General features: G+C 55.5%; 7 protein-coding genes and 1 long non-coding RNA gene across 15 annotated transcripts in view; 6 read left to right on the forward strand and 2 right to left on the reverse strand.

Moving 5' to 3' along the window:
* The first annotated feature begins 15259 nt into the window (after positions 1-15259).
* On the forward strand, positions 15260-42638 carry ELN (elastin). The gene is made up of 42 exons (XM_066202029.1): positions 15260-15536; positions 21489-21542; positions 21992-22018; positions 22192-22224; positions 23645-23689; positions 24243-24335; positions 24710-24769; positions 24873-24938; positions 25021-25068; positions 25983-26054; positions 26238-26264; positions 26472-26543; positions 29132-29158; positions 29560-29625; positions 29898-29942; positions 30080-30160; positions 30250-30309; positions 30986-31090; positions 31174-31215; positions 31804-31929; positions 32013-32054; positions 33651-33758; positions 33860-33901; positions 35214-35339; positions 35423-35464; positions 36754-36879; positions 36963-37004; positions 37258-37374; positions 37456-37512; positions 37673-37810; positions 37896-37943; positions 39106-39228; positions 39422-39475; positions 39628-39762; positions 39934-39981; positions 40356-40397; positions 40608-40646; positions 41083-41109; positions 41505-41546; positions 41738-41764; positions 41858-41908; positions 42019-42638. The coding sequence occupies exons 1-42, from the start codon at positions 15458-15460 to the stop codon at positions 42066-42068; spliced, it is 2754 nt and encodes a 917-aa protein (XP_066058126.1). The 5' UTR covers positions 15260-15457; the 3' UTR covers positions 42069-42638.
* A 1085-nt stretch (positions 42639-43723) lies between these two features.
* On the forward strand, positions 43724-52496 carry LIMK1 (LIM domain kinase 1). Of its 3 annotated transcripts, XM_066201714.1 has the most exons (17): positions 43724-43902; positions 45677-45772; positions 46284-46371; positions 48373-48511; positions 48874-48983; positions 49060-49251; positions 49676-49781; positions 49863-50047; positions 50119-50302; positions 50383-50469; positions 50682-50813; positions 50917-50976; positions 51075-51140; positions 51227-51383; positions 51483-51538; positions 52004-52161; positions 52254-52496. In XM_066201714.1, exons 1-17 carry the CDS (start codon positions 43845-43847, stop codon positions 52402-52404), a joined length of 2025 nt encoding a protein of 674 aa, XP_066057811.1. In that variant the 5' UTR covers positions 43724-43844; the 3' UTR covers positions 52405-52496. The 3 variants fall into 3 exon arrangements, with proteins under 3 accessions (XP_066057811.1, XP_066057809.1, XP_066057810.1); XM_066201712.1 differs by lacking the exon at positions 46284-46371 and having other exon boundaries at positions 45677-45773; XM_066201713.1 differs by lacking the exons at positions 43724-43902; positions 45677-45772 and having other exon boundaries at positions 46088-46371.
* Positions 52497-52602: 106 nt separating this feature from the next.
* LOC136299786 (uncharacterized) lies at positions 52603-57533 on the forward strand. Its single transcript, XR_010723571.1, has 3 exons — positions 52603-53312; positions 56276-56361; positions 56479-57533. It is a non-coding gene; the product is annotated as an uncharacterized lncRNA (long non-coding RNA).
* Positions 57534-59612: 2079 nt separating this feature from the next.
* Positions 59613-72297, forward strand: SEPTIN4 (septin 4). Of its 2 annotated transcripts, XM_066201715.1 has the most exons (12): positions 59613-59798; positions 64533-64832; positions 65061-65154; positions 65269-65355; positions 66164-66287; positions 66501-66635; positions 66716-66833; positions 67152-67253; positions 67597-67693; positions 67821-67983; positions 70118-70217; positions 70487-72297. In XM_066201715.1, the coding sequence occupies exons 1-12, from the start codon at positions 59613-59615 to the stop codon at positions 70544-70546; spliced, it is 1566 nt and encodes a 521-aa protein (XP_066057812.1). In that variant the 3' UTR covers positions 70547-72297. The 2 variants fall into 2 exon arrangements, with proteins under 2 accessions (XP_066057812.1, XP_066057813.1); XM_066201716.1 differs by lacking the exons at positions 67597-67693; positions 70118-70217; positions 70487-72297 and having other exon boundaries at positions 59747-59798; positions 67821-67928.
* A 3914-nt stretch (positions 72298-76211) lies between these two features.
* Positions 76212-81777, reverse strand: LOC136300086 (coiled-coil domain-containing protein 183-like). The gene is given in 14 exon segments (XM_066202220.1): positions 76212-76324; positions 76958-77054; positions 77272-77391; positions 77512-77671; positions 78007-78167; positions 78428-78580; positions 78583-78666; positions 79100-79228; positions 79846-79953; positions 80108-80212; positions 80339-80506; positions 81196-81267; positions 81413-81534; positions 81618-81777. Coding segments are annotated over 14 exon segments (1752 nt in total).
* Positions 81778-82174: 397 nt separating this feature from the next.
* SBDS (SBDS ribosome maturation factor) lies at positions 82175-88336 on the reverse strand. The gene is made up of 5 exons (XM_066202211.1): positions 88177-88336; positions 87333-87462; positions 85899-86099; positions 85183-85347; positions 82175-84561 (listed from the first exon to the last, which is right to left on the reverse strand). The coding sequence occupies exons 1-5, from the start codon at positions 88302-88304 to the stop codon at positions 84433-84435; spliced, it is 753 nt and encodes a 250-aa protein (XP_066058308.1). The 5' UTR covers positions 88305-88336; the 3' UTR covers positions 82175-84432.
* A 57-nt stretch (positions 88337-88393) lies between these two features.
* Positions 88394-183024, forward strand: LOC136299965 (S-adenosyl-L-methionine-dependent tRNA 4-demethylwyosine synthase TYW1-like). Of its 5 annotated transcripts, none has more exons than XM_066202012.1 (16): positions 88394-88418; positions 90045-90211; positions 90849-90989; positions 91529-91630; positions 92495-92689; positions 94021-94302; positions 95174-95281; positions 105822-105930; positions 117840-117892; positions 120892-121010; positions 128849-128958; positions 134548-134725; positions 138874-139009; positions 158593-158703; positions 168431-168598; positions 181982-183024. In XM_066202012.1, the coding sequence occupies exons 2-16, from the start codon at positions 90077-90079 to the stop codon at positions 182201-182203; spliced, it is 2169 nt and encodes a 722-aa protein (XP_066058109.1). In that variant the 5' UTR covers positions 88394-88418; positions 90045-90076; the 3' UTR covers positions 182204-183024. The 5 variants fall into 5 exon arrangements, with proteins under 5 accessions (XP_066058109.1, XP_066058108.1, XP_066058105.1 ...); XM_066202011.1 differs by lacking the exon at positions 88394-88418 and adding an exon at positions 88441-88523; XM_066202008.1 differs by lacking the exon at positions 88394-88418 and adding an exon at positions 88443-88528.
* A 55416-nt stretch (positions 183025-238440) lies between these two features.
* CALN1 (calneuron 1) overlaps positions 238441-276368 on the forward strand; it is a 120024-nt gene continuing 82096 nt past the window's right edge. The window contains 2 exon segments of the mRNA XM_066201902.1: positions 238441-238481; positions 252329-252453. Of these exon segments, the coding sequence (XP_066057999.1) occupies positions 252336-252453 (118 nt within the window). The 5' untranslated portion in view covers positions 238441-238481; positions 252329-252335.

Here is a 276368-nt window from a genome sequence, read left to right on the forward strand (position 1 = left end):
GGGATTCAGGTCAACTGAGCTGAAGAGCCCAGAGGCTGAAGGTGCTGGAGGATGACAGGATTTTCAAGGCAAAGGTACAAAACTTGTACTTCTCACAACCGTGGTCTGCCCGATAAAATCACAGTGAGAATGATCAGAGCTTAGAGAGATCAGGTAAATCTTCAGGAAAAAGTTGGTCTGAGGAGCTGGAAGTGCCCAGTGGAAATGAGAACTGCCAAAAGTCAAGCTGAGCTGGACCTTGTGAAGCTGCAAATAGTGACAGGCTCTGTGTCTGGGTCAGTAAAGGGAAGGGGTCAATGTGAGTGGAGAAGAGTGGAGATGAAAGGTGATCTTGGGATGGGCTCACCTTGAATACATCACATTTCTTGTGACATCAACCCAGTCATCACAGGGTGGCTCATGACAATGTCCCCAGGAAAACAAAGCCAGTGGTGGTCCAAGCCCACCCACCCCAATCCTAGAGGAACTGGCTCCAGTTCAGCATGGCTCCCATGGGAATAAGTCAGTGTGGACTGGGGAGGGCCAGCAGGGGTGGGACTCTTCAGCCACCACTAGAATTGGGACAGGTCTCTTTGGAGCCCTGGGAGTCTCCTGTGCCTGACTCAGGGGACTGGAGGAGCTCCCTGCAGAGCTGGGGAGTCTCATCTGTGGGGTTCTGCTGGAGCATGCTGCTGGAAGAGGCACAGAAGGATTCAGGATGGTCAAGAATACCTCTGGTGCCTCAGGACCAGGAGAAGGTAAGGGCTGGAACAAACTTTCCAGGAATGAAATGTGGGAGTAGGCAGGACCATAACATGGAGTGTGCTTGGTCTGTGGTACTGATGCTGCTGGAGGCAGCAAGGACTGGCCCATGACATTGTGTGGATACTGAATCCATAGATCTTATTAGTGCGGATTTTCTCTCTGGGGCTCATGAAGCACGTGGAAACACTGACCTTGGAAAGGCCATCCTGAGGCCTGCTGAGTAACGAATTTTAGCTGTTAAGGCAATAAATGGGAACACTTGGTCATCCTTGGGAAATCCAGGCCTCACCAGAGTGAGCATTTTGTAGATGTTGGGAGGAGAAGATCTGTTCTCAGTGGGCAGAAGAGAGATTAATTCTTGCTCTGGTTGTAAATAAGGTGCAACCTCCTCCTCCCTCCTTGGACCAGTTGAGCTTTGTCCCTTGCCCTCAGCTCTGGCCCTTCCAGCACCCCAGAAGGGATTTCCAGCTCACCAAGACTTTCACTGTTGTTCCACCACAGACTCAGCCCAGCTTGCCCCAGGGCCCAGGCCTGGTCCCGTGTGGCCCCCGTGCACACGCACATCGCCTCCAAGGAATGTGCTTTCTTGGGTGGAAACTGTGTCATTGGAGAAATATTTCATATTTTCATTCGTTCGCATTCCCCAAATGAAAAATGAATCGCAAAGTCTCATAAATAAGGGGCCGGGTTTCTCATTTACATATTTCTGTGGTTCTTGGAGCAGGGGTGGCCGTGGCCCTGCCAACCATGTCCTAAGCCTTCCCCTTGTGCACCTTGGCTCCCACTGGCAGTTGCCTTCGCTCCCTGGAATGGGAGAGCTCGGACCAGCTCTGCATCGCTGAGGTCACTCTGCCTCCTGCCAACATCCCGTGCAGCTGCTGGCATGAGTGGGGACGGGAAAGCTTGGAGCCTTGGAGAAGTCCCATTCCCAGGCAGGTTTTTGGGATGCAAAGAGGGGCTTGCATAGAGCAGGAGGGGGAAAACCCCATGGCATGGTCCCAGCTTGGCTCTGGTGATAGGACCAGGGTGGTGGTGCCTGGTGAAGGGAGAAGGGGTGGCTGGGGAAACATGAGGGATGGAGCAACTTGGAGCAGAGGGCAGGGACTGCAGGGGAGGAGGAGATCACAGAAGGGGAACAGGCAGCAGATAGAGGAGCACGGGCTGGTGTGGCCTTGCCTTAGCACTGCAAACTCGTGGTTATCCCAGGTGGGGTCCTGCCTTAACCCTGCAAACATGATGTTGTCCCGTGCTCCCTCCTCAGGCACAGGCCAATGCTCTGCCCTCACTTGCCACAGTCCAGCTGCACCACATCTCCGTCTCCTCTCCTCTCCTCTCCTCTCCTCTCTCCTCTCCTCTCCTCTCCTCTCCTCTCCTCTCCTCTCCTCTCCTCTCCTCTCCTCTCCTCTCCTCTCCTCTCCTCTCCTCTCTCCCCTCTCCCTGCTCCATGGCCCCTTGGCAGTTTGCTTTGTCCATCCTGTCTCTGTGGGAACTCTGCACCACCGTGGTCAAATGTGGTCCCATGTCCAAGTGCCTCCTCTGAGCTTCAGCACCTGGCACAGGCAGGTTGGAGAGAAGAGCAGAAACTCTGGGCATCCTCTGCAGATTCCCCCAAAATGTTTGTAGCAAACTGTGTTGGGACTTCTGTCTGGGGCAGGTGTTTTCTTCACAGTTCCTCCAAAGAGGCATCCAAGGGGCTCCAGTGGGTGCAGAGCAGCAGGGTGTCCTGGATGCACCAGGAAGCCATCCCAGGGTGTTCTCCTGGACTGGGAGGGGCATCTCCCCTTTAGGATGATGCTGACCTCCAGCTGTGCACACCAGCAGCCTGACCTTCTCCTGGTGCATCCTGGTTTGGATGTGGGGCTTTTTTCAGGTGGGCCATTTCCTCCTGGCACTGCAGGGGAAGTCCAGTTGGTGTCACCCAAGGGTTAATGGCAATAAACCATGCTGCTAAAGGGATTTTCTGGTTTCAATTTAACTTAGCATTTGCGTGTGGATTACACTCAAGGATGTTCATATTCACTTAAAAACCTCCCCACTCAGGCACCGCAGAGATGAGTGGTGCCAGAGCCTGGGGAGGAAGGGCAATGTTTAACACTTGTCCCCCTGAAAGATGACCCCACTTTCCCAGGCCTCAGGAGCATAGAGAGCTGGATATCTGGCTGTGAAGCCATAGTGATGTCCAAGGAGGAGACAAGAGCTCAGCAGAACCCCCATGCTCAGGAGAGACGTGTCCATGAGCTCTCCATTGAGCTCTTCCAAGAGTGGATCAAGAGCAAGGGACACGGGGTCGCCAGAGTCTCCCTGTACTCCTGCAGAACTCCATCCATGATCGGATGCCCCAAGCTCTGGCAATGCCGTGTGTGCAACATGGATTATGCACCCCAATCCACTGGGAGAGGAGCAAGGGGACTCTGCTTAACCCAGGGGAGCCCAACACCAACATTGCCTGTGCCATGCACCTGGCTCAGGCACACACAGAGCCTCTGGCCTTGCCTTGGCTTTCACCTGCTCCTCTCTCTTGTGGGCATTCAGTCATGCAGAGAAATGGGTTTGGAGTAGGAGCGTGTCCTGCAAAGTTGTCTAAACATAGCCCAAGGAAAGAGGAATGCAGGGCAAGGCCTGGGCCCAGTAAAAATAGCCCAGGGCCTGCTGCTCACAGCTCAGCATCCTTTGGGACAGCCAGGTCCCTGGCATCTGGGCAGGCACAAGCAGCCAGGGCTGTCCAGGAGCCAGAGACCGTGCTGGGTTGGCAGGGACAGAGTGTGCAGTTCTCCCCAAGCCTCTTCAGCTGTGCTGGGGCTTGGGACACCAGTGGCCCTGGAGATCCTGAAACCCATGTCAGAAGGGGCTGTAAGAACACCAGGAACGTGCTGGGGCTCTGCTTGTTCCTCCTTCCCTGCCCATTGCTTGTCCCTGACCCTGTCCCTGGAGGAGAGCAGTGCTGAGGGCTCCCTGCCCAGAGCCTCCCCAGCAGACTGGGGAACGTGCAGGAAACATTCTTCCAGACACTGGTGGTGATCCCGGTGCTACATGAAAGGGGAGTCACAGTGCCATGGATGTGCAGGAGGGAGAACTTTTGGGAGTCCCACACAGGACAAGGAGGATTGCCTCCACCAGAGGAGAGTGTCCTGGCCTTCCTGAAGTGTCCCAGGGTACAGCTCCTGCCCTCTATCAATCTTACAATGGGCCTTGGACCTGTTGTCAGCCATGGACACAGTCCAACAGACACGATCCTTGGATGACTGGCTCCAGGTGTCCCTGCTTGAGCAAGGGCTGGAGATGACCTGGGGTGTCCTGGGCAACCTCAGCGAGTCTGTGATTCAGTGACTTGCCCTCTCTTCAGCCACTGAACATCCTCTTCTCAGAGCCATCTCTCTTCTCCAATCCCAGGTTCTTGAAGCACTGACCAGCGGGATGTTCCTATCTCCCCATCCTTCTGTGCTTGGTCAGAGGACACAGAGGTCACATGGCCAGTGGTGGATCCTCTCCAAGGTCTGTTCAGCTAGGCTGGCACACGCATTTCCTTGAGGAGTATCTGGAGTATAAACCCCCTCAGTTTAGACACCTGTGCAGATGGTCAGCAGGTCCCCAGTGACCTCCTCAGGCCACACGGTCCCATCACACTGGTGACTCTCCATACCCCTGAACTCCTGGATACAGCCCCGTGAGTTTGCAGGATGCTGCAGGCTCTGCTTCTGCAGCTCCACAGCACTCTGCTCACCCGATTTGCTCTGTGGCTCCGTGCCCAGGGCTGCACTCCATCTCAATATTCAGATGCGGGGTTGATGGCAGCCTGGATGTGCTTCGTGCCAGGAGGGACCTGATCAGATTAGGTGGTCCTCAGCAGAGCAGACAGGGTCCTCACCTCCCCGTCTGAGACTCTTTAAAGAAAGCAGAAAGGAGGAAAAGGGAGTTTTTAACATGAAACATCTGGCGAGTTGTTCTGCCCTGCACACCAGGGTGGGAGGGAAACATATCCTCCAGGCAGAAATGAGGAAAGAGGAGCTCTCTGGATATTTACAGTGACGGGCACGAGTGCAGCTGGACCAGCTGTCCCTGCGTACTCACTGTCCTGTGTAACCGTGTTCCCCAGGATGTGCCCAAAGCCATTCTTGGGACTTGTCCTGTGAGCTCAGGGAGGGGACAGGGGCTGTGCTGTCCACAGCCACCTGGAAAAGCCTGAAGCCATCTGAAGACCAAGCCAGGGACAGACCTGCTGGCCACTACCACGAGCTGGCACCAGGCAAAGTCCCAAGTTTCCTTTGGAAGACAGAAACTCAGCACCCGGGGCAAGAAGGAGCCAGCAGAGTTAAGCAGGGACAGGCTGTAGGAGACTGTTAGAGAACAAAGCGTGCCTGAGAGAGAGCACTGTGAAATACTTGGGAGTCTCTCAAGGAAGCTGGCAGCAGAGCAAGTTCAGATGGACTCAAACATCGTTCCCACCTGGTCTGAGAGTGGGCCAGGGAGCGCGGCAGGCGGGGCCGCGCTGGGCTGGGAGCCTGCAGTGACCCAGACTAACGCTCTCTTTTATCGCCCGGCTTTAAACACGCTTTTATGATGTGCGAGAAGGGGGCAGATGGTTCTCTAATTAACTCGAGAGTGCTGAGTTGTGAAGTGTTGCGAGGAAAAGCGGCTCCAGCAGGGATGGCAAGGCGACTCAGGAGAGCAGCCCGTGCCTCGGCCAGGCAGCGCCAGTGCTGCCCAGGGGCTGATGCCTCCTCCCAGGGGCACTGTCTGCTCCCAGCACGCCAGCTCCGGAGGGCTTTGGCCGGCCATTCCTTGGGAGAATATTTACCCTCACAAATGCCATCTGAAAACCCGTGTCTTGTGAAAGTGATGCTGATCCAGAGGATGTTCTCTTGCAGAACCCCCAGGGGAGCTCATACTGTCACTGCTTCTTCTTCAGTCTCATCTTTCGCTTTGTTTGTGTGCTTGACTGCTTTTCACATCCCCCTGGATTAAGACATGACAGCAGTGGCCTTGCAGCCCCTGCTGTGGTTGTCTCATCCATCTGCACCTGTGGAGACCTTCCTGAAGCCACCACACTACTCCCCACCCTCTCACCTGATCAGGCTGGAGCTCCCCAGATCCAATACTGGAGCACCTCTGTGACTGGAAAACACCTTCCCTAGGCAATTCCAATGGACCTAAAAGCCTGATGCTTTTCTAATTTACCTAAACTCAGTATATGTGTGATTTCTATCCCTGAAACCAAAACTAAATTCCTAATAATTTGGATTGAAAGTGAAAAAGTGAAACAGGCCCTTTTCAGCCCGAAATGCAATGGCTGGGTTTGCTTTATGTGTTCAGCCCTGAAATACAATCCAGTTCCATGCTGGAACGAAAAATCTCACAAATTTTCCTTTGAAATGGTGAAATACTTCATCAATGCTCTATTTGTCTGCAGCCTCTTCAGCGAGCAGCTCACCTGACCCGAGGCAACATTCTGCAAAGATTAATTGAATTAATTAAATTGAAACATTATCCATGTGCTAGTTACAAATGACGTCTTAACTGGCCGAGTAGAGCCAAAGCATCACCGTGAACAACGGGATCTGGGGGGCAGCACAGAGGTGAACCTGAAAGCTTTCAAACCTTCCATCCCTGCCCGTCCCTGAGGGTTTTGGTGCATGGCTGATGCCAAGGCACTCACGTCATGGAGAGCAGCAGCTTGAAACACAGGCAGGCAGGAGCATGAGGCAGGAGGAATTGCCCCTGTTCAGCCCCTGCTCCAGGGAATAAAAGAGAGGAGGACAGTAAAGCCTCTGTTATCTCAGCAGGAATAAGGGACTTGAGGAATGGAGATGCCATCCCTTGAAGCAACAGGTGAAACTTGGCAGTTGGGAGGAAAATTTAGCAATGGTTGTGCAGGAGGGACAATTTGGAGGGAACAGTTTGGTTGTGCCTGACAGTGTGGGTTTTCTGACGTTAGGGAAAAGCCCAAATTCCAGGGGCTGCTATGGATGCTGGCAAAGAACAGAATCAGAAACACCCCAAAACCTGGCGGAAGAGACGAGGGGTGCATCCGGCAGCAATTCCCAAATTCCCACTGCTCTTCCATGAGGCTTCTCCCTGGCACTGCCCAGCACCGACCCCAGCCCTCCGTCACCCCCTTCCCCACGCTGCCTGAGCTGCCGACTCGGCTTCTGTCCTCAGCTGACTCTTCTTGGCCGGCCTGCCGGGAGGAAACAGCGTGCGCTGGGGCAGGGCCAGCGCTGCGCTTGTGCCGGGGCTGCTGCCAGACTGCGCAGCGAGCGCCTGAGCCCCGGGGGCTGAGCCCCGCGGCTGCTCCCAGCCCAGACACGCCGCTGGGAACCGGGACGCGGAGACCTGCCAGCACCGGGCAGCGGCTCCCAGGGCTGCTCGGGAGCGGAGCCAAGCCCCTGCAGACGGACAAAGTCACGGCTTCCCCTGGGAAGCGGAGACCTGGATGGGGGCTTGGTGGAGAGAGAGAAGGAATTCAGTGAAACAGCCCCAAAAAGGCTGCCCATCTCCCCAAATCAAGGGGCTTCTCTCCTCCAGAAGTGTTTCTCTCCTCAAGCTCCAGGAGGATGCAGCAACACGAGGCTCTGGATCTCCCTAACACACCCCTGGGAGAGAGACGGGGGCAGCTCCCTGTCATCCCTGCCGGCTGTGCCAGGCATCCCTGGGGTCTGGAGATGTGAGGGGCTGCAGGCTGGTGGTGACCTGGTTCCCCTTCCCAGCCTGGCCCTCAGAGGGTAGCACAGGCTGGGACACGTCGGGGAGGATGTTCCCAGCACAGGCACTGCTGAAGAGCGGGATGTGCTGGCCAGGGGCCCCACAGTGATGGGGAGAGGCAGCCAGAGCTGGGCAGAGCCCGTCTGAGGGAGGATCTGGTTCTGCTGCTGTTGCTCAGGGAGGAAGATTGAAGAACGGCATTGACTTGAGAAGAATGAACCAGAGATGGCCAAGAATGCGCTGACAGAATCCTGCAGGGATGCATCTCTGAAGGAGCACCAGGAGGTATGAGAGAGTCCTGGCTGGTGCTGGGATGAAAGCAGGAACCTCCCTACCTCCTCTGCTCTGTCACAGCTGCTGTTCCTGATGTCAGCCCATGCAGGGACTTTCGGGCCACCACCACCTCTGCTTGGTGTCACCAGCCCTTGCCCAGCCCATGACCCCTCTGCTGTCTCTGGCACAAGGTCTCAGGTCTTCTCGTTCTCTCTTTTCCCAGCTCTGCACACTGGTCCCTTCCATCCCACAGAGTGTTTGACCTCTCCTCCTCACTCTCCCATCTTGACCCGATCCCTTCTTTGGTGACCACCTGTCCCTTTCTTATCCCTCCTTTTCCATCTTTCCCTCAATTTTGACACCTGGTTTCCCTTCCTTGGCCACAAAATCTCTCCCGTGTCCATGACCCCATTGCTGCAGGTCAGACTATGCAGCTCCAAGTCACGTTCCAGCTCTCCTTGCCTTGGTGCAGCCATCTTCTCACCCCATTCCCTGGTCCCCTCTGCCTTCTCCTCCTGTCCCCACAGCCACGTTGCTGTGGAGATCTCCCCAGCTTGGCAGTCCCCCAGACCCATGACCTCCTGCATCACTTCCCCAGGTTCCTCTCCATGTTATTACATTAAAGTCATTAAATGCCACCACGTTTCCAGGACAGAGCCAGACCAGCTGTGGACAGCAACCCTCCACAGCAGCAGGTGCTTTCCCAAGAGGGAAAATAATGGGAAAACTACAGGTCTCTGGGCAGCCCTGGGAAGGTGGCAGAGGGACCTGGCACCAGCCTGCACAGATGTGCCCAGCTACAACCCTCGGCAAAGCACTTTTTAGCTTTTTGCAGGATTTCTGCCATTTCCCAGCAAAGACACCACCACGTTCTAGATCTCAGGACTGCAGGGCTTTTAATCACCCACGTGGTGCCTCTTTGGGAGTCAGACAAGGAGGCTGGAGGTGGCTGCTGAGCCAGATCCCCACCTTGACAAGTGTTTTGGCACAGGCAACTCATCTCACGGTCACCCCATGGCTGAGCTGGTCCCTTCCACCCTCCAGGTCACCCCAAAGCAGGACAGGCCAGTGTCCCCCAACCTCTGTGGGGAGTTACAGTTCCCCACAAGGGACTTTTGGAAAAAGAATATCCTCTGTGGATCCACAGCCTTGTTGCCATCAGCAAATGAATCACTCGCCTCTCAGGTTCTGTAATCCCTATCTCCCAGAGTCCTGTGCCTGAGGGAGGTTCATATTTCACATTGCTGAAAGACAAGCTCTGAACCCTTCTGGATGCACAGAAAAGCCAGAGGCATAAACCCTATGGCTTAAAAAGCAGAATAAAAAAAACCCCTCCCCGTACCTAGTATGTGTGCCTTTTTTTTTTTTTTTTTTTAAGTAATTCTTAATTTGAAGCTCTGCTCTTGATTTTTGGTCTCTGAGTCATGGTCAGAATTATCAGGGCTCTGTGAGCCATCGACTGGCATTTGCAGGGTGCACTGGGACGGGAGGGAGGCAGCCCAGCTCTGCCTGCTCTATGTTTCCCCTCAGCACCACAAGGATCTGGCTGTGAGATAACAGAGCTCCACCGCCTTTTCCTCAGGGCCCCTCTGTGCCGCAGACACAAACTGGAGCACAGGCAGTGTCTAAAGTTCATGTTCTGGCTGAGTGTAACCAGTCACATCTCTGTGCTCGGTTGCCCATGATCTGCTTCAGTTTTCCCCTTCTGGGTTGAGATTTTCCAGCCCCACTCCCTGCACAAAGGAGGTTTGAGAGTCTCTTTGAACACACTTTGGCCATCACAGAGCACACAGGCAGTGGAAAGCAATATCTCCATGATAAACATACCCTGCTTTTTTCCTTTCTTTCAAGAATACTAAACAATCTTCCAGTTTTTAAGCGGATCTGCTGCCGAAACTGCTGGGGGTCAGAACTGACATCTGGCAGAGAATCAGTGCTGACCGTTCCAGTAAACACTGACTCTCTCTTGCTGAAAACTACAGCTACTCAGGCACAGCACGTTTTGCAGCGATGGTACCTTTTAATCAACACTTGGAAAGCTCCAGACAGTGGGAGCAGGATGAAAACAATCACTTGAAAGCTCTGAGGGCAGGTCAGAGCTGGGGATGGAGGCAGGCAGAGGTTTCACACCCAGGCGGGGAGCGGTGGCCTGGAGTTACCTATGGCCAGCAGATGTTCAGCTGTCCTTGAGAAGGACAATGTGAATGAGATGAAAGGAGCCAGGACCACTAAATCCCTCCTTGGCCAGCATCGGATCAGAGCCGTTCAATGATACATCACTGAAGGCTTCCCAGAACTGCAGAAATACCAGAGAGAATTCGATATAAATCATAGAAGGATTTACGTTGGAAGGGATGCCTGGAGGTCCCCAGCCCAACCCCAGAGCAAGTGAGCACTCCAAAGTCGGGTCAGGCTGCTCAGGGCCATGTCCAAGCACGCTTTGAACACATCCAAGGATGGAGATCCCACCACCGCTGTCCTGCGGCTGCACCACTTCCAGCACAATCCCAACTTCCTGGGCCACATCCATGGTTCTTCCCAGCACATGAAGAGCTGGTTATCCATGAGGGAAGGACAGAGGGTGAGAGAGGCAAAGCCTGCAGAGAAGGCACCACCACAAACATTGCTGTGACCAAGACAAGGAGAGCTGGAACAGGGCTTGCAGCCAAGTGTGGCCTGCAGTGAGAGGGTCATGGATATAGGAGAGATATAGGGGGCCAAAGCAGGGCAGAACCAGGCCACCAAAACTGGTGGAAAGATGGAAAGGAGAGCACCTTGGGGGGACAGGAGAGGGATGGGTTACCAAGGAGGAGATATGGATCTGGTCCTGGTTGTTCATGCTCAGCAGAAAACAGAAACCTGGGATGGGGTGTCTACCAGGGGCTGGGGAAGGTGTTTCCCCTTCTCCTCATGAGGAGACTCCAATGACAAACATTCAAAGAGATCTCAAGTGGCTCTCTGGTGCTGGAAAGGTGATGCTTCTTCCTGTTGGTTGTGTCAAAGAAGAGCATCCCCCCACGGCCCTGGGCTACTGTTCCAGCCCTGCTCCCTCCAAGCAGCATCCTTGTGTTGGCAAAACCTCTTCCCATAACAACCGTGGGAGGACACTGCTAGGGAAAGAGGAGCTCATCGAAAGTTAAGGAGAGGCGAGGTACAGATGGGATCACAAGAGCCTTCAAACCCAACAGACAATGGGATCTGGCAGGGAGGGGCTGCCTGAGGCCCCTCCAGTCCCCAAAAAGCCCCTGCAGAGCTGGCAATGCTCCTCCTGCCTTGACAAACATCCCAGCACCAAGTGTACAGGGACAACGGGGAAAATCCAATCCTAGAAATGTCCAGGGTCAGGCTGGATAGAGCTTGAAACAGCCTGGGATAGTGAGGGCAAGGGGACTGGAACCAGATGTTTAAGGTCCCTTCCACGCAGGCCATGCCATGGTTCTAGGATTCTAACCTAGGATCCTGCCCCATGACACTGGAGTAAGTCCGTGGTGGCTTCCAGCCTCACACCGAGGACAGGACGGCTCCCTGGCTGCCCCAGGTGTGTGCCACGTGGGCGTCATGTGGAGCTGTGGCATGGGCTGTGCACGGGGTCGAATGTTCCCCCAGAGGAGGTGCTGGGGGATGCAATGGGATGCACAGGGGAGGGAGAGATGGAGACCCCATTCCCAGATCACGCTCAGAGCACCCAGAGATCCCCAGTATTTTAACATCAGGAGAGCCATGGGGACAACACTGGGCTGGTGAAAACACCTCTGAGTGGGGGACTTGGCAAAACAAAAGCGCTTCACTTGCTGAAAATAAGGCTGAGCAGAGACTTGCCCTGATTGCCAGGTACCACAGAGCCCTGTCTGTGCCTCATAACCCTGCTGCCCCATGTCCTGGGAGGATTTTCTCTGGGATATCTGACAGATGTGTCCTTTTCAGACAATCTCTCTAGTTTGGAGCTTCCTTTCTACAGCATATCCAGGGGTGATGATCTTTTGGCCTACAGTGGTGAACCAAGGCAGGAAAACCAAAGGATGGTCAGCACAGGAAGAGGCAGCTCCCCTGTCCCTTCACCACCTTCCTGGCACACACCCCAAACAAGGAGCATTCACCCAGCAGAGGCACAGGAGGAATGAAAACTTCAGGCCCTCACGATCGTGGTGAGTCTGGCTCTTCCAAAGCCACGTACCAGCCTCAGCTTCCCTGGGACGGTGACGAGGCCACTCGGTGCGTGTGGCCTGCCCCTCGCACATACCTTTCCTTTGAGCGCATCCGGCGCAGGCACCGCAAAGCCCCGGCACACCCCGTCAGTGCCGTTTCCTATGACAACGCTGTCAACAGCGCTCGGAGCAGGGTTGGGGTCCGGGGGGCCGGGCAGGTGTGGGGCTCCTCGTAGCTATGGCAAATGGGTGTTTACTTCTGTGTTTTCCGTGTTGGTGTTACCCTCGGGACAGCTCCCCGCACGTGTCACAGCAGCGTAAGGCTCTTTGGCATTTCCCCCAGCAACTATGTCAGCGTTTGGGGGAGCTGTGTGTAACCTGCACTTGCCACCGGCCGGCTGCAGGAAGCATCCATCCTCCCCGGAGCTGCTACGGCGCCCAGGAACCTCCTATGCTAGTACAGGCTGTGGCCGCAGGTGCTCTTGCTGCAGCCCTCGTGGTGGGTTTTCTCACCCCGATGATGCACCAGACAGCAAATCCCACAGCACGGGCCCCGCTGTGGGAAGCGTTTCTGGCCTTGCCCTTTCCCGTCACACCGTGCCCGTCTCTGTGCCTTCCCCGCAGCTTCGACACTTTGCAAGCTCGGGGGAACGCTCCCAGCCCATCCCCGCGGGCGGCTCACGGAGCGCTCCGGACAAATCACGAAGGGTTTGGATCCCGTTCCCCGGGGCGAGTGCCAGGGGCGGGGAGATCTTGCTTCACATCTATTCTTTCTAGGTACAAAACACGCATTCAAAAGTCAGAGCCGTTTCACTGGCAAGGGCTGGGAGCTGCTCGGAGCCGGCCAGATGCCCCAGTTCTGATTCCCAGCGAGGCCGCTTTCCCAGCCCTGCTCTCTGCATGTTTTGCAGACGCTCGCATCGAGGATGCATCACTCGGCCAGCCCCGCCCGGAGGGCTGCATCCCGCGGGCCACATCACAGCCCCGAGGCTGCTGGAGCCGCTGCAAAGCTGCCGGTCCCCGCATCCATCTGCTCCCGCGTCGCTCCTTTGGAGCGGGGAGCTCGTGTTTAACGACCGCGTGTGTTTTCGCTCAAGCATTACATCACCTGGCAACGCCAGCGGGACTGACGGACGGATGGAGGGGGCCAGCCCGGCTGCGCTGTCCCTGCCGATGCTTGTCCCTTGCCTCGTGCCCTGTGTCCCCAGCCCGCAGCCCTTTGCCCTGTGCAGGTGAATAGAAAATCTGCCTGCATGCAGAGCCCACCGAGGGGCTCATGCACAACCCTTCCTCCCTCCCCATCTCCTTGGCGTGTCCCAGAGCCGGGTGTGGAGGGCAAAACGCTCGGTAATTTCCACCTCCCGGAATTCCTGCGGCCGTAGCCATCAGCACGTTCCCTAAAATAAAGTGGGAGCTGAGATAAGCCAGACGGGCAGGCTCCGGAGGGCCGGTCCCGAGCGTGGGTTGAGCTCACACTTCTTTAAGTGGGCGGCCAGGTCGGGCCTTCGCACCTCGCCAGCCGGAGAGGAACCGGGTGGATTTGCTGATAATTGGCTGCCAATTTCCGCAGCGGTGGAAGGATCGTGGGGAATGGGGAGAATGATGACAGGGAGCCCTGCGGGAAGGGGGTGCAGACACGGCATTTCCGTGCACGTGCTCCCACTCCCAGCACATTGGGATCACGAGGAGTCAGGTACTGGGGTAAGCTGCATCTCAAACCCTCGGCACGCGGGGAAAGGGCACTGTTGGATCTGCAGTGGGGAGGGTGATTTTGCATTCCTTGCCCATCATCCACACAGCAGATTCTCGTTCACATCCACACAGATTCTCCCCTTCTACTCTGGCCCACCTGCAGTGTTCTATCCATTTCTGGGGTCCCCAACATAAGAGGGACATGGGCCTCCTGGAGTAAGTCCAAAAGAGTCCACAGAGATCCTCCAAGGGCTGGAGCCCCTCTGCTCTGGAGCCAGGCTGGGTGAGCTGGGGGTGCTCACCTGGAGAAGAGAGGGCTCCAGGGAGAGCTCAGAGCCTGTTCCAGGGCCTAAAGGGGCTGGAGAGGGACTGGGGACAAGGGATGGAGGGACAGGATAAGGAGAATGGCTTCATATTGACAGAGGGGAGTGAGAGAGTAGATGCTGGGAAGAAATTCTTCCCTGTGAGGGTTGTGAGGCCCTGGCACAAGTTGCCCAGAGAAACTGTGGCTGCCCCTGGATCCCTGAAAGTGCCGAAGGCCAGTTTGGACAGGGCTTGGAGCAACCTGGGACAGCAGAAGGTGTCCCTGCCTGTGGCAGGGGGGTTGAACAGGATGGTCTTGAAGATCCCTTCCAACTCAAACCATTCCATGATCCTGTGACTGATCCCACCATTTAACTCACTGCCACCCCAGCTGCTGCCCAAGCCCTGTCCAGAGACACCCCCCGAAAACGGGGATGAGGAGTTCAGTGGGGCCATGCAGGGCCTGGGTTTGGGCTCGGGGCTGATGGAACCCGGAGCCCCTGCAGGGGCTGGGGCTGGAAGCCTGGTCTGCCAGACCCCGCCTCATTCCCGGCTCTGGGGGTCGCGGGGACTGCGTGTCCATCACGAGCCCTGGCCGGACCGGGCGCTGCGTGTCCCCAGGGCACCCTTGGCCGGGAGGGTTTCCCCGGGGCCCGGCAGCACGTTTTCCTGCAAAATGCCCGGTTTTCCCGTCCTGCCGGCGGCCTCACACCCCGCGCCCGCCACCTAACGGCCACCGCCGGCGGACACCGGGATCGGCACCGGGATCCGGCACCGGCACTGGGATCGGGACACTGGCACCGGGACGCGGGCGTTGGGCACCGGTAACAGGATCCGGGCACCGGTACCTGGCCCCGGGATCCGGGCACCGGGCATTGACACCGGGATCCGGACACCGGGCAACGGTACTGGCACCAGCACCGAGATGCGGACTCCGTGCCCGCGGCACCGGCATCGGGCGCGGTACCGGGCACGGTACCGGGCATCGGGCCGATCCCTTCCCTCGCGGCCCGCGGCTGGAGCGGCATCCCCCGAATTCACGCCTGCACTCCCGGACACCCCCATCCCTTCACCCCGCCGATCCCCACCTGACCCCCAACCCCCTTTCGGGCCGATGCCACCTGGGGTGTGAAACCCCGCGGTGCCACCCGGGACGCGAGACCACTCAGGTGCCAGTCGCGATGCGACACACATCCATCATCCTAAACCCCCTTGGCCCCCATGCCGGTGGGCGCAGTCCCCCCGTCCTCCCCCACCGCCTGCCTTGGCAGCTTCCCCCCCCTCTTCCCCTCTTCCAGCTTTTTTGGCAGAGGCGCGCCGGCTTGGAGAGAGCGGCGAGGAATTTAAAAAAAAAAAAAAAAAAAAAGGGGGAAAGGAAAAAAAAAGCCTCTCCGAGCAGCCAGCCCAACCGGCGGGAGAGGCTCGTGTGTGTTTGGCCTTTCCTCATGACGTAGTGTCCTGTGCCTCTCCCCCCTCTCCGTCTCCTTTTCCCCTCCCTCCTCACCCCCCTCCCCTTCCCCTCGCATCCTTGGGAGCAACAATTAAGCAGCTCTGGGATAAAACACACAGCCCGCGGGAGCACGGGGGCATTGCTTCAAGACATGGCAAGGCAGGCAGCTGCACCCCTCCTCCCCGGAGTCCTCCTCCTCCTCTCCATCCTCCCGGCTACTCAGCAAGGAGGTAAGGAACGAAAGGCTCCTTCCCGTACCCCGGCCTGCGCTCCGGTCCTGCGGAGACCCTCCGCGGGCACCGGGGCTGCGACACCCCCACCCTCCGGGCAACCCCTCGCCTGTGCCGACTGCCCAGCCCCGAGCAGGGACAGTCACCCACCTTGTCCTGCCTTGGGGACATCCCCGAGGGTGGGTGGGCAGGCCCCCACCTCCGCCGAGGGCTCTTTGCTCCCCATACCGCATGGCTTGTGCCATGCCCAGGTGGGATGGGATGTCACCGAGGGTGGTGACACGGGGCAGTCGGTAACGGCACCGCTGCACCAAGCACTTGTCAGGGGGAGGCTGCGAGGGGTGTCTTGGTGAGAGGCTTGGGGACATCAGACGTTTGAGGACATGAGAGGCTCGGGGACGTCAGAGGTTTGGGGCATGAGAGGCTAAGGAACATGAGAGGCTTGGAGGCACGAAAGACTCAGGAGCACGCAGACAGGACACCAGGGGTGGCCACCAAACTCCCATGGGACTTAGAAATGCGAGGGACCGGGGGAGGTGGCAGCTGTCACCCCGCGGTGCGATGGCAGCGGGAGCTGAGGCCGGTAGGTGGGTGGCAGCATCCCTCAGTCGCTGTGTGCGAGCTGCTGCTCAGTGTGTGGCCGTGACAGCCCCGGGGCTGCCGCAGCTGCAGAGCGGCGCGACCCACCCGAACGGCAGGCTGGGGGTGCCGGGGGCCCTCACACCGCCCTCATCGCCCTTGTGCCACCAGCGTCGGGTCCCTGTCCCAGCGCGGTCCCTGGGGTGTGTGACAACACAACCCAGGCACACGCAGGTGCGGCACACTCGGCCGGGGCGAGGAGGTGACAGCCAGCGCAGGGGTCTGTGTCCCAGCCGTGTGACACAGCCCGGCCAGCGCGGCCGGTGCCTGCCCGGTGACCAGCCCGTCTTGGCGTCAGACTCCAGCGGGGAGAGCAGCTGAGCACAGATTCAGAGCCCCCACCGCAGTGTCCAAACTGGGCAGAGGGCTTTGAGGAGGCGACAGCACGACCAGGGAGGGGACAGCCACCTCCGGAGAGCCGCGTGGTTGTGCCAAGGAGGCCGTGCGATGGGCACAGCCACCATCAGCCACGGGGTCGGTGCTGGGGCTGTCATGTGGGGCTTGTTGGACAGAGAGGATTGAGGACCAGAGGAGAAGGGGGCAGGATACCGTGGGCAGTGTCAGGGCTGGGTGGGCACCAGGGCAGCCACAGGCTGGCCACCTGTCACCAGGGGCAGAGCCCTGTCTTGCCTGTGCCCTGCAGCTCACGGGACCCCGATCTTGGGCTGGCTGACCCTGGCTGCGCAGGCAGTGGGACCCCAGAGCTGGGAGCTGCCTGGGAAGTCGAGCTGCTGTCGGTGCCTAATCCTGCTCAGGGTACTGGATGGGATGTGCTCAGTCCTGGGCACTGTCCATCTCTGGTGATGAGAGAGATGTGGCTTGCTGATCCAGGCTGGCTTTGTTCTGATCCTTAAAGCCGTGGCCAGCTGGGACAGTCCCTGGAGGACTTTGGACTCCTGACACCCTGCAGCAGTTTGGGACTGTTGGCCCCACTCCAGGCCCCGGCTCAGTCCCCAGGGGTGTTTGCTAGTTTGGGAAGCAGCTCAGGAGGTGACCTGACCCTGGAGATGGTCCCAGTGCAGGTGGGACACAGGAGAAGGCTCTCCCATGGAGGACTGGGCAGTGTCTCTGCAGCCTGGTGTCCCACCCCTGTTCCTGACACACCAGCCCTTGGGGACAGAGCTGGCACAGAGGTGGCATGGTGGAGGGGGATCCCAGGAGTGCTGGAAACATTCAGGGCCGTGTCCTCCAGCATCGGCTGCCAGTGCAGCTCCAAATCAGCCTTGCAGGAGAGGGAACCCTGAGACATTCCAGGGTTAAGGGGCTTACACCCAGACTGTCACCTCAGAGCAGTGCTTGTCACCTCAGAGCACACAGGAAATCCCCAGCAGTAGGTCAGGATCAGCCCCTGGGGATACGCCCCTGGAGAGCAGAGCTGTGCTGCACCATGGGGACCTGTACAGCCAGACAGGGGGAAGGTGCCGTGTTTCCCTAAAGGTGCCAAGTGCAGCCTGTCCCAGCATCTGGAGCAGGGCATCCATCCCGCAGTGCTTCCATCCATCCCTCAGTGCTTCCTGTGGGGAGCACAGGGGATCCTCTGGCAGCGACACCCCCAGGAGGGACAAGAGGGACCCTAGGGAGGTCCCAGCCCTCCAGGCTCTGGGCCCACGGGGAGCAGCTCAGGTGGATGCAAAGGGGCAGGCACTGGGGCTGTGGGGACCCGCTGAGGACACCCAGAGTCCCCAGGGCGGGGCTGGGGTGGCATCTCCCCTTCCCAGCTGGACCCTGGCCTGCTGGGGCTGCTCCCTCCCCTCACAACTGGCAGGGTGCAGCTCGTCTGCCAGCGCTCGGAGATGAAAGCTGGAGCTTCAGGGGGGCTGGAGAGGAGCCAGGCCCCGGCAGCAGCCCCCCCGCTCCCCCTGAGCTGCTACCAGCAAGCTCAGCCCGGGATGCAGCACAGCTTCAAAGTCGCTTGGAGACTGAATGTTTCCATAACTTTCTCCCAAGAAAAAGAAAACAGCGGAATGAGGGAAGAGGGGAAATGTTGGTGGTTTCACACTGAGGCTCCTCCGGGAGCCGGTGCCCATGGATGTAGAGAGGGGGTGAGGTATGAGGGTGTCCTGTGGTGGATCCTCCATCCTGGTCTTGGTCTCAAAACATATGGAATAGAGAAATCCTCCGCATTTCTGGCTTGTGAAGGGAGCTGCAAGCAGTGGTCCAGATAGAAGCGGTGCAGCTGATCCAAATGGGATCGGAAGCAGCTCTGGCAGCAGAACCACATGGATGTCCACACCTGTGGATGGAGCTGTGGGGGGGAAACATCCCGTTCCCAGAAACAAGGAGACTCCACACCAGATCCTGAGCACCTCCATGGCTCCCACCGTGACACAGCTGGGGCTGCACAAGTGGCTGCAAATTCTCTGGCCCCTCGATTGAGAAACCATCCCTGGGGTAGCATGCAGGCTCACAGCCAGCCCAGCCCAGGAGACAGGCTGGGAGCCCAGGAAAATCCCCTTCCCAGGGCAGGCTCAGAGCAGAGGCAGCACAGAGCTCCTTCAGCGCTGGGAAGCTGCTGACTCAGTCTCCCCGTCCCTGATGTGCCAAGGGAATGGGTGGGGAGGACAAATGGGAGCACACAGACCCCAAACTGGGCTGGGGGCTGCTGGCCCTGAGGCTGGGCAAGGACAGAGATGGCCAAAGAGCGATGGCCAGAGCCTAGTGTGGTCATGGTGTCACCAGTGCGTGGGCTGTCACCAACACCTGTGCTCAGTGGTGCTGCCAGAGGGAGGGACTGGAGATGCTGGGGGGATCTGGAGAGACCCCCCGGCAGTGTCTGCACCAGGGAACAGCCACGAGCTGGGTTCTAGGGGAGCAGCATGCGAAGGAGCACCCAGGACAGTGCGGATCTGGCCATGCCTGGCAGCAGAGCTGGTCAGGAAGAGCTCCTGAGGGAAAGGTTTGTCCCCCCCAGAGCCACTTGGCACTACCACCCAGCCACCCATCCCACTGCCTCTGGGCCATCCCATCTCCTGCCAGGCCTTGCTGACCTGCCCCCCCACCCCTCCCCCCCAGTCTGGGCAAGGACACGGCAGATAGACCAGAACAGTCTCTGCAACCCTCCCAAATGTGTCTCTGGGATGGTGCCTGGGGGATGCCTGGGGAGGGGGGAGTGACAGTGTCACCACAGTGGAACCCTCCTGGCAGGACCCTCAGTGCCTCAGGGCAGTGGTGATGATGATAAAAGGCTGAGTTTGGCAGCTGTGGCTGTGGGCAGGTCACACCTGGACATTTCTGTGGTCCCCACGCTGGAGGGATGCTGTGAGAAATCCTTGTCCCAGCTTTCTTGGGTGTCTCCATCAGGCAGCACTGGCACAGGGTGACAGAGGGGTAGGAGCTACCAGGGGTAGGAGCGGGTCCCCCATTGTCACCCCGCTACCAGGGATCTTGCCTGGTTTTGAGGGGTTGAGGCTGGGGAGTATGATGGGGGCTGAGCATCCCCTCGCGGGTGGGGACAAGTCCCTGGCTGTGCCACAGCTGTCCCTGGCCATGCCCGGCACTGGCTCCCAGCGGCAGCGGGGCTGGGAGGGAGAGCTGGCGGTGTGCGGATGCTTGGAGTTTGTTTGGAAGCAAGGCGGGAGTTGGCGTTGTGTTTATCCAGGCTGGGGGGTGGTGTGAGCGGGGAATGTGCCGGGAAAAGGAGCCGTTCTGTCACCCTCTGGCCGGGAAACGGAGCTGCCCCAGAACCCCCTGGCTGGGGGCCGGGCCGGACCATGCCAGAGGGCTGAGCGCATGTCCCCTCCTGTCCAAGGGACGCTGGTGGAACCTCGGGACGGGATATAAGGGCACAGGCCTGGGCCCCACTCCCTGGAGCTGTGTGATGGGTCCTGGCACGGCTCCTCCCCCGGCGTGCTGCATCCCCAGGGATGTCCTGTCCTGCCACTGAGTGTCCCAACATGTCCTGTGCATGCACTGCCCAGCACCCCTGTCACACACGGGGGTGTTCTGATACCCTAGTGCATCCCTGTGGGGGTCTGAACCTCTCTGCCAGGTGCCCAGGATGGAGGGGACAGTTGAGCAGGGCCCAGGGGACACCCTCATCCCTGCCACTGGTGGGGCACAGTGCAGGGGACACCCCCCAGAGTTTGCCCCGCATCTGCAATGGAGATGTGCAACAGCACGATGTGCTCTGCTGTGGTGTGCCAACCCTGCCACCTGCCAGCCCTGCCTCCTGCCTGTTCCCCCTGGGCACTGGCACTGCCCTGCCTGTCCCCCCTGGGCATTGCCCAGCCCGTGGTGGTGCTGCCAGGGCTGTGCACCCACCCCCTGGGCCGCTGGGGAGGTCACTTTAGGTCCTCAGGTCCCAGTGTCGCCTCCACAGGGTCTCCAGTGTCTGTGTACCCTTGAAGTCCATGCGCTGTGGCAGCGCAGGCAGCAGGGCGGGCTGCAGCTTCCCATGGGGACTGTGGCCACGGCAGCCCCCCACACCCTCCTGGCAGCCCCTCTGCCTGGATCTGTCCTGCAAACCCCACCACAAGCCCTATCCCCCTGCCAGAAGAGGAACTTCGCTCTGCGCCGCAGCCCTCTCATGTCCCCAACCCACCTGCAAGGCCCCAGCCTACCCATGGCTCTGCAGGAGCTGGGGGGCCAGCCGGGGGTGGCAGCCTGGTGACCTGCAGCAGACATGCCCCTGCCAGTGTCCAAACCAACCAAAACACCTTGTTGTGGCCTCTGAGCATGAGCTGAGATGCCCTGGAAAGCACTGGCACCTGGGTGGTGACCTCAGTGTCACACGGACGGGGAGAGGGACACAAGGAGGGTTCCGTGGGTCTCAGCAGTGTCCTCCCAGTCTGTCACCCCAGTCCCACTGGCCTGAGCTGGCTCTTCCCATTGGCACCTCAGCAGACAGGACACATCCAAGGATCCTTGGGGCAGCCCCAGAGGATGTTCAGGTGTGGCTGGGACTGTGGGCATGGACTGGGACAGCCCCACGTCAGTGGCTGTGCCTGCACCCACCCCCTAGAGCCATGTGAAGATGGAGGTGATGGAGACAGCCCTGGCTGTGGGATGGGGCAGGAGCTGGGAAGCAGAGCTGGACAGCAGCCAGCCCCTTGTCCCTCCCCCCTTCCCATGCAAGGCCACGTCCGGCTGACACGTCCACTGAGGTGGCACGCCTGGATCCCAGCTGAGGCACCTCCAAGCCCTGTCACCACTGTCACACTGGGCAAACAGGGATGCAAGGAAAGGCAGGGACCTGCCCTCGTTCTCCACATCCCAACTCCCCTGCAGGGAGCAGCAGGGGAACCAGGGGGAGCCCCCCCACCCCCCTGCCTTGGACTTCTGGGAGGATTTTAACAAACGTCTCTTCTCTTGCAGGGGTTCCTGGTGCTATTCCGGGAGGGGGAGTCCCAGGAGGAGGCTTTTTCCCAGGTAAGGTGGTCCAGGCACCTTTTGGAGGGGGCATCACCCTGTCTGCAAGGATGGGCAGATGCCTGGGGGCACCTTGAATGCCTTTGAGACATCATGGAAGGCTGGGGACCTGCCAGCCAGGATCAGGTGACAGGGGGACACCCTGTCTGGCTGCCCAGCACGGACTCGCCATCAGCCCTGTGGTGTGGGGACATGACTGGTTGGCAGTGCCAGGCTTACCCTGTGGGGCCCAGAGCCCAGGGCTGGCACCTACACCCCGCCCAGCCCTGGCCACAGGAGGTGCTCAGAGATCCCAGCCTGTCCCCAGAGCTTCAGCCAAAATCCTGGGACATCCCAGGGGGATGGCCCATGCCCTGACACCCGTGTGACCCTCCCCACGGACCCCTGGGAGCCTGGGTGGGTGCTGGGTGATCCCAGAGGCAGTGCTCAGACTGTGCCCTTGCTCACAGGTGCTGGAATTGGAGGTTTGGGAGCAGGTGAGTGCTGGGACCCCCTGGCAGGCTGTGCTGGGCTCGGGAGAGGGGCAGATCTGCCCTCTTTGGGCAGGGGGTCTGCCACGAGGCTGGCCCTGTCCCACGTGTCCCCCAGCCCGGGGATGCTCGGAGGGAGGATGGCTCTGACCCCTCTCCGTCCGCTCGCTCTCCCCTAGGACTCGGGGCTGCAGGAAAACCTCCTAAACCAGGTAAGAAGCCTTTCCCCGGCTCTCACCACCTCCAGGCACGCCAGTGGCCGGGACATTTCCCAACCACTGCTGCCCTCGCGCTGCTCCCCCGTGGCCAAGGGGGACCCCGGCTGGCCAAGGCACGCCCTGCCCTGCCACACTAATCCTGCCACAGCCTCCAGGAGCCTCCCTTCAACACCCCGCTTCAGTGCTGCCCTCTGCCCCCAGCCTCCCCAAACCACCCTCTGGGGGTGCTTGCTGCCTCTAAAGCTGCACCAGAGCTGCGGGAGGAGATGCAAAGCTGGGAGTCAGCATCCCAGTGGGAAGCTGGCAGCGCCTCCCCCTGCCTGCCATCGGGGCCAAGCAGCTTTTGCAGAGGCTCCTGCAGCCCACACTGGGCTTTGCCTAGCCTAGGAATGCAGGGGAGAGGGGACATCACCAGGAGAGAGGGGAGAAGCTGGCAGGAGGATGCACAGCTGGAGAAGGCACAGCTGGAGGGCACAGAGCCCAGGCCAGCTGAGACTGAGTGTGCAACATCTGCGGCCAAGGGAAATCATGGAATCATAAAATGGCCTGAGTTGGAAGGGACCTTAAAGCTCATCCCGTTCCACCCCCTGCCATGGGCAGGGACACCTTCCACTCTCCCAGTCTGCTCCAAACCCCATCCAGCCTGGCCTTGGACACTGCCAGGGATCCAGGGGCAGCCACAGCTTCTCTGGGCACCCTGTGCCCGAGCCTCACCACCTCCAGAGAAGAGAATTTTCTCCTAACTTTGAGTCTAAATCTCTCCTCTTTTGGTTTAAACCATTCCCCCTTGTCCTGGCACTCTCTGCCCGGTGCCTGTTGATTCCCATGGAGAGATGCTGCTTCAGGCAGACCCTGGGGTCCTCTCCGTACCCACCCAGGGGTCCCTGCTGTGCCCAGAGCAGAGGCACCCTACACCCCCGGCCCCCCGAGCCGGCCCGGCAGCGCAGTGGGAGCTGCAGCCCGAGGCGGGGGCCGGCAGCCTCCGTTTGCTCAGATTTCAGCTCGTGGAAAGAAAAACAAGGCCCTTTATTTCGGCGTAATTAAAACCAAACGCAGGGCGGCCGCGAAGGCCCAGCCGGAGCGGTGTCCGCGCCCGGAGCCAGCGGCACTGGAATTTGCGCCTGGAGGGAGCGAGGGCTGATGAGCCCCAGATGTTGGAAGGCAGCGCTGGCCGGAGACCCAGGGACTCATTCCTCAGCCATAAACATTTTGGTTCCGTCCCCTTGTGGCCCGGCAGGGTGGGGGGTGGGTGAGGCAGAAGGGACGGGATGGAGGACCCAAGTGCTGGCAAGGACATTTGTCACCCGTCCCTGTGCCTGTCCCTGGGCTGTTCTCCCATCATCACAGTGCCACAAGGACTCCTCTGTCCCTCTGGGCCTGGCCACCCCCCACCTCACCCCGCTTCTCTTTCTAGGGGTCGGAGGACTTGGGGGACTCGGCCCCCTTGGCCTGCAGCCAGGTGAGCACTGACCACTGTCCACCCCCACTCCAGGCCATCCCTGGGGTGATGTCCCCGGAGACCCACCTTGGAGACAGCACATCCCTTGTCCCCATCTCCACAGCTCTCCAGGGTGTGCTGGGTTGGTTCCATCTGGTCTGGGTGTCTTTCCCAGACCTGAAGGACTGAAGCCACCCAACAGACAGCCCTGATGTCCCCCAAGCATGATGATATCAACCACAGTGGAGTGACCCTGCAGGAGAGGAGGCACCTGGGGTTCCCGCAGGGCCAGCAGCAGAGGGACAGTGCCTGCAGGTGGTCAGCCAGGGGCTCCAGGGGTGTCAGCACCCACTGCAGGGGTGTCAGGCATTGTGTGCGCCAGGATGTGGATGGGAGCACCAATCTGGGGGATACAGGACAGGGCAGTGCCTGCTAACACCGCCTCACCCAGCCTAACGCCAGCCCTGGCACTGCCACGCAGCCCGCACAGCTCACCACCCCCTGTGCCCACCGCGAGGGCAGGACTCTTGGCAGCTGTTTTTAGGGATGCTGATGCTGGTTGTTCTCGCCACAGGTGCTGCGGGTCTGTTCCCGGGAGCTGCCTTTCCCGGGGGGGTGTTCCCGGGAGCCGCCTCGGCCGCGGCGCTCAAGGCTGCTGCAAAAGCTGGTGAGTGCTGGGGGGGGGGGGGGGGGGGGGTCTGGGCAAGGCGACTCCCGGTGTCCCCTGGGAGTCTGGGCCAGGACAGATTACTCCTGGAGCCGGGGCTGCTGCAGGCAGGAGCTGATGCTCTCACTGGGCTCCCCAGTGACTCGAAGGGACCCGGGCATGGGAGGGCAAACCTGAGCCCCCAGGAGCAGAGACCACAGAACTGCCTGGTCCCCGTACCCAGTATGGGGATCCCACTCCTGGAACTGCCTCCGTGTGTCCCCTTCACCCCCAAGGGCCATCCTGAGCTTGTCCCCTCTCTGGCACGGTTCTGGCCAGCCGCAGGCCAGCGGTGGCACCTCCCCCTGGTACACCCCTCTTCCCAATGCCCCCAGGTGCTGGCATTGGAGGCGTGGGTGGAGTTGGTGGTCCTGGTGGCCTCGGGGTCTCCACAGGTAGGAAACACCCCTCGATTCCAGCAGGGCCAAGCCTGTGGCAGAGCTCTCCCCGGGGTGGGCAGGAGCCGGGCCGGGGCTCAGGGGTCTCTGCTGCCCGCAGGTGCCGTGGTACCGGGCGCGGTGCAGCCCGGCCTTGGCGCGGCAGGGAAGCCCCCTAAAATACCAGGTAGGTGACGGCCCCGGAGTCAGGGCCGGGGCGGGGAGCGACTCCATCCGGCCCCTCATCCTTGAATTTCTTTTGCCTGCAGGTGCTGGGATTCCTGGAGCTTTTCCGGGCGGCGTGCTCCCCGGCGCAGGTGAGCTGGGGGTCCCCCCCCGCTGTCAGCACCCCAAGCTCCCAAGTGGTCCCCGCCCAGTGCCAGCACCCCCCGCGGGGAGAGCACCCTGCCAGGCCGCCCGCCTGCCTCCCGCTGCTCCCCGCAGTTTCCAAACCCCTTGGCTGAGGTCATAGTGACATTTCCACCGTGCCAAAGGCATGGGGGGACCTGACACCTCCATCCTGTGCCAAGCATGGCGGGAGCAGGCAGCACCAGCACTAGGAGAGGAGCTGGCACAGCCACCGGAGCTGGCACAGCCACCAGGGCTGGCGGCGTGGGAAGGAGGGGGAGGAGGTGGCAGGAGAGAGGAATTCCTCAGTGCAAAATAATTTGGGGGAGGAAAACTTGTGAAAACAAGATGTTTCGACACTGTCCGAAGCGTGTTGCTGGTCAGGAATGTCTTTTCCATGTCTGAAAACGCTTGGGTTATAATGAAAGACATTTGTAAGAGGGGAAAAAGAACCTCAAACAAAAAGGAAACTCAAAACTCAAACCCCAAAAATCCAGCCCAAATGACTGCAAGGTCAAAACTGTCTGCTGCCCTTGGAGGGCTGGAGAGCCCTGTCTGGCCCCAGGCCACTGGGCATCACCAGGGCAGAGAGCACTTCCCAGGTCTGGCTGGCCCTTTGCTGTCACCAGTGGGACCCCTCTCGAGCGCCTTGTTCCCTGCAGGCTCCCAGTCAGTTCCACAGGCAGCTCCAGGCCTGGAGCAAACCCCTCCTGGCAGCTGGAGGTGCAGGCAGCTGGCGCAGGGCTGTCCCAGCAATCCCCCGGGGATGAGAGTGCCCTGGGTGACAAGAGATGGGTGACAGGGATTTGGAAACTGGGTGTGGAGATCTTGGGTACCAGTAACATCCCAAGGCTCCAACTCACCCCTCTGGTCTCTGCTCCAGGTGTTCGCTTCCCTGGTGTGGGGGTGCTGCCCGGAGTCCCCACTGGAGCTGGAGTCAAGCCTAAAGCCCCAGGTAGGTCCCCTCAATCCCCTTGGAACGCAGGGGTGGGTTCTGAGCTGGCTCCAGATTGGCACCCCAGCCCATCCTTTGGGATCACAGCCCTACAGGGCACTCGGCAGTGAAACCAATTTAGGTTAATTTGCACCTCCAGCAGCAGCCCAGGGCTCACACAGGTGTCTTTGTGTTTCATTTCAGGAGCTGGAGCCTTTGGAGGAATCCCTGGTGAGTGTCCTGTCTCTCTTGCCTGTCCTTCTCTTCCTTCCCAAGCCTGTTCCTCACAGCCATGGTCTCCCCACACCAGAAGATGCCTCAGGGCTTCTCAAGCCACCTACTCTCCTCTGCTGGGGTGCTCTGGGGCACTCCCCTCCCTCCAGGACTGGTGGCAGCTGTGGCGCGGGCTCCAGGTGAGAGTCTGCTGTTGGTTTGCAGGACTGGGAGGTTTTGGAGGTCAGCAGCCCGGTGTCCCTCTGGGGTATCCCATCAAAGCTCCTAAGCTCCCAGGTAAGCTCCACAGCCAGCAGAGTGGCTTCACTGCGGGTGAAGGATCCCCAGCAGTGTCAGGAGAAGGACCCGCCGTTCCCCGGGGCTGAGGCACGGTGCTCACAGGTCCCCCGGACCTGGCAGTGCCTGTGCTGGCCCTGGGACAGCAGGACAGAGCCAGGGGTTCTGCTGTGCCCTGCCTGTGACAGCCCCGTGGGCAGCTGCTGGGGTGCTGTCCCCAGCTCATGTGGACAATGCTGTGCCTTCTCTCCAGCTGTTGTAGGTAGGAAGGGTCACGTTCTGAGGACACGCTCGGGGCCAGGCCACCCCGGGATGCCCTTGCCAGCTCCTGCTGGCACAAGGCACAGCCCTTGCAGGGATAGTGTGATTTCTGTGGCTCCTGGGGTTTGGCTGGGCATTTACCTGGGCCGGGTGCCCTGGCTCAAGGAGCTGTAGCTGAGGCCACTTGGAGGCTCCGGGCAGGTCTCCCTCCCCTCTGCCCACCTGGATAGGGCTCAGCCCCAGCCCAGGTCAGCCTGGGGGAGCTCAGCACCCCTTTCCTAGCCTGGCCTGCTCTGGACACCTTCCCCTCCCAGCCGTGTGCCGGATGCCAGGTCTGCCTGTTCCCGGGCAGCCATGCCCACGGAGGGACAGTGGCAGGTTCTGTGCCTTCCAGGGGCCGTGCTGCCACCTGACTGCTCCCCAGTGCATCCTGAGGAAGAGGGCTGCCACACCTGGGCAGGGCCCCCATCCCTGGGGTGCTGGGGACTGCATTGGAGATCCACAGGCATTGCACCCAAACAAGTTTCTGGAGGCAGGAGGGCCTCGGTGAGAGGAGCCCACCCCAGGCAGCACATCCCAGCCCTGCTCCAGCCTCAGCAGCTCTGCTGGCTTCCCCCCAGTAGGGCCCGTGGCCACAAGCAGTGGCAGGGATCCCTGGCCTGCTCTGGTTTCCTGCAGTGGAGCAGAGTTACGATCCTTAAGGAGGCTCAGCCCCCTCTGCTAGCAGACCCCATCTGGGTCCCAGCCCCAGGATAGGGACCAGGACAGTGGGAGTGTCTCCAGACCTTCCTGGGATGCTGGGGGGTGCCAGTTTGTCACCTCCGAGGGCTCGGGGCTGGCACTGCAAATACAGACTGTACTGCTGGCTGTGGAGGCTCTTGCCTTGGTGCTGTAGGTGGATCCGGGCTGCCACACATGGGGTGTCCCCTGCAGTGTCCCCACTGCAGTAGGTCCAGGTTGAGAAGGAATGAGAGGACAGTGGGACAAATAACATTTTCAGTGGAAAGTCATCTCTTTAGATGACTTGCTCCTGTGCTGTTCCCGCTCAGGAGGTGACCCTGGGGTCACCCCCCTTGCTGTAATCTGAAGTTGTGGCTGAGGTCAGGGTCCCATTGATGCTGTAGGGATGGGGATCACTCCCCCGTGTCCAGCTGTGCTTGGGTGACATCAATCTGTGCACAGCCCTTCCAGTGTGTGCATCAGCCTGAGCCCCCTGGCAGTACAGGTGGCATTCCCATGGGCACAGCCCCAGGGCAGGGGCTGCCTTCCCATCCAGCTGGGGGTGGTGGGGAGCTGGACTTGGACCCAGCAAAACCCTTGGAGGCCCAAGGCTTGGACTTCTGGTCACCTCCATGTGTGTCACCCCTTTCCCATCTTTAGGGTGAGCAAGGTGCTGCTGATAAGGTGCCCCTGGATGGGCAAGGGTGGCCCTCAAGGTGGGGGACACGTGGCATAGCTGACTGTGAGCCTCTGCCTGCCAGCACCACTGTGCTGGTGTGGGACACCATGGGATATCCTGGCAGGATGGAGGGAAATCTGGTCCCCATATGCTGGCTGCTGGGAGGGGATGGTGTTCAGTGCTTGAGAAGATGCTGTGCCATGAGTAATTGCATCCTGGCTGCAGGCAGCCACGTCCCTGCCCACGGCCCTCTTGCTGGAGGCACCCCCCACCCTGTGTGCAGCTCGAGGTGTCCCCCCCAGGAATGTGGCAGCCCATGGCCTCGGGCTGCTGCCAGCAGTGACGGGAGCTGTGAGCTGCTGGTTGCCAAGCCCACAGTCCTCACTGAGTCAGGGGCATCCCCACACCAGTCCAAATGCTGAGATCCAGCTCTTTTGCACGGAGACATTTCCCTAGCCCAAGTGTTCCAGCTCATAATCCCTCCCCATCCCTTCACACCGACCTCCTAACGAGGTCACGTTTCAGCCGAGGCCCCCAAGCCCTGATTCCAATTAAAACCTTTCCTTCGGAGCTGGCCGGGGTGCAGCCAGCTGGGTACAGCTCTTGCTGCGGGGCTCCCACGGGACCCCTCGCTGGAGAGGGGTCATGGGAGGCTCCTACAGAACCAGCTTCAGGCATCATGGCCCTCGGCCAGGGCTCAGAGGGGGCGGCTCTTTCAGTCACTGCTTCCAAGGTGAGGGAGAACAGCATCTCTTGGCCCAGTTCCACCATGGGGGTTTGTATCCCAGAGGATTCATTGTCACAATGGACGGAGCCCCCAGGCTGGTGGTCCACAGCCCTGGCAGAGCGGGGCCATGCTGTGGGGCAGAGGGGACAGGGCCAGCAGCATCCGGGTGCTAACCCCCGCTTCTCTCCTCTCCTCCCCCAGGTGGCTATGGACTGCCCTACACCAATGGTAAGCTGCCCCGTGGTGTGTGCCTGTGTCTTCACTCCCTGTGGCTCCACTGGCTGCCACCATGACCTCGTGGCTACCGACCCTCGGGGTGGTGTGAGAGATATCCCACTCCCAGGGCAACGTGGTTCCTTGGGGACCTTGTGGCTTGCCCACAGGGGCTGTGGACCGGCCTGGGAACTCAACTCTCCTGGAATCCCTGGGAGCTGTTAATCCATCCTCAGCCACTCCAGCTCCAGACAGGGATGTTTGAAGTGGGATCTCAAGTGGGGAGGAGCTGGCTTTGGCACCCCCCCCATCCTCTGGCGCCAGAGGGAAGAGATCCAAGGGAGCCACTCTGTCTGTCTCGTTGTCCTTCCCTGGCTGGTGCCTGACCTGGCTCTGCCGCTGTGTTGTGATTGCAGGCCTTAGGCCCGCCGGGATAGGAGCCGGCCTCCTGGCAGGGAAGGCAGGATACCCCACTGGGACAGGTACACTCTGACCCCACAGCCCCAAGGTGGGGACTGGCACGGGCATGGCAGGGGACCGCACACCCTGTCACCTTGCTGGCCCCTGGATGGGTGTGGGGCACTGCCCCGGCTTCTGGGGACCGCAGGGACAGCCCGGAGGGGAGCAGCACCTCCCCCAGGAGAGGGGGACAGATGCTGCAGGAGTGCCCGGTCCCCAGGGTCCCTGTGGGGTGGGGGAGCTGAGATGGGAATGATCAGGACCTCAGTGGCTCAGTGCCCGTGTCCCTCCGCAGGGGTTGGAGCACAGGCGGCAGCAGCAAAGGCAGCCGCGAAACTTGGTGAGTCGCCCTCTGTGGCACAAATACCACCCATCTCCCCAGCAGGGAGCTGCTCCCTCCCCTCCCTCCCAGCCCCGGGAATGCTGGTTGCGTCCCCGTGTCCCCGCATCCGCTGACCGTGCTGTCCCCTGCGGCAGGAGCCGGTGTCTTGCCCGGGGTTGGCGGCATCCCGGGGGTCGCACCCGGCGTTGGCGTTGGCGGTGTCCCAGGAGTTGGAGGTGAGGCGATGAGAGGGCTGTGCCCTGGGGCTCGGGGAGGCTTTCCTCCCCTTATCCCACATCCTGACTCTCTCCCGCTGTCCCGGCAGTTGGAGGACCGGCAGCAGCGGCAGCAGCAGCAAAGGCAGCGGCAAAGGCGGGAGCTTTTGGTGAGTTCCTGCTGCCCCTGACAGATCTCGGGACAGTGAAGAGCCATAAATCGATGCCAGGGGCTGTGTGGCACCACAGTTGCCCCGGCAGCCCCTATCCCATCCTCTGGGGTGCTCTCCTTGCCCTCTGTCCCAGCTCTAGCAGCTTTTCCAGCAGTGATGAAGGGCTGATGGGCACCTCGGGATGCAGCAGCCTGGCACGGGGTAGAGCATGCCCATCGCATGTGGTCTCTCCATGAGATGTGGGCTTGCTGTGCCAGGTGCCAGCAGGGTGGCCGGTGACATGGTGTCTGTGCTGAGCTGTCCTTCCCTAGTGAGGGATGCTCCTGGTGATGCAGATCTCCACTGCTCCCCTCTTTGGCTGTTCTGAAGGAGAAAATTGAGGAGCAAATCACACATTCAGGGAAAACGTGCCAGCCCCGGGGCAGCTGGGATGTAGAGCCACAGCCCTAGGGGACCTTGGGAGTTGCCGACAACCTGGGCAGCCAGGCCCTTGATGGGTGTAGGGAGCTGGGAATCAAATTCCCACGTACATCACAGGTTCCCTGAGGAGCTGGTTTAGGATTAGGGAGGAGCCCAGCACAAGGACACTCCTGTGACCGTGGGACAGACCGTGACACCACCGGTGGCCAAGTGGAGTGTTTGTGGGGGGTCTGATTACTCCGCTTCCCTCCAGGTGCAGGGGCAGTGCCTGGAGTCGGAGGTGTCCCTGGATTGGTACCTGGCGTTGGAGCTGTCCCCGGGGTGGTGCCCGGCATCGGAGGTATCCCTGGGGTGGCAGGTGACTGTCCCCGGAGCCCTGTCCCCACAGCCCAGCTCTATGAGGCCGTGGTGGCTGAGGGTCCCTGTCTCCCTTGTTCCCAGGGGTGCCGTCGGCAGCAGCAGCAGCAAAGGCAGCTAAGTACGGTACGTGCTGTGTGGGGCCCAGCCCCCGGGACCCCTGCCCGTCCTGCCCACCCTGACACACGGGGGGTGCCCGGGCACGGGGTGTCCCCTGGGATCACTGCTGAGGGGGAATGGGGAATGCTCAGCCCAGATCTTGGCTGCTCTTCCTGGGCCTGGTTCCATTTCCAGGGCAGGATCTTCTCCCCCTCCAGGGTATCTCCAGGCTGTCTTGAGAAAGTGAACAATGAGCCCCAATTCACGGCTTTAGATTTAACTGAATTCTTGCATTTTGTAGCAAATATATTTCCAGCAGCTGAACTGCTGCAGGATCTGATGCCCAAGGGCTCAGTGTTGCTGCCATTAGGGCAGAGATTCTTGGCAGAGGGGCCCCTGCCCAGCATCAACATCCTCCAAAAACTTGCTGGGGATGAGAAGGACATCCAACTGGGTCTAGCAATCTCTGCCCTGCCCTGCTGGGGTCTCTCCTGGATGAGGCTGTGGATGCTCCGCTCTGCAGGGCATGATGACAAGACAGAGCCGTGGCAGGTGCCAACTTTGAGCTGCTGCTGCTGTAGCCAGCTCTGACTTGTCCCCTCTTGTTCCCGGCAGGTGCTGGCGTTCCCGGTGTCGGTGGCGTTCCCGGTGTCGGTGTGGGCGGCATCCCCGGCCTCGTGCCCGGAGTCGGAGCTGTCCCCGGGGTGGTGCCTGGAGTCGGAGGTATCCCTGGGGTGGCAGGTGACCGTCCCAGGAGCCCTGTCCCCACAGCCCAGCTCTATGAGGCCGTGGTGGCTGAGGGTCCCTGTCTCCCTTGTTCCCAGGGGTGCCGTCGGCAGCAGCAGCAGCAAAGGCAGCTAAGTACGGTACGTGCTGTGTGGGGCCCAGCCCCCGGGACCCCTGCCCCTCCTGCCCACCCTGACACACGGGGGGTGCCCGGGCACGGGGTGTCCCCTGGGATCACTGCTGAGGGGGAATGGGGAATGCTCAGCCCAGATCTTGGCTGCTCTTCCTGGGCCTGGTTCCATTTCCAGGGCAGGATCTTCTCCCCCTGCAGGGTATCTCCAGGCTGTCTTGTGGAAGTGAATAATGAGCCCCGAATCATGGCTTTGGGCTCATCTGAATTCCTGGATTTTGTGCTAAATCTGTTTTCCAGCAGCTGACCTGACACAAGATCTGGTGCCCAATGGTCATGACATTAGGGCAGGAATTCCTGGCAGAGGGGCCCTTACTCTGGGTCATTGCCATCCAAACTGTGTTGGAATTGGTGGGATGGTGGGATCCATCAACTATAACCACCCCCAAAGAGCTGAGCATAGATGAGGGACATGGTCAGACAGCAGAGTAGTATGGAGCTTAAGCCTGGAGAAGAGGCAGAACTGCCCCTGGGGTTTCATGCAGAACTGGCTTCCACATGCTGCTCCAAAAGGCAGAGCCAGCAGTTGGTACCTGGCCAGGTCCCAGGACTCCTCTTCCATCTTCACTGCAGAGCCCTGGGAGACCGCAGGAGGAGCCACGGTCAATGGCAACTCTCCTTTGAGGGTTAAACCACTGATGCCGCCCCTGTCTTCATTTCTCTTCCACACTTTGTAGAAAAAATATCCCTCCACATGCCCAGGGAAGGATGGGATTGAGGAATTCAGGAAGGAAGTCAGCAATGGTTGCTTTGTGCTGTGGTGCCCCTGCTGAGCAGTGTCCCGTGAGGACAAAGCCCTCTGACACTCAGGCACTGCAGAAGGGACCTGACGCTTGCCCGTGTGGCAATAACACGTACCAGCTTGTCCAGGCTGTCAGTGCCCTGGGCAGCTCCCCAGTCTGACCAGTGCCAGGCTCCCAGCCCTCCCAGACCCCTGCTGGGGAGACTCAGTGTCACACTTTGGGGCACAAGAGAATGAGGCAGGCAGCAAGAAGGTCAGCAGGAAAGTTCTATATTTAATTTTCTGACTCCATCTTATATACAATTCTTTCAGGAGGCACAAGATTGGCTACATAGGTTGCCACCTCTTTGACCTCGTTGGTGAAGACCACCATCAGTCACCTTTCTCCTCCCAGAGGAGAAATATGTAAACAAAAAGATAAATTCTAAAAATAGACATTGTTTTCTTGAAGCTGCGTGAGAACAAAATGCAAACTCTGAAAAGCAGGCAAAGTTGGGGCGACAACCCAGCCCCTTCTCCTCTGTGGCCTGTCTGGCTGCAAGGTTTGATGTCCCTGTGACAAGGAACACCTTGGGCCCCTGTGAGGATGAGGGTCATTGTGGTCCCTGTGCCGGTGACATCCCGGCAATCGCTGGCAGAGTCACGGGGCTGATCCCTGCCCTGCCCTGCTGGGGTCTCTCCTGGATGAGGCTGCGGATGTTCTGCTCTGCAGGGCATGATGACAAGACAGAGCCGTGGCAGGTGCCACCTTTGAGGTGCTGCTGCTGTAGCCAGCTCTGACTTGTCCCCTCTTGTTCCCGGCAGGTGCTGGCGTTCCCGGTGTCGGTGGCGTTCCCGGTGTCGGTGTGGGCGGCATCCCCGGCCTCGTGCCCGGAGTCGGAGCTGTCCCCGGGGTGGTGCCCGGCGTCGGAGGTATCCCTGGGGTGGCAGGTGACTGTCCCAGGAGCCCTGTCCCCACAGCCCAGCTCTATGAGGCCGTGGTGGCTGAGGGTCCCTGTCTCCCTTGTTCCCAGGGGTGCCGTCGGCAGCAGCAGCAGCAAAGGCAGCTAAGTATGGTACGTGCTGTGTGGGGCCCAGCCCCCGGGACCCCTGCCCGTCCTGCCCCCCCTGACACACGGGGGGTGCCCGGGCACGGGGTGTCCCCTGGGATCACTGCTGAGGGGGAATGGGGAACGCTCTGCCCAGATCTTGGCTGCTCTTCCTGGGCCTGGTTCCATTTCCAGGGCAGGATCTTCTCCCCCTCCAGGGTATCTCCAGGCTGTCTTGAGAAAGTGAACAATGAGCCCCAATTCACGGCTTTAGATTTAACTGAATTCTTGCATTTTGTAGCAAATATATTTCCAGCAGCTGAACTGCTGCAGGATCTGATGCCCAAGGGCTCAGTGTTGCTGCCATTAGGGCAGAGATTCTTGGCAGAGGGGCCCCTGCCCAGGGTCACAGTAATCTTTAATGGGTTGGGATTGGTGGGATGGTGGGATCCATCAGGTATAACCCCCTCCAAGGAGCTCCAGTGGGGCCAAGAGTCATTGCTAAAGCAGTAGGGTACTCTGGAGCTTAGGCCCAGGGCGGAGGTAGAATTGGCCCTGCGGTTTCACATAGCATTGGGGGTCCATGTTTTTCTCCAAAAGACAGAGCCAGCACTTACCTTGACAGGTCCCAGGACCTTCTCCTTCATTGGTACTGTGCAGTTCTGGAAATCTCCATGAGGAGCCTTGGGAATCTACACAAGGAGCTATGGCCAATGGCAACTCTCCTTTGAGGGTTAAACCACTGATCCTGATCTCTTCCAAACTGTATAGAAAAATATCCCTCCACATGCCCAGGGAAGGATGGGATTGAGGAATTCAGGAAGGAAGTCAGCAATGGTTGCTTTGTGCTGTGGTGCCCCTGCTGAGCAGTGTCCCGTGAGGACAAAGCCCTCTGACACTCAGGCACTGCAGAAGGGACCTGACGCTTGCCCGTGTGGCAATAACACGTACCAGCTTGTCCAGGCTGTCAGTGCCCTGGGCAGCTCCCCAGTCTGACCAGTGCCAGGCTCCCAGCCCTCCCAGACACCTGCTGGGGAGACTCAGCCCCTTCTCCTCTGTGGCCTGTCTGGCTGCAAGGTTTGATATCCCTGTGACAAGGAACACCTTGGGCCCCTGTGAGGATGAGGGTCATTGTGGTCCCTGTGCCAGTGACTTCCCGGCAATCGCTGGCAGAGTCACGGGGCTGATCCCTGCCCTGCCCTGCTGGGGTCTCTCCTGGATGAGGCTGTGGATGTTCTGCTCTGCAGGGCATGATGACAAGACAGAGCCATGGCAGGTGCCACCTTTGAGGTGCTGCTGCTGTAGCCAGCTCTGACTTGTCCCCTCTTGTTCCTGGCAGGTGCTGGCGTTCCCGGTGTCGGTGGCGTTCCCGGTGTCGGTGTGGGCGGCATCCCCGGCCTCGTGCCCGGAGTCGGAGCTGTCCCCGGGGTGGTGCCCGGCGTCGGAGGTATCCCTGGGGTGGCAGGTGACTGTCCCAGGAGCCCTGTCCCCACAGCCCAGCTCTATGAGGCCGTGGTGGCTGAGGGTCCCTGTCTCCCTTGTTCCCAGGGGTGCCGTCGGCAGCAGCAGCAGCAAAGGCAGCTAAGTACGGTACGTGCTGTGTGGGGCCCAGCCCCCGGGACCCCTGCCCGTCCTGCCCCCCCTGACACACGGGGGGTGCCCGGGCACGGGGTGTCCCCTGGGATCACTGCTGAGGGGGAATGGGGAATGCTCCGCCCAGCTCTTGGCTGCTCTTCCTGGGCCTGGTTCCATTTCCAGGGCAGGATCTTCTCCCCCTGCAGGGTATCTCCAGGCTGTCTTGTGGAAGTGAACAATGAGCCCCGAATCATGGCTTTGGGCTCATCTGAATTCCTGGATTTTGTGCTAAATCTGTTTTCCAGCAGCTGACCTGACACAAGATCTAGTGTCCCAGGTGTCAGTGTTGCTGCCATTAGAGCAGAGATTCCTGACAGAGGAATCCCTCTCTATGGTCATCATCCAAAATGTGGCGGAATGTTGGGATCTTTCAAGTGGGTCTTACTGGGTCTAGCAAGACCCAGGTGTCCAGCAGGCATAGCCACCCCAACCTGGAGCTTGTGCACATGGTGGATGCAGAACTGCCCCTGGGGTTTCATGCAGAACTGGCTTCCACATGCTGCTCCAAAAGGCAGAGCCAGCAGTTGGTACCTGGCCAGGTCCCAGGACTTCTCCTCCATCTTCACTGCAGAGCCCTGGGAGACCCCAGGAGGAGCCACGGTCAATGGCAACTCTCCTTTGAGGGTTAAACCACTGATGCCGCCCCTGTCTTCATTTCTCTTCCACACTTTGTAGAAAAAATATCCCTCCACATGCCCAGGGAAGGATGGGATTGAGGAATTCAGGAAGGAAGTCAGCAATGGTTGCTTTGTGCTGTGGTGCCCCTGCTGAGCAGTGTCCCGTGAGGACAAAGCCCTCTGACACTCAGGCACTGCAGAAGGGACCTGACGCTTGCCCGTGTGGCAATAACACGTACCAGCTTGTCCAGGCTGTCAGTGCCCTGGGCAGCTCCCCAGTCTGACCAGTGCCAGGCTCCCAGCCCTCCCGGACACCTGCTGGGGAGACTCAGCCCCTTCTCCTCTGTGGCCTGTCTGGCTGCAAGGTTTGATATCCCTGTGACAAGGAGCACCTTGGGCCCCTGTGAGGATGAGGGTCATTGTGGTCCCTGTGCCGGTGACTTCCCGGCAATCGCTGGCAGAGTCACGGGGCTGATCCCTGCCCTGCCCTGCTGGGGTCTCTCCTGGATGAGGCTGTGGATGTTCTGCTCTGCAGGGCATGATGACAAGACAGAGCCGTGGCAGGTGCCACCTTTGAGGTGCTGCTGCTGTAGCCAGCTCTGACTTGTCCCCTCTTGTTCCCGGCAGGTGCTGGCGTTCCCGGTGTCGGTGGCGTTCCCGGTGTTGGTGTGGGCGGCATCCCCGGCCTCGTGCCCGGAGTCGGAGCTGTCCCCGGGGTGGTGCCCGGCGTCGGAGGTATCCCTGGGGTGGCAGGTGACTGTCCCAGGAGCCCTGTCCCCACAGCCCGGCTCTATGAGGCCGTGGTGGCTGAGGGTCCCTGTCTCCCTTGTTCCCAGGGGTGCCGTCGGCAGCAGCAGCAGCAAAGGCAGCTAAGTACGGTACGTGCTGTGTGGGGCCCTGGCGTGCTTCCACTGCCCTGAAAAACCTGGTGGGATCCTGAAATGCATTTCACTGGGTCTAGCAAGACATGGAAGTGCTCCCTCTCCTAACTCACTTGGGTCTCTCTTGGAAGTCGCTGTGGATACTGCACTTTCTGGGCCACAATTCGGAGACAGAGGCCCTGAAGAAGAGGCCCAACCTTTCAGCTTTTGCTGCAGTGAGATCTGACTTCTCCCATCTCACTTCCTGCAGGTGCTGGCGTTCCTGGCATCGCTGGCGTTCCTGGTGTTCCTGGAGTTCCCGGTGTCCCTGGTGTCCCAGGCGTTCCTGGCGTACCTGGGGTTCCTGGTGCTGTGCCCGGTGTTGGAGGTGAGCAGATGGGCTGTCACCAGCTGCTGGGGGGTTGGTGGACTCGGCAGTGTCCTGACTGTGTCTTTTGTGTCCCCACAGTGGGTGGCCCAGCAGCAGCGGCCGCAGCCAAGGCTGCAGCGAAAGCAGCGGCGATCGGTGAGTCACCACTGTCACCACCGTCACCACCAGCTCTCCCAGGGAGGGAGGAGGTGTGTTCGCTCACAGGAGAAGTGGGGACACCCCGGTGCTGTGGAGGTCAGAGAGATTCCTGCTGTGGAGTCTGCCTCCTTGGACACATCCCCGAACCTCTCTGCAGGAGCAGGACGTGTACCCGGAGTTGGCGTGCCCGGCGTTCCTGGAGTGGGCGTTCCTGGAGTGGGCGTTCCTGGAGTGCCTGGAGTGGGTGTGCCTGGTGTTGGCGTGCCCGGTCTGGTGCCTGGGGTCGGCATTCCAGGTGAGATGGTGCCCAAGGGATGCTCAGATGTCCCCAGCCCTGCTGGCCGAACGCGTTCCTGATCCTCTCACTCCCTGTCCCCCAGGAGGTCCGGCAGCCGCTGCCAAAGCAGCCGCCAAAGCAGCCAAGTACGGTAAGCCGGGATCTCTCTGGGGTTATCCCGCATGTCCTGTCTCCCACTGATCCCCACCCCAGGCTGCTCTGCTGTCAGGGCTGAGGCCCGGTAGTGCCTGGGGTTGCTGGGGGCTGGGGTGGGGGATGAGCTCTCCAAAGGGCTGAATGTGGGATGAGGTTCTGGCTGTATCAGGGCTGCTCTCCAGAGAGCTGAGCCCCATGGAGTGTCCAAGTTCACCATTCAAACACCTTCTCATACATCGGTCCATCTACACCCCATTCTGCGCACCCAGCCACACCACCACTGCCTCAGTGTCCATCTGTCCCTTTCTCTGTCCATCCATCTGTGCCTCCTCCATTCATCCATTCCCTCCACATCCATCCACATATCCATCCATCCACATATCCATCACACCATCCCCTCAGCCCTCAGTGCATCTCATCACCCCTCCATTCATCCATCCCACCATCCATTCCATCACTCCCCTTTCACACACATCATGTCACAGTAGAGACAGATAAGACACTTGTTTCTTTGTACAGCAATAGCCCATCTTTATTCTTCACAGCTCATATTTATATGGTTTTTTAAGGCATCGTGTTTAATTCTAATTGGTTAGTAACTTATTGTAACTCAGTTAATTTTTTTGTAATGGCTAGTGTACGTGTCCAAAAACTTCCCTCTCTAAATATGTTTACATTCTTGTCTCCTGGGAAGAAGATGTTTCACATGGATAGAATCTTTCTCCTCACAGGTGCAGATTGCTTCCCATAAGAATAGATTGATATGCAACCTGATTCTCATTGTTACAATTCCTTTCTCACGGGAACTTATCAGGCTAGCTGTTAGCTGTACCCAGCCAAAGCAGCAAGGCCTGAACCATGATTTTACAAGGCCTTTTTTTTTTTACCCATGTGCCACAACATCCATCTCACCACCCCTCCATCCATCTTGTCATCCCACCACCCATGTGTCCATCTCAGAATCCATTCATGCATCTTACCATCCATCCAACCATTCATCCATCCTACCATCATTTCAACCACTCCTCATCCAGACACACATCCACCTCTCAATCCATCCACCTACACCCCCCCAGCCTGCCACGCCTTCTCATCCAACTCCTTCTACCATGTTTCCTCCTGAGCTGAAGCCCCAGTCCTTCTCTTTCTCCTTGCAGGAGCAGGTGGCCTGGCTCCTGGCGTGGGCGGCCTGGCTCCCGGTGTGGGTGGCCTGGCTCCTGGAGTCGGTGGCCTGGCTCCTGGAGTCGGTGGCCTGGTTCCCGGTGTTGGAGGTGTCCCAGGTGAGAAGGAGGAAGGCAAGGGTGGGGACAGCCTGGCTGGTGTGGGGGCTGTGCTGGGGGCAGGACAGGCTTGAGGAGAACCTCAGCAGTGTCCCCTGTGGGGATGCAGACAAGGCCTGAGGGATGGGCTCTGCCCAGGTTTGCTGTGAGGCCTCCCCAGGGTCACTGACCCCTCCTTACTGTCTCCGCCCAGGTGTTGGAGGTCCAGCAGCAGCAGCCAAAGCAGCAGCCAAGGCAGCCAAATTTGGTGAGTCAGCCTGGAGAGCCCCTCAGTCTCCCCACCAGCCCTGGTGCGGCACTGACCGGTGCAGGGGATGCTGGGGATGGGCACCCGGGCCTGGCACATCATCCCACTCGAGCACGGGGATCCCACCTGCTGCCTCACCCTTCTCTCCGCAGGTGCTGGGGTTGGAGGGGTGCCAGGTGCGGTGCCCGGCGTGGGCGGAGTGCCTGGAGTGACACCCGGTATTGGTGGCGTGCCCGGCTTGGTGCCAGGGGTGGGAGTACCTGGAACTGGCATCCTTCCTGGGGCAGGTACATGCTTTGTCCTGCCCTGCTTGAGGACAGTGGTGGCTGGGAACGCTAAAAGCCACCCAGCCACATGAAGGGGTGGCAGGGAGGGATGCGGGCGGGATGGAGGGTGGTGGCACATGAGCGTGGTGTGGGGTGACTGTCCTAACCATGGTGTCCTCACTCACGTTGCAGGCATCCCCCAAGTAGGGGTGCAGCCTGGTGCTAAACCTCCCAAATTTGGTACGTACCCCTGCTGCCCCCTGCCCCAGGGCCACCTTGGACTGTCCCCAGGCACCCTCCTCCTTTGGCCATTGGGGTGCTGACCTCTCTTCCTGTCCCCTGTGTGCCCACTGTGCCCTGATGGGCCAGGCACGGGAAATGGTGTGCTGTCACCTATGGGTGCAAAGTGCCACCTGTACCCCTGCCCTGGACTCACTTGCTGGGGATAGTTTTCTCCTTCATGTGTCACGCAGAGGCTGAAGTCCCTCTGGGTGCTGAGATGGGTGCTGGGGACTCCTAGCGTGGGTGCCAGGGCCACCCCAGCAGGTTGGGCAGTGGCTGGGGGTGCTCCAAGCTGGGGGTGCCAGGCTGTGTTAATGGTGTCTTTCTGGCAGGTGTTCCTGGGGTTGGAGTCCCAGGGATTGGTGGCCTCCCAGGTAAGTGCTGGCAGGAGCTGAGCCCAGGCAGTGGGGATGTGCAGGCGGAGGGATGCTTCCCTAGAGGGGTGGAGCTGGAGTGATGCTCCCTCTGGCCAGCATGGAGGGAGTGGGGCTGCACGAGGAGGGATGGGTACACTTGGCACTGGGTGAGGAGTGGGTCAGACACTGTCTGGCCCTGCTGGTGCTCACCCAGGCTACTCCTTGTAGGTGGCCTTGGAGTCGGTGGGCTTGGAGTTGGTGGCCTTGGTGAGTGATGCTGGTCCTGGGGTGGGGCTCCCCAGGGCTGGGCTGCAGGGAGCAGCAGCAGCAGTGGAGTGCTGGCAGAGCGATGAAAAGGAAAGGGAATCTGTGGGTCGCTTCTGTCCCCTCCTGGTCTCACAGTACAGTCCCACCCTACACTGTCACCGTGCCTTGTGCCCTAACCTGTCTGCCACCTGCCCTGTTCCCAGGGGGTGATCCAAAGGGATTGCCATTGTTGAGCAGGGACTGAGGGCCATAGCACCAGCCTTGCCCATGCCATGGGAACAGGGGATGGTACTGTACCATGTCCTCAACGTGTGGAGATGCAGGTCCCTCCTGGGACCCTCTGGGCCCTCCTGAAGGGTCTGGCTGTGGCCCTGGAGCAGTTAGTCCGGGCACGCTGCATTGGTGCCCCCCTCTGACATGGGACTCTTGTATCCAGGAGCTGCTGGGAAACCTCCCAAGCCAGGTAAGGGACAGCCAGAGGGGCTGGAGGAGTGACTCCTGTCCCCATCCACATTCCCATGGCTGTGCTCACGCTCCCCACCCTCACTGGGCCTCACCCACCTGCAAGTTTTGGTGCTGGGGGGCTGCAGCCAGGTGAGTGCCGCAGTTTGGGGCTGGCATGGGAGTGTGTCCCCTACCCTGCCACACTCGTCCCTGCTTGCTATCCCCGTGCTGCTGCCATTCCCTGCTGGGCACGCGGCTGCCTGGGAGAGCACTGGGAAGCCAGAGGGGTGCCAAGGTGGGGCGGCGGCTTTTGTGTCAGCTCCTGTCCCTGGCGTAAGCAAGAGATCCCAGCCAGGCTGTCCCCAGTCTGCGTTAGGGTGGCACTGCTGTCACTGGCTGTTGCTTTTTTCCCAGGGGTTGGAGTTCCCGGCTTCGGCGTATCACCGATATTTCCAGGTACCACCTGCAGCTCGGCCCCTCAGCACACACCCAGAGCCTGTGTCAGTGCCTGGCCGGCTCACGGGCACACGGCCGCGGGCCGGGGAGGGACCCCAGGGGCTGGGCTCAGCCGGGGGGCTGGCCTGGGGGGTGTGGGGCAGAGAAACAGGGGTGCCCCCTGCGTGCTGAGGGCTTCGCTCTCCTTTCAGGTGGGGTCGGCGGCCTGGGATTCGGTGGTGAGTGTCCATGGTCCCCGCGGGGAGTTTTGCGGGGGGGGATGCGTATCCCTGCGGGCGTCCCGCTCACCCCGCTCTCCCTTCCCCCTGCAGGGAAGCCCCCGAAGCCCTACGGAGGAGCCCTGGGTGCCCTGGGCTTTAGAGGTGAGCACGGTCCCCCCGCCCCCAGGAGCCGGTCCGGCCCCCCGCCGTTGTCCCGTCCCCTGCGGAGTGCGGGGGCGCGGGGAGGGCTCATCCCGCGTCCCCCGTGGCAGGCGGCGCGGGCTGCGCAGCAGGGAAGTACTGCGGGAGGAAGCGGAAGTAACGCTCCATCACCGATCACCTCATGAACTTTGGTGCTACTGCATGGTCCAGAATGTAAATCCGAAGCAAAGCTGAGACACCCCCTCCTCAAGCCCCGGACCCCCCCGTCCATTCCGGGGCCATGCCCGGCCCCGCGTTCCCCGGAGGGACCCCGCGTTCCCCGGCAGCGTCCGTCCTCCCCCCGCCCCTCGGTCCCGGCAGGGAGCGCGGAATAAAGTGCGGGGAGCAGCCGTCCCCCTCGGTGCTATCGCTCTCTGCGGGATTTAGGGGGGCCTGGGCTATGGCGCCCCTCCCCAGCCCCAGAGCTGGCCCCCGGGGGGGCACAGGATGAGGGGCACCCCACATCGGAGGGAGGGAGGGAAGGGAATGCCGGCGGCGGGGGCTGTGCGAGGAGGGATGGCCCCGTCAGCCTGGCCCCCACCTCGGTCCCCGCGCTCCCCCCGGTTTGAGGGGGCCGCGGGCTGGAGGGGCTCGGTCCCTTCACGTTGCTCACTTTGCTATAACTGGGTGGGACGCCCTATAGAGAGGGACTTGCTTCTGACAGACTAATAAAGGACAAGTTTTTAAAGGATTCTGGCCCCATCCTGTGTACCGTGTCCCCGACTCCTCCCCGTGGCAGTGGCAATGGCACAGGGGTTCACCCCATCCCGTGGCACTGCACAAGCCTGGAAACTCGCTGGGTCCTGACTTCAGGGATGTAGCTTGTGCATGGTCACAGCCCTGGGACACACGGTAGGGGGTGGAGGGACAGCCTGGGGACCTAGGAGTTGCCCATACCTTTTCCCACTGTGACAACCCAGGGCCCCAGGAGGAGGGCTGTGCCCTGGCCTGAGGTGTTGGGGACATCTCTGCGCTGTCCCAGTGTGACAGCCTCGGGAAAAGGTCTCTGCTCTGACTCACAGTGGGGGCCTGGGGGTGCAGGAAAATGTCCGTGCCTTGTGACCCGGTGACAGCTTGGGCACCAACAGGGCTGTTCCTGCCCTTGGTGACAGCCCAGGGAGTGACATCCATGTGCTGTCCCATGGTAACAGTGCGGGGAAGGAAGGGGACATCCCTACCCTGTCCCACAGTTACAAGCCTGGGATCCAGGATGAGGTCCATGCCCCTTGCCTTGGTGGTGGCCTGGTGATGCAAGGAGATGTCCATGCTCTGTCCAGTGGTGACGTGGGGAATGACGGGGGGTGCCCCACGGTAACATCCCAGGGCAAATGGGGAAATGGGGACACCTGTGCCCTGACCACAGTGACAGCCTGGGGCATGTGGGGACACCCGTGATGGCCAGTAGTGGGTGTGGCAACACCCATGCCCTTCCCATGGGGCTGGCCTGGCGTAGCTGGGGACACCAGGGTGTGTGGGGACACCCATGATGGTCAGGGGAGGGTGAGGACGGTCCCATCACCCCGTAAGTTCCGCATCCCCCCGGGCCCGTTCGTGCACCCCGAGCCTCGCCCCTGACCGTGACCACGCCCTACCGACCACGCCCGTTAAAACGACCACGCCCATTACAGCAACCACGCCCACAAAACCACACCCGCGCTGGCCACGCCCCCGGCTGCGCCCCGCCCTGTCCTGTCCCGGCCCCGCCCCGCGCCCCCAGGCCCCGCTCCGGCCCGCCCCCCGCGGCCGCGCAGGCGCGGTGCAGGCGCCGCGGTCCCGCCCGGGAGCCGCAGCGGCAGCGGCAGGGCCGGGGGGGGCCCGACCGGGGCTGCGCCCGCGCGGGGACCGCACCGCCACCGCCACAGGCCCGGCCCGGCGCGGCGCCGGCCAGCGCGCCTGCATGAGGTTGATGCTGCTGTGCTGCACCTGGAGGGACGAGCCTATGGGAGAGGACGAAGGTGCGTGACCCCCCGAGCCCCCCCGCCTGACTCAGCGCTTCCGCCGCCGCTCGGGCCCCGGGACCCCCAGCCCGGCTCGTGCGGACCCTCCCGCCGCCCTGCAGCCCGCCGCATCCTCCCCGCATCCTCCCCGCAGCCCCCAGCCAGCCTCATCCTCCCCACTGTCCCCGCATCCCTGCATCCTCCTCAGCAACCCCGTCCTGCACCCTTGCACCCCCAGCATGCCTCCTGCGCTCCCCACTCAGCCCGCATCACCCCTGTATCCCGAAATGTCCCCGTGTGCCCGCAGTTCATTCATTCTTCATCTCCCCCGTGCACCCCCTCACCCAGCCCGCATCGCCCCCTGCATCCCCCACTGCATCCCTCTAAGGTCTGCGTCCCCTTTGCACCCCGACATCCCATGCCCTCCTATGCAGCGTGCACCTTCCCCACGGCCCCCCTGCATCACCCTGCACCCCTCCATTCCTCTCTGAAACACCCCGCCTGCACCTTACATCCCCCGTGGCCCCCACACGTCCCCTGCACTCCCCAGCCACTCTGCATCCCTCTTGTACCCGCAAATCACCCGCTGCACCTCTCACTTGTCCAGCCCACATTACCCACTGCATCCTCCACTCCACCCCTGAATGTCCCCCTGCACCCCTTACCCAGCCCACCTCGCCCCTGCATCCCACCCTACATTGCTCCCCTAGCCTGCATCCTCCTCACACCCCCAGATGTCCCCGTGCAGCCCCTGTTCACCCTGCATCCTCTCGGCACCCCCAGATCTTCCCTGTACCCCCAGTTCAGCCTGCATCCCCCCATCCTTCCTTGTACAGCCTACACTCCTCCCTGCATCCCCAAACCTCCCCCATCCTCCTTGTCAAAAACTCTCCCCCTGTGCACCCAGCCTGCATCTCTGCCCGCACCCTCCCAGCACCTCACAACTCCCTCTGCACCCCTGTCCAGCCTGGATCCCCTCCTGCACCTCCACATCCCCCCTACACCCCCACACTTCCCCATCTTTGCCCCTCCTGCACCCCCATCCCCTCCAACCTGCATCCCTCCTGCACCCCACAATCCCCCTGCATCTCTCCTGCACCCCCAGATCCCTGCTGTGCCCTCTGCACTCACTGAGCCTCTCATTTCTCCCCACACACCCTGAGAACTTGCACTCTCAGGGGCTCTGCAGCCACCCTGCACGCCTTTGTGTCCCCCCATGCCCTGTGCATCCCCCAGGACCCTCTGCACCCCTCTGTGTCCTCGTGCATTTTCCAGCACCCATCCAACATCCCTCTCTGCCCCCTCTATTCATCACCCAACAGCCATCCTGTATCCCTGTGTGTACTCCTGCATCCTCCAGCACACACCCTGCACCCCTCTGTGTGTCCTCCATTCATCCCCCACCCTGCACCCCCTGTGTCCCTCAGGACCCCCCAGCACTCATCCTGCTGTTCCCCCATGCACCCAGCACCCATCCCACACCCGCCATCCTCCCTGGATCCCTTGACACACCCTTCCTGCCCCTGTTCACCCTCCCTACACTCTGTGCACCTGTCCTGCCCCCACCCTCTGGCCCCATCCTGCCCCCACCCTGTGCCCCATCCTGCACTCACTGTGTGTCCCCATCCCAGCCCTGCCCTGTCGCCAGCCCTGGGCCATGGGTGCCACGACCTTGACCCGTTGTGGGATCAATGGGTGGGGGATGGAATTCACCACCCCGGGTGCTGCTGTGGGTGGCCGGGGCCGGCTGGTGGGGTGACAGCCCTGTCCCTTTGTGTTCCCCTGCCTGCAGGGAGCGACCTGCCGGTGTGTGCGAGCTGTGGGCAGGGCATCTACGATGGGCAGTACCTGCAGGCACTGAAGGCTGACTGGCACGCCGACTGCTTCAGGTGGGACCCGCCGAAGGACAGCGCGGACGCTGGGGTGGATTGCGCTGGGAATACTGGGATGGCAGCAGGGGCATGGGGATGGATGGTGTCACGGCCACCGGAATGGATGGCCTTAGGGACACTGGGCTGGCATCAGGGACAGCGGGATGCTCTGCAGGGACAGGGACAGTGCTCCCTCCCGCTCTGGCTGTGGCAAGGACATGCGTGAGGCCGTCACGGTGCCACTCGCTGGAGCGTGGCTGTGGCTCCTGGCACCCATGGGGTGCTCTGCTGACGCCGGGCCTGGCAGAGGGCTCTGCTGCGTGTCCCTCGCTGTCCCCTCCTGCCGGGTGACAGAGTGCGCGTGGCTGGTGTCACCCGCCCCCCTCCCTCCCAGTTTCCTCTTTCACTCGAGCCCTCCCGGCAGCTCCAGCCGTTGGAGCTCCTAGGAGAAGGAGAAAGGGCCTGGGCCGGGGGGCGCAGGGGTGCCCGGGACCTGACAGGATTCCCTGTGGAGCTGGGGTTGCCCAGGGTTGTCCCCGGGGTGTGTCCCTGTCCGGTGGAGGAGGATGCTGGCGGCGGTGCTGAGGAAGAGCCGTGTCCTGAGCGCCGGAGCCAAGTGAGTGGGAGTGGGATGGAAGTGGGAGCGGATCAGGGCGGGCTCTGCACCCCAGGGAGCCCCGGGGGGCTTCGACTGTGTCCCCCATGCTCGGCTCCCCCTCTCTGGGCCGTCTGCCGGAGCGAAGCCACTGCGGGGCTGCAGCTGGATCCGGTACCCGCGAGGGGTGAGCGGCTTCCGGCAGCGCTGGGCTCGCTGAGAGCCCTCCTGCTTCTGCTCTTCCTCCTCTTCTTCCTCCTCCTCTCCCTCTCCCCTTCTCTTCTTTCTTCCCCTCCCCTTCCCCTTGTCCTCTGTTTCCTCCTCCTTTTCCCTCTCCTTTCCCCCTCTTCCTCCTCCTCCTCCTCCACCTCTCCGCCCCCGCCCCCAGCCCAGGGGAGGTTTCGTGGTGCGCCATAGGGCGGGGGAGTCCTCGCGCGGTGACGTCATGGGGTGGGGAAACTCCGCGCCGTGACGTCATCGCTGGTTGGTATTCCACTTGCGTGGCCGGGGATAGGGGGGGACTGCGACAGTCCCCGGGCACCCCGCGGCATCCCCTGCAGAGTGTCCTGCAGCAACCCCGCACCCTACAGCACCCTGGTACTGCAAATCCCCTCTAGGAAATCCCCATGAGCTCCCCCTGCACCTCCTTTGCGACTCTCTGCACCCCTACAGCACCCCTGTACTGCAAATCCTCTACAGCTCCCCCTGCACCCCCTCAACGGCCCCCTCCCTGAGAGGATCTCCTGCCTTGCAGCCCTCCCACAGCATCCCCTGCACCCGTTCAGCACTCCCATATAGAAAATCCTCTATAGCCCCCCTTCTGCGCCCCCCAGCCACTCCCACACCCCCGCAGAAATCCTCTCTGGTACCCCCTGTGCCCCCCTGCACAGTCTGATGTGCACCCCTGCCACTGTATCCCAAAACTGACAGGTGCCTCTGCACCCCCGGGCACACCCTGCTGTTCTCACCCCCTTCACCCCCCCAGCAGCCCCCCAGCAGCTCCCCCACCCCTGTGCCCCTTGCAGATTGTCCCAAGGCTGGCATGTCTGTGGCCAGGTGTGTCCCTCTGGCTGTCTGTGCCAGGGTAGGGACTTTGTGACCAAGGGGGCATGTCCCTCTGTCCCTGACCAGGCTGGCACGTCTTTTACCAGGGTGGGACATCTCTCTGTGTATCGATCACCAGGCTGGCATGTCTCTATGTGTGTCCGTGACCAGGCAGGCATGTCCCTGACCAGGCTGGGACATCCCTCTAGGTGTCTGTGCCAGGCTGGCATGTCTGTCACCATGGTGTCATGTCCGTGGCGAGTCTGGCACATCCCTCTATGTATCCGTGACCAGGCTGGCACATCCCTCACTAGGCTGGCACATCGCTGTGTGTGTCTGTGACCAGGGTGGGACATCCTTCTGTCCATGATTAGGGTGACATGCTCCTCTGTGTGTGCACCCATGACCAGGCTGTCACATCTGTGAGCAGGGTGACAGACCCGTGACCAGGGAGGGATGTCTGTGACCAGACTGGCCTGTCACCCTAGTCATGGATAGAGGGACATGCCCTTCTGTTTATCTGTCACCAGGGTGGGATGTCCCTCTGTCTGTGACCAGGCTGCCATGCTTGTGACCAGTCTGTCTCATCCCTCTGTAAGTCTGTGCCTGACTGGCACATCTGTCACCAGGGTGGCATGTCTGTCACCAGTCTGGTACATCCCTCTGTGTGTCTTTGTCCAGGCTGGCACATCCATGCAGGGCTGGCGCTTTCCTTCTCCTGCCTCTCCCTGCCCCATGTCCCCTCCCCTGTCCACCCCAGTGTCCCCACATGTCCCTACAGCCCCAGCCTGCACTGTCAGCCCTGGAATCACCTGCTGTCACCCCGGGGATTGTGACATACTGATGCAGTGGCTCTGCAGCTACGTAGGAAGTGGGGGAAGCAGCTTGGCCAGAGAGCTGGGGAGTGGACGAGCACTGGCTGTGCCCCAGGGTGGCAATGGGGACGAGGTGACAAGGGGGTCCCTGTCTCTGCTGCAGGTGCTGTGAGTGCGGGGCCTCCCTGTCCCACCAGTACTATGAGAAGGATGGGCGCCTGTACTGCAAGAAGGATTACTGGGCACACTTTGGGGAGCTGTGCCACGGCTGCTCCGAGCAGATCACCAAGGGGCTGGTCATGGTGAGCACCATGGGGTCCCCAGGGGTGGGACATGGAGCACTGTCCCATGGCTGAGCCACTGGGGAGCAGGGGAGGTGGGGAAGGGGTGCAGACCCCCAGCACCACTGGGTATGGCCGGGGTGTCCTCTACGTTTTAGGGGACCCTGGAGGGCCATGTTGGGGTTGGGGGATGCAGGGGAGAAGCTCAGGGTGGTGGGAGATGTTCCTATAGCCATCCCCAGCTCGGTGGCACTTTTGTCCCCACAAAGGGGACAAAAGGGCCCAGCCTGCCCTTCCCATGGCCCTGGTGCACCCGTGGGTGCTCCCGGCCCCACCCTCTGTGCCCAGACAGGGGGTCCTGGGGCTGATGGCATTGCCCACAGGTGGCCGGGGAGCAGAAGTACCACCCTGAGTGCTTCAGCTGCCTCAACTGCCGCACCTTCATTGGGGACGGGGACACCTACGCGCTGGTGGAGCGCTCCAAGCTCTACTGGTACGTCTGCTCTGGGGGGACTGGGGGGACACATCCCCCGGCACCCCCACCCACCCTCCTGCTCTGCTCCTCACAGTGGCCACTGCTACTACCAGATGGTGGTGACACCGGTGATCGAACAGATCCTGCCGGATTCCCCAGCCTCCCGCATCCCTCACACCGTCACCCTCGTGTCCATCCCCGCCTGCTCCGACGGCAAGCGCGGCTTCTCCGTCTCCATCGACCAGGGCTGCGGCACCGAGCACCCCCGCACCGTGCGCGTCCGAGAGTGCGTCCCTGTCCCCTCTGCCACTGTCCTCTCCCCAGGGCTGGGGCATCCCATGCCTCTTCTGCCCCTGGGATCCATCGCAGGGACACCTTTTGGTCTGGGAGGAAGAGGGGTGGGGCTGGGTTGTCCCCATTGTCCAAGGGTGGCCTGTTGGGACCATGGTGTCATGTCTCCAACTGCAGAGGGGTTTGTGGGGGCTGTGCTGGTGTGTCCCTGGCCATGCTGGCATTATCTCATTTGCCAGAGTGGGCTGTGGGTACTATGCAGGACCCTGTGTGGTTGGGGTGGCTTTGTGGAGACTGTGCCAGCATGTCCCTGTCCAGGAGGGAGGGTGACAGTGGAGTCTGACACACCTGTCTGCACTGTCCCAGCACACTCCCGTGATGGTGACAGTGTTGGGGGTCTGACCCCACTGTCCCCACAGGGTGAACCCGGACTGCATCAGCCCTGACATGAAGAACTCCATCCATGTTGGTGACCGCATCCTGGAGATCAATGGGACCCCCATCGGCCACGTCCCCCTGGATGAGGTATGGTCCGCCTGTCACACCCCAGCCAGCCCCACTGCCGCCATGTCCCCAAACCCACCCCATCATCATTTCCCTCTGCAGATTGACCTGCTGATCCAGGAGACGAGCCGCTTGCTGCAGCTGACCATCGAGCACGACCCTCACGAGCCCCTGGGCCGGGAGTCAGGGCTGGCGGGCAGCCCCCTGCCCACCTCATGCAGCCCCATGTGCTCGCCAGCCCCTGCGCCCTGCGGGGACCCCGCTGCCATGCGCCAGCGCGCTGTCACGTAAGGCCACCCCCTACCCCTGCCCTTGCTGGGCCCCCCGGCGCACTGACCTCTGCCTGTCCATCCCCCAGGAGGAGCTGCAGCACGGACAAGTCCCCGGGCTCGGGCTCCGTGGGCTCTCCGGCGTCCCAGCGCAAGGACATCGGGCGCTCTGAGTCCCTGCGCGTTGTGTCCCGCGCCCACCGCATCTTCCGCCCCTCTGACCTCATTCACGGAGAGGTGCTGGGCAAGGGCTGCTTCGGCCAGGCCATCAAGGTGGGACAGGGGGCATGAGCGTGGGGGTCTCAGCTCCAAAGGGTGAAGGGGGGTGCCTGAGTCCCTGCACTCCCGGTCAGGTGACACATCGGGAGACGGGTGAGGTGATGGTCATGAAGGAGCTGATCCGCTTTGACGAGGAGACGCAGAGGACCTTCCTCAAAGAGGTGAGGGTCCCCTGTCCTTAATCCCCCAGGTTGGGGGGACATGAGGGATGGGTCTGTCTGATCATGGCCCCACCTGGGCACAACCCCTGGTTAGGGGCGACCGAGCTCCATGAGTGCAGCCCTGCCCACTGAGCTTACGAGCAGCGGCTCTGTCCAGGGGGTGTCAGAGCCTCGGGGTGTTACAGACATGGCGCTGGGGGGGTCTCCTGCAGGTGAAGGTGATGCGCTGCCTGGAGCACCCCAATGTGCTCAAGTTCATTGGAGTGCTCTACAAGGAGAAGAGGCTCAACTTCATCACCGAGTACATCAAAGGGGGCACCTTGAGGAGCCTCATTAAGAGCATGGTGAGCGCTGGGGGGAACAGGTTGGTCCATCATCACCCCTGTGGGGCTGAGGGACCCTTCTTTGTTTTCCATTGCCTGGCAAATTCCCCCTCCTCTCCCCCAGGACAGTCACTACCCCTGGAGCCAGCGGGTCAGCTTCGCCAAGGACATCGCCGCTGGCATGGTGGGTGCCACCATGGGTTGGGTGGGTGGGGTGGGTACTGGTGGCTGGGGGAACCATGGCGTGGGGGGGGCCCTGTTCTCAGACCACCCTTCCCGCAGGCCTACCTCCACTCCATGAACATCATCCACCGCGACCTCAACTCTCACAACTGCCTCGTGCGGGAGGTGAGTCCCACCTTGGTGCTGGCCTCCCCTGGCCTGGCTGCGGCTCTCAGTCCCTGTGTGGCGTCACCTCTCTCTCTGCCCCCCAGAACAAGAGTGTGGTGGTAGCTGACTTTGGGCTGGCACGGCTGATGGTGGACGAGAAGAACCAGCCCGAACATCTCAAGAACCTGAAGAAACCGGACCGCAAGAAACGCTACACGGTGGTGGGGAACCCCTACTGGATGGCCCCCGAGATGATCAATGGTGAGGGGAATGTGGCCAGACAGGGCTCTGCCCCCAGGCAGGGGACACTTGGTGGGGCAGGGACAGGATGTGTGACATGGCCTGACCCTGTGTCTGCAGGGAGGAGCTACGATGAGAAGGTGGACATCTTCTCCTTTGGCATTGTCCTGTGCGAGGCAAGTGCCCCTGGGGCTGCGGTCTGCCGTGGGGGCCGGGTCCTTCGTGGTGTCTGGGGTTGCTCCCCCAAGGTTGAGGTGTTTAGTCTCCACCTTAGGATTGGATCCTCTTCCCTTGGGCTTGGGGTCCCCCTAGGGCTTGAAGGCCTCATTGTGTTCTGGTTCCCCTCCAGGGTAATGTTCTCGCCCTTGGCTTTGGGGTCTCCCTTTTTGGGTTGAGGTTCTCATTGTGCTTGAGTTCCCCATCTTTGGCTTGGATGGGGAAGATGCCCTTGGAGTTGGGATCTCTCTCCTTTGTTTAAGGGTCTGTGTGTTGGGGTCTCTCCCTTGGGGTTGGGATTTCTTCATTATGTTTGGGATCCCTCCTGGGACTTGGACATCTCCCCCTTGGGGCTTAGGGGTCCCTCTTTGGGGTTGAGGTCTCCCCTTGGTGCTGAGCGCTCCCGTCCCTGCCACTGCCCCCAGATCATCGGTCGGGTGAGCGCTGACCCTGATTACCTGCCCCGCACCACCGATTTTGGCCTCAACGTCCGGGGCTTCCTGGAGCGCTACTGCCCCCCCGCCTGCCCCCCCAGCTTCTTCCCCATCGCCGTCTGCTGCTGCGACTTGGACCCCGAGAAGCGGTGGGTGATGGAGACCCCCAGGGCTCCCTGGGGCACGGGACAGGGTGGGGACAGAGCCGGCGGAGCTGCCACGTGTCCCCCTCATTGCTCAGGCCGTCCTTCGCCAAGCTGGAGCAGTGGCTGGAGACGCTGCGCATGCACCTGGAGATCCACCTGCCACTGAGCTCCCAGCTGGAGCAGCTGGACCGAGCCTTTGGGGAGACGCACCGGCGGGAGGGGGCGCTGCCCGTGCCCCCGCGGTAGAGCCTCCACCCACACCCCTCTGCAGCCACGGGAGAAGGAGCTGCGCCTGCCGCCCGCCGCTCCTGGGGCTGCCCCACCCCGGGGCTGGATCCCCGGGCCCCTGGCCGCGCCCCCACCCTGCTGCCCACCCCGGGGAGCCGGCTCTCCCCGGGGCCGCATGGCCCTGGGCACCCCGCACGCCGTAGCTCTGACCGCCAGGACCTGCCCGGCCGGCCGCACCGCGGGGACGGTCCCACGTCCCCGTGTCCCCCACCCTGGCTCACCTCCCCTTTGCACAGCGGGGCTGCCCCCGCCCGAGCCCCCGGGCTGCCCCGGACAGAGCCGCAGCCTCGCGGCGGTGCCTTGGCTTTCCGTGAACTTGCACTGCGACACGGGAGGGACCCCGCGGCCCCCCAGGGCACCCTCGTAGCAACGCCCCCACCCTCGGCCGGCCCCTGAGGCTGCTCCTGCCGGCACGGGGGGCTGCCGGCACCCCCGGCCGAGCGAGGGGTCGTGGGGGACAGTTCCGTGGTGTGGGGAAGGCACGTAGTGGTCCCTGCCACCCTCACGCCCCTGCTGCCCGTGCTGAGCCCTGACCACGTAGCTCTGGGGACGACGTCGGGTGCTCCAGAGGGACGTGGGGCTGTGGCTCGTCTCGGTCTCCCTGGCCCAGGGTGCCCAGGGGGGTTACGCCACGCGGTGCTTTTCATGCTCTTTATTCAGGTTCATTTTTCTGTAAGATATTTAAAGAGAAGAGTTTGTATTATTTTTTCATACAACGTAGCGTTTGCCATTTGTCACTGCCTCGGTTCTGCTTTCCCGAAGGGATCAAACTGTGAAGCCTCTCCGTGCACTTTTGCCCGGGAAGTCCAAGGCGATGTCCTCTGCGGAGGTGGGAAGGGAGCTCAAACTGTGATGTACCCCGAGCCGTGAGTCAATAAATCCTTCCCCGCTCGCTGCCCAGCCTGTTGGCAATCGCTTGCCTCCCCTGGGGGGGCTGGGAGCTCCTGGGGAAACTGAGGCAGGAGGAGATGGTCCCTCTGCCCAGCGTGCGGCTGTGGCACTGGCCATGGTGTCACTCAGTGGGGACAGCGCTGTTGTCGCCTGTTGTGCTGTCCCCACCCCATTGTGGGTACCCTGAGCCCTGGGAGTGGTGCCATCGCTGCCTATGTCACCAGGGTCCCCCAAGCCCTGTGGCCCCTTGCTGGCCTGGTGTCCATGCCCAGTGTCATGCCAGGTGGTGACAGGCAGGTGACAGAGCCGTGTGACCGTCAGTGCTACAGAGCTGCTTTGCCTTTGGTGTGAAACCAGCCCCAGGGAACTGTGAGGCAGATCATGCTGGGGTAGCCCATGGCCCTCCTGTGTTGTCCTTCTGTCACCTGAACACCTTCTGGAACCAAACTAAGGTCTCCAGGGTGGGGGAGCGCCATCCTGGGGGGATGCTGAGCTTTGGAAGCTGGAGAGGACCTGGAACCAGAGGAGCTGAGTGGGGAGGGACTGGGAAGGGATGGGACTGGGGGGATGTCCCCAAGGATGTCCCCAGTGATGCTGCAGCTGGGGAAGACGACTGAAGGGGTCCCAGATTCCAGGCTGGAGCCCCCATCAGGAAACCTCATGGTTTATTGCTCTGGAGGGACTGGTGGGATGTAGTGACAGCGGCTCTGTCTCCTCTCCTGGGGTGGCTCCTGACTGCCTGTTCCCCAGTACCCCAATGAGGGACAGGGACCAACACCCTGCCTGGTGTCACAGGCTGTCATGCCACCCTTGGTGACACCACACTGACCCTGGTGACACCCCCCTGTGCTGATTCTTCGCTCTGGGAGCAGGACACTGTCACCCCCTGGGGATGCTGGAGTGAGGGACCCACTGTTGGCATCACACCAGAATCCCCAGTCCCCTGCTGCCACAGGAGAGCAGGATCCCGGGAGACCCCCAACCCTGCAGCAGGAACCCCCAAACCTGTGAGACCCCCCAGCCCCTCACCCAGCTGGGTGCAGCTGGGGTGTTGTACGCCTCCTGGTGCCGGGGGTGCCACACCCACTGGGACACTTGCTGGTGGCCCTTGGGGCAAGAGCCAGCAGCTGGCCCCAACACCGAGTGGCCACTCAGTCACCCCTGTGACCAGCAACTCATCCCAGACCAAGCCACCAGCTGGGACACTCCCTTGACAGGCAGGGAGGTGGCCCTGGCACAGCCACAGTGGCCCTATGCTGTCACTGTCACCCGAAGGTCCCCTCCAGAGGTGTGCAGCACCCAGTCCCCAAATCCAGCCCTGGTCCGGCCTGATCCAGTGCTCATAAGAGGGGCTCATCCCATTGCCAGCTCCTGGCTGTCCCCTCCAGCCATCCCCTCCCAGGAGGGTCAAGGCCACCCAAACCGTGTCACAGGCCACCAAGTGCTGCTGTTGCATCCACTGTCTCCTCCTAGGTCCTGCTCTGTGGCCCCCCAGGGATGTCCCTGCTAGGTCCTACCCACATCTGACCCCAGTTTGGAATGGTGGCACGTGGGGAGCCAGGTGTCCCCACAAAGGGGGTGGCCAAAGGTGCCAGCGGCTCTGGCAAGGACACAGTGAGAGCTTCAGCCATGAACCATTGGCCATGGGTTTGTCACCTTCCTCGTGGGGAAGTTTGGGGCTCCAGGGGAGAGGAAGAAGGGCAGGTTCTCCCAAAATCCTGGCAAGGTGGGCACTGGTGCTGCAGGGACCTTCCTGGGGAACATCTTGTGACAGGTAACAGGCAGAGGTCCTCATGAGCCTTGAGATGTGCAAGAAGAGTTGCTGGGGACCAGTCAGGACACCCAGATCCACAGGGATGAATGGAATGGATTCCTGGGATCCCACCAGGATGCCCAGCTCTGTAGGGAGGGGTGGAGCTGGAGAGGGGTCACTGGGGTCTGGCTGGGGTGTCCATGGGGACATGGGGTCTGGTCCCCATCCTTGGCTACAGCCAAGACACCCTCACATGGGGATTTTCCAGTAGTGAGCAGGTGATGGCTCTGGGATCCTCTGGAACCCTTTCCAGCTCAGCCCATTCCTCCTTTGAGCCAGGGGCTGGACTGGAGACATTCTGGGATCATTCCTGTCCTCCACCCCTGTGATGCCCCATCCTGTATCTGGCACGTGGCTTTGCAGGGTGTCTGTCATGGCTGACCCTGTCCCTGGAGTCACCTCTGTCCCCTGGTTACGGGATCCCTCCCTCTGGCTCAGGAACAGGGGCTTTGTGTGGCTCTGGAGCAGCCTGAGCACTCCCTCCATCATTTGGTGTCACTGTCACACCTCCCCTCTGCGACTTGGGCTGGGATAGGAGCCACCTCCTTGTGTCACACATGTCGCCCGCTGGTGGCTCCATGGGGAACATCCAGATGCCCAAAACCTTGGTGGAACTCTGAAGCCAATGGTGAGGGGTCAGTACCTGTCTGCCTCCATTTCCCCCGTAGCTGGGATGGGCTGTGGGGTATAACGATGGGAAGAAGGGCTGTCACTGCAGCTCCTGTCCCCACTCTGGTGTCCTCTGGTCCCTGACAGGTGAGGCTGGCCAAATCCAGGCAAGAAAATCCCATGGGACACAGACCCAACCTCGTTTGTGAGCAGTTTTTGTAAGGTCTACGTAAACGTGGCATTTATAAACACAGCCCTGGGAATATGGTTCTGCCATCCTGCCCCTCTCTGCCAGCTGGAGGCATGTGGGGCCCACCCCTGACCCAGCTACTGGTCCTGTGGGGACACAGACACCTGGGAGGGGACACCTGAGGGGCCCTGAAAGCCTCAGCTGCTTCTGATGGGAGAAATGGCTTCTCCTTAGTCCCACTGCTGTCCTCCCCCAGCTCCTGCACAGCCCCTTCCCAGTGGGGCTGCAGAGGGGGAGGTCAGTGATGGGTGCTCCTGATTCCCCAGTACCACCAGGTCCCCAGGCAGGATCAGGGATGGGCAGCATCGACTGATGAGTCCTTTGTGAGGGATTTGGGAGCTGGTAACACACGGTGAGCTGTGGGACGGTTCAGGTGGGCAGGTGTTGGGGTAGCAGGGCTTGGGATGGCTGTGACACTGTCTCCGCTGCTGTGACACCATCCCATAGAGCTCATCTTGTGTCCAAACAGGGCTGGACTTGGGGAATGTGGACCTTCAGAACTTCCCACCCCCCTTACTCCAAGCAGGAGCTCCCTGCAGAGACAGCCCGAGGATGGGGTAACGCTGGTATATGGCTTTGGGGAGCTGTGGGACCCTGACGGATGATTCAGGGAACCCCTGTGTGTGGGTTTGGGCAGCTGGAAGACCCTGGCATGTGGGGTTTGGGGGACCCCAGACTGTGGGTTTGGGGGCTATTGGCTGCCCTATGAGACTCAAGCACAGGGAGCAGCCCAGGCATGGGAAGCCGTTCTGGGCTCACACCACGGGAAAGAGGCCTAAAGGCAGGAGTTACACCCCAGGTTTTCAGGTTCCATCCTGAGCACAGGCCCCCTCAACCACCTCATCCCTGTGCTGGAGCAGATCTTGGGGAGCACCATGGGGTGCCTGATGTGGCTCATCCTTTCCACAGTGTGAAAAATGAGTTTATTCCCAGCTGGGAGCCTGTTTGGCTGCTTTGAAGAGTGGAGAGCAGAACTTCCGCCTGTGCTCTGGTGGCTTTGGGGATGGACCCTTGGGGCTTTGTCCCCTGGGATGTGTCACTGGGAGCAACAGCAAGGTGCTCCACTCCATGCACATGGCATTCCTCGGCCCAGCCACCCACTGGGAAGGGCCCAAAACGGGACCTGTTGCAAGAGCTAAAAATAGAGGTTCTCACAGCGGATGCAGGGAAGCATCCGAACGTGTGGCCTCTGGACCTGCCAGCAGCCGAGGATGGGACTGACCCCCAGTCCCATCCCACGCCTGGCTGACCCCTGTGGTCTCCGTGACCCCAAATCTTCCCCCCCAGCCCTCCTATGAACCCTCCTGGACAGCCCAAGCCCCAGGTCCTGTCTCGGTGCTGGGTGATGCCGGGTGCAGGCAGCGAGGAGGTTAAGCTCCCCACGCCTGCCGGATGCAGCATCCTGGGCTGGGCTCTTTCCATCTTGTTTTGGTTTGGAGGAATAAAAGCTTTGGCAGCAGCAAAGCCGCTTCCCAAAATAACTCAGCCTCCCATGGTAATTATAGAGCTCTGGGCCCCGGTAGCGAGCGGAGACTTCCAGGCGGGCCGGGACCTGGGATCGCTGCTGCCACCAGGCCGAGGGACCCCAGGGTGCCTCGGGGACCTTGGAGACCTCTCCAGCTGTGCCACCCTCCCTGGGTGTCACCATCGCTCCCCTTTGCGTAATCTCCCAGACAGGAGCGTGCAGCCCCTGTGTCCCCTCCTGCTCCGCAGCTGATCCCTTCAGCTTTTAATGCTCAGTGTAAAGCCCAGGTTGCAGCTCCCCGGCCTCGATGGGCACTGGGCTACCGGAGCGAGGCCGTGGCAAGCGGGTGGCTGCTCCAGGCTGTGCCCGCTGGCCAGGCCGAGAACACCCAGCTCATCCGCGCAGTGCCCGCTGAGAAGGCGCGGCTCACCCCGGCAGTGCCCTCCCGCCCCCGTGGGGCTCAGCGCTGCTCCTTGAAGGGCAGGGAGAGCCTGGGCTGAGCTCCTGGAGCCCCCGAGCCCCTAATCCCCGGTAATCCTGGAGGAAAGCGCTGGCTGTGGGGATTAGGGATGTAAACAGCCACCCTCACCTGCCTGCCCCTGCTTGCCCCTACCTGCCCCCTGCCTGGACCCTCCAGCCGGCCAAGATGAGGTGCTGGGAGAGCGGGATCCCTGCCTGGATCCCCAAATACAGAGTCGAGGTGGCCACTGGTCCTCTCTGGGGCTGTGTTGAGCCTGTGATGGTTATTTATGGGAATAAAGGCAATGTGGAGCCATCTGGACACAGCCTGGATCTATAACGTCGGAGGGAAAGAGATTCCAGGCAATGACAAGGTTGGGGACAAGGCTGAGATGGTCCCTGTGGAGTCATACAGCTTCAGTCAGAGCCTGACTGGGACTTGATCCATCTCTTCCTCCTGGGGAATTACCACTGGCTTTTTTCATGGGCAGGGAAACTGAGGCAAGGGAGGAGAGGGATGTGCTGGGAATGCATGTGACCTCACCAGCTCCCTGGGTTGCAGTGGGTCTGAGGTGGGACAAGGACAGTCCTGAGGGGCAACTGGGCCGGGAGACTGAAATCTGGGGAGGGCTGAGCTCTGCCAGCTGCTCACCACGGGGAGCAGCCACCGCAGCCAAGGCTCTCCTGGCCCCTTTCATGGCCGGAACACGAGCGTCCTGGGCAACCCCGCCCGTGGTGCCAGCATCCTCCCTGCCCTCAGGGACACGGGGACACAGCCGCGTGCCACTGCCACTCACACGGGCCTGGGGCCGGGGGCATCCCGGGAAGGTGCTGCCATCCCTGAGGTGGGCTGGGGGTGGGGATGCGGATGGGGACAGGGGCACAGCCCACCAGCCAGCAGCAGGATGGCTCAGCAGCGGTCCGGGGAAGGGCTTCAAGAGGGGGAGGCAGGCTGGGATTTTGCAGAGGGAGCACTGGGAGACTGGGTTTCGGGGACCTGTGCCCAGTGCAGTCGCCAGTCCCTGGTACCCAGCAGGTGATGTGGGATGTGTGGTGCTGGGTGTTTTCCCAGTACCTAACACGCCCTAGGTGGTGTCCAATGCTCCCAAGAGCCAAGGCTGGTGTGGAGCACAGTGCTTCCTGCACAGTACCTGGTGCCTGGTGCTAGTGACACCGCCAGGAGGTCACTCAGTGTCACAGGGGTCGTTCCCTCCCACCTGCCCCAGTAACTGTGCTGCTGGGGCCTTGTCCCCACTGCCTGCACCGGGCCCTGCCAATGCACAACACCCAGTACTGGTGCCCTGCCTGTGCCCTGTCCCTGGTACTGGTGCCCTGCCCCTGCTGCAGTGTCTTGTTCCTGGTGCTGGTGCCACCGTGCAGATGGTGGAGGCCTGTGCCCGGTGCTGCTGCCCTGTGCTACCAACCCGCGCCACTGTGCAGTTCCCGGTGCCCGATACCCGGTGCCTGGCCCCAGTGCCAGCTGCCAAAGCGAGTGCCCGGGCCTGTGTCGAGTATTGATGCCAGAGCCGAATGCCAAGGCGGGACGCTGATGCCCGGTGCTGGTACCCAGTACGTGGTGTCAGTGCCCGGTGCCCGGTGTGCATTGCTCGGGCCCGGCGCCGGCGCTGAGTGCTGCTGTCGCTGCCGGTGCCCGTGTGCGGTGCCGGGCGCTGTTGCCGATGCCGGTGCCGGTGCCCGGTGCCGCTGTCGGTGATGCCGAACGGCCGCCCCGCCCGCTCCCCCGCCCGCCCCGCCCCGGGGCCGCCCCCGCCCCCGCCGCTGCTATTTCTGCTAATCCGCGGCGGGGCCCGGCCGTGCCCATCGGCAGCCGCCGCTCCCGGACGGCGCCCGGCGCCGCAGCCATGGTAAGGCCGGCGCGGACGTGGGACCGGCCCGGCCCGGGCTGCCCCGCACGGCCCCGCACCGTGGCACGGGCCCGCTCCCGCAGCCCGCTGCCCTCCGTGAAGGTGACGGTGCGCGGGGGCGGAGCGGACCGGGGCCGCCGGTGCCGCAGCGGAGCGCGGGGGGGCCTCGGGCGGCGGGCAGCACCTGCCCGGCCCCGGCGGGCGGCTGCCCCGGGGGAGGCGGGGGCGCCACGGGCCTCTCACCGGGGCGATCAGGAGGGCAGCGCTCGGGAGCGTCACCTGCGCGTCCCCTCGTCCTGCGCTCCCCCCACGGGTGTCCGTGCGTGGGCAGCGGGAGCTGCTCTGGCGTGGCTCCGTGCCGAGCATCGGTCCCTAGCTGTTGGCAGGTCCCGGGCTCCGGCGCAGGTGGCACTGCCAGCCTGGCCGGGTCCTCGGCCGGGACCGTCACACGCACGGAGCCGGCTCTGTACTCACCGGCAAGGTCCGGAGCCGCCGCTGGCATTCCCAGCCCGCGGGAGCTTGTTCCGCATCTCCCGTTCTGCCTCACTCGGTGGTGGCGGGTCCCCAGGAGCCGCTCGGCCGGGCCACGTCTCCGCGGGGACCTCGGGCTATGTCCAGGGTGGGGATGAGGACGGAGGGCTGCGGCCGTGGCTCGCGTGGCACCGGGTTGTGGCCGATGGGACAAGCGTCCTTGGTGGGGAGCGCTGCGGCCGCGCTGCCCCGGCAGCCGCCGTGGGAACCAGCCCGCCACATTCTTTTGGAGCTGGACGCAGCGAAACCAGAGAGGAGGGCGGCTGGCGGAGCGTGTCGCAACGGAGCGCCTTCCCGACAGGCTCCAGACTGTGGCTTTGGGATGCACACATCAGCCTTGGAAACGTCGCGGGGGGACAGCAGTCACAGCTGGGGACCGGGGGCAGCTGGGCTCCCTCGCCCCTGCACGTGGGGTGAGCTGGGGCTGGAGATGCTCCAGAAGGGCCCACAGAGGCAGAGCCGGTGCCTCTGCCACCGGTGCCACATTCCTCTGTCCCCAAAGCAGTTCCCAGCTGGCCCGGAGGAGCAGCATGAGCACTGGCTCCTCCCCGGTCTCTGCTCCCGGCTCAGAGTGGGTCAGAACTTGCCCAGCCCCATGTGCTGCGTTGCCACCTGGTTTCCCGGACTGGCCTCGCTGTCATGTTCCGGCTCACAGGAAGCCCCTGCTCATGGTCCCATCCTGGGGTCCCCGCTCAGGTGCTCACAGGTCCTTCAAGCTGGAAGATTCCCTGCAGGAGAGGGACTGGAGCTGCTGCACCAGGGGCTGTGGCTTTCGTACCCCGTGCTCACCTGCCTGGTGCTGACCCCCTGCCCGGAGCCGGGACCCACACCTCAGCCTGTCCCCCGTCCTTAGGGTGCCCAGCACCCCGCTCCTCTTCCGGCTGCCAGGAGGCTCAGTTTCCCAACTGGAATGCTGCTGATGGGTGGGATGGCACAGCTGGGTGTACCCTAATGCTCCGGCGGGAGCATCCCGTGCACCCAGAGGTGGGGCCGAGCAGACACAGCTCAGGTTCTGTCTCCCTGGGAACAAGCTGGCCTGGTCCTGGCAGCGCTGGGCTTCCCTGGGGGCTTGTCCTGCGTTGGGTTCGTGCCTTTGGGACAGCGTTTGTGCCTGGGATGCTCAGCCACAGTGAGGTGGCATTCTGGGTGTCACCTTTAGAGGGCTTGGGAACGCCTCTGTCAGCCTGGAGGTAGCGACAGCACCTCGCCGGGATGTCTCCTTCCTTTCCCTGCAGAAGCAGGCTGGGAAAACACCTCCTATGGGAATGCGGTACCCGTGGAACGGTGCTCAGGGGCAGCCGGCGGCTCTCCTAGGTCAGGCTTTTCTCGCTGCCCCCGTGTCCCCCGATCCGCATCCGTCGGGCGGTCACCGCGCGGGGACGGTGCGATGCAGAGTGACGGGCGGGGATGAGGCGGCGTGTGTGGCCCCTCGCTGGGGCTGCGGGGCCGCTGACAGCCCGGGTGTGAGGCCGGCTTGCACTCAGCCGCGTGTGTAATCTGCTTACGGGGACACCAGCACAGCCCCGGGCCCTCGCTGCCGTAAATCCCTGCTCCTGCCGGGAGTGCGGGTCGGGACGCTTGGAAAGCGGCCGAGCGACCCCGGATCGCGCCTGAGCTGCTCTGATGCATCTCGACACACATCAAGGTGAATCACCGTCCCTGGTGACCCCGAAGTGACAGCTGGGGAACCCTGACTGCCACCCACGGCTCCTCCTGGGGCACTGTTAACCCTTCGCCTCCCAGGGATGAGCCGGGAAAGCCGAGGCAGGAATACTGGAGCTTCTGCTAGGGATCCCTGTGGTGGGCAGCGTCCCAGTCCAGGGCTGGGCCCTTCCGAGCCAGGCCCAGCTCGGGCAAGAGCTTAGAGCCACGCAGGGAAGCTTTAATTGTCGGGTGCAGAAGTGTGGGAAAACTGGGTTTCTGATCTCAGAGACTGTGGAACCCTGCTGGGGTGTGCTCCAGGTGGGCAGTGGGAGTGGACGTGATGGGCACTGGGATGGAGGGGCATTTTGTCCCGGGACGGAGGGAGTTTCGTCCCAGGATGGAGCGGGTTTTTGTCCTGGGACAGAGGTGTTTCCAAGGGCTGTGTCCTCCTGGGCTGTAGCCAATCAGTGTGTTCAGCCAAGGGGTGCTGGTGGTGCTGGTGCTGATGGTGGTGGTCCTGCAGCCCACCCAGGATCTCCCTTGGCCAATGATGGCTGGTCCTTGAAATCTCCACAGCCGGGCAGGAGCTGGGTTTGGCTCCCCCCGGGGGTCCCCTTCCCCGCCCGTGCCCCTCGCAGGGGCCGTGCCTGGCTCCTAGGTGCCGCGGGCGCCCGGCGCGCAGCCTGCCCAGGGTGGAGTTATGCTAATACTGCTCCCCAGCCCTCGGCGCACGCGGTGCCTCTCGGCATCTTCTGCTGGCCACGGGCGACACCGGCTGTGCCATGGCCACCTGCCCCGAGCTGCAGCCTGGGCAAGAGGTACGGGGGCAGCGCCTGTCCCCGGCGCGGCGAGAGAGGGGGCGGAGGGGGTGGAGGGCACGGATCACTCCGGTGCTGCGGGAAGGTGCCACAGCTGGTCCTCTGTCCTTGGGACAGCCCTGCCGGGGGCTGCACTTGCTGCAGGACCCCCAAGGATGCGGCGCAAACCTCGGTGCCGCGGCGCTGCCGAGGTCATCGGCCGGGGACGGGGGACGAGGGCGAGCCCCAAAGGGTTGGAGCCTCAAAAGGCTGGAGCCCCGAGAGATGGAGCGGCAGCAGGGTTGGAGGCGCTCGCCGCTGGTGGTGGCATCACCTCCCATCCCCGAGTGTCCCCGGCCGGGCTGTGCTGTGCTGGGGGCTGGCGCTGAGGCTCCCCAGGTCAAGGGGGGTGAGGAAGAGGATGCTGCGGTCACACGGACCCACCGAGCACTTAGGACCCGCTAGGGCAGAGGGGAGCACGGGGGTCCCGCAGCCCCCGCCATGGGGCCACCTGCTGCCCCCCAGCCTGGCCCCGTGATCCCCGTGCTGTGGCCGCGGGGGCAGCAGGAGCGGGGCCAGGCGTGCGAGCGCTCAGCCGCGGCAGCGCCGTGACCTTGTTTCCAGCCCGCTAATTCCGCGCATCTCGCCTTGCCGCCGGCACCGCTGCCCGCCCCGCCAGCGAGTGGGGACACGGCGTAGGGGAGGACACGTGTCCCCACGGAGGGATCTCTCCTCGAGGCCCCGGTCTGGGGGGGCGCTGACCCCCAGCTTGGAGCCTGCAGGGTCACGAGCTCCCCCGGCCCCTGCGTGCCTCTCGTTTGGGGTCTCACTGCCCCTGAGGCTGGGGTCCCCTGGCAGTTACCTTGGGACCTTGGGGACGTTGGTGCCTGCCGGCTTGCTCCCACGGGAGCCGCCGCCGGACGTGCCCTTGGGAACGCGCCTCCTCCCGCCAGCGCTTGTAAACAGGATGCGGAGCCATCCCAACCCCGCCGTCCCCGTCCCCCGCCCCAGTCCCGCCACCCCACGGGGCAGTAGCTGGGGGCAGCTGTGCCCGTCCCCCCGGCCCCTGCCGAGGGCTGCCGCCCGCGCCCCCCACCCGGGACGGGCAGAGACAGGGAAGAGATGCGCCGGGGACCCGGTCATGTCTGTCGGCCGGGTGCCCCGACCTGCTGTCTCCTGGGACTGTGGGGACGGGAGTGCCCTGTGCCATCGCCCATGCTGACACCCTGTGAACGGGCAGAGGGAGGGGGGCACGGGCACCAGGGGACCCCTGCCCACCGTCTGTCTTCCGCTGGCTGCAGCCCCGCTCAGGTCACCCCCCAAATGCTCTTCATCTCTTCTTGGTGTCTCTGCCTCCTCCCGGCCCCCTCCTTGTCCTCCTGCCAGGCCTTGGGGCGCGGGGGCGTCCTGGCTGCCCCAGAAGACCCCGAGGAGCGGCGGGGTGCCCAGGGGGAAGGTGCCCACCCGTGTCCCCCGGAGTGCCAGGAGCTGGCTGCCGTCCCCACGCCGCAAGTCGTAAGCGCCTGAGGTGCAAGGGACCATGGCTGTCCCCACTGCCATCCCCATGGCTGTCCCCCTGGCTGTCCCCAGGCTGGTGGCTGGTCCCCTGGGGTGGCCGTGTCCCGTCTCTCCTCCCATCCCTGCCACCTTTAGGCTGCATGTGTCTGGCTGCTGCGGCTTGGGGCTTGTGGGGCTGAGCTGGGTGCTGCCATCTCAGGCTGGCATTGTCCCCAGCAATGTCATCTCCTCCCTTGGTTCCCAGATAAAGCGTTTTCTGAAGGAAGACTCAGACGAGGCTGAGCTGACCCAGTTCCTGCGGGATTGCCCACCAGCTGACAGCTCCAGGAAGGTGGAGGTCCCGGAGGGCCGACGGGAGCCCGGCCACCACCCAGGCAGCGTGGCCAGGGTCCCCCCAGATGAAGCCAGTGATGAGAGGGACTCCAGGATCTTCTCCCGGTCTCGGCCCCCGGATTTCCAGCAGCACATCGCCGCCCCCCCGCCCCCCAGCCCAAACCGCCCACGGAGCCCCTGGGGGCAGCTGGACCCCTATGACTCCTCCGAGGTGCAGGATGTGTCTGTGGGGAAGGGGGGGACACATCCATGGGGTGAGGGGCTGCGGGATGGAGGATGTTCCCATCTTGTGAGCACAAAGGCTTCTGGCAGACATGGCCTCATCCCCTGGAACTCCAACCCTGGGAATCCCTTTTCGGGCAGGAGGAATGGGGGGGCTTTCCAGGGTAGGAGGTGGGCTGGTGGTGTCCCTGTCCCACGTCCCCTCTGCCCTCTGCAGGATGACAAGGAGTACGTGGGCTTTGCCACGCTGCCCAACCAGGTGCACCGCAAGTCAGTGAAGAAGGGCTTTGACTTCACCCTCATGGTGGCAGGTACAGGGCTGCAGCCGGCCTGGGGGTGCTGACCCCACTCCGGATCCCACACATCCTGGGCTGGGGAGGGGGGGATACTGGCTGCCCCCTGTCATCGTTTTCCTGCTTTCTCAGGGGAATCTGGGCTGGGCAAGTCCACCCTGGTCAACAGCCTCTTCCTGACGGACATGTACAGGGACCGCAAGCTGCTCAACGCTGAAGGTCAGGGGGGACGGCCATGGCCCAGAGGGGTGTCCTGGGTGACCTGGGCAGTGGCAGAGCCCAGGGATGCTCCTGGGGGCTGCAGCCATTCTCCCTGCCCATCCAGCCTTCTCTGAAATGATATGTGTTGTGTTGCCAGCTGCCCACTGGCACTGGGGACCGCTCCGAGGCTGTGAGGACTCCCCTGCACAGGATGGGGACCCCCCACGGGGACTTTATTTCCACAGGAAAAACAAGCCCTGGCTTGTTGGGGATTGGCTGGAGCTGCAGCATTTCTGGGAGGCTGGGGACAGTCAGGGCCTGAGGCACAGTGCCAGTTCAGCTGCAGCCAGTTTTTAAATTAAAATGGCCCAAACTTGCCTAAATCCCCAGGAGTTAGAGGGGTTTATTTGATTTGTTTCCATTGCTTGGAGTGAAAGCCAAAACGCACAATGCAGTAGGAGCATCCTTGGAGATGCAGGGACATGGAGAATCCTGGGGTGAAGGGGCACGTGCAGTCTGGAGCTCTGGGGTCACCTGAAATGCTCCTGCACCAAGGCCCAGCCCCAACAGACCCCTGTGCTGCCTGAGCTGTGATCCTGGGGTGGCAATGACACAGCCACCGAGGGATGGGTGCACATCCATGGGGATATGGGGACCACAGCATGGAGCATCCCCTCCTGGGCTGGAGCATGGTGTGCGTTGGGGCTGATCCAGCTGGGTCACCCAGCCCCCAGGGCAGGGGATGACACCCAGGGGTCTCAGCATGTGCCCATGTCACCTCCACCCTCTCTGGTGTCCCCCCTGGTAACACGTGTCCCTCCCACAGAGCGCATCACGCAGACAGTGGAGATCACCAAGCACGTGGTGGACATCGAGGAGAAGGGGGTCAAGCTGCGCCTGACCATCGTGGACACGCCAGGCTTTGGGGACGCTGTCAACAACACTGAGTGGTGAGTGCCACGGGGTGGGGACTGTCCCCAGGATGGATGGGATGATTAGTGCCACGGGGCGGGGGTCTCCACAGGGCAGACACCCCGTGGTGGGTGGGATGCCCATGGCTCACTGGGCTGAGGTGCTGAGCCATGGGAGGTATTGAGCTGGGGGTCCACAGAGAGTGGGGGGGGTCGCACAGAGGACCCGGTGTCACCTCGCTGTCCCTGCAGCTGGAAGCCGGTGGCCGACTACATCGACCAGCAGTTCGAGCAGTATTTCCGTGACGAAAGTGGCCTCAACCGGAAAAATATCCAGGACAACCGAGTGCACTGCTGCATCTACTTCATTTCGCCCTTTGGCCACGGGTACGAGCAGCCCTGCTCACGCTGCCGGGGGGGCTGGGCAGGGGCTCAGTGGGATGGGGCTCACCAGGTTCCCCCCGCAGGCTCCGGCCCCTGGACGTGGAGTTCATGAGAGCTCTGCACCAGCGTGTGAACATTGTGCCTGTGCTGGCCAAGGCTGACACCCTGACCCCTGCCGAGGTGGAGCGCATGAAGAACAAGGTGAGGGGAGGTGGGCCAGCTGGGAGCTGTCCCAGCAGGCCTCTGGGCATAGGGGTGCCCTGGGGTCTCCATCCATCTCCTGCCTGGAATTTGCCCTGGAGCATTTTCCAGACTCGAAGCACTGTAGAGGACCATGTTGCCCCCATGGCCACCAAGGACACACCTGCCCAGGGCTCACGTGGGGGTTGGAAGGACTGGGGGGTGTCCATGACATCTGGTCGCGGGGAACAGGCTTTTGGGGGCCATTGGCCCTGTGTGGTGCCTCGCAAGCCCCTCTCGAGGCTGGAGCCCTGCCCTCAGGGGGCTGCTTGCCTACAGATCCGGGAGGAGATCGACCACTATGGCATCCGCATCTACCAATTCCCTGAGTGCGACTCGGACGAGGATGAGGAGTTCAAGTTGCAGGACCAGGCACTGAAGGTGGGTCTGGCTCCTCTAGCTCCACCACTGGTGGGGCAGAGCCCCGTGGCCAGGAGGACACGTCACCCTGGGGTAGCTGCAGGACCCTCCAACATGGAGGGGCTGGCACATATCTCCCTACCCAGACATGTCACCAAGATCTCATGGGTGACACCTGCAACTTGGTGGGATGGGGCTTGGGTGGGGAAACCCATGACATGACCTCTGCTGTCCCACTGGGGCTCTCCGCAGCCGGGCCTTTGGGATGGCCTGGCAAACGGTACCTGAGGAGGGCACGTGGAGGGATGTGGGTCCTGGCAGGTGGGGTCATGGCAGGGCCCTGCTGACCCCCACGCCCTTACAGGAGAGCATCCCCTTTGCCGTCATTGGCAGCAACACGGTGGTGGAGGCCAAGGGCCGGCGTGTCCGCGGGCGCCTCTACCCCTGGGGCATCGTGGAAGGTAACGCCGGGCTGTCCCCGGCAGCCCCCGGCCTTTGGGGACGGGGACACGGCGCGCCCATCGCGGCCCCGGGGCTGGCGACAGGCAGGGCCCTGGCCGCGGCCCCCTGACCCCGCCTCCCCCGCAGTGGAGAACCCGGCCCACTGCGACTTCGTGAAGCTGCGGACCATGCTGGTGAGGACGCACATGCAGGACCTGAAGGACGTGACGCGGGAGACGCACTACGAGAACTACCGCACGCAGTGCATCCAGAGCATGACCCGCATGGTGGTCAAGGAGCGGAACCGCAAGTACGGGCCGGGGCTGGGCTCGGGGCGGGGCTGGGCCGGGGGGCTCCTCTCTTTGGGGTGACACCACCCACTGCAAGGGGTGTTGTCGGCGGGTCAGGACTGTGCGTGGGTCCGTGCTGGGAGCCCCGGAGCTGTGCTGGGGAGCCCCAGCGTGATGAGGGACCCCTCCTGTGCCCTTGGGCTGGGAGTGCCTGGGGGGATGCTCCAGCAGTGAGGGGGCCCCGCATCCCCCGAGGCAGTGAGGGGCACCCTGTGACCCCAGGGTGGCTGGGGGGATGCTCTGGTAGCGAGGGGGACCCTGCATCTCCCCAGAGCTGGGGCTGGTTTGAGGGACGTGTTCCAGCAGTGAGGAGGACCCCATGTGCCCCAGGGGTGTGCTCTGGCAGCAAGGGGCACCCTGTGTCGCCTCTGGGCTGTGTGTGTCTCAGGGGATGGATGCCTCAGCACTGAAAGGGATCCTGCATCCCCCTTGGGGCTGGCTGTGGGGGAATGGTCCAATAGGGAGAGGGCCTTTGCATCCCTGCAGGCTCCAGCGCCAGAGCAGGAGCCCAACAAAAGCCAGTGCTGGGGCTCTGCTCACGGATCAGCCCAATTCACGGCACCCACATTCGCTTCAGCTACCCTGAGGTGCTGAAGGAGCCCCCCCCCCACACACACAGGGTCCCCGGTGGGACCCTCCAGCCGGGGGCTGGAGCAGTGTGGGAGCGAGTGGAGGTTCTGTGGATCCCGTGGGGCTGGAGCTGTGCTGTGGCTCTAGGCAAGTCTCTAGGCAGCTCTAAGTGTCTCTCCCTGTGTGCCCCGGGGCAGGAGCCATCCCTCCGTGCTGAGGCTGTGCTGCGGGAACTGCTCTGCCGACTGAGCCGGGACCGGCCGGGGCCGCGCTGGGCCCCGCCCAGCTCCCCCTGCCACCCCCTGCCCGCCCCTGGCCCCTCTATAAAGTGCTTGTTGGTACCCAACACTGTCTTGGTCCTTCTGTGCCCGTGCAAGGGCCAGGCAGCCGCCCTCGGGGTGAGCCAGCCCTGTGGCCACCCACTCTGGCCCTGTGGCCCTGTGGCCACCCACTTGTGTCCCACACAAGCTGCTCTGCCAAAGGACGCTGTGTGCTGGTGGTGTCACCCCGGCCACCAGGTTTGGGGGATGTGTCACTCTTTGGTGGCACTGAGACCCCGAGGCTGCCCAAGGGAAGGGTGCCCCTGTCATGCTGCCCTCCTGGGGATGTGATTTCAGGGTGCTGAGAGCCTTTGCTGCTCACCCCATTGCTGGTGCCTGGCTCCAGCCTCGTGTCGCTGCCAGGGCTGTCAGCAGCTCGTCGTGCTCCCCATGTCCCCCACGGCGAGAGCTGAGACAACAGCAGCATCCTCCAAAGCGGCTCCAAGGCTTCCAACCTTGGCCCTGGCCCAGCCCCCGGCACAGCGGGACCCCGCGGGGCAGGGATGTCCTGTCCTGCCCGCGCTGCACCCGTGCCCATCACCCCTTTGCCCGGAGGGGCTGCGCTGGCGGTGGCATGTGGCGGTGGCACGTGGCAGCACGCGACCCTGCCAGCCGCTGTTGGTGTCCCGGCCTTGTCACCCGCTGGAGTGGCACGTGGCATCCACAGGGAGGGGTGGGAGAGCTGGCCCCCCCCAGTGCCGTGGGCATGGGAGAAGCCATCGGCTGGGCTGGCCCTGGTCCTGCGTGGCGGCGCGGCCCCAGGGGACGCTCGTGGAGTGGGCTTGAATGGCGGCAGAGCTCAGGAAGAGGCCAGCCCGCCTGGGGCTGGCAGGGCAGTGGAGTGCCTGGAGAGCCCATCTTGAGAGCAGGGGACGGAGGGGAGATGCCGAGGTTTTGATCCTTTAAAGCAGCAGGGAAAATACTGGCCCAGGAGAGCCCAACCCCAGTGGGATTCTCCCCAAATTGGGAGGGTGTGGAGGAAGTCCCTGGGCCCCCCTTGGGTGATGAGTGGCAGACTGGGGGTGCTGAGGTTTGTCTGGAACCGCTCACATCTCCCTTGCCTGGAAAAAGCCACTCTGATGGTGGCCACGGGGCCCAGGGGCTGTGCAGAGGGTGCTGGGGGCCTGCAGGGGTTGGGGCATCCAGGGGGGAATGTCCCCGGTGGGGCTGGGGCAGCAGCCTCACCTCCTCTCTGTGTCCACAGCAAGCTGACCCGGGAGAGCGGGACAGACTTCCCCATCCCCGTGATCCCCCCGGTGCCGGACGTGGAGACGGAGAAGCTCATCCGGGAGAAGGATGAGGAGGTGAGTGTGAGGCAGGCTGAGCCCCCAAGCCCCGTCCCTGCTCCCTCCAGCCCCGGCGATGGCACAGCCGCCAGGAGCCACCCTTCCTGCAGCATGCCGGCGGCTGCTGCTCCAACGAGCAGGGTCTGGAGGTGCATCCAAGCGTTCCCCCTGCCCAAGCTCTTGGCGAGCCCAGTTTGTCTGGGGTGCTCAGCCCGAGCCCCATTTGCACGGGAGCTGCGTGGCTGGGGCTTGGCACCGTCCACGATCGCGGCTCTGTTCCCCTCCAGCTGCGGCGGATGCAGGAGATGCTCCAGAAGATCCAGAAACAGATGAAGGACTCGCACTAGCCCGTCCCTCCTCCTCCTCCTCCTCCTCCTGGCTCCAGATCAGAAATGTTTACATCACGCTCCACCCGCCCGGCCCCGCTGCCAGACTCGGTACCAACACCCACCCACCACCTTAAGCTGCGGCATCGCCTTATCCAACCGCCCAGCGCCTGCGGGGACACGAGGGGACAGCGAGGGGACAGTGAGGGACAGGGCACCCAACCCGGGGTCCCCTGCTCTGCTCCCCCCCACCTCACTGGGGACATTTGGTCCCCCAAGCTTTGGTTTCCCATTTCTCCACAGCTCAGGGGAGGGCCCTGGCCAGCCTGGTCCCCACAGCGTGTCCCTTGTCCCCGTGTCACCCCGGGCTCCCTGCTTTACAGCCTTTATGCTCAGCTTGGCCCTGGCTTAGGGGAAGAGGAAAGGTGGGCACTGGTGCCAGCCCCCCAGAGGCCCCAGCCGCCTTGCTGTGGGGAACAGGGCTGTTCCCCTGGCCTTGCCTGGCATGGAGGGACAGCAGCTCCTGAGGACCAGAGGGGACAGAGGGGTTGGATGGACAGCTGCCACGCCAACACCAGTGCAGGGGGCTGATGCTTGTCAATGTCCAGCCCTGTGTCCTCACCCTGTCCCCACTGAGTGACAGCAGGGCTGTGGCACGGGGAGCACTGACGAACCAGTGCCCCGAGGGAAAATCACTTGAACCCCAAATCAGAGGCTGGGCTCCCCCAGCCCCCCATGATGTTGGCCCTGTAAAGCAATAATGAGTGTCCTGTGCCCGTGGCACCTCTCACCCCATGGCAACAGCTCTGGCCCTGGCTGGAATTTCAGTCCCTGCTGCCATTTGCTTGTCTGTGGTGTCCCTGTGTGCCCAGGATGTCCCTGTCCCTGCTGCTTTTTGGCACAGAAGCCCTGTGTATTTTCCAAGGATATCCCCATCCACGTTGCTTCGCAGCGAAGCACTGCTGCGTGTCCCCATGTCCCCCGAGGTGTCTCCATTTTCCCCACCATGTCCTGGTTGGTGTTGCTGCCCTACAGAGCACTGCAGCTTGTCCCCCCCAGACTGTCCCCATCTGTGTTGCTTTCCCACAGAGCTATGTTGCATCCCTGTGTCCCCCTGGGACGTCCCCAGCCATGTCACCACCCTGCAGGGCTCTGTGTAGTGTCCCTGTGTCCCCAAGGATGTCCCCAGCTGTATCGCTTCCTGCAAAGCCCCCCTGTGTGTCCCCAGGGTGAGCCCTGGGCACCTCTCGCAGCATCCCTGGGGAGATGGATCCAAACCCCCTCCTCGGTATGGGAAGGCCCACAGGGGATGGTGAGGATGCAGGCTGGACTGGGAGCAGTGGGAGCAGTGGGAGCACTGGGAGCTCGCTGGCCTGGGCATGTGTCCTGTCCCCATCAAGGCCCCCCAAACTGGGGCCCCCGGGTGGGGCGTGGCTGCCAGGGCTGTGCCCGGCCGGGGCTCAGGGGTGGGGGCTGCAGGGTGCCAGGGCAGCATCTGGCCTGCATCCCCCGTGTCCCCATGCCAGCGGGGGGTCCAGTGGCCCCCGTGGGCAGGGCCCCCTTGGGCAGGGCCCCGCAGGGAATATTTAGCGCTTTCCTTTTTTTAATCTCGCTATTTTCTTACAGAAGCCCCTCCCCTGGCATGACGGTCCTAGAGGCGTTTATTAACGGATCAGAGAGTATAGGTTTATAAATTCTTATAGAGTAGTGGAAATATTTTTATCCCTCCACAACCGTTCTCAATAAATATGGCTGACCTGGCTTGTCTGCAACCCCGTGTGGCTTCCACCAAATGGGGGCACCCTGTGGCCCTGGGTATCCCACATCCCTGGGCATCCCACATCCCTGGACATCCCACGGCCCTGGGCACTCATGTTCTGAGGCTGGTGGTGGCCCACCCTGTGGCCTCTTGATCCCAGTTCCTGTCCCCTTGGAAAAGGCTCAGAATGGATATTGGGGGGTTGTGCTGCACTCATAGGGACACCCAGCTTGGGGTGTGGTGGGAGAGCCCCTTGGGATCCTGCTCTGAGATGAGGGGGCACAAGGAGGGGGTCTCCCCCTCTCACATACCTTGGGGTGCTGGGTGCTTCTGATGTGGGCTGGGATGGGAGTGGGGAGGGCGGAGCCTGAGCAGGGGATGGAATTACCCTCCACGTGCTGTCCCTGGGCACCCTTGAGTCCCCCTGCCGTGGGGGAACCCTGCCAGGAGACACACCAGTACCTGTGCCCAGTCACCCCAGTTTGGGTCCCCCAGAAGCTGCTGGAGTGGAGGAGCAGGAGCAGACCAGCACAGGGATGCATGGGCTGCATCTCCAGCTGCCTCCCAGTGGGCATCATCCACCTGCACCCCATTATCCCACCCTGCACCCCGATACCCCACTCCTGCCCCTGCATCCCCTCCCTCTCCTCCCCACAGAGCCCTTGGGCTGATCCAGCCCAGCTGAGTGCAGGGGCAGGGGCCTGGGGCAGGGCCATCCCCAGGGCCAGCACAGCCTGGGGAGGGGTGGATGGGTGGATGGGTGGATGGGTGGATGGGTGGATGGATGGATGGATGGCACCCTGTGGAGGAGAACTGGGGGTTCTGGTGGGTGACAAATGGGACATGACCTGGCCATGGGCAATGGCAGCCCAGGAAGCCAAGTGTCTCCTGGGCTCATCCCAGCTGAGTGGGCAGCAGGGGAGGGAGGGGATGCTCCCCCCCTCTGCTCTGCTCTCCTGAGATCCCTCTGGAGCTGCTTCCAGCTCATCCCAGCACAGACATGGAGCTGGTAGAGCAGGCCCAGAGGAGGCCACCAAAATGGTCTGAGTTGGTCCATGGTCTCTGCTGTGGGAGAAAGCTGCCTTGTGGGACCTGCCAGCCCCACCCTCTGCTCTACTGCAGCTACTTCTCCCCTTGCTGAGGGTCAGAGCATGGACCCCCACCTCCTTGGGGTCCTTCCCTCCTTTACCAGCACTGCCTCAGCCCCACCTCTCTTGGCCCAGGATGCTGAGCTCCATGGTAGCTGTAATGCCAATTCCTGCTCTTCACCAGGCCAACCTCATCCCCCTCCATGAACCCTCTTATCAACATGGGAATGAAAAATGTTTGTGCTTCCTTGGTTGGAAGCAGCTCTCACCCCAAAGGCTGGGATACACAAACCTCCCACATCCCACCATTGCAGCACCAAGAAGGATCTCCTGGCTGCCTCTCCAATCCCAGAACAGCCAATAGAGCCTCTGCTTTTGGCCCCAGACTGGTTGATTTACCTGGTTCCCCTTTTCCAAGGGATAAAACTCAGCACTGATGCTCCAGTGACAGCCCCAGCTGTGCCCACCCTTCCCTGGACTCCATTCCATGTGATTTTCATCACACTTTTAAAAATAAAAAGCCTCAAACCCACTCAAACCCAGCCTTCCCAAGGCAGAGATTGATATTTCCACATGGCAGATGCTTCCATGCAATTCCTCAATGTCCTATTTTTGGTTTCTCACCAGTCCTGGCACTGGTTGCAGCATCAATGCTGGAGCTCCAGCCAAGCTCAGAAAAAGGGAATAAAGGTTTCTTAGGGCAGAAAAGGAAAATTCTCATCTCTTTCCCTGGGTTGTGCCACCCATGCCTGACACCTAATGAGATCTCAGAGCATCAGTCCTGTTGTTTTCCCTTTCCCCTTCCTTTCCATTTCCCTTTTCCCCTTCCCTTCCCTACTTATTAATTTGTTCCTTATATAATTAATGATATTTTCCCCTATGAGAGAGCCTCTAAAGCCCCACCTTTTCCCATCTTTTCAAATCCAGAAACCAAGGCACTGCCTCCGGTTCTTTCCCCCCCTCTTTCGTGCCTCTTCTCCACTTGTCACATCCATTCCCGGTTAGGCCTCTCCCAGATCCAGGGGAGCCAGGAGCAGTCATTCTGATTGCACCCATTCCCGTCTCTCTGGATCCAGGGGAGCCAGGAGCAGTCACTCCTATTGCACTCATTCCCGTCTCTCTGGATCCAGGGGAGCCAGGAGCAGTCATTCCGATTTCACCCGGCTCTGTCTGCGTGCCTGGGAGCTGCTGGCTGGGGGTGACAGCCCTTCCCCTTTCCTGGCAGCTGTGACGGGGGCTTGGGATGCGGTGTCTGAACACATCCAGTGGATGCTCCTGATGGAGCAGGTAGTCTTGGGTTCCCTGCTCAGGGCAGGAGGAGCTCAGAGAAGTGAAACCCCATTACTTCTACTCTGCCCCTCCTGCAAAGGCAGCTAATACAGCCCTGAATTACCTTCCAGCCAGAAAATGGGCCACAGAAAATGGAGCCTCCAGCGAGCTCCAACTCTTCCACACCTTTTCCCACTTTGCTGCTCCCCACGGCCAGTGTGGAAAGACCACACCAAGAGCTTGACGCATTTCTCAGGCTGGGAGAGCTGGGGGTGTTCACCTGGAGAGGAGATGGCTCCAGGGAGACCTCAGAGCACCTTCCAGCGCCTAAAGTGGCTCCAGGAGAGCTGGAGAGGGACTTTGGACAAAGGATGGAGGGACAGGACAAGGAGGAATGGCTTGCGACTGCCAGAGGGCAGGGATAGAGTGGAGATTGGGAGGAAACTCTTCTCTGTGAGGGTGGTGAGGCTGTGGTGGGCACACGAGAACATGACATGAACAGATGGATATGCAATTACTTGCAGAAGAGCCCACCTGTGTCTGTGGATTCTTGGAAGCTCCATGAGATGCCTTTACTGACACGTTATGTTATTTCTGGAGCTTCCCTGGAAAACCTCAAGTTGTGCTGTATTTTGTGAAGATAGTGCCCATTCCACAAGACCCACAGGAACAGTGCTGAGAGGCTTGGGAGCCGCAGTCGTTCCTCTCCTCGGTGGTGAAGTAATTGATGACGCCAGCACGAAGCACAGGGACTGAGCAGAGCGGGCAGGGAAAGGCTGCTCTGACACTGACATTCTCCTGTGGAAAGGGACAAGGTGCTCCTGTCCTGGCTCTCTGTCCAGGAACACAGGCAGAGCCCCTCGGTGCCGGCTGTTCTTGGAGAAACAGCACCATCTATTTGCAGCACTAGAGGAGAGGGGACAAGGTGGCCTCCGGGGCCGTGCCCCTCAGCAGGACTAGGGATCCCACCTGCTGTCCTGGGTCACATCAGGGCATTCCTGACTGCCAGACCCTCCTGCAGCCTCGGGGTGACACCTGGGGCTTGCTCCAAGGTCAGGGCAGGAGTTGCAGAAAATGTGTGCAGGAGCAGGGAGGGGAGAGGCTCCAGGCTGGGGATTCAGCTGAGGTTTGGGTCTCTCTTCCCTGAGTAGGCTCTGCCCTTCTGCTCCCATGCATGGACACGAGGACACCCACGCTGAGGGCCCCACAGGACTCAGCCATTCCCCACATTTCCCCATCACTGGCTCAGACAGGCTCTAGCCCCTGGGGCGTCTGAGGTCCCGGGAAGGTGTTGGCCCCGCAGCACCAAGAGGGAGAAAGCCAGGCCAGCCCCAGCTTTGCTCCAGGGGCTAAAGCTGTCCCTAACCCAGCCCATTTCCACCTCCAAACCCAGCTTAGAATCCCTCTGGATGGACCCCAATGTGTTCTGAGTGACAGAAGTGACCTAGGACCACCTGTTCCAGCCTTACCACAGAACTGGGAGGAATGAAGAAGATATGATTTATTAAACCTGCTAGGAAAAGGGTACAAGGGGCGGCCTGGGGCTCTCAATGCTCATGTGGAGAAACCACTACTTCTTCTTGCGACGTCTGGTGTTCATTCTGATCAGCTGCAGCCCCTGCTTCTTGATGTCCTCCCGGCTGGGGACGTAGTCAGCTTCTGTATCCTCAAAATCCAAGGTGTCTGGAGGGGAGAGTGGAGGGGAGAGCGGAGAGTAGGGGCTGGGGAGGGTCTGGAGGCCGCCTCTGCTGTGCCCATGTCCCTGGGAGAGCTGGCACATTTTGTTGGACTCGTGGGATCCAGGGAGTCCTCGTGGGCTTTTCCACCCCAGCATGCCAGGGTGACCTCTTGGACGTGGTGATGCCACCACTGTGGCCCATCTCCAACACTGCTGGGGCTTCCCATAAAGGTCTGGAGCTACAGTGTGGTGGGCACAGCTCCTGCTTTGCTAAAGAAAAGTGATGATCTGCCAAAAGCTCTTTGCCTCTTCCAGGAGCGCTCACAGGCAGAGCCAAGCACTGATTATTCTTCACAACCAAGTGATTTTGAAGATGAGGGTGTCCCCTCTTGCCCCACAACATCTCTCCTTGTTCCTGCAGTAGCTTGGTGCTCATCATGCCACCATCTTCTTTCCTTCTTCCCTGCCTAAAACCACCACCTATGTCTGAAGCCTTGTTAACAGCTAAGGTGAGCCTCAAGACCTGGAGGCAATTTGTGGGTTGGTGTCTGCTGGGCAGACAGACAAGGACTCCCAAAAATCCCAGGGGGCAGGGGCTGGGACAGTCACTGTGGGACATGTCCCCACTGCTCTCCTACCATCCTCCATAGTGTCTTCATCCTCTAAGGAAATCTTCAGGTTCCGTGTTTCACCTGCAGTTTTTTTCTCCAGAAGGTTCCTGACCTTGGCAAAAGTCTGTGAACGACAGCCTGGGTTAAGTGCTGGAGGGCAGGTGGGTGTTACAACCCAAGGGTGCCACACTTGAGGTACCCTGTGGGTGCCCAGTGCCGTCCAGGGCTGAGCTGCTCCATGGCTCTTCCCTGTGGCCTTGCTGAGGAAGGATGAGTTGGGTGGCCGTCTGTGAGGGCCCTGTGTGTGTCCCCAGGGGCACAGAGGGCCGGAGTCCCTGTACCTCGCTGCTCTCATCAATGCTGTCCTCAGGCCGGGCTGCCACCCTCCCCTTCAGGAACTTCATCTTCTGCTCACAGTGCTTCAGCTTCTCCTCCAGCCCCACCACCGCAACGGAGTCCTCCTAGGGGAGACAGAACCACCTTGGTGGGGACAGCAAGGCCTTGGTGGCAGTGGTGGCTGTGCCAGGTGTCCCTGTGCAGCCCCGTCTGCATGGCCTTGCTCCCCTGGTGCCCTGTTGTACCTGGCCAGGGATGACGATGCCCTGCACATGGAGGAACAGGTTGTCAATGATGTTCTCAAACTCGATCAGGCGCTTCTGGTTATTCAACATACGGGCTCTCATCTGCTCCAGCCGGGCCTCTTCCTGCTTCAGGTTCTCCCTCAGCTCCTCTTCCTGCAGCCTGGAGCCAGCCACACTCACATCACACAGCTGCAGAGGGGTGTGGGGACACCCCAAAGCTGCTCCAAAAGCTGTTCAGGTTCCCCCACCCCCAACTGCAGCCCAGCTCTGTGCTGCTGGCAGCACTTCCCGTTCCAGGTAAGGAGAAAGGGAGCTCTGGGACCCCAGTGGGAGCTTTGGGCGCTCTGCCAGCAGCAGGGATGGGAGCTCAGAAACCCTCCCAATGTGGGAGGAAGACAGTGGCTGCACTGGGGTGGAGGTCGGGGTGCCTGTTGGGACACGCTCCCCCCAAGGGTGGCGGCCTGGTTGGCTCAACTGCTAGGAGGCCAGCAGCACCTGGTGGTGCTGACGGGCTGGTTAAACTTCAGTTTAGCCTGTTTCAGCTCCAGCTCCTGTAGTGTCTTCTTCAGTGCCTCCTTCCTCTCGTTGCACACATCGATGTGCTGCTCCAGGTTCCCCAGGGATTTCCTCTGGGCCTGGATGCTGCTGGGGATGTCCTGACCAGGGGAGACACAAAGGCTCAGCCCAAGGTGCTCCTGCTGGAAGCAGGGCCTTGAAGGGGTTACAGCATCATGAAGTTCTGCAATCTCTGGTCATGGAGAGGGGCAGCTCCATGCCTGCCTGCAAAGAGGGGCTTTGTGGGGCTCGAGGAAGAGGAGAGCAGATAACTCTACAGGGAAATGGGGGGAGCAGAGAGGTCACAGCTCCTCAGCGCTCCAGCAGCCCCAAGTTTTAGAAGCGATGAGTTTTCCATTACCCAGAGGGAGGAGCACTTCAGGGCAGTCTTTGCCTTCTCCACCTTCTCAGTCATAATGGCCTCATGCTCCATCATGGCCTTGGCAGCCTCCACGTCAGTACCTGGGGTGGCAGGGAAGGAGTAGGGCAGGATGCCCGTGGCTGTGCCCACATCCGCCCCACCCTGCCCCCTGCCAGGCACTCACCTGTCGTGTCTGAGGAGCTCAAGTAGTGCTCTGCATAGAGCATGGACACAGCTTGCTGCAAGGACAGCCACTGTCACCCCTGGGGGCTCAGCTGTGCAGGCTGGCCCCTGTGCCCAGCCCTGCCTGCCCCACACCCCAGCTCACCTGCCCCACACCCCAGCTCACCTGCCCCACACCCCCAACTCACCTGCCCCACACCCCAGCTCACCTGCCCCACACCCCCAGCTCACCTGCCCCACATCCCCAGCTCACCTGCCCCACACCCCCAACTCACCTGCCCCACACCCCCAGCTCACCTGCCCCACACCCCAGCTCACCTGCCCCACACCCCCAGCTCACCTGCCCCACACCCCAACTCACCTGCCCCACACCCCAGCTCACCTGCCCCACACCCCCAGCTCACCTGCCCCACACCCCAACTCACCTGCCCCACACCCCAACTCACCTGCCCCACACCCCCAGCTCACCTGCCCCACACCCCAGCTCACCTGCCTCTGCTGCCTTTCGCTCTCCTCCTTGCACCGGAGGCTCTCGATGTGCTTCCTCTGCTCAGCCAGGGACTGGGCCCTGAGCTGCTTCTCCACACGGACCTGGGGACCTGCCTTGGCCATGAGTTTCTGAAGCAAAACAAAGTGAAGAGTTGCTGCCAAAGTCAGTTGGAGCTTTCTACAGATTGGTTATTAGGTTCAAGTATTGGTTTAGATTGACATAAGGAAGAAATTCTTCCCTGTGAAGGTGGTGACACCCTGGCACAGGTTGCCCAGAGGAGCTGTGGCTGGCCCTGGATACCTGGAAATGTCCGAGGTCAGGTTGGACGGGGCTTGGAACAACCTGGGAGAGTGGAAGGTGTGCCTGCCCATGGCAGGGGGCTGGAATGAGATGAGCTTTAAGGCCCCTGCTAACCCAGATCATTCCATCAATCTGTGATTTGAGCTACTGGGATGCCCAGTGTCAAAAGTGACCCAAATCCATGCAAATAGGCTGTGAAGGAAGCTTGGCAAGGTGGGCTGGGGTGTGGGACACACTGCCTTTGCCATGGCTGGTACTTCCGACAGGCTGAGGCCAGCCCCAGAGGACAAGAGGGAGACCTGGGAGGACCCATGGAGGCCTCTGGGTGCTGTGGGCAACTTCAGCTCCATCTCTTTTGCCCCTTGCTGAAGGAAGGCTGACAGGCCCAGGCACGTGGTGCTGTCTGTGGGCGCTGGAGGGTGGGAAAGGGCCCAAATTATCTCACCTTAATGGCATCGTTGGCTTTGAGGCTACTCTGGGCAGTGAGCTCCTCATGGTACATCACAGTCATCCCACACAGGAGGTTCAGGTACTGAGGCAGGTACACCAGCTCCTGGCACACAGGGAGCCACAGCACGTCACCCACCAGGGTCACCCATACTGTGACAGGGCACGGAGGGGACCAGCAGGGTGTTCCCTGGGACACAGCCCCTTGGGCACCCCGTGCCTTTGCAGGGACAGCAGGTGGATAGAGAGGAGCAGCTCACCCTCTTCAGGACCTCCTGCAGCTGCAGGTACACTTTGGTGATGATCTCTCCACAGTGAATTTTCATGAGCATCTTCTCAATGTCATTGCCCAGCTGGCGAATGGTCTGGGGCAGACACAGGGGAGAAGACACAAGGTGACTACGTGTGCCATGCCCAGGGCCCTGCTGGGGGTGCAGGCTGGATTAAAGCCCCCCATGAGTGTTGGCACACCAGGAAGGACTCCTGGGTACCTGCAGCTGTGGCTCTTGCCACTTAGGATCCGTCTCAGCATCCTGCAGCTCCTGCAGGTGCCTCTGGCGTTTGTCCCTGGCTTGGCTCCACTGTTTCAGCTGATGCAGCAGCATGTCACACACCTTCACCTGCTCATGGACTTTGGCCTCAATCTTCTTTATGACCACCTGGTTGGGCATGAGACCATTTTCCCAGCTGGATGCTGCAGGAGAAGGGTGTGCTGCCCAGAAAACTCCCCAAAAGATAAGAGCTGGGGACACTGAGATGCTGCTCCAGGATGTTGTCACTGGCTTGACAGGATGGGGTCTGGTAGAGCTTTGCTCTGGAGGCTGGCTGGGGTAAGGCAACTGCTGATGGCAGGGCTGGGCTGGGCTTGGGGACTCTGCATAACATGGAGCAGGCTGAGGATCAATAAAATCAATCAGGGCCCAGATGGGGATGTTGTCAGAGAGTGGCGGCACCACTCTGTCCCTGCAAGAGGCCCCTAGGCAAAGGCAGTTCCGTGGGCACAGAGCCTCAATCTCCACGGGTTTGTAACCAGGGCACAACCTTGGGACAGGCAGTGAAGGGCAGGGAGAGCATCTCTCTGCCAGGGATGCAACTGGACCCTGTAGGAACCCGGGCAGTGCCAGGGACACGTGGATTGGGACAGCCAGGAGGTCTGTTGGGACAAAGGCGCTGCATGGATGGGTGCCATGGTGGAAAGGGACCCATTGGACCACGATGGGAACACCCCGTGTCTCTAGGGCTGCCCCCTGGGGCTGTCCTGGTGCACTGTTCTCCCCATGCAGTTCTCCCCAGTGTCCCCAGAGCCCCAGTACCCACGAGCAGCCCCTGCTCCCAGCCCTGCTGTTACCTCCAGGCTCTCAGTGAGTGAAACAAGCTCCTGCCCCTCTCGGAAAGCATCCTTAATGGGGAGTTTGTTGTACTGTGGGCAGGGGAAGGACAAAGAGATGCTCACTGTCAGCCTGGGAACGACATCCTTTTGCTGGCCTGTGCTGCCAGCTCCTGGAGGAGCTGGGGGCGCAGGGCCAGCACTAGGCAAGGGTACAGCAGAAGGGACCTGCTGGTACCTTCAGGACAAATTTCAGGATATTGGAATCTTCCTGCAAAGCCGCCTGCAGGCTGGGGAGCAGCTCCCTGTTCTGACGGAGCTTTTCCTCGCAGGACTGAGTGAAAATCTTCCTGCCTTGCTCTGTGGGACATCAGGGAGCCAATGGTACCACGCGGGACGAGGGGGCTGTGACCCCCCTGTCCCCGAGCAGCCCAAGGCAGCACCTTGCAGGCCCACCAGGACATGCAGCTCCTGGCTGAGCGGGCTCAGGTCGGCCTTGGGGCCCCGCTTCCTGCGGGGGGCCTCCATCCCTTGGCCCACCGTTCCCAGATCCCTGTGGGACACACGTTGAGGCCCTGCTGCCCCGGGGAGGTGTCGCAGCATTGTGACCGCAGGGTTCCACCGTGGAACTGTAACCGTGCCAACTGCCACCGGCCATACGGCTCCTGCTCAGCCACAGCCCAGCCCCCTCTGCACTTCTGCAGGGAGCAGGTTAATTAACAAATGATTAATGAGCTCTTGGAGGGGGGCAGAGAAACATTCCAGCTTTGTCTTCCATTGTCGTGGCAGTGGCAGCTGTCAGGGACTATTCTGAGCCCCACTAGGAACAGGACAATTTCAGGGCAAACACACGTGCATGTGCACCCAAACACACCAGCAGTGCTCTCCTGAAGCTGCCAGCTTATTTAAATGCCCACCTATTTGGAAATTCCAGTTAACCAGCCAGGAAATGGTTGTGCAGGGAGTTATGCTCTTGTTGGAATGGGCAAAGACAAACCAGTTACCAATCCTGAGCTTTATTCTGATGCTCACCATATGTTCTTGCTGAACTACAAACATAACAAGAAATGCCAGCACGTATCTTTATTTGTCCATAAATAAACTCAAGCACCCTCTACCAGAGAAAATCCTTAATGTTTGGATTTGCAGAAAAAGACTTTATAAAGAAATTGCCTTCCTAGCACCAAGCTCATGAATCAGCTTAGATTCAGGTTCTGGAACTCCAGATCTTTAACCTGCTGCCATCCTGTTGTGCTCAAGGTGTAAAACACAGCAAACCAAGAAATCAAAGAATTGTGAAATCAGGTTTGACTGACACAATATATCCTCTGAGGCTCTTGCTCAGCACCTCATTTGCATATTTATGAATTGCATGTTAGGGCTAATTGCCAGTGACAAGCTAAATATCAACATGATCATCTTCAGCTCTTCCCAAAGTGTGCCTGCAGAGCGGGGCACGTGGAGGCAGCAGCCCAGGGTGGTACCCAGGGGGAGCTGGCTGTGCACACAGAGCGCTCCACACTGAGCCCTGTCCGCATGGCGTATCCCGTCACTATCCCCCTGCATTTCCTAGGCAGCATTTATACCCCTGGGAACAAACAAAGCATTTTAAAATGGATAAAGTGGTTCAAGAATCTGTTTCACCTGCCCTCAGCAAAACTCAGGCTCTAGAGAGGCAGATCCTCCCAAAATACTGCTGAAGGAATTGATCCTGGCTTTGCACGAGTGCACACAAATTGGCTTCTGCAGAAATCCACTCCCAAGGGGCAGCCTTGGACTGAGTCTCCAGCCCTGCAGCCACCTCACATGCCAAACCTCCCCTCCTCCAGCTGATCTCCACTCTCCCTGATGAAATTCCAGGAAATTCACAATGAGTTAAAGGTGCAGAGGAAAGGTCAGCAGCACCCAGCTCTATTTAACTGTCGCATAAAGGGGGCGTCTCTGGAAGGCAACAGCAACGCTCACGTGGGAGACATCTCCCTGGCTGGCCCACAGCTCCTCACCTGCTGCCTGCTATCTGCAAAGAAACAGGAATGTCATATTAAAGGCTCCTCAAATTCCTGCTGATTTAGCTTTTAGTCACTGAACCATATCTGCTTTGCCTGGTGGTTTGTATTTTTAGCATCTCCTTTGCCTGTTGTTGTCCTCTCTTCCCCTTTTCTTTGAAATACCCCGGTTCAACTTCCAATCATTTGTTTAACACAGCTGCAGCAAGATTTAACAGAATTAGCAAGAACTATATCCCATGCCTCAGGAGCTGGCTGGAAATTCTGTGCATGGATTAGAGAGCAGCAAAAAAAAGGACAGAGGATAAAGGACAGCTGCCAGAATTGTCCTGTTGCACTAAAAAGCAAAGGGGCATGCACAAACAATTCCTGCTGGGAATTACTGTCCAACAAAAGCCTGTCTGGCTCCATGGCCAGAGGCCACCACTGCCTGTTTGAGATTCATTTTATCATGTGAAAGCAGCAGCTCCCAAGCACAGGCTACTCCCTCAGCCTACAAAAGCATTGCCACAGCCAGGGATATCTCCTCTACTATTAACAAAAATAAGTATCTTATTTCTCTCTGCATCTATAATTATATAAATAGATGATAATTTGTTTTTATTAATGTAGCTAAATATATTCTACAAATAAGTTATTTGGAGAACATCATCTCTATGTCAGCAAGTGCTGTTATAGCCAGTGAAGGAATTCTTTATGAATGGTCCTTTGAATTACTTTAATTATCAAGCAGCCAATTACGGAAGTCTAAATCAGTTTTCATACTGCCAAAAGACTGATTTTTAGACATGATCCACACTTTGCACCTGTTTAGAAGTGAAAATGCAGCTCTCTTTTCTTGAAGTCCCACTCCTCACACACAAAGCCACTCCTCAGTGACCACTACAATCTCTCACTCAACACTGATAACCTGAAGGTACAAACAATTGGCACCAAATCACTCAAATACTCTCAACAGCAACCCTGAAACTAAAGCAAAGCCAGAGTAACCTCCTACCACACCCTAGCTCAGTCCTTATTAGTGCAACTCTGACACAAAATCTTCTTACAGGCAAAGACATCTGTAAACCAAGCAAGTGTAAAATGATAAAAAAAACCCAACCCACACTGCATGGAAAAATCCCAAAGGATTAGTGTCAGAAAATATTTGGCAGCAAGAGATTGGAAAAAACCATGAAGGCCTAACAGAAGAGTGGCTACACCAGTCACTGTGGGGAGGTTGCTGAAGCAGATCTGCTGCAGGAAGGTTTTGTTACTCAAGCTTTTCATCTCCTTCCTCCACGTCCTTCAGACTGAGCACTTCCAGGGATCCTTTCCCTTTGGTCTCGCTGCGGATCAGCTCGTCAATCTCCCTGAAGCAGCCTGGGTCAATAAGGCACACCTGGAATGTTCCACATTTCAGCAGTCAGCCAAGAATGTTTGAATTTCATCAGCCCCTACCCAAGGCCTAACATTCACTTTCATTAAAACAATCCTGGTTAGTTACTGAGGAGGAATCTGAAGAGTTGGCAAGCTCTGTCTGGCAGCAATCTTTCCACAGAGCTCTACAGTTCCAGTTTCCCATGCTGGAAACAGCTTTTGCCAGTTGGGACTGCTGGATTCTAATCTGTTCGTATGAAGATTTTAATACCAAATTTTGCTTCACCACACACCAACTTAAAAAAAAAAAAATTAACCACTCTTAAAATCCAGACCTAAGCCACCAAATTAATAACAGTAACATTCCACATATGAGAGAAATGTATCAGTGTTGCAGGACCATTACTGCTAAGAGGAATTGCACTGTGCACTCCTCAGCTTGGAGCAGAAACTTCTGGATACCAAGGCTGCCTCCATGCCCACAACACTAGGATTGTGTGAAATTAAAAATTCACAACTGCAGCTGATTCAGCATCTCTGGTAAGCCTGCAGTTTATCTAAGCAACTTCTATCTATGAATTAATCTAGTAAAACATGTGTAGCTCAAATAAAACCTGAACCCCAGGGACTGCTTTTTGCTTACAATTTCCAGCTGTTCCTGGAAGTCTTCACTCTCAGTAACTTTAATCAGTGGCTTGAGCTTCTCTTTCAGTTTCTTGCCCTCCTTTGCTGGCAGGATAAACCTCAGCCTCATGTGAGCACGTTCAATCTGCATGGTCTCCTTCAGCTGCCTGATCACTTCCAGGGCCTGTTGGACAAGAAAAAGAGCATTTACACACTTGCTTAAAACTCAGCACCCAGATCCAAACCTTGAACCTTTTCTCCAGCATCAGAGCCATCTCTCAGTGCTACTCTGCTGCAGGGAGGTTGCTATCATGCTCTTTTGACACATTACCAAGAAAAGGCAGACTTCTTGTTGTTTGTGATCACTTTGAACACTTAAAAGCTGTCTGAAACAAAATTAAATAGCTATACTGCAAAACAGCACCAACCCACGTGGCTCAGATGCAAACCTGATATACCACCTCAATTAGCATAAATCATAAACCTTTTATTTCTGTTCTAAGTGTTCTGTTCACTGTTGGTTTTTTTCCTTTTTTTCTCCCTTCCCTGAATTCTTAGCTAATTGCCTGAATTTCAGGATCTGCTTCTCTCCAACCCTCAGCTGCCAGACGGCTGAGTAATCCCTGTGCGGGTCTCAGATCCTGGGGCTCTGCTGGTCCCTCTGTGGCCGAGGCCTGAGGAATTACACTGGATGGCACCACCTCGGAGCAGGAGCTGATACGGCAGGAAACTCACCTGCTGCTTTGTGCTCTTGTTGGGTTTGACAGAGTAGTGAATGTCCTTCATGGCCCTTTCGATGAGGATCACTGTGTAGGGCCGCTTTGTCTCGGGGTTCACGCACTTGTCGGCCACGATGGTGGCGATGTCTCGGAACATCTGCTCCAGCTGCGTGTGCCGCTCCTTGTCCGACACCTGCAGCTCCCCTTTGGATAAAATCTGTAAAACAGAGAAATCGCTTAACGAACACTGCGGATTCGAACAGTGACAAGTCGAGTAACTTTATTAAATTTGACAGCTGCTTGGAAGGTTGGGTGAGACCTGAAGTGCAGCAAACAATAATCAACTTAATAATGTGAATCATTACAATAAACAGCATTGGAAAGGCTTCAGACAAAAAAACACTCACCACAGAAACACTAATCTGCAGCGAGAGAAGCACAGACTTCAAGAATCACAGAATATCTTGAGTTGGAAAGGACCCCCAGGGGATCATTCGGCCCAACACCTGGCCCTGCACAGGCACCCCAAAATCCCACCCTGTGCATCCCTGGGAGTGGTGTCCAAAAATGGTCCTGGAGCTCCTCAGGGCCGTGCCTGTTCCCTGGGGAGCCTGGTCACTGCCCAGCACCCTCTGGGGGAAGAACCTTTCCCTAAAATCCAACCTAAACCCGCCCTGGTACAGCTCCAGCTACTCCCTGGGCCCTGTCCCTGTCACATAGAGCAGAGATCAGAGCTGGCCCTTGGGAGGAGCTGCAGACCCTGATGAGGGCTGACCTCAGTCTCCTCAGGCTGACCAAGTGTCCTCAGCTGCTCCCTGCATGGCCCCTCCAGGCCCTTCACCTTCTTTGTAGCTTTCTTTGGACTCTGACAGCTTTAGATCTTTTTTACATTGCTGCACCCAAAACTTCCCCAGCATTGGAGGTGAGGCCACCCCAGCCCAGAGCAGGACAATCCCTTCCCTGGCCCACCCAGTGATGATGGGCCTGGTGACCCCAGGAGAGGGATGTCCCTCCTGGCTGCCAGGGCTCTGCTAACTCAAGAAATTTACTGAAATCTTATCACCCACAGCAAGTCCACAGTTTGTATCCCACCAGTAAGGACTAAGAAATTAGATCTGTTACTAACACCTAAGTGAACTCTCCAAAGTAAGCAACTATCCCCTTGCTTTCTCTGCATTCTTAATATCTTACCTTATGTGAGGAACTCTTAAGTGCTGGTTGTATCCAGACACATCAGTGCATGCAAGTTGTGTGTTAGAATTCTTTCCACCCACATGCATATACCAAATTTAAAACTATAAAACAGAGCTACTGCACCTTTTTTACCCATTTATTAACAAACAACCCTATCACCTATAGCAGCATTCTACAAACCCTTCAGTACAAACTGACCTAAGTGTGTGACTAAATCTTCTCACACCTTTTATAAAGCAAAGTGTGTGAAACCTACCATCTTACAGATTTCTGTTTGGTCATCTGTCCCAAATGCTTTAACCAGATCTTCCTTCTTTGCCACCTGGCCTTTGGAGACATTGACAAACACCGTGTGTGTCTGCAGGACCTCATCGAGATCCTTCTCCCTAGAGATTGAGACAAATGTAGAAAACTCAGAATAATCCCAGAATGGTGCCAGTGCCACCCCTGCCATGAAAGGGACACCTCCCACTGTCCCAGGCTGCTCCAAGCCCCAGTGTCCAGCCTGGCCTTGGGCACTGCCAGGGATCCAGGGGCAGCCACAGCTGCTCTGGGCACCCTGTGCCAGGGCCTGCCCACCCTCCCAGGGAACAATTCCTTCCCAATATCCCACCTATCCATCCCTGTCCTCTGAGGTGGAAAGTTTGAAACCACTTCCTGAATATGGTTTCAGTTTGAAACCACCGCCCCTTGTCGTGGCACTCCATGCCTTGTCGAAAGCCCCTCTCCAGCAAAGCAGCAATGCCAGGAGCACAGCTGTGTTCAGCGATGAGAAACAGCTCCCGCCGCCCCGGGCTCAGTCAGCACAGCCGGAACCCTCCAGCGCAGAGGGGTCGCTGCCCAGGCACGGGCACAGTGCTCCGGTGACGGGCCCCACGCCTCCTTCGGGGGTCAGATCCAGGGCCCGGGGCAGCCGGGTCTCGCACTCCCACACCCCGGGCCCCTCCCGCTGCTCACACGGGCTCCCCTCCCGCGCCCCCACCGAGTCCCCACACAGGGCGCCCGGGTCCGACCCCCTCAGCCCGGGTCCCCACACGGGCCTTTCCCCGGGCCCCGCGCCGGGCCCGAGGCGCTTCCCCGCCGGCTCCCCGGGCACTCACGCTCCGCTGCGCCAGCCCATGACCTTATTGCGGTAACAGGCAATCTCGAAGCGCTTCCCGGCGCGCCGTGCCCGCACCACGGCCACATTCGTGAGGCGGATCTGGTTGGTGGGGGTGAAGATGGACATGGCGGCGGCCGCCCGCTCCGCCCCCGGCCCGGCAGTGAATGGCGGCCGCTCCGGCACGGGCGGAAGGGGCGGGAGCGGCGCATGGCGGCGTGAGGGAGCCGGGCGGGGAGCGGGGTCAGTGCCGGGATGGGGGAGCCGGGAGGGGACGGGGAGATGGCTCTGTGTGTGTGAGGGAGAGAGAGAGAGCGCCGTGATGGGGGGAACAGGAAAACCGTGTCTGTGGGGTAATAACTGTAATAACTGTGGCCGTGGGGGTGATCATCGTGGGGGGGTATATAATAACTGGGTTTGTGGGGTAATAACTGTGTGTATGGGCGAATAACCGTGAGGGGAGATATAAATAACCGTGTTTGTGGGGTAGTGATGTGTGTATGGGCGAATAACCGTGAGGGGGGAGATCATAACCGCGTGTGAGTGCGGTTATAATTGTGAGAGGGTGCTGTGGAGGGAGGTGAGGGTAACGACCGTGGGGGTATTTATTAACCAGGAGTGGGGTACGGGGAGGGTAACTCTGAGGTGGGGGGTGTTTGATGACTGTGAGGATGGCGGGATGGTAAGCGTGAGAGGCGGGGGAAGTGGGGTAATAAACGTGAGCAGTATTTGGGGGAGAGAGGGGCATTAATCGTCAGAGGAGCAATAACCGCGGGGGTGACGGGTGTGCGTGTGGGAGTGATAACCATAAGGGGGGTGTACTTATGTAGGGGATAATAGCGAGTGTGTGTGCCTGTTTTGGAGCTAAAATTCTCCTGAATATATGTAGCGTCTATTGCATTTGAGGAAACTGTATAGAGGTTAAGGGGATCCCTCTAGCTGGTTTGGGTAAAACTGGGAACTCTGGGCAAGTGCTTTTGGCTCTTCTCTTTCGTAAGTCTCAGTGATCCTGCTGGAGGGGTGAAGGGCATCCCTTAAGCCTTTGTTCTGGTAATTTGAGTAACAACCAGTATGAGTTTCCAGCCTCTCGGAAATACTTAGATTGTGTGCTCTCAACTGATAGCTGCAAAAACAAGATCCAAGCTGCAGATGACAGTAGGAGGGTGTCAGCTGTGTTTCTTAGTCAATAAGTATCACAAACGAGCCTTTTTGGAGTGCCTGATTATTCCATATGAAATAGATATTCCCAGACACCACGTAGGTGCATTCCTGGCCGTACCATGGCTTACTGTGCCCTGGATGTTCTGAACCAACCTGAAACATCTCAGTGGTTCCAAGTCAAACTTCACTTGCATCATAGAATTCTGTGAAAGTATTTCCAATTGAATCCATGTTTCAGTCTGCCCTTGAATCAGTGTGACATCTAATGTGTGTAAGCCAGGGTTGTGTTCAGCAGAGGGTTCTGTGCAGGTGATTTCTCCTTTGGACTGGAGCTTTCTCATTCCAGAAAGCTGCATTTGTTGGGTTTGTGTAAAACTAAAGCCAGTATGATCACTGGATGTTTCACAAGCACTTTTTCCTTTCTGGTACTTGAGAGCACAAGTATTTTCTGCTTTTCCTTGTAACAGAGCTGCCCTATCAAGAAAAAACTCAAGAATTTCCCTCTGACTGTACATACAGCACAGTGTGGAATGCTAGCTTGGAGCTCAGCTGACACACCTGAGGAGATGAAGGCTTCTTGATTAAATTTTAGTGCCTTGTCTTTACCCAGAAGCTGTTATCTGCAAAGCCTGGGCAATAGCTAATGATGTGAGGCTGTGGGTACTGTGTGATTATTTTGTGTATGCTCATTCCATATTCACTCTGTAGGAATCTGTGACATTCCAGATTTAGATGTCTCAATGGATACGTGGAGCTACTTCCATACTTGCCTGGTGTCCATATGGCTGCACAGATTTTACATCTATTCTGCTGTTGCTTTTGGGATCAGCCTTTGGATTGTCATTCAGTTCACCACCACCAGAACCAACAGGAAGGTAACTGAGCCTGTCAGCCCTTCTCCCTGAGAAGACCCCAAAAACCTGGGTGGAAGTGAGTAGTTACTGGATAAAGGCACCTGCCATGGGCCTGCTGAGGGTATTGCAAATCTCAGATACAGTTTGTTTATCTGGTTATGATCCTCAGCCTGGATTTTTTGTGTCTGTGGGTCACTAAATGCTCTTGTTGCTCTGACATTGGGACAGAGCTCAGCAGGACACTCGTCACAGTGTTCCTGGGAGAATGTGTCTTCCTGAGTCACTCTGTCACACACCACTCTACTTGTGCCCAATGTTTGCACCTTCATGTTTTCATGGTGCTAATGACAGGGTTGGGTTGGTTTTGGGATGGGAGGGAATTAGCCCATTCAGGAATTGGAAACCTCTTGGTGCAGGTGAGTAAAGGTCTGCTGCAGGACTTGGGAGCTTCAGCTGGGTCCTGTTACCTCCCAGACAGGTGGGTATTGTAGCATGGCCTAGGTCAGGAAAACAGGTCCTGCTGTGTTTGTCTGGGTGTGAGAGCTACCAAAAAGCTTTGACTGTTGCTGACAGTGGCCCCAAGATTTGAATTTGAAATGCTCTTGCTTTGACAGCTCTTGGAGAAGGAACTGCATGTGACACAGCTCTTGTTTCATAGGGTGAGAAATCCCATGGGAATCCCTCTTCCCCCGAGGGAACAGCAGACAAGCTGGGAAATGGATGTGCCCTTCCTCAAGCACAGGAAGTCCATGTTGCTGGAGTGAAGATTTTCTATGGCTCTCAGACTGGCACAGCAAAGGTATCTGTACTTTTATTGCACATTTGTGAAATTGCTTTGAAATATTGTTGGGATCTGAGGACGTCACTTGCCTTAAAACACTGCCCTGGGTGCGGATCTGGGGTTTCATCAGCATATTCATTAGCTTGTTACAGTCATTGCCCAACATGCAAGAGGAGTGAAAAATTAAATGAAAATAACAATTTTCCTCCTCCCTTTAAGCAAGGTGTGCAGTAGAGATTGATTATAAAGCTAAAAGTTCACTCTTTGCACCATTATTTTAATTTTCTAGGAAGGCTTCGTAGAGGGAAGTGCGGTTTTTGGTGCTTTCTCAAGAAGAAATGTAATTTATGTGTGTAACTGTGAAGTGATTAGTCATTATAACGTTGTAACTCTCAGCCAGTATACTCCATTTTAGTTTTAATGTGAGGAATTGCAGTGCCAGTGTCCAGGCTTCCTGTGTCATTATTCTTCCTGTGCTGGGAGAAGTCTTGTGGCTGAGCACAACAGGGCTTATGTGGCTTGAAGTAATTGATAACTTCCTATGTTTCTTTGTTCAGAGATTTGCCAAAACTCTGGCTGAAGCTGTTACTTCCCTTAATTTGCCTGTGGAAGTTATTAACATGGGAGACTATGATCCAGAAGATGGTTTAGTAGAGGAGGTGGGTATGGCATAAACACCAGTAGTAAGTACAAGTTTTTTTCTGGGGTTGTCAAGGCAGTTTCCCTCTTGTATTTCTCTCCTGTTGTTCTGGAAATCCCCAAATCTTTGTGTTGAATTGCTTCCCTACCTGTGCAAATGTAGTCCATCAGCCCTCAGCAGAAAATATATACATTTTGAGAATTTCAAAGCACCAGTTGGATGTTTTGCTGTGACAGTGACTCCGTATGAGCCAGTTCTGTAGCTCAGGGGTGAGCTGGGTGAGAGTGGCTGCCCCAGGTGCCCAGAACCAGAACAGGAAGGTGGTGATGCCTCTGCAGCCCTCGCAGGCTTTTAAGTTAGAAACTGCTTGTGAGGTGTATTTATGTGGAGTAATCCTTGATGGGTTTTTCTTCTGTGAATATTGATATTGCTACTTGAGAGTTTTAATTAGTCATAACAAAAAGTTTTGGTGGGAACTGCGTGCTGGGAATTCCTTTGGGTTTCAGTATGAATTGCCAGCATTTGATACTGCCCATAACACACCTGTAAATGTGAGGTTGAGGAGTTTGAAATATTTATCCATGGGGCACTTCCCTGCTGAAGGAGTTGGGTCAAGAAGCTGCTGATGGGCCTGGATGTCCAGTTTTGTTCTGTCACTATGTCCCTGTTCGGCTTGACCTCCCTCTGCTAATTTAAGGTGCTGTGCAGATTGTTCAGCACCCTTGGGATTGTCACCTGCACCACCCCACCCCAACAGGAGACAGCCTTATCTTTTGATTTCTCCCAGCTGCCTGGGTGTGGTAACTCTTTCCTTTAAAAGAAAGTTCTGGAAAATGCAGTGATTTTTTTTTTCCTCTTTCTCTTGTCCTGTTTATGTGACCAGACAAGCAGCAGGAGCATCTGTGTGTTCCTGGTGGCCACCTACACCGAGGGGCAGCCCCCGGAGAGCGCAGCCTGGTTCTGCAAGTGGCTGGAAGAGGCAGCCAATGATTTCCGTGTTGGGAAAAGCTTCCTGCAGGGCCTGAGATATGCCGTGTTCGGCCTGGGAAACTCGGCCTATGTGGATCACTACAACACAGTGAGTGTCCCTCGAGCTCCCTGCTTGGCTCCTGCTCCTTGAGAGCCACAGCTGCATGAAGTGCTTCAAACCTGAATGAAGCTGGTGGTGTGTGGGGGGGATTGCAGCTGTTGTGCTGACTGGATGAGGCACTGGGTTCAGGGTGTGGGCAGAGTCTCAGAGCCATTGTGCTTGGAAAAAACCTCCAAGATCACTGAACCTACCCTGTGCCTGATCCCCACCTTGTCCCCAGCCCAGAGTGCTGAGTGCCACGATCAGGCCTTCCCTGAGCACTTCTGGGGATGGGGACTCCAGACCTCCCTGGGCAGCCCCTTCCAGTGCCTGGCCACCCTTTCCATGGGTGGAGGAATTTTCCTCAATATCCACCCTGAGCTTCCCCTGGCCCAGCCTGAGGCCGTTCCTTCTCCTCCTGTCCCTGTTCCCTGGGAGCAGAGCCCGACCCCCCCCGGCTGTCCCCTCCTGTCAGGGAGTTGTGCAGAGCCACAAGGTCCCCCCTGAGCCTCCTTTTCTCCAGGCTCAGCCCCTTTCCCAGCTCCCTCAGCTGCTCCTGGGGCTCCAGCCCCTTCCCAGCTCTGTTCCCTTCCTTGGTCACGTTCCAGCCCCTCAATGTCTTTCTTGGGGTGAGGGGCCCAAAACTGCCCCCAGGATTAGAGCTGCCTCAGCAGTGCCAGTGCAGAGGGACAGTCACTGCCCTGGTCTTGCTGCCACACCGTTGCTGGTACAGGCCAGTGCCATTGGCCTTCTTGGCCACCTGGGCAGTTCAGCTTTGAAGAAATTGGATTTCAAATGGGAAATGAGTCCCACAGGCATTGGAAAGTGTGGTGACGCATTTGGTAAATCCTTACTGAGTTCATTTCTCACCTTGGAAAGTTTTCTGCAATCACCTGAGGGCACAGCACTGTAAGCTGTTGCTGCCTTTTAAACTTGACTCCTGTTTGTGATGTGGGTTTTAGCTTTATTCCCTGATGTGAACTGTGGCAGTGTCTCTGCCTGGCTCTCACGTCACCCAGAAAAACGGCATCTCTTGTCACAAGTTGTGTTCAGAGCTGGGGCCGTGTGTCACTTGTGACCTTTCTGACCAACAAGCACCAGACAGAGCAGTCTGTTCCCAGAGCCCAGGGATGGCAGAGGGATTTTCTAACGGAGTCTGGGGGAGTGTGGTGCTGTTCAGGCTGCCTTGTGTCTGTGCTGAGCCAGCACGTGAGAGGGACTCCCCAGGTCTCTGCCATGCAGCTCCCTGGCTCTTCCCAGGGCTGATCCTTGCTTTTCTGGTTGGCTGCTTGCACTTGGCCCTGGTTTAATTTCCTTTCCAACCTTTCCTCCTGCCCTAGGTTGGAAGGAGGATGGACAGATGGCTGTGGATGCTCAGTGCCAGCAGGATCATGACTCGGGCTGAGGGGGACTGCAATGTGACCCAGAGCAAGCATGGCAGCATCGAGGCTGACTTTGAGGCCTGGAAAACCAAATTCCTGACTCGGCTCCAGGTGCTCTGCAAAGGTGAAAAGAAGCCCTGCAGTGGGAAGTGCAAGAAAGGGAAGTGCAAATCTTCAGGAAAGCAGAGCAAGGAAAGCTCAGACCATGAACATGGGACATCAGAACATGAGAATACTGAGGTACATCCGAAATCCTTGAGGCCTTATTTTATTTAGACTGTTTGACTTCTCCCCTTCCTCCTGCAGACCAGAGGGCTGCTGTGGGAGCCTGATACTTGTTTTGGAGCAGGGGGAGAAGAGAGCTGAGATCCCGTGGCAATAACAAGTAGAATGAGCCATCCGAAAGAAAGACTAAAGAATTAGTGATGGACCCAGGCCCGAGGGCATTTGTGTGATGAGGGAGTCTTGCTCCTGGCTGGGTCCGATGCTCCAGGGAGCCAGGCTGAGTTCTCAGCAGAGCCTTTGCCTTGTCCCAAGGCCAAGGGGACCTCTCTTCGGTTCCCTGTGAGTCATTAACCTGCTTCCACTTCAACCCGGTGAAGCTCACCTGTCTGCCTGCATTTCAGGGTTTTCCAGAGGCAGCTGGTGTGTGTTACCTGAGCAAGCCCTGGATGTCCTTTGTGTGTCTGTCTGTAATCATTTCTCTCTTCCAGAGTGTTCATTGATTGCAGATTTTGACTAAGAAATCCTCCCTATTGCTCTCCAGTGAAAGACCCAGAGCTGCTATGGCACTTTAATCTTCCCTCGAGCCATTTACTGTGGTTTGGAAGTTATTGCTGGGTTGAATTTTATAGGAAAATAAGTGGTTCTTCTGGCCGGGTTTGGGAGTGCTGGCTGCTGCAGAGCAGGAGGAGTAAATCTTGCTGGCAGAAAGACACTTGGGTTTAAAGGGGTTCAGGGTTCCATATTCATCCTGCAGGTTTTTTTGGTCGGCTATGGCCTGTTTTCAGTGGTCTTTACTGATGAGGAGAGCTCATTTCACTGGTTAGCTTAATCTTACATTTAACAGTGAGATAAATTCTTAATTTTTTTTCTCTGGTCTCTCCCACAGGCAGAGGAATTGTTTGAAACCAGTAGTGAGGAGGAAGCTGGAGGCACAGATTCTGTCATCGATGTTGAAGATCTTGGCAATATCATGGGCCACATGAGGAAAGCAAAGGTACTGCTGTTAGGGGGGTATGGAATGGTCAGGCCTTGGTCACTGAGCAGCTGGATTGATTAAAATGTAACTGGCTGGATTTGAATCTGTAGGGTTTGGTTAGAGGGAGAGTAAAATATGAACTATTGAAGAACCTGTCCCTAAAAAGAACATCTTTGGAGTGTGTTGGGGCTGTCACACGGCCCCAGTTCCTCTCCATCCCAGGCTCTTGCTGGCTGTGTTCCCAGTGGTTCTGTTGGTGTCCCTTTCCTGTGCTCAGTCTGAGCTGGGATGTGTCACGCTCACCTCACTCACACAAAGGACCAGGGACAGGGAGCAGCTGCAGGGCCTTGCTGTGCTCCCTGCTCTTTGTTGGCCGAGCACTTGTTGGTCAGGGTGGGTAGGGGTGGCCTGTGATGTGCTCTGAGCCCATCTGCTGACCCCCTTCACTCAGTGACCTTTGCATTGTGCTGTCATTGCTTGTGCACACTTGGGCTGCTGTCCATGCCCTTCTCACCAAACTGACCTCTCTGTAATTACACCTTCCTTACCCTGGCTGTGTCTGCACTGCGGGGCTTCTCACAGCTCTCTCCCAGAATGGGGCCCTGCCACAGGGTGCCCAGAGAAGCTGTGACTGCCCCTTGGATCCCTGGCAGTGCCCAAGGCCAGGTTGGACGTGGCCTGGAGCAGCCTGGGATAGTGGAAGGTGTCCTTGCCTGTGGAATGAGATGATCTCTGAGGTCCCTACCAATCCAAACTGCTCTGTGACTCTGAAAATACAGCAGTGTCCTCGGTGTCTGTGCTGAGGTGGCACTGCTGGCCTCGGGAGGGTGTGTGCTTGGAGGGCAGGAGCTCATAAGGGGAGCATGGGGATCTCTGTTCCTCCCCTTAGGGAGGGGAAGGAGGTAAATCAGACACTGCTGTTTGTAACCAGCTCTGTGAGGAGAGGAGCTCCAGTGATGGGGCAAGGCCGGCTGCTGTGGGAGGGCTGTCCTGGGGCTGCGGTTGGCCTGTGCCCTGCAGCTCGTGAGGGAGGGCTGGGTTACCTTCTGGCTTCCCTTTGGAGGGAGAAAGGGGAACATTGTTCCTGTCTGCTCTCTCCCACGCTCACCGCTAGAGGTCAGCGGCCAAAAGGAAACGGCGGGTGCTGCAGCAGCTCCTGGGCGGTGCTCCAGCCCTGCCGGGGCAGTGGTGGCAGCCAGCAGTCGTGTGAAGAACTGGGCATTGAGCTTTCCGTGACTGACGGAATATAGCAACATCATGATCGAGGAGCAGTGTAATCCAGGAAAGCCACATATCACAGGCCAGTTTACAAATAAAAAGTGAGCACAGCAATAAAATACTCCTGCCGTTCACTGGAAGAAGTCAGTGCTGAGGTCAGCGTGGTGTGTGTTTGCACACAGGCAGGGGAAGTTCACTGCTGTCTGTGCCTTGGCTGAGGCAGGATCCAAACGGCTTTCTCCTCAGCCTTCCTGGTGCTCCGCTGGAGCAGGGAGAGGCCTGGGTGTTGGATGTGCTTGTGTTCTACTGTGACTGTGCAGATCAGGTTGCGGTGGCTGTGACCCAAGTGCCACCCTGATCTGAGGGGCAAATGCTGTCTGAGCACAGACACTCACTCACCTGGAGCTGGAACCTGCAGGTGTTGTTCCTTTGAGCCTTTTCCTTGGAGGAGCTAGCTGGCAGAGCTGTTCTGCTGTGAGAGTTTAACACTGCCCTCCTGCAGAGGATGAAATCCTGAGGGAGCAGGTGTTGGTGTGGGCCTGAGAGCTCACTCTGAGTGAGCATAAGGGCACCTCTGTTGAAGTCCTGTCCGCTTTGTAGGCTCTGAGTCTGCACTGAGAGGTCTCCTGTGCCAGGAAGTTTTCCCTTTGGCCATTTTAGCCATTTTCCCTCTGTGGGAATGCTGAACTGTGTAAAATGGGTGTGACTGTTGTTTTACCCTGAGCTAGCCTGTTGTCTTGCAGGACTTCTTGCCCGCACAGCCACGTGCTCTGGGCTTTGGGATCTGATCTGGTCGCACACAGATGAGCAGGCCTGAGAGAAACTTGAGTATCTTCAGGGTTATACCACAGAAAGTTCTTCCTTCTCAGAGTTCCTTGGGCCTGGAATATGCCTGACACTTTCCAGCAGGAGTTCTAAGGGCTCTCTTAGTGTTGGGTATTCACCCCTCTGCCTATGGGATGTGGAACAGCGAGTTTTGCCTTATGCATGGTAGTTAATTTGAAAATGGATTGGCTCTTGTGAGACTCGCTAGCAGGTAAGGCAGCTGCTCAGGCACAGATAGTCAGAATTCCTTATTGTCTTGCCTTTTCTGGGATGGCAGTGAGGCTGTGGAGGTAATGGGATCTAATAAATGCTTGCTCACTTCTCTGTTTGTGATCTTAATTAAATTTTCATTTGTCTTTTGTTGTTTGCCTTGATGGAAGTCAAGGCTGAGGTTTGTCTTACAGCTTTCCCCCCCATATTCTGCAGGTTTGTAAAGTACTGTCAAAGGGCTTGAGGCAGGTACTGGATTCCTGCAGCCACTTGGACCAGTCAGATGGATTCAAGAGTTCCAGGGGAATGCCAGAACCTCTTTGCTGGGTTGAATTATAGCTATTACAGACTGAGTTAGAGAAGAGACGGATTTTTAAAGAGCTCCTAAGTGTGAGGTTACACAATTCATGGTGATGGTGCTTTCTGCACAGAGTCTGAGCCCAAACTGACACAAGGTTGGGTAGATACTGGATATATATTTAACTATATTAACTGGTAGCTGATCTAACAGCAAATTCCACATGAGTTTACCAAATCTCAAAATATGTGCTGATGGTTTTTAATGCATTTAAGCACGAGGTGGACTTTGGAGTTTTGCAGTTGTGGTACACTTTGCCTGTCCTGTCAAGTTCCTCCCCGATGTGGATTTGTAAGGGAAAGTGAACTCTGATGGTGTTTGTGGCCTGCAAGGTGCCATTAACCACAGGGACACCAGTTCTTAATGTGGATTATCTCTCTCAGCTGAGAGATCAGCTGAAAGATGACAGATCTGTAGATGACAGATCCATCTACACTCATTCCCAGGGAATGGAGTGACTTTATTAACCTTCACATTTATAAACTTCAGGCATGAGTAATAGCAATAATAATATCTTCGCTCCTTGTTTGGTGGGTTTGGAAGCAATCAAATGAGCGTATTTTGTTGACAGAATTTTAAGATTGATGCTTATGTTTTCTACAACAAGCAGTGTAATGATGCTGACAGACTCATTTGCAATGTAAAGAGAGAGAGGGGAGTGATTGGGAACACAGCGAGAGTTTCCAGGAACCAAATGCTGCCCCAGAGTGTTTGTTTGTGTCCCTCTGTATCCCTGGGCCCCTTTGGCACTGCTCCCTGAAAAGTCACCCTGGGTTAGCCATGTAAATCCCACTCCTTCCACCATTTCCTGGGAGCCCTTCGAGCCTGGGACTGCTGTGGAAACCCAAACCTTGCAGGCTCCGTGTTAAGGAACTCTTAAGGAAGCTGGGTTTGCTTGGAGTGGGGCAGTAGGCAATGAGATATTTAAGGCCTAAGGTTTACAGACCAAGGGTCATGTACAACTTCGTGCTACAGCTAGGAATTTTTAAAGGAGGAGAGAATAGTCAGTGACCTGTTAATCAAATGGAACAAAATTGGGGTATGTAACTTTCAGTTAAAACTGATGTGGACAGCTCCAAGAACTTCAGCCTTTAGTGCTGAATGGGTTTTAATGGGTGAAGGATTCCTTCATGAAAAATGTGCCTTTATCTGCAGCAGCTGCTCTGGGCTAGATTCTGACCTGTGCTGCTCTGGCTCAGAATTCAGTGTAAGCCTACATTTTAAAATGAGCTTTAAGAAATTTAATTTAACTTCTTGGGGACTGCTTCTGTCATTAACAGCAGGATTTGCCATTTGTCACTCTTCTATCCTGGGTTCAAATCTCGTTTCTCTAAACCCTGGGTAATGGAAAGGATTACAATTGCTGAACAAAATTACAAGAGATCTTGAGGCTATACCCCCAAAATACCTTTAATGTAACCTCTGTTACAGGTTACATGTGTTGTGGAAGTGACCTCCTTCGTAAAGGCTTTTAAGAGCTCTGAGTGTTTATTTACAGCATTTTCCTGACCTCATCCTTTGGTGGAGATGGTCAGGACTGACCCTAAAGCAGCACAGCCCTCCTGCTCACCATTTTTCACCAACTTTGTGCTGCATTTCTCAGGTGGTTTTCTTTTTGTTGTGCATTTTTTAAGTTTCCTGCCTGTCTAATGATGGATTTGAGCAGACTTTCCCAAATTCTACAAATCAATGCAGCAGAGCCCCTCTGCTCTGGAGCCAGGCTGGGAGAGCTGAGGGTGGTCACATGGAGAGGAGAAGGCTCCAGGAAGAGCTCAGAGCTCCTTCCAGGGCCTAAAGGGGCTCCAGGAGAGCTGGAGAGGGGCTGGGGACAAGGGATGGAGGGACAGGACACAGGGAATGGCTTCCCACAGCCAGGGGGCAGGGATGGATGGGAGATTGGGCAGGAATTGTTCCCTGGGAGGGTGGGCAGGCCCTGGCTCAGGGTGCCCAGAGCAGCTGTGGCTGCCCCTGGATCCCTGGCAGTGCCCAAGGCCAGGCTGGACACTGGGGCTTGGAGCAGCCTGGGACAGTGGGAGGTGTCCCTGCCCATGGCAGGGGTGGCACTGGATGGGTTTTAAGGTCCCTTCCAGCCCTTCCAGGATTCTGTGGTTTTTTTGACCACTTGAAAAATTGCTGTTGAAATGAAATGTTCTTTTTGTCCTGAACTCCATGGAAAAGAAGGAAATGGAGTGGGGAATTCTCTACAGAGCCATTTAAAAAAGAATCTGCAAAAGGTGGCAAGAGTGTGGAAGGATGTATGCTGCCTGCTCTGCGTGTGAGAGAGCAGAGGAGACTAAATGGAAAATATTACTGGTTTAGATTTGGGCATTTTGGACACTTGTTAAACTGTGTTAACTGAGTTTCAGTTGGGATTTTTGTAGCACAGGAGAAATAAATAATATGTGAAAATATGGCTCGGTTTTCAAGTATAAGTAGTCCCTTTTGGGTGGACACAGACACATTGTTAGTTTTGACTCCTTTGGTGCCCTTGAAAATCAATCTTCTTCCTGGCTTGTCCAAGGAAGTCTCCCAAATAAAACAAACTCTGGCAGGGTCCCTCAGCAGTGTGTGAGTTGGAGCTGTTGCTTCAGCAGCACCTTGTAAAAGCTGCCCTACAGCAGAGCAGTGCTGCTGGAGCTCAGTGCAGCACTCTGAACAGCAGATGCATTGGAAAGTTGTGACCTGGGAGGTTTCTTGTCCTTGAGGATTTGGGCTGATGTTGAACCTACAAGAAAATGACGTTGGTGGGATCATTTTTGCCTCTGAATTTCATGGAAGATGCTCAGTGCCCTTTCAGGCTGATGCACTTGGATGGCAGCATAAGCTCCTGTCACTGCTTGTCTGCAGGAGTTTGGGATTTAAAATGCTGCTGTAAATGTCCAGAAATCTCAGCACTGACTTTTCAGAAAAAGGAAGTGGAAAATTCCCTCTGTGAGGATGGAGCTGCAGGTCTGTTTTTCTGTTTATGTGGGAGCTGGGAGCTGCTGCTTCAGGATAACACCAGGGACCTTCTGTTATCCTACAATGTAGGGAGGGAGATCAGGGTTTCACCTTCTTATTTAAAATTCACGGGGGTTTTTACATTGGGAGAAAAAAGTCCTGTTTCTGAATTTGGGGTTTTTATGGTATCAGTCAGAACTTCTCAGAGACTTTCCCCGATTTGAAGGGAACCTACAAGGAGGATGGAGTGCCAGGACACAGGGAATGGCTTCCCACTGCCAGGGGGCAGGATTAGATGGGATATTGGGCAGGAATTGTTCCCTGGGAGGGAGGGCAGGCCCTGGCACAGGGTGCCCAGAGCAGCTGTGGCTGCCCCTGGATCCCTGGCAGTGCCCAAGGCCAGGCTGGACCCTGGGGCTTGGAGCAGCCTGGGACAGTGGAAGGTGTCCCTGCCCATGGCAGGGGGTGAGCTTTAGGGTCCCTCCCAATTCATTCTATGATTCTGTGACTTTAGGGCCACTTCTTGAGAGCACCTGCCCCAATTTTCCCTTCTGCCCCGGGCAGCTGATGTTTCAGTCATGGCCAGGTGCTGCCATTGCGCCTTTCCCATCCCAACTCCTTGTGCTGCTCTCAACTGTTTGTGCTTCACTGGGCCGTGCTGGGGTGGGTGTGTAGCCTGTGATTATGTAGACTCTGACAGCTGTTTTTAATAAGATTTTCCGTCTGTTGGGCTGTTTGCTGGTTCACAGCTTGCTCACTCTGAGTTCTCAGTTCTCCTCTCTGCTGCAGGAGCTCCAGGCCGTCTCTGCTGGTGACTGACAGCAGCGAGGGCTGGGGTGCTGTGGGATTGACAGGGTGTTCATCCCTGGGCTCAGCAAGTTGCAGCTCTGTCTCTGTCTGTCACAGCTGAATTGTGACAGCCACAGCTGTGTTCCTGCAGGAGGACAGTCCCCACAGTGCACCCTCTGCTTGTGTTCAGAGGTGTCTTTGTGGAGTCCCCTGTCCCCTTTTCCCCATGTGTTTCAGCCTTCTGGGAAGGTTGTTTTGTAGGGAAGGGAGTGCCATTCCTGTGGGCAGCCTGATGTCCTATCAGCTCCCCAAATCCTCATGTGGTTGCTGTCAAGAGATGCCCCTGCCGCATGAGGCTGAGTGAGGGGAGAAGCTGCCAGCATTGCTGGCTGTCTTGCTGCCCGTGGGGCATTGTTTCCAGAGCTCTGCTCCTCCGTGAACTTTAACTCTCGTTCATGTAATTCATGAACTTTAATAGTTCATTCCACAGCCTCTGGGGAAGTGTTGCTAATCCTTCTTGCTGCCAGGCAGCTTTTCCTGACAGCCTGGCCAGTGTTTCCTCAGTACTGTTCTGTTAGTGCTGGCTCCAGCCCTGGTGTGTTTCTGTTTGCTTAATGCTTGTGCTTTTCATTTGGGAAAAGGTCCTGGAGCTTGTAGATGGATGGGGCTGTAAATCATGGCAAGGCCAGGGGTTCCCTTTGTCTGACCACTGGGAGGTTAAACAGGAAAGTTGAGTCATAATTGGGTGTAATTTCTTTTCTGAGAGTAAAAGCTTTTGGGGGAGCTTTTTTCCCCCTGCCATGGCACATTAGTAAATAGAGCCACGAGGGTAAAAGTGCTGAATTAATTTAGGGAATCACAGAATGGTTTGGGTTTGAAGGGACCTTAAAGCTCATCTTGTTCCATGGGCAGGGACACCTTTCACTATCCCAGGCTGCTCCAAGCCCGTCCAGCCTGGCCCTGGACACTGCCAGGGATCCAGGGGCAGCCACAGCTTCTCTGGGCACCCTGTGCCAGGGCCTGCCCACCCTCACAGGAAAGAGTTTCTCCTTAATATCTAACCCTAAGTTCCCCTCTGTCAGGTTGAACCTGTTATTTCTTATCCTGTCACTCCAGTTCCTGTTGCAGGGTCCCTTTCTGGCTTCCCTGTAGCCCCTCCAGACCCTGGGAAGTGCTGGGAGGTTTCCACACAACCTCCTCTTCCCTAAGCTGAGCAGCCCCAGCTTTCTCAGCCTTTGTGTGGAGATTCGCTGCCTTTTTTATTTTTCTCCCCCCTGCATGATCAGTTTGAAGAGTGTTTGATGGATAAAGTAGGAAACACAGGGATGTCACCTGGACATCCTGGAGAGAGCACTTGAGAGAGGATGACAAGTGGCAGTAGTACATCCTGGTGTTCACCTTTGGGGGTGGCTGGGGCTGGGTTTGGAAGGCGGGTTTAGAGGAAGGCCTTTGAAACACTAGCACTGGGATTTGTCCTGGGGCAGGGAATGCTGAGACCCTCACTTGTGTCAGGAGCTCTTGGTCCATGGAAGCTGTGTGTTTTCCTTGCCTTGGGAATGTGCTGCCTCTGCCTGTTGTGCTGCCTGTATGAGAGGGAAAGGGAAGGGATTCCTTTTCCCCTCAGCTGCAGAGAAGAGGATCATACCTGAGGTTCTGCCTTTATTGACAACCACACCCCTCCAGCCTGCAGCAGAGCTGTGCTGAGCCTTCCAAGGAACTGGGGTGTATCCAGAGGTTTCCCTCATCTCTGGGCCCACTCCTTTGTGAGCTGCACCTCCAGTTTTTGGCAGTGAAAGGCCTGAAAAGCTGGCTCTTGTCACTGCCTGCTTGATTTGTTATGGAAAGACAGTGATTTGCCTTGGATTTACTGCAGGGCTTTCTACCGAATAACCACAACTGGAGAAGTTTGCTCTGTGCAAATTTAACTTTTTTCCCCTCCTCTCCAACCCTCAATAACAGATCTGAAAGGTTTATTAAGCAAATAAGTAAAAATCCCTGTGCAGTGAATTCCATTTCCCACTAGGAGGATGTGCAGCCAATACCCTGCCAAAGTGAACAGGTCAGGTATTGCAGGGCAGAGAAAAACAAAGCAGGGTTTTGTTTACAGGCTCTCACATCAGGGTGTGGGCAGGGAGAATTGTGATCCTCTCTGTGAGGGGAAAATGAACTGTATTTCTGCCCTGCCAGGAAGGAATTGGATGTTGTTCTGTTGAGTTGCTTTTCTCAGGTGTTGCAGTGACAGGGAGGTAGAAATGCAAATGTTTTCCATGCAGAAGGACTTTGTCTGTGTTTGGAGGCTCTCTTGGATGGGGTCTCTCATTTGTAATTAAATCAATAGCTGCATTTTTAATGTTGGGGTATGCTCCATAGTGGAGATTTAGTTCTTGTGGGAGGATTGACCTGGCCTGAGATGGTCGAGCACAGGCCTGTGGTGACCGTGGGAGGAAGGGAGGGATCCGCATTTAAATCCTGCTCAGGACTTCGAGGGGCTCCCAAATCACAGGAGCAGGGAATAATTTCGGTGGGAAAGGACCTTAAAGCTCTCCCAGTTCCACTCCCCTGCCATGGGCAAGGCCTCCTGCCTCCAGCCCAGTTCTCAGTGTGTGCTAAGGTACGGCCTTGCCTGGGGCCTGGGTTAAGTGATGGCTTGTGGCAGGACAAGCTCTTTATTTAACACTTGGAAGATGAAGTTTTTATCTATTTTCTCCTTCCTTCCTTATGCATGAGGCTTTCCCAGCAATATTAATATTTTACTGTCGAAGAGTCTTGCTGATAAATTAAGATCAAGGCTCAAGAAATGAGCTTTAAAACCCACAAAATGACAATTAATTATTAGATGTGGGCTTCCAGGGGAGTTTTGATGAGTTACAGAAGCCAATGAAGTTCTGCCTAAAGGCTCAGGAAGCTGAGTTGAAGGAAGTAGAAGGTGGATACAGCTTTCTCCTTCAGAAAGGACCGTGTTGTGGTACTGATTGTTGAAAAATACGTTTCTGAACTACATCCCTGAGACTGTGAGCACAGTTTTATCCAAAATGAGTGGGGAAGGTAATAATCTCTGTCCCTGAATGTTTTACTCTCCTATTTCCTTCTCAAGTGTTTATTAGGAGCTCTGTTTTGTACTTGAACCTCTGTGTGTGTGTGGGATTTAATATTTAAATTTATTTTTCTTTGGAGGCACCTTTTGTTTTCTGTGATGTTGCTCAGGTCAGAACCAGTCTGTTTATGTGCAGGAGCAGCCAGACTCCTCTCCCTGTTTGTGAAGAGCACTTTGGCGAGTCAGAAGTGCTGGTTTCCTTAGTGAAACTGACAGTTGGTGGGGAAACTCAAACTGGGAGCATTTCCATTAACTTTTCCATGGCTTTGGCACGAAAGAGGCTTGGATGTGAAATAGCCTCAGTGTTGTCAAGACAAAATGTCCTCTGCTGGTTTTTGTTTGTTGTTTATCCATAACTCCTTCAATAAAAGCCATAAAGGACTGACAGATTACAAGTTGCATGAAATATCTAAGTAATTATTTCCACTTTGATGCTTCTTTGTGCAGACATGAAACAATAAATACCCATAAAGTCTCAGCAGTGACACTCACAGCAGGGGAGTCACCACTTGTTACGTGCCAGGGTTTGCATCTCCTGCCTGTGACTTTATGCCAGTATCTGGAACTGCTGCCCGGGGCTTAGCTGTGTGTGGAAGTAGCTGGAAGCCAGACTTCCATGGGCTGCTGCTGGAGGGGGCTGTGGGGCAGGGGGAGCAGCCTTTTCCTGCAGGCCTTTGTTGTGGCTGAATTTTGGTGGTGCAAGTGGCTGCTGCTTCAGGGCTCCTCTGCTCTGTGAACTCCTGGGGGTTCTCCTTGACCTCTCCCAAGCACTGGCACTGCAGGCACACACTGGTTTGGTTATTGGGAGGTTATTGTGCGCTCATGAAACACTTGGGCTTAAAACCTGGAATCACTCTTGGATGAGATTTCACACCCCGGCTGTTAAAATATCCTTGGGAATTTTATTGCTGTGTCAGTGGGACAAATCTGGTGTGCTGGGGGGTGTTCCTTTTCCAGTTTACTGTCCTAAGTCACTGATGGGAAGAGGGATGAGATGCAGGATTACGGGGAAGCAGGAATTTCTGTGTGGCACTTGGCTCAGCTCAGTCCAGCAGGTGTGTGGCTGTGCCCCGGTGTTTGAGGTGATGCCTGGCTCTAACTGGCTGTAATTCCCTGTCTTCCAGCAGAGAGAGCAGGAGCTGGAGGAAGCAGCTGCTGGAGCTGGGAGGAAGGAGGAGGCTGAGAGGAGAGAGATGATCACCCCGGCCCTGAGGGAGGCACTCACAAAACAAGGTGGGGCACAGCTCAGAATCTTGGTGCTGGCTTGGAACAGAGCAGTGGGAGAGGAGCTCTGTGTGTGAAGGGGCTGCCCTGGGCCCTCATGGCAGGCCCAAAACACAGACAGGACACCTGGAATGGCTGGGGCTGGAAGGGCCTCTGGAGATCACCCAGACCAACAGCACCAAGGCAGGGTCCCCCAGAACAGGTGGCACAGGAGTGTGTCTGAGGGGGTTTGGGATGTGGCCGTAGAGGGAGACTCTGGGCCTGCCCTGGGCAGCTCTTCCAGAGCTCTGCCATTCTGTGGGAAGAGGTGCTTCCTCATGTGGAGGTGGAATTTTTTGTGGTTTAGTTCATGGCCGTTGCTCCTCATCCTGTCACTGGCACCATCCTCTGATACCCCTTGGGGATATTTTATGGATTGATGGGATCCTTCTCAGCCTGCCCTTCTCCAGACTGACCTGGCCCAGCTCCCACAGTCTCTCCTGACCAGGGAGATGCTCCAGACCCCATCCTTGTGGCCTCCACTGGACCCTCTCCAATAGCTCCTGGCCTTTCTTGAGCTGTGGAGCCCAGCACTGGACACTGCACTGCAGAGGTGCCTCACCTCACTCTGAGCAGAGGGGCAGGATCACTCCCTGACTTGCTGGGAATGCTCTTCCCGATGCCCCCAGGGTACTCTCCTGGCTCCTCATGTAGTGCCTGGAGCCCCCAGGGTTTGATGTACCTGCTGGGGCAGCTTGAGAGAGGTGCCAGTGGTCACATACTCTGCAGCTCACACGGTGTAGGTTTGTCACGGAATATCTGAAGATCAGCTTTGCATCTGTTTTGCATCTTATCCCCTTGCTTTTATCTCCGTTTCAGACTCTGATTTGTTGCTAAAACACTGTTTCCAGAAAAGGAAGTAGTTCAAACTAATTTTAACCATCCACTAGATGTTTAGATCAGCAGCTCTCCAATGAGAGCAGTTGGTGTGGATTTAATGTCTTTTTTTAAAACAAAGGACCAGCATTAAGAGAGCCAGTCTGAGCCCTGCAGTTCAAGGGCCTCAGCTGGGTGTGTCAGAGCCAGGAGGAGATGATGGGAGCTTCCTTTTGCTGCTCACATGGAGACTAAAGGGAGTTTAGTCTGATTTCTTTTCTCTCTTGAGGTGGAGTGTGCTTGGTTTGCTGCTAAATCAGTATTATAATGACGCTGTTAAGGTTGGAAAAGGTCTTTAAGATCATCAAGTTCAACCACCACCACCACCCCCGTGTTCAGCACTGAAGCATGACCTCAGGTGCCACCTCCTCACATTTATTTGGCACTTCAGGCATGGGGACTGCCCCACTTCCCTGAGCTCTCTCCTGAAGCTCCTGAGAATGCCCCAGTGTCAGTGAGAGCTGAGCTCTGGAGTGTGGCAGGTCCAGCTGTGCACCCCAGCCCTGCTGCTCCCAGGGCCCGGCTGCTCTTTGGCCTGAGCTTTGCAGTGCCTGGAGTGTTCTGCCCAGCCTGTGGATGCCAGCTTTGGTCACTGGGTTTGCATCAGCCTTGGCACAGCTGGAAAGCAAAGAGCCATTCGTTAACTGTGTGAGAAATGACCCAAGGGCTCAGCAAGGAGTGGCAGAGACTTTGCCTCCTCCTGATGGTCCCCAGGGAGCTGCTGCTGGCTGGGACCAGTGCAGGCCTTGGACCAGTCCATCTTTACAGCCTCAGTCCTGAAGGCTGTGGTGTGGTGGCAGTTACTTTGGTTTTGTTTTCATGCATTTGACTTTGTGTTGTTTATATTTTACTTTGTTTTGTGTTTAAGGTGGCAGTCTTTCGTTTTTATTTATTCATTTATTTAATTACTGCTAAAGAAAACGGGGGATAGGGGCAGTGCTCTGTGCTGGCCCTGTGATCTCTATGGTGGTTGGAGCATTTCCCCTTGGCTCAGTCTCACCACTCCCTGCTGGTTTGAGTTTGGGTGGATGGAACTGTGTTTTGTACAAAGTAGCCATTTGGAAAATAAAGCCCTGCTGGAGGGAAGGTCACCCTCCTACCATAATTTTGACTTAAAGAAGGCTCCCCAGAGAGCTCTGATTTCCTTGTGACACTCCAGGGACGGGAATTCATTATCCTGGTAAGTGGGTCCACGTTTCTCCCTTCCTGCAGTGCTCATGGTAGTGCCAGTATTGGAGCCACTGATAGGATCTGCTGACATTAAGCTGCACTTTCAAAGACTCTAAACTGTTGTGTCCTTACAGCCCAGCTGCCTCTCTCAGCTCTCCCTCCTCTGCTGCTCACCAAATTCTTCAGTGGTCACTCAGCTGTGAAAAAGAGAAGCTGCGTTGTTTTTCTTTTTAATGTCATATAACATTTTTTCCTGTAAATAACACACCAGGAAGGCTTAATGGCTACAAAAATAAAACAATTCCCTTCTTCCCTCAGCATCATTCCTCCTAAAAGAACAAGTGCAGTGTAGTCAAAAGATTATCTCATTTATTTTGCACCCACTGGTTTCTTTGGGTGTAAGCTCAGTGTCTTTTCAAGAGTATCCCTGAGGGCATAATTAGCCCAGGAGAAGGAAAATGAGTATTAGTGCTTCAGGGGGAGCTGTTCTTTGATACTGCAGTTGCATAACAGAGGTTTTCCTTGGCAAAGCATCTCCTTATACCATGGTAGTGCTCACTGTGGATTCACCTTCAAAGCAATTTACCTTCCTGGAGGTAAAGGGAACAGTGCTTAAGCAAAGGTTTTTATTTTAGCCCTGGCATTGAATATTGGCTAAATTTAGCCTCCCCATTGGGTTGCAGAGGTGTGAGCCATTGGAGCTACCTGCCTGCAGATGCCTTGATAACTCAGCAAGAGCTGCTTTTGAAAGTCCCAGCCAGAGACAACACAATTCCAATTCCATTTCCATCAGCATCCAGCCCTGCCTGAAACACCACCACAGCACTGAGGCTTTGGTGGTGCCGTGGGGGAGAGGCTGGCAATGGTTGTGTGTTGGTTTGCAGTGCTCCTGGTAGTGCTTCAGTCATTCTGTGTTCAGGTAGCCTGAAAGAAATGAACTGAAAATAAAAACAAACTTTCCATGTTCACATTTTCTGTGGTGCTTAGTGAATACAGCCCAATTTTGGGGTTGCTTGTAAATTTTTGACACAATCCCTTCTGGTCTGAAAGTTGCTTTTGCTTGGCCTGGGTGCCAGGAGGATTTGGTGTAGGGTGAAGGACTGGTGAGCCTTTCCAGTGTTCCTGATTTCTCAGGAAGTGCATTTAAATCCATGGTGAGCTTTAGAGAGAGTCTCAAGCTGCTGTTTCAATAGGAAAGATGAAAGCAGAAAAACACAGTGGAGTTTTCTTTTCCTGTAAAACAAACAAAACCCCAAAACGCCGTTCTGTATGTCAGGGGGGGTCAGGTTGGATCTCAGGAAAGGTTCTTCCCCCAGAGGGTGCTGGGCACTGGCCGGGCTCCCCAGGGAATGGGCACAGCCTGAGGCTGCCACAGCTCCAGGAGCTCCCAGGGATGCCCAGGGTGGGATTGTTGGGGTGTCTGTGCAGGGCCAGGGGCTCTACTGGATGATCCCTGTGGTCCCATCCAGTCATGACTCAGGGACTGACCATGACTTTGTGCTCTGCTGGGGTTGGTGCCATCATTAGTCACAGCTGCTCCTGGATTTGCCAAATGTTTTATTGACGCTGATGGTCTGACTGAAGCCAACCACGTCCAGCTGGATGCTGGCAGCTAGGAGAGGGATTGTTCACTGCCTGCCTGAGCTATTTGGAGCTCAGACATGATGTGTCTCAGTGCCGGCCACCTCCATCAGCCCTGTCATGTCACAGGGGTTGTTCAGCAGCCCGGGGTTGGCTCTGACGCACTTCCCTCAACGGGGCAGGTACGGAACAGGAGCAATGAGCCCAAAGCCCTGACAGCTGAGTGCTTGCTGAGGAGGCTCCAATGGGGAATGGCTTTTCACTGCCAGAGGGCAGGGATAGATGGGATGTTGGGGAGGAATTGTGCCCTGTTAGGGTGGTGAGGCCCTGGCACAGGGTGCCCAGAGAAGCTGTGGCTGCCCCTGGATCCCTGGCAGTGCCCAAGTCCAGGCTGGATGGGGCTTGGGGCACCCAGGGGTAGTGGAAGGTGTCCCTGCCCATGGCAGGGGTGGCACTGGCTTTAGATCCCTTCAGGTCAGACCATTCCAGGATTTCTGAAGCTGCTTACACTGTGTTTCTGCCATGCTCTTTGCTTTGCTCTCTCCTGCTGTAACAGGACCAAGCAAATCCCTGCTCTCCCTGCCTGGCAGCACAGTGGGAATGGGTTAATGATTCCAAAGGCTGACCCTGCTGACATTGGATAAATTATTCTGTCCCGTAAGGACAGTTTTGCTGCAGTTCAGTTGGTTCTGTCCTTACTGCTTAAGGAAGGCTACAATTTAGCCCCAGGGTTCCCAGCACACCTCTATTTTACTTGTCTCCAAAGACCAGTGGTGCATTAAGAGAGAGCTTTTATTTGAAATAGACTGGGCCTCAGCAGCCACTTAAACTGTTGTGCTCTGTCTTTGTGCTGCAGCTGAAGCTGTGCTTTGGCCTGTGGCTTTTAGTGGCAGAGGTCAGGCAAGAGGCTGACTTCAGAAAAATACTGAAGGCTGGGTTGCTGGGTGTCTTGGTTTAGGAACCTAACCCCCAACACTGGGTTTTCAAGTCAAGTGCTCACCAACCTGGAGTTGAGTTTTTTAAAAGCTTTGATGGCTTTTGCTGCCCTTCTCGGGCTGAGGTTCCCAGTGCCTGCAGCTCTTGTGCCCAGCTGAGCCTGCCTCTCTGTGCTGAGCCTTTGGAGTGTCCAGCATGTGGAAATGGGATCTCAAGGCATGGCACAGACACATGACAGAGATCCCAGCGTTTGGGATCTGGCAGGCTTTGGGAGGAGCTGTTTAACTCCAGGTGGCACTAGCAGCCCACAGCTGGCTCCGAGATTGGTGACACTGGTGCAGTCCCCAGAATGTGCCACAGAAATCCAATACTGGCCGTGGGCAGATTAAAAATAACTTTGCTAACTAACAAATTACTCCTGGTGAGCAGAATAAATACAGTGTCCAAACCCAGGCACAGAGAAGATTTGATCAATTCCTTAGGAAATGTCTGTAAATAGAGGGCAAACACGCAGGTAAAAGGAAGGAGTCCAGGCAGCAGAAGGTGCTTAAGCCCCACTGTGTGGGAGCTGCCAGGAGCTTGTGGAGAGCTGACTGCAATTCTGATGTGCTGGTACAGCTGTAGCACCTGAGCAGGAGCAGAGGAGATGGGAAAATGATGTTTAGGGGGCTGATTCTTCTCTTGCGTGTTACCAGAGCTGGTAGAATAACCCCCTGTGTAACAGAGGAAAATAAAAATAAACACATTTATAATTGAAGTGCATCCTTTTTTTGGTTTGTTTTGGGTTTTGGCAGGGCTTTGGGGAGTATTGAGCTTTGAAATTAAGTCTAAGCTGGAACAAAGTACAGGATATGTTCAGGCAAGGGTAAAATTTGCTGTCCTTTCTTCGTACTGTGACACTCGCCGCACACAAGGGGACAGTTCAGACAAATGGAAATGTGGAGAAGGGAATGTGCCCTGAATGACTGAAAAATGTCTCAGGAAAACAGAAAAGAGATGCAGCTCACAGCAGTCAGCAGTTCTGTCTGTTACCTTTTGGGTATGTTCTGGGTGGTTCAGGAGGAGATTTGTGCAGGTGGGACCTCCCATTCCACACTTCAGCCAAAGCTGACCCTGAGCTACGGCTCTTGAAAATGCCAAGTGCTTGCAGATTTCTTGAGTTTTTCTGTGAGTAAAGAACTGCAGAATCCCAGACTAGTTTTGGTTGGAAAGGATCTTAAAGCTTGTCTCATCCCACTGTCCCAGACTGCTCCAACCTGGCCTTGGACACTTCCAGGGATCCAGGGGCAGCCACAGCTTCTCTGGGCACCCTGTGCCAGGGCCTGCCCACCTTCACAGGGCACAATTCCTTCCCAATATCCCATCTAATCCTGCCCTCTGGCAGTGGGAAGCCATTCCCCATGGGAATGGCTGAATCACCAGTTGGATTGGTTGATCTTTGAGGTCCCTTCCAACCCAAACCGGTCCATGATCCCTTTTTGGGAATGCTCTGACTTGGTGATGCTTTTGAACAAAGGAGCCAGATACATCCCAAATCACAAGCCTTTTGTACTTTTTAAGAGATTTCAAAAAGACAATCTAAAATAGGTCTTATAGGACCTGGTAACAATTTCTTCAAAGTTGAGTAGTTCTAGAAATGAACCTGGAGGTGTTTCTTGTCATGCTTGGGCAATCTGAAAAATTCCACTTCCTGGAGTCCCCTTCTTTCTGGATTTGTGTAAAATACTGATTTAATCTGAACAGGTTTTCCCTCACCAGGGAAATTTCTTGTTGTTGTTATTATTATCATTACTATTATTATTATTATTATTGTTACTAATATTTTTAATTTCCAAGTATTCTTTGTCTTTTGGGTGGTGACTCAAGCGCAGCAGATGTGTTTCCATGTGGAAAATGGTCCTTACAGGTGGTGGGCATGGATCCTGCTGTGTCACTGACCTTCAGCTCTGTCCTGTTACACTGCACTCCTTCAGAACTGCAGGAGATTGGGAATTCTTTCCCTGTAAACCTTCTGCTAGTGTGAGATTGCCCTGAGCTGCAGTTCTAGCAGATAATCACTGCCTCAGAGCAGTGATTTTATTGCAGGAGAGTTGTGGGTAGCCCCACACAGAGATGTCAGTTGTACCTTGCTCGTCTCAGGGCAGCCCTCTGACAACCAGGAGAGTTTGAGGCCTCGGAGTGGCTTTCCCCAGCTCCCAGTGCCTGCACTCCTGGAGAAGGATGGCTCGGTCTTTTCCCCGTGGTTTTTGGAGCTTTTTCAAGTAGTGATCTCCTTCTTTCTTTCGGTATTGGATCTTTTGCTTTGGGATTTTGGGTCAAAGGAAACTTTTGGTGGTGCAAAGATCTGAACTGGGAGGTGGCAACCAGGCAGGGGTTGTCCCCTGTGCTGGCACTGCTGGGCCACCTCCAGTCCTGGGGGTACAATACAGACCCTGAGGGGCTGGAGCGTGTCCAGGGAAGGGAACAGAGCTGGGAAGGGTCTGGAGCCCCAGGAGCAGCTGAGGGAGCTGGGCAAGGGGCTGAGCCTGGAGAAAAGGAGGCTCAGGGGGGACCTTGTGGCTCTGCACAACTCCCTGACAGGAGGGGACAGCCGGGGGGGTCAGGCTCTGCTCCCAGGGAACAGGGACAGGAGGAGAGGGAACGGCCTCAGGCTGGGCCAGGGGAGGCTCAGGTGGACATCAGCAGGAATTTCTCCATGGAAAGTGTGGTTAGGCCTTGGCAGGAGCTGCACAGGGAGGTTTGGAGTCCCCATCCCTGGAGATGCCCAAGGAAGGGCTGGATATGGCACTCAGGGCTCTGAGCTGGGGACAAGGTGGGAATGGGGCACAGCTGAAACTTGATGACCTTGGAAGTTTTTTGTAACCTCAAGGATTCAGTGTGTGTGGGTTTTGTTCTGGACATTTTGCCACCTGGGGATAGTTCGCAATCCCTGAAGGCTGCTCAGCACAGCTCTTAGAGTTTTTCAGAGAGTGCAGGTGGCGTGACACAGCTCCTGATATGGACAGTTGTGCCTGTAGAAATTCAGCTGATCTGCTCTGCTCTCAAGAATATCAGAACTGCTCAGTTATGGACATAATTCATCCATGTCCAGGAGTTTGGAAAGACTGGATGTGTGTCTGGCAGTGGTAAACTGGCAAACCACACCTTGAGCACCTGGATACTGAAATGTGCCCTGGGAATAGAGACAGCAGTGTCCTGGCTCAGTGCTGAGAGTTCAGCTGGGTCCTTCCATGAGTTCTTTGAGTTTCAGAGAAAGGACTTTTAAACTCTTATTTCCAGGATGGAGTGGAAACGCTGCAATGTGGTTCCACAGAGCTGAGCACAGTCCTGCCCCAGCCTCTAGAGCAATCAGGAGCTTTGACTTTGGCCATCTCTCCAGTTCCATGTCCCTCTGTGCTCTATTAAACTCCAGTTGGCCTGTCAGGGTGAGCAATCACCATGTGTTCCTCAGCCTGGTGTTACTGCCTGATAACACTCATTTCACCCCAAAGGTTGTTTAAAAGCTTAATTCACATCTATAAAAGTGACACTTAATTTCAGTGAAGTTTGGCAAGCTTCTGGGTCATCTGCAATTTATCATCTAGAGCAGGATCAACTCATACCCAGCTTCAGATGAGATGTTCTTTCCTTCAGTTGGGAGCTGAGCTGATTACTGTGAGCCTGCTTATAATTGAAGGAATCCTTTGCATATTAGACTGTGGAAATAATAAATAGATTGGTTTGTTCAGCTTTAGTGTCTGAAGGTACACAGGGCTGGAGCAGCAGGTCCATCAAACACTGGATTGTTTGGAAGGTGCTGTATCCAAATATCCACTTAGAGTTATTGGTCACGAGTCACAGCCCTATCAAGCAAGGGGGAAATGTGTTCACAGGGACTCCTGGCACCCAAAGCTCCAGACTTGGGGCCATCAGGAGGATTGGACTCAAGCGCCATTGGCCTTGGCAGAGCCACAGAGACGTTGTGGTAAAGTTGATGGAAGAGTGGAGCTGGCCTGAGCTTCCAGAAGGGAGGCTCAGCAGGAGCTGCAGTGTGGGAACAGGGCTGGAGACCCTCAGGCTGGCTTTGATCACATTTTTTCACGTTTCATTGGAAACTTTGCAGTAAGGTTATGCCTGTCCCCCTGTGCTGGCACTGCTGAGGTCACACCCCAGTCTTGGGGTCAGTTCTGGGCCCTCACTGCAGAGATGACATCGAGGGGCTAGAGTGTGTCCAGGGAAGGGAACAGAGCTGGGAAGGGGCTGGAGCCCCAGGAGCAGCTGAGGGAGCTGGGCAAGGGGCTCAGCCTGGAGAAAAGGAGCCTCAGGGGGGACCCTGTGGCTCTGCACAACTCCCTGACAGAAGGGGACAGCCGGGGGGGTCGGGCTCTGCTCCCAGGGAACAGGGACAGGAGGAGAGGGAACGGCCTCAGGCTGGGCCAGGGGAGGCTCAGGGTGGATTTTTGGAAAATTTCTTCACTGAAAGGGAGTCTAGCCCTGGCACAAGCTGTGCAGGACAGTGGTAGAGTCCCCATCCCTGGAGGGGTTTTACAGCCCTGTGGATGTGGCACTTGGGGACACGGGGCAGTGGTGGGGAATGGTTGAGCTTTATGATCTCAGAGGGTTCCCCAGCCAGAGCAGTTCTGTGATTCTGGGCCACTACCACTTTCTTGCTTAACCTTTTGTCCTTTCTTTTGGCCCAGACTGCTCTTCTGCCTCCTTCCCAGCAGTGCAGCCAGTGCTGAAGAAAGGCTTTGCAGTGTTGTGGAGTCTGCTCTCCTGTAGCAGGGGTGGAACAAGTGTCCAGCCTTGGTCTCTGGTATTTTCTCTCATTCCCAAGTGTCAGAAGCTTGGCACGGCCAGCACCCAGTGCTGGGTGACCACACCTTCTCTCAATTCCCCACACAGTGCAGGACCCCAGTTCTGTGGCTTTAGGAGTTCTGCACATCTCTGCTGCTCCCTACTGTCCCCACAGCTGGGACTCCTGGCAGTGACAGAGATGAGTAACCCCCTCTCATCCCCAAAGCTGCCTGGTGTTTGTAAGACTGTTTTGATGTTGAACATGTACAATTTTCTGGGCCTTTAAAGGAAGCTGTGGGTGCTCCAGATGGTGGAAGTTGATTTAAGGAACTTAAGAGAAAATGCTGGAGCTCTGGAGCTTAGCACCTTGCTCAGTTCAGCTGCTTCCTCACTTCCCTCAAACAACTCAATAGCAGATCTGGGTGGGCATGTCCTATTTCCAATGTAATTTTTCTGCAAAACCCATTTGAAAGCAGCCATTTTGCTGTTACTGACAAGTGATCTGTGAGAAAATAATCTTATATGACTGCTGGTGCTGGATTTGGAGAAATGGGAAAAATAAGACTTGGGCTGTGCTAGGTGACAGCAGCAGAGTGTGCTTTGGACAGCTGTATTAGAGGGAGGAGGAATGCAGCACCTTTTCAGCTCTCATCCACTAATCCTGTAAGGAGACACAGTTTAGCAGGGCAGGGAGGTCTCGGCTGAGATCAGACCTTGCTGGACGAGCTGTTTGCAGAGAAAAGCTGTAGAAAGAGGCAGGACAGAGCCAGGGCAGGGAGGTGTTGGGTTCCAGGCACGTGCAGCTGTGCATGTGTGGAACCTGCCCCTGGAACCTGCACCAGCATCTTCTGGGCCTCAGCCAGTCCGAGGTGGGGTGTCCCCAGGAATGCACCTGCCTTTCAGGACTGTCTTAGAAGGGCTGTCACAGAATCCAGAATGGTTTGGGCTGGAAGGGACCTTAAAGGGACAGGGCAGGGACACCTTCCACTATCTCAGGTTGCTCCACACCCTGTCCAGCCTGGCCTTGGACACTTCCAGTGATCCAGGGGCAGCCACAGCTTCTCAGGGCACCCTGTGCCAGGGCCTGCCCACCCTCCCAGGGAACAATTCCTTCCCAGTATCCCATCCATCCCTGCCCTCTGGCAGTGGGAAGCCATTCCCTGTGTCCTGTCCCCCCCATCCCTTGTCCCAAGTCCCTCTCCAGCCTTCTTGCAGCAGAGGTCACTCTGCCTGTACATTCCTGTGTGAGGGGATGGATCAAACACCATCAGGTGGAGTTGGCAGAGGAGCTTGGGCAGGTCCCTGCTGGGTTTGAGTGGCAGGAGCAGAGCATTGTTTGATTCCTTGTTAGCCCTGCCTGTGTGCACACAGTTTAATTTCTGCCTGCTGCAGCTGGTGTGGCATCTGCTGCTCCTGGCTGGCTCAGTGTCCTTGCAGGTGTGAGGGACTTTGGTATGCCGTTGCTCTTGCTGGGACCTTGCTGTGCCAGAGCTGCTCAGGGACAGGTGAGCAGGGTAGGGCACTTGTGCTGCTGCTCTGTGGAGGAGCTGAAGGCCAGTTTGCTGAGCTGAAGGCTTTTTCCCTGTTACATTTGTTCTGGTTGGCAGAAGAAGACTTGACAGCTAAGTTTGATATTTTTCCTTCCCTTGAAAGTGTTAATAAGAGCAGCAGCCTGCAGTAGGGAGCTGAGAGGTGCTGGGTTTGGGAACAGCCAGGCCAGTGACGTATGAACGCCACTGTGAGGGACACAGTGAGGCGTCTCAAATCCCTCTTATTTTTATGCTGATTTTTGAAGGGACTTTTAATCCTTTGGACATACTGGCCTCTAAGCACTTCTACCAAACGGGAATATAACCCCACTCGAGCAGTTTGGGTAAAAATAGCACTTGGTGCTTAACAAACGTTGTGCAATTAATCCTCCAGGACCCATTGGAATGGAATTGTGTTGATCTTGGCTGGGGAATGAGGAGCTGATCTGAGCTCAGCTTTCCTTTGGGTGTGGAAGGTCAGCTCTCTCACCGTGGCTGCCCCGGAACCAGTGGGGTGGAACTGGTGAAGCTCAGGTGGGTTTCAGGCTGAGCCCTGGTTGTGTTCCCTGGTTGCAGTTCCCAGCTGCACTGGGAATCAGCTCCTGTCCTTCAGGCTGGGACAGGGATCCTGGGTTGTGAGTAGGAGGCTGTTCTGGGGTCATGGCCTGGGGCCAAGGGGATGCTCCTGGTTCCTTGTCCTGTTCCTTGGGTCTCTGAGCTGTCCCACAGCCTGGGTTAGCCAGTCTCTGCCAACCAGTCCATGCAGGAGTCCCCTGGGCACCCTGATTCAAACCAGACTCAGCGATATCAGTACGTGTCCCACTAAAAGAAACCATTTCCAGTTGGCTGAGGTCCCTGGAGTGGCACTGCCATTGCTGGTGGTGTCACCTTGGGGCCCCTGGGGAAGAGCAGCATTGAGTCCACAGTGTCAGTCACTCTGGGTACCACTTGGTATATTTTGTATATCAGTTCTTGCAGACTAAACTCAATTGATCTGTGCTTTGTTGTCAGGTTATAAACTCATTGGGAGCCATTCTGGGGTGAAGCTCTGCCGATGGACAAAGGTATGCTCTGTTTCCTTTTCTTATTTCATAAATAAAAACAAAGCTAGAGACTTGCTCAGGTATTCCAATTTCCTGATGAAATATCATTTAAAAATGTGCTATTATTTGCACAAACACAAATTCCATCTTCCAAGCTATAACCTTGCATTTCCAGCTATTAAAATCCCTCTGCAAAGAGTGAGAATACAGTTGTGGCACAGAACTGGGAACATCCTTTTCTGGTTTTTCCTGTTGTTTTGCTGCTAAAACATCTTCTGCCTGCTGAAATCCACGTGTGGAAAAGGTGGGAAGGTTGTATCCCTGGTGTGAGGTTGTGGAATGGGGATAACTCAGCCATTGCCACACCTGAGCAGGCATGTGAGGCTGTTTGAACCCCTGTCCTGGGGGTGGGTTGTGACAGTCAGGGCTCCCCTGGTTCTCAGCACTTACCCGATCAGATTTCCAAGGGAAGGTGTTGTTTGATTTCACTGTTGTTAATGATTCCCTGCTCTGTGGGGTGTGTGTGCATGTGGCTGTGTACAGTGCCTGTGGGCGTGAGCACAACTGTGTGATGCAGCTTCCTTCCAGCCCTAGATGTGGATCTTGAAGGAGCTGGAACTCTGTAGCTTTTCAAGCAGTTTCCAGACTTAAAAACATTCCCAGCAAAGGCACAAAGCCCTGGAGAGCAAACTGCAGCCCCTTCAGGGGGATTGTGGTTTCAGCTCTCCTTGGCAGGTCCCTCTGGAGCTCACAGGTCCCTGATGTTGTACATTTGGGGGGCAACATTGATCAGAGAATCATTAAGGATGGAAAAAACCCTCTGAGGTCGTGAAGTCCAACCACTCCCCCAGCACTGCAAGGTCACCATTAACTCGTGTCCCCAAGTGCCACATCCACAGGGCTGTTAAACCCCTCCAGGGATGGAGACTCTGCCACTGCCCTGGGCAGCTGTGCCAGGAACTGACCATCCCTTGAGTGAAGGAATTTTCCAAAAATCCACTCTGAGCCTCCCCTGGCCCAGCCTGAGGCCGTTCCCTCTCTTCCTGTCCCTGTTCCCTGGGAGCAGAGCCCAACCCCCCCGGCTGTCCCCTCCTGTCAGGGAGTTGTGCAGAGCCACAAGGTCCCCCCTGAGCCTCCTTTTCTCCAGGCTGAGCCTCTTTCCCAGCTCCCTCAGCTGCTCCTGGGGCTCCAGACCCTTCACCCACAGTGTTGCAACTTCCTGCACCCTTGAACATCCCTGGATGGGAACCTCTGGAATCAGCACCTTGTTAAGATGTCAGCACATCTGTAATTCCTGTGCCCTGGCAGTGATCAGTCCTTGCTGTCTGAGATCTTTGCTGCGTGATTGACTTTGTTTCGTTTTGAAAGAGCCCTTAGGATGCCGTCCCAGGGTGGGCTGCAGAGAGTTTTCATGGCAGTGCCTGGTGTCAACGAACTGTTTCATCAAGAGCCTTGTTCTCTCCTGAGCAGCGTTGGGAGCCCACCCTGGGCTGTCAGGAGTGCTTTAGCATGCACTGATCCCACTGCTGCTCTGCTGGTCACTCTTCCACCCATTTCTCTCTTCTGTCATTTTCAGTGGCTGACATGATCACAAAATGTTTAAAGAAAAACTTGCCAAACCTCAACATTGTGACTGAGAAAGCCAGAGAACCTATTTTTATGAAAGGCCCAGACTTTAATGCAGCACGGTAAAGCCGTTTCACAAAATAAATAGCAGCTCTGTGTGCTTAGATGGGCCCACACTATTTTTAGCTTAAGCAGGAATTGAATGTAAAGTCTTCTAATAAATTGAGCTGAAATTGGTTCCAGGCAGTGGCTTTGCCTTGGGTTCACACCAGTGTGTGAGTGTCTTCAGGAGCCTTTGTGGAGATTTGTATCAGAGGAAAGCAGGAGCAGGGCTGGCAGGATCAGTATTAAGTGGAGTTTCATAGAGGCATCTCAGATGGAAAAGATTGGCTTCTGTCAAATTCCAGAAAAAGCCAGAAACCCTACATGTTTCAGAAAGAGTCTGTTTGCCTTAGGAAAAGCCAAATATAACTTGCTCTCCTGAATTTGTGAATCTCCTGAATTTGTGAATCTCCTGAAGTCTCTGTCATTTGAAGGATGGGTAGAATCAACAGCATTTTCCATGTCATTTAATCTTCCACCTGTACAACCAGCTAGGGATTAGCTGTAGGTTTTTCCCTGCTGCTCCTTTCTGTTGGATCACCAGGACTCTCCAGGAAGAGGAAGGCAGATTAAAAGCTGCTGTGTTATATTTCAGATTTTCTCTTGAGAGTAGTAAAGTTTCTTTCTAATTTTTTATTATTTAACTGAGCTAATGAAAGACAGCCTTTCCTGCAAGCAGCCTGCATGTTAAATAGGAGTTGAATCCTGTTGGGAAAGCTGCTGTGGTTGTGCTGGGAAGGGAAATGCAGCATCCTGCTGGAGCCACTGTCGGCTGTGAATGAGGGTTTATAAGGTCAGGGCATTTATTTAATTTAGTGCTGCAAGAAATACTCTGCCAGATAAATGAAAAGAATGGAGTGTTCAGTAGGACAGCCTTGAAATGGATCCTTGTTGCTCCTGAGTGAGCTTTTTCCAGGAGCACTTCCTGCAGCTCAAGAGGCTTCACCTGCTCTTCATGGGCTGAGTCTGAAAAGCTGCAGGAGAGCACATTGTTGTGCTGGGGTCTGCCAGAGAAGGGACTGAGTGGTTTAAAGTTCTTTCTCCTCTAACACAGGGATGAGTTTGACCTCCTAAATGCAGTCAAGATCCATGAAAAGAGTCACATTTTATAGGGAGCTGGGAATTTCTCGGGGCGGGTGGCACTGGTGTCCCTCAGCCCTGCTCAGGGCATTTCTGGACTTGGAACTGAAGTCACAGGTGGCTGAAGGGAGCAGATCCACAGCTGTGCCCTCAGTTTAGCTCCAGAGGGGGAGTTTTGACTCCCGTGGTGTGTGTGTGTGTGTGTGTTCCCCTGCCCTCAGTTTGGCCCCAGGTGGGTTTTTAACTCTTGTGCTGTGTTTCCCTGCCCTCAGTCGATGCTGCGGGGCCGCGGGGGCTGCTACAAGCACACCTTCTATGGCATTGAGAGCCACCGCTGCATGGAGGCCACCCCCAGCTTGGCCTGTGCCAACAAGTGTGTCTTCTGCTGGAGGTAAGGCACCCAAGGGCTTTGGCCAGGGTGGGGGCTCTGTGGGACACAGCCAGCTGTCCCTGAGCCAGCTGTGCTCGGAGGAGTGTGGGCTGGCTATGTTGTGTGAACGCCCCCAGGTGCTGAGCAATGGCAAATGTCTTTGGAAATGGGACCATTTTCCGTATTTAAAGTAGCTTCACCCCCACCAATTCCATTGCTCTAAACAAGTGAAAAGTGATCACTCAGTAACTGTTGCCTTCTTAGAACAGCAGCTGATAAAATCCTAGAATCACTGAGGTAGAAAGAACCATCCAGGATCGTCCAGTCCAAGCTGTGCCTGATCCCCACCTTGTTACCACCCCAGAGCACTGAGTGCCACGTCCAGCTCTTCCTTGAGCATTTCCAGGAATGGGGACTCTAAACCTCCATGGGCAGCCCCTTCCAATTCTTGACCACGCTTTCCATGGAGAAATTCCTGCTGATGTCCACCCTGAGCCTCCCCTGGCCCAGCCTGAGGCCGTTCCCTCTCCTCCTGTCCCTGTTCCCTGGGAGCAGAGCCCGACCCCCCCGGCTGTCCCCTCCTGTCAGGGAGTTGTGCAGAGCCACAAGGTCCCCCCTGAGCTTTTCTCCAGGCTGGACAATCTGTCCTCAACTCAATGACTTCCTGTTGGTCAGGAAAATATCCCCTTTCCTTAGAGGATCGACTTTGTGGTGAATTCCTGAAGGAAAGGAGCTGTGCTGGATCCAAGCTGCTCTAGCACTACTCACTCACTCCTGCCTGGGCTTCCAAGGGAGGTGTGTGCCAGGCTGGGGGAGTGCAGGGCGGGATTGGGAAGAGAGGCTGAGGCTCAGCAGAAATGCCAGCAGTGACGTGAGAGTGCCTGGAGTGGGAGGACAGGGAGATTGTGCTTTGAGCTCTTTTGTTTTCCACCCTGCTAAGTCATCCCATGGGAGCTGTACTTCCTCTGGGACTTACACCTTACCCCAGGCTGCCGACAACACCCATTCCATCCCCCAGCCTGGGAGATGGTGGTCCAGCATCCCAGTGAGTATTCCCTGAGCAGCCTGAGCCAGTGGAAGGTGTCCCTGCCATGACAGGGAGTGGAATGACATGGGCTTGAGGGTCTCTTCCCATCCAAACCATTCTGGGATTCTGTGATATTATTTCCAAGCAAAACCAGCCAAATTCCTCTGGGTGGCTCTTTCTGTCTTTCCTAGTCGTCACATTTTAATAATGCAGATATTTCATGGGAGCATTTAAAGGACTGCCCTAACTTGTAGGGCTCTGGAAAGCTGTCTCCCATGTTAAATATGAGCATTGGACACTGGGCATCTTGTGCAGTTTGCATTTGGGAGTCTGTTCCAAAGTGTTCCTTGGTGCTCTGGATGGGGTTTCCTCATGCCCTGGCTGGGAAGGAGGCAGCAAGTGGCACCTTTAATCTGCAGCTTCTGCTTTGCTTCAGAGCAGGGCAGTGACTGGAAGGAAAACCTTCTGCTCGCGTCTGTTTTCCACGTGGTGTGCATGGAGTCCTTCAGTGGGACTGTGCTGGGGAGGGACATTACCCTGCCTGTGCTTGTCCCTCTGTCCCCACACACAAGGTACATCCTAAAGAGCAAACAAGAACGTGGTCAGGATGAGGGGCTTTGTTCCCAGCATTGCTTCACAGAGCATTTCCCAGTTTGTCTTCTAAATGCCCTCATTCAGGACTTTTTGGCAGCAGCCTGGATGTGGAATAGGTTGAATCAGGGAAATCCAGCAAGTGTGAACTGGAGAGTGCAGAAAATGATAAATGAGATAGTACAGATTTATCAGTAATTGATAAATCAGTCCATTAGTGTAGAGACCCAGACCCTGTGTGTCTAACTCATCATGCTGTCACTGTCACCTGTCACTTCAGAGGGATCTGGCAGCAGCAGCCTGGTGACAACGTGTGCTACAGTGCTCATTTTCCTGATGGCTACAGCCTGAATCACTGAGTGGAAGGAAACAGCTTCCCAGGACACTGAGCTCAGAGGGTTTAGCATTGATTCATTTATTTCCCTGTGGGTGAGGTGGGTGGCCGGTGTTGGACTCTCCTGTATGGAATGCTGTCTTCAGGCCTCCCCTGGAAACTGGAAGGTTTAAGTCGGAAAATGTAAGGCTCAGTTTGAGGCTCATCCCAGGACCTTAAGCTTGACTTAAACCAGAACTGCTACTGAAAGAAGATTTATTTTTGGTGATTTTTCCAGCTCCTGTGCCTGAGCTGCTGCGGCCTTCCTGTAGCTGTGAGAGGGATCTTGCCTCCCTCCTTGCCACACCCAATCCCTGCTGATCCTGTGCCACCCCAGCTCCCAAACCCTGCCGTCATGCCTATCTGTATTTCCTGTTTTATCTCCACACCTTGAAGATTGTTCAGTGTGTGAGACTGAAGTGGAGCTGCAGGCCCTGGTGGCTGGGCAGGATAAACAAGGCAGCTCCTGAGCAGCAGGTGCCATCTGTGCTGGTGCAGACATGTGAAATCCCAGTTTTGATCTGCTGCTGGCAGAATGTTTTTCATACAGGTTTTGTGCTGGGCTCCTCAGCTCTGCATGCTGCCTTGCAGATAAGGCTGCTGGGATTCTTTCTTCTTGATCTCTTCTTTCAGGATGATGACATTTATAGATTGTGCCAATGTTTCCAAACAGCACAACCAGTGCGCGCTCCCTGGATGGCTGAAGGAAAGGCCAAAGAACCTGTTTATTCTCTCTTCCTCACTTTGGCAAGAAATGCTGCAGTTCAGCTGCTTTCCCTGGGAATTGGATATCACTGGAATTGGCTGGTCCTGACTGACACGTTTTGGTCCCAAACCAGTAATCTTGGAATCACAGAATGGTTTGGGTTGAGGCCCTAAAGGGCATCAGTTCCAACCCCTGCTGTGGGCAGGTCACCTCCACTAGAGCACATGGCTGGATCCAGTATCCAAACACCCTCAGAAAATTTGGAGTTATTGTCAGAGATGTGGCTTCACTCTGCACTGGATGCTCTCCTTGTCCCCCTTATCCCTGGGAGCGTTCACAGCTGCCAGGGTCCCCTCACTGTCTCGTGCTTCCCTGCCTGTCCCCTTCAGAGAGGTTGGGGATGCAGGATTATGTAGCAGCTTTTTGTGGGGACAGGAAAAGCAGACTGGGAGATGGGAACAGCTGGAGCTGTGTCAGGGAGGGTCAGGTTGGATTTTAGGGAAAGGTTCTTCTCCCAGAGGGTGCTGGGCACTGCCCAGGCTTCCTGGGGAATGGGCACAGCCCTGAGGCTGCCACAGCTCCAGGAGCTCCCAAGGGATGCCCAGGGTGGGATTGTTGGGGGTCTGTGCAGGGCCAGGGGTTGAACTGGGTGATCCTTGTGGTCCCTTCCATCTCAGGATATTCCATGGTCCTCCACGGTGGATTGTTTGGTGTCCCCCCAGGCAGCACTGAGGCTGTTCCATCACAAGCATTGAGGGGGGCACCCCACACCTTAATTACTGCAACATCCCCAGTCATAATCCTGTCCTCCAAGGGAGTCTGTCACTCTCCATCCCTGCTCCCAGCTGCTCACACTGGGACTGTGTCTCTTTAGCTTAATTGCCTAAATGGAAATGTGCAAGTGACCAAATCTTTTAATCAATTAGAGCAAGCGTGGGTTCGGAGCTCTGTGACATCTCCCTGCAGCACAGGCACCAGGCAGACCTGATCTGATGAGGGTTTTTGGCTCAGTGTCCAAAGCCCAATCAATTATTGTGGAGAGATGGAAGAGCTAAATAAGATTTAAATTAATAGGGTTTATTACTTTTGCATCTGAGGAGGAGGCAAACCAGACAGAGTGAAATATCCTGTGAAGAGATTGGCTCGTATTTCTTCTGCTCTAACTTTAATGCTTATACCTGTGCTTGGAGGTTTCAGGCTTTGCTTGTAGACAGCAACTGAAGTTGTGTTCAGACACTAAATCAGTGGGTGGCCAAAAGCCAGGCATCACAGTAAACCCTGCAAAATACAGAGATTAAAAATTAATAATCTCTCACAGGAGAAGTACTTAAGGTCTTTAAAAAATTAAGAAGAAACTGAAAACAGATGAAAACTAAAGCTTCTCCTTAGTAACTAACTTGTTTCCAGAGGATAAATTCTTCAGGAAAATGGGGAGTATTGATATCAAAGGAGTGGACACTGAAGGTTTGGAGCACCTGGAAGCTGAGCCTGAAAACTCAGGGAGTCTTTGTGTTTTCCTGGACTTGGACTTCTTGGAGGTCCTGGGACTTACTACAATCAGCACCCAAATTCATGGCCTCAGTAGTGAATATAAACAGATTATGGGCTGTGAAATGTCCATGCTGGGCCTTGGTTATCCCTACAGGGGTGGTGCCAGGTCCAGCAGTCACTGATGTGGGGCAGTGACTGGGGGCTTTGAAAGTGAATTTGCACTTTTGACATCCAAGTGAGTTTTGGAATAGTGTGGGAAGCTGTGCTGAGCAGGGTTCAGGGATGAGGTGGGGTGGGGGGACACAAGGACAAGATACTGAACATCACCTGCCTTTCAGGAGATTCTGCTCTCCAAAGAGGGAGCATCTCAGAGTTGGGATGAGCTTTTCAGCATGAGGCATCTTCCATCTATAAGGTTTCAATTGGAAGAGAATCACAGAATTCTTTTGGTTGGAAAAGCCCTCTAATATCCTTGAGTCCAGTTGTTTCCCCAGCACTGCCAAGGCCACCAGACCCTGTCCTCAAGAAGAAAAGGTACAGCCAGGATTCCGATTGTACCAGCAGGAACATTAAACATGGTTGGCTTGTGCATTGAGCAAACTCTTTTTGTGGTCTCCCTCTTTCTCCTCCCATCATTCCAGGCAAAGTCCTTGTGATCTCTTTTGTGTGTCCTTTCCTGGTCATGGCTGATGTTTTGCCTTCCCCTTTCTGCTGATGCCCCCGTGTTTTTGTGCTCCTCCTTTTGTTTGCAACTGGAGACTCACAAAGCTGCAGAAGAGTAGATTGATTTTGTTGTTCTGTCTTTGCTTTTTATTGCTGCAGTTTGCACTTCTGCCTTAACAGGGCTTCCAAAACTGCCACTTCTCCTGTACTTCTTTTCCCTTAAGCCCTTCTCTTCTGGAATCTCTCTGCTGGCTCTCAGGGTTCACTGAGACTGCTTCTTGAACTCTCCTTATTTTAATTCTGCTCCTGCCCTCCCTGGGAATGGTGTGCTCTGTCCTCTCATGTCACTGCCACCAGCACTTCCTCACCTTCTTGTTCCCCACCAGGTATCACCCTGGGTCAGTCGATGCCTGCAGTAAATGATATTTTATACCTGAGCTGTATCTGCCCTCAGAGCTTCTCAATAACCATTTGCAGAATGTGTAAAGCAAAAGCTGATTTATTAACGTAGTCCCCAAACGTCTGGGGAGGCAGATCACAGCCCCAGGGAAGCTGCACCTTCACAGGACTCCCAGGACCTCCCAGGGACACTGAGAATGCTGTCCCCTGCTCCTGCTGGATCAGAGGTGTGCTGACACTGCAGGGGAAGCTGGATGGCAGCAGGCTGGGTGGCTGGGGAGATTGCAGGGGAGCCAGCAGGCGCTTCCCGTCATGTTCTCTGCAGTCTATGGGGCTGTGGCACTGAGGTGTCTCTCAGAAGGAGCAAACCAAACCTGTTTCACACCTGCAATCTCTGCTAAAATCAAGGTTTTCTGCTGTGTGTGGGTTTGGATGAGATTTCATTTTACTTGTGTTGTTTTGGGAAGGAAGGAATCCCCGACACAAACTCCTGCTCAGTACTGGCGTAGTCAGTGAGGTGGATGATGGGAGGTCACAGAGCCTGGAGGGAATGGGAAGGTGACTCTGGAATTCTGTCTGTGCTGGGGGCTGGGGAACAATCTCCTGAGCCCATGGCATTACTGCTTTATCCTCCTCTTGGCAGAGAGCCTCCTTTTTGCCAAATAAGCAGCTTTGTAGACTTGACCTGGTGTGTTTATTAAACAGTGGGATGTGTTAGAAATGCAGGGCCTGTTGGACACTAATAGCTGTCCAGGGTGCACCCAGAGCCTATTGATTTCCTGCCGGCTGGCCCTATTAAATATACAAGGTACAAGTTTTGCAGTTAAACATGGAAGAGTTTTATAAATGCCTTTTATAGCTGACATTGAGAAAATTTTCCATGTTGCCAGATGAGGATGTAAAGGGGAAATTCAAAGAGCTGCTTTGGCTTAAAGGATCCTTGAGGTGGTGAAGTTTGAGAGCAGTGTTTGAATCTTTGCTCCTAAAGTGGATAAAGAAATGTTTGGGCCAAAAGGCTGATTTTATTGGGCCTGGATTTGGAGTTTGTGCTTGAGCATTGTCAGAGGGTGCAGCTGCAGGTGTTTCTCACTTTGAGAATCCCAGAATCCCAGACTGGTTTGGGTTGGAAGGAACCTTGAAGCTCATCCAGTGTCACCCCTGCCTTGGGCAGGGACACCTTCCACTGTCCCAGGCTGCCCCAAGCCCCAGTGTCCAACCTGTCCTGGGACACTTCCAGGGATCCAGGGGCAGCCACAGCCAGGGCCCCCCCACCCTCCCAGGGAGGAATTTTTTCCTGCTATCCAACCCAAACCTACTCTCTTTCGGTTTGAATCCCTTCCCCCTTTTCCAGAGATCATTGGGAGCCTCTGGTGATGACTGCACCAGCCCCCTCATCCTGAGAAAGTGCTTCCCTGTCCTTTGTCCCTCTGTTAAATGCTGGGAGTCTTGTTGTAATCCCCTGGAGCTGGAAGGCTGAAGGCAGCTGTAACCTCTCAGGTGTCCCCAGGGCTGACTCCCAGGGATGGTGGAGAGGGGTGCAGGAAGCAGAGGTCACCTGGCTGGAAAACAGAGTGTCAGGAGTGTATTTTGCTTGGCCTTGTTTTCCTGTCCAGAGGTGAGTTAATCCAAGAGCTTTTGTGAAAGACCCTACACAATGTGCTGCTCTTAATGAACTTTGTGGGCTGCAGGGGGAGTGGTAGGGAAAAACTGAAGGGACTTTTGAAGAATATTTTGGGATGAAGCAAGAAAAGATGTAGAGAGAACAAGGAGGCAAACCCACAAAATTTCACTGATTTCCTTAATCAGTGAATGACATTAATCCTTAATGGTACTTAAGGCCTGGATGATCCTCTCATGCCAATAAAGTAAGAAATGAAGAGGAACTCCATGGGTCTTCCAGGTGCTTGGGTTGATTTACCTGAGTTGGCTTCTGCTGTTTTCCAAGAAAATAAAATACAGGGACAGTGATCCTTTGTAGGCAAAGTTGGCTTCCCAAGCCGGTGTGACCCAGCTGTTCCTCAGATGGAAGATTTGGGATTTTTCCCCTGCAATCTGCTTGGGTCAGGGGGATTAAAATCTGGGAGATGACCTAGATCCGCCAGGAATGCATTCCTGGTACAGTGCAGGCTTCCTGCTGTCTTCAGGGGGTTTAGAGGAGCCTGTCCTCATCCTGGTACCAGAGCACCACACAAACATTGGGGTAGAAAGAAATCCTGTCCTCAGGATGGTGCTTGGTACCTTTGAAATGGAACTAAAAATGGCCTGGGACCATTCTTCAGAGCTTTGTGCAGCTGTGAGCAGAAGAGGAGGCAGAACCGGTTTCCCTTTCTTTACAGCAGTTTTTGCAGACATTATTTTAGCTTAGAAACCTTTTACCTGTGCTTGAAAATAGGTGTATAAAGTTTAATATTATCCACAAGGCCCATTCTTCCTTCTGGGAGACCAGAGCCTGGAAGGAGAGAGGTGTGAGAGTGGTGTTCAGAGGTGACATCCAAAGGCTGGGACAGCAGCAGGCAGTTGCTGGGAATTTGTTGTTGTTTTGCATGTTGATGCCAAAGTCTCCAGGTGGGTTCCAAGTGACAATGAGTGACTGTCCCCTCTTCCCTCAGACACCACACGAACCCTGTGGGCACTGAGTGGCGGTGGAAGATGGACCAGCCCGAGGTGATCCTGCAGGAGGCCATTGAGAAGCACCAGAACATGATCAAGCAGTTCAAAGGTAACTTCTCCCCTGTCCCCACCTCTGATGCTGTTAGAGGATAACCAGCAGTGACATCTTCAGAAGAGGTGAGAATGTTCTGGTCCTATGGGAAGGAGGCCTGAGGTTCAGGGTATCAGGAAGATGGGGGAGAAGAAACTGCTGTGGCACATTTAATGTTCTCTGAAGTGAGTCTCAGCCACTGAGTATGTGCTGCTGCCTGGAGGGAGTAGAGTGGAGTTGCTTCTGGTGCCTCCTGGTAGTTGTCAAATCCTTTCCCGTGCTGTGCACAGAGCCTTCCACAGTGGTTAAAGCCAGCCTGGATGATAAGGGATCCTGGCTCCTCTGGAAGAGTGAGGGCAGGTAGGAAGCAAAAGCAATCAGCCTCTTGCCTGATAGAAAATACACTGCCAGCCTTAATACCCAGCTTTGTGTTAGCCCTGGAACTTCTGGGTTGCGTTTGTCCCATTAATAATGAAACAGCAGCAAGCAGGAGATTTTGATTTTCAGGAATTATTCTGTACCTGTGTTTGTGACTGAAGCTGCAGTTCCACAGCACCTCTAGAAATCACTGCAGTTGGTTCCCACAGAAATTCCCTGGGAGTTTGATAATCTGTGTCTCTAACTATGGAGAAGGCTGGGGGTTTTATTTCCCAAATGTGATGGTCTAGTTGCTCTGCCAAGGTCAGCTGTGTGTGCTGCAGGGCTGGCCAGCTTGGCAGGACAGCTCCAGGGTTCTGCTCTCCCCAGCTGCCTGTGAACATCACAGATGGAGTGGAGCAGCCATAAAACGTGCAAGATGAGCCCTAGCCTTGGCTGTCATTTTGGGAACTGGATTGTTTAAGTTGGCTGTGCTCAAAGAGAATCCAATGGATCCAGGATGTGACAGGCACAAAACCCTCTGTCAGCAGAGTGGAGCTGCTCTGTCTCAATCTCTGCAGTTGGATAATGGGTGGAAAAATAGCTCAGGTTAGGGCCCCGTGGGCTTCATTCTCCTCACGTGGCTAGTTTGGAGCAGCAGCTCCAGGGAAGCCTCACTCCTGAGCCTGGGGTTTCTTTGGCACTGTGTCAAACATCCCCTATCCCAGGGGATGGTGGTACTGAAACACCCCTCAGCAGCTTTTCGGGGGAGTTTGGAGAGGGTGAGGGACACACTGAGGGCAGGGCTTTACCTCAGGGGCACCTGGAGAAACATCATTGTTGAGCCAATGGATGCGTGGGAGGATCTCAAGCTGCAGGAGCAGCTGAGGGAGCTGGGAAAGGGGCTCAGCCTGGAGAAAAGGAGCCTCAGGGGGGACCTTGTGGCTCTGCACAACTCCCTGACAGGAGGGGACAGCCGGGGGGCTCGGGCTCTGCTCCCGGGGAACAGGGACAGGAGGAGAGGGAACGGCCTCAGGCTGGGCCAGGGGAGGCTCAGGGTGGATTTTTGGAAAATTTCTTCACTGAAAAGGAGTCTAGCCCTGGCACAAGCTGTGCAGGGCAGGGGTGGAGCTTCCATCCCTGGAAATGTTCAAAATTCATGTGGATGTGGCACTTGGGGACGCAGTTTAGTGGCGGCCTTGGCAGTACTTGGGGGAATGTTTGGACTTGATCATCCTGGAGGTTTTTCTCAACCTCTGTTATTCCATGGTTCTGAGCACTGGGAGGTTCTGTAGGAGATTCACGACCTCAGATCAGTCCGTGCTGGGAGTCCCATCTGTCTGTCTGTGCCCAGAACAAGGGACAGCAGACTTGGTTTCTGTTTAGGAGGGTTACACATCAAAATGAGCTTGTTCAGCCAGGGTGAGGCCTGGAGGTGTGGGGACCCTCCAGCCCTGGAGGCTTTCAAGTCTCTGGAGAAAAGCCATTATCACCCTGGACTGAGGAATAACCTTCTCCTTCCCTGACCCTGCTGTCTTCCCAAAATGGGTTGAGGAGAGGGAATGATTATGGGTAGACTTTCAAGCATCTGAAATACTGCTGAAAGTGTCAGGGGGCCTGTCAGGACATCCTATTCTCTCTTTTTGGAGCCTATTTTCTGTTAAACAAATTCATAAATATTCCTCGAAATGTGCCTGTGCATCTGAGTGCAGTTACCCTTGACCTGGAACTGTGAAAGGAGAAAAAAGAAAAGCTCTGGACCAGAACTGTGCTGTAAAGTGGGAAAAGAAAAGCTGGTTTATTTTTTTAGTGATAGATGGCAACATTCCTGTCCTGGCTGCTGTGAGTCAAAGGTTTATTAAGGAGAAGAAAAATCGGTAAGAAAAGCCCAGGAGCTCCTGTTCCATTTAGTGAATTTTACATCGTTCTTTCCTCAGGTGTGTGGGGAAATGCTGTTACAATGGAAGCAGCAAAAGCCAAATTGAGTAGGAGCAGTGTGAGTGAACTGAGCCAGGGGCAGGCAAAGATTCAGCTCTGGCAGGACCAGAGTCCCCAGCGTGCCAGCACTGGAGCTGCCTTGGGCAGGAACAGGAGTGGCTTCTCCAGCCAGCCCAGCAGCTCTGCACAGAGACCAGGGGCGTTTATTGGGATTGATTTCTGAGAAAAAAGCCAGCAAAACCGCAGGAACCACCTGCTGGAGCAGTGAGGTGGCTCAGGTTGCTGTGGGGAATGCAGGACGGGTTGTGGCCGGGCTCTGTCCCCTGTGCTGGCACTGCTGGGGCACCTCCGGTCCTGGGCATCTCCAGGAAAGACAGCAAGGGACTGGAGTGTGTCCAGGGAATGGAACTGGGGAAGGGGCTGGAGCTGCAGGAGCAGCTGAGGGAGCTGGGAAAGGGACTGAGCCTGGAGAAAAGGAGGCTCAGGGGGGACCTTGTGGCTCTGCACAACTCCCTGACAGGAGGGGACAGCCAGGGGGGTCGGGCTCTGCTCCCAGGTGACAGGGACAGGAGGAGAGGGAACGGCCTCAGGCTGGGCCAGGGGAAGCTCAGGGTGGGTTTTGGGAATAATTCCTTCATGGAAAGGGCTGTCCAGCCCTGGCAGAGCTGCCAGGGAGGTGGTGGAGTCCCCACCCCTGGAGGGATTTACAAACTGTGTGGAATGTGGCACTCGTGGACGCGAGTTAACGATGACCTTGCAGTGCTCTGGGAATGGTTGGATTCCATCTCCATTTCCCAACATAAATGTGTCTGATCCTGCAGCACTGGCTGGGCACCCACAGGGACTCCAGAGGTGTCTCAGCAGGGCTGAGGTGTTGGACCCTGGCCCCTGACATAGAACAGACTGTTTGGGCTTCTGGGGAATCAAACCATGGGAAGTTAGGACTCTTATCTAGGGAGTCCTCAGGGCTGGAGTATCTGGGGGTGCTGCTCAGGTACTTCCCTGAGCCATTTGAATAAGTTGATGTGCTCTTTTCAGTCCCAGTCCCACAGCTTTGCAGGCAGATACATCCACACACCCATTCCATGGGCCAGAGAAACTGGTGAGCTCCTCTGGTGCTTTATTCATTCAACCCATGGCAGTAAAAATCAGGTTTGCTTTGAAGGAACAGAATTCCTTATGTCCCTTCATCCTTTAGGATACCCTACAGGATAGCCCTCTATACTCTGAGTGCCTGTGGGTGATGATAAATCATCTTCTGCTTTAGATTTGCCACAATTTGTACTGGCTTTGGAGAGCACAGCCATTAAAGCCCCATAATTCTTTCTTGGAGTAAATGATGGAGAGACACCTCACTGATAGGGAGCGAGACTGGGAAGTTTATTTGATGGATACATTTTTCTGGGGAACGACTTGTAAATCTCTGTGCCCTTGCAAAGGGCACACACAGGATGGAAGCATAACTCAGGAATGGGAGAGTGGGAGTCTGATAATATAGGGAAAAAGCCAAAGAGAAATGCATGACCTGTTCTAGGAAATCCTCAGAGTACCCATGGATCAGCATGGATAGAGCAGGTCCCTCATCCCCCTGTCCCCCGGGCTCTTGTGGTGCTGCTCAGGTCCTTACAAAGGGGACCAGAGTCAGCCCCCAGCCTCCCCAGGGAGCTGTGCCAGGTGGTGCTGTCCTTTCCCAAGTTAGTGGAGCAGCTGGAATCAACTCTTCCAGGGAGATGTGCTCTGCTGGGAGGTGATAGCAGGAGCAGAGCCATAGGGATTCAGAACAGTCCCTGCCCTCCTGGAATACACCAATCCTGGGCAGTTTATCCCTGCCTGGCTGCTCAAATGGTTGTGTACAAACCCACTCTCTCCTCTGGGTGGATGTGCCAGGTTTGGTGTAAACTGTTTTGGGAAAGTTCCACTCAAACTTCAGGGGGTGTTGGGATTTGGTTCTTCTGCTTATGAAGCTGGCAGGGTAATTATGAGAGTCCAGATGCAAAATGCTGAGAGGGAGAAATTAATTAATTCCAAAACTGACTTGCAGGAGTTTTAGGAATATGAAACTTAGTCCTTCAATCTGAGTATATGCTGGAGGTGCTGCTTTCTACTCCAAAAAAGCTGTCATTTAGTGCTGTCAGGTTTCTATGGAATAACCATTAGTCCTGTCACTTCCTCAGGACTGAGCCTGGCTGCCTGAAAATGCACCGAGCCCTGCTCTGATTCCAAACCAGCTTTGCTACGTGAGGCTGGAGCAATATCCACAAACACCTCTTTTATCTGGGCTTTGCAGCAGAGCTGTAATTTTCTGTACTGCAGCGTCAAGGCAACGAGAGGAGAGTTGAGGACCTGGATTCACACTCCAGGCTTTGTTTTTTATCTTTAAAACGGACCAGCCCCCAATCTAAAGCCTCAGATAGGATTCGAGTACATCAAAGCACGTCAGGGAAATGTGAAGTGACAGATTTGGAACAAAAGCTTGTTTGGAGGCAGCTGATTTCATCCGGGGTCCTGAGCACCTGGTCAGGTGTGGGTGGGCTGGAGGGAGCATTCAGCTCCCCCTCCCTCCCGTGGCTTCAGGGGTGGGACTCAGGTGGTGTTTTCACATGGATGCTACATTTGAACTCCTCGTGTTTTCCTTCTGAAAGGTCTCTGACTGTTCAGGACTGTGCCATGTGCTGGGTTTTGTTTTGATCACATCCTCTGTGGAGCTGCATGGTCTGTATTTCCAGTCTGGGTTTAGTCCCTTGCTATGTTTGGGGCGCTGTGCGTGGCTCCTCCAGGAGCTGCTTTTCCTGGAGGCCCGTGGGGACCAGCAGCAGCGCAGCCATGACCTGGGCTGCTTTCTTAACACACGCACTTGAAGTGGCATTGAGCTGCCCTGTGTGTTTGTTTGTGTCTTGGCCTTCAGCAGCATCCCCGAGGTCCCAGCAGTGGAGAGCTTGGCTCAAATGTTTCATCTTGGCTCAGGTGTTACCTGCACATTGCTCTCAGCAGTGCCCAGGGCAGACCCAGCCCCAGGCTCTGGGTACTGCTGCTTTCCAGGTGCTGCAGAGCTGCTCCCTGGGCCCTGGCTGTGGCCTGGTCCCCTCTGTTTTGGGAGGGCTCCAGCTGCTCTTCTCAGCCCTCCTTGTACCAGGTTGTATTTTGGATACAGATGTTTGGGAGGAGGATTTGTTACAGAACCACAGAAAGTTTGGAAGGAACCTTAAAATCATCTTGTTCCAACCTCTGCCCATGGGCAGGGCCACCTTCCTCCAGACCAGGTTGCTCAGGGCCCCATCCACTGTTGATTTAGGGCTGTTCTCCCCTTTCCAGGTGTGTCAGGAGTGAAGGCAGCTCGCCTGGAGGAGGCCCTGGCAGTGAAGCACTGTGCCCTGTCCCTGGTGGGAGAGCCCATCATGTACCCACACATCAACCGCTTCGTGAGGCTCCTGCACCAGCATGGCATCTCCACCTTCCTGGTCACCAACGCTCAGTTCCCCGAGGAGATCAGGTAGGAGGCACAGGGAATTCCTGCTAAACTTCCTGCTGAAACATTGGAGTGCTGACCTGTGTCCTAATCCCATTCAGCGACCCCTCAGAGTCAGCTCCGCAGGAGCACTGGCAATGAAAAATCCCCCTCAGCATCTGATTTTAACCTCAATTTCCCCGTGCTCTTTCTGATCCCTTTCTCCCCCTCAGTTTGACTTTCTTTTCTGTACCTCCTAAACAAACTGATTGCTTGTGGAAGTGTAGAAGATGGAGTGTGGCACGTGTGAAGGTGTGGCAGGAGGGGAGCAGTGAGTGAGCTGTGGTTTGTGCCTGGGTCAGGGATAACTTCTGTCCTTCTGCCAGCCAGTGCAGGGCACTGAGCTCAGACATTGCCTTTTGGGGCTGATCTTTGTTCTGACCCCAGAGGAGCAGCTGTAAAGGCTCAAGCCAAAGTTCTGTCCAGCCCAGCATCCCCAGCAGGATAAGGAGGGGTGACAAGCACACGTTCATCAGGAAAGTGGGATCCACTTAATCTCCCTCAGAGGGACTTGAGTGACATCTTCTGAACACTTTAATGAACTCTTTCAGAGTCTTTACAAAGGTAAAGAATCACTTTTTCTGATGTTTTGGAGCATCCAGGCTGCTGTTACCAAAGTCTGAAGCAGTGTAGGAAGAAAGTGCAGCATGTGGGAAATGCAGCTCCAGCGAGGCTGGGGCTCCTCAGAATCCCAGCAGTTCAGAACAGCAGCAAATCCAGCCCTGGAGCTGTGGGAGCTGTGGGCAGAGTGGCCTTGGTGTGTCACCCAGCTCATTCCAGTTCCCCCTCTGTGTCAGTGCTCCTGGGACAGCTTCCTTTGCACTCCTCATGGTCTGAATCTGGCACTGAGGGAGGAGCGCAGGCAGTTTGGGAGTGAGTAATTATACACTACAAAGGCATTCCAAATGATTGAATAATTGTGTAATCAAGTTACTTTAAGTCATGTATTATGTGCCTGGTAGATAGAAATTGCTCTTTCCTAAATATAGCAGTTTAAAAAGAGAGCACACACTCTATTTTGAAGCTGAACTTTTTGGATCTGCTGAATCTTTTTAAAAAGAAACAAAAATGAAGGGGATAAAATGCTAGTCTTGCTGTCTTAAAAATTGCAACTGATCTTTGGCTCATCAAAGCAGATGATTTGCTTAATATGGGAACTAAAGTAGGCACCCAGCTCACTTCTGTGCTGTCAGCAGAGGAGCTGTAGTTAAAAAGTTCATCCTGCAATAGGCAGGGTGACCTCTGCTGCAAGAGAGATGAGAGGCACTTGGGACAAAGGATGGAGGGACAGGACACAGGGAATGGCTTCCCACTGCCAGTGGGCAGGGATGGATGGGAGATTGGGGAGGAATTGTTCCCTGGGAGGGTGGGCAGGCCCTGGCACAGGGTGCCCAGAGCAGCTGTGGCTGCCCCTGGATCCCTGGCAGTGCCCAAGGCCAGGCTGGACACTGAGGCTTGAAGCAGCCTGGGAGGTGTCCCTGCCTGGGATGGGATGAGCTTTAAGATCACTCCCAACCCCTTCTGGGAGAGGGCAGCGTGGCCTGGGGTGTTGCTGGATTCAGGACAGGGGCTCCAGCAGGTGCCCCCTGTGCCTTCCTCTCCTCCTCCTCCTCCTCTCTGGGCTGCAGCTTCACCTGCCCCAGGGTGACAGTAAACCGAGGGAGGTTTTACACCAGGTGTGCTCCTGTTGAACCCATGCCTGGCTCCTGTGTCTGATCCATGGCTGTGAACAATCCTCGTGTGTGGGTTTGCCTTTACGATCAATAATCATACCAGTAATGAGCAGATGATTATTAATGCTCACCTGAAAATGCTCATTTTTGATGTTGCTGTTCCTGATCCTGTTCCTCTGTCCTGCCTGCCTGGTGAAGCCACCTCAGAGCTGGGGGCCTGAAGTCAATTTATTTGAGTGGCACAGCTCAGCTGAAAATTTCAGCTCAGGATTTCTGCCCATGTCCATGTGTAAATGCCATGCATTTGGTCTCCTGGATTTCACCTCAGGTGTCTGAGCTAGCTTGGAAATTCACACCCAAAATTCATCCTGGTGCCACACAGCTGGATTTGCTGCTATTCTGCACTGGAGCTGTGTCCAAGAAACACCAGTCCGAGTCCTTGATCTCACTGCACCCATGGCTGCCCTCTCTCCTTATTCCCCCTTGGCAGAATGTGCCCAGCTCATCCAGGCTCAATTCCCAGCCATGCTGAGCCCTGTGGACCATTCCTGTTTGGGGCTCAAATCCCTCCCTGGGATCATTTCTTATTCCTTCATTTCCCCCGTGCTGACAGTGAGTCGGGCTCCTGCCTGTCCCTGGGTATGAGAAGAGATGATTTTTCTCAGCCCCTCTTTTGTAAAGCACCTGCTCCATCTTCACTAGGGCCCCTTTTAATTAAGCAAAGACAGCACTGAGTAAAGAAAGAGTTTGGCTCAGTATTCCTGGAAACTGAGCACTTCAATCCACTTAGGCCCAGAACATTTGGTCATTTTGGAGTCTGTGGCTTTGGGCTGCGAGTCCTGATAAACTTGTTTACAAAACTGAGATTTTAACCTGAAACGTTCAGTTTGTTGTAGATTATTTCATTTTGCAGTCTAAATACACACACAGAGAATGTGTTCCAATGGTTGGTTGAGTGCCCACATTAAGTGGATTTTTTTCTGGACACAGAGAGCCCTGGTCAGTCTCACTCTGGCCAGTTCTTGTCCCTCTGTCACCTTTGGGTGACGGTGTATTTTTAGGTGGCACTGTTTGGCAGCTGAACAATCGCTTCTGATTTCTTGTCATCTTCTCCAGAGAACCAAATGAAGCTGGGACTGGTGCCTGCTCATTACAGATTTGACACAAAACACTCCCAAAATGCTGCCCCAAATGTTGAGAGCTCTGTGGTACACTGGGACGTGGTTGTTGATGCTGCAACTCCCAGTGTGGGAGATGCCACGAGGGGTGGGTGTGTTACACTCACTACCTTTGTCACTTCTGTCAGTGGAAAGGGTTTGTCTCCATCCTGGAGGTGTGTCCCCACCCCTGGAGGTGCCCAAGGAAGGCCTGGACATGGCACTCAGTGCCCCGGGCTGGTGACAAGGTTGGGGTTGGGCATAGACTGGGCTTGGTGATATTGAAGGGCTTTTCCAACCTCAGTGGTCCTGGGATTCTGAGGGACCTCTTTTCTAAGTTCTTCTTATTCCCTTTGATCCTTTTGCTGATGGACTGTGATGTTGCTGCTTCTCCTTTGTTCCCTTGGCATTTATGGAAGGGATCAGACTCTGCCCAGGCTCTTCCCACAGCACAGAGTGTTTAATCCCTTCAGGAGTTCCCAGTGTTGGGCTCCCAGGTGCTGGGACCAGCACTTGTGACCAGAAAGGCTCTGCTCCAGGATTTCCGTGGAATAAAAGCTTTGGCAGTGGAAGAAGGAAGGAGTAGTGGTTTGTGTGTGGGTTTATTTTCTAAACAGCTTTATGATCCCTTCAAAAATATCATTGATGATCCTGCTGCAGGTCAGGGGGGTTCAGCATGTCCAGCAGTAGGAACTGGCTGAGTTTAGAGTCACAGAATCCCTGAGGTTGGAAAATCCCCCCAGAATCATCAGGTCCCAGCTGTGCCCGATCCCCACCTTGTCCCCAGCCCAGAGCACTGAGTGCCACAGCCAGGCCTTCCTTGGACTCCTCCAGGGATGAGGACTCCAAGCCTCCCTGAGCAGCTCCTTCCAGTGCCTGACCGCCCTTTCCATGGAGAAATTCCTCCTGTTGTCCATTTCTGTTGAATGGGATTGTTTTCTCATGGGCCAAATAGGTCGTGGAGAAAGGTCAGAGCTTTGTGGATTGCAGAACCTCTCCATGTCTCACTTGAACCCCTTACTTTGGGAAGCCTTTCCCAATGTGCTACAACTGCACTGGAGTGAAATCTGTCCTGGTGCAGGGAGGAAAGGACAATGAAATTGTCAGCCAAGGGCTGTGTGCGTGAGTTCTCAGCCTTGGGGGTGTTTGTTGAGGTTATAACACCTTGCTGCTGCTGATGGTCACTTGGCAGAGATGAACTTTCCCTGGAAATACTGTCCAGTTCCTGTTCCTGCTTTTTGTAGGAGAACACAAACTCAAGCAGCAGATTTGGGAAAGCAGCAATTCCCTTTTCCATTTGCAGGAGGCTGGAGCCTGTGACCCAGCTCTATGTCAGTGTGGATGCCAGCACCAAGGAGAGCCTGAGGAGGATTGACAGACCTCTCTTCAAGGACTTCTGGCAGAGGTTTCTAGACAGCTTAAAGGCCTTGGCTGAAAAGGTACCCACTTAAGAATGGACTTTTAAATGGCCTTTTCCTTCCTTCTACACTTTGCTGACTCACCACACCTTTTTTCTTTCTTCTCACCTCACCTGCTGCTACTTTCTGCAGAAGTAGAAGACTTGAGAGGCTTTAAGATGGACCATGGAGTGGGTTCTGAGTGTGTTGGGAGTATATTTCCATGGTTGGGGCATTCAGGTGTGTGAAGTGCAGCAGTTTTGAGTGGTTTTCCAGAGCAGAATGTGTGTATCAAATGGGACAGTAAACGCTGTGAATAAAAGGTGCTGTGAGGAATGAAGAGATTATCCAATAGTAGATTTCCTAACAAAGGGGTTACACTAAAAACAGGCTGCTGAAGGAAAGCTGGACATTCAGGGAAGAACTGTAAATCCCCTGTGTTCCTTTGCTCTGGTTCTCAGAGGCTCCCTTGAAGTGGAGCACGTGAAGGACATTTAAAATGTGTGTGCTGGAGTTTGGTCGCTCTGTCACCCTCCTGCTGCAGAGAAATCTGCTTTCTTCTGGAAGATTGATCCAACCCATGGGATCTGAGCATAGTAGCAGGGGGGGCCTTTGCCCTGTGTGTGTTGGACTCAGCTGAGCAGTGACCTGGGGCCCTGGGGTGGTGTCAGCTCAGGCTCTGTGTGACAGGTGAGTTTTGGAGTAATGAATGAAGCTGTTCTGGGCCCAGCAGCAGATGAATGGATAAGATTAGTGCCTCACAAGCATGTCTGCCTCTCTTGTTCCTGCTCCTGGACTCTGATGGAAGCCAGGGTTGTGTTTACTGATCTGGCCGACGTTGACATGTTACCTGCTGGGACAAACAGCCAAGAGAGATTGTTGCCTTTGAATAACGAGGTTTTGTTGGAATAATGAGTTTTCCTGCCTTCTCATATGACAGTGCTGGACCATTCTCTGCCAAATGAACTTAGATTAGTGGATCTGTGAGACTCAGAGGAGCCGAGTGGCACTTTCTGCTGTAAAGGCATGTGGGCAGTGTGGTCAGGTGCTTTGTGTGGGAGGTACAGCTCTCTTGTGCAAAACCTTAGGCCAAACTCTGAGGGTATTGAAATCAAGTGCAAACTAAATTCTCTGTGAGCAGGAAATCTTTGGGAAGAAGGGGAGCTGAAATACCGAAAGCACAAAATACTGAAAAAGCCTTTTGGGAAGTTGCTCTTGCCCATCATTTCTTTCCTGCTGCCTCTCTTGACCCTGAGTGTTCATTACTGGGAGAAGTTTCCTTGCAAACAATTGAAGGTGAAAGTATTGGCAAGTCTGTCCATACAGCTAAAAATACCCTGGTCAAGGTGAAGAGGAGAGGAGAAAGCAGCTCCACTAGCAGGTGCATTTTCTCCTCCAAGCAACTGCACTTTGAAGAGTCCTTGAAACACTGATAACATAAGAGCCAATTAATGGTTGTTCCAGTTGGTAAAACCCTGCTCTGCCAGCCCTGCTCAGCTGCACGAGGCAGCATCACACGTGGGGACAGCAGGAGCTCTTGGGAAAACTGCTCTTTGTTGGTTTTCTCTTAATCCCAGAATCACTGAGGTTGGAAAAGGCTTCCCAGACCATCGAGTCCAGGCTGTGCCTGATGCCCACCTTATCACCAGACCAGAGCACTGAGTGCTACGTCCAGGTCTTCCTTGGGCACCTCCAGGGATGTGGACTCCAAACATCCCTGGGCAGCCCCTTCCAAGGCCTGACCACACTTTCCATGAAGAAATTTTCCCTGATATCCAGCCTAAATCTCCCCTGGCAGAGCTTGAAGCCAATTGTCCCCTGTTCCCTGGGAGCAGAGCCCGACCCCCCCGGCTGTCCCCTCCTGTCAGGGAGTTGTGCAAAGCCACAAGGTCCCCCCCTGAGCCTCCTTTTCTCCAGGCTGAGCCCCTTTCCCATCCCCCTCAGCTGCTCCTGGGGCTCCAGCCCCTTCCCAGCTCTGTTCCTTTCCCTGGACACGCTCCAGCCCCTCAGGGTCTGCATTGTCCTGAGGGACACAAAACTGACTCCGGACTGGAGGTGCCTCAACAGTGCCAGCACGGGAGACAGTCCCTGACCAAACGCAGGATTCTGGTACTCAAACCCCGAATTCTCCTGGGCAGCAGCACCTCTCTGTTCCCCTCCCAACTGCCCTGCTCCGAACTCGCAGGAGTTGTTCTGTGGGACTGAGAAATATGGGAGGTGGTGGCTGCTAAAGCACCTGCGAAATTCCTGGGAAATACAGGCCCTTTTCCAGGCTGGGTGTGGAGTGCTGCTGCATTGTGTTGGGAAGGTGATGTTAATTTATCTGGAAACAGATACAAGTCTCAATTTTTCTCAGTGCCTGACGAACCTTCCAGGCTGATTCAGTCCTTCCGAGGCTGAGAGGAACTGGCACTGCAGCTCATCTGAGTCACTGCTGAGCAGTCATGGGCAGCTTTGAGCTGGGCAGAGGGAGTTTATAGGAGCACAAGTTGTACCTGCTGTGCTCACCCTTGTGGTGCTTGGGAGGTGCTGGTCCGGATCGCTCCCTGCCTGGGGCTGCAGGGATGGGTGGTGGCAAAATAATCCTCTGGTTTGGTAGTCCAGACTGAGAAGTGGGAGAAAGGAAGAGGGAAGGACATGGTTTTATGTGAGAAAGGAGAGAGGATGTTTGGCTTGGCTGTTCTTTTTCCTCCAGTCAAAGCCCAGGTCTTGTTAAATATGGGAGGGCCTAGGCAAAGATGGGCTTCAAACCTCGTGCCCCAGTGAGGTGGTTATAGAACTTCAGAATCCTGGAATGGTTTGGGTTGGAAGCGACCTTAAACTCACCTCATTCCAGCCCACAGGGATCCATTCCACCAGCCCAGGCTGCTCCAGGCCCCGTCCAGACTGGCCTTGGCCCAGTTGTGCTGATAATGGATTTCATGCTTTTGACTGAAGTTCTGCACAAAGTTCTTCAGCCTCAGTAAAAGAGTGAATTTAATAACAAATTGTTCCCAGGATGATCTGACAGCCTCATCCAACATGTAGGGGATTAGTTGCAACATCCATTTTCAAAGGAAGCCCAGGAATAAAAGATAAAAAGCTTTTCTGCTACTTCTCTTTGCAGCAAACAACATGAACCAACCCCCCCGGCCCCCTTTGTCCACTGCTACTTGGAGCAAGTTTGATCCTTTCTAGAGCTGCTCTCATTCAAATGATCTCCATGTTAAATTTTCTGTGCTTTGAGAGAGGAGTTTGTGTTACACATCAGGTGGACTCCCGAAGTCTCCCTTTGTTTCTTGTCCTGAATTCTCTACCCTTGAAATTAAATGGAGAGGGAAAGACATGAGCATGTGCAATTTAGATTGTGCCCTTCCCAAACACCATGTTTGAGTTTTGGAGTCTCATCCTCGGACAGCCTTGAGTTTGTGAGAGTGATTGAGAGGTGACTTGGCTTGATAGACAAGTGCTTGGAGCAGGCACGGAGGCTGTGAGTCCTCATCATCAGGATGAGAAATCTCTGCTGAAAGGTGTTTCTTCCAGCCATTGCTGCTTCCCAATCCATATCCAGTGAGGAATGAGTTGCAAACCAGTGATGAGGGTCCAGCTCAGGAGGGAAGGGGGAGATTTTCCATCCCTGGAGATTTTAGTATCAAGTTGATGTTACTTTTTCCAAAATACCTTTGTGTAAAATAACCAGATGTGCTGAGCAAGAAAACAACCCATGGTCTTTGGGCTCTCATCCGCTGCAGTACGATTCGGGATCCTCTGGTGTTTGGTTTGTTCTGTTTCCTTCAGGGTGACTGGACCAAGTTATGTAGGCTGAGGAACTTTGGGAATTTGTCTTGGTTGTTGTCCTTAAATCACTGAGGATTCAAGCAATAGGGATTTTGGGTAGCACAAATGGGAATCCTCTGCTGAGGAATGGAATGGGGATGCAGTGATCCAGTGTGACAAAGTGCTTGTGGATTTCTACCCAACCCTGGGAAAACAGCTGGATAGGACATAGTGATGGACAGAGCAGCACATGTCCTGCAGCAGCTCTCAGGGGGCTTTTTGCCTTCGCAGAACCCCAGGCTGGGTCAGGCCTGAAGGAACCACAGAGGGTCACTGGTGCCAGTCCTGCTTAGGCAGGGCCATCCCAGAGCACAGGGCACAGGATTGTGTCCAGAGGGCTCTGCAATATCCCCGCTGAGGAGACTCCAGCCCCTCCCTGGGCAGCCTGTCGAGGGCTGGGCACTGCCCAGGGCAGAAGTTGTGCCTCCTGTGCAGGGGCAGTTGCTGGGCTCAGTCCCTGCCCGTTGCTCTGGTGCCACTGCTGGGCCCCCGGAGCTGAGCCTGGGCCCTGCTCTGCCCCTCCCTGCACACAGGGACACCCAGGGCTGAGGGCCCCTCTCAGCTGGGGCTCCTCTCCACGCTCAACAGCCCCAGTTCCCTCTGCCTTTCCTGGCCATGGAGGTGTTCCAGTCCCTCCTCATCCTCCCAGCCTGTGCTGGCCCTGCTGCAGGAGCTCCTGGCCCTGCTGTGCTGAGGATCCAGAGCTGGGCACAGCACCCCAGAGGTGCCCCCAGGGCTGAGCAGAGGGGCAGGATCCCTCCCTGAACTGCTGGGAATGCCTCTCCTGACCTGGGGGGAGCAAAACAGCTCTTGAACAAGTGGCTGCTGCTCCGTGGGTGTCCATGGGCTTGCTGAGCTCTGGGCTGAAGGTCCCTGCTGTCATTCGTGCTCTGAGAAACATCTTCCAGCCCTGGTGTGGTGTCACCTCCTCTGTCTGTACCTCCTCGAGTTCCTCATGATGAAGCCGTGCACGGGCTGGCCTGGCAGGACTTGCTGTGCTGCCAGAGCCAGGCAGGCAGAGCTCAGCTGCTGGGACCTGCAGGGGCTAGGTGCCAATGTTCTCTCCAACAGACTGGAGCCATGCACAGAGCAAGAACCAGCCCTGCAGGTTAATGGGATGGTGTGGCACTGCAGGAACTGATGATGGAGCAGAACCTTGTCCTTCCTGTCCTTCCAGGAGGGTCACAAAGCAAAGGAAGCAGCTCATTGGCACTGCCAGGATCTCAGACTGTGCCTTTGGACATCACATAGGTCACTGCTGCAGATCTGGGATCTAACCTTGCCCTCACTCTTTTTCTGTCTCAAGGGGATGAGGATTTCCTGGAAAACCAGGGTCAGGGCTCGCTAGGAGAAGTGGAGCAGACACCTGCGTTTTTTCCTTTATTAAAAAAGATCAAGAAGCGAAATGGTTCCCTCTGCCTGTGCTAGGATATCACACACTGGCAGTGCCTGGGTTTGGTGGCTGGATATTCCTTGCTGGCAGGTGCTAAGAATGGTTTATCCAGGGGAAGATACGAAAACACGAGACAGAAAAACATCTCCCAATACTGTCTCTGGGTCTGCATTTTCACAGTGCTCACAGGTAGCTCCTGTTACATTCCTGGGTGATGAAGAGAGCAGTTTGATATTTAAACATTCCCAGCCTTGCATCTGCTATTTACTTAACTCTTTTTGTTTTTCCCAACATTATCCTGTCTTCCAAGTTACCCTTGTCTTTGTGTGATTACAAACAGCATAAATACATTGAGTTACATCCTCAGCATGTTTTAGTGCTGATTATTATGTAATAAATGACAGGAACAATTGTTTTTATGAAAAGACACATTGGATTTGCAGGGAGATGATTTATGTGGCTCCTGGGGGAGGGGAGCCATGTCTGATATTTCTGAGCTGAGGGACTTTATAAGGAGAATTTAAATGTAAAATCTGCAACAGATGTAGAATCAGTAATCAATTTTGCCACTATAAATTTAGAAGAATTTTACTCTTCTGCACAGTAAATGCTCTCACCAGCTGTGTTCTTGTTTTAATGGGATTGCTAATGAGACTTGTGGTGAAAGCCTTTGGCAATGCAGCCTGAGGAGTGTGACACAGGTATGATGTTAATATGGAGTTATTGCCTCTGAAATCCATCCCGTCCTTTCAGCGTCCTCACAGCAATCCAAACCAGGCTTCAGCAAGATGCTTGGCTGCTGAGGGAGTGAAATCTCATTTCTCTGGCAGTGCCGGTCCCTCCTGCTTTGCTTGCAGGCAAGGAAGGGGGGAAATGCTCATACGCAGCTCCAGTCAAAGGGATGTGTTATTCCAGCTGTTGCTGTCCTGTGTGTGCTGGGGAGAGGCAGAGGGTGAGGCTGGGGGAAGGGAGGGCTCTGTGGCCACTCAGCGAGCCCGAGGCACAGGTAGGGGGTGGAATCCATGTTCTCTCAGTCCATGGTCCCAGGTGAAGCCCCTCCTCTCATTCCTGCCTGGGCCTGGCACCGTTTGCTCCTGCCTGTGGCTGCAGAGGGTGCCCAGTGCCACCTCGGGGTTGGGACAGGGCATCCCTGCCCCCTCCCGTGGCCTTGGGAAGTAGGAGTAACAGGGCCCTCCTCCTCCTCCTCCCCTTTCTGCTGCCGAACGTGTAGGGAGCATTTGTAATTCTTCCCTCTTAAAGAGCATCTCTCCTTTGCCTTGAGCTCTTCTAGAAGCTGCCTGAGAGATGTCAGCCTTGGCTTTTAGGGAGCTTGGTTCAAACCAGTCTCTGTTCCCTTTCCAAGTTATTTATTACCAGCAGCCAAGGGCTGTTCCCTTCCCTGGCTTGGCTCTGGGAGCTCCCAGCTCCCTCAGCAGCCTCTGTGGCCTTGGGGACATTTGGTCACATTTTCATTCTCTGGTTGTGAACCAGAGCAGTTTTCATGGATGGGCCCCCTGAGGAGGCTGAGCCTGTGTGTGTTTTTATGGGAACTCTGCAGAAGGAAAGAACAACCCTAAAATTCTGCTTGTGGCAACAAGGGAAACTTGGGGCTGCCCTTTGCTTTCAACTAAGGTTTTATTTCAGCCTATGAGGCTGAGCTAACGGTGCTGAATGGTACAGATTGGGCCTGGGCAGGGCAGGGCACCGTACTCCAGTTGCTAAATGCATTAACTCTGGATTTCTTTCCTCACTCACTGATCACCGACAGCTCTCACACGAGGAGTCAGGTGAGAAGCATTTACTGGGTTCACTGAATCCATTCCTTTGGATCCTTGCATTTGACATTTCAGGAAAGACAAGTTGACAAAGCATCTGCGGGAGTGATGTGTTTGCTCATCTGGGATGGGAAGTGCGTAACTGAGACAGAAGCACTGCAAGCAACAAAAGAGATTTTCTGGGAATGTGGTGATGGTGGGAACACACTCCTGGGTTTGGGAAAGGCAGAATCAGGAAGACATTGCTTTGGAGGGAGGAGAAATCCTTTCCTGAAGGGTGGCTGTGGTGGGCTGTGTGCAGGAGTGCTTGGATGCCAGGGCTGGAATGCTGGATCCAGGCTTGCAGTGACACTTGGACACGTGGACACAGGGACACATGGACACATGTTCGGGGTGCCCAGGGCTCTTCAGTGCCACGTGTCTTGTGGGTGGGCTTGGAGAGGTTCTCCTGCCCCAGGGTGAGACCCATGTGCTTGGCTCCAAGGGGACTGGACCTGATTAGTTCATTTGGGCCCTCAAGGCAGGATCCTACAGCAGGAATGTGGCAGCAGAGCTCAGGGCATGGCTGTGCCTTCAGGGCTTGCTCGCTGATCTTCTCCCTCAGCTCCCAGTTCAGCTCCTTTGGGTCACAGAGGCCCCGAACTTCCTTTGTCAGGGTGACTTTGGCCAATACAGGCTTATGGCAGGGAGTGCTGCTGCCCTTGTTCCATGGGGATGTGGGTGCCTTGGCCCTGTTCCTGTCCACCCCCACCAGGCCATGGGGAGCTGGGAGCTGGTGGCTCTGGCCACGTGCTGGTGGCTCCAAGTGCTGGCTGTGACCTCCCAGACCATGTGGCACATCCCTGGTTTCCATGGCTGTTCCAGTGACCCCTCTGGAGCTTGTTGACTTGAAGGTTGTGCACTTGGGGGCCCAGTCCTGTGTGTTCTCCTTGGGTGAAGCTGCTGTTGGATTTGGCAATGGGAGAAGTGCAGGAGCTGCAGCACAAGGACTCAGAGTCCCCTCTGAAGCTGCAAAGCTGCTGGGGCATCTTTCTTTGAATTCACGGAAATTCATATAATTCTGATTATAATGTGGTAATTCACAGAATTCACCAGGAAAGATGTGAACCTGTTGGAGCAGGTCCAGGGGAGGCCATGGAAATGCTCCAAGGTCTGGAGCCAGGCTGGGAGAGCTGGGAGTGTTCATCTGGAGAAGAGAAGGCTCCAGGGAGACCTCAGAGCCACTTCCAGAGCCTAAAGAGGGCTTTTAAAAGGAAGGAGAGGGACTTCTACACAGGCAAAGAGTGACAGGACAAGGGGGACAAAATCGGTTTGGTGCAAGAACCAAATGAGATACAGTGCAAACGATCTCTGTAAGTGCGTAGTGCTAAACCCAGCTTAATGCTAAACCCAGCAGAGTGCTTGGAGGTGATGAGCCCTGGAACTGGAGAGTTGATGATCCGTAATAAATACAAATAATAGAAAGCAACTGTTTACAGAGCTGTACAAGTGTGTGTGTGTTTGCATCATTGCTTTTATATTCTTCTAGCTCATGGTTGGAATTTGCCTAACAATCCTGGGGACTCTGATCCCCCTCTGGCCTCTCTTAGTCCAGCTTGCTGTGGAAGCAGCAGGATCTGAAGGTGTTTCACGGACACTGGGTCTCTGAAGGAATGCTGTAATTTGAGGTGGTGGAATTTCAGGTATCCCTTGGGCAGGCTCCTCAGGTGGAGCACACCTTGCTCTGTGAATCCACAGACACTCAGGATTTGATTAATTCCTTGTTGCAATTTTTATCATTCCCCTGCTCTGCTCCAGCACCTGCAGGAGTTCTCTCAGCCCCAGCTCAAGCTCACCTATTTACCAGAATGGGCACTTAAAATGTTTAAAGCCCATAATTGTAGTGCTTTTAGAGCTCAACTGTTGAATTAAGGCTTTACAAGAGCACTGGGTTTGCAAGGATTGCTTAATCAATAAGAGAAATTTATGTTAGACTCCGTGTTTACACTGCTCCTTGTGAAGTGAACTGGGCAGGATTTTCAGCAATCCTGGTGGGGCTTTCAGATTTATTTTTAGATGATTTGAACTAAACCCAGAAGAAAAATATAAATCATTTGCTTCACAGCCTTCAAGAGTGTTTTTTAACGAGATAATTATGTTTTTATGGCAGCTTAATCTCTGCTTTTATCACTGGAAGTTGCATTGCTGGTTTGTTATTCCCCGGGATAATGAGTGTCACTATTCCTATAAATACAGTCACCCCTTCCCAGGCTGTGGCTGAGCTTCTGTCTGTGCCACCCTCACAGGAACAATTCTTTCCCAATATCCCATCTCACCCTGCCCTCTGGCAGTGGGAAGCCGTGCTCCCTGTCCTGGCACACAGGCCCTTGTCCAAAGACCCTCACCCTCCATCCTGTGGAATCCTTCAGGTGTTGGGAGGCCACAAATGGGTCATCCCCAAACTTTCCCTCCTCCAGGCTGATCCTGCAGTTACTCCTTAATCCTTCAGTATTACAGAGTTATTTAAAATAGAGTTTTTTCTCCTTTCCTGTATCCCCTATTGCTGAGCAAAACGCAGCGATTTTGAGGAATATTCTTTTGGGCCACTGTGAAATCTCAGTGGGATGTTGTTTTCCTGGCTGAGATTTCCAGCTACAGAGATCTGTGGGGAAGCATCCAAGTCTTTGCTGGGTGTATAAATAACTGGGATGGCTTAAAACTCCTGAGCAGCTGGCAGTGCCATGGGGCAGGCTGGGCTCCAGGCCTGGATCTGGAGTGACTCTGGGAAAGTTCAGTTCCTGCCTCAGCCCCAGCCTTTGCCTGAAGTGTGGCTGGGTTTGAGCTGCTCTTTTTGAGCTGCTTTTCTCCCCCATTTCCCTTATGCCTGTGCTACTCTCAGACTCTTTCTAGATATTTCCCAGTCTGTGTGTTAACACACTGATGTGTTGTTAGAGGCCGTTTTCTTCTTGCCACACAATCACTGAGGCTGGAAAAACCTCAAGGGAACTGAGTCCAGCCATTCCTCCAGCACTGCCCAGGCCACCACTGACCATGTCCCCACATCCACCCATGGTTTGAGCCCCTCTGGGGATTCCACCACCTCCCTGGCAACTGTGCCAGGGCTGCACCGCCCATTCAGTGAAGAAATTTTCCCAATATCCCCCTGAGCCTCCCCTGGCCCAGCCTGAGGCCGTTCCCTCTCCTCCTGTCCCTGTTCCCTGGGAGCAGAGCCCGACCCCCCCGGCTGTCCCCTCCTGCCAGGGAGTTGTGCAGAGCCACAAGGTCCCCCCTGAGGCTCCTTTTCTCCAGGCTCAGCCCCTTGCCCAGCTCCCTCAGCTGCTCCTGGGGCTCCAGCCCCTTCCCAGTTCCATTCCCTTCCCTGGACATGCTCCAGCCCCTTCTTTGGAAGGGCTGTAGTTTATTCTGTAGTTTATTCTTTAATATTGTCCTTCTGCCTTCCCTGTGCTGCTGGGGTCTGACTGTGCCCTGGGGTGACAGGTTTGTCACTGTGGGGTGACAGCTTCGCCATGGTGCCACTCCAGGACTGCCAAGACCTCCCTCATCCTGTACAAGGAGCCAAGACTGTGACACCAGGTCATGGAGCATCAGTATGTGACTGTGGAGCTGTGTCTGGGACATTTTGGGGAATGTGAAGGGAGAGGAGGCTGGGGCAAGTCTCAGATTTTGCCTTCAGCTCTTCCCCCTCTGAAGCCTCCTCTTTCCCTCACCTGACCAGACACGAGCATGTACGGAACAGCCCTGAGGATGTGGCACTTGGGGACATGGTCAGTGGTGGCCTTGGCAGTGCTGGGGGAAGGGCTGAACACAACCTTGGAGGACTTTTCCCCTCCGGGCCCTGGTCTGGGGCCCTGGTCTGTGTCCTCCAGGCCTGTTGTGGGCCAGTAGAAGACGAACCATCCCTGTGGTGAGAGGGAAGGAGCTGGGAATTCTCCGTAGCCGGCAGCTCTGCGGGGAGGGAGGGATGGGCTGGAGCCAAGGTCAGGGCTGGCTGAGCTCCTGTCATGAGGCAGAGCAGCAGCTGGGGCAGAACGAGGCCCTGTCCCCTGGGATGTGCCTGGCAGGTCCCTGCTGCCGCAGCAGCTGCTGCTGCTCCAACCCAGGGACAGAAAAGGTCCTGATCCTGCCTGTCCTGGGAGCCTTCAGAGCAGCATTCCCTGTCAGGCTGCTCTTTGAGTCTTGTGAAAGTCACAGGGACTCGGGCAGGAACTCACTGGAGCTTTTCTGCTGCTGGAATCAGTTTTTGTTCCCACTCCTGGCCCAGGCTGGAGCCTGGCAGTGCTCTCCCTGTGGCACAGAGTGGGGGGCAGCACCCCCAGGCTCCTGCTGATGCTTTTCCTGCCTGTTTCGAGTGAAATATCCTCCCTTTCCTGGGAAAAGAATCATCTCAGCCTGTTTAACAGCAAGCTTGAAGTGAGTTTTGCTGCTGATTTGATAGGATCTGTTTTCATGCTGTTCTATTTTAAGTTCCTTTGCATTGGGCTTCTTTTTCCCTGGGTATAAATTTTACATGATTCCTTGAAACTGCACTGGTAATATGGGAAAGAAAGAAATAATCACTGGAATGTTGTCGGTGCTGATTTCCAAGAGTGTGTTAAAACTGAGTCCATGGAAAATGGATGAAGAACAGTCATGGTTTGGATTTACTTAAGAACAACATTTTCAGCTCTCAAAACAAAGCTGTTGCTGTACTTTGTTTTATTTCTAGAGATTTTCCAATAATCTGATTAATTTCTGCTGAAGTGTGAAGCAATAAAGTAGATTACAAGCAAGTACAGGAAGAGTGAGTGTGGAGTGGAGTGAAATCTGGTGGGTTTTTTGTTCTTGGTTTCCAGTCCTGATCCCTCATTCCTGTGCTTACACATCAGCAGGGCTGTGCAGAGGCTGTGGGCCTTTTCTGGTGTAAAATTCCAGATTGGGAATTAGTGCTGATGAGTTCATCTCACTGCAGGACTTTCCTTGTTCTTTCCAGGCAGGATTTCAGAGCTGGGGGGAGCACCAGGGCAGTGGTGTTGGTTGATAAAAAACCTGATGCAGACCCAAAGTCCAACTTTGCTGTTTTCCTAATTATTATTCAGGGCAGTTTTCATCTTATCTTCAAGGCCTTGGAAGAGCAAGGAATTTCATATGGAGATCAGGCTTCGCTCCTCACAATAATTATACTTAAGAGAGACAATTTTGGTTCTTACACATTTATATTAAAGCTGAAAGAATTAAAAACTCCTTTAAAGGGTCTGCCTTGGGCTCCAGGGTCAAGACAAGATGCAGGAGCAGTCCTCATCATGTGGCTATCACCATGTAATTGTATTTTTCCTGATTCTCTAATGAGGTTTTTTTCCTGATTCCCTCACAAGGAGTAGGAATGGCTTTTGCATGGAAAGGTAGTGCCAGGTTTGTGTTTTGGTTTGGGGTTTATGTTTGTTTTTTTAATAAGTTTGAGGTTATTTTTTAGAAACATCTCAGTTTCTTTGGCATTAGCACTCAGATCACAGGATCAGGGAATCAGTTGGGTTGGAACGAATGTAGAGATCATCCCTTTCCACCTCCCAGCCATGGGCAGAGGTGCCACCCACTCCATCTGCTTTGAGGGAAGTTTTTAAATCTCAGCTGAGAAAAATTGAGCTCTTAGAGAGATATTTTTTAGCTTAGACATAGCTGAAAACACAAATCTTGGGTCATTTCTGAGCCCTACTTTAAATACTCGTATTTCACATTTTTGTTATACCCATGTTGCAAATGATTTTCTGATGGTTTTATGCAGTAATAAACTTGGTTTATCCAAATCCAAAGAAAACCTCACTTTTGGAAGTGTAGTGGTGACTGAAAACTAAAGGCTGACTCTAAAAATTAGAAATGTTTCAATTCCAGTTAAGCTCAGAGTTTACAGTAACTTTTGGGTCACTGCAGGCAGGAAAGCACAGGGCCCAGTGATCCATCTCCAGGTGTTGAACCTTCAGAAACTGCAGAACCATGGAAAATCCACATCCCCGAGTACCTGAGTATCAGTAATTTGGTTTTGCTTTTCCCCACACCCAGACCAGGAGGCGAAGAAGGTCCTTAATATGAGGTGAAATGTGCAGGGTCCAACAAGAGGGTGACGGTGGCGAGGGTGGCTTTGTCCCCATCCTGGGGATGACGTGGGGACAACTGGAAGGTTCTGGTGAAGCCCAGGGCTCTGGAGCTGAGCCTCAGGTGGAGCCTGGGTTGAGCACTGACTTCTCAAGCACTGAACCCCCTGCTCTGAGCTTTGCTGGGGTTCCACAGCAGAGTTAATGTGTTAATTAGCCGATGCTAATGAGCACCTTTTTAGCACTGGAGACAAAGGCTGCACTTGTTCTCACCTGGGTATTAATAGCAGCTGCTGGAACAACGCTTAGTGTTTTTGTGGGTTCCTACACAGCAGAGCCTGCTCAGGGTTTGCCTTGCGATCGTTTGCATGAAGAAAAGAAGCTGAAAACTTCTGTGCTCTGTGCTGAGTTCAGCTGTGAGGGGAAAAACATCCCTCCTGTGCTGTGCAATGTGCTCGGCTGAGCCCTCCCCGGCCCTGTGAATGTCACAGGGAGTGGTGGCACCTGCGGTGATGGATGGACCCAGTGCAGAGAGGAGCACTGTGGGGAGGGAGGCTCCTGGTTACCAGGAGGATGGATTCATCTGCGTCCTTCCAAGGACACCGAGCCTTCCCTGACAGTGCTCCGGAGTGTGATGGGTCCTCCAAAGAGTCCAGAGGAGGCCACGGAGCTGCTCCCAGGTCTGGGACACCTCTGGAGCCAGGCTGGGAGAGCTGAGGGTGCTCACCTGGAGAGAAGGCCCCAGGGACCTCAGAGCCCCTTCCAGGGCCTAAAGGGGCTTCAGCAGAGGGACAGGACACAGGGAATGGCTTCCCACTGCCAGGGGGCAGGGATGGATGGGACATTGGGCAGGAATTGTTCCCTGGCACAGGGTGCCCAGAGCAGCTGTGGCTGCCCCTGGATCCCTGGCAGTGCCCAAGGCCAGGCTGGACAGAGCTTGGAGCAGCCTGGGGCAGTGGAAGGTGTCCCTGCCCATGGCAGGAGTGGAATGAGATGCACTTTAACATCCCCCCAGCCAAATCATTCCAGGATTCTGTGATCTGCAGAGGTCCTGAGAGCTCAGTGGAGCTAGAACTGGGAGAGGCAGGAGTGACTTCCAGCCCTTTTAGAGGGGCTCTGTCTCCGGGCTGAACTGGAAGGCTTTGGAAAGCCGTGGAATCTGGGGGGTGTTGGGATCTGAGATTGCCTCGGGCTTTGTTTTGGATCTTTCCTCCCTGGTGAGGTTTCTGCATAAAGCGGCTCCTTATCGGCTGTGGGGAAGAGATTTTGGCTGCAGGGGCTTTTTTTTTTTTTTTTTTTTTCCCCAGATCCACATCCCTGTGACAAGTCATTTCCAAGTGTGAAAATCGCTTTGATATCTTTGTTCAGCGCTGGCTCGCTCCGGAGCCGTTGCATAACCCGGGCAGGGGGACAGCCTGGGGAGCTCGGGCTGCGCTCACCGCCCGTGTTTGGCCTGGGTCGTTCCGCGATCAGAGCGGCTCCTGCCGGCTCGGGAGCTCGGAGAGTGCGTTAGGAAGGGAGTTTGCAAGTGGAGCCTTTCCTTGAAGAGAGGAGGAAAATCCTGATGAAAGGAGTTGCCTTTGAAGTGGTTCCTGCTCCTCATCCATTGCTGGCAAAGGGGTGTGAAGTTGTGTGAAGCAAAGGGCAGGTTCTGTTTAATGTTTGCACCATCGTTTCCTCCCCCCCGAGAGTTCTTTTTGCATCCAGCTGTGCTGTGTTTCTGTTGAGAATGTTGAGATTCATTAGCTGCAAAAATAGGGATTTCTGAGGAGGAATCTGTGGATGAAATGGCAATAAAATAATTTTATCTATACCTAAGAAATGCGTATTCAGGATACCTGAGCCTAAGCCAGCAGCTGAAACAAAAATCTGGGTGTAATTCCATTTACTTTCAGACGGGGGACATCGTTTCTCTGCCTGAACAAAAGAGTGAGTTCAAGCGACCAGATCCAGGGTGAGGGGCTTGGAGGTGTTTCCCTGCTCCCCTTGGAGAAGTGAGCTGCTCCCCTGCCCCAGCCAAGCCCAGGTACCGCCAGCATCCTGCTCTTTGCAGGTGATGTGTTCCCCCTTCCCTCTTCCTCCTGGGATTAGACCTGGGCTGTTTCATGGAGAATAATTACATTTGATCTAGGAAAAGATGAATGTTGAGGAGGAAGGAATTTTAAAGAAATGATAAAAAAGAAGCAGCCCAAATCCCTCGTGGTTATTGGAGCAGGAAGGGAGCACTTTGTCAAAGTGACACCGAGTCCTCTGTTGTGGTGTCTTGGGCTGGGGCTGAGGCTTGGCCAGAGGGTTGGGCACCAGGCAGCTGTCCCGTGGGAGCTGTCCCCTGGGGAGCTGTCCCCTGGGAGCTGTCCCGTGGGAGCTGTCCCCTGGGAGCTGTCCCCTGGGAGCTGTCCCCTGGGAGCTGTCCCCTGGGGAGCTGTCCCGTGGGAGCTGTCCCCTGGGGAGCTGTCCCGTGGGAGCTGTCCCTGTGGGAGCTGTCCCCTGGGGAGCTGTCCCCTGGGAGCTGTCCCCTGGGAGCTGTCCCCTGGGGAGCTGTCCCCTGGGAGCTGTCCCCTGGGAGCTGTCCCCTGGGGAGCTGTCCCCTGGGAGCTGTCCCCTGGGAGCTGTCCCCTGGGAGCTGTCCCATGGGAGCTGTCCCCTGGGGAGCTGTCCCCTGGGGAGCTGTCCCCTGGGGAGCTGTCCTGTGGGAGCTGTCCCCGTGGGAGCTGTCCCCTGGGGAGCTGTCCCGTGGGAGCTGTCCCCTGGGAGCTGTCCCCTGGGGAGCTGTCCCGTGGGAGCTGTCCCCTGGGAGCTGTCCCGTGGGAGCTGTCCCCTGGGGAGCTGTCCCCTGGGGAGCTGTCCCGTGGGAGCTGTCCCCTGGGAGCTGTCCCGTGGGAGCTGTCCCGTGGGAGCTGTCCCCTGGGGAGCTGTCCCCTGGGGAGCTGTCCCCGTGGGAGCTGTCCCCGTGGGAGCTGTCCCCTGGGAGCTGTCCCATGGGAGCTGTCCCCTGGGGAGCTGTCCCGTGGGAGCTGTCCCCTGGGAGCTGTCCCCTGGGGAGCTGTCCCACTGCTCTCCAAGCTGGACCAGGAAGCTTCCCGGTGCCTGGTGTGTTCCAACAGGAGCTGCTGGAGGGGGGCAGGCGTGCAGCAGCGTGGGGACTCCTTTGGAGGGAAGGAGCTGTATCCATGTCGGGGTGATCCCAATCCTGACTCTGAGCTCTGGCCACTGACTTTGGGCACTGCTGGTGTGGGACTGGGGCATGAGACACCCCGAGACAGAAGGTTTGGTCTTTCTTAGGGAATCACAGAACGTCCTGAACTGGAAGAACCCCCAGGGGTCATCCAGTCCAATCCTGGCCTTGCACAGACGCCCCAAGACCCCCAGCCTGTGCCTCCTTGGCAGCGCTGCCCCAGGAGCTGTGGCAGCCTCGAGCCGGGACCATCGCTGGCTGTGCTGCGATCAGGATCTCAGATCCACTCAATGGAAGGATTCTTTATCCTCAGGATCCTCCCCTTGGTCTGGTCAGTCTGTGTTTCTCTGGTGCCCTGTCCTGACCCTCAAGGGCTGCAGTGTTCCTTGGGGTAGCCTGGAAGGATTTTAGCAGGAATTGCCCAAAGGGAAAAGGCTGGCGTTCCCCTGGCTCATTCTGCCCTCCTTTGCCCTTAAGAGTTTCAGAAACAGGAGGCTGAGCTGAACCCACCCCACTGACCTGCATTTTTGGGAACCCTGGAACTGCCCCTCCCTGCCAGGCTAGTCTGTGCACAAAGAGATAAACCAGACCCACATCCTTCACTGCCACCCATCTGAAGGGTTGTTCTCACACTAACTCCTCTTCCTCTGTGTTCTCCTCATGGCTGGAGTGGAGTAACAGCTGCTTTTCCTGGAAACACGGAGTGTGGAGCATCCCGGGCTGCTTTCATATCCTGATGCTTTAGATCGTTAAATTCTCACGGCTTAAGCTCTTTATTTCTTGTTTTGCTGTGCTTATGAGAGGATCTCCTGGGGCCCTATTGTACAACAAATACAAATAATCCATGAATAACACAGGCTGGCTGTTTGTACTACTGCAAGTCTGCAAGGATTGCTCGCAGATAATGTTATGGGATACTACTCATTTTGATCTGTGCCTTCTACCAGCGTTTCTCTGCTCAACAGCACTGCAGAGATGTTGCCCTCTGGAAAGAGGCTTCTCCAGATTAATTTCTGATTTTTCTACCTGTTGGCTGTCTGCCTTTGGCAGAGTTTCACTTTTCCTTCCCTGCTTTCCATTCCCTGCTGTGGTGAGTTCGTGCAGGTTTTGGGATAGTTCAGGTGTTGGAGTGGTGCACACACAGAGGCTGCAGTTATTCCTTGTCAGTGCTGCTGTGGGAGGAGAAGCCCTTTAAATTCACTCATAGCATGTTTAGTTTTATGAAATCCTTGACCTTAAACTTCTAAGTGATCTGGGATGTGAATTGGAGAGTAGTAAATGAGATTTCAATGGGAGAAAGCCCCACTTCCCTGTCTGGGAGGATGTGCTGCTTTCGCTGGGGCTGCTGTGAAACAGCACCAGTTATGTTAAATACAGACTGGTATTTACTGGTGCCTTGAAGCTGCTGCACTTGTTCCCCACTGGGAGCTGCCCTGTGGGGAGCCAGTTTCCATTAATTGGTATCTGGTCATTCCACAGGACTGACGGGGTGTGTGCACTGTAGATTTTCCTCCTTAGATCTTCCCTCTGCTTTCTTCTTCCCCTATTATGTGCAAACACTGTTTATTTTTCTGTATTAGCTTCTCTACTGTTCTTCTCGCTTCAGTAATTAACCGTTGATTTCCTACTTGTCTCTTGACCTTTCTTTTGCCAATCCATTCAAATCACACAAATTTCTTGTTCTTTAAGTATCTGCTTAAATGCCACGGATAGAGGTCCGCTGGTTTAGTTTTTGACATATTTGGAAGAAGATGCTCCTGGTGTTCATTTGTTTCTCCTCTAGTTATTTCTTAGTAAATAACCTGGAAGGTTTCCATAGCAAATTGATGTAGAAATGACTTTTCCCCCTGTGGCAAACACAGTTATGAGTGGTAGGTGAGTGATACCGTGATTTTTATCCAGAGGGTAGAATTCACTGAGGTGGTAGTCAGAGGCTCTGAAATACTAAAATGTTGCTTCTCTGGGCACCCTGTGCCAGGGCCTCCCCACCCTCACAGGGAGGAATTTCTTCCTCCTGGTCCTGTCACTCCAGGCCCTTGTCCAAAGTCTCTCTCCGTGTTTCCTGTCAGCTCCTTCAGGTCCTGCAAGGTCACAGTGAGGTCCCCCCAAAGCTTCTCCTCTCCAGGCTGAACATTCCCAGCTGTCCCAGCCTTTCCTCCCAGCAGAGCTGCTCCATCCCTCTGCTCCTCCTGGAGCCTCCTCTGGACTCCTCCAGCAGCTCCAGGTGCTGCCTGTGCTGGGCCCAGGGCTGGGGCAGCTCTGCAGGTGGGGTCTCACTGAGCACAGGGACAGGATCCCAGTCCCTCCTCTGCTGCCCACACTGGGGATCAGCATTTGTATTTTCCAGTCCACAGTGTGCAGGGACAGCAAAGGAGTTAATCCAAACTGCAGATTTGCCAGAAAATTGCTCTATAAATAAAAATAAATTCCAAAAATAAGTGAGAAAACATCAGTAGAAGATGAAGGGGAGGGGAAGGATGGAAACAAGCGGATGTGAGGAGTGAGGAGTGGATTTGTTCCCTGTCCAAGTGCTTGTGTTGAGAGGCCTTTTGTCATTGGTGACTCCTTTGGAGAGCAGCCCTTAGAGGGCAAATCAGAATAACTCCAAGCAGAGAACTTCTGGGAGTGTTGTCGGCCACCTTCCCCAGAGGAAATTGGATCTGGGAATCTTCTCCACAACTCCCTGACAGGAGGGGACAGCCTTCAGGGGAGATAAGGCTCTGCTCCCAGGGGACAGGGACAGGAGGAGAAGGAACAGCCTCAGGCTGGGCCAGGGGAGGCTCAGGGTGGATATTGGGGAAAATTTCTCCTGGAAAGGTTGTCAAACACAGGAGCAGGCTGTGCAGGGATGTGGTGGACGGGTTCAGTAGCCCTGTGGATGTGCCACTTGAGGACACGGGTCAGTGCTGGCCTTGCCACTGCTGGGTCAAGGTTGGACTTGATGTCTTGAGGGCTTTTCCAGCATAAATCATTCCATGTTTCTGTGAGAGTCCCCAGTGCCAGATGATCCAGCTGGGTGCACTAAACACTGGTAACTGATGTGGAGGTTTTGTGCCTGGGGAAGCAAATCTGAGAGAGACATTTCCTGCTTATTTTGCCATTAAGTCAAACTCCTGTACAAAGTACCTGGGATATGAGGTCTGGCAGAGGCAGGATTTGTGTGGTATGAGGTGGCTCAGCCCAGGTGCTGTGGAGCAGGTTTCCTGAAGGAACAGGTTTGAGTCTGGTTTGGTTCAATCTCTGAGTTCTTGGAATAAAACAATGATTTAATTTCTTTTTCCTGTTTCAATCTGTGTGCAAGGCTGGAATGTCTTTCCTGGGTCAGAATGGGATGTCAGTGGGATCTTTCCTTTGTTCCTGGGTCTGAATGGGATGTTAATGGGATTTTTCCTTTATTTCAGCAACAACGCACTGTTTATAGGCTGACCCTAGTGAAAGCTTGGAACGTGGATGAAGTCAAAGCTTATGCTGACCTGATATCCCTCGGAAAACCAGACTTCATTGAGGTCAAGGTGAGCTGCATGGAGCTGGTTTAGTTTTTCCAGCAGCATTTTCCATTGTTTTGTCCCCATTTCCCCCCTACCTTTAGTCTAAACTTTCTGAGTCAGTAAAATTCTTCTAAAATGATGCATAAGAAACTCCTCTCTTGCTTTTAATATTATGAATAATAATTAATTAAGATTCAGGTAATGTTTTTTAGTATCCTGTGTGTGCTTTTGGAGCAGGTTTCCCTGTGCTACAAACCAAACTCTACCAGCCAGTTTCGATTTCTACCTGTTGAGGTTTAGGTTTGCTTATTCGAGAGATAGGATTTCAGGAGAAAAAAAAGCAAAAGCAGGCTCATCTTAGAAGCAAGAAACGGATAGATTTTATTAACCTACAGTAAGAGAAGAAAATAAGAAAAGGAAAAAAAACCGAACACAAATTAATTTCTAAAACCAACCCTTTCTCCCACTACAAACTTCATTTTTCTACAAACAATGTAAAGAGGCAAAGGTCAGAACCCCAGGTCAGTGCTGCTTATAAAACAGCATTTCATTCAGTCTTTGAGGAGAGAAGTCACTCCTGTGTTTTGGTAACTTTTGCCAAAAGCAGCCCTCTCAGAGAATCTGCATCTGTGGAACTTCCCGTATCATGCAGCCTTTCCCACGACTACTTACAGGCCATGGATTTCATAAATTGGGGTGGTACCTTTTAAAAATGAGCTGTTTCAAAAAAAACAAAGGAATCTTTTTCGACTCAGGGAACAGAGATGGTCTTCTCACTTTTTCACTGGCAGAAGGCTTCTTCTCATCTCTCTCTGTTCAACTTCTCATGAGGGCACAAAAAAGTTCACTCAGTTCATCACAGGTGCCTTTGCTCAAATCCACAAACCATGTCCCCAATTTATGTTGTCCACAATTTAAAAGAATTTCCAGTTACCAAAATCCATAGGAGATTTTCAGCCTAGAACCAAGGCAACTCGCCATCTCTACCACTTAAAAGTCATTCTTCCTTTACTGACCTTGAGATTTCCATATTGTCCCTTTACATGTCTCCAATTTGGCCTTTTCTTTCGTTTCTGAGAAGGGGTAGAGTTTTAGTCTCAATCCGTGTCAGGAAGGAGTTAAAGCTTGCCCAGGCCTGCGGTGGTCAGGTGATCTCTGCCCCTTCCTTCCTTCCTTCCTTCCTTCCTTCCTTCCTTCCTTCCTTCCTTCCTTCCTTCCTTCCTTCCTTCCTTCCTTCCTTCCTTCCTTCCTTCCTTCCTTCCTTCCTTCCTTCCTTCCTTCCTTCCTTCCTTCCTTCCTTCCTTCCTTCCTTCCTTCCTTCCTTCCTTCCTTCCTTCCTTCCTTCCTTCCTTCCTTCCTTCCTTCCTTCCTTCCTTCCTTCCTTCCTTCCTTCCTTCCTTCCTTCCTTCCTTCCTTCCTTCCTTCCTCCCTCCCTCCCTCCCTCCCTCCCTCCCTCCCTCCCTCCCTCCCTCCCTCCCTCCCTCCCTCCCTCCCTCCCTCCCTCCCTCCCTCCCTCCCTCCCTCCCTCCCTCCCTCCCTCCCTTCCTCCCTTCCCTCCCTCCTTCCTTCCCTCCCTCCCTCCATCTCACCAGACAGGGGACAAAGAGGAAATTTTCAACCCAGCTTCAGCTTTAAATGGGTATTACCAAAAGCTGTTTTCCGTTTCTGGAATGGTCAGAAGCGCGTGTGAAATTCAAAACCTGCCCCACATAGGTCTCTGTCCTTTCCATAGAATTCCATGGTCCCAGCAGAGAGACACTGTTCCAGCCCATGACACTGCCCAACAGAATCATCACTCTCTGGCCGTTTTTTTGTATTTCTGTGAAAACAAAGATAAACAGATATTCCTTCTCTATATCAACTAACAACTGAAACAAAATATTCCAGGTTAAGCTGGTAGTTTGGGGTAGGGTTCTTCCCATCCTGGTCTCGAATTTTGCCAGGGGAGAAGTGAAAGGTTCAGTGGTGTGTTCGTGTTTGGTTGGGTTTGAGGGCTGCCAGCAGGAGATGTGAGATACGGCAGGGCAGGAGGGGCTTTATCCTGGGCTTAATCAGTTTAGCAGGGACAGTAAAAAAAGTTCCAAACTTGAAAAAAAGGCACCTTCCCAAGTGCTCTGAGCATTTTCCCCCAGCAGCTCCTGCAGAGCAGCACAGCTCCCTCAGCTCTGTGTTTGTGCAACTTTGTTGCTCCTCAACTCTCCTTTATCTTCTCTCTTTTCCTTCTCTCTTATAATTTTTTAAAAGTTTCTTTCATTTTTAACCTGTTTATTAAATTTTTGACCTTTTTTTACTGCTGCTATGAAGAAAAAGCCTGGATGTTGCTGTGGAGGTTTGTTACCTTCTCTCAGCATTGTCGCTATAGGACACGAAATGAAGGACACGCACACAGTCAGTCATTAGGGCAAAAAAAAGAGAGATTGGGTTTTTTACTTGGGTTTATATAGATTTTGAACAATGACCAGGGATTGGAGGAGGAAGGTTGCCACCTCTCCAACCACACTGGTCAAACTAGAAGTCCATCAGGAGATAAATGATCACTTTGTTTACATGTAAATCCGTGGAAAACTCCACTACAAAAATGCAAACATCAGAAAAAGATCAGGGCGACACGGCATGGGGAGATTTTCTCTCTAGGTGTGCTGCTGAAGTTGAGAGCTTCATCCCAGCTCGGGTTTGGAGTTCGGTTTGGGGAAAACCCCTCGGTTTTCCACCTTCCTGCGTGTCTCCCTGGCTGTGCAGGATCCTGCCAGGGAGGGGAGGGCAGGGATGGGGCAGGGGTTGTGGGACTGGTGCTGCCCAGGCTGCTCTGCTTGGGGCATTAATGTTAATTAGTGAGATGAGGCGGGTGCCAGTTGATGTTTCAGCCCTGGATTCACCCAGTGGGAACTCTCCAGGGCAAACATCTGTCTCCTGCAAGGCATGGACTGCTCTTCCCTCTGCCTCAGTGTCACAGTCCTGCTTTCCCAGAGCTCTGCCCTGGAAAAATCCTGCCTTGCTCTGCCAAGGAGATGAGTGAGTGGTCACAGGTGTACTCCTGGTGCTCTTCCAGCTGGGACAGGGTTTTTATCTGGATCTCTGAACCCTGTTTTTGGGAGCTGGGACGGGATCTTTTCTGGATCTCTGAACCCTGATTTTGGGAGCTGGGACAGGGATTTATCTGCATCTCTGAATGCCGTTTGTGGGAGCTGGGCCAGGGATGGTAATGGATCTCTGAACAGCTCCCCTGTGAGAGACAAGGAGGGGCTGGGTGACATTCCCAGAATCCAGCAGAGGGATGGTGGCACTGGGGGTCCAGCCTCACACTGTGGTGGTCACACAGCATTTGGGACTTGGCAATTTTCCCCAAAAGACTTGGTATTTTTGATTAAAAGTCTTTTTTTGTGTTCCTTTGAGAACGAAGCATATTTGGGATGTGGGTAGGCCTCAGCATTCTTTTCTCCAGCCCCTCAGTGTGCCAGAGTAAAAAGCCAAGGAGCAGATGGTGCTCAAAGCCAACCAACAAAGGGTGATGAGGAGATTCTGCAAAGCTCTGCCCAACAATGAGTCTGAGCTTGGGGATTTTCTGGTTGAAGACTTGGGATAAATGACGTCCATTTCAGATGAAGAGAGCTAATCCAGTGTTGCTCCAGAGAGGCTCACAGGGTGGATGGAGAGAGATTTAGATTCTTGCAGGGCTTAATCCTTGTTCTCATTTCCATGAGTGCCTCACAGTGCTGTAACTCTGTGGGACCCCATTCTCCCACTTAAGCCAGTAGTAAAGGGAGACTGAGTCATTAAAAATGCAGCAAACTGATTTATTGCCTTAATCTGTTCTAATTCCCGCGTGTCACTGTCACACTTGTTCAGAACTGATGGTTGTATTTAAGGTCTGGAATGTGCCAGAACTCGTTTTCTTGCCATGGTGCCCTCTTTGGGTTCTGAAAGCCAGAGGTTTGTTTGATGTGCAGCGTTTTTATGTCCAGGCAAGGGAATGGAACTGGGAAGGGGCTGGAGCCCCAGGAGCAGCTGAGGGAGCTGGGCAAGGGGCTGAGCCTGGAGAAAAGGAGCCTCAGGGGGGACCTTGTGGCTCTGCACAACTCCCTGACAGGAGGGGACAGCTGGGGGGGGTCGGGCTCTGCTCCCAGGGAACAGGGACAGGAGGAGAGGGAATGGCCTCAGGCTGGGCCAGGGGAGAGTCAGGGAGGATTTTGGGAAAATTTCTTCACTGAAAGGGAGGTCAGGCCCTGTCACAGCTGCCCAGGACAGGGGTGGAGTCCCCATCCCTGGAGGGGTGTGAAAGATGTCTGGGACATGGCACTTGGGGACATGGGTTCGTTCGGGTGAGCTCAGCAGTGCTGGGTCAGTGATTAGACTTGATCTTGGGAGTGAATTCTAGAATCACAAATGGTTTGGGTGCAAGAGCCCATCCAGTGCCACACCTTCCACTATCCCAGGGTGCTCCAAGCCCTGTCCAGTCTTGCCTTGGACACTGCCAGGGATCCAGGGGCAGCCACAGCTTCTCTGGGCAGAGTGAAGCTTTGTCACAGCTCACAGCAGCAGTGTGAGCTCCAGCCTGAGCAGAGCCTTCCTGCTTCCCCCTTATCCCTCAGAATTTAAGGAGGAAACCCAAACCTGCCAGGCTGGCCCTTTGTCCCAGGGCCGTCCATGCTACAGTGTCTGTGGGCAGGACCCAGGCACAGCTGGGATCGAAGTCATGGCGCAGAATCTTCCTAAACCTTTGTGAAAGTTTTCAGCCACTTGGAAGCTCTTTTCCTGCTGATTTTGTTCATGTAGATGGACAATCTTGGTGTCCAGCCAAGCTCAGGGTGCTGCTCTGGGTTCAGCTCCTGCTCTGCTGCCTGAGGCTTGGCTGCAGAATTGAAGTGACCAAGTAAACGTGTGCATTGAAGGGCCACAGGGAAGTGTCTATCCCAATCTGCTCACTCTCGTCATGTTAAACAGGAAAGATTATTTAATTGCTTAAAATAATGAAGAAAATGAGCTGTGCCTTAATGAGTTTTTAATTGCATGCTGCAAGAGGCGATTGCCCCCACCTGTCAAACACCCATTCAGGATCCTGCTGCCATCCCAGCTGGAATTTAGATGAAGAGGTGGAGCTGAATCTCCCGTTCTGGTGCTTGCTGTGAATAAACCTAAACAATGTATGACTTCCACACCTGAAAAAATACCAGCATTGGCCACTTGCTGTTAGAGAATCACAGAGTCATTTGAATTGGGATGGACCTGCAGGCCTGAATCCAGCTACTCGCCAACACTGCCAATGTCCCCAGATGCCATATATCTGTTAAATCCCTCCGGGATGGGGACTCCACCACCTCCCTGGGAAACCTCTTCCAAAGACTGACCACCCTTTCCATGAAGAATTTTTCCCTGGTGTCCACCCTGAGCCTCCCCTGGCCCAGCCTGAGGCCGTTTCCTCTCCTCCTGTCCCTGTTCCCTGTTCCCCTGTTCCCTGGGAGCAGAGCCCAACCCCCCCTTCTTTTCTCCAGGCTAATCGGTCCCAAGTTGGACCTGGTGGTCCTAGAGGACTTTTTCCACCCAGGATAATTCCCTGGTTGTGATCCTGGAGCCGAGGGGGTGATTCAGCAGTGACCGTTCCTCTCTCGATCCCCACATGGCTCATTTGGAGAGCTGGGATGAAAGGCTGGGTCTTGTGTTTGAGTTCCGCTTTCCAGGAGGAATTGTTTCCACTTCCAGGGAAGCCCTGCAGATTTCCAGGCAGTGCAGCATCTCTTGGCCCTCAGCCATGGGTGTGGGGTGTCTGGAGAGCTGCTGGGAAATACTGGGGCTGTACTGCACAACCAAGCATCTCCAGCCCTCCCTGCAGACTGAAGTGACACAAAGGACCGATGGCTTCTGTTAAATCAGCTTGAAAGTGATGATTAAAAGCAGCCAAGGAGTGGAATCCTGGCTGAATCCCCTGCAGCAGGAGCAGACGTGCATGAGGCCTTGTGGCTGTAATTTGGGGAGTGCTGCTGCTCAGCTCAGGAGCATTTTCATTGCAGAGGCTGCAATCAACGGGACGTTGAGGCTTTTTATGTTTGTCTGGGGTCATGGCTGCCCCAGATTTTAAACAGTGTCTCCGTCACTCAGCAGCTTGGCCTACACTTTGTTCTCTGTTAATTTGCACGAGACTCAATTAAATTTATAATTTGTGGGCTTGGAGTGAAGAGAATTGTTTTGTTCAGTAATTAAATTGGGAAGTCTGGAGTGTGAGTGGAGAAACAAAGCACTGTCAGCTGTAGTTGTTTCCTTCAGAGCCCTGGGGATTGAAAGGATTGCTGGCTGTCTGCATCCCGGGGTAGGAGCCAGGTCCTGGGGGCAGGAATGTGCTTCCCACAGCACCAGCAACCACCCTGGCACAAGGCTCTGGTCAATCCAGTTGTGCTCACTCAGCTCCATTACAGCCGAAAATCAGCCCTGGGCCCAGCACAGGCAGCACCTGGAGCTGCTGGAGGAGTCCAGAGGAGGCTCCAGGATGAGCAGAGGGATGAAGCAGCTCTGCTGGGAGGAAAGGCTGGGACAGCTGGGGATGTTCAGCCTGGAAAGGAGAAGCTTTGGGGGGACCTCACTGTGACCTTGCAGGGCCTGAAGGAGCTGACAGGAAACATGGAGAGATAATATTGTCCTGGAGTGCCAGGACACAGGGAATGGCTTCCCACTGCCAGAGGGCAGGGTGAGGGGATATTGGTCAGGAATTGTTCCCTGTGAGGGTGGGCAGGCCCTGGCACAGGGTGCCCAGAGCAGCTGTGGCTGCCCCTGGATCCCTGGCAGTGCCCAAGGCCAGGCTGGACACTGGGGCTTGGAGCAGCCTGGGACAGTGGGAGGTGTCCTTGCCATGGCAGGGGTGGGACAAGATGGGTTCTAAGGTCCTTTCCAACCCAAGGCATTCTATGATTCTGTGAAATCCAGAGCGTGCCCAGCACAGTTGCTTTGGATTCATCCTGGCAGAACCATGAAGAGCTGGGATGCTTTTCAAAGGCTTCTGCATTTCAAGGTACTTGGCCAGAGCTCTGTGGATTAGGCTGCTCAAAGCACCCTTATTAAGCAGGTAATTAAGAGGCAGCATCGTTGCCTTTCCTGCCACAGGGAGGTTGGGGAGAGAGCTCTGGGTGAACAATGGGATCCTTTCCTTTTTAATTCTTGATGTCTTAATAACTGTCTTCATGTATTACTGCAAAGCAGAACGTGACCGCCCTCATCAACTCCGCATGGGTTTTAAGTGCTATCAGCTGTTAATTAACTCCAGTTTGAAGAAGTTGGGGAAGTTGAAAGCTGCTTTCCTTCGGTGTGCTGGAAGCTGATTCCCATTGATTTGTGCTGGGAATTAATCAGGCAGCCAAACACTCACTTATTTCATTTGCCTCTGTGCTTTCTTTGCTTGTAAACGATATCTTTGTAGTTTACTGAGAGCATGAATCATGTTGGAGCTTCTGAAGAATTTTCCCTCTCTGTACTCATACATTTTTCATGCTGCTCAAATCATAATCTGGATAATGAGTGTGGGGAGAATATTGCTGTATGTCTCCAGCTGAACTTTGGGGATCCAAACCCCTGATTTGCGTGGCTGGTTGCTCTGATATAACAGTGACTAATAGAGAATGAACATGTTTAAACTCTGGTAGACCTACAGAGCTGGGCTAAAAAAGCCTGAATGTACATCCCTGGTGAGCACTCCCTGGCTTGTGCCCTGCCAATCTTCCTCTAGGCTGGCTCTGAGTTATGGTGCCCGGGCAGATTAATGGGGGGAGTCCCTCATAAATTTATGGGTGAGAAAGTAATTGCTTCCAAAACTTGTACAGTTCCCAATTAGCAGCAGGCTGTTGCTGCTGCAGCCCTGGGTGTGCATTGTGCTCTGGTTGAAAGTGTTGTCTAAGATGAGTGTGCACATTCCACGTCCAGGGATATGCAGGTAAATCAGGGATTGGGAGCATGGTGGCAGCTGAGAGCAGGTGCCGTGGCCATGCCACACATGAACCTGCATGCAAATTTAAAGGAGGTCCAAGTGTTCTTCCCAGGGGGGAAACCACTAGCAGGCCAGACACAACCATCCATAAAACTGTTGTAAAGACTGCTGCTTGATGGGATTTTGTGACTGGACTAAAAGAGCTCAGCCCAAGAGCAGAGGGGCTGGAATCACCCAGAGAGGGGCACAGAGGGGCTGGAACCAGGCAGAGAGCAGCAGAGGGGCTGGGTGGTGTCTGTGGGAAAAGCCCTTTGTTCTGTTTGCCCTTTGGGTACCAGGGTTGATCAGCCCTGGGATCTGGTGTGTGATCTCTCAGCAATGGCAGATTAATTGCTGTGAATTAATTGGCAGTGAATTATTTGATTGGGAGGAATTGATGTGGATCATGATCCTGGCTGTGAAATATTTTCAAGCAGATATTAAAGGACACCCTGTAGTCGAGCACTGTCTGCACTCCAAGTGGGTGACATTGAGTGCTCACCACCCACTGACCTGCCTGTGGTTTGGGGCAAATTACAGGGCAAGGAACATTTACTGTTTTACAGAGTTCTCTTCTGTGAAAGGGTTTTGTGTCATGCACTGGTTAAACCAGAATTCAGTGAATTTTATCGGGAAGAAAGAAAGGGAGGAAGGAAAAGAAAGGAAAGAAAAACGAAAAGAAAGAAGGAGAGAAAGGGAGAGAAAAAAAGGAAAAGCAAATTTGAGATAATGGCTGAGAATGAATTAGTAACTCAGGAGGTTCAGGTGCTCACATCTCCCAGGCAGGAGCAGCTGGTCCCAGAATGGTGAGGCTGGATAAGGAAGGCCTGGACACAGCACTCAGTGCTTTGGGCTGAGTAGCACCGTGGGGACTGGTCACAGGCTGGACTCAATGATCCTGGTGGGCTTTTCTAGCCTCAGGGACTCTGGGATTCAGAGCCTGAAGGTGGTGGATGGGGTGTGGGAGAGCTGGAGGTGTTCCACTCCTTGAGCAGTCCCCCCAGAGCTCATGTCCTGGCTCTCTGTGGGGGCAGAGGGACACGTGTCCTGCTCTGGGCTCTCTGCCCATTCTCGGCTGTGTGGGGGGACTGGAGCAAGAGCCCCTTTTCCCTGAACACCCTGGGATCTGCAGCGGAGGTGTCCTTGAACCACGTCACCTCTCAGGGTCAGTTCTGGGGGTGCCTTCAGAGCACAACCTAAAAGCTGCTTCCCAAGGCTCCAGTGCTCCCACCAGGGAGGGGCTGAGCTTTGTGTCAGTCCCTGCTGTGCCCAGGGATGCTCCCGGTGCCCGTCCCCTGTGTGTGTATGGGATGGGTACAGCCCACCAGGAGACCTGCTGGATTTGGGTACAGATACTGGAGGACAGGGCAGGAATCATAGCCTGGGCTTGGAAGGAAGAAGTCCAGAGCTCGTTCCTTTGTAGCACATGGACAGGCTCTCTGGGAGTGTCTCACTGACATGGCATTGGTTGTCGATGAGACTCTTCCAGACTTGTGACGTTTCCAACCCCCGTGACCTTCTCCAAGGTCCCTTGGTCACTCAGGAGCATCCTGCCTATGACTCCTGTTAAAGCGGCATTCCAGGATCAAGCCTAGCCTGTGTGTCACTGCTGGGGGCACCTGCACAGTGCCTTGGGGATGTGTCGCTGCAGGAGGGACCCATTTTTGATGCCATTTCCGAATCTGTGACCTTGCCATGGGATCCAGCATGAGAGGGGCAGAGCCAGCAGCTGCAGAGTTTGCTGTGGCCGGCACTGCCAGGGCTGGGCAGGGCTGAGCTGACTGTCCTGTTTCCCTGTGTCCCCAGGGTGTGACCTACTGCGGGGAGAGCTCTGCCAGCAGCCTGACCATGGCCAACGTGCCGTGGCACGGAGAGGTGGTGAGCTTCGTGCAGGAGCTGGCGCGGCTGCTCCCGGAATACGGCATCGCCTGCGAGCACGAGCACTCCAACTGCCTGCTGATGGCCCACAGCAAGGTGAGCCTGTCAGGTCACACCTGGCCTGGGCTGCTCTGGGGAGGGCCAGCACAACTGCCTTTGGTTCTAACAGCCTTGTTCTCCAGAGTTACCCAGAATTGTTTAGGCTGGAAAAGGCCTCTGGGGTCTTTATGTCCAGCCCTGCAGTGTCAAGGCCACCACTGACCCATGTCCCCAACGTGCACACCTGTGTTAAACCCCTGCAGCGGTGGGGACTCCATCCCCCCTCCTGGCAGCCCATTTCAAAGCTTCCCAAACCCCTCCAGTCAGTGGCCAGGAGAATCCATGGTGTGCCCCAGGATTCCAGCCCTTCACACCCCAGGATGCCACTTGGACCCAAGGGATGCTCTGTTGTTTTCCTGTTGGTCTGAGCCACCTCTCCAGAGGCAGAATCGCCACATTTGAATCAGAGAACCACAGAATCATTTGGGTTGGAAAAGCCCAACCACTCCCCCAGCACTGCCAAGGCCAGCACTAACCCCTGTCCCCAAGTGCCACATCCACAGGGCTGTAAAACCCCTCCAGAGGTGGGGACTCTGCCCCTGCCCTGGGCAGCTGTGCCAGGAACTGACCATCCCTTGAGTGAAGGAATTTTCCTCAATATCCACCCTGAGCCTCTCCTGGCCCAGCCTGAGGCCATTCCCTCTCCTCCTGTCCCTGTTCCCTGGGAGCAGAGCCCGACCCCCCCCAGCTGTCCCCTCCTGTCAGGGAGTTGTGCAGAGCCACAAGGTCCCCCCTGAGGCTCCTTTTCTCCAGGCTCAGCCCCTTGCCCAGCTCCCTCAGCTGCTCCTGGGGCTCCAGGCCCTTCCCAGCTCCGTTCTCTTCCCTGGACATGCTCCAGCTCCTCAAGGTGTTTCTTGTTATGACAGCTTCTCTGGCAACTTCTGCCAGGGCCTCACCACCCTCATGGTAAAAAATATTGTCTTGTATCCAATGTAAATTGACCCTGCTGCTGTTTAAATCCATCAGCCCTCGCAACAGGTGCTGCTAGAAAGGTTTGTCACCATCTCCCCTTCAAGTAATGGAAAGGAAATGAAATGGAATACAAGTGAAATGCAAAAAAAATTTTGTTGTAAAGGATAGAGGAAATGAAAAATAATGAGTACATGTTTGCTTTCTGAGCTTCAGAAAAGATGAATAGAAGCAAAAAAGAATAATAATGTGCCAGCTGGGCACCTGATGAAATCATAGATTCCCGGAATGCTTTGGGTTGGAAGGACCTTAAAGCCCATCCCATTCCATGGGCAGGGACACCTTCCATGATCCCAGGGTGCTCCAAGCCCCATCCAACCTGGCCTTGGACACCAGGGCCAGCCACAGCTTCTCTGGCCACCCTCCAGGGCCTCAGCACCCTCCCAGGGAGAAATTTCTTCTGAATATCCAATGTAAACCTACTTTGGAATCTGCAAAAGGAGCAGCTGGGAAGGAGCAGAGAAAACCAGGACACCTGGCACTGGTTGTGTTTGATCTCACCTTAAATTGGCTTTATTTACAGTCTCACTCCTGGCTGTTGCCACTGGCAACTGTTCCTGAGAAAGTAAAATCTCCTTTTGCATTGTAAGGTCCAGGAAAGCAAACAAACAGATTGCAGAAACCTTTTTGAGGCAGAATTTAAGTAAGGAGAATTCTTTCACCATTAGCAAGGAGAATAAATTGGTACCTGCCCAGGAGGAATTCAACAGCTGCTTCTCCTTCCACAGCCATTAGCAGAAGGTGTCTGTGGGAAACAATCTGTTGTCGATGCTAAAACAGCTAATAAAAATAAATTTATTTCCATTAGGGTTTAATTTTTGAGTTTCAGGCTCTAGTGGAGAATAAAATCTGTCAGTGCCTTTTATTTGCAGGAAAACCTGTGCTCTGTGATTGATCAAACTGAAGTGAGTAATTGCAAAATCAGAAGGGGTCTTTAAAAAATTAAGGAGTTGCAGGAAGAGTGTAATAAAAATCATTAAGAAATGTGATTTATTTCACTGTGTTTTCCTAGGTCTGAGTTTGGAGGTGTTCATACAATGCTTCTGATAAATTTAATGCTGTCATTGAATGCCAGCCTATAAGAAAGAGTCTGGGAATGTCAGGAATAATTCATCCTGCAGCTGCTGCCTGGGATGGATGGGACTCATTGATTGGCACCTGCTTGTGATGAGTGACAGGTCAGGACTTGAGCTCTGAAATCTCTTAAGGGCAGGGATTTAGGGAGAAAAGGGATTTTAAGGAGAGCAACCTGCAGGTTTTTTGTCTGGTGTTATTTTCTCTCTCTGGAGGTCACAGGGTGGTGCTGAGATGGGAACTGGGGCACTTGGGGGCCTTTAGGTCCTAAAAATCTCCCATTCAGCCTCCAGGTCTCTTCCCACACACAGATCCCTTTTCCCTGCTGGCCAGCAGTGGGTTCTGCTCTCTGGGAGTGTCTGCAGGTACAGGGCAGGTGCTCGTGGGAGCCCTCAGCACCCAAAGAATGACAGGTCCCACTTTAACCTCAGAGAGCTTTGGATCCCAGGGGAGCTCACAAAGTCCTAAAAGCTGAATCCTCACAGCAAGATGTTTGCTTTGCACTTACCCTTCCCAGAGCCCTAAAGATCACCTGAAAGAACAACCCCTGTGCCCTGCTCCCCGTGCCCTGAGGATCCACTTGTTACTGGGATTTCCATGGCTTTGGGACAATGGGGGGCAGGTCCTCAGAATCCCAGACTGTTCCGAGTGGGAAGGGACCTTAGAGCCCATCCAGTGCCCTCCCTGCCCCGGGCAGGGACACTTTTCACTGTCCCAGGCTGCTCCTAGCCCTGTCCAGCCTGGCCTTGGACACTGCCAGGGATGGGTGGGTCCTGCTGGAGCCTGAGGGACAAGTGGGGACAGCCAGGGCTGAGTGCAGCTTTCCCTGGGCTCAGCCTGGGCTCCTCTTCCCTGCCCTTCCTGCATCCTCCTCCTGCCTCTCCCCTGGAGCTGCCTGATGTTTGGACTCGATCCTCTTTGATTCTCTAGCAACAGTGCTGAACTCTTGAGTATTTCTCTTTGCTTTCAAGTAAATCCCATAAACCATGATCACAAAAATGGGATTTATGGCATCACTTTGAACTAATGGGCTGAGATATCCAACAGGAGCCACTTTTTAATGGAATAGTTAATTCAAGGGACCTTTTCCAGAGAGAGGCCTGAGGCTGCTGCTGTTCCTGGTTGGGACAGTCAGTGCACCCTGAGGAGCACCAAACAAGCTCCTGAGAGGAGGGGAAGTGCTGCAGCTGCCTTGCAGGGAGGATTTCTCTGAGGGACATTCAGTATCTTGGTCATTCCTGCACTAAACCCCTTGGCCCCATGGTGCTGGATTTGTTTTCCATATGTGTTCCACCCTGTCCTTGTCCCGAAGCACCTCCTGGCACTTCCAGCCCATTTTGTTCATTAACCCTTTTCCCCCTGGAGCAGGTGGTTGTTTTCCAGCTCTCTGAGGCTTTACAACATTTTCTGGCCAGTTCAGTCGGTGCTGCGTGCTGCTGCTGGTGCCCTCAGGCAGGCTGAGGCACTTGGATCCCAGAGTTCTGGGGCAGGAGGGTTCCATGTCTGAGCATCCCTGTGACCCCAGGGCTGATTTCCACATCACTGAGCAATGCACAGCTCGGGGAGTGCTCCTGGAATTCCAGTGCCTGCTCTCTCTGGAGGTCTGAGCTCACAGGGTGACGTGAACAGGGTGGGCTCAGCACCCTGCTGCCATCAGCCCTTTCTGCCTTAATCTGATAGGCCTGACTTAGAATCCTGGGATTGGTTGGAAAAGCTCTCCAAGATCATTAAGTCCAACTGTCCACCCAGCAGTGCCACCATATCCCCAAGTGCCACATCCACACACCTTTGGGATGCTTCCAGGTGTGGGGACTCCACCCCTGCCCTGGGCAGCTGTGCCAGGCCCTGACCGCCCTTTCAGTGAGGAAATTTTCCCTGATACCAACCTGAATCTTCCCTGGCATAACCTGGGACTGTTTCCTCTTTTCCTGTCACTTGTTCCCTGGGAGAAGGGACCAACACCCAACCTCCCTCTAGCATAAAGCAAAGACTTGCAGCAGCAGAGTGTCCATCCCTGGATCCTCGTGGTGCAGCTGTGTGCTCCAGCCCTCCCTTGCCTCACCAGCTGGATTCTTTCCCTGTTGGATGTGGTCTGGGATAGCGCTGCATTCTCCAGCATGGCCGGGTCACCTTGGCATCAACAAAGGGAGAGGCTTTTGGGGACATCCCTTCAATGAGTTCATTTCCCATATCCAAATTCCTCTGTGAGGGTGGGGAGGCACAGAGAAGCTGTGGCTGCCCCTGGGTCCCTGGCAGTGCCCAAGGCCAGGCTGGACAGAGCTTGGAGCAGCCTGGGACAGTGGAAGGTGTCCCTGCCATGGCAGGGGTGGAGTGGGATGGGCTTTAAGTTCCCTTCCCACCCACACCACCCCAGGATTCTGTGTGACTGCAGCACTGGGGGTGTCACAGCACCTCCAGGGCAGGTGTTGGGGACAGGGAACAGCCCGGCCAGAGGTGCCCATCCCTCTCCTTTAGCCACAAAATTGTCCCACCCAGGAGGAACTTGGCCTTTTCCTCCTGGTGTCGGCACCGCCGGGCTCGGCTGGGCCCGGGAGGCTCCAGAACTCGGGGGAAGGCACTGAATTGTTCCATGCTGAGCATCCCGTGCTGAGCATCCCAGCTATATTTAGGGAGGAAGAGGAAGCACTTCACTCCCAGCTGCACATCCCCTGACAAGTGGTAGATCAGGGACAAAGAGTCCGTCACGTTTAGTTCCTTCCTGCCTCAGTCCTTCGGAGAGTGGGAGCTGTCCTTGGGATCCAGCATCCTGGATCTAGGGACAGCATCACAGGGAAAACCAAACTTGGGAGGCAGAGGGTCATGAAGAGGTGGAACATCCTGGGATCTGCAGCAGAGCAGAGGATGGAGTGGAACCCAGGTGTGGGCAGGGTGTTCCCAGGTGTGGACAAGGTGTGTCAGCAGCCAAGCAGCCTCCTTAGACCAGGCATGAGAATGGAATGGTGGCATTCCCGAAGGTTTCTCCCTTTCCCTTGTCTCCTGGCAGCAAGAAGGTGGCTCTGCTGGGCTGGATGTGTCAGTGATTATAAGCAGCTCTCCGTTATGCTGAAGTAATCCAGCTTTGATCCCTGGGAATGGGAGCTGCTGAGATGGAACCCTGGCTCCGTTGGCAGCTGGGCTGTTCCGCTCAGCAGCGGGCTTGGAATAACTCCCCGGGGTCAGGGGGATCAGCCCAGGCTCCATGGGCTGTGGCACTGCTGGGCACAGCTCAGGGCAGTTCGGGCTGTCCCACTCTGGGAGTCCAGAACAGTGAATTCCATCTCCAGGCATTCCATGTGCTGCCTCTGGAGATGTTCGCTCTGCCCTGACTGCTCTGATTGCTCCTGAGCATGGGCTGGAGTCACTGAGGGTGGAACTGCAGGGCTGCTTGTTGTTCCCATCCAGAACTGATGGGAATTGTGGTGCTGGTAGCTGTTCCCAAATCCTGTCTGTGGAGCTGCTGAGGGATTTAAAACTTGGTTATTCCCAGGGCTCAGGCCCTGTGCTGGTTTTCCTTCAGTGCCGTGGACTGGGATGTGGAGAGACTCAGCTGTGTGTGCCTGGTGTCCTACTGCTTGTGGGATCAGAGTCAGGGAATGGTTTCGGTGGGAAGGGATCTAAACCCCATCGGGTGCCACCCCTCCATGGGCAAGGACACCTTCCACCATCCCAGGCTGCTCCAGCCTGGCCTTGGCCACTTCCAGGGATCCAGGGGCAGCCACAGCTTCACTGGGCACCCTGTGCCAGGGCCTCCCCATCCTCACAGGGAACAATTCCTTCCCCATATCCCATCTAACCCTGCCCTCCTTCCTCTTAAGGCCATTATTCCCTTCTCTTGCCTCACCTGCAACCTAACAAGCAGCTCGATTCCTTCCCTCTAAAGTCAGGTTGGGATAATAATCCAAAAGGAGAAATTTGCAGATTTTTGCCAGGCACTGTGACCGTGTTCAGAGTAATTTCTCACAATATTTCTCCTTGTTTTGCTGAGTGACTCCAGTGCAGTCACTTTCCCTGTCAAACAAAGGGAGCCTTAAATAATTGTGAGCCTTAATGAGGTGAGAAAGGGGGTCATAATTCTGGGAGTTATTTGTTTGTCTTGGAGAGCTGGTGTTGGCAGGCAGTGAAGCGTGCTGTGTTTGATGGCAGCCTGTGGGAAGGGGAAAAGCTGCTGCTTTATCCCAGGGATGGGCTGTCCTCAGAGGGAAATGGAGGAGTTCAGGATGGAGCCACCCAGATCATTTTCCCAGGAGCCTTTTTGATGCCATGCCCAGGAAGTGCTGCTGGTGGGCACAGGGCTCAGGGCTGGCAGTGGGAGCTCATTCCCGCGTCCCAGCTGGTCACCTCTGCTTTGACACCTCCTGCTCCAGCCCCTGCAGCTCATCCCTGCCCGGGATGTTCCGTGAGCCCAGGCCAGGCAGCCTTGGGAAATGGGATGTTTCTGTTCCACGGGGAATTGTCAAGGTGAATTCTGCTGAGCCAGGCACAGAGCAGGATGAATCTGCCCTTCCCGGCCTCCCAGCTGCTGCTGTGGGATTGCCATTCCATCAGCTGGGAGAGCCCTGTGCACACAGCTCATGGCGTGTCTGCTGTCCCTCTGGACAATCCAGATGTGTCCCCCCAGAGGTGGGTGTGCATCACAGGGGCATCCTCTACCTGGGGCTGTTCTGGGGTCTGCAGGTGGCTCAGGTCACTCCAGGGACACTCCAAATGAGAGAAGAAAATCCAGGGATGCTGGGGGTTAATGGCCAGGTGTGGCCAGGGTAGAACCTTGGAGGGATGGATTTGTTTGGGGATTTATGTATTTTTTTATATATGTATTCTTTGCTATAAACCCTTTTATATAGGAGATAAATACCTCCTTTTTATATACAAGGATCTATATAAAATATACATTATTTATATGTTCTTGGGTGTTTTTAAATATGTACATAAAATATTCTTCCCTGTGAGGCCCTGGCACAGGGTGCCCAGAGTAGCTGTGGCTGCCCTTGGATCCCTGGAAGTCTCCAGAGCCAGGTTGGATGGGGGCCTGGAGCACTCTGGGACAGTGGAAGTTGTCCCTGCCCATGGAATGGGATGATCCTTAAAGTCCCTTTCAGCCCAAACCATCCTGGGATTCTCTGAATAGCTGTAAATGAATATATATAAATACTCTTTATGTATTTTATATTCCTCTCTTCCCATATATCCACGGGAATATTCCCATCTCTCATATTGATGGATCTCACTGTGTTTTGATGCTGAGTTATTCCAGCAGCTGCCACAGGGTCCCAGAGAGAGGAGAATCCCTACTATGGATCTTTTCCTCAGAATGTTCCAAATAAGCATCACATTTACTGTCATTATTGCCCTGCAGTGTGTCTGTGTGGGATGAGGGGGCTCCAACAGGAGCTCTCCCAGCTGAGGGACACAGACTGCAGGGATCCCTGAAACTTTGGAATTTCCATGGATGTGTGAGTATGGGATTAAAAGTAACCAAACTAAATTTATGGAGTTAAAACTAACTAAATGTGCCCTGTGTGCAGAGCTACGCTCCATGTCCCCAAAACAAGGGTCTTCCTGGACTGCCAGGGAATGGATTTCAGCTCAGCAAAGAGCAGATTTCATGGAACACCAGGAAAACCAGGCCGGGGGGTCCTGGAGATAATTCAGAGAAGGGGTTTCTGCTCAGGAATGATGATAAATGGATGCAGGAGTGAGGGAGAGGGGATAATTCCCTCTGCTTCCTGCTCAGAAGTGCAAGGATTGGGATCTTTGCAGGCCAGGGATGCCTAAAAATTCCCCAAAGTCTCTGTGCACCGAGTATTTGATTGGCAGCTTTGGGGTTTTGTTTGGTTGGGTTTTGGTTGGTTGTTTTTTGAATGGCTTTTGGGTTTGGTTTGGAATTTCTTGTGGGGCTTCTTTTGCATTTGTTTGTGTTGGGGTTTGGTTTACTTCGGGAGGAGTCTTAGTCTTGTTTGGGGTTTTTTTGGTTGGTTTTGGTGAGCTTGGGTTGCTTTGGGGTTTGGTTGGCTTTGAGGTTTTTCTGTTTGATTTGGGTTTTTTTTTTGCTTCGTTTTTTTTTCTTCAGGTTTATTTTTTGGGGAAGGGATTTGAAGTTTTTTTCTGGTATTTCATTTAGGTTTGGGGTTTTTTTTCCTATTTTAGGGTGTTTGGTTTTGTATTTTGGGGGGAATTTGTTGTTGTGTTGTTTTCTTTCATTTTTGTTAATTGAGATTTTGAGGCTTCATCTTTTGTGGGGAGCTTTCTGGCTTTTTTCTGTTGTTATTTTCATTTGGTTTGGAAGGCGAAGGTTTTGTTTGTTCTGGGCTGGGGTTTTTGTTTGTGGTTTTTTTGTGGGGCTGGTTCTCCTGCTGGCCACTGATTGTTATTTTTGGTGTATGGTCTTTAAAACTCTGTGAAAATTGCTGCATTTAACCATTTAATCTCATGCATTCCCCAGGGAAAATCCATTTGTTGGATTTGAGGACTTTGTATCCTTGAATCCTCAACAGGACGAGAGGGAACAATCTCAGGCTGTGCCAGGGGAGGCTCAGCTTGGATCCTGAGGAAAAATTCTTCCTGAAGGATTGTCCGGCCCAGGCACAGCTGCCCAGGGCAGTGTTAGTGTCCCTGTCCCTGGAGAGGTTTAACAGCCCTGTGGATGTGGCCCTTGGGGACATGGGTCAGTGGTGGCCTTGGCACTGCTGGGGACGGTTGGACTCCATGATCCTGGAGGAGTTTTCCACCCCCACTGTTTGTGGGATTCTCACCAAGGAGGAGCTGTGACAGCCCCAAAGCTCTGGGGCCTCTCCCATTCCCCCTCTGCTCCCCAGGGATCCTGGAGTGCAGCACAGCTCCGAGGAGGGGACGTGGGCCCTGTGTTTCCAGCCCTGCAGGGGTGGGGTCTGCAGGAGCCACCACAGCCTTTTCTTCCTTTTCCTCCTGTTCTGCTCCGCTGTCTCCTGTGCTGTTCAGTCCTTCCCTGAAAATCCTCTGGATGTTTGTGGTGCAGGACTGGAGTGAGTGGCTCAGGAGGAGCCTCCTCATGCCAGCGTGGTTGGCTCTGAAGGAAATACAACATTACCCTTGGTAGGACAAACTAATTGGTTTTAGCTGCCTTCCATTGCTCAGCATTCCCTGTGTCACATCCCGGCCTCGCTCCCATATTTTATCCTGTCGGATACACCTGGGATTATTGCTCAGCAATGCTCATGTCCAGGGGAATGTAGTGAACGGTCCTCCTGGATTGTCCTCAGTCTGTGCACATGTTCCCACCCTCCCCATCCCCCCAGACTGCTTCTGCAAATCCGTTGATGAGAAAAGACATCTGGAGTGGGGCTCCTCTCCTTCGGGGATGTTGATGGATTTTGGGAGCAGGAGCTGCTCCCGCTGCAGTGAGAGCAGCTGTGAATCTACTGCCAGAGAGAACTGATAGAAATGTCCTGGTCAGGGCTATTCCTGGGAGTTCAGGAGCAAAGGGAGGGCTCACCTAGGCTCTGGAGATGCTCCCAGGGAACTTGGCTCTCCATTTAATCCCAGTTTCTGATTGGATATATGAATATATCCCATCCTGGATGTATGAATCTATCCCAGTCTGGATGTATGGATCTATCCCAGTTCAAATACATGGATATATCTCAGTTTGGATATATGGATCACTGGATCTTTCCCAGTTTGGATGTTGGATCTGTGGATCTCCCCCAGTCTGGATGTATGGATATATATCTCTCTCCCAGTTTGGCTTGGGGAGGCTCTGGGAGGGACAGGCCTGTCCCAGGCCAGCCCAGCCCCTGCGGAGCCTCTGTCCCTTGGCACCTCTGTCGTGGGGCTGCCCTGTGCCAGCGGGGCCTGCCTGGGGGACAAGAGCTGTCCCTGGGTCAGCAGAGAGCCCTGGGGGCCAATGCTTGTCCTGGGGTTAATGAGTTGTTAATTAATTAATTGCCCTGACCCAGCGGGTCAGGGAGGGATCCCAGCCCTGGGGGCAGCTCTGGGGTGCTGTGCCCAGCTCTGGATCCTCAGCACAGCAGGGCCAGGAGCTCCTGCAGCGGGGCCAGCACAGGCTGGCAGGATGAGGAGGGACTGGAGCAGCTCCATGGCCAGGAAAGGCAGAGGGAGCTGGGGCTGTTGAGCGTGGAGAGGAGCCCCAGCTGAGAGGGGCCCTCAGCCCTGGGTGTCCCTGTGTGCAGGGAGGGGCAGAGCAGGGCCCAGGCTCAGCTCCGGGGGCCCAGCAGTGGCACCAGAGCAACGGGCAGGGACTGAGCCCAGCAACTGCCCCTGCACAGGAGGCACAACTTCTGCCCTGGGCAGTGCCCAGCCCTCGACAGGCTGCCCAGGGAGGGGCTGGAGTCTCCTCAGCGGGGATATTGCAGAGCCCTCTGGACACAATCCTGTGCCCTGTGCTCTGGGATGGCCCTGCCTGAGCAGGGACCTGGCACCAGTGACCCTCTGGGGTCCCTTCAGGCCTGACCCAGCCTGGGATTGAAAGTTTCCCCTCATTCCTGTGTCTCTTGTATCCCATCATTAATGCCTGCCTGGAGCAGTGCTCCTTGCCCTGGAGGATCTGCAGAATTCCATCAGGGTTTTCCGTGCTGTGCATCCATGCCACGTCAGTGGGGAGCAGTGGGTGGTGGCACCCTGGGGACCGGAGCTCAGGGGCTCCAGGAGCTCCAGGGGAAGGCTCCTGAGTCACCCCAGTGCTGAGCAGAGCCCTCAGGGAGGGAGAGTTTCTCTTTCCAGGCAGCCCAGCCCAGGACCAGCTGAAGGAGCTGTGACACTGATTCCAGCTTGGAGAAGAACCAGGGGAGGGGTCTCAGCCATTTCTCATGTTGATGTATTTACCACCCTGAAGGGTTCCACAGGCAGTGAAGAATTCCCTAAAACACCTTGCCCACGTTAGGCTGGGATCCCTGGGATGTTTAGGGTTGGCTCACCTGTTATATGGATGCTGTGAAACTGCTTTGAGCCTTAAATCTTTTGTTACCCGTGGAACAATCACAACATTGTTCAGTCCAAGCTGTCAATCCCGTGGGCAGCTGAGGCCGTTCTTCCCCGCTCTGGGTTTGGGATTTATTCCTCAGCAGGAGCCATTTCTCCCCATGACACACCTGCCCCTCTGGCATTGTGGTTCATGGCTGTGCTGTCACTGCGCTGAAAATGGTGATGATTGATTGACCTGCTTTGGAATGGATCCCACGTTGGTTTTTCTGGTGGGAATGGGGTCACAGCATCATGGAATGGGTTGGATGGGAAGGGACCTCAAAACCTATCCAGTGCCTCTCCTGCCATGGCAGGGACACCTTCCACTATCCCAGACTGCTCCAAGCCCTGTCCCACCTGGCCTTGGGCACTGCCAGGGATCCATGGGCAGCCACAGCTTCTCTGGGAATTCCATCCCAGCACCTCCCCACCCTCACTAGGGAGAAATCCCTCCCAGTATCCCATCCAGCCCTCTGACAGTGGGAAGCCATTCCCCCTTGTGCCTTAAAGGCTTTGCTGGATCCTCTGGTTTGGGGTTTGCCCTGTAATTTGCTGAGTGTTCATGGATCAAACCTGGAGGAAGCAGAGTTTGATGTGAGGTATGACACTGTCACCTCCCACCTCCCCACCCCGGCAGGGAGCTCAGCTCTGCCCAGATCCTCCTTGGGATCAGGATTTTTCCTTTACAGGTGACATGATGTCTCCTCTGCCATTTCTTTCCTGGTGGCCTCACACATGTCTCCACCTTGGCACAAGAAAGATGAGCCTTGGGCACCTTGATTTATGCCAGGACTAGTTCCCAGTGCTGTGACTCTGCAGTGTCCCTTCCTGGCTCTGGCTCCGGCAGGGACGCGCTGTAATTCCATGGGCAGGGATGGAGGATCATCAGCCATGGCTGATTGCAGAATTTCAGGGGTGTCAGCAGTTTTCCCAACCAAAAAAGCTTTTAGCTCTTGGGCACAAAGTCAAGTGCCATTTGATGTGCACAGCCATCGAGTTTGGGGGGGAAAAAAAATCCACAATAACCAAGGAGCCAGTCTGTTTTCCCTCTTTTTTTGGATGAAATGCGTAATAAGCTCTTAGCTGAGATAAATCTAATTGAGGCTTCAGCTGAGGCTGGGGCTAAATGAGCAGAGCAGGTCTGGGAGACAAATGCAGCTCCAGCTTGTCAAAGTGAGCCATTCTTCACATGGAAAGAGGATTTGTGTCATTAGACCTCTTCATCTCCCCTGTTCCCAAACACCGCCCTCCTGCCTCTGTCCAGAGTCACCCAAATCCTTCCCAAGCCCTTGGCACACGGCTCTGGGGCTGCTCCTGGGCCATTGTCCCAGGCTGGGCTGCCCTGGAGTCACAGTCCCACACTCAGGGTTGGGGTGACTTTGGCAAGATCCCTCACTGAGGGGCATCTGGGCTTGGCCCCATATTCAAACCTGTCCTCCAGGGCGCTCCCAGCTCCCACCAGGGGCTTTCCCATGAAAGTGTCAGCTGGCGAGGGCAGGAGGCCTGGGAAGGCTTTGGGAGGCATTTTAAGAGCTTCCCTCCTGGAAAGTTGGGCTGAATTAGGGTAAATCTCATTCTTTGAAGGCTCCAGGAAAGCATCCAACAGTGCAGCCCTCATGGAGATATCACAGGATCCTAGGATGGATTGGGTAGGAAGGGACCTTAAAGCCCATCCCATCCCCTCCCATCCCAGCCATGGGCAGGGACACCTCCCACTGTCCCAGGCTGCTCCAGCCCCAGTGTCCAGCCTGGCCTTGGCACTGCCAGGGATCCAGGGGCAGCCACAGCTGCTCTGGGAATCTGTGCCAGGGCCTGCCCGCCCTCCCAGGGAACAATTCCTTCCCCAAACCCCATCCATTCCTGCCCTCTGGCCGTGGGAAGCCATTCCCTGTGTCCTGTCCCTCCATGCCTTGTCCACAGTCCCTCTCCAGCTCTCCTGGAGTCCCTTTAGGCCCTGGCAGGGGCTCTGAGCTCTCCCTGGAGCTTCTCCTCTCCAGGTGAGCACCCCCAGCTCTGCCAGCCTGGCTCCAGCCCTGGGAGCAGCTCTGGGGCCTCCTCTGGGCTCGCTCCAACAGGATGAGGTTGTTCCAGTGCTGAGAATTCCAGAGCTGGAAGCAGCTCTGCAGGGGGGGTCTCACAAGGGCAGAGTAGAGGTGGAGAATCAATTCCCTGCTGGCTCTGGGTACTTATCCGCCTGAATTCCTTCTGTTTTCCTGTTAAAGCTGTATCCTACTGGAGCCTCTGAATGGCTTTACCTGCACCTCCACGTGCAGCTAAATTAGAAAAACACCAGCTGGGGATCCCAGTTCATCCCCACCCAGCTGCTCTCAGATAACCTGGGTTTGGTGCTTCCTGGCTCCCTCACAGTTTCCTTTGCTCCAGTTCCAGGTGGATGGCGAGTGGAGGACCTGGATTGACTATGGCCGTTTCCAGGAGCTGGTTGGGGAGTACGAGCGGAGCGGCGGCTCCAGGACCTTCACAGCGGCCGAGTACACGGCCAGGACTCCTCCCTGGGCCCTCTTTGGGGCCAGGGAAAGGGGATTCGACCCCTCAGATGTGAGATTCCAGCGGAAGAACAAGGCACGGGACATCTCGGGGTGCTGAGGGCTGGAGCTTGCCGCCCCCTGGCCTTCCCAGGATTCCATTTCGGGCTGACACCAATCTTGGATCCGTCCACCTGGATTATCCTGATGTTTGAGAAGGGGGTCAAGCCTGGATTTAACCCTTCCCTCCTGTTTTTAGGGCTTCCTGGATGAAAATATTGATAACGTTCTTATCTCGAGAGAAGTCAGAACTGGTTCCGCAGCAGTGGGTGAGGGCAGTGCTGGGGTCTCCCAGCATGTGGGGAATGCTTGGAGTGGGATGTGGAACCAGAGGGTTCCTTGGACTCCTTGCAGGGAGAGCCTGGCAGCAAAACATTCCACAACCCTAAGGAAAAATGCCAGAGGATTTCAGCCCCACGAGGTTGGATCAGGGCAGGTGGGGCCACAGCCAGACCTGGATCCAAAAGCTGATCTCTGCTGGGAGCATCATTTTAGGGGCTTTGTTCAGGTTCAGGTATTTTAAACACTGGTGCCATTTCCTGTAAAAACACCATTGCCAAGAAGCCAGAACTTGGGAATGGTGTAACAGCACCCCATGGATACCAGCTGCAGCTTCTGATACCTCTCCAAGTGTCTTCCAACCTCATGGCTTTGGGAATGAGGTTTAGGAGCAGTGTTATCCCACTGCCAGCAGCCCTAAACGGGCCCAGTCCTTCAGAGCCCTGTCAGGCTCCAGCTGGGTGCGCCCAGTGCCAGCTGGGTGCTGTAGATGGAGCATCCCTGCGATGAGGATTCCATTTCTTTTTAAAAGCAACCTCTTTTCTTAAGCTGTATAAAGAGTTTCTAAAGCGGAAGGAAAATAAAGGAGTTTTACCTAGAGCACCTCAGGTGTGTGGCTGCTGGGCAGGGTCTGTCAGGGAGGGTGGGAGATGGACTGGAAGGAGATGAAAAGCACAAATGTTGCAGAAGAGCTCTTTCCTGACAGATGTGGAGTGGAAGGGAGAGCATCGGGTGGGTACGTGGGTGATGGATGGTGGGTGCCTTTCCTGGGTGTGTTTTTAAAATATCACAGAATCCTGGGATGGTTTGGGTGGGAAGGACTTAAAGCCCATCCTGATCCACCCCTGCTATGGGCAGGGACACCTTCCACTGTTCCAGGCTGCTCCAAGCTCCATCAGCCTGGCCTTGGACACTGCCAGGGATGGGCACTCCAAACCTCCCTGGGCAGCCCCTGCCAAGGCCTGAGCACCCTTTCCAGGGGAAATTCCTCCTGCTGTCCACCCTGAGCCTCCCCTGGCCCAGCCTGAGGCCGTTCCCTCTCCTCCTGTCCCTGTTCCCTGGGAGCAGAGCCCGACCCCCCCGGCTGTCCCCTCCTGTCAGGGAGTTGTGCAGAGCCACAAGGTCCCTCCTGAGGCTCCTTTTCTCCAGGCTCAGCCCCTTGCCCAGCTCCCTCGGCTGCTCCTGGGGCTCCAGCCTCTTCCCAGCTCTGTTCCCTTCCCTGGACACAAGACTCCAGTTAACCCTGGACCATCAGCTGGAATTTTGGGGCCTGGCGTGTTTGGTGTCCACCAGGACCCATCACATTCCCCTCAATGGGTCCTGGCTGTTCAGCACCTCTTCCTCTCTCCTGAGTTTCCTCCATCCTGCATCCACCTCCCTGACAGAACACCCCATGTCCATCCCGGTGAGCGCTGGCAGCTCAGAGCCCTCGCTGGAGCTGAGGCCTCTCCTCATCCTCCCTGCGCTCCCTTCATCTCCTCAGCCCCCACGTCCTCACATTCCCTCCATCCTTTATCCTCCGTGTGTCCCTGCATTCCCTCCATCCTCTCCATGTCCCCACACTGCCCTCACCCTCCCCCACGCCCTCCCTATGTCCCCAAATTCCCTCCCTTCTTCTCTCTGCTCCTCCCCACTGCTCCCAGCTGGCCGCGTGGGTGGCACCGGGTCAGTGCCAGTGTTCCCATGGGAATTGGCATCTGCCGTGTCCTAAAATGGGGCTTTCCCCTGTCCCGTGGGAATGCACAGCCCCCCGTAGCAGGCAGGGTGGACCCAGGACACCCACCTGGGCCACGTCTGGAAGCTGCTCCCAGAGCAGCTGGGGCAGGATTCACTCCTGCAGTTCCACTGGAATTGCCTCGTGCTCAGAGTGAATCTCCCAGTGCACAAATCCCTCCAGGAATGGCTCACACCCAGCACTCCAGTGGGACAAGAGAACACAAGTCCCCAGAACACACCCCTCTGGCTGTTGGGGTCACAGGGAACTGGGGACCTGGCTGACACAGCTGGAACTCCGGGATCCTGCTCTGCCGTGCTGGGAGCAGGGATTTGCTGCCCTCCAACAGCAGCACCTCCTGCCTCGCCTGGAACTGCTCCTGGAGGAGCCTAAAGGGGCCGGCACTCAGCGGCTGCTCCCGCGGGCTGGAGGGTGCGGGATTGCACAGGGAGGCTTTGGGGGAATGGGAGGGACTCCTGGGAAAAGTGACCTCGGTTCAGCGAGGGTTCCCGTTCTGCCAGGGGCAGGGAAGGTTCCCGGTCAGGGAGAACCTTCCCGGTGTCACCATTCAGGACCGGCCCATGCTCTTGTGCTGCCCTGAGTGGATTTGACCTGATAACTGTAATTCCAACCCATTTTCCGTAGGTTTTGGTCTGGATCACAGCCCATGGTGCAGCTGGGGTGCAGGGGGTTCCCCATCCTCCCTCCCGCCCCTGGTGCTGCCCAGGACCCCCAAAGAGCTGCCCCCCCTCTGGTTCAGAGGGCTCTGCCCAAAGCCAAGGCACAGCGCGTGCCCTGCCTGCCACTTCCAGCAAAGGGGCACCTGGTGCTTCCAAAGCCAACCTGGAGCTTCCAAAGCCAACCTGGAGACTCGGGAAGTTCCATCCTGAGGGGCAAAATGTGCAAAAATTATTTTAACCCCTTAAAACCAAGGAGAATTTGAGGAGCCCTGAGGACTCCTGGGCCTGGTCCAGTTCCCCATTCCCTGGCACAGCCTGGATCCCTCCTGGCTGCTCCATGGGCTCTTCCCAGCCGTGCTCCTGCTGGATCCTGACTCAGGGGCTGACTCACCCGGGGTGGGGGCTGTGTTTCAGTTTTGAATGAGGATAAATATATTTGTTTCCAAAAAACCTCCCGCAGGAAAACATTCCCCCAAGCAGAGCATTGTCATCCATCAGCTTTGGCTTCATCTGGCTCAGCTCCTAAATCATTTATGACATTGGAGCTGCTGTTGTGCCCTGAAGGGGAAGGAAGAAGAGATGGGAATGAATTGAAGGGAGGGCATCGTCCTCATTTTGTCACCTGCAAACTGAGGCAGGAGCTGGGACTCAGCCCAGGCAGGACATTTCTGCTCCTTCACTGTGGGGAAGGGGAGGCAATAAACCCCAGGGAAATCTTTCTAAGGTAGCCCGGGCCCTGCTGGGGCTGAGCTTTCCCAGAGCTGGGAGCTCAGCAGTTCCCCCTCTCCTGGGTCTCCTCCCTGCCCCAGCCCAGCAGTCGGAGCAGGGACTGGAGGTGGCCGGAGCTGCTGGTCCCAGGACATTTGGGAGGAGGGGACCCTAAAGGGGCTCCTGGAGAGCTGGAGAGGGACTGGGGACAAGGGACGGGAGGACAGGACACAGGGAACGGCTTCCCACTGCCAGGGGGCAGCGATGGATGGGGTATGGGTAAGGAATTGTTCCCTGGCAGGGTGGGCAGGCCCTGGCACAGGGTGCCCAGAGCAGCTGTGGCTGCCCCTGGATCCCTGGCAGTGCCCAAGGCCAGGCTGGACACTGGGGCTGGGAGCAGCCTGGGACAGTGGGAGGTGTCCCTGCCCATGGCAGGGGTGGCACTGAGTGGGCTTCAAGATCCCTTCCAACCCAAACCATTCTGGGATTCCTTGGGGCTGGGCTCTGCCCCAGGGATATAGTTCCACCTTCTCCCCATCCCATTTCAGGACAGGCTCAAGGCCTCTGGAGCTGCTGGAATGGGCGGATGCCTCACCTGGGCATGGGGAGTTGGACCCTCAGGGCACAATGACTGGGGGCATCTTCCACACACAAATTTTTTAAACCAAAATTTCCCCATCTCTTCAGGACAGACTGAAGTCAATGAGAAGGTTTGTAAGGATCTACTCCAGAAAAACAAAAACAAACAAAAACAACAAAAAAAGCCCAACGAAAAAACAATTCCCCCCTCAAAAAAACCCAAAACAACAACAAAAAAAACCAAAAAACAACAACAACAAAAAACCCCCAAAACAACAAAACTCAAAAACCAAAACAAACAAAAAAACTCAAAAACAAAAACAAGAAAAACAAACAAACCCCCCAAAAAACCAAAACCCCAACCAAAAAACCTAAAACAAAACCCAAAGAAATTCTTGAAAAATTCTGAGAGCAGCAACTACTTGTAAAAAAGGTGGTGAAATCCTGATGGGAGAAATCCTCCGTCCCCTCCCTGTCTCTGCTGTTCCATCACCAGGATTTTTAGGAATGCTGATAACAACATAATCCTCACCTCTGGGGCACCATCTGGGAGATCAAGCACTGCTAAACTCCCTCTCTGTGCCAGCGGCTGGGCTCGGCTCAGCTGTTAAATCATCTCAGTGCTGAACACGTGTAGGTTGGGAAACAGGGAGAGCATCAAAGCCAGCAATAATCAGCCGTAAAACGAGCAGCCCGGGGTGCTTTTCCCGGGAAAGCTGGAGCTGCTGTCAAATTGTCCTCGTCTCCTGAGCCTCATCAGCACCTGGCGATTCCTGCCCGGGCTGGGGCTGGGGGAGGGTGGCACTGAGCCCCTCTGGAAGGTTGGTCCCACAGAATTGTGGAAATGGGACCTGGCTGGTGAGGTCTGCAGTGAAATGGGTTTGGTGCAGCCTTTGCTGTTGGTGCGTCCTGGCCGGGGGGATCCTCAACTCCGGAATGTCCCTGAGGGGCTGGAGCGTGTCCAGGGAAGGGAATGGAGCTGGGAAGGGGCTGGAGCCCCAGGAGGGGCTGAGGGAGCTGGGCAAGGGGCTGAGCTTGGAGAAAAGGAGGCTCAGGGGGGACCTTGTGGCTCTGCACAACTCCCTGACAGGAGGGGACAGGCGGGGGGGTCGGGCTCAAACAGCTTCAGATCCTCTTCCCCTCCAGGGCACATCCAGGCACCTGGCGGCTTTCAGGGATTTGGGGGCTCCCATCCTCTCTCAGCCCCTCTGGACTGGGGGCAGCTCTTCACACACATCCATCACAGCTCCAACCACCCCGTGGCTGAAAGCAGTGGGGATGTATTTGTTTGAGCCTGGAGGTTTCCCTTGGACTCTTGTTTTATTTGCTTCTTTCCCAGGCTCAGGCTGGGCAGGTAAAACCTTAACTCCTCTTTTCTCTTTCTGACTGACGCCCACACCTGCCTGTGAGCCAAGGGCTGCTCTTCCCCTGCTCAGCCAACAGCACGGGCTGTTGGCAGCGTTGGGGGGATGGAATTTTGGGCAGACTTGTCTTCCCCAGGGAATGGGCACAGCCCCGAGGCTGCCAGAGCTCCGGGAGCGTTTGGACAGCGCTGCCAGGGATGCCCGGGGTGGGGTGGTTGGGGTGTCCGTGCAGGGCCAGGGACTGGACCAGTGATCCCGATGGGTCCTTCTGTGACTGATTCTGTAACTGTGACGCCGCAAAGGAAACGCCTGCAGCTCCTTTCTCAGGTGTGGGATGGCCCAAGGTGCTCATTAAACACCCCCAGGAGCTCCTGCAATCAGAGCTGTTTCCATCTCCCTTCGTGTGTCTGAGGGACACAAGCAGCTCCCAGAGGCAGCAGTGTTTCTCTCCTTTGCAGACTGAGATCCCAAACTTGAACCCAGGGAGGAGCAGCTCTGGAGGAATGTTGGCAGGAGCCACGTGCTCCACATCTCTAACAGGTTTCCAGCTCACACTGGCTGCTTCCTTTGGATATTAGTGCTGGAATCACTTTAACTACGAGTAGTGCTGAATAAACTCAGAAAGATTCGTAGCAGAAGCAGTGTGAGGCAGAAAATGAGTGTTCACATTGTTCAGAGATTCGATACTATTTTTTATCAATAGTATTCAGGATTTTCTAGGCCGTTTGCAGACTCCACTCCTCTTTTGATAACACAATGTGAGGTTTTGATGTTTCTTATCTCCCATCTAAAGCCTTCAAAGCGCTGTCAGGGACCCACCCCCCCGGGCTGTTCTTCTCCTTTCCCTGTGCCTAGAGGGCCTGGAGATCCCAAACCTCCTGCACAGAGCCTGGCAGCTCCTGCCTCCCTCCCTGCCTGGCAGCATTCCCTGGGAAGGTGCAGGGGAAGGTCTGGCTCCCGTGCTGCCTCTGTCCCCGGAGGGTTTTGTGACCTGGACAAGCCTTGGAGTGACCGAGTGTGACCCCAGTGCTGCCTGTGAACGAGGAGGTTGTGCTGGAGGCCTCCAGAGACGCCTTCTATCCCAAAATATCTGGGGATTGTTCCATGTAGGATCTGAGCTTTGCCCTGGGCCATCCCAAATGTCCAACAGCTGGTTCCCAGCACGGCCAGCCATGGATTGGGGGGTTTTGCTCCCTGTCCACGACAGGATCCCCTGAGTTCCTCCTGCAGCAAAGGCTGCACCTCAGGGCCACCAGAACAGGACCCTTTTCCCACTCTCCCATTGACTCTTCCCGTGGTTTTAGGATGGATTTGGGGATATCTGTTTTCTTTTCTTAAAGATCTTTAAATTGTTATCCAAAATTCAACTTTCCCCAAGGCTTTCTCTGTGTAATCAGCAAATATCACCCAATTACGTGGGGATGAAGTCATTATGTCTCCCTCAGCAAAAAACCTCCATCTCCTTTTTCCCCAGGGGGAGGAGAGGCCTTCCCTCAGGATTATGGGATTAAACAGAGGTTTATAAGAGAGATCTTGCTTTGTTGCTTAAAGAGCTTAATCTGAAATCCCCTCCAAAGTGAGTGGGGCTTTGCAAACGCTGAGTAAGGGATTGGAGCTGATCCCTGCCCCGGGGCCCCCCGACCCTGCCCTCCAGGCCTGGAGCTCCAGGTGGGATCAGCCCTCAGGCAGAGCCTTGGAGCACTCCTGGTGTCCTCCTTTAGGGCTGGTCCCCCCTGCTTTTCTTCTGGGATGTGCTTTGGCACAGCTGGATGGGCCCCCCTCCTCCCGGGATTGCGGCCTTGGGGGGAACTCACAGCGCTGCCTTGGGATGAGCCCGAGTGTCCCTGATCCACGGGATTTGCCATTGGATATGGCTGAGCTGCCTCTCAAGGCGTCTCCCCTGCGCCTCACCCCACCCTGGAGAAGTTCCAGCACTCCCAGGAGGTCTCCAGGGCTGGTTTGGATGGAGCTGCCCTCGCCCAGATCCCACCCCACTGATGGCTTTCCCTGTTCCAGCCCTTCCACAGCCCCTGGGGGGACAGCAGCCAAACATCCAACAGCCCAAACGAAGGTGGAAAATCATGTGGCTGCTGTGTGTACCTGTTATATTTCTATTTCTAGTTATAGTTATTTTTATTTATCCATTCTCCCAAGGTGCGAGAGCTACGGAGGTGCTTGGAAAAAGCGCTCTGGGTTCCCAGCCAGCAGAGGAGCTGCTGCTGGGATGAATCCATCCAGTTCAGCCCAAAACACCCCGAAAAGCAGTTCTGTCTCTTCAGCAATAATTTGCCATGTTCTGCCTCTAAAATTTGTGTGCATTTCTGGCCCAATGGGCTTGTCCCACACTCTGGGGAATTACAGCCAGAGCATCTCCTGATGGAAGGAGGTGGGGATGGCTCTGCCTCCTTCTTCCTCCCAGTCAGAGCTCAAATCCCAGCTGGAGCTCTCCTGGGTACAGGTGGGAATTCCTCAGCAGCTTTTACCTCTTCAAGAGGGTCAGGAACAGAGCTGGGACATTTACAGGCCTCTGTCACCGATGGAAATTTGGGAGGCTCCATCAAGGAGCTGGAAAGCCCTTCTCAAGCTTTTCCTCCTGTTTGTGTTTGTCTTTCAGTTCTTGCTCCCTGGGACTGTCATTTGTATCACGAAAGATGCCCTTGGGGGGGATTTGGGGGAGTTTTCCAGTGTGTTGAGTTGTCACTGGTGACTGGAGAGCCACGGAGCATTTGGGGTTGGAAGGGACCCTAAAGCTCATGGGCAGGGACCCTTTCCACCATCCCAGGTTGGTCAGAGCCCCACCCAGCCTGGCCTGGGATGTTTCCAGGGATCCAGAAGCAGCCATCAAACAAGAGAGAAATGCAATGGAAATATTCAGGCTGGAAATATTGACCCTTTCCGTCCTGGACACCGCTGTGCTGGCAGCTGCAGGGACACCTCAGTGGCCTGTGGATGCTTGAGTCCCAGCTAAAATTCCAGCCGGGATGGTGCAGGGATGGGATCTGTAGCAGCTGTTCCCAAAGCTGCTGCTGGGAGCAGGACCAGCACTGCTGGGAAGCCACCACAGCATCGTCCCTGAGCATTTCCAAAGCCGGAGGGAACATTCCTGGCAGCTCCCAGACAATTCCACCTTGAGTTTCACCAGGCTGGACACCACGCTGGACACCACACCCTCCTACTGGCTGTGTGTTAGTGCCAGAGCTGCCAGCCCAGCCTAGCCCAAGGCCAGGCTCTGCACATCAAAGATCCATGGAAGCCTCCCAAGGTTTGCTGCAAGGTGTGTGGAGGCTGCTCTCCTCCCTCCTGCTCTGCCGTGGATACAACATTCCCAGAAAAACTCCAGGGAAAGTGTGTGTGAGTGCAAACCAGGGCAAGGCAGGAGGAGAAGAGGAATTCAAGGAGAGCTGCGGCTCCCAGAAGGCTGCCCTAAAAGAAGGCACTAAGCTGGGATGAATGATGCATGAGATAAAAGCCTGGGCACAGCAGGGAGGGGGAAGGAAGGGTGGTGGAAATGGGGAAATGGATGAGAGAGACGAGTGGAAGAGCCAGAAAAGCAGGGACAGCATTTAGCAGGAGCAGTTTCCTGTTTGCAAGGGGGAAAAAAAATAAACCCGTGAAACCAAACCAAAAACCTTGTGGCAAAAATTCCAGTGAGCCTCAGGGAGCATCATGGAGGGTGGGAGGGATTGGTGATGTGAACGGTGTCACTTGGAGCTGCTTTCCGTGTTCCAGAGGGAGAAACCTCTCCAGGAGCCCTGCAGGGCCAGGTCCCTCCAGCCAGGCCAGCACGGGGCAGGTCTCCTCTAAACGGGCTCCTTTGGGCTATAGGAGTGGGAAGGGAGAGGGAAAGCAAAGGGAACTGAGAGCCCTCGGGAGCTGGGAAATTGTTGAATTGAAAATGTTTAATGTCATCCCTGTTAATGGTGTGAATTTCTGGGAGCATGAGAATGTATTTGTGTGCAGGGGCAGGGGTCAGGGAAGGACTCCCAAAGCCCCCTCTCCTCGGGGACCTGAGCCCAGGAGGATGGGGGTGGACACAGCACAAGGGGTTTGGGAGGCAGAGCAGGGATTTGGGGCCTCGGGGCTGGGAATGAGGGACAGGAGGGGACAGGAGGGGACAGGAGGGGACCAGGAGCTGGGGGTGGCCCTGGGCAGGTCCCTGCAGAGCCACGGGTGCTGCTGGGGTGGCTCTGGAGCTGGGCTGGCTCTGCAGAGAGGGGCTGGGGGAGCTGGGCTAACAAAGCTGAGCCTGGGGAAGGTGAGGGAAGAGCCAGGGCTGGGGCTTTGTTAAAAGTCTCAGAGCCAGGGAAGGAGCTGCTGGGCCAGGAGGAGGAGGAGGAGAGACAGTGCTGCCCTTCCTGAGGACAGGGAGCTGTGTCCTTGCAGCGCTGTGCAGATGAGGCTGTAAATCCGCTGTGCAGTGCAAGCAGAGGCAGCTGCAGGATGTTCATCAGCTCCTTTTCCACGGGCAGGAGCCCATAAACATCCCCACAAAGCTCGGTGTCGCTGTGGCTCCACGTTATCTGGGGTCTCACACACTTCCCATGTGGATCCAGCCTGGTCCAGAGGGCTCCAGGGGCTCCTGGAGGTTGGTCCCAGTTCCCTGAGCCGCAGCTGTGCCTGCTGGACCCCACTGCCCTCGTGTGCTCTGGTCCTGTCCCAGTGGCCTTCAGCCAAGGGATGGATCCAAACAAAGCAATGCTGTGAGACTTTAAACCCTTGGCCTGCATTCATTCTGATGCCTTAAGTTTTAGTTTTCATGTTTTTCAGGTTCTGTGCTGCCCAGGGGTGCAGCTCTGAGCTCACAGTCAGTGTCACTGGGCTCTGCACACAGCAGGGACACAAAACAAATCCTTTTCCTGCTGCACACCAAGGACAACTCTCAGCCCCAACAGCACAAACAAGGGTGGGCTGGAGGGAGGGACAAGCAGGATGGGACCTCACAGCCTGGAGCTGGGACTGGACAATTAAACCCCAATGTGCAAATGGATCAAAACTTATCAAAGTGTGAGACCTCATGACTAGCTGTCCATTTTGTGACCATTCTGTGTCCATTTTGTGACCATTTTGTGACCATTTGGGGTTCACCTTGGGTGTAGCCCTGCCCAGGCTCTTGTCCTGCCCAAACACAAGGTGTACCCTAAAGGCCTTTCAATAAATACCTGCTTTATTCTCTGGCTCTGTGCAGTCCCTGTTCCAGGTCAGCCTTCCCAAGGCATCAGTTCCTGTGCCCTCGGCGCTCCCTGGAATTCTGCTGCCCATGGATTTGTTCTGCTGCTGTGAATCCTTGAGCACCAAACCCAGGCTTTGGGACAAGGCCTGTGATTCCTTGGTGTGAGTGAGAAAGCAGCCGCAGGAGCTGGGTCTGCCTCTCCCCTCTCCCGACGATGCTGCTGGGCTTTTCAGAGCCCACCCTGGAGCCTCCTCTCCCAGGGCTGGTGGGAGCAGCCCCTGCTCTGGCACAGCCTCTGGGGTCCACGGGCCATCACCGTGGCTGGCCGGGGCCGTTTGCCATCTGTATCCCAGTTTTGGGTGCAGCTTTGTGGCACCAGGACAGCATCCCCAGCCCTGTCTGGGCTCTCGGTGGCCCCAGCCCCGCCTTCCCTCGGCTCTAAGAATTAACGACAGGGGTCAAGTGGAGTTAAGTGGCTGTATTAATTATTCATCAGCTCCTCAGGAAGGAAGGGCTTTACCTGTCTGGGGAGTGCTTTGGGCAGCCCAGGGGCTGGGCTTGCCCTGGAACTGAGTTTGGTGCTTTGCTGGGTGGGGTTGGAGCCGCAGCCCCCCGGGGCCGGGCACAGCACAGGTACAGCAGGTACAGGGCATTTTGCACAAATAAACGGTGGCAAAACTGAGCTCCCCTCCAAACCCAGCCACAAAGGCAGGAGGGCTGCTCGGCCCGAGCTTCCCTTCGGTGAGAGCTCTGTGCCTCGATTAAAAATGCAAAGCCTTTAGTGCTAGCACTCATCACCCTGACAGGGGTTTGTGTTAACTGCGGGATGAAACTCCAGTTAAAGGCGCAGAGAAACGCAGCCAGCGAGCCCCACGGCTGCAGGAGAGCTGAGAGCACAGGAGTGATTTCTGGAAGAAGGGCTCGGGCTCAGCCCTTCACCCTTCCCACTGCAGTTTGGCAAATGCCGGCAGCTTTGGGAAGTTCCCTTTTCTCTGTGTCTTTGCTTGAACCGTTTTCTGTCTTTGTCCTCTGCTTCACTTCAGCGCGAAAACCCCGTGAAAGCCAGGAGGGTCGGGTTTCCCAGGCTCCTGGCGCAGGTGCAGCCCCTGTCCGGGAGCCTGTTCCCGAGGCTGCCCTTGGAGCCTGGCCCAGGGACGAGACCTCCGTGTCCCGGCTGTGCCTGCTCTCAGCCCCGCTGAACTGAGGGACAGGCCCCCCCGGCCCTTCCCAGCACAGCCCCCTGTTTCCTGGGCAATCCAGCTGTTCCAGAGGTGAGCTGGTTCCCTGGGAAATGAACGGATCTGAGCCCTTCATCCGCCCTAGCCTGGGTCTGATGTGCTGGCAGCAGCAGCAGAGGCTGAGCCGAAAGCAAAGCCCTGCCCAAGGTCCCGGGGCCAGGAACCAACTTTGTGGAGTTCTCTGCCTCCCGTTGGATCAGCCAGCCTGGAAGGGCTGGAATGATAACCCCACCCTGACCTGGCCCTCAGCACCACATCAATGAGCTGAGGAAAGCTTTACCGCCAACCTCACACTGGCAGTCCTGAAATCCAACAAAACCCAGGGAAAGAGGAAAAGCACTGATGGAGACTTGGATTGAAAAATAGAAATAGTCTTGCTGGCACATGCAGAGAGGGGAGGAACCCCCAGGCAGCTGCTGCGAACACCTCGCCCCAGCAGCTGGAGCTCCATGGCAGACGCATTTTGGAACTCGGATTTAGGGAATTCTTGATGTCAGCTTTGTGTCCTCCCAACCACATCCTCCTGTGCAGAGCCCAAGGAACATTTCTGCAAAACCAAATGTCTCCCTGGCTTTGAAAGAGATGCTTCACGTGGTGCCTGAGCTGAGCTGGGAGGGTGAGGTTTCGCTGTGAGCTCAGCGGGTTCCGGCCCGCCCCGAAACCCAGAGAGAACCCAGTGGGAGAACCAGGAGAGGATAACCAAGGAGAGCCAAGAGAGCCTTAGGGCTGTTCAGGATTATCAAGAGTCCTGCTCCTCCTGAGGTCCAGGGCAGCCACCTGAACCCACCACCTCCTTCCCCAATCCCACAGTGTTCTGCTGAACCTTAGGGAGGTGACAGTTGGAGAGCTCTGTGAGAAACATGACTTGAAACAGGACCAGACCCTCCCCGGTCCCCCTGGAGTGGAGCAGGGAGCTGGGAAGGACAAAACTGGACCAGGAAGAGCCTCCCACCTCCTCACAGGCGCTCTTTGGTGGCAGCTCATTGTCTCCCCTGATGTCACCGATGATGGCAGGGGCAGAGGGGTGACAGCCACATCCTGGGTGTCCCTGGGACACGTGTCCAGCACCTGCTCCTTGTGCAGCTGTAAAACCAGGGAGCAGCCCTGACTCCCTGCCCCTGACTGCTGCTGCCTGGGAACAGGAGAGGATCAAATCCCTCGGGAGAACAGGGAAAGGCTCTGAGGGATCCTTAAAATACACGAGGAGCTCTTGTCCCATGTCCAAAGTGCCACAGCATGAGCAATGCAGAGATTCTGGGAATGGCAGGAATTCTTCAGGGGAACCTTCACTGGGAAGAGAAAATTGGGCCTTTCTCCACCTGGACTCCCAAAGGTCTTGGCCAGTCCGTCCTTTCCTGTAATTTTTTAGCCCCTTGCTCTACAGCCTCAGGTCTGGAACCACCCCAGGCTTCTGCTGCAGGAGCAATGTCCCAGCCCTTTGGTTTTCCGTCTCTTCTCCTTTCCTGATCCCTGGCTTTGAGCAGTCAGGGCCCTGCTGAGGCCACAGGCTCCAGGAAGGTGAAAAGCTGGATGAGGTGATCCATGGTGGCCTTTGCTTTGTGTGGGTGTCACCCCTGCCTGGGCAGCATCTGCTCAGGCCACAGGGATGAGTTTGATGAGTTTGATGAGCTGGGCTGAGCTGCTGCTCCAGGGGACCCCATGGGAGAGCAACCCCCATGGAAAACCAGGCAAATCTGGGAGTGTGGGAGGATCCCCACAGCCCCTGGAAGGAGCAGGAGCCCAGCAAGGCTGGAGAGCACCAAGTGCAGGGGATGCAGGTAGGGCAGGGAGGAGTTCTCATCCCTGCTCCTGACCAAGGACTCGCCAGCATCTCCCCTTCCAGGGAAACCCCTGGAGCCCCTGGACCGAGAGGAGGCTGCAGGGGCACCAGCTGGCTCCATCCATCCAGGCTCCATCTCCAGCAGAGCCCCGGGGGTGATCAAAAGTGATCTCTCCTCCCTGTGATCCTCCAGTCTTGGCATTCCCTCCAAAATCCAGAACTGTTCCGTGCTGCCTGCTTTAAACCTTTCAGTTCCAAACAGCTGCTCCTTGGTTTTCCTAAGGAAGGCTCCAATTTTCAAAGCACTGGAAATCCTGGATCACAGTATTTCCTTGTGCATGAGGTGTTTGCACACCTCACTTCTATTCTATTCCTTCTCTGCACTTTGCTTCCATGTGTTATTCCAATGGTCCTGCTGCGCCTCAGGAACTTCTGAGCTCTAATAATAATTGTAAGGGTAATAAAATAAATCATCCTGGTGCTACCTGCATATGCCTGGTTACTTTCCTTGCATTTCTAATAAGAGATGGACTGGATCAAATGAGGGGCTTGGACATTTTCCTTTGGGCTCTCCGTGTCTGTCCCCCCCAAACCCAAAAAAGCCCAAACAACTCAGCACAGCCCCACGGGCACCAGGGGCCATCAGCCCGTGACAAGTGGCTGCGGGTCCTCACTGAGGCTTTTCTTAGGGGTGAAATCCCAAGGGATTAAGGGCTGGCTATTCAGAGACCCCCGGCTGTGACAGTCACTGACTCAAAGTGCCGAGTCAGCACTAACGAGCTGATCGCCAGGGTGACAACACCCCGGACTGGGAAGGGGCTGGAGAACTCCTGAGGGAGCTGGGAAAGGGGTTCATCCTGGAGAAAAGGAGGTTCAGGGGGGACCTTGTGGCTCTGCACAACTCCCTGACAGGAGGGGACAGCCGGGGGGGTCGGGCTCTGCTCCAGGGAACAGGGACAGGAGGAGAGGGAACGGCCTCAGGCTGGGCCAGGGGAGGCTCAGGGTGGACACCAGCAGGAATTTCTTGGCTAAAAGTGTTGTCCAGCCCTGGCACAGCTGCCCAGGGCAGGGGTGGAGTCCCCATCCCTCAGGGGGGTTTGACAGCCCTGTGGATGTGGCACTTGGGGACACGGGGCAGTGGTGGCCTTGGCGCTGCTGGGGGTGGGTGGACTCAGTGATCTCAGAGGAGTTTTTTAACCACAGTGACTCTGTGATTCTGCAATTTGTGCAAGAAAAGCCTTCAGGCTGTGAGAGTTTTTCAACCATCTCTGGCCATGGCAGTTTGCAATTTTAAAACAGAAGAGCAGCAAAAATTTGGGAGCAAAATGAATCCTTCACAGCTGCCCTTGCAGGTGGCAGAGGGACATGGGAGGGGCTGGAACTTGCCCATTTCCCCACCAGGAGCTGTGACTGAGTCACGAACACCATTCCCAGAGCAACAGTTTGGGACTGCAGCCGCATCCTCCCTGCTCTGCTGGAAATGATGGATTGGAGATGTTCTATCCTCACCTGGAGGCACAAAAATATGAAGTCTGGGGAGGCTGATGTGCTGGCTGGTGAGCTCAGGATGGAGCTTTGTCCATCACAGCCCTGGGACTCCGGGCTCTGTCACCAAGGGGCAGAGGAAGGTGGGTCCTGTGTCCATGGAGAGCCTGGCCCAGCCAGACCCCTCAGAGCCCCAGGCACAGCAGGAATTCCCTGACCAAGCCCTGCACAAGTGTAAGACAAAACCTTCCAGAGTTGAGGGGATTTTCTCGGTGTCCAGCTGAGGAAATGGCAGGAGAGGGAATATTCTTATTTCTTCCTTTCCCTTTGGTGTCCCAAAGACAGAAGGAAGGAGGCATCAAGGCCTTACATCTCCTGGGAAAGCGTTTTTTAGGCTTAATAAGAACAGAAAACCCCATCCATCAATCCCTTCCTGCAGCTCCCAAGCCCTCAGACACACCAGGATTTATGAAGCATCACATTTGTGATGTGTTCAAGTGCCTGAGTCCTCCAGAGCTTCTCTCTTCATTCTGTATTTTTGGGATGAGGAAATAAAGCCCTGGCAGGAACAAGGGGGAGAACTGCACCAAGCCAGCTCCAAGCCAGAGCCAGCCAAAATCCTGGAGACCCTGAAGTGAGTCACATTTGATTCTTCTCTGCTTGTTTTTGCCCTCTGTGCCCCTCGTGGTGCTGCACAGCTGCTGCCCCTGGGGGATGGAGCCTCGAGAGGAAATCCAGGACCACGGATGGGCTCCATGTCCTGGTACCCGAGGACTGTGTGCCGAGGTGCACTCCCAGCCCCACACACCCAGGGCAATGCTGGACAGTCTCCAGGGGGGTTTTGGAAGGGTTTAATGACCCCCTAGGGTGTTCCATTGGAGAGGGGATGACTGGAACCACCACTGAGGGAGCCAGGAGCTTCCCATGAGGAATTCGGTGTGGAGCTCCCGGGGTTCTGGTGCTGGACAGAGCTGGCTTTGGAAGGGAAGAGGGAAGGGGGACTGTCCCTGCTGGACAGTGCTGGACAGAGCATCCCTGGGTACCCCGGGCCTTTGCCAGGGATGGGCCAGAGAGGAGGAGAAAATGGGAGGAGAAAATGCCTGGATGAATGGACATGGAAATTAGAGTGGAATCTAGAGGCTGCCCTGTCTGTGTCCTGGGTTGGGTGATAAGGGGAGATCAAATGGATCTGGAAAAGCTTCCTTGGCTGCAGGAATGGAATGAAAAACGAAAAAACCCTATCACTGGAAGGGTTTAGCTGTTCCTCCTTGCAGCATTACAGGGAGCCCCTCCTGGGAGCTGATTTACCAAGGGGTAAAAACCAGCTGTGCCCTGGAGCCAAGTGCTGCGCCTGGGTCCCTCCCTGGACACCCATCCTGAGGATCAGGGTTCTGGAGTGGCCTTCTCCAGCCCTGTGCTCCTCAAACCCTTCTCTGCTGTCAGGCTGTGCTGGGCAGCCCCAATTCTGCACGGCCCCTCTGTGCTCCTTGTCCCTGACACGGGGCAGGGGCTGTGCAGGGCCTGGGGCCTCCCTGCTGCTGCCTTCTCCTCCTTTTCCATGGAGCAGCCTGCTCCCTGTGAGTCCCCTTTGGATCCCAGCTGGCTGCTCCCGCTCTCCTCCCCAGGCCTCAGCCCGTGCTGGCCTTGCCCAGGGGCCGGCAGCCACTGGCTCCTGCTCCAGGTGACTCCTTAGCCGAACTCAGCCATAGTCAGTGGCAGAAACGGGATTTTGGGCAAAGCTTTCAGTCTGCCTCCAACCCCATTCCTGCACTGGCTCAGGTTCCTGGGTGGATCTGCAGGAGCCTGGCCAGAGGCTCTGGAAGATGCTGGTCGTGCTGAGGGACTTTTTCAGAGCGAAAACCTTCCATCCTCAGAGCTCGAACTGTGTTTGAGGTATTTAAATCTCCTGAAGGCAGGTTCTCTGTAGCCCAGATCTCACTGGCAGCCCACGCAAATTAAAGTCCTGCATAAAAGGGAATTTAAGCTTCCTAAACCTCTCTTGAAAATGTCTTTACTTGCACCTTCATTGCTGTTTCCCTGGACCCTCCATGGCACATTTCCTCTTCTGCCTTTCCCGGCATCTCCAGGCTCTGGTCCCCTCTCATTCGAGGTGTTCATTATTTCCTCACAGCATTAAGTGCTGCAGTCTCTGAGCAGCCTGATCCCTCACTCTCCTTCCCACCTCCATCCCATCGAATATTCCTGCCGCCTTTGGCTCACTGAACTCGATATCCTGACTCCAGCTGCAGCCTGTGCCAGCCCCCAGCGTCCCGGGAGCTCCGTGCTGGGACTCCAGAAATCAGGGAATGTTTCTGGAGCTGAGGTAAAAAACTGCTGTGGGTTTTTTCCTGCTCCCCTGAGACTTTGCAGCCAGGTGTGGGTGTTGAGGAGGTTTGGGGGTGCTGAGGCAGAGCCTGGGGAGCAGCAGGACACAATTCCTCCCAATTCCTCCCAATTCCACTGCTCCTGAAGGATCGACAGCCCTGGCTGACAAACCCTGGGTGTCTCTGGCAGCACTCCATCATTTTGATCTGGATTTTGACACCGTGTCTCTCTCTCCAGTCCTAACAGAATGGAAAAGGAAATTATGTGTATTTGAACAAATCACAGCACTCTGACAGGAGTCAGGAGCAGTTTTAATGAAGCGGATTTGTTCCCTGTCTCATTACCCTGGCTGGTAAATTTAACTTGACTTTGTCCCTTTAAATAACAGAAACCTGTGATGTCACATCTAATGCTCCATCAGCATCTGTAATGCCATCAGTCACAGGAGCAATAATATGACAAGATATTTTTTTAATGATAAATGGCTTCTATCATTCTGGAAAAGAACCCGCCTTAAATGGATTGAGGTCGTGCAAAATAATTCCTTTGGATTAGTTTGGTTTTTTTTTTTTTTCAATTAAACTGAAGTGAGGGTAGAATCGGCTTGGAAATGATGTTTGAAGTGGGAGATTGGGAGGGAAGAGCCCCTCCCTGGCCGGAGCGTGCAGCAGAGGGCACTGCACGATGCGCTGGGAGCGCCGGCGCATCCCGGGGGCTCCGCAGGGATCGGGGTTTGCGTTCCCCTGGAGAGGGGCAGGGCTCCGTCCCCGGGCTGGCCGCCCTCGGGTGTCACCACCCGCCTCGTCCCACGGCCCGGACATCCCTGCAGCCGGGCTGCTGCCACCCCCCAGCCGATGGAGGGGAGGCACACGGGGCCAGCGGCTCCTCGCTGGCATCTCCCACCCTGGCTGAGCCCCAGCCCCCGGGCTGTGCCGTCCTGGGCGGGGGCGGCCAAACCCCTCGGGCTTCTGAGGTCCTTCCCCGCCCTGTGCCTTCTTGTCCCACCTCTCCCCCAGTGAAGCAGCCGCCTACAGCAAGAGCCTCTTGGGAGAAGCATTCCTGCTCCAAACCCAGGCACCACATCCACGAGAGAGCTGCTGGGGAGGGCTCTGAGTGCCACCTGGTCAGGGCTGATCTCTGCTCCCTGGGAATGGGCACGGCCTGAGGCTGCCACAGCTCCAGGAGCCCCCAGGGATGCCCAGGGTGGGATTGTTGGGGGTCTGTGCAGGGCCAGGGGCTGTGCTGGATGATCCCTGGGGATTCCTTTCAGCCCAGGCTGTGCTGTGATTCCATGACTGGAACTGTCCTCTGCACACATTCCCTCAATCCATTTCCTTTCGGTGCCTGCTCATTCCTCAGGGTGCCCCTCACAGGAACAGCCCCAGCTTTGGGATTTGCTTCCCTTTCATTTCTTCCAAAGTTTCCTTCCTTCCTTCCTTCCTTCCTTCCTTCCTTCCTTCCTTCCTTCCTTCCTTCCTTCCTTCCTTCCTTCCTTCCTTCCTTCCTTCCTTCCTTCCTTCCTTCCTTCCTTCCTTCCTTCCTTCCTTCCTTCCTTCCTTCCTTCCTTCCTTCCTTCCTTCCTTCCTTCCTTCCTTCCTTCCTTCCTTCCTTCCTTCCTTCCTTCCTTCCTTCCTTCCTTCCTTCCTTCCTTCCTTCCTTCCTTCCTTCCTTCCTTCCTTCCTTCCTTCCTTCCTTCCTTCCTTCCTTCCTTCCTTCCTTCCTTCCTTCCTTCCTTCCTTCCTTCCTTCCTTCCTTCCTTCCTTCCTTCCTTCCTTCCTTCCTTCCTTCCTTCCTTCCTTCCTTCCTTCCTTCCTTCCTTCCTTCCTTCCTTCCTTCCTTCCTTCCTTCCTTCCTTCCTTCCTTCCTTCCTTCCTTCCTTCCTTCCTTCCTTCCTTCCTTCCTTCCTTCCTTCCTTCCTTCCTTCCTTCCTTCCTTCCTTCCTTCCTTCCTTCCTTCCTTCCTTCCTTCCTTCCTTCCTTCCTTCCTTCCTTCCTTCCTTCCTTCCTTCCTTCCTTCCTTCCTTCCTTCCTTCCTTCCTTCCTTCCTTCCTTCCTTCCTTCCTTCCTTCCTTCCTTCCTTCCTTCCTTCCTTCCTTCCTTCCTTCCTTCCTTCCTTCCTTCCTTCCTTCCTTCCTTCCTTCCTTCCTTCCTTCCTTCCTTCCTTCCTTCCTTCCACCTTTCCTGGTGCGACTCCCAAGGGAGGTGGGGGCAGAGCAGAGGGGTGGTCACGACTGGGAGTGAGAAGAGGTGGACCCTGGAACAGGACAGCTGCCCAGGAATTTCCACTGTTGGTTCCACCTGGGAAAAGTGTTTTCCATGGATGAAGGGGGTTCTGGCAGGTTGGTGCCAGACAGGATTGCACTGCTGGGTTGGCCAAGTGCAGGTTGCAGGTGCTGCCTCTTTTCCCTTGAACCTGAATTCCTGCAATCCAAATAAACCCTGCAGGAGCAGGTTTGTGTTTTTAGCAGCCACAGCTCTGCGCAAAGCCAGGCTGCCTCTGTGCCAGGATTTACAAAGGAGTCATGGAGCTGGAACCTGCTCCTGCACTGGCTGTTTATTTTTTGTGGCAAAATCCCGAGACCTTTTGTCACTCAGAGAACAACCACAGGAGGAAAAACGCTCCTGGGGAGGAGGTGTTTGTGAGGCTGTCCTGCTGGTGTCTCCTTGGATAATCCTTTGGAGAGAGGAGCAGAGTGGGAATTCCCCTCTCTGCTCCTGGAGCAGGCCAGGGGATTATTCCTGAGCTGTCCCAGCTGGGGAATTTCCTGCATGGAAAGATGTGCTCATCCCTGGGGATGGCCCTGCTCTGAATGACCTCTGAATCCTTCTGGAAAAACATCCCAACTTCCTGCACGAGGGCCCCGGGGCTGCGGCTCAGGAGAGCCCCGGTGGAGCTCTGGGCCCAGGCTGAGCTCTGGGAAGGGGCTGGGAAGGAGCAGCAGGGGTGACGCCGGGAACAAGCCCATCCCAGGGCCTTCCCAGCTCCTGCTGATCCGGAGCCTCTCACCCCACCCACCCCCTGAATCCCTTTTGCCCTGGGAGTCCTTCCAGGTCTTTCTTCAGGGTCACACTCCCAGCTAAGGATGTTTCCTCTGGAAGTCTGGGACCAGGCTGGAGGAACTTCATGAGGAAGTTCTTGTCTGAGCCCCTCTGCCCAGTGCCCCTCCTGGCTCTCAGGGAGTCTCTCTCCTTGTTTCCTTTCAGCTCCCTCAGGCCCTGCAAGGTCACAGTGAGGTCCCCCCAAAGCTTCTCCTCTCCAGGCTGAACATTCCCAGCTTTCCCAGCCTTTCCTCCCAGCAGAGCTGCTCCATCCCTCTGCTCATCCTGGAGCCTCCTCCAGCAGCTTGAGCAGGAGTTCCAGGGAGCTCCACAGGTGGACCCTGCCTGGAGAATCCCCTCTGACCAGCAGCTCCCCAAACCACCACTCCATGGGTGTCCAAAGGCATTTACCAGAATTCCAGTTGTGTCCAAAGGCATTTACCCCAACTCCAGGCATATCCAAAGGCATTTCTCCCGCAGGATGGCCCCTCCATCCCTGAGGAGATCCTGCCTGGCCACAGGGTGACCAATCACCTGCTCAGTGGCCGAGCCAAGGGCGCCACTGGGACACTGTCACCTGCCTGTCCTCTGCAGTTTATTCCCATCCCTCTCTCCAGTTTGCTCCTGTCCTGTCACCTCTCCTGCCCCCGCTCCGGACCTGCCAGGACTGTGCTATTCCCTCTTCATCCCAAAGGGATGGTCCATTGGCTGCTCCCCTCCTGCTGCTCCTCCAGCACAGGGCATGGCCAGCGAGGGCGAGCAGCAGAGAGGATTCCCAGGATGTGGTGAGGCCACAGGAAGGGTTAATCCGCATTCTCCAGCATGGAATTGAATGGATGTAATCCCACACACGATAATGGGAACCTCTCCATGATGATACTCGTTGTTCTCATGTCCTTGTCCCTCAATTATTTGATTCATTCACATTTAGGATAAATACAGGATTAACTCAAAATGAGGTTTTTAGGCGGGAGAAGCTCTTACTCTTTAATTTTAATCTAAAATTCTTTCAAACAATTCCCTCTGCTGATTGAAGGGAAGCGATTTAGGGAAGGATAAAGGCACAGAGCAGCCTGGGGGTGGATGGGTCTGGGGCAGCCACAGTGGTTCCAATGTCTCCTTCAAATAAACCAGACACATCTCTCTTTTTCCTCTCCCTTCCAAGACCCCTTAATAAAATCTTCCTCCCAAATCTGTGAGTTCAGCAGATTTTCTTTTTTCTGTCTCGGGCCATCTCCTCTCCCCTGGGGGCTGCATTTGGGCTGATGAGTGTGGACACCACATCTGCCTGCAGGCCAGGCACAAAGTGAAGAGCCATCATCCCATCCCATCACATCCCATCCTACCCCATCCCATCCATCCCATCCCATCCCATCCCATCCCATCCCATCCCATCCCATCCCATCCCATCCCATCCCATCCATCCCATCCCATCCCATCCCATCCCATCCCATCCCATCCCATCCCATCCCATCCCATCCCATCCCATCCCATCCCATCCATCCCATCCCATCCACCCCACCCCACCCCGGCTCGGCCCTTTCCCCAGCACAGAGCCCGGCTTGCTCCCCGCACTGTCCCCTCCCCGGGAGCCCCAAAGCAGGCCAGCCCTGGCACCGGCTGCTGTCGCCGTGCTCGGAGGATGACGCAGAGATCGCCATGGAGACGGGAAGCCAAGGTAAGGAGCCAGGGCCGCTCCTGGCACATCCCGGGAGCAGGGACAGATCCCGCAGCATCTGCTGGGGCAGCGGGGGCAGGGGACAGGCACTGCCGGCCGCAAACACGCGCTGCCATCACTGGCAAGGCTGAACGAGGTGTTTTTATTTGAAGTATTGCCTCTGCTCCGTGTGGGACATAAAAATTCCATTCCAGGCCGAGCCCTTCCCTTCCCCGCTCCCTCCCGGGGCAGCTGCACAGGAGGGGCGGGCAGGGCTCGTGTGTTCCCCCGCGGGGCAGTGACACAATCGGGCAGCCCTAAATCGTGCCTTGCATTTCAGGGACGAAAAGCTGCACTTCAAAGAGCGCTTTAATGACTGTGCGGAGCCCCCGGAGCCGCGGGCACCGGAGCGGAGCAGGAGCGGCTCCCAGCCCGCTCTGAGTCCGTGACTCTGCGAGCCAGGGAGGGCTCGTGGGGCAGAAAGGAGCCCGAGGGCACGGCAGCCTCTGCCACGGCCCCAGCGATCCAAAATCCACCAAAATCACAGCAGAGGGAAGCACGGAGGGGCTGGAGTGTGATTGAAAACCCCACGTCTGGTTGTCAGGATGTTATGGAATCACAGAATCATGGAAAGGGTTGGCCTGGGAGGGACTTTAAAGCCCATCCAGTGCCACCCCTGCCATGGGACACCTTCCACTGTCCCAGGCTGCTCCCAGCCTCAGTGTCCAGCCTGGCCTTGGGCACTGCCAGGGATCCAGGGGCAGCCACAGCTGCTCTGGGCACCCTGTGCCAGGGCCTGCCCACCCTGCCAGGGAACAATTCCTTCCCCATACCCCATCCATCCCTGCCCCCCGGCAGTGGGAAGCTGTCTTGGTTTAGATAGACAGGTATCTGCCAGGGAGGGTTGGAGTCTCTCTTAAAATGTAAGTCCCTTCTTCTTTTTTCCAAATTATCATAAATTTGCAATTAAAAGGCTGTCAGGAAAAGATTTTGGGAATAGGTATAGCAGTCCTTTACTAGGGATATAAAAATACAGATGCTGTAGTACAGAAGAATAAGCAGACAAATAAACAAACAAGAAATCCTAGAAAACCCTGACAGAGTCAGAAATACAACCTGACGCCCTGTTGGTCAGGGTGTTGGAAGCAGTTCAAAGTCAGCCCTCGTGGAGTGGCAGATGTGGTTCTGTGGGAGTAGAGATGGTCCCGTTTAACAAAAAGGGTCCAGTAATGGTGAGATGGGTCCGGTCTTCCTCCAGGGATCCGGTGGAAAACTGGATCCCTAGTGGCACTGTGCGGTTTTTTTTTATCTAGGTGAAGATGGTTTGGCTCCTCCTCCCTGTGTGGAGCAGCTTACAATAGTGCACTGTAATGTGTAATGTCATTGATGAGCTCTTAATGGTCCATTAGCAGAAGACATTCCCATGGAAGTAGTGAAACAATGAAGAGAGATAAGTAGCACTCCACCATCTGATAAGTGACACTGACTCATTTGGGCAAAGATAAGCAATTCTGCTCCACCCAGATAGAATAGAATAATATGCTCTTTAAAAAACCCATGACAGAAGCCATTCCCTGTATCCTGGTGCTCCAGGCCCTTGTCCAGAGTCCTTCTCCACCTTTCCTGCAGGCTGCCTTCATGTCATGGAAGGTCACAGTGAGGTCCCCCCGAAGCTTCTCCTCTCCAGGCTGAACATTCCCAGCTGTCCCAGCCTTTCCTCCCAGCAGAGCTGCTCCATCCCTCTGCTCCTCCTGGAGCCTCCTCTGGACTCCTCCAGCAGCTCCAGGTGCTGCCTGTGCTGGGCCCAGGGCTGGGGCAGCTCTGCAGGTGGGGTTCCACTGAGCACAGGGACAGGATCCCAATCCGTTTCCTGCTGCCCATGCTGGGATCAGCCCAGGATTTGGGGATTCTGGGCTGTTCTCAGTGCACATGGATGGCTGTTTTCCTACTCCTGTGACCTGGGAGCCAAACTCTCTCCTCCCTGCTGGGGACACTCCCCCAGCCAGGGTGGGGTGCTGGGACTGGGTGCCTGTGCTGGGATCCCATTCCTGGGCAGGGGCTGCTGCTCTGTGCGACACCTGAGGCCTGCACCAGCCCCTTTCCTTGGCTCTTGGTGGGCTGGAAAGCATGGAGAGGCCAAGGAAATATGGAAACTACCTCCAAAGCCCCTTTGGTATGTGATTGATCTCAGAGGGAGGGGCCAGTGCCTGTGCTCAGGAACTGAGATTCCGTGGTGCTGAGCGTTCCCAGCTCAGAGCCAGGCGTGTCCCGCACTGCCAGGGCCACCCAACAGGACTGGTGGCCCCAGGACAGGGCTCCTGGAGCTGGGCATAGACTGGTTTGGCCACACTGGATGGAGAATTGGTGGTGGGACATGAAAAACCACACACAGGGGTGTGTGACTGCTGGGCCTTGTAATAAAGCTTGTAATAAAGCCTGACTCACTCCATCCTTAACGTGGGCTCTGCGTCCTCCTGAAAGAGCAAAAAAGACCAAAGTGACCCCAAAAGCCTGAAAATGCATCAGGAATAGGGAATGGGCAGGTTGGGCTCCTTGCTGAGGCTCTCTTTGGCTTCCCCTCCTGCCTGGATGGATGGATGGATGGATGGATGGATGGATGGATGGATGGATGGATGGATACAGCTGGGCTGGCAGCTGGGAATTGCTGGGATGGAGGAGCCCTGGAAATGCAGCCAGGGCTGCAGGTGTGGGGCAGGGAGGGCACATCAGGAGCAGAGCAGACCGAAGGGACAAAACCTTGGGGGGTTTTAATTGAAGGTTTTCCTATTTGAGGCAATTTTGAATTTTCCAGCTGTGTCTGACTCAGCTGAAGGCAACAAAATCCAGTCAAAAACCTCTGTGGGCAACAGAGTCAACAGGACCTGCTTTCCATGGAGTTATGGCCTTAAAATCTTCACCCAGCACTCTCAGCTCCTTCCTTCAGCCCCCACCAGCCTGGCAGGAAAACCTTCCTTGGAGAAAGGATTGTCCAGCCCTGGCACAGCTTCCCAGGGCAGGGGTGAGACCCCATGCTCAGAAGGGTTGAAATCCACGTGGTCTTTCCCAACCTCAGTGGATCTGGGATTTTAGAGACTGAAGTGCCGTGTTTGGGCTGGGCAGTGATATTGTCTCTGCACATGACAGAGCTGAATTTGTCTCTTCCTCTCACAGAATTTATCTGGGGCTTATTCAACCACTTGTCCTGAAACCTGTTGGAAGAGCAGATCCTTGGGGTCCCCGCTCTAGGATGAAAGGGAGTTTGGGTTGGGCAGTGTCTGTGGGAGGGAGCAGGATGGACAGTTCAGGGATTGGGGCTCTGGCTCTGTTGCCTTGGCTTTTCCTGAGGCTGCAGCTGGGAGCAGCCAGAGAGGAGCAGCAGTTGTTAAAGCTGTCGGCTCACGGCTCCTTAATTCCTCTTTTACATTTGGAAAACCTAACCCAGCCCATCGATAAGGGCTCTTCTGCTCCCACTGTCAGTCAGAGGCTGATTTATGTCCTGAAACGGGATGATTTAGGACTCCTTCACCTTTTTTGTCCCAAGCTGCTTGCCAGTGGACGTGGGGATTCCCATCATTGGTCCATGGACAGTCTCTCCCAGTCCTGCTCAGCCCTGGCTCTCAGCGTGTCTTGTGCAGAATATCACCCACCAACTGTGGAAACAAAAAATCCCCTTTTCCCATATCTGGAACCTAGATACTGCTTTTTATTTGTCATTATCATATCCCCTTACAGCAGATCTGGTAAAGATTAGTTTGATGCTGATTTCTGCCTTTCGAACGCAGGTGAAGCTGGGGTTTTTTTGCCAGATTTGCAGCTTTTGAAAGGGTCTCTCCCAACCTGGCATTGAGCAGGGTCAAGATCAAGCTGAAGCCTGTCCTGGGCTGGGCAGGATCAAGGAAGGCAGAAGCCTTTGATGGGGAAAAGTCACATCCATGTGGCAGGAATGCAGTTCAATTCACAAATCTGGGGAGAAAAAAAAAAAAAAAGAATAATTTGTAATTATCAGCTCCCCCATGTTTAACCAGTTTTTTTGTTTATTTCCAAATTCCTTTTGAAGTTCTCCAAAACAATCCCCCTGTGCAAGCAAACAAGAGTTTCAAAGCTTTGCCTTCAGATTCAGGAGACCAACCCCCTGCCCATAGGTTTGCAGCATGTTCTATTCTCTCTGCTTTTTATCTTTATTAAAGGGCTGTAATTTGGGTGATTCATTGCAAATGCAGCCGGCAATTTCCTTGGCCTGACACAATTTTGCACTTGGAGAGGCCATTGTCTGCCCAGAGCAGATCCCCGGGGTCCTGCTCCATGCAGCACAGAAGGGTTATCACAGAAACGCCTCTGGGGATCAGGAATTCATGAATTCCATCAAGGGAGGGCTCGAGCCAGCAGGGCTGAGCACTGAAACCCCTGGACTCTGCTCTGGGAACTCGGAATGAGGGAGGCAGCAAGGGGCTCTTCTAAGCCCGAAACCAAAGCAAGTGAGGTGGTGTGGCTGCCAGAAAACCTGATGGAGTGAGACAAGATGCATTCTGGCACATCACAACCTGCAGGAATGGCAGAAGTCAACACTGCTGGGCTCAGGAATGGCTAAAGTTAACATTCTTGGGCTCAGGAAAGACAAAATTAACACTCTTTGGCTCCAGAGTAGAAAATTCAGCTCTCCCGTGAGCTCAGCCATTCCTGGCTTTCCAAGCAGCCTCATTGGGTTGGAAAAGGAATGGAGCAGGAACACGACGTGGTGTTTGGACAAGCTCCTGCCCAGCTCTGCTCCTGAGGGATGGGTTTGTGCCACCCCACTGCCTGGGTCTGGGGTGATGTCCCTGCCCCCTTCCCACCCCTCCTGAGGGCACCAGAGCCCGGGCCTGGGGAAGGGAGGCTGAGCTGCTGTAAACAAGAGGAGCCTCGTGCAGAGCAAGCCGGGTCTGGGGGCTCTGGGCAAGGCAGGTGGAGTCAGGGGCTGATCCAGGCTCTCCTTCAGCTCCTCTCACCTGAAGTGCCTTTCCCTTGGTGCTTTTTGGAAGTCTCTAACTCTGTCTTTCCATCTCATCTGCACAAACCTGATGTTTCCATGAGAAACAGTCCTTGAGCACCCTCAGGGACAGTAAAATCAGTGGTGCCACTTCCATTAGGAAAGCAAAACCCTCCAGGAGTGAAATGAGCTCCTACAATGCTGAGGGAGCGATGCTGCACCCCAGCAAGCCCAGCTGGCACCTCGCTCATGCAAACCCCGACTCCTGCTGGGCTGAACATCTGCCCAGCTGCAAACCCTCCCAGGGACCTGACCTGAGGAGACAGGCCCAGAAGGGGCCACCTGCAAGGTTTAGGGTGGAGGACAAGTGCAAGATTTAGGGTCTGTGGGAGAGAACACATGAGAAAACCTTCCATGACCCAAACTTCACATTAATGGTGTTCAGTGAACCCAACACTGAAACGGTGGCAAATGCGGGGTTTGAGCTCACTGCACGAGGAAGATCTGCTTTGTTGTGGCCATGGATCTGCTCATTCTAAAGAAAAGGGAAAAGTGAGTATTTGCAGTCAAAATCCAAAAAATTCCACGATTCCAGGATGGCATCAAGCTGAGGTTTGAGCTCACTGCACAAGCAACATCTCCTCTGTTGTGGCCATGGTTCATGTCATTCTAAAGAAAAGGAAAAACCAAATGTATCACAGTCAAAAGCCAAAAATTCCACAAGTCCAGGATGACATCATGAGGTTCATCTGCCCCTCACTACAGACCCCCAGACTGACAAAAGAGAAGGAATAAATGCAAGGTTCATTTCAGAAACACGAGGAGTCAGCTAAAAACACAAACAAGGCTGGGGCTCTTCCCAAAGTGGAACAGCTCAGCCTCTCCAGCCTGAGCCTGACTGTGTTTGATCTGGGAATCAGATTTAGCCCACACCATCCCTATGAAAAATATCACACGTAGTCTGCACTTCAGGCTATGTTCCAATATCTGAAGGAAGGGATCTTTTAATTGAAAACCTTAATGTTTCTCGTTATATTTAAAATTAGAGCAGAACGGCAATAAAATTGGTCATGGGATTGAGACAAGTTTTCAGGGAGGGAAAGAAATTTATTCTCCATTTTTTACATCGAGGCATCCGTTAAAAGCTTGGGCAAATTTGATTACGTCAATGCAAGGATTAATAATTAAAGGAACAACAACCACATGCCTTGGAGAGACACACGAGATGGCAGCAGCTTGGGCTGGAGCTTCTGAGGACACCCTGGTTGTGCTGGAATCTCACCCCTGCCCCTCAGTATTTAGAGAGGCACTTTCTCACCAGGCTCTGCCTTTCCCAGGAATTTTCAGCTGGTGCCTAAACCCAGGGAAATGGTACCAACATTGGTATCAGATTGATTTGGAAGGAAGACTGTGCTGTTTCCACAGTTTAAGAAAGATTCAAAGAAAAATGTTCGGGGTGACACTCTCCAGCCCCCAGCAGGAACCCTGGCAGATGGTGATGCTCCAAAAACCCCACAGCCCCGAGCCACCATCACCCAGGACTGGAGAAGGAGGCTCCAAAGGCACCTCCACCATCCCCAGAACCAGATGGATGTCCGCAGGCTGTGGCTGGGAGCCGGAGCTGTTCCGCTCCCAGCGTGGCCCCCGGCCAAGCAGAATCCTTGGATTTTGCTCTGCGGATCCGTCCGGCAGCCCCAGGGCTGGGAGCGTCTTCCCAGGCACTGAAGGCGGCTCAAAGCCTTGGATTGAGGGACGGAGTCTCCAACTCCAATGCGGTTTTCCCAGCCAGGCCCAAATGGTGTTCCCCTCCCTCCCCATCCTTCCTCCCTCCATGGTGGGAATCTTCTTGTTCATTAATAACCTGCTAATTATCCCAGCAGCTTGGAGCTGGGCTGCAGCATGGAATGAGAACCAGCTTTTCCTTTTGGCACCCACCCCTGGGTGTAATTAATGAGGCGAGAGGAAGCCAGAACACGCAGGTCAGCCCGGAGAGCATGGCACTCATTGATCGGACATCCAGAGCGGGATGTTCCAAGCCGGCCTTGGGGAGGGAGGGTGGCACTTGGGGGTCAAACCGGGCAAAAGAAGATAAAGAAGAAGAAGAAAGATGTACTCCTTGTTTCCTTTGGTTTTCCCCATTCGAGCTCAAAATCTGGGCCAAGGAGGGCTCCATGGAAACCCTGCTCTTTATCCCCTCTTTTGGTTTTTTTGGGAAAGCTGGATGGAAGGCTGACACTGTGTCTTGGCCATCCCTGCCCTGCCGAGCAGCCCGAGGGGCACTGAGAGCCCGGCCTGTTGCAGACGGGTGTTTTCATGGAGGTCTGGAGAACGTCTGGATCTGGAGAGGGACCTGGAGCTGGAGGAGGGATCAGCGTCATTCGCACGCCGCCAGCGCCAGGTTGTCTCCCCACCGCCTTGGCACCAGCAAGTGGCCTCCAAATCCAAATGGAATTGCTTCCCTGCTCACGGGATGCGGGCAGGAGGCTGAGGACCCTGTCTTGCAGAGCTGGGCTGGGGTGACGCAGCCCTTCCCCACCACCCTGGGCGACACAGCCCTTCCCCACCAGCCCTTCCTCACCAGCCTGGCTGACGCAGCCCTTCCCAACAACCCCGCTCCACCCAGGGCTGGCACTGGGAGGACAACGCCTTTGGGCACTGCCACAGGGTGGTGGCATCACCAGGAACAGAGGGACACGATCCTCCTCCTCCCACTTCTCTGGAGCGCTGGTAGAGCACAAACTTTGCTCCGTGCACCCTCCGGAGCGCTCGGGCTGCCCTGGCCCACCCCGCTGCCTTTGGGATCCCCTCTCGCCACCCACCGTGCCTGCTGGAGGGAGCCTTGATTTCCAGCTTGTCGCTGCTGCCACCGCAGCTCCCGGTGCCGCCGGATCCGGCCCCGCGGGCTGCCAGGATGCCCCCGACGGGCGGCGGCAGGATGCTGGCGCTGGCAGGCCCGGGAGGCAGCGCGGCGCTCCGGGGGGAGCAGCAGTGCCAAATTGGGGTTCTAGCCCTTTAAATCCGATCCGGTACTGCAAAAAAAGGACGAGCGAGCAGGAGAGAGCCTTCAGAGTCTTTTAATTAAAGCTTGTACCATATTCTGTATTCCCAAGTCACGGCAGCCGCCCGCGCTTCCCCAGGACACCTCGGGCTCTGTCTCCGGCACGGCATGGACGGGCACCGCGGCTCACCGGGCACCGGCGGCTGGAGGTACGCGCGGAGGGACGGGGCTGCGGGCACGGCTTCTCCCCGCTCCCGGCTGGCAGCTGGGAGCATCCCCCCGGTTTTCCCATGTGTTTTCCTCTGCCGGGGAGAAAGTCTAACGCGTGGCTGTGGCTCACGCGGGGCCGGTGGCAGGAGGAGCCGTCCCACCGCGCACCTGGGGCCCGGAGCCGCCTGTCCTGCCACCTCCGCTCCCTTCCCTCTCCCCTCCTTCCCTTTTAAATAATTGAGTGCATGACCCAGAGTTGTGGCTTTTTCCCCCCCTCGCTGCTTAAATCGCGGAGCTGCCGTTCAGCAGAAGATAAGTTGAGATGCCTGGCCCATAAATCACGGCAGAAGTTGGTCCCCGCCGCGCTCCCGCCGCTCGCCTCCTCTCCGTCCCCCCTCTCCCAGGTTAGGGGAGTTTTGCCACATCCTTCCATGCGCATTGCACTCGCAATGCAGAGCAGTTCTGGAGAGCCTCGCGGAGCGAATCCCGGGCTATTGGGAACGACAGCGTTGTTTGCACGCTGGGGTCTCCTCTCCCCAGCACTGTCACCCACCCCAGCCTTAGCTGGGCTGATAAATCGCCCTTCAGCAGGAGCCCTGTGCCCGGAGAACATTTAACTGTGAACTGCCCCGCTCAGCCAGTGATTTTCCTCTCCTCCTTAAGCGAGTGACTCTCTGTTTATATCTCCTCGGAATGTGGCTTTTTCCTTAAATTATGGATTGTTGTTCCTTCGTCCCCGTCTCAGGTGGGTGCATCTTTAAGGTGCCCTGACCTTAATGAGAGCCCGTTGGAGTCTTTGCAGCCGGGTCCCAGGTGAGGCTGGGTCCCTGGGAGCCTCTCTCCTGCCTGGATCCCGGAGGGAAAGAGGCTGTGCCAGCAAACATTTATCCCGGTGCCTATTGGAGGTTAATAACACTTTTGACAAATAGCAGCCTCCTCGAGGCTTGAAATAGGATTGGAAAAGCAGCCACTAATCTCCTCGAGAAGTGCTCGATGGTGGCCACCTCTCAGGAAATCAGGAGAGGAGCTGTTTATGTTCTGCTCGTTGAGGTGTGAGCGCAGCAAAAAAATTCCCGCTTTTCTTAATCCAGTGGGAAAAACTCTACCTCACCTTCATCTCCCAGGGCAGAGGGCTTGGGGAGGGAATCCTGTGAACTCAGCACGGCCCAAAGCCCACAGGACTGTGGGGCTGCACAGCAGGGTCAGGAAAATGTTTTTTTTTCTCCTCACCAATGGTGTTTGCCATGAACGAGGGAGAGACGGGACAGGGAACTTGGAAGTGAGCAGGGAGAGCGGAGCCGTGGGTCGGAGAATGAACATCTGAGCAGCCGCAGCTGCAAGGATCAGGGGGTTTGTGGGCAGCAAAACACTTTGCCTTGAGCAGTGAAGGAGTGAAACTTGGAGAGGAGGAGGCACAGAGCCTGCAAGGGAAAGCAGAGGTGCCAGGACAGAGGGAAATCCACGGCACGGCTCCGTGCTGAGCTCACGGAGTGCAGGGCTGGCGCAGGCAGAGGGATGCTGGGCACCCCAGGCCTTTGAGGTTACTGGTTTTCCCTGCTTTCCTCAGCACTTCCCAGCCCTCGGTAGCGCTTTAGCCATCTGTGACATTGGTGACATTAGGGAGGAGCTTGTCCCCTGTGATCGAGAGGTGGGATAATGGCTCCATTGTTCCCAGCTCCAAGGGAAGAAAATGACCTGGCAAGGAAACCTGAAAGTGCCTGAAAGTTAAAAAGCCCTGTTCCCATGGTCTGAGCGGGGCTGCAGGCAAGCTCTTCTCGGGTGAGGCCCCTGGAACCTGTTCCCTCCATCCTGCAGAGCTGGAGAACGCAGAGCAGGGATTGCAAACCACCAAAAAATATAAGCAGCATGTTGAAAGATGTACAAAATGTGCATCTTTTTTCAGCAAAGCAGCTCAAGCACACGGAGCGTGTGGAGTAATTATTTATAGTGCCATCAGCAGAAATAATAGAATGAAATGAAGGGCTGAAAAGTTTTGCTGACTCTCAGGGAATGTGTCCTGGCACGGACGGATCATTCCCGGGCCCAGCCCCTCGTATCTCCAGCACTCCCAAGAGCAGCCTGGAGACACAGCAGAGTCTGGGATCCAGGGACAGCAGCTGGGAGCTGATCCCAGTGGGAGGACGGAGCTTCTGTGGCAGCTCCCACCTCCTTCCTGAACCTCCTGCGCTGCCCGAGCCTGGATGTGTGTCCCACTGGATGCCTGAGCAGGGAAGGAGCAGCGCGCTGCGAGGGGAAGGGCTGGGTGCCCAGGTTTGGCTTTTCCATTTCATTCTGGGAACGCTGAGATTAAGAAGGGGGGTGAGAGGATGTTTTTGAGATCAGCAATTAGTGTGATCCGGTGTTTTGTGCTCTGTAATTAGGCTCAGAGTGCTGGGTTTCAGGCACTCCCGAACCCAGGCGTTGGAAGGATTGGCAGGCAGGACGGGGAATTGCTCACCTGGGATCTATCCCTCACATTAAAGGTGACCTGCACTAGGGTTTCTTTTCTAAAGGGAGATAACTGGGTTTGAACTCCCCTTTGGGGGGATGAAAAGGCTTCTCTGGCGCTTTCCCCCCTTCTTCTTCACCTGGGAATGGTGAGTAGTGCCAAGCTTGTCCCTCCCCATCCGGGCAGGTGTTGGAGGTGGCTGCTGAGGCTGGTGCAGGTGGGAAGGGTGAATTTGAGCCCTGATTGAGCAGCAGGCCTTGAGCAAGTGTGGCAGAGTCCCCAGCATTCCCAGGAATGCTCTGTGGGACAGGTTCTGAGCAGCCCCAGAGCCCTTTTCTTCCCCAGGCTCCTTGATAGCACCACCAGGGACCATCCTCAGCTGGGCACAAAAGGCTGGGTTTAAAGATCCCACCAGGCCAATTGCTCCATCTTGCCCTGCCTGTCCATCTCCAAGCAGCTGAGATTTTCCTGCTCCAAACTAGAGCTGAATTTCCGAGGAAGAGGCAGAAAAATAATTCTATTTTTATTGTAGGCAATAACCTTTCCTGCTTCCTTGACACTGTAGAGTGGAAAGAGCCCAGGCACACAAGGCAGAGCTCTCATTTCTGCTTTCCCTTTGCCAGTCACCTTTAAACAAAAGGAACCCAGCAGGGTGTCTGGAGCAGGAAGGGACCAATATGGATCTGACGGAGATAAAACCTAAATTTACTACTTTGAGCTGCTAGAATCTAATAGATTCTTCTATTTAGAGCAAGGGATGTTTGTCAAGCCCATTCTCCATCTCTGGCAGGATATTGCAGCTGGAATTAGTCTGATAAATTAAAAGCAGTCTACAGAAGTCTGAAATGGTAAAAACGCAGCATATGAATGAAATTGCACGGTTATTGAGGGAAATGTGTGAGGGACAGACACCAGCACGGTGTGTCGGGCTGGGGGGTGGCAGAGTCACAGCCAGGGGATGGACCTGCAGGGACGGATCATCCTGATCATGGTCATCTGCTGTGGTCATCTGGGTGGCTTGGCTGGGCTCGGGTGGCGTATCAGAGCAGGTTCATCCACCTCAGGCTGTGCTCTTGTCCTCTTTGATGTTTTTACCCTTTTTCCCCTCCTTTGGGACATGTTTTAGCCGTTTGAACAGAAGCCACTCCCAGTGCATTATTTTAAGCCCCCACTCGAATGGAAGGAGATGAGAAGCTGCCCAGGCAATGCCAACCTTGTGTTCCATGGTCACCCAGAGGCCGCCAGAAATCGATGTCTTCTGGAGGCTGGTATTTAAATGGAGTTAAACCAAATCGTGTCAGGAACCCTGGGGATCCTTGAGAGCAGATTTTCAAGTCATGTCCAGATGTCGCCCAGTTTCATGCAGATTTCACCCTCCAAATCCTCTTGTGCTCAGAACTGACTGACTCTGGGTTGCTCCTGGCTCCAGTCAAAGCCTGGACTCCAGTTAGAGCCCAAGTGCTCTGGGAGCATCAGGCACTGTTTCAAAGGGGATTAATAAACCCTCAGGAGCTGCTGATACTTCACCGGAGTTGGCAGGAGGCCCCTGCTGATTTTGGAAAGGTTTCTCCTGGAGGCTCCACTGCAGGAGCAGAGGCAAGAAGGGGCTGGCACCCCCAGAGCTGCAAATGAAACAGGAACCTGTTCAGAGTGTGGTTTTATTTTTGCTGCCTCATAAATCCACTGTGGCAAAGCCGCCTATGGAGCTGGGAAGGGATTAACTTGGGAAGAGTAAAGGTCTCCCAGGGGTTAAGCACAAGAAAGCTGCTGGTTCTTAAGAACAAGGAGCTGCCATGGAGCTGCTGCTGCTGCTGTGGAGGAGTCACCTGGCCTGGCTGCCTCAGGGATGTTTGTGGCTTGTAATGATCTGCAACCTCCTGACACCTCAGCTGGCTCCAGGCCTGGGGCTGCGCAGGAGGAGACAGCACGAGATTGTCACAGAATCCCAGAACCCCGGGCTGGGTCAGGCCTGAAGGAACCCCAGAGGGTCACTGGTGCCAGTCCTGCTCAGGCAGGGCCATCCCAGAGCACAGGGCACAGGATTGTGTCCAGAGGGCTCTGCAATATCCCCGCTGAGGAGACTCCAGCCCCTCCCTGGGCAGCCTGTCGAGGGCTGGGCACTGCCCAGGGCAGAAGTTGTGCCTCCTGTGCAGGGGCAGTTGCTGGGCTCAGTCCCTGCCCGTTGCTCTGGTGCCACTGCTGGGCCCCCGGAGCTGAGCCTGGGCCCTGCTCTGCCCCTCCCTGCACACAGGGACACCCAGGGCTGAGGGCCCCTCTCAGCTGGGGCTCCTCTCCAGGCTCAACAGCCCCAGCTCCCTCCGCCTTTCCTGGCCATGGAGCTGCTCCAGTCCCTCCTCATCCTCACAACCTGTGCTGGCCCTGCTGCAGGAGCTCGTGGCCCTGCTGTGCTGAGGATCCAGAGCTGGGCACAGCACCCCAGAGGTGCCCCAGGGCTGAGCAGAGGGGCAGGATCACCTCTGGCAACGTATCAGCATGGGCAGGGCTCAATTGTTGATGGTGGCTCCTGGGAAGGGCAAAGTTCCTCTGTCCTGGTGAGGGACACGGCGGTGTTGAGAGTGTGACTGTCACATGTGTCGTGTTAACTGCTGTCAGGTGGAGCTCTGACAGCGCCAAGCAGCTTCTGCTGGGTGGCACCATCCCTTGGCACCTCAGTCCATGCAGAGCTGTGTTGGTTTGATAAATTCCTCTCAATGAGTTCACATGAAAAATCCCATTTTCTGGAACAAAAGGTGCCTGATCCCAGAGCTGTTGTAATGCAAATAACACCAGTGGGATTAATCCCAACCCATCCTGGCCTCCAAGAAAAACCCAGAGAAAAGCCTGGTGGGGCAGGACCCCGTTCAGCTGCACCCTGGCACAGCAGGAGCCCCACTGCACTCACCCCACTGAGCCCGCAGCTGCTCCAGGCTCCTGATGAATACTCAGTGGGAAAGGAGATCCAGGCAGTTTGGATAATCCACAAAAACAAGCCAGAAGAGTGGATGGAGTCTTTTCTCCATTAGGCTGTACCACGGATTGAAGGTGCAGATTTTGTCCTGTGACCGGACTGAAGAAACAGTGCTCTCTTTGGGATATTTGATAAATATCCTGATCCTTCCTGGAATGGAAGCTGTAAAAGGGGCTTTTTCTGGGATACAGGAAGGAGTTGGATCTGTGGAAAATGCTGTCCCTGCTCTTTCCAGTGGAGTTGAACCGTGTGAGAGGTTGGATAAATGGTGATAAGGGTTTATTCCTGTTCTGGCACAAAGGCAAGGGGGCTCCACCCGGGGTCTCATTTAATGCTTGAGGAAAGCATTGCAGCTCCAGAGAGGCTGGGAGCAGCCAGAGGCACCAGGAAACCTTGGACAGCCCTGCTGATCCTTTTGGGAACACTGGCCCTATTTGGGCCCCGTGCCAGCCCAAAACCCCAGCAGAGCTTGCTCTGGGTCAGAGCTGGGCCCCCCAGGCTGCTCCAGGCTCGGGTGCCAGGTGTCAAACCACTGATGGGGGTAATGAAGGTGTCAGGGCAGGGCATGGAGTGAGATGGGCTTCTCCAACCTACACCAGTCTGGGATCCCATGAGAAGCCTTGGCAATCTCATGATGATTGTCCAGAGGTGTAGGCTGGATGAGAGGAGCTGCTGCGTCCATGTACATCCATGGACAGGTGGGACAGGAGTGCCTGGGGGCACAGAGGGGTCCTTGGTCACAGGCACTGGGCCCCTGGGCATGGCTGTGCTGCCCCTCTCACCTCTGCAAGCCCGGAGCCCCAAAGGCCAGAGGGGATGGCTGTGGATTGACAGTCTGGCTTTTGAGAAGAGGGAAGTGGTGACCGGGGGAGCTGCAGGCAGACGGTGCCGCAAGGGAAGGAGAGGGGGAGGCTGGGGAGGTTCCCTGGGCTTTCCCAGAGATCCCTGAGAAGCTCTGCCGTGGGGTCGTAAGGAAACATGAGGTTACCGATGGCCCTGTCCTTGTCCTAAGGACTGTCCCCTGTGGGCACCCCCTTTGTGCGCTCCCCTGTGCCTCTGGAGGGAAAACAGCAAGATAAGGTTTGCTTATAAAAATCGATGGCAGGGTGGGAGAGAGAGCTGTGAGGGGAGTACAGACCGGGCACTCCCTGGTGCTGAGCTCCAGCCCAGGCAGGGCTGCAGAGAAGTGCTGGGATGGAGAACGCCCTTTGGAAGGGGGATTGCACAGCACAACGGGCTCTGGCCTGACAGTCAGAGCCCAGCACTCCCTCTGGGACCTGCAGAAACCAGAGGCTGCCACGGTGCCTTCCCTCCTCCCTCCCTGCCACCCCTCAGGCCACTACCCGAGGCAAGCTCATGAAAGTCCCTTAAAGCAGTTTATTTTTGGTGATGCCATGCCTGAGAACCCCTGAAGGGTTTGAAAGAACAGATTAGCTGAGTTTAAGAGTGTGAATTATGAAGAGACCCTGCTCTGAGCAAGGCACAGGGTCACCTGTGATGATTCACTGAGCTTTTTCTTGACCATTAGTTAAACACTTTATGTTCAAACTGCGATCCACATAAAATTCCTGGAACATGTCTTGCAGCTCTCAGTGTCCAGCAGCTCCAGGAGGAAATATTTGCTTCTCTGGCAGTAAGAAAAAAGCCACAGAGACTCAGGGCATTGTTATTGTAGCACCATCCTTGGGACTCTTTCTCTAGTGAGGACAAATTCCCCTCTCACCTCATCTCCTGGAGAAGGGCACGTGCAGCCCATCCCTCCTCCAGCTTCTCAGCTCCTCTCAACCCCTGCTGAAAACTTCCTGAGCTGAAGGCTGTCTGTCACTCTCAATGCATTGTTTTATTCCTCTTTTGAGCACTTGATGTCTTCCAGGAAAAATTCAACAACATAATTTGGCACTATTTGCAAAACCACTTCCTCTGCCTTTTTATTGTTTTTGAAACGATTTACTGGTAATTTTCTTGGGTACCTCTTGGGTCTGGTGCTGTGAAAAACAGCAAGTGTTTGTTCTCTATTGCCTTTGCTCCATGATGTTGAGGATGTGATAAAACTCTGGTTTAATAAGCGTCTCTTACATCCCTTTCAGGCATGTCTTTGCCAGACTGAAGGGCCCTGACATGTCAGTCTATTTCTGTGCAGAGTTCACTCTCTGTCTCTGTCCAAGCTCCTTTCCCTCCTCTCACCCTTCCTCATTGTGTTCTCTCCCTTCCTGAGTGCTCCACGCAGGGATTTATTCACTCTGCAGGTGCACAACGGAGCCAGACAACAGCACAGTTCCGGTTTGTTCTGTTTCCCTGACAGAAATCTCTCACACTGGATTTTCCTGTGGCTCTTTCCAAAGCAGCCTCCACACCCCCCTCAGTGACTCCATCCTGGCCAGCAATGCTGAGTCCAGAGCTCAGCATTTGGTAGGGAGACCACGGGGTCTTTTCTCCTGAGCAGGATTTGGCACTGAAATTCAGCTCTTTAGACCTCAGATGCTGGATTTCGTACGATTTTTGTGCAGCTGTTGCGCCAGTTCAGGGTTTGCTCACTGTGGTTGACTCTGTGCCATTAACGAAAGTTGTCATTGCACTCACACACCTCCAGTCCCCAGGTAATTTCCCAATAACTGAGTGGGTCTGTTTTACAGGGCTCTCTGGGGCTGCAGTGGGAAGTTGTTTCCATTATGAAAACTGACTGTTCATCTTTGTTTCTGCCTCCTTTTCCCATCTCCTCCTGAACGAAAAGGAATGCAAACAATTCCCTCGCCCTTTCAGCCTCATTTCAGTCTCCCCTGAGCCGTGCTGGGTGCTCACCATCAGCCACAACCCCTGCCAGAATTCCTACCCTCGTGCTTCTGACCAGCTTTTGGTGTCACCTCTTCAGTGAGTTGTCGTTCAGGTCCTTTTTTGCCGACTCCCCTGCTCCTGTCCGTGCAGTCTGTCGCACCCGGGGATCTCTTTCCTCCCCGCATACACTTTGCCTTTTAAATCTCCTGCTCTGCTGGGTTGTTGCTGCACAACCATTTTTCCTTTTACCTCTGGTTGGTTTGGCAGTCTGTGATTATTCCAGGTTTGCAACAGAGAGTTTAAAGCAGTTATTTTAATCTTTTAACGTCTCCTTTTTTTTTATTTCTATTCAAGCAGCTTCTCAATTTTTAATGTGTTATATAATTTTTAATTATATAACAATCAGTATATTGTGTGTTTGTACCTTTATACCTTTTTATAATTGATATAAAATTTATGTATACCACAAGACATGTATGTGTGTCCATATATATACATGGTGTATCTACATTTGCAGTCATAGGAGCAATTCCGACACCTTGGATTACTCCTGGCCATCTCAGAGCCACTTTGTTTTCTGCTTCCAGAGTTGATGTTTTTACATCAAACAGTTCTTGTTCCCCAGCACTACCAAGGCCAGCACTGCCCATGTCCCCAGGTGCCACATCCCACCTCAGTGAAACCCCCAGGGCTCGGATCCAGCAGTGAGGCAGAAGCTGGGCTGAGCTGCCTGAAAGCAGCTCCCTGCTCCTCTGGAAAGAAAGGCTTGAGCCAAGGCTTTTCCCTCGCACTGCAGTCACCTCCCAGCTCCCAGCCTGTCTTTGGGGGGTTCCCTCATGTTCTCCTGCTGCTGCCTTGCCCTCTGGGGATCATTGGCTATTCACTGAACATGGAGAAAGCCCCAAATTTCGGCCTGTTTTTCCCTGTGGCATGAGATGTGTGAGCTCTGCGCTCTGTCCTAGGGATATTCGGACATTTCCTGGAGCTGGAGCTGGAGCTGGAGCTGGAGCAGCTCCTGATTTCTGACCGCTGACGCTCCAGCCCTGCTCTCTGCTGTTCCCAGTCCCTGCCTGACCCTGGGGCACAGGTGCCCTTCTCCCACTCGAGTGGCTTCTCCCAGAGAGGCTCAGGGCTGCCCGGGGCACCAGGGCCACCACCTCCTCCTCCCTGACAGCTGTGCCAGGGCTGCACCACCCTTCCAGGAAAAAATTTCCCCAATATCAAATTGGTCAAATTAGAGGCGGCAGGACAATTCCAGCTGGCCTAAATTAAGTAATAATTGAAATGTTTGAAGGAAAATGAGAATGGTTGTTGGGGTCAGCCTTAAATATGTTTTTCTAGCAGCTGGCAGAAGAATTGTGATGAAAATTGCAGTGCTCTATGAGGGATGATTGGATTTTATTTCAAAGTAAATAAGTAGTACAGGAGAGAAAAGGGGGGGGGACACACAAGAGCACAGTTAATAAGACGTATAATCAAATTAAAACTTTTGCACAGTGATATTGCATGAGGTAAACCTGCAGATTTTAAATACAGAATAGATTTTGTTTACCAAAACCCCAGAATATTTGAAAGCACGTTGAACTTATATGTCCCTTGCTTTATGGAGTATTTATTTAATTTGGGGAAATGAGGTCCCTTTTGGTAAGTAATAGCTCAAAGTGCTGCTAAAACACAACAGCAGTAGAGAAGAAGTTATTTTAGAGATCTCAGAGCTGCCAGCCAAGTCCTGTTTTAGGAAAACACGTACATTCAAGTGCAGTGACTTCAGTCAATGGCACAGAGCACACACTGAGGTGAAGAGACTGCGTCCATTTTCCTTACAAATCCTTACATTTGTTTTCCTGAGCCGGGAAAACCAGTTCCTGATTCCCACAGGAGCACCCAGTGCTTTGTGCTGTAACAGCCCTGGAGCATTTAAACCATCTGGCACTTGGTGTTTTGGGCTGGGGACAGGCTGGGCATCGGGCACAGGTCAGACCTGATGGGCTTGGAGTTCTGTCCAGCCTCAGAGATTCCATAAATGTGATTCTGTACCACAGGGCCACTTTCAGAGGAGCCCTCTGAGATGCCAGGACAGGTGACAAGGTTTTAGGTATTCAGCATCTGGATCGCAGTGCTTCCCGTGTTTCCAAGGCTGGGATCAAGCCTTGGTGCTGGCAGAGCCCTGGGGGCAGTGACCCTGTCCTGGGGCCACCAGGGAGGGATTGTCCTGCTCTGCTCTGGGCTGGGCCAGCCTCGTCTCAAATACTGTATGAAGTTTGGGGCACCACAATGCTGGAATGAATCCATTAGGAAAGGCATGAGTCCATTAGGAAGCATCCAAAGGAGGCCACAAAGAAGGTGAAGATCCTTGAGGGGAAGAGGAGCAGCTGAGGGCAATTGGAATGTTCAGCTAGAGCAGGGGAGACTGAGGGGTGACTTATCCCAGTTCCAACTTCCTCATGATGGGAAGAGGAGGGGCAGGCACTGATCTCTGCTCTGTGCAACAGGGACAGGACCCAGGGAAGGGCTGGAGCTGGGCCAGGACAGACTCAGGCTGGAGATCAGGGAAAGGTTCTTCCCCCAGAGGGTGCTGGGCACTGCCCAGGCTCCCCAGGGAATGGGCACAGCCTGAGGCTGCCAGAGCTCCAGGAGCTCCCAGGGATGCCCAGGGTGGGATTGTTGGGGTGTCTGTGCAGGGCCAGGGGCTGCACTGGATGATCCCTGTGGTCCCTTCCCCCTTGGGCTATTCCATGATCCTGTGATGCCCTGAGTGTCCTCCCCTGGTCCCACCGACACCCTGCCCATGGAGCCCACTGAAGCCCAGGCTCCTGTAGGTCCCTTTGCTCCCACCCCATCTCCTGGCTGCACCTCCACTGCAGCTTTGTTTTCATCTGCTCCAGGCTGAGCTTTTTGGGTGGATTTGGGATCAAATCTCTCCCTTTTTCCCTGAGCGTCAGCAGCATTCAGCTCTGCTCACAGAGCTCAGAGCCTGCAGGGCCCCTTGGGGAGGGCTCTCCCTGCTCTGGGGCCACCCTTGGGCCCTGCTTTGGTCATTCCCACCATGGAGCAGAGTCCCCTCTGCCCCTCTCTGCCCTGGCATTCCAGCCTGGAATCTCTCCTGCAGGGTCAGTGCCACCATGAGGAGCGGCAGCATGGATTGGGGTGAGTTTGGCTTCCCCGCTGGAATCTCCAGGAGCTGGTGCTGAAGCCAGGAGCAGGATGTGGAGTTGGGATGGAAGAGGCTTCCTTGGCTGGCCGGGCAGATCTGTGCCCTCAAACTGCTGCTGGAGCCCTGCTGGAGCCCAAAGCCTGGTCTGCACCTCCCCTGCTGCCAGGGGCTGCAGCTCTGAGTCAGAGCAGCTCTTTGCCATTCCACACTGATTTCCCCGGCGCTCCAGCCTGGCCATCCTCACAAACACCTGCTGGAGCCTGGCCTAGAGCCAGACCTGCCGGGTTTGGACTTAAACCCTATTTCTCTTTGGTTCTTCTGGTCGTGCTTCATTCCTGGCTGGGGCTGTGAGGACAGGAGCCTCTTGCTCTCTTGCTCTGCACAAACTGCTGCTTCCACCTTCGCAGCAGAAGCATTTCCAGGGAATTTGCTGCAGCACACGGCAATTATGTGGCGGAAGTTGGGTGAAAGGGAGCAGGAATAATTTGCAAGTTCTGCCAACAAAATCTCATTCATTTTTGTTGTTGTTGTTTTCTTCCCCATACCTTGGCAAGACTCTTTCCTGTTTTTCTTTCATTCCGTGGCAAACGCGCAATAGGAACAGGAGGTCAATCACTCGGAATTGTCAATTTATAATTTTTCTGATGTTGCCAGTTGCTTTTTCTAAAGACATTGAGCAGTGTGTGAAGCCTTTGTTGGGTAACAGACATAATTAGGTGATTTCTAAATTTCCAAGAGCTTTTAGGTACTCAGCACACTCCTTCCCTAATATCCTATGGCTCTGTATTTGTGCTAATAAGTTGAATTGTTTAAGTTGCAGTTAAATTGTAATTGTTTAAGTCAAATTGACCCCCAGAACTGCCACCCTGCAGATTTTGGGAACAGGATATGACAGCGAAACACAGCCATAATGGAAGATTATGTGAAAGAATCCCAGGATGTCAAAAATAGTATTTTTGTCCAAATTCTTTCAGCAAAGCTTAGAGGATCAGCCCAGGTACAGGAGAAGGAAAGAGAAATGATTATTACAGATCCAGGAGGTCAGATAAGCGTGGCTTGGTGAACAGGGAAAATATGCCTGTAAAAGTAAAAATGAGTGAACTTTCAGCTGGGTGGAGATGAAAAAGGTGGCTATAGGGAGGGCAAAAAGAAAACTTGAGTCAAACTCTGCTGAAGTTGACAGCTCTTTTCCTCTCCCAAAATAATCCCTTCTAGTCTGGGTCAGGAAGCAGTTTGGGATCAGCTGAAGCAGTTTGGATTTCGTGATCTCAGATTTAGAGGAATTGTTCACTTATGGTTTTTTTTTCAGCAGGTCATTTTAGATTGCATGGGAAGCTCTCCATTGGGGAGAGTGGAGAGCTGAGCCCATCCCTGGGCTGGGAACAACCAAGGCAGCGTCGTCTGGAGATTCCTGGATAAACCCCAATCCCAGCCCAGCTCCAGGTCCTGTCCATGATCCCCTTCCCAGGTCTTCCAGGCACAGTCTGTGTCCCGTGGTTCTTGACCACGTGGAAATTGCAGTTTGCAGTCCCAAGGCTCAGCTTCGGTGCAGCAGTGAGGCAGAAGCTGGGCTGAGCTGCCTGAAAGCAGCTCCCTGCTCCTCTGGAAAGAAAGGCTCGAGCCAAGGCTTTTCCCTCGCACTGCAGTCACCTCCCAGCTCCCAGCCTGTCTTTGGGGGGTTCCCTCATGTTCTCCTGCTGCTGCCTTGCCCTCTGGGGATCATTGGCTATTCACTGAACATGGAGAAAGCCCCAAATTTCGGCCTGTTTTTCCCTGTGGGATGAGATGTGTGAGCTCTGCGCTCTGTCCTAGGGATATTCGGACATTTCCTGGAGCTGGAGCTGGAGCAGCTCCTGATTTCTGACCGTTGAGGCTCCAGCCCTGCTCTCTGCTGTTCCCAGTCCCCGCCTGACCCTGGGGCACAGGTGCCCTTCTCCCACTCGAGTGGCTTCTCCCAGAGAGGCTCAGGGCTGCCCGGGGCACCAGGGCCACCTCCTCCTCCTCCGTGGGCACCACTGGGCTCTGGTGACTTTGCCTTTTCTGGGCAGATATTCCTGGCTTTTCAGGACCACCAGGAAATGGAGAGGTTCTCACCAGTCCCCATCCTTTGTTGGGTTTGTGTTTTCTGTGCTGGATGAAAGCCACAGAGGGATTTGGGACTGAATCAAGATGAACTTTGGGTTCTGCTAAGACCATCAAGAGAGTGAGGAGGTCACTTGTATGATCCATGAATGGATCCCTGAATGGGCTGGAGGTGGCTGGCGGGCTTTGCCTGATGTGAGCTGTGGGTTGTGTCCCAGGAACAGCCTCACCTTTACCTATTGCCCAGCCTGAATCCCACCTGGAAACATCAGGGAGCATCCAAGGCACCATTCTGGTGTGGAGAGGAGTGCTCACGGAACTGCCCTCCCATCCCCACAGGAACAGAGCCACAGACACCCTTCCCACCTTCTGTCCAGGTGCCAAGGGCCTTCCTTCAGCCTGTTCCTCTGTCAGAGGGCAGCTCAGGCATTCAGGATGAAATCCTGGCATGGAAGGACCTGCAAGCCCTGTTGGACATCTTGGAAGTGACCTGTGAATGGAAGTGTTTTGGGATGAAGGGTGCAATGATCCACCGTCTCCTTCCCCTCCTCTCTGCATTTCCCCAACCCTCTCTCATATCAATGATCCTGTCCACCATCCTCTGCCTCTCCTGGAAAGAAAAATGAGATGTGAAAGAAGCACTGGGGGGAATGTGGGAATGCAGCTGTCTCAGCATCAGGCCAAGCCTTGTCCTTTCTGGCTTGTGGCGTGAGGGAGCCCTGAGCCCCAGCCAGCCCTGGTACCTGCTCCCAGCCTCTTCTCCAGAGGTGAAGTCTGGAGCAGCTGCTCATTTTCATTTAAGCTGTGGGGTTTGGGCTATTAATAAGCCTGGAAAATAACCACATGTTCCCTGAATTATGTAACAGATGTTAAATTCCCCGAGATGAAGAGGTGTCAGCCTGATGGAAGAAGTGATGTGAGGACCTTTCTTTTTCCTTGGAGCTGGGTTTCTCCTCTTCTGAGCAGAATTGATTATCTGCCAGCAGAGAGAAAGGAAAGCGGTGTCACCCCCGGTGTGGACCCAGCCCCACCTCTGCTCCGTGTCTGTGTTTGTGCTCCTCCTGCCTCTCCCCAGCAGCTCGTTTTGGAGACAAGTGTCACCCGAATGCCACGGAGGGATGTGCCGAGACGAGCGCGGCTCCGTGAGTCACCATCGGCGCTGGCTCCGTCTTTCCATTGGCACGGGGAGCGGGAAGGAGGAGAGGGAACCCAGGGCCAGGAGCTCGAAGTGCTGGGCCAGCGACAGGGCTGGGCGGAAAATGCCTTCCAATTAACCCTTTCAGTCACACAGCGGCCACCGAGGTGTTCACAGCCCCACTGGGGTGCTGTGACATAGGCTGGAGGTGAGGACAGAGGAAGTGTCTTAGAGGGTTAAAAGGGGTTTAGTTCAGTCTTCTTCTTGATGATTTTTCATTTCTAGGGTTGTTGTTTGTGATCTTCCTCTCTCCCAGAGCGAGCACTCCTGGGGAAAGGGTCCTCAGCAGATCTGGGCGGTGTTACCCACGATGGAGCTCTTCCTGAAAACCCCTGCCATGGTGGCACCCTGCACAAAGATTGAGGCCACACCTTGAGGATGAGGCACCTCCAGTCCTGTGTCCAGTTCTGGGCTGCCCCAAGGAAGACCCTGAGGGGCTGGAGCATGTCCAGGGAAGGGAATGGAACTGGGGAAGGGTCTGGAGCCCCAGGAGAGGCTGAGGGAGCTGGGAAAGGGGCTGAGCCTGGAGAAGAGGAGCCTCAGGGGGGACCTTGTGGCTCTGTACAACTCCCTGACAGGAGGGGACAGCCGGGGGGGTCGGGCTCTGCTCCCAGGGAACAGGGACAGGAGGAGAGGGAACGGCCTCAGGCTGGGCCAGGGGAGGCTCAGGGTGGACATCAGCAGGAATTTCCCCATGGAAAGGGTGCTCAGGCACTGGAAGGGGCTGCGCAGGGAGGTTTGGAGTCCCCATCCCTGGAGGTCCCCAGAAAAGGCCTGGATGTGGCACTCAGTGCTCTGGGCTGGGGACAAGGTGGGAATGGGGCACAGCTTGGGCTTTATCCTGGAGATCTTTGCCAAGCTCGGTGATTCTGGGACTGGAAGATGGAGGGGAGCTGTCAGCAGCTGCGGGAAACAGCTGAGCAGTGCCTTGAGAGCTGTGTCTGGATGGGTAATGGAGACCCAGGGCCCACGGCTGTCACATTCTCTGTGGGTGGAGATAACACAGTGAGACAGAAATCAGAAGCTCAGGGTTGGGTGGCTGCGCTCCAGGAGGAGCCGCTGGCTGCTCCCTCCCAGGGGTGACTCTGCTCAGACGTTCATTTCTGATCTGCTCCAGCATCTCCTGTTTCTCACCCTCTGGCAGGACAGCGGGGGCCCCTGTTCCAGCACGGCGCCCGTTCCTCTCGGGAACGCTCGGGAACGCGGCTCAGGCACAGCCAGGGACACGGGGACAGGTCCTGCTGCAGCTGTGGCCGTGTTCTGCCACCACCACCCTTAATGACACTGCAGGGAAGGGCCCTCCTGGATTCCTCCCTCGTTTGTCACATCCTGCACGAGGCAGGGACAGAAATGAAGGAAGTGGCTTCCTGCTAAGTGTGGAATTCAGCAGGCTTTAGCATGTGCAGGGAATCTCCCGAGCACAGACACCTAGACAGACTGTCACAAGGCTGGATCCCCCAGGCAAAGAACTGATTGGTGGCCACTTCGCAGTAAAAAAGGAACATGTGGGGAGCCGGGGACTGGATTTTGGGTGGTTTCCCCATTTCTGCCCAGTTCCCCTTCCCTTGTCCTTCAGGAGGAGTTGACAGCGGTGCACTCGGTGTTATTCACTGCTCACCACTGATTAATGGGCTGCTAATGGCGTTACTTATTTCATTATCCAATCTGCGAGATCAGTCATTATCTAGGGAAAAGGAAAGTCCATTTCTTACTGGCATTAAGTGGTTGGTTGGCAGGGTAAAGTGCAAGGTTCACATTTAGGAAGAGGAGCAAGAAGAAAATTTCTTTTCAGGAAGAAAATTTCCACTGAAAATCACCTCCAAGTTTGTATTGCTCAAAGAGTGGAGCTAAGATATCAGAGGAGGTGTTGCAAATCTCAGAGATAAAAGAGGTATCCCAAAACATAAGGACTGTATCAAGAAGGTGTCCTCAGAGGGCTGGGATAACAGTGCTGGTAGTAATAATAATTATTATAATTAATAATTATAATTAATAATAATACACCTTGGAGGTCTGGGTCAGAGCTCAGGTGCTTCAGGTGTTGCGCAATTGCAGGAAAGAAATCGTTGCTTCCAATTCCCCTTCCACAGAAAGGGAGAGCGAGGCCAGCTGGCGAGTGACAGATGGGCAGGGGACAGCAGGGAGGGGACAGCCGGGGCGCGGCCCGGGGCCCGGCAGGACGGGAGCCGGTGTCAGGAAGGAGAACGACGGGCATGAATGGGGCACCCGGGGGCACGGGGGCCGGCAAAGGGCAAGGAACAAAGTGTCTGTTAGATCACAGCGAGAGCCTGGCTGAAGGGTCCGGGATTTATGGAATATCCTGAGCGGCGAGGACCCGCAAGGATCGTGGGAGTCCAACTGCTGGCCCTGCACAGGACAGTCCCTAAAGCACACCACGTGCCCGTGAGCGTTGTTCAAATGCTCACTGCCTCCCGGGTGATGTCCCAAAAGGAATGGGGACGGGGACAGCCAGGCCGGAGCCAGGAGGGGCCCTGGCATGGTGGCCGCAGAGAGGACTGCAGCTGTGGCCGGCAGTGGCCGCGGGGCCCCGTGGGGACACGGCACAGAGGGCACGGTCAGGCTCGGAGGGCTTGTGTGTCACGACTGGAGAGGTGACACTGGCTGAGGGGACAGCCTGGGGGTCACTGCGGTGCCCCGAAGGGACACCTGGCAATGAAAGGTGCACGGCTGGCCGCGGCGCCCCCTCTTGTCCCGGCACGTCCCGGGAGCGCGGGCTGGGATCGGCCGCTCCCGGTGCCACCCCCGGGCACAGAGGTGCGGCCGCCGCAGGGACTCGAGCGAGGCGCTCCAGGCTGGCCCAGCGGCGGTGGGCTCCTGGCCGGGGACCTCACGGGATCCCGTGTGGATGCGTGCGGGAGCCTTTCCAGCATTTGCCCAGCGCTTGCAAGGAACGCCTGTGGAAGCTGCGGGTCCGAGATCTCCCAGCCCCGGGCTGCAGCCGCAGCCAGCCCCGGCCCTTCGCTGTGCTCCGTGCCAGCTCGGCACTGCCAACGCACGGGCTCACGGCTGGTGCCCCGGGAGGAGCGGGGCTGTGTCCCAGAGCACACCATTCCCACGGCGTTGCGCATTCCCCGCAAGGCCCGCTTTTATTTGGGAACTGAACATCTGTTCCAGATGTGGCCGCTCGGTGCCGCATTGTTGTCCCGCTCCCCGGCATGAATGAATTATTGAGAGCCGGGGTTTAAATAAATGATAACGCCGTGCCGTGCGTGCGCTGAAGTTTGTGTCGCTCCTCGCCCGCAGAGTCGCGCTCCGGGCTCGCCTGGCCCCATGATGAGCTCGCCCAGCGCCCGGGCCCCGCCGACTCGCCTGCCTGATGGGGCTGATCCAGGAGCCGGCAGAGGGGCAGCCCAAGCATGAAGGTGGCCGCGGGGATGAGTCTCCCGGCGAGAAGGAGAAGCCGCCGCAGCGGAGCAGGCAACCAGAGTTCCCCTCCTGGCAAGTGCTTTTCTCCTCTCCGGTCCCTTCCCGGCGGTGCGAGGGAGGGAGGCAGGGAGGGACGGGCGCTGCTGCTCCCCGGGGCGGGCGTGGGGACACCGCGTGGGGACACGGCTGCGTGGGGAGGAACCCCGCTTCAGACCCTGGAGCAGAACCCCGCCCCAGGCGCTGCTGAACGCAGACAAACCCTCAGCATCTCCCCTGAGGGCAAAGGGACTCTGAGCTGGAGCCGAAGGTGGGTCCAAACCCCTCCTTTCCTGCTGCCTCGTGCCTGGGAAGTCCGAGTGGAATTTTGGAAGCCTGGTAGCCTTGGAAATTGATTTTTTTTTTTTTAATATTACTTTTCTTTCTTCCCCATTTTGAAAAATGGCTTGACTCACAGTTGCATGAGGCTGTGGGGACTCAGAGCAGACCATCTGTTTCAGCTGTTAACAGTCATTAATTCTTTCGTATTTTTTGCTACTTTCGAGACACTTTGGGGGAAAAAAAATATGTTCTGGATGGCATTGAAGGAGTTCAAAGTCACCGACATATTTTTCTCAGAGAAACAATGTGCCATGAATGCAGTTGTTCTAAAAGAAATATGTTTTTATTGGCTTTCTAACTGGGGGATTTGTCTCCTGTGGCCATGCAGGAGGACACGGTGTTTATCTCCTTTTCACCATGTATTTGGCTCATACCTGCACTGCAATCCATAGACTGAGCAGGGTTTTTCTGGGTTGAATCTATTGCACAAAGGCTTTCATTTTAAAAAAATACAGTGAGATTTTTCTCTTAAGCCACTGCATTTCTGGGCCCCAGCACTCAGTGATTAACTCAGGCAGATTGTCTCCAGTCCTGCTCAGGCCCTGGAAAATGCCTCCCTCCTGGAACAGGTGCTCCCAGCTGATGGCTCGGGGTGGTGGATGGAGAGCTGGGGCATCTGGCCCGGTGAAAAATGGAATAAACCCAGAGTATTGTCACTGTCCCCCCCAGCCTGGGCACATTGACCCTCCTGCCTCCCCAGCTCCTCCAGAGGGGCTGCTCCTGAGCCCCTGGCCAGGGAATCCAGCTCTCCTGTGCTTCAGCCGACGTGTGCTCCCCACCTGCTCCATCAGTGCCTCCACCCAGGGCTTGGGATGCCCTTCTGGGCTTCACCACAAAGCCCCCGCGCGGGTTTCCCTGTGCTTCAGAGAAAGTTTGAGATGCAATAACAAAACTATCCTTGAGTTTAGCATGGAGTGCCAGGACAAAGGGCAATGGGTTTAACAGCCAGAGGGCAGGGAGGGATGGGATATTGGGCAGAAATTGTTCCCTGGGAGGGAGGGCAGGCCCTGGCACAGGGTGCCCAGAGCAGCTGTGGCTGCCCCTGGATCCCTGGCAGTGCCCGAGGCCAGGCTGGACACTGGGGCTTGGAGCAGCCTGGGACAGTGGGAGGTGTCCCTGCCATGGAGGGGGTGGCACTGGGTGGGCTTTGAGGTCCTTCCAATACAACTTGTTCTGGGACTCTCTGATTCCGTGATTTAAGGAAATGGAAAGAGGGGGTGCAGCACGCTGGGAACACGAGGTTGGGAGGTGGCTGCGGCTCCTCCAGGGGAGCCCTTTGTGCCACCACGGGGCCATGGGCTGCGGATGGCAGAGCAGAGAGCTCCGGGCTTGGGGTTGAGCAGCTTTGGTCCTGTGTCTGTGTCAGGAGGTAAAACACGGCCAGAGCTGCTCCTGGGGCTGCTGCTGGGGAATGCAGAGCAGAACAGCCCTGCCCTGCCGGTGACACCTGGGAGGGGACAGCCGGGAGCTTGGGAGGTGACAGCCAGGAGCCGTGGAGCACTTCCAGCCGTCCATTAGGACTGCAGCTCTCAGCAGAATTACAAATGTGGCCTGGAAAAGCTCCCTGGAGATGCCCAAGGAGCCCTGCCCGGGGCTGGCTGGGGGAGCAGGTCCTGGCAGTGCCTCTGGGGCCGTGCTGAGGCTGAGCCCAGTTTGTAGCACCAAGGGACACGTGGGGACAGGGGGTGGCACGGGATGGCAAACCCCAAATACCTCCATGGGGCAAAGCAGAGACCGTAGGGCCTGCCCTGAGAGCTCAGCTCAGGTCTGGATGATCCCACATTCCAGGGATGGACTGGAGCCTCCTCCTGATCTTTTCCAGGACATCCCCGGGTCTCTGCTCTCCTTCCTGAGCAGGGGCTGTGCCCTGAGTGCTGGAGGACAGCCAGGCCGTGCTCGCCAGCAGAAGGTGCAGGAATTCACATCTGGAGCCTTGGAGACGTTTGGGGCCAGTGTGGTTTTCATTTGAGGCCTTTCCGTTCTCCATTGACTTAATTAAATTTTAAAAAAAAAGAAAGAAAGAAGCAGGCAGGATTGGGTGCTTTTTTTTTTTTCCCCCTTTTTTTTTTTTTTCTGATCAGATGCCTGGCTCAGAATGCTGCAGAGCCAATTTTCATTTTGAAATTTCCTTTCATTTTAAAGCTCCCCACAAGAATTTGCTGCAAACCGAAATGAGGAGGTGTCAGACTTCACAAACCAGCCCAACCCCAAACCTATTCATTAACTCAAAAAGCATCTTCTGTTTTGTCAATTTTCTGGGAAAAAAAAATCAACTTCTTCTTTTTCAAATAAAAACATTGCTTAAAAAAAAACACATTTAAAAAAAAAAAAAAACACAAAAAACTGAATTAACCAGAAATACCTCTCATGATTTGCTGCACCGGAGAGAAATGGGGGTTGGCTCTTGGCTGAGGGCTGCTCTCCCCCTTTGCCCTTCCTGCTGCCAGCCTGTGCCATGGGACAGAGAATTTCTGGGCCGTGGATGGAGATTTGTAGGTTTCGTAAGGATGATTTGAGATGCTGGGGCCAACACTTTTTAGTTTTCCTTGCATCCATCCTCCTCCTCCCTCCAGGAGCTCCGAGCTTGGTGCACCCTGAGAGACCTCACAGGGTACAGCCTGAATATCCCTGCCTGCTCCAGCTCAGTGAGGAAAGGGAAGGAGATCTCTCCCCAGCAGGAAATTTGTCCATTAACACCCCAGACACCAAAGTCTCAATGGAGCTCTTCCCTCAGAACCAGCTCAGATGCCTCTCCCTGATGGGAAGTCTAAAAATAAGCATATTCTCCACAAACAGCTTAAAGATGTTGAAAATGAAAAGCAACAAAGGCTGGAGAATGGATGAGTCACTAAATTACAGGGCTATCTTTCGAAGAGCAAAACAAAACACACAGTCCTGGCTGCTGAAATTCATCCTGGGGCTGGGGCTGGGCTGGGGCTCTTTGCCCTGTGCAGGCACTGTGGGCTCTGAAGGGTGAAACCTTATCCAGTTCTACTCCACTCTGTGCCAGAGCTGCTCTGAATAACGAGAGGAAAGCCAGCCTGCCCAGCAGCACGAACAGGAGGTGCTGTTCTCTCCCACGTGGGCATTGCCGGGAGTTTTTTGGGATAAACCCCCCTCACACGAGCTCCCGGGATGAGGAGCCTTCCTGCAAGGGCTGTAAGTGAAAATTCCTGTCCACAGAATGTTCCCTGGCCCCAAGGAAGCCACAAGTGTTTGGAGTCTCAGCTGGGAAAAGATCTCTGTGGGTGTCACTGCATGTCTGTACCTTTAGCTGGGTGAGGTAACACAATTAAAGGAACTCTCGCTTTGGGATTTTCCCCCTCCCTCAAGGTCTCCTCTCAATGAGCTCCACCAGGGTGGACTCTGTTGCAAAGCTGCAGCTTTTTTAGCATTCGCAGATGAGCTTGAATCAAAATGCTGGCATTTGAGGCAGCAGGAAAGGGGCTGGCCTAGTGCCAAACCTGTGCCTACATCTGATGTTTGCAGCCAGCCCCAGGCTCTGGGAGAGGCTGGAATGAGCCCTTGGATCCCAGCAGATGGTGGGGATGGAGGTGCTGGTGTGCCAGCCCTGCTGCTGGGCTGTGAGGTGCCCTCCTTGGGGCCTGCAGGGTGTCCCTTTGTGCCCAGGATGAATCCCAGGATGGTCTGGGTTGGAAGGGACCTCAAAGGGATCCAGCCATGGGAACACCTTCCGCTCTCCCAGGGTGCTCCAAGCCCCATCCCGCCTGGCCTTGGGCACTGCCAGGGCTCAGACACCCACAGCTGCTCTGTGTCAGGGCCTCACCACCCTCACATCACCCCCAGCACCCTCATCCATCCTTTTTGTGGCTGCAGGAGGGGACAAAGGGCGGCAGCCTGGCCCGTGTCCCCAGCCCGCTGCAGCACCGCTGGCTCGCCCCCAGCCCAAAGAACCCTTTGGTCCATAAATCCATAGCCTGAGCTGGCAGCTCCAATAAAAGCTGTGCCCAAGGATCATCAATCCTGGAGCAGAGCTTGCCCAGCAGTGATTTAATCTCAATATTCCCTTCTGAAATGTGCTAATTAAACTCCAGGAGAAAGCATCGAGTGCAGAAATGAGGTGGAGGAAAAGGAAAAATAAAAGTTTCTCCTGGAATAATTAAGCACCATTAAAACATGAAAATCCAGGCTAGGGAGCAATTGTACTCGTTCCACCAAGTGTTTCATCAGAAATAAAGGGGTGGAATGAAGCAATACCAAAAATGTGGGCTGTGAGTTAGAAAACCTCTCCCCCTCGTGGGAGCCATCAGGCGGGGAAAGGCTCCTGAGCCCTCCCCGGGGAGGGGGACAGTGGGTGTTGCCCAAGCCATTCCAAACTGGAGTGGGCTGTGCGGAAGGAAGGATCGCAGACCTCCCCCCTCCAAGGGCCTGCCCAGTTTCCTGGGGTTGTCATTCCAGAGGGTCTTCCCTAACAGAGCAAAGCTCTTTAATGCCATCGAGGACTTTCTTCTCTGAGGGACCTCGAAGTCTGGCCCCCCAGGCCTCACATTTGGCTAAAGGGGATCTTTTGGAGCCATAGCCTGGCTCGCCCTGCCTGCCCTTGGACACCCAGCTGATGCTGCTGGATCCGCAGCGCGTTCACCCCACTCTGGGCTCCAGACCCCGAACAAAGACCCGGCTCTGCCCCGGCGGCTTTGCTGGAGCCCAGGGAAGGAGCCTGCCTGCAGTGCACAGCTCGATGGTGAATTACAGCCAGCGCTGATGGGTCGTTGTTGGAGTGATGGCCCTAGCGGCAGTGACAGCCCCGACAGCGTCCCCAGGCAGGGCTGACAGCAGCCTGCCCTGCTGCCATCATTCACCTTGTCACACGAGCATTTGATTGTCTCTGGCTGTATCATTTCCAGGAGTGTATTCCAAACATCATCCCGGGGCTGATTCCCCAGGAGGCCCCATCCTTCTGGAGAGCTCCATCCCAGCTCAGCCCCTCAGCCCCAGGAGATGCTGCCCAGGACACCTGAAAACCAGAGGGTTTCGAGTGATCAGCTCTGTACTGTTAATGAGAAAAAAGGGAGAAGAGCAGCCATGGGCTCCTCTTATTCATGTGGACACAATCTGGAGATATTTTGGATCTATTTAGGGATTAATGAGGACTTGGTCTTTTCACAATTTTTAATAATAAATATATCGGCCTAATGGATTTTCCAGCTACTGTTTTCAGCCATGAAGGTTGGGACCTTTTTGGTTAATGTTTTCCAGAGCTGAAGGAAAGGAAATTAGCTGAAGGCAGGGAATAATTTTCCCAAATGAGGAGGTTTGCCCCCATTTACTCACATAGGCAGCCCAGATGGAGATGAGGGAGCTGCAGGTGAAAGTTTTCCCATGGATCAAGGGAAAAAAATAGGAATTAAAAGTGAAAGGATGAGGAGATTCATCTGCATCTCATTCTGATGGAACAACATTTTGTGCCATCACTCAGCTTCCACTGCTGGTGCCGAGGGCCTTGCTCCTGGAGCAGGGATTATCTTCTCACTGAACACAGGAATGCCAATAACTTCATAAAAATGGTAAAACTGCAGGATGTAGCCCAGCCCTGATGGTTTATAAGGGACTTGGAGCATGGCTAAATTCCCAAATCTCCATGCAGGCAATGTCCAGGCAGCGGGAGAGGGGCAATGGGATGCAGAAATCTCCCCCTGGGGCAGGACAGCTGAGCTGGTGGAGCAAAAAGAGTTGAATGTCATTGGGGTTTATATGGGGTTTATCTGCACAGAGAGCAGAGAGAGCCAAAATCCCTCTGCCCTCAGGTCCTGAGCTGCAGATCATGTTCCCTCTGATCCCAGGAAAATCCCAGCATGGGGAAAACGGTGACCCACAAGGCTGAAGGGAAGGAGACAAGGAAGGATTTTACATCAGAAAAGTACAAGGGAGACAAGATGTGAATTAAACACCTTTGAGCCCTAAAATCGACACTCTGCGGGCTTTGTTTGATGCGCACACGGCTGTGGGAGTGTTGCTGGAGATGACAGGTGTCTCTCCAGGCTGTTTTCCAGATCCTATTGAGGCAGTCTGAGCTGTGCTGGGCTCCCATCAGAGCCTCTCCTGCAGTCAGCTGCTGTCACCAGCACAACATCTCTGCTTGCTTTCAGCCCAAATTGGTTTCAGTCAAACTTCCCCTGCTGGAAGCGTCCTGGCCCAGCTGTCCCCGAGGGGTCAGGGGCTGTGCTGGTGCCAGGCAGTGATCCAAGGACTGTGTGCCTCAGGAGCATTCCAACAAGGAGCTGGGGAGCCAAGCAAGCTCCACCGAGTGCTGCTACCAGCTGAAGGTGACTGCAGCAGGGAAAGGGGGGAGATTTGGCCGGGAGAAGGGCACTCCTGCAGGCATTTCCTCCTTCCCAGGGCAGAAATCCGGGGCCCCTGGATCAGTGGTGTGGATCTCCCCGCTCCCCCCTTCTGCCTCCAGCCCCCGGCGGGGTCAGGCAGGCTGGGGGCCCTGGCTGCAGGGAAAAGCACAGTTTGTGCACACAGAGCACAGGATACACCTGCATGTGGATTCTTCTCCTCCATCGCTGCTGGCCAAGAAGTTCAAGCCCATTCTGGCCAATATCAGCAATGGTGTGGCCAAGTGGGACCAGGGCAGTGAGGGCAGGGATTGTCCCCTGTGCTGGCACTGCTGGGGCACCTCCAATCCCGGGGGCAATTTTGGGCCTCTCACAAGAGAGACGCTGAGGAGCTGGAGTGTGTCCAGGGAAGGGAACAGAGCTGGGAAGGGGCTGGAGCCCCAGGAGCAGCTGAGGGAGCTGGGCAAGGGGCTGAGCCTGGAGAAAAGGAGGCTCAGGGGGGACCTTGTGGCTCTGCACAACTCCCTGACAGGAGGGGACAGTCGGGGGGGTCGGGCTCTGCTCCCAGGGAACAGGGACAGGAGGAGAGGGAACGGCCTCAGGCTGGGCCAGGGGAAGCTCAGGGTGGATACTGGGGATATTTTTCCATGGAAAGGGTGGTCAGGCACTGGAAGGGGCTGCCCATGGAGGTGGTGGAGTCGCCATCCCTGGAGAGATGGACGTGGCACTTGGGGACAGGGGTCAGTGGTGGGCTTGGCAGTGCCGGGGCAATGGCTGATCCTGGAGGTCTTTCCCAACCAACGATTCTGTGCTTCTAAAAAAGGAACTGGCGGCTTAACCCCCCTCCCTGCCAAGAGGAGACCTGGAGACACAACTTCCTGAGGGCCTCAGCCCCACAGGAGCGGGTCCCTCCCGGCGCTGGATTTCTCGGGGCCGTGCCCTTCCCGGGGGCTTTGGCGGCGGGCCCGGAGCCGCTCCCTGCGCGCAGCATCCCCGCCTGGGCTGGAGGATGGGGAGGAGGGGGCGGCCGGCGGGGAGGCACGGCGAGGAAGGGGTTAGCGGGGGCCGCGGCGCAGGGCTGGCGGCGGAGGGTGGTCCCTGGCCGGGCCGGGGGAGCGCGGCGCGGCGCGGCGGGGCTCGGGCTGCGCTCGGGGCTGCGGGGGCCATGGGGCGCTGAGCCGGGGCTGCCGCGCCGCGCCGCTCTCCTCCTCCTCCTCCAGCATCGCCTCCTTTCAGTCCAGTTCTTCGCTCGTTTGATTTGATTTCATCCCTTTGCTTGGTTTTTTTATATTATTTTTTTCTCTCTCTCTCCGCCATCCCCACCGCCCAGATCTCTCTGTGCCTCCTCCCTCCATCCTCCTTTGAATAACTCGTCTGGGAGCGATCTGGAGGGGCGGGGGGGGGGGGGGGGGGGGGACAGTGGAGCCGAGCAAACCTGTGGCGGAGGAGCCGGCTGGTGGAGAGGTGAGTGAGGAGGTGGCGAAGGACGGGGAGCTCGGGCTGCCCCCCGGCCGGGCTGGGACGGAGGGGAGGGCTCGGAGGGAGCCGGCTGCGCGAAGGCAGCGCCCTCCCCTCCCCGGCTCGGGGGCACCGCAGCTCCACAGGGAACCTGTTGGGGCTCCAGCCGGCGCTGCCAGCCGGCTCAGACGGGCCGGCAGCCGAGCGATCCCCGCGGGCGGAACCCGCGGGTGGCCGTGGGGGTGCGCGGGGGGTTTGCTCGGGATGCTCATCCCCTCCCCTCGGTACCCAGCCCCGCGCTGTGCGGCGGATCCGCGGCCGTGGCCCCTCGCCGGCGGTGTGCGGCTGTGGACGCTCACACGCGTGTTTGTGGAGTTGCCATGGAGCGGCACAACAGCACTTTGGCTGCCCAGAAAACCCTTTTTATTCGTTTCCTGGCCCCCTGCTCGTCCGTAGCGGGTGATGTAATGAGAGCTCGGTGTCTATGCGGTGTCCTGCTCTCGGGGAGTTGGACACGGATGGAGATCCCAGATCCCGGAGCAGAGGGAGCATCCGCCATCTGTTTGAATGGATGGGTCCTAATGAATCTGTCAAACCCAACAAATGCACTTGACGGAGGAATTTGGCCCCGAACACCTCCTGATGCCGCTGTCGGCAACCAAAATGCTCCGGGAGCAGAGTCGTGCCCGTCCCCCCGCTGCCTCTCGGAGCCGTGCTGAGCCCAGCCCCGACTGATTTCAGCTGATTCAATCACCAGGTTCAACACCTGATTTGCAGCGCTCGCTTCCCCCCTGGAGCAGCCCCAGGGCTGCAGTGGGGAGGGCTGAGCCGCCGGGCTGTGCCGGCTCCTGGCTGAGCCGTTCCGCGGTTACTCAGCAGCTCCTCAGACCTTTCCCACCCACCAAGTTTTGCTGTTTTCCATGGAGCAGCTGCCTCCCCCTTAGCGCCGTGCTGCGCTGGTCCGCGGGCGCCTGGCGAGCTGTGTCCCCTCCCGGTGGCTTTGGGAGTGTTGGAAGTCCTCGGGATACGGATGGGCTGCGCCGGGAGATGAGAGCGGGACGGGCGCTGCGGTGGGAGCGGCTCCCCGGGCTCTGGGTACCGGAGGAGAGGTGTGTGATCCTGGGTGGCTCCAAGGGCTCGCTGGACCACAGGAGGAGCTTCCCGCAGCCTGGGAAATGGAATTCGCCCGTTGTTGAGCCGTAGAATAGCTGCACAAGGCCGGCACTGGCACAGGACTGGAGCGCCCAGGGTGCTGGCATCACGTAGGCAGCTGCCACCGAAATGACACACTTGATTGAAGGCCAAAAGAACCCAATACGTAACTGCTGTGATTAAGCTCCATATGATGCCTCAGAGCAAGTAAAAACCCCTCCTTCATCTCATCTTGCTTGTAACGAGACAGCCGTTGCAGGGATCTCATTTGGGTCATGTTGTGGCTTTTGGGGGATTTTGGGGGGGTTGTTTTGGGTCGGGTTTTTTTTGCTTCTGGCTGTACACACCCATGACCTGCAGCAATCCGCACCCCCGCGATGCCCCCTGAGAGCCTGGGGCTGTAGGTGTGCTGCTAGCTGGGAATACAAATCCGAGCAGGTAAGAGCTCCCGATACCATTTCTTTACCAGGGAATTTTCCAGCTGGCTTCCCGTGGGTCTCTGCATGCTCCCTTCCCCCCGGAATGCATGTGTGGGACTCAGTTCCCGGGAAGGGTTTCACAGGGAAGCTTCATCCTTTCAGTTTGGGGAGTCTCGGTGGATGCTCGGCTGTTCCCTCAGAGGATGCGCTGGACCTGTAGCCAAATCCTCTCTGCACTGCACCTGTGGATAAAGGCTCTGCCCGGAGGGGTCTGCATGGCTCGGGACAGAATCCCGTCGGGAAATGAGGGACTGCAGCCAGGTCCTGCTCGGGGGGAAGCTCCCAGGGGGTGGCAGGGCTCTGCCGCGGGGAGGGTCTGTCCTGCAGGAGCTGCCTTCTGCTCCTCGATTCCTCGGGAGTGTGCAGAGCTCGGCTGGTTCTCTCGGCCTTCCCTTAAGTTCTCGGTGGGGCAGGGGTTTGGTTCTGGCAACAGAAGGATTTCAGCAGGGAACAAAAGCGCTTCGCGAGCAGCTCTCTGCCTTCGAGCCCCAGGGCAGAACTTGGCTTGCAAAGAGAAAAAAAACCCAAACCAAACCAGCAAAAGGCACAAAGGGTAATTTAACCCAAATCTCTTTCCTCGCCTGCCTCAGCCGTGTGGGGAGCGGGGCTGAGCCGCCTTGTTCCCCACTCCCCTCCCTGGCTTCATGTCCACGCAGGTTCTGCCCAATCGCCATGGGCTGGAGGGTTCTGCTGATGCAGCCGACCCCTTCCACACCATGGCAGGTCTGTAACTAGCGATGGATTTAGGAACAGCATTTTGGTGCTGCTTGTCCGGGCTTTGCTGCCCCAGCCCAGGTACATTTCATGGCTGGTCCCGTGCGGCTCCCTCCGCCTCCAGGAACGCTGCTGCCCCTGTAAGTTCAAAGCAATGCAACTTTCTCGTCGTATTTCTCTTGAAATGTCCTAATTTCTAAGCAAAATCATGGCTTGACCCATGCAATGATGGTGCTGTGCGTGTTTTGTCTTCCAGAGTTGTGGTAAACCGAGCAAAATGCACACTGAGAAACTCCTTGGACTAGAAATACCCTCCACCATCATTTTAGATTTGTGCTTATAGAGCTTTTATTGATTTGGAATGAAATATGGCAGGCAATCTATGAGGAGATGCAAATTCAAACAGGCAGAGCCTTTTCAGAAAATGCTGGGAGTGTCAGAAGGGTGTGAGAGCGTTCATTGTAGCCAGGTGCCTTCCTGAGGTGAACTGAGAGGGGTTTTTAACATTGTGTAAAAAGATCAAGTCAGTTTTATTCAGTTCATACAGTCCCCAGCTAATGATGTGCTGGGAATTGATCATATGGAGGAGCTTTGCAAGGCTGGGGAAGCATTAATTGTGATTTTTAACCTGTGAATGTGGTTAGTGTTAAAAGTGTGAGGCAGAAACTCGAGTGAATCTGGGTATTATGCAATAGTTCTTGGGCTATCATGAAAAGAGGGCAATAGAACCAAACTGGTTTATAGGTCTGCTTTTAATTAACTGTAGCCTCCTTCGATAAAAGCACTAACACGTGAAAATGGTTCTCAGAATAAAGACGTTAAGCAGTGGTAATAAAAGCCACAGTCTGAATTTAGTCTGTTGAACCTGGAGTTCATGGGCAGGACCTGGAAAATGTAAAGAAATTCAGTGTGTCGTTCTAAAAGTGCCCTCTCATTCCTTGAACTTAACATCGGCTTGTGGAGGCTTGCTGGGCATCCTTGCATTTGCATTTTTACAGCAGGAGAAAAGCAAACCTGAAACATCTGCGCTGAATTCTGTCCTTAGGTCTGTCCCTCAAACATCTGCACTGCTGCCCTCAGGTCTGCCCTAGCTGGAGCTTCCAGGCCCCTTTTTCGACCTGGACCTTTCCTGGAGCTCCCTTTCCAAGGCATTATCCACCCATTTCACCTGGCTGGAGGGGTTGGATCCATGTTGTTCCATGCCTGAGCCATTCCCTGCTGTGCTGGCATCTCTGCAGGGTTGGTGGCTGTCCCTGGGTTGGGGACGCTGCACAGTGGGATGACAGGGCACCCACTGGGTTCATCTCTGAACCCCAGCAGTGGGTGATGCCTGGGACAGCTCGGTGGAGGTGCTGGTTTGGGGCTCTCTGGTCCATCCCTTTTCCTCACCCTCCTGTATTTCCATGCCTTTGCCTGAAGTTCTTCCCTGCAGCAGGGGTTTGGATACTCAGGAATGCAGGAAGGTTAAAATGGGGCTGCTTTGCCTTTGAACAGGGCCGGGGCATTGGGGGCTTTGCCTGTGGTCGCTGCGTGTCCTGGTGTGGCTGGCACAGGTGACAGCACGTGCAGACACACAGGTGACAGCAGGGAGAACGTCTCTGTGCATCTCATTTCCTTGGGATCTCTTTCTCCTGGCTGCTGGAATGTTAAACCAGAACGTGAGCCAGCCGAAGGAGCTGGGATTTGTTCTGCGGCGGGAAGGGCTCCGCTGATGTCCTGCACAAATCCAGTTTGCCTTCATCCCTCCCCAGCCTCAGTTCCCGGGGTCTGTGCCCTGTTCCTGCCCAGCGTGGTCCCGCAGGGCTCAGGAGGGCAGAGGCTCCCGGAGTGCAGGAGCTGCAGGGCTGACGGTGCCCAGCGAGGCTCTCTCGCCCTCGGGGTGCGCAGACACCTCCGTGCCTCCGAGGGCTCTCCCCTCCTGCCGAGCCTCGGGCAAACAGAGGAGGAAAACCCGGCCCAGGTGAGCCCTGCTGGGGCTCCCAGCCTGTCCCAGCGCAGGGAATTGCAGGTGCTGCTGGCTCCAGGGACGCTGTGACCCCGAGGGAGGTGTCCCGTGGGCAGCGCTGGAATTCCTGCACGTGCTTGTGCTGCTAATTAGCAAAGGACCCCGAGGGTTTGAGGATGTGTCTAAAGGCTCCCAAGGATGTCGCAGTTAAGTGTTCCTTGGGGTCTATTTATTCATTCAGCCTTCGAGACTCTGCTCTGACCCCTTTTAAAAGCAGCACTCGAGGAGAAATGGCCTCTCTCCTTTCCCCCCTGAATATCCCTGACCTCTCCAGGGCAGCCATTTCTCCACGAGAGCTCTCAGCACATGAGCCCTTATGCAAATGAGATTCCAAGGAGAGTCAACCCTGACATCATGAGATCAACCCTGCCAGGTATTAAGGTTGGGAAAAGCCAGCCCGAGAGCAAATCGCAGAAAAAAACCCCCAAGAAAATGAAGTCTCTGTAACTGTTTCCAATTACCCCGTGCCGCTGGTTCTCCTGGTGTTTCAGGAAGAAACATGGAAATCTCTCAGGGTCGAGCTTGTTTACAGAGTGCTTGTGGGTTTCAGGCCCAGCCAGCATCAGATTCCTCTTGTACGTTCCCTTCAAATAAAGGCTGAAATAAAAATAAGGATGCTGTAATTTGTGCCACCCCAAGAGCTCAACACTGCTCCAGCAGGAAATGATCACTGGGGTTCCTGGAACAGCTCGACTGAAATCTTCCAAGGAGCAGGAGCTTGCAGGGAAAGCAGCACAGACTGACCCTGCTCTCCCTGCTAGGATCTGGTGTCTGGGGAATTAAGGATGATGAGGTGCTCCAGCACGGGGTCAGGGAGTGCTCCAGAGCTTTGCAGCCTCACACCTCCGGGCTTTGGCCCTTGGGAAAGGCCCATTCCCAGTGACTGCTGTGTGGGGGGTCACCGGGGCCTGGGGTCACTGGGATCCTGCTGCCACAAGCAGGGGGGTGATGTTAAACAGCTGCTCCAAGGGGATGGATGGACGGATGGATGGATGGATGGACGGACGGACCCACAGACCAGCTCTGGCAGCAGTGCTGCAGGTCCTGTGTGTCCAAGGTAGCTGTCATCCCTGCTTGCTGCAGGAGTGGAGCCACTGACACAAACTCCCTGCACCCTTTGTCACCACAGCCCATTCCTGGGCTTGTGACAACCAGCCTGGTGGCTCTGGACACCTCTGGTGTCCCTTTGGGTCTGTTCACCTCTCCCAGAAGCCTGGGATCCTCTTTGGATCCCCTTGAGTGTGAATTGTGTCTGAGGACACTTTTGCAAGGAAGCTGCTGGCCCGGGATGTTTGCAGGGGAAGTGCTGGGAGTGGATCTCGGTTGGAATCTTACACCACAATCCGCGCCAGTTTATATAAAATTATCCCAGTGTCGGGGTTGCCCTCGCCTCTAATTCCCTTCTGCTCAGTTCTGTGTGTTGGTGGCTCCAGTCCTCCCAGCTCCCAGGGAATTTTCTGTAGGAATCATCAGCCATGGCTTTAAGAAATAACCCTCACCAGATGTCCCAAAGCCTCCTTTAAAGACGAGGTCTGTCAGAAGTCAGATTTATTGGGAGCAATTAACTGTCCTGCTAAGAACCCTCAATGTTTTGGCATTTCATTAATAAGACGTAATCAACCACCAGGCTATTTGGAGTGTGTTACTCTGTCAAATCCGCTGTTAATTGTCATTATTTGATAGATTTCATGTTTATAATTACTGGTGTGTGACGCAGGGTGTGCTCTGAATAATCCATTGTGTATTGTTCTGTGAACCAGGGTGCTGGGGGGTGCCAGGATTCGCTGCTGCTTGTGTCTCCAGGGCTGATTTATGCCTGGCCAGGGGAGGGAACTGGACAGGAGGGAATGAACAGAAGCTCAGGAAAGTCCCCTGCAGCCAGGCTCGATGAGCAAACACTCAGCAGCTGTGAGTGGAGGAGGAAAGAGTTCAGCAGAGCGGGGAAGTAACTGTGTTAGGGACGGGTTATGGGGGGTGGGAGTGCACCAGTGACATTTCCTCCCTGCTTTGATGTGCTCCTCGGCTCAAAGCTCTGGGATATTTTTTTTCTTGCTGTCAACAAGGACCTCGTTCCCATCATTTAGTTCTGAGTGATCTCGTGTTGTACTCGGGAAATAAAAAAAAAAAAAAAAAAAAAAAAAAGAAAAAGAGCAGAGTATTCCAGAGAAAGGGAATTAGGATCTTTTTGAGTGTGAGCAGCCAGGACTGTGGGGTGGGGCCGGTGGGAGGGGCTGGCCAGGGGTGGGTGATGCTCCAAAGCCTCTTTGGCACCCCTGACCTGCTGTGGGTGCTCAGCTGAACCAGCTCCCCTCTGGCTTTGTTCATCCTGACTGCTGGAGAAGGTGATTTCTGGGAAGGGGGCCAGGAGGAGCCCCCTCTCCACGCCGGCAGGGATCCCTGGTGGGCACGGGTGGTCCTGGCTCCCCTTGCAGCACAAACAGGATGGTCTGGGCAGGGAAAATGAGCTGCAGGTGGGATGGAAGTGCTGCAGGACCTGGCAGCTCCAGCAGCTCTAGCATCCTCCCCCCGGGGCGGCTCCTCCCGGGTTTTAAGGCCCAGGAGGAGCTCAGAGCCTCCAGTGTGGGAAACAATCCATCTACAGCCCTGAGTTTTCACCCTTTAACTCCACCAGCATCTTCCAGTGAGGCACCAGGGCCTGGGAACAGGCTGGATGTGTCCTTCCTTGCCAGGCAGGTGTGTCCTTCCTGGTCATGCAGGCTCTGGCCCTCCTGGTCACACAGGGGTGTCCCTCCTGGACAGTCAGGACATGTCTTTCCTGGGATGTTTGTTCTAGAGGTTGATCACCTTTGCCATATAACTCTGCCTCAATTCCCACTGTGCAGTTTCCTCCAGCTTCTCTTCTGCCTGGAGATTTAAGAGGTTTTTGTAACCTGTGTAGGTTTCCTCTCCTAGATCCTTGTCACCTGAAAAAGGCTTTTCTGGAGACCCCTGTGTGATGGACACCATGGTCATCCCTGGTGTCCTCTAGAGATGCTCGGCCCACAGAAGGGAATGGGAGACACCTTCCCAGGGGTAAAACTGATTTTTCCATGTTTCCAGGTGAATTATTAGAGGGGAGAGGAGACTAAAGATTTTTGTTGCATTGCTGGCTTTTTTTTTTTTTTTTTAAATTTATAACATCAACTCAGAGGCTTTTCAAACCTGGAATATGGAAATTTTTTACTCATCTTGGTTAAACACAACTGGGGGCAGCAGCCGTGACAGAAAGTGGAAGAGGGCAGCAAAAATCTGGGGATTTCAGTCTGCAGAAGGTAAGGATGAGTTTGGGAGCTGAGAGGAGCTTGGGGGACAGGAAATACTGGTGAGTCAGCGGTGCTGGTTCTTTAATCGGGCACTTTAAGCCTGTTTGGAGTGGAAAGGGTCTCTATCCCCTTGTGAGTGCTGCTCTTGCCCTGGGGACAGACACGGAGTTATCAGGTCCTTGCAGTCCTCTCCTCCCGGCGCTTCGAGCTGGGGATCAGCCCCAGCCACGGCTCAGAAATAACGAACAACAACTCTGATTTCTCTGTCCCCCTGTGTTCTCACACGTGCAGCTCCCAGACAGAAATGTTGGATTTTATACCTGACCTGGCACCCTCAGTTCTCCCTTCCTGCCAAAATTCAAAGCAGCAGCAGTTGCTTAGAGATGTGGTGTCTTTTCAAGTGCCCTTCCTCTGCTTTTTCATTTCGAATTTACTGCAGAAGGTGGGAAAAAAAACCCCAGCACAAAACCTTCTGAAGCTCCAAGTCCTTTGTAGCTCTTGAACGTGGAAGTTTGTGGCTCCTGAGGTGCTGTGCATTACATGAGGTTGTCACTCAGATCTTGTTTTCTGCCTTGCATAGGATTTTTTTTTTCTCCCCAGTTACATCTTTGAATGCTGAGAACGATCTGTTTGTAAAGGCTTTTTTACCCAGTGATCATCATGAGGAGCTTTACTGTTGGTGTCCCAGCCCAGTGTGTGCGAGATCTGCATTTCCTGCCTGAATTAGAGAAACATTTTCTTAGGCTTATGCCAATAAATGATCAGATGGAGCCCAAAGACCATGGAGGTGGTCCGAGGGCATGTGGGGCTGTGACGGGTCAGGACTGGGAAAGGTCCCTGGAGGTCAATTTGGATTTTACCTGGATCCCCACCAGCAGATGCTCAGTGAATCTCACGTGTGAGGGTTTAAATCTTGTGTTTGCAGTCCTTGTGGAAGGTGGAATCTGTCTGCATGGATTCATTTGCTAAAAATACGTGTGGGTCTAATATTTTTGGGAAGCCGGGTGTAAGGTCTGATAACCACCCAGGAAAGTGGGAGCCCTCCTGTGTCCCAGGAAAGCTCTCAGAGGGAGCTTTAGGGCTCACTGCACTCAGCCCAGCGACTGCAGCCCAGTCTGGGCAAATCTGGCTCTCCAAACCTGCCCAGAGTGTTCAGTGCCCTGTGCAGGCTCAGCAGGAGCCTCTGCTCTCTCTCCTTTATAAATATCCCAAATGTGCCTTCCTGGGGGTTTGGGGCTTTGAGATCAATAAAGATTGGGATCAGTAATCAGCAAACACAGACCTCCTCCAGGACTGGCCTCCCTGGGATCTATTTTAGGGCCTCCTTTTAAAAGAACCAGACTTTATTTTCCCCCATCCCAAGGCTCCTTCCAAGGCCACTTCTCTTGGTTTGTAGTCCAGAACGAGCCTGAGCCTGCTCTCAGTCCTGGCTCTCTTCACAGCCCTGAGCTGAGCCTGACTAAACCCGACCTGCAGCTTCAACCTTCCCACCTCGCCCAGCTCTGCATCCCCCGAGCTCCCCCCGAGCCAAGAGGAGCCCTTGGAGCCCTGCAGGCTCTGCCACAGCTCGGGCTCAGATTGCGCTCCAGGTGCCAAGTTTGTGCGCAAAGTAAATTAAAAAAGAAAAAAATCTTTAAAGCTATTGTTAGCAGCAGGCAATGCAGGTGACAAGGGACAAAGTGACTCTTCCCACAAGGATTTTGTCTTCCCTGAACAGTGCTGGCTTCAGAGCAGCTGTAGAGATTTAGTCCAGCTCAGCCTTTCCCATGCCAGAGGTTAAGCTAGGCCTAACCACAACCCTCAGCTGTCACAGGAGAGGGGGAAGCATGGGCAGCACCACAGAAAAGGACCAGAAACAGCAATGGAGCCTCTTTGGGAGGCTGGTGGTGTCCCCTGGCTGGTGCCTCATGGAGGATCACATAACCCAGGGGTTTCCCAGGTGACACCAGGGCTCTGCTGTCCCCTTTGGATCCAGCTGGAGATCACACAGCCTCCCTTTGAGGACAGCGGCAGTGGCTCAGCCCTGGGGAAAATGGGATCATTTCCTTCAAAGTCCCTGCTCTTCTTTGCTTTAGATCTCCAAATATTGCTGTGCCCAGGGAGAAGCATCTTTAACACCATCACTTCATTTGATGAATTTTTAAAGGGTTTAAAAGTGACCTCGGGGACTTCCCAGCTCCTGTTCCAGTTTCCTGACCATCTGGCTGCCTCCTGGACTTTCAATATATTCCTGTGTTCTTTCAGCCCTGAGAAAGGACTAAGGGAACAAAGCCCGTGCTGGGGCTCCACTCCTGTGTCCTTGGCCACCCGTGGAGGTGTGCTTTCCATTCTTCCAGCTCGGACTCTCTCAGCCCCGTCTGTGGCAGGGCTGGAAATCTCCATTTTATCCTCATCCCACTTTTTCTCATTTCTGCCTGCTCTGTTTGACACCAGAGGGTTCAACATCCAGCTTGGTATCCTGCCAGGGTGCTCCAAACCCCTGGGATCCCCAGAATTCCAGCTCCGTGGGGAAGGCACACACAGGATTCTGGCTGGGTGGGACCCACCCAGCGCCAAGGATGTTGTGTGTTCCATCCCTCAGGCTGGAAAACCAGGATGGGCTCCCCAGGATGGATTCCCGGGAATCCTTTGGGCTGCACATGGGAGAGAGGGGAGCAAGGAACCTCTTCAGAAGTGGTGACCACCCAGGGAGATCCAGGATCGGCAGAAATTGATCCCAGTTCCATCTCAGAGATGGATCCTGGAGCTGAACCTTGGGTTGAATGGTTGTGTGGGGTTTCATGGGCTCTGAAAGCCATTTTGGGAAGACCAGCACAGGGGCTGGTGAGGAATGGGAACCACAGACATGAGCAGTGTGGAGATGGCTTTTTTTAATCCTGATGGAATGTATCTTATGAAAATCTTCTGAACTCCACCAGCGTGGCTGTGCTGAGAGGCAGGAGCGAGGCTGGCAGGGCATGATGGGGGTGCGACCTGCTGGGAGCCTGGCACAGGGAGTGGAGCCTGCCAGGGGACCATGGGGACGTGTCCACACACTTGGTGAGGGGTTCTTTGAGGACCTTCTGGTTCAGTGTCAATGTTTTTGTGGTATTTTCATGATACCTTTCAAGGAGATTTCACTGCTCCCAAATCCCCACACTGCGTTTGGTTTGCAAGCTGCCCGGTGGAAAACGTGTCTGTGGTGGAGAGCAAAGCCCCCAGCCCAGCACCTGCTCAGGGGTTGTTGGACAGCTCAGGGGAAGGGGCAGGAGCCCCAGTCCCGCCCCGAGGAGGGGCCACAGTGCTCAGATGGAACATCTGAAGGGGTAAAACCCTACAGTGCCCTGCCCCCAGCACCTGCTGCTGCTGGAGCTCCAGGTGTCACAGGGGGACGGAGCCAGCAGCACCACCCCACCCATGGTTTGAGGTCCCCAGGGTCTCACTAAGCACGGGGAGCAGCAGCCACAGGGAAGCTGCAGGGTTTTGTGTTTCTGACATGGGCATTTCGGCTCCATTCAAGGTGAGCCTGTCCCAGAACCCCAGAATGGCTTGGGTGGGAAGGACCCATCCAGTGCCGCCCCTGCCATGGGCAGGGACACCTCCCAGTGTCCCAGGCTGCTCCAACCCGGCCCTGAACATGTCCAGGGATGGGAATTCCAGCCTGGACCGGTCTGGCTGTGCCAGGACAGCCCTTCTATCCCAGACAGGCATCGAGCACCTGCGTGTTCCCGTGAAGCTTTTATGGATTCCAGCCTCAAGGGCTTTCCCACCCTGGTGCTTTGGAGCTCTCCCACTGCCTGCCCCTCCTGGGCCCCTTTTCGCTGTTTCCTCCCCTTTTCAGGCTTGGGTTTGGCTGCAGGTTCCTGTCTGAGGGTGCTGAGTGTTCCTGAGGCACAGCTACGCATCCCTGGGGACCTCTGCTGCTGGGCCCCTTTGGAGCATCCCTTGTTAGAGCTGAGAGGTGCTGTATTCCAGAGGCTCTGCAGGGTTTCTGCTGAATGATATTACAGCTTTAAAAAAACCCTAATATATCTGGGCAGCAGAATTTAATCCAGGATTTCTCACTCCAGGGTATCATGGCTCTCTTCCAGCACTAAAACACACCACAGGATCCAGGTAGGAGCTGATTTTCAGCTCTTCAGCCCTCAGGGGAGAGGCATTGTCATTTTTTTAATGGTTGTAGAAGCCAAGGCTGTGAAAGTGATTTCAGGAACGCTTTAAATCCATTTGCTGCTATTCCATCTGTGGGTGAGCTCAGGGAGTGCAGGGTTGGAGTTCCCTTCATTCAGGGGCTGGGGCAGGGGGGTGCCAGACGCCAGCCCCACGGACTCACCAAACACTGAGTCTGCAGTGCAAGCTCAGCCTGGCGGGAGGCTTAAACCCCTTTCAAGTGATTTGAAAGATCAGTGTAATTGCTTTTAGTGATCCTTGGGGTTGTTCAAGAGTTGGACTTGATGACCCTTGGGGGTCCCTTCCAACTCTGGGGGCGTGATTATCCAGAGAAAACAGGAACTGGTCACTGCCTGAATGGTTTGTGGTGGGCCTGGGAACAAATGAAGGTGGTGCAAAGGGCTGGAAGAGTCTCTCCAGTGATGCTGGAGCTGGCATTGCCTCTGAGTGTCCCTTGGCCAGGTAAAATTCCCATTTCAGTGCCGAGCAGGTGTCAGAGGGAGCAACGTCTCAGAGTGAAACCCATGAATTGGCAAGGGCTGGGAAATTACAGATGTGCTTAATGAAACAGAACCCCTTGTTTACGTTTCTGATGTGCTGCTGGAGCAAACTGGCTCCCAAATAAAAATACTTAAAGTTACGATTAGGATTTATTTACATAATTACTGCCAGAGAAATTCCTGGAACGTGCTGAGCAGAGCAAGAGGAACCTTCTGGCTTTCCCTCTGTGCTCAGCCATGTCTCCAGGTTGGTTTCTCCCGGGGGGTCTGTCAAAGCTGTTCCCAGCCCAGGGAGGCGGGAAGGCTTTTGTTCCCCGATGACTCCATCTATATTGTCTGTATGTTTTGTTTATGCTGCGGTGGGAGCGCATGGCTGAGGCACAGCCAGATCCTCCTGGTGCTCGTGCTGTTGGCTGGAGCAGCATTCCAGAGGCGCACCCCTCTCCTGGGGCAGGGAACCTGCCAGCACTGAAGGTGCCCTGGGGCCCTGCTCCCTGAGGTGAGGGGTGCCTGCCCTGTGCACTGAGAGCAGTGGTGGCTTTCAGAGGCGCTCCCTGGCCACCTCCAGCCCTGGGGAGTCCCTGGGTGGCTCTGGGGACTCGGCTGATTTATTTCTGCTGGAAATGTGCAGGCCAAAGTACAACAGGCCCGGGATGGGCTTGTGCTGATTGAATCTAGCCCTGGGCATGACAAATCTTCCTCTTAATATTTCAATTGTCTTTGGCAAACTCGCCTCCTCCTCGTGCCTCCTAAATCACAGGGTGAGTGCTGCTGACAGAAATTCCCACTCCTGACTGGGCTGTGCCTGCCCTTCCCTGGGGTTGGGACCTGGGAGGTTTGCAAACACCTCCCTGCTTCAGCCTCCCATGGAGCAGGACTTTTCCTCAGCTGTCAGATTTGGGTGATGGGAATTTTCTCTGTGGGGCTCTGTTCGAATGTGGATGTTCTCCTGTCAATGGGATCTGGAGCTGGGGCCCTGCAGTGACAAACACCTCGCTCAGGGCGGTTGGCTGAACCCTCTGAGGGGGCTGCATGCTCCTGGTGGGGTCTCAGGGGTGTCCAGACCCTTCCATGCCTTTGGAAGTTGTGCTGCTGGGCAGCACTTGGGGCTGCCCCTGGATCCCTGGCAGTGCCCAAGGCCAGGCTGGATGGGGCTTGGAGCAGCCTGGGACTGTGGAAGGTGTCCCTGCCCATGCAGGGGTGGTTCAGGATGGGTTTGAGGTCCTCTCCAACCCAAACACTCCATGAGGCTAAAACCTTTAACCTGCAGGTCAGTGCAGACCTCTGTGCTCTCTGTAATTATTACTAAGGCTGAAATCTGCAGTCTGAGTGTTGGGAAATTCTGTTTTCCTAAGGCTTCACTGCTCTGCCTCCCCTTCCTCCTCTCCAGCACCCAGAGGCAGCAGCTGCTTTGCTGTTTGTTCCTTCAGCTCCTGCCTCAGGCACTGGGTGCGAGCTCAGCCCACCCCTCTCACACCCAGCTGCAGGTCCAGCCTGGTCCAGCCCCTCCTCCAGGCCGGGCTTTGCTCCATTCCCATGGAACAAAGGCAGATAACCACAATCACCCTCTCTTTTCCCGTTTTGGTGGCAGGGAGAAGATGCCATTCCACCATGTGACAGCTGGCTTGTTGTACAAGGGCAATTACCTGAACCGCTCGCTCTCGGCCGGCAGCGACAGCGAGCAGCTGGCCAACATCTCCGTGGAGGAGCTGGATGGTGAGTGCTGCCCGGGGCCGTGGGGCTGGGGAGGGCTCCTCTGCACCTCCTCTGTGCTGTCCCATGCATGGAAGGCAGCTGGGAAGTGGGACAGCTCAGCAGAGCAGGGACACAGAGAACTTCCCTGACCAAAGTTGTGTTGGGAGCTGTGGAGTGGTTTTAGTCACAGCTTTTGTCCTTCTGCAGCTTTTTGAAACATTAAGCCTGCATTGTATGGGCAAAATGAGAAAATGTAGGCTCATACTGTCCCAAAGGTGTCTTCAGCCTTCCCTGGGACCCTGCAGGGCTGAGTCTGTTCTTCCCACCGAGTGTCATTTGCTTTGAGGCCTTCCCAAAGGGAGCTTCCTCTCCATGCCTCAAGGTAAGAAGATGCATGGATGTAGCTTGTGGCTTAAGAGGAGGTGGGAAGAGCTTTAAAATTCCATTTTCCAGATCAGTGGTAGGGAGCACAGAGCAGCCTTAGTCTGGCACAGGCCATCAGGAAGGTTGTCCACGTGTGCTGCCTGGAGGATCCCATCATTTTCTCCCTGGAAGCTGTTGTTGTTAATCCCCTCTGCCCTGGCCCAGGTACTCCCCATCTGGTTCACGGGGAAGGTCTCTTTGGTGGAGGATTTGTGGATCACCAGGGTCATTTCTAAGTTATATATAATAATTAGAGTTAATGTTGTTGACAGTCGGTCTTTGAGTATTGTGGAATGAATTTGAGCTCTTGGTTTGCTCTCCAGTGGACACTTGGTACAAGCCATGGTCAGAATCAGGGGCCTTGATGGAGAACTTTTTGAGGGAAGGATCAAGGGAAGGGTGCAAGGTGGAACTGGGCCTTCCAGAACAGGCTGGAGGCATTTTGGAGAAATAGGAGGCCAACATTTCTGCCCACCCTGCCCCTTTTCTATGTGCTTTGGTAAATCAGACCTTCATTTCCCAGCCTTTCCAGCGTGGAGCCTTTGGATTTGGGGTTGTGAGCTTTACATGAATTTAGCTCAGTGTTTTCCCAATGAGGGTGTGAGGACATAGCTCAGGTGATGGACAACCAGAGAAACCACTCCGGTGCAGCTTAGCTCAGACCTGGGAGCCCCAGGACTGCCAAGGTCACATTCTGGGCTCTTCTCCTGGAGCTTGGCTTGAAGGTTTGAGCCGAGCTGAACTGAGCTGGCTCAGCTTCTCCTCACCCCAAAGATGCCAATAGTAGGGCCAGGCACAGCTTTGCCTCCTCCCTGCGCAGGGTCGGGGGCTGTGAGCACACACAAGGAGGGAGGAGGTCCTGCAGCTCACTCCAAGCACAAACAAGGGTTTTCTGTTATTCCTGCCCCGATTAAAGCACGGCTGTTTCAATCTCCTGTGAGATTGGCAGAGACACGTCAGGAGCTGCTTCAAGTGGCCCTGGGGCTGGAACCCCTGGCAGGGCCGTGCAGGGCACGGGGGATGCTCGGCCCTGCTTTGCTCCCCTGCCTGCCTTCTTCGCATGGAACGGGGCTGTGCTGGGTGAGGGAAGGGAACGGGGCTGTGCTGGGTGAGGGAAGGGCATCCAGCCTCAATTCCACCCTTCCCCTGCTGTCCCCGATCCCCGTGCGGATCCCGGAGCCGTCGGGCACCGCTCTGTCCCCGGGAGCTGCGGGAGGAACCGGAGCCCAGCCCCGCCTGCCCCGGGAGAACCTGGCGCTCCAGAACCGCGGATCGTCGCTGTTAATTAACGGCGAATGGGGGAAATTCGGTGTGGAGGAGCCGCCTTTGGAGAAGGAGCAGCCGAGTGCTGCTGATTGGAGTCGCACTGAGGTGGCCGTGCCGGGCAGTGGGAGAGCAGGGGGATTCGTGTCCTCCCACAAAGAGCCCCCGGGAGCTGGGACAGAGCTCTTCACCTCATCATCCATTGATTCCCTGCCTGTTAAGCACAGGCTCGTGTTCGAATTAAGATCCGTTCTTTTCCTGGCAGCCTTTGCTGTACACCCCTCTTGGCGAGGGCTTTGTGCCTGAGGATGTCCCCAGCTTCGGGACAGCACACAGGAGCTCCACCTCAGGTTATCTTCCTCCACCTGCAAACACGGGAGCACCACCAAATCGATGCGTGTCTGAAAAGCCAGAGCTGCAGAAGAAGCTGGAGATGCTTTTCCGTGTGCCAGCAGCGTTCAGCCTCTGGAATTTATATTTAAAATGAAGTCAGCAGTCTCCATCTCCCTGTGTTTTGTCTCTAATACCAGATCAGTGCCTGACTGTGCTGGTAATTGGGGAAGGTTCACTGCCCAAACCCCAAACAGAATTAGTCTTTCTGCCTTTAAGCATAAACTGTCTGAGGATGAGTAACAAAATGTTCTTCTTTGAGAAGTTAATGTCAGGCTATTGGAGCTCTGTGGATGGATCAAGCTGTGAGAGCTCGATGCCAATAGCAGATTTGCATTTCATCTTCCAGGCTGGGGAAGAGATGCCAAAATTCTCCTTGGTTTCTTTTTCAATGAGATTTCGGTCCCGAGGGAGTTCCAGCCTATTGAGAAATTCCAGTCACACAGATTAAATTATGATAGGTTTGGAGCTGGAGGAGTCACTGGGAATTTTCTATAACGTTCCTCTGCACTCAAGCCTCCAACAAGTGCCTGATCTGTTGGGCTCTTTCCAGCAGATTTCTTTTTTTCCTGTGTCTGGCACTGCGTGTGTCAGCCCTGTTCACTTGGGAAAGGTTTATGGGATGCTGCAGGCCTGACCCTGCTCCCAGCTCATCCTGCAGGGAATACCCAGGAGTCCTCCCTGTTTCAGCTGCAGGTGGGGGCTGGAGGAGAACAGGGAGATCAGGAGATGGAAAAGAGCTCTGATTTCAAGTAATGTAAGGGGGAAGGAGCCCAGGGCTCGGGGGTGAACGCTCAAACTGCTTCTCTGTGCTTCTCTACCTCTTCTCTGAGAGGTTATTTTCCAAATGAATATTCGGAATCAGAGAATCCCAGAATGGTTTGTTTTGGAAGGGACCTTAAAACCCACCCAGTGCCATCCCAGCCATGGGCAGGGACACCTCCCACTGTCCCAGGCTGCTCCAAGCCCCAGTGTCCAGCCTGGCCTTGGGCACTGCCAGGGATCCAGGGGCAGCCACAGCTGCTCTGGGCACCCTGTGCCAGGGCCTGCCCACCCTCCCAGGGAACAATTCCTGCCCAATCTCCCATCCATCCCTGCCCTCTGGCCATTCCCTGTGTCCTGTCCCTCCATCCCTTGTCCCCAGTCCCTCTCCAGCTCTCCTGGAGCCCCTTTAGGCCCTGGGAGGGGCTCTGAGCTCTCCCTGGAGCCTTCTCCAAGTGAACAATCCCAAATTTCTCAGCCTGTCTCCATAGGGGAGGTACTCCAGTCCCTTTATCAACTTCACAGTCTCCTCCAGCCTTGCTCCAACAATTCCATGTCCTCCCCATGTTGGGGACACCAGAACCGTGTCCAGTTTCCCAGGTGAGGCCTCAGGAGAGCACAGGAAGTTTTCCCCTGCAAAAGTTTTCTTCCTTGCAGCAGCCATCTGTCATCCCTAACTCCACTCTGGTTTTTTCCATGCTGCTGGCAGCAGGGGGAGGCTGGGAGAGGAGAGGTCACTCTGCTGATGGGTGTCTATTCCCAGCAGCAGCGTTTGCTATTTGTGGGGCTGGAGTAGTGTGAGGGTGTTTGGGAGCTGTCACAAAGGGAATTAACTTGCCCAGAGCTAAATCAGGAGATCCTTAACTTTGTAACTCCGGGGAAATAGCAGAGCTGGAAGTGGCAGCTCATCCATAACCTGGCTCTGAGGGACGGGAAGCATGGAGGAGTCTCAGGTGGATGTTACTGCCACGTGCTTGGAGGTTTCTAGGCATGAAATGATAAATTCAGGCTGGGAGGGGCTGTTTTACACAGATTTTCTGGCTCTTGTTGGTTGACATAAAATCATGGCACAGTCTGTGCAGACTCTGAGCTTTCCACGTCCCTTTCAAGGCAGCTCCTGTCCTCACGTTCTGAACCACCAGGAGTATTTTTAATAAAAAAATGCTGGATGGAAATAATCATGTCAAGCTTGAGTCATCCACCTCCACAGGCACTATCTAAAGGGTATTGTCAAGAGGGAAAAACATTTCCAGAGTGGGAATGTGACAAATCTCACCTGAAGGGAGATGCAGGCTTGCAGGGAGATGCAAGCAGGCTTGGGGGAGATGCAAGTGAACCAAATGTGAACCATGGCAGCAGCATTTGTCCAGGCAGACATCCCAATAAATCCTTACCTGAGCCAGGTTCCTTTGGAATCAGCAGGAGGACATGTTGCTGCAGGGCAGTGTTGGCATCTTGTGCCTCACCCACAGAGCTCCTGCCTCGGGTCGGGCTGGGGTGTCTGTAGGGGCTTCTCTAGACTGGGAGAGATTTTTGGGCTTCCTGCAGCCCCTAAGGTGGAGCTCCAGGGTGGCAATGCCAGGGTTTTGAACTGGAGGTGTGAGCAGAGGAGCCCAGGAAAAGGGGCTGCAGGAGCTTGGGATGCAGGGGAGTACAGGGCAGGAATGTGGGGACTTCCCTCACCAGGAGGCTTTCCCACCGTTATGGGTTATAAACCACAGCAGATGCCTGATTCCTGCTGCTTCTTCCCAGCACCTCCCCTCTGTCACCCGCTCTCTCTTGGGTCTCTTTCCTGGGTGTAGAAGACATCCCTGAGTAGCTCCAGATCCACTGGAAGCAGCTCCTGAGGGAATTTATGGCTCCTGGTTAAGTGCTGCTCCACACGGAGCTGGGATTAGCTGGCCAATAATGCAGGCAGGGCCAAGGGGCACAAGGGCTGGCAGGCTGCAGCCCCAGGAGCAGGGCAGGGTGGCACTCGTGGGGCTGGGGACACTCTGGGGACACTCTGGGGACACTCTGGGGTCACACACTGGGGGTCTGTGGCCCAGCATCACAAACACAGCTGTGCCATCCTAACCCTGCCTCTGAAAATCAGCCCAAGGCAGGGCTGTTCACCCTTCTCTGCATGTCTGGTGACAATCCTTGCGTGTTGGGGACCCTCGAGGGAGGGGCCGTGTCCTGCAGGGCTCTGTCACCAACCAGGCTCCTTTGGGGGCTGTTAGCTAACAAAAACCCTGGGAGCCAGGAGATTGTGGCCGGTCCAGAGCTGCTTCTCTGTGCTGTTATCAGGAAGGCTTGGTCAGATTCCCTGGCTGCAGAGTCAGAGCTGAGTGCCACAGCTCCTGTCCCTCTCCAGAGGCTGAGTTTTCCCTGGCACTTTAATCCTGCCCTGGGCATGGCACAGAAGGGAAAGGACAGGGAGAGTCCCTCCAGCCTCCCCAGCTGGGATTGATTATCTTCGGTGTTCCAAGTGGGAATCCAGGGAACAGGAGCAGGAATGTGCTCCAGGAGGGAGACCCAGGGGAGACAGGCATTAGTCAGTGGGCTGAGTCATGGAGCAGCAACTGGCTGAGCCTGCTCGGCTCCAGGGAGAGGGAAAAACACCTGGAAAGGGAAAGGAAAGGGAAAGGGAAAGGGGAAGGGGAAGGGAAAGGGAAAGGGAAAGGGAAATGGAAAGGGAAAGGGAAAGGGAAAGGGAAAGGGAAAGGGAAAGGGAAAGGGAAAGGGAAAGGAAATTCTCCTGGGACAGGAGATGCTCTGGACATGGATCCCTTCACAGCTCCCCATGTTCACACTCAGTGCAAGCCCTGCAAGCATTAATGCAGTGGCTGGGACTGTATAAAGCTCATTTGCTGTTTCCCAGAGCTCTTTTCCAAGGGAGGTTCATCCCCAGTGGCCACTGCTGGAAATGGAATTACTTCTGTCTGCTATTGAGCTGTGATGGGGTTTCATGTCCCTGAATATCAAACTGTGCCAGCACCACGCTCAGGCTGCTGGGGACAGGAGCAGCTCTGTCTCTCCCTTCTGCCGAGCTCCTTCTGCCAATTTTCCAGCTACAGCTTGGAATTCCAGTGTGGATTTCCTTGGGACTTGGGAGTTCCAGGTATGGAGCCACCTCCCTAAAGAAATGATAAAATCTGGTGCAGTGTTAATGTTCTGAGGATCACAGAATCCTAGAAAGGTTTGGGGTTTGAAGGGACCTCAAAGCCCATCCAGTGCCACCCCTGCCATGGCAGGGACACCTCCCACTGTCCCAGGCTGCTCCAAGCCCCAGTGTCCAGCCTGGCCTTGGGCACTGCCAGGGATCCAGGGGCAGCCACAGCTGCTCTGGGCACCCTGTGCCAGGGCCTGCCCAGTGAACTCTGCAGGAATTCTTGAGTTGCAGGTTCCCATTTGCTCCAGACACTTCCTGGACGGGGACAGGGTGTGTCCCTGTCCCCACAGCTGTGACAGCTGAGCCCTGAGGAGGCTGCAGGGATCCCCCAAGGCAGAGGTTGGTGGGTGTCACTCCCTGCGCTCTGTCCCATCAGGAGTCTCCAGGTGCCGCATTCCTGGGAGCACTGGCTGAGCCCTGCCCAGCACAGCTCCATTCTCCTGAGCTCCCTTTGGGAATCCTTCTCTGGCAGCAGGGTCCTGTGTGCCAGCATCAGCAACCTTCCCCCCTGAGACTCCAGGAAAGCTCTTTTTCCCTGGAATCAGCATCACTCCCCTCCCCAGACAGGCAGTGCAGTGTGTGGACACACAGAGGGTGGGAGCACAGGGAGGTCTGCAGAGGAATTCCAGCTTCCGAGGGCTTGAGCTCTGAGATTCTCCAGCACTGGAGCTCCTCAGCAGGAAGGTGACAGAAAGCTTTGGATGAGGGGAAACTCCAGAGCAGGAAGTATTTCCATTCTCCTTTACACCCCAAACCCTGCACGAGGAGGCTGGGCTTTGGCAGGTTGATTTTCCTGGGGCCCAAACCCAGCCTTGGGAAGGGCTCCAGGGGCTCTGCTCCCCCTGTCCCACAGCCCCTCCCAAGGGGGAATGTGTCACCTGGACTGCCAAACCCCCAAAATCCAGGAACAGGCAGCAGCAGCAGCATCTCCAAGGAAAGAGTCCTTGCAGCAAGAGAGTACAAATAAAATGGGATTGGCTGCCAGCAAATGAAAATGACAGGGACACCATCTGGACAACAATTAAAGGGATGGTTTGAGCTCCAGCTCTGCTGACACAGTTTGGGAACGGGCTGGTGAGACAGGGAGTTACTGGGGGGGATATTCAGATATCCTTGGGCAGGGCTGGAGGATTCCTGGATTTTTGTAGTGGAGATGGAGCCTGTTTGAGCTGGAAAAAGATGGATTTGGGGAGAGGGATCCAAACTGTGCCTTGGCGCAGCTCCTTTCGGGTCTGCTGTGGGTGTCTCTCACCAGAGGTGCTGCCGAGGCTTTGGTGCTCCCTGGCATTCCATGGATCCTACCAGGGCGATGCTCCTGTGGCTGGGAATTCATTGCCTGTGTCCCCTCCAGCCACAGGAATGGAGCAAATCCATATCAGGAGCTAAACCTGCTATAAAAGGCATTTAAATCTGGCTGTGACACGTTTATCCAATTTTTAATAGGGATTTTTAATTTTTGATGCAGGCTCCCATGCTGGATCATTAATTTTACAAGTTCTTCAAACCCTGGTGTTAAACCTGGGCATAGCAAGTCCCTGCTATTCCACGAAGCATTCCTGGATGCACCCAGGGGTCCCATCCTCACCTGCTGCCTTATTGCTCTGCTGAGCTGCTCCCCAGGCAGTGGCAGCCCAGAGCTGTGAGATTCCCTGGACATTCCCTGGACATTCCCTGCAGGCTGAATGCCTCTGTGTGCCCCATTTTCCAGGATGGGAAGAGCTGTGGATTCAGAGAGGTGTTGGTGTGTTATGCACACCCCAGCCAGGTCCCAAACATGTCATTCCCTGCTGGCCCAGCTCCCAGGGATCCTTTGGGATGGGGTCAGTCTGTCCAGAGCATCTTCCCCTGCCAAAGGGAGGCATCAATTCCTGCCCGAGGTTTCTGGACACCCCCCCACCCATAAAGGGCCATGATGGTGCCTCTTCTTTGGATCAGGTGGGAATTGTCCATCCAGCTCCTTCCCCGGCCACAGGAGTGAGGCCCTGGAGAAACCTCAGTGCTGCAGACACCACAGCAGCTCTGGGGACTCAAACAGTTGGTCCCCAGCTGAAAATCCCTCTGAAAAGCCATTTCTTCCCATTTAACTGCACAGGCAGAGGCACAAACCTGGCCTTTTCCCTGGATTTAAGCTGCCTTAGGCATCCCTTGGTGGCATTGAGTGCTGAGCAAATGGTTCTCTTCATTTCACTTCCTGGGGCCTCTCAGTGCTGGGCTCAGAGCTCAGGGAGGGCTGGGAAAAGCCAAGCTGCCAGCGGAGGAGCTGGGACAGGGATGGCTCTGGTGAATCCCAGCAGGGCAGCCGTGGATGCAGAGCCCAGGAGCAGGATGGACACGAGGGGCTGTGGGGCTTCCAGGGCTCTGCTCTCTCAGACAGGGTCTCAGAGTTGGCCTTTGCACATCCATCCTTTAATTACCCTGGTTCAGGGTCCTGCAGGGTCTGGAGATGATCCTGGTGCTCTGCCTGCCGGGCTGGGGGGGCAGGGCAGAGCCAGGTGTGCCTGGGGGCTGTGGGGACAGGGATTTCAGCCAGGAGGGGATGTTCCCTTCAGCACATCAGCTGTAATCAGGCCCCGGCCCAGCAGAATCGATGTCTGGGCTCCTCAGAGCAGGCTCCTCTCCAAGGCACCAACACCTGCAAACCCCACTGAGTCTGCACACTGAGGTTTTCCCCCTCAATGCGGAGGTTTCGGGGTTAGGTGTATGCTGGAGAAGCAGAAGGACAGATCCTGTTCACAGCCCTTCACTGGGATGGTTTGGCTGTTGCCAATTCCTCTGTGCCTCAGTTTACTGGGCAGCAGAGAGATTTGGGGAGGGGGAGAAGCCACCACAGCCTTGGGAGCTGCAGAGCCTCCTCTGTGTCTCTGCTGCCCTTGAGCAGTGGCTTTCCCCAGTGCCATGTCCCTGTGGTCCCTGCTGGTGACACGGGGGGTGGCACAGTGCTGTTGCAGCAGTGGCAGGGACAGAAACCCAGTGACTGAGGGGGTCTCACCTGGTGCCTCTGAAGGGCTTTTTTCAGGTGCCACTCGAGCAGAGCCTTTGGAATCATCAGCAGATGTCAAGGTCGGTGCTCCTGGTTTGGGCTGGGGACACTTCCCGTGGCACTGTCAGGATCTCAGCCCTGCTGCTCCAGGGAATACCCATCACTCACTGGGCTCTGCTGAGGGACACTGTGTTCCTGTCCCCATGTCCCTGTGTACCAGAAAGTGCCTTTCCTGTCCTGAGGCCAAGGCCAGGGCCCTGGCACAGTGAGCAGGGTGTGAGGCCAGCAGAGGGATGTCAGCAGTACCGGGAATTAAACCTGGTTGTCCTCTCCCTCTGGCTGGAATTCTCTGTTTGCCGGTTCCCCTTGCCCAGACGTGGCTCCTGAGACATCACAGCCTCGGCTCAGATGGGACAGAGGTGCCAAGGCCGGGTTCATTAAATGGATTGTGCAAGGATGCTCCCTTAGGATCTGCACTGCATGTTCCCAAAAAGCCAGAGCTGGGGGAAGGAGGAGAGGAGGAACGGGGGGGGCTGTGCCCCACTGGGACAGGGCAGGACGGGTGGGAGGGAGAAGGGCAGGAGGTTTGGAGCTGGGGAGGAGCTGAGAGGAGCAGCTGCCTCCAGCCTTGGATTTGCTGTTCCTGGAGCCAAAGGGGCCAGAGCCATGTGCAGCCATGTCCAGCTGTCCCTGGAGCCTGCAAGGGACATCCAGGTGGGTCTGGGAGACCTGGGCATGGAGCAGGAGCCCAGCGGGAGGTGCTGCTCTCCCAGCTCTGGCTCTGGTGACATCAAAGCAGATCTGCAGGAGCCCATGGAATTCCAGCCTTGGACACCCATCCATGGGGTGCCCGTCTGCCAGGGACCGTGGTGCTCCCAGGCCCTGGGGCTGTGCAGGGACCCCCAGGCAGGGCTGTGAGGGACAGGGATGCTCTGGGAACAGCCGGGAGGAACTGGAGAGCTCAACTCCCCTTGCTTCCTGACCTGACCCTGGATGCCAGGAGTGCCAGGGGCACAGGGAGTGTCCAGGGGCACAGGGAATCTCTGTGAGCACAGTGAGTGTCCAGGAGCACAGGCAATGTCCAGGAGCACAGGAAATGTCCAGGGGCACAGGGAATGTCCAGGGGCACAGGAAATGTCCAGGGGCACAGGGAATGTCCAGGGGCACAGGAAATGTCCAGGGGCACAGGGAATGTCCAGGGGCACAGGGAATGTCTGGGAGCACCGGGAGAGCAGCAGAGCTCCTGGGGCCAGGCAGGAGCTGCAGTTTTGGAATGCTCTGGGAGCCCTTGGTGCCAGCACAGCCACTGCAGGGTGAGAGCTCTGCAGCTCCTAGGGCTGGTGCCAGCCTGGCTGAGGCAGTTCACTCTCCAAATGAAATGAGTTAAAGCTGGGCCGTGGTTTTGACTGGCTGAGCTCAGCCCAAGGTGATGCTGGGCAGGGAGGGCTCTGCCAGGGGCTCTCTGGGCCCTGCACCAGGTGGGGTTTGGGGGATGAGCCCAGCCAGGATCTCTCTGTCTGCCTTGGCCTCCTGTTCACCCCCACTCCCGAGGGCTCCTGTGGCCTGGCTCCAGATGAGAGGGACAAAAGGGAGGGACAGTGGCAGTGCTGGGACAACAGCAGGACCCACATGAGCATCACATGAAGCAGCACTCAGAATGACAGGATGGGGGTCACAGAGCTCAGTGCCCCGGTGTGCAGAGTCCTGGCACCACTCACCTGTGGGGAAAGCAGCTGGGATCCAAATCTGGCTGAAATTGGGATGGGTTGGACAAGCAGGGAGCTGCTCAGTCCCAGCCCGTGTCCTGCCTGGAGCTGAGGGGTCACAGGCAGCACGAGCCAAGTAGGAGCAAGAAAAAGAACTCCCAGAAACGCTGACATTTGGAATTTTCAGTTTTTAGTAGTGCAGAACAGCACAAAGGCTTTCTGAAAATGTCTCCTTTATTTTGATAACAATTCGGGGGGGGCGGGGGGGGAGCAGCAAAAGAAAGAAAACCCCAAGCTTTGGTAGTGAATTATATTTGTGCCTCATGGTCCTGACTGCATATCATTAAGATGTCGTTTAGGGAAAGTCCCTCTAAATAAGCCATTAGAACACAAGCCTATTAGAAACATCTGGGATGAGGCAGTATTTTGTATTTTAGGATTATTCTTTTGGGCAATTTCTGTTTAATTTGCGAGGAAACACAAATCCCATTACTTTCCTTTCAACGAAACCTAATCCAGGCTGTGAGATTGTGTGAACAGCTCTGGGTGGGGAGGGGCAGGGACGGGGCTCCAGAACCGATTGGAATTGCTGCTACTTCCCGGAGATACAAAAGACTTGGAGCAGGTTTGTGCTCCCAGTTCCTCACGCTTGCCCATGAGGAGGGGATTGTGCTGTGCGGGGACACAGCAATTTGTGCCTTTGAAATGGGGAGCTGTGTTTGCCAGCCTGTCTGAGGGATGAAATGCCCGGCACAAGCACTCAATGGAGCTCGTCACTGCTTCGTAAATTTGATTCCAGTGCTGCAGGAGGGAAAATGAGAAAATAGAGAGAGTTGGATGTTCTGTCCTGCTTTGCTCCTGGGGGAAGTGGAAGTGAGATGGGTTGAGGTTCCCTCTCTAAAGCACAGGAGTAACAACGTCCCTGATTGTACAAATCTGTTCCTCAGAGACTGCAGGGAGAGTTAACAGCCCCAGGGCAGGCACTGCCTCCCAATGCAGCTCTGCAAATAGGGGATTGTTCAGTTTATTGGAGTTTAAAAACAAATTGATGCCCCTACTTTTTTTCTATTTTTTTTTTCCAAATCTGAGCCAAATCAGCACATTTGAATTTTTGCATTTTCCCCTCATGAATCGGAAGCTATGGAGGAAAAAAAAGAATTCTCCTCCGTTCCAAAACAAAGTGTTTCATTTTGAGTCGGAGCTTTTTCACTCAGTTCTGCCCTGAAGGTGTGGCAAACGTGCAGCTTTTGGCTGGCCAGGTCCCAGCATCCACAGAAAGATCAAATCCAAACTTTTCCTTCCAGCCCGGACACGGGCTGCTGGGAGCTGATGAGGTGTCTCGGAGCGGCTGGGTCTGGTTTGGGGAAAGCTCTGCAGGAGACACATTGCCTTGGGATGGTTCTTTTGCAGCCAAGCCAAGGGCACAGGAGCAGGGCCAGGATTTGGGCAGGGATCCCTCCCATCCTGGCAGAGGAGCCCCAGGAGCCAGGTCACACCTGGGCCCTCAGGGTCCTACCCGTGGCTCCCAAGTGCTTTCATTGCTCCCCTGAGGAGCTCCCAGGAGCCGAGCCCGGTTCTGGCAAAGCCCAGGAATGGCCATTCCAGCTCAGCAGTAAAAATATCCCCGGTTTGGGTTGGCTGCGATGCAGGAGGGACACTTCCCACCCCATTCTGGGAAGGGGTTTAGGGAGCTGATGGCTCCTTCAGGGTTCATTCCAGCAGCCTTCCAGGCTCATTTCTCCACAGCTTTCCTTTGCTGGATTCCCCATCCTCCCTTTTGTCTGGCTCTCACTTTTCACAAGAAAAAGCTGGAATGTATGAGCTGAGGAAATGGCAGCAGAGCAAATCCGGAGTCTGGTTAAATACAGGGCTCTGGAGGGGGAGTCTGGCTTCTCCTCAGGTTCCCTGCTGTCCTGCGCTGGCTCTGGCATTTCCAATCTGCTTTTTTTTCCTCCGTGGATAAGGGGATGTGCTTTGATTTCTGCAGCTTCCATCAATGAGAGTAGGGCTGAGGTGTTCCCTTCAGGCCTGGCAGAAGGAGATGGGATCAGACAGCAGCTCACACTTCAGGAGCTGCTGCTCAGCAGCTCTTGAGGGTTTGGAGAGGAGTTTTAAGGTGATTGGAGGGTTCAGTTTATTTCCCCTGTAAGAGAGCAGCAGGCCAGGGCTCTTGGCTGGGTGCCACCTGAGTGTCACCTGGTGCCGCCTGAGCCTGAGGGACACCTCGTGTGCATTGCTGTGGGGTTTGCTGTGGGGAAGGGCTGACTCCTGTCCTCTGGGCATGTCTCTGCTGAGGTTTATCGGCAATAACAGAGACCTGAAGCTGCTGCTTTCCAGTGTTTAGTGTGATTATTTCCCCTTCTCTCCCATACATTCGGCCTGGAATCCCAGTGTGGAGGCCTGGCAGATAAGAGCTCTCCTGATGACGTGTGCAGTGCGCCTGTTTCTCCATCCCAGCAATGTTTGAGGCCGAACACGGCACATCCCTGGAGTTCCTCTGCACGGAGAAGCTGCCCGTGGAATGTTTCTCAGGAGGAGCAGGGTTGGTGTCTTTGCTCAGCCAACGGAAGAGCTGAGCTCGGGGAGGGACTCGGTGTCGCCCAAGGAAAACATGGTGATTTTACAAATGTGAAATTCTGATCCCAGTGATGGAGGCAGGAAAATTCCCACGGATGGAGCTGGGCTGTCACTGAAGGAATCAGATAACTGGTGATGTCCTTAGAGTCTATTTCTCATTCTAATAGAAACCTTTTAGGGTTTCTCCTAGAGAAAGCTTCACCCTCCCGAGTTTCAGTTCCTAAGTGCTGGAAGATTGGATGTCACATCCCATCCTGGGGGGTTTCTGGGGTGCAGCAGCCCATGGGCACAGCTCATTCTGCCACCCTTCATCTGCTGGCTGAGAAGGAGGTCTCAGCTCTGGGGCGCACAGACCCAGTCCCATCCCAGTTTGTCTGCACTGGAGTGAGCCTGGCTGTGAGGGAGGGCTGGCCCCAGGCTGGGCTGGGTGTTTGGGCTGGGAATCGCTGCTGGAACAGAGAGAGGCTCTTTTGAACCTTGCTCCTTTGGGTAATTACCAGGATGGTAATTTATGTGCTTCATTAATAATCAACTCTCTGCATTCCCGTACCTCTCCCAGCTCCTGCTCCTGAGGCCTCCAAGGCTTTGATGGGATGAGAGCAGCACAAATTAAGAAAATGGGCTGAAAAGGGAGGCTCTGAGGCAGGACGGCCACAGACCCCGTCTGGTTTTGCTCTAAAACAGATCAGACAAAGGGGGTTGGTGCTGCTTGGGCATTTCCTTCCCACTCTTTCAGGGAGGCACCTCCTCCACCCCATCAGCTCCAGTTCAGGTTTGGCTGATGGCTGCTCAGGAGCAGCTGGGATAGTCCTTATCCCCCAGGGAGGGGACAAACCCTCCTGTAGCACTGGCCAGAGTTCCTCACCCAGAGCACTCCTTGAGACTTCCCTGATTGCTGCTGGCCATGGGGACAGCCGGGCATCCCAAAGGATGACTTTGGGAACGACCAGTGCCTGAGCAGCCTCTTCACAGCAGCTACTGAGGAGCCTGGGCTCCAGCTGGAGTTTGGAGTTCCGTGGGATAGCCCTGGATAACTCTGGACAGCTGTGAGAAGCTTTCTGGATGTCAGCTCAGGGATGTGTGTAGGAATCTTCAAGCCATAAATACTTGGTGAGGGTTGCAGTGACTTTTTTAATTTGAGTGGGGAGAGCAGAATGTGGCAGCCAGAAAAACCCATGATACAAAAATAGTAATGGCCCTTTTGGGAAGAGGAAATGATATTCCACTAAAAACAGCAACCCCAATTAAATGGGAGCATTTAAAGCAGGGAATTGCTAATTACCTAGATATGGATGAGGCAAACAGATTTATTGGGGAACTTTTAGCTCTGTACATATGTCCACGATGATTTATTTTCTTGCCACGAGCTCAGAATTGTCTGGGCTATGTAAATATTGTGGTTGATGGCTGTAAAGATTTCCAATGGATCAGGCTGGAAAGAGTCATTTGGTCAACCATGGTTACCAGAGCTGAGGAGTTTCATTAATGGGGCTTTGGGTGCATGGCCAGGCCAATCCTAACCCTGCCTTTAATTAACCCTTGTTTTAATTAACCTTTGTTTTAAATAACCCCTGGCATGTGAAGGGAATGTCTGCCATCCCCCCCTTGGGCGTGGTGACCTTGTGTGACTGTGGTGGAACAAAGCACTTCTCCAAGCAGGTTTGTGTTTGTTAGAATGGTGCAAGAGGGGCAAGATATTAATCTTTTCAATATGAAAACACGCATTTTCCAGCTGGAATGTGGGAAGTGGCTCCTGCCTCGTGTGAAAGGTGATGGGGATGTCTCTGTGCTCACCCTGCACGGGGTGGGCACAGACCATGGTGTCCTCCTCTGCTGTCTCCTCTCCAAACGTGGATTTCCAACACTTTTCCACACCTTCACGTCTCTTCTGTTTTGACATTAATAAGAATAGCAAAGAGTTCAGAGAAAGTAGTTTTGGCATCTACTGTATTTAATTTGCTCCAACTTTCATGTGGAGTTTAATTTAGACTGATGAGAGAGGCAGTTTTATGAGCATAAAACTCCATTAATTACAGATCCTGTCTTAATTATAAATGGCTCTGTTTTAAAGGAAGTTTTACAACCAAAATTAAGACTTGGAGCAGTTCAATCAATACAAACATCAATTAGACCTGACTTTGTACTCCAATTAATTTGTAAAGCTTCCCACTGTAGTGTAAGAAGTGTGGCCCTTGGTGCTCCTGGCTCTGCCCTCCCCGGGTACCAGGAGCTGCCTGTGGTTGCACTGGAGCCTCCTCAGATCAGCTGCAAGAAAAACCTTCCCAAGGGGCTGGATCTGCGCAAAAAAACCAGCAGAGTTAATGGTTAAAATGGCCCAGCCTGGCACAAAGGGGAACCAGATTTGTTCCCTTGGCTGTGGCCCCACCAAGTCTGGGATTCCCAGGTGGAAGACTGTTCCACCAGGCCCTGAGGAGCTCTGGGACACCCCAGGGTGGGACACGGGCACTTGTCACAGAGATCACACAATTCCAGGATGGTTTGGGCTGGAAGAACTTTAAAACTCATTCACTCCACCCCTGCCATGGGCAGGGACAACTTCTACTGCCCCAGGCCCCGTTGTCCAACCTGGCCTTGGACATTCCAGGGATCCAGGGGCAGTCACAGCTTCCCAGGAACGCTCCCCAAGGTGTGGATGCCACAGGCAAGAGCTTGGGAAGAGTTCAGCCTTCAGTGCAGGATGTAGGAAGGCACAGAACTCTCCGTGGGCTTCAGGCTGGTCCCAGTTGCCTTCTCCTCCCACCGCTCCTCAGAGCAGGGACTCTGTGCCCTTCCAGCCACTCCCAGTGCGAGCCCAGGCCAAGAAAACGCTGGAAAACCAACAGGAAACTGTAACCTGACCATGCAGGAGGCCCTGGAGGAAGTGGGAAAGGGATGGAGGGCGGTGTCAGGCCAGTTTTTATTTCAGTTTTTGGTGGAACCGGGGGTTTTAGTGAAGCCAAGCTTAGGGCTCTGGAGCCGTTCGAAGTTGGGAAAAGGGCAGGCAAACCAAGCCAGACCCTGCTCCGACTTCCCAGCAGATGTTTGATGTTGGAAACCCTTTCAGGCAGAGCCATTTGGGCCGGAGCAAATTCTCCCGAGATATTTTTAGACGAGAGGAGCAGCAAAATCTTACCCCAGAGCAAAGTGCTGACAAAGGGGCTGCCCTGGTTGGTGCTGGGAGACCTCTGGGCTCGGGGGCTGCCAGGAATCAGGGAATGAGGCCTTTCCAAAGGAATACAGCTAACAGGAATCAGGGAATGAGGCCTTTCCAGAGGAATACAGCTAACAGGAGTCAGGGAATGAGGGATTTCCAAAGGAATACAGCTAACAGGAGTCAGGGAATGAGGCCTTTCCACAGGAAGGAATGCAGCTAACAGGAATCAGGGAATGAGGGATTTCCAAAGGGATACAACTGACAGGAAACAGGCAGGGAATGAGGGATTTCCAGAGGGATATAACTAACAGGCATCTCGAATGAGGGATTTCCAAAGGTATTACCTGTCAGGGAATCAGGGAATGAGGCCTTTCCAAAGGGATACAGCTAACAGGAATCAGGGAATGAGGCCTTTCCAGAGGGAGAGAACTGCCCTGGCCCTGCAACTGGGCCCGTGTGCAGCAAGTTCTGTGATTAAGTGTGAATGTCGCTGCAGCTTTTCCATGAGAACAGGGAGAGTGGGGAGGGAAACAGGCAGATCCTGCCAGTTATGGCTTCTCTCCGTGTTTCTGGGGTGAGGCCTTTCAGGGAATGGCCAGTCCAGCCCTCACCAGCTCACCTGAGAGCTGGGGGTGCCCGAGGGGGAGGCACTGGATGTGCCCAAGCTGCTGCTCCCACCTCCAGGGAGCCTGGTGGGAATAATTCCCGCTGGAGATGGCCTGGCTGCAGGCCCCTGACCTGGGCTGAGGGGCTGGTTTGGGGCTCCAGGTGATCCCCATGTCCCACCCTGGGCCTTGGCTGGCTATGGAGGGGAGGTCAGAGCCCTTCCCACCCCCCTGGGATCCATGAGCACCAGAGCAGGGGCTGCTGGCATTATGAGGTCACTGAAGACTGATGATGTTGGCTCCTATGGAATGGAGATCCTGGCCTGTCCCCCTAAAGCTGTTCCTTCTCGGGGCTGGACATGGGGATGTGACCCAGCTCCTGGCCTGTGGGACCTGCTCATGGTGAGCTGGGGAAGCTCCTGTTCCCATGGGGAGCTCTGCCAACAGTGCTGAAGCCTGCAGTGTGCGATTTCCATCTCGGATGTTTCAGGGATTGGTTTGGGGGCCTGGAGGTTTCTTTATCTCCTTCTCCTGCCAATGGCTCAGCAGCAGAGAGAGGTTCCTGTGAGGGTTTGGTGGCAGCTCAGTGCTTCTGGTGGCCACGGAAGCCCCAGCAGTGGCTGGGAGGGCCACGTTGGAGGGACAGGTGACGAGAAGTTGTGACAGCTCAACAAAGGCTTCCAGCCCGAGCAGAGCCCAGGATGCGGCAAATCCAGGCTCCAGAGTGGGAGAAGGGTGTGGGGAGGGAGAACACGGAGCAGTTGTTGGCTGTCTGCTCCAAAGCAGAGCTGCAAATGTCAGATGGAACTGGAGGAGGTGTTGGGGAGAGGAGAAAGTGGAGCAGCACTGCTGGCGTGGGTAATCCATGGGACTCCTTCCTGCAGGATAAACAGAAGTGAATGTGATCCTGAAATGGAATGGGAAGATTTGTGGAGGTCTTGGGACTGTTTGGAGAAGGACCCTTGAGGGAGGATCAGATCGACCTGACCTGGTGTTGCCCTTCCCAGGCCCCAGAACTGCTCTGGAGCTGCAGACCTGCAGCTGCCCCTGGGTCAGGCTGAGCATTCCAGGTCCTCTCACTGCCCTTCCTTGGGAAGGGAGGAACCAAGCTGGACTTCCCAGTGCCCAAGGGCAGGGATGGATGGGAGATTGGGCAGGAATTGTTCCCTGGGAGGGTGGGCAGGCCCTGGCACAGGGTGCCCAGAGCAGCTGTGGCTGCCCCTGGATCCCTGGCAGTGCCCAAGGCCAGGCTGGACACTGGGGCTGGGAGCAGCCTGGGCCAGTGGGAGGTGTCCCTGCCATGGCAGGGGTGGCACTGGGTGATCCCTGATTCCATGAACACTGTCCTAGTGAGCTTCATCCAGGCACAGGAATGTGTGACCTTTGAGGGCACTCCCAGTCCCTCGCCGGGATCTGGGATGGAGTGGATGGGAAGGGATGGAGGGAAAGCAGCTGATGTGCTGCAGCAATAAACTCCCGCTGGAATTCTTGGCCCTGTCCTGTGCAGGGCCAGGAACTGGACTTGGATGATCCTTGTGGATTCCTTCCAGCTCAGGGTATTCCCTCTTTCCATGAAACTGGCAGAGCTGTTTGGGATTTTTCCTCCTGTTTTGCTCTTCTGTGTTGTTACTAAAATACCCTTGGAGAGAATATCAGACAGGGAACAAGGGGCTGCTTTTATCCTTCCCCCATGTCCTGGATGGCCTGGAGAGGTCCTGGAGCAGATCCTCCATGTCCAGGATCCTCTGGTGTGCCTGTGCTGGGCTGCAGTCCCTCTCCACAGGCAGCTGGCACAGGGATACAGCCCGTGGAAGGAGCACAGCTGGGATTTCCCTGCCCCTCGTTATTCCTTGGCCACTGTGGAATCCCCTGGAGCTCTTGGCAACCTGCAGAACTCACAGCAGCTCTTCCTGAGTGCTTTGGAGGTGTTGTTTTAGTGGTGTTTTAGCGTCTCCAGAATAACAGGCAGGTTTTGTCCAGCACAGCGGGATCAGCTGCAGAGGGATGTGGGAGCCTTTGGAATCAGAAGCTGCTTCCCAGCTTGGGACAAGTCAGCAGCAGTTTATGCTTTGAGGGAGGAGCTGCTTCCATGGAGAGATGAGAGAAAGTACCAGAAACTTTGGGTTTTCCCCCTGAACTGATTTAGGAACTTTGCTCCCTTCTCACTGCTTCCTTAGGGAGACAATTCCCTCTCTCTCCTGAGATGTTTTCGTAGCAAACTTCTGAATCCAGGTGTTGGACCAGGATCCTCCTCACAGGGGCGGGCAGTTGTGCACCCCTGGCACCCCAGCAGGCACCACTTTTGTGGGAAAAGGATTGGTGCTGGATTCTTTCCCTTCCCGCAGTCTCCTCCTTTGTGCTGGAAATCCAGACGAGAGCTGCCTTTCCTTGGAATTGAATGATGTATTTAATGGCCAAGCTGCCAAGAGCAGTCGGGTGGGTTTGTTTCTTGATTCTATTTCTTATCAATCTAAATCGATTCATATTTGCAAGAAATACTTCCAGAGTCAGTTTATCAACCAACTTCATCATTGCCTGGGGAAAGTCCGTGGGATTTTAGGTTGGGACCAGATGCACTTTGTATTCCAGGCAGACCAGGAGGTTTAGGGTGCCGTGTCCCATAGCGTGCTCACATACTGTGCATGGATATTGTGGGGATATGTTGATCTATTGAATATCTGTATTGAGGCCGTGCTGACCCTGCTGCTGGGACACTGCAGTGTGTCCCTGGCAGTGCCACAGCCCCTGTCACACTGCTCCCAGTGCCCCTGGCAATGCCACAGCCCCTGTCACACTGCTCCCAGTGCCCCTGGCAGCGCCACAGCCCCTGTCACACTGCTCCCAGTGCCCCTGGCAATGCCACAGCCCCTGTCACACTGCTCCCAGTGCCCCTGGCAGCGCCACAGCCCCTGTCACACTGCTCCCAGTGCCCCTGGCAATGCCACAGCTCCCTGTCACACTGCTCCCAGCGCCCCTGGCAGTGCCACAGCCCCTGTCACACTGCTCCCAGTGCCCCTGGCAATGTCACAGCTCCCTGTCACACTGCTCCCAGTGTCCCTGGCAATGCCACAGCTCCCTGTCACACTGCTCCCAGAGCCTCTGGCAGTGCCACAGCCCCTGTCACACTGCTCCCAGAGCCCCTGGCAGTGCCACAGCCCCTGTCACACTGCTCCCAGTGCCCCTGGCAATGTCACAGCTCCCTGTCACACTGCTCCCAGTGTCCCTGGCAATGCCACAGCTCCCTGTCACACTGCTCCCAGAGCCTCTGGCAGTGCCACAGCCCCTGTCACACTGCTCCCAGAGCCCCTGGCAATGCCACAGCCCCTGTCACACTGCTCCCAGTGCCCCTGGCAATGCCACAGCCCCTGTCACACTGCTCCCAGTGCCCCTGGCAATGCCACAGCTCCCTGTCACACTGCTCCCAGTGCCCCTGGCAATGCCACATCTCCCTGTCACACTGCTCCCAGCGCCCCTGGCAGTGCCACAGCCCCTGTCACACTGCTCCCAGCGCCCCTGGCAGTGCCACAGCCCCTGTCACACTGCTCCCAGTGCCCCTGGCAATGCCACAGCTCCCTGTCACACTGCTCCCAGTGTCCCTGGCAATGCCACAGCTCCCTGTCACACTGCTCCCAGAGCCTCTGGCAGTGCCACAGCCCCTGTCACACTGCTCCCAGAGCCCCTGGCAATGCCACAGCCCCTGTCACACTGCTCCCAGTGCCCCTGGCAATGCCACAGCTCCCTGTCACACTGCTCCCAGCGCCCCTGGCAGTGCCACAGCCCCTGTCACACTGCTCCCAGCGCCCCTGGCAGTGCCACAGCTCCCTGTCACACTGCTCCCAGCGCCCCTGGCAATGTCACAGCTCCCTGTCACACTGCTCCCAGTGACCCTGGCAATGCCACAGCCCCTGTCACACTGCTCCCAGTGCCCCTGGCAATGCCACAGCTCCCTGTCACACTGCTCCCAGTGCCCCTGGCAATGCCACAGCCCCTGTCACACTGCTCCCAGTGCCCCTGGCAATGTCACAGCTCCCTGTCACACTGCTCCCAGTGTCCCTGGCAATGCCACAGCTCCCTGTCACACTGCTCCCAGAGCCTCTGGCAGTGCCACAGCCCCTGTCACACTGCTCCCAGAGCCCCTGGCAATGCCACAGCCCCTGTCACACTGCTCCCAGTGCCCCTGGCAATGCCACAGCTCCCTGTCACACTGCTCCCAGTGCCCCTGGCAATGTCACAGCTCCCTGTCACACTGCTCCCAGTGTCCCTGGCAATGCCACAGCTCCCTGTCACACTGCTCCCAGAGCCTCTGGCAATGCCACAGCCCCTGTCACACTGCTCCCAGAGCCCCTGGCAATGCCACAGCTCCCTGTCACACTGCTCCCAGTGCCCCTGGCAGTGCCACAGCCCCTGTCACACTGCTCCCAGAGCCCCTGGCAATGCCACAGCCCCTGTCACACTGCTCCCAGCGCCCCTGGCAATGCCACAGCCCCTGTCACACTGCTCCCAGTGCCCCTGGCAATGCCACACCTCCCTGTCACACTGCTCCCAGCGCCCCTGGCAGTGCCACAGCTCCCTGTCACACTGCTCCCAGCGCCCCTGGCAATGTCACAGCTCCCTGTCACACTGCTCCCAGTGCCCCTGGCAATGCCACAGCCCCTGTCACACTGCTCCCAGTGCCCCTGGCAATGCCACAGCTCACTGTCACACTGCTCCCAGTGCCCCTGGCAATGCCACAGCCCCCTGTCACACTGCTCCCAGTGCCCCTGGCAATGCCACAGCCCCTGTCACACTGCTCCCAGAGCCCCTGGCAGCGCCACAGCTCCCTGTCACACTGCTCCCAGTGCCCCTGGCAGCGCCACAGCTCCCTGTCACACTGACTGCTCCCAGTACCTCTGGAATCAGGTGCTGCACACTCACCTCGGGATCATTTCCCCCACATTTTCCATGTGCCAGGAAGCAAAACCACCCTGAAGCAATCCAGCTGGTGGGGAAGCTGCTCTGCCTTGTAAATCTAAAGGCACTCAGTCTCTCTTCCCTGTGCCCTTGAGTGCAGAGCAATCCCCACATCATAAACAACAGTCCCAGGCAATAATAGAATTATTTGTGGGATGCCTTGGAATTAGGGTTGGCAGTACTTAGATAGGATTGGAGCTGGAGCAGAGGAGATGTGGAATTGATTTCCTTTTCTTCTTATGTGTTGGGAGGTAAGGAACAGAGAGGTCCCGAAGCTCTGGGAGCTGTGGCTCTTTGCTTGGTGGAGGAGTGTCGGGTGCCCGTTCCAGGGCTGCTTCCCAGGATCCTGCTCCTGTCCAAGGCTGTGTGGTACTCCAGGAGGTTCACCTGGAGGTCTGGCTCACCTGTGACAGTCACACCTGTGAGCACTGGGATGTATTTTTGGCCATCCCTGCCCTGGCAGCGGCTGTGGGGTGGCTGCAGGGCAGCAGGAGGGGCACGGCCCAGCTCCGAGCTGCCCCCACTCCTGTAACTCCAGAGGTCCAATTCCAATGGCTCCAGGAGCAGGAAATGTCTCCTTGCCCTCTCTCTTGGCCAGCAGCTGCCACCAGGGTGAGTGTGATCCGTGTGCAGGCTGTGGGAGGCAGCCATGGGTGCTGCAAACCCCCAAGGGCAGCTGCGTTCTGACCTCAGGGGCAGAGCATGGCCCTGGCCCTGCTCCCGCTGCTCAGGGAGGTGGGGAGAGCCCAGGCAAACCCCCCGGCGGATCCTGGGCACACAGGGACAGGGCATGGCTCCCTCACAGAGCCTGCAGGGATGCAAGGAGATAAGGAACCATCTTTGGAGAGATAAGGAAGCATCTTTGGGCCATCTGTACTGAAATAGTGACTCAGGAGTTGTGCTGCCATTTTTTTTTTCCTGAAATTTTTGTTACATTTGTGAAAGAAAAAAGTCAGAATTGGTGGGCAGGCGGGACAGGAGCTGCACACGGACAGGACAGAGAGGTGGCTTGGTGTCACCCCTTGTCCATCCAAAACAGTATCACGCTCTTCTCCAGCAGCTTTCTGCAGAGCACCTGGAGGTGTTACCCAAGGGAAGCTTCCCAGGAGTCAGAGCTTGGTGCTGGGCTGGGAGAAGCAGATGTGGATGTGGGAGGCAAAAGCCCTTTCCAGAACTCTGGTAGGCTTGGAGAAAGGGAGGCATCAAATGGCTCCAAATGCTGGGCTGGAAGCAGAACAGGCAAGGGAAGGGAGCTTTTCTTTTCTCTCACCCTTTCCCACCACCCAAAGGCCACCACTTGAACCAGACCCAGCTGGAAGAAATCCTTCTCATGATTTTATGTTGTTCTTCTTATCAGCTCTTGCTGCACCTTTTTTTCCCCCCCTACATTCTCATTTCTCATCCAGACCCTTCCATGAATAAGAGATGCCACATCCTTCCCTGACATGTCTCCCTGCTATAAATATCCCTCTGAGCAGAGAGAACATGGACTCGATGTGTTTAGATGTCTCCTGGATCCTAAGTGACGTTTCTCCAGTATTGTGTCTTTAATGGGAATTCGCTGATTAGGTGCAGAAAAGGCTCCAGGAGACGCCTGGGCTCAGTTTAATACAAAGAGTACTACGGTTGCTAAGAGACTGATACTTCAACTTTGGAAATCTTCATCCCCACTCGATAGATTATCTTGGCAAATTGGACTTTCTGAGTTGGCAGCGAACGGGAAAGAGTAACTTTTAAAAATAGAGATAATTTAGGTGACGTCAAAGGCATCTGGTGTCCTTTTCCAGCAACGTGAGACTGATCTATTTTGCTTTGTGTATAAATCACTCTGCATCTAGCGTGAGGCTCTGCTTACGCCTGCGCTCGGGGCTGATTTATTAATAACTCCCTTTCTGTTCGGGAGATTCAGCCAGGTTTATTGTAATGAAAGGGGCTCTGTGTTTACAGCACACAGCACCTGTCCAGCCCATGC

Source organism: Chamaea fasciata, unplaced genomic scaffold, assembly GCF_029207755.1.
Source record: "Chamaea fasciata isolate MVZ Bird 193981 ecotype frontalis unplaced genomic scaffold, bChaFas1.0.hap1 SCAF_21, whole genome shotgun sequence".
NCBI classification, from domain to species: domain Eukaryota; kingdom Metazoa; phylum Chordata; class Aves; order Passeriformes; family Sylviidae; genus Chamaea; species Chamaea fasciata.

Coding starts and splice junctions, on each gene's coding strand:
- SBDS (XM_066202211.1), bottom strand. CDS start 88,304: ATGTCCATCTTCACCCCCACCAACCAGATCCGCCTCACGAATGTGGCC. Junction 87,463..88,176: donor ATGGGCTGGCGCAGCGGAGC/GTGAGTGCCCGG, acceptor CTCAATCTCTAG/GGAGAAGGATCTCGATGAGG. Junction 86,100..87,332: donor AAACAGAAATCTGTAAGATG/GTAGGTTTCACA, acceptor TCTGTTTTACAG/ATTTTATCCAAAGGGGAGCT.
- LOC136299965 (XM_066202008.1), top strand. CDS start 88,498: ATGGGGGGAACAGGAAAACCGTGTCTGTGGG. Junction 121,011..128,848: donor AAGTGTGTCTTCTGCTGGAG/GTAAGGCACCCA, acceptor CTCTTCCCTCAG/ACACCACACGAACCCTGTGG. Junction 158,704..168,430: donor CAGACTTCATTGAGGTCAAG/GTGAGCTGCATG, acceptor CTGTGTCCCCAG/GGTGTGACCTACTGCGGGGA.
- SEPTIN4 (XM_066201715.1), top strand. CDS start 59,613: ATGCCGGTGCCGGTGCCCGGTGCCGCTGTCGGTGATGCCGAACGGCCG. Junction 65,356..66,163: donor CAAGCTGCTCAACGCTGAAG/GTCAGGGGGGAC, acceptor TCCCTCCCACAG/AGCGCATCACGCAGACAGTG. Junction 67,694..67,820: donor CCCCTGGGGCATCGTGGAAG/GTAACGCCGGGC, acceptor CCTCCCCCGCAG/TGGAGAACCCGGCCCACTGC.
- LIMK1 (XM_066201714.1), top strand. CDS start 43,845: ATGAGGTTGATGCTGCTGTGCTGCACCTGGAGGGACGAGCCTATGGGA. Junction 49,252..49,675: donor CGCACCGTGCGCGTCCGAGA/GTGCGTCCCTGT, acceptor CTGTCCCCACAG/GGTGAACCCGGACTGCATCA. Junction 49,782..49,862: donor GCCACGTCCCCCTGGATGAG/GTATGGTCCGCC, acceptor TTCCCTCTGCAG/ATTGACCTGCTGATCCAGGA.
- ELN (XM_066202029.1), top strand. CDS start 15,458: ATGGCAAGGCAGGCAGCTGCACCCCTCCTCCCCGGAGTCCTCCTCCTC. Junction 22,019..22,191: donor AATTGGAGGTTTGGGAGCAG/GTGAGTGCTGGG, acceptor GCTCTCCCCTAG/GACTCGGGGCTGCAGGAAAA. Junction 37,944..39,105: donor CGCCAAAGCAGCCAAGTACG/GTAAGCCGGGAT, acceptor TTCTCCTTGCAG/GAGCAGGTGGCCTGGCTCCT.